At 46.9% G+C, this 243,793-nt stretch overlaps 7 protein-coding genes and 3 long non-coding RNA genes across 28 annotated transcripts in view; 5 read left to right on the forward strand and 5 right to left on the reverse strand.

Annotated features, from left to right (window-relative positions):
* LOC309354384 overlaps window positions 1-1,657 on the forward strand; it is a 4,398-nt gene extending 2,741 nt beyond the window's left edge. Inside the window, exon 2 of the long non-coding RNA XR_014162232.1 lies at window positions 1-1,657. This exon is cut by the window's left edge and continues 255 nt beyond it. This is a non-coding gene — a long non-coding RNA (uncharacterized lncRNA).
* Window positions 1,658-16,357: 14,700 nt separating this feature from the next.
* PPFIA3 (PTPRF interacting protein alpha 3) lies at window positions 16,358-80,891 on the forward strand. 13 transcript variants are annotated; one of them, XM_081883818.1, is made up of 30 exons: window positions 16,359-16,599; window positions 28,475-28,794; window positions 40,816-40,917; window positions 43,587-43,751; window positions 45,156-45,230; window positions 48,370-48,450; window positions 49,127-49,339; window positions 51,797-51,943; window positions 52,381-52,515; window positions 53,023-53,106; window positions 54,051-54,182; window positions 55,229-55,291; window positions 57,286-57,365; window positions 57,598-57,742; window positions 59,767-59,966; window positions 61,411-61,633; window positions 62,837-63,003; window positions 63,813-63,958; window positions 65,617-65,710; window positions 66,625-66,706; window positions 67,816-68,016; window positions 68,154-68,216; window positions 69,880-69,906; window positions 71,264-71,439; window positions 72,722-72,819; window positions 72,966-73,141; window positions 74,862-74,930; window positions 75,028-75,199; window positions 77,075-77,149; window positions 79,138-80,891. In XM_081883818.1, the coding sequence occupies exons 2-29, from the start codon at window positions 28,558-28,560 to the stop codon at window positions 77,131-77,133; spliced, it is 3,612 nt and encodes a 1,203-aa protein (XP_081739944.1). In that variant the 5' UTR covers window positions 16,359-16,599; window positions 28,475-28,557; the 3' UTR covers window positions 77,134-77,149; window positions 79,138-80,891. The 13 variants fall into 13 exon arrangements, with proteins under 13 accessions (XP_081739945.1, XP_081739944.1, XP_081739954.1 ...); XM_081883828.1 differs by having other exon boundaries at window positions 63,813-63,940; XM_081883825.1 differs by having other exon boundaries at window positions 62,840-63,003.
* LOC309354424 lies at window positions 32,233-40,807 on the reverse strand. Its single transcript, XR_014162286.1, has 3 exons — window positions 40,548-40,807; window positions 33,157-33,229; window positions 32,233-32,992 (listed from the first exon to the last, which is right to left on the reverse strand). It is a non-coding gene; the product is annotated as an uncharacterized lncRNA (long non-coding RNA).
* Window positions 80,892-84,231: 3,340 nt separating the features above from the next.
* On the reverse strand, window positions 84,232-96,681 carry HRC (histidine rich calcium binding protein). 2 transcript variants are annotated; one of them, XR_014162178.1, is made up of 7 exons: window positions 95,382-96,681; window positions 94,954-95,033; window positions 90,280-90,348; window positions 90,103-90,154; window positions 88,347-88,383; window positions 86,388-87,937; window positions 84,232-86,032 (listed from the first exon to the last, which is right to left on the reverse strand). XR_014162178.1 is itself a non-coding variant. In XM_081884163.1 (6 exons), exons 1-6 carry the CDS (start codon window positions 96,508-96,510, stop codon window positions 87,901-87,903), a joined length of 1,404 nt encoding a protein of 467 aa, XP_081740289.1. In that variant the 5' UTR covers window positions 96,511-96,680; the 3' UTR covers window positions 87,760-87,900. The 2 variants fall into 2 exon arrangements, 1 of the variants encoding a protein (XP_081740289.1); XM_081884163.1 differs by lacking the exon at window positions 84,232-86,032 and having other exon boundaries at window positions 87,760-87,937; window positions 95,382-96,680.
* Window positions 96,682-104,633: 7,952 nt separating this feature from the next.
* On the forward strand, window positions 104,634-147,228 carry TRPM4 (transient receptor potential cation channel subfamily M member 4). Its single transcript, XM_081883833.1, has 25 exons — window positions 104,634-104,802; window positions 104,912-104,979; window positions 110,575-110,752; window positions 111,158-111,338; window positions 117,006-117,172; window positions 118,958-119,135; window positions 121,551-121,615; window positions 122,369-122,551; window positions 122,765-122,864; window positions 124,657-124,772; window positions 126,039-126,377; window positions 128,044-128,172; window positions 129,122-129,251; window positions 130,017-130,162; window positions 130,639-130,751; window positions 131,354-131,437; window positions 133,645-134,001; window positions 136,019-136,151; window positions 137,470-137,644; window positions 138,166-138,334; window positions 139,568-139,749; window positions 141,421-141,553; window positions 143,879-143,951; window positions 144,715-144,811; window positions 146,126-147,228. Exons 1-25 carry the CDS (start codon window positions 104,776-104,778, stop codon window positions 146,128-146,130), a joined length of 3,528 nt encoding a protein of 1,175 aa, XP_081739959.1. The 5' UTR covers window positions 104,634-104,775; the 3' UTR covers window positions 146,131-147,228.
* A 2,737-nt stretch (window positions 147,229-149,965) lies between these two features.
* On the forward strand, window positions 149,966-172,280 carry PNKP (polynucleotide kinase 3'-phosphatase). Of its 2 annotated transcripts, none has more exons than XM_081884054.1 (17): window positions 149,966-150,067; window positions 150,772-150,911; window positions 154,619-154,665; window positions 154,820-155,269; window positions 156,197-156,276; window positions 159,479-159,536; window positions 159,658-159,765; window positions 161,017-161,088; window positions 161,977-162,025; window positions 162,892-162,962; window positions 165,555-165,647; window positions 167,190-167,286; window positions 169,317-169,378; window positions 169,507-169,616; window positions 169,718-169,805; window positions 171,068-171,129; window positions 171,921-172,280. In XM_081884054.1, coding segments are annotated over exons 1-17 (1,710 nt in total). In that variant the 5' UTR covers window positions 149,966-150,065; the 3' UTR covers window positions 172,042-172,280. The 2 variants fall into 2 exon arrangements, with proteins under 2 accessions (XP_081740180.1, XP_081740179.1); XM_081884053.1 differs by having other exon boundaries at window positions 150,024-150,247.
* LOC309354405 lies at window positions 163,421-165,548 on the reverse strand. Its single transcript, XR_014162264.1, has 2 exons — window positions 164,362-165,548; window positions 163,421-163,609 (listed from the first exon to the last, which is right to left on the reverse strand). It is a non-coding gene; the product is annotated as an uncharacterized lncRNA (long non-coding RNA).
* A 439-nt stretch (window positions 172,281-172,719) lies between the features above and the next one.
* RUVBL2 (RuvB like AAA ATPase 2) lies at window positions 172,720-187,439 on the reverse strand. Of its 2 annotated transcripts, XM_081884220.1 has the most exons (16): window positions 187,286-187,439; window positions 185,265-185,313; window positions 184,385-184,440; window positions 183,544-183,685; window positions 182,625-182,754; window positions 182,111-182,177; window positions 181,867-181,973; window positions 180,296-180,389; window positions 179,630-179,753; window positions 178,816-178,910; window positions 178,574-178,692; window positions 177,198-177,317; window positions 176,916-177,045; window positions 175,665-175,779; window positions 173,445-173,485; window positions 172,720-172,834 (listed from the first exon to the last, which is right to left on the reverse strand). In XM_081884220.1, the coding sequence occupies exons 1-15, from the start codon at window positions 187,298-187,300 to the stop codon at window positions 173,460-173,462; spliced, it is 1,389 nt and encodes a 462-aa protein (XP_081740346.1). In that variant the 5' UTR covers window positions 187,301-187,439; the 3' UTR covers window positions 172,720-172,834; window positions 173,445-173,459. The 2 variants fall into 2 exon arrangements, with proteins under 2 accessions (XP_081740346.1, XP_081740347.1); XM_081884221.1 differs by lacking the exon at window positions 173,445-173,485.
* Window positions 187,440-189,474: 2,035 nt separating this feature from the next.
* Window positions 189,475-212,232, reverse strand: BCL2L12 (BCL2 like 12). 3 transcript variants are annotated; one of them, XM_081884313.1, is made up of 7 exons: window positions 212,019-212,199; window positions 210,616-210,845; window positions 206,810-207,186; window positions 204,934-205,098; window positions 203,828-203,934; window positions 202,393-202,644; window positions 189,475-190,477 (listed from the first exon to the last, which is right to left on the reverse strand). In XM_081884313.1, the coding sequence occupies exons 2-7, from the start codon at window positions 210,768-210,770 to the stop codon at window positions 190,430-190,432; spliced, it is 1,104 nt and encodes a 367-aa protein (XP_081740439.1). In that variant the 5' UTR covers window positions 210,771-210,845; window positions 212,019-212,199; the 3' UTR covers window positions 189,475-190,429. The 3 variants fall into 3 exon arrangements, with proteins under 3 accessions (XP_081740439.1, XP_081740440.1, XP_081740441.1); XM_081884314.1 differs by having other exon boundaries at window positions 212,070-212,185; XM_081884315.1 differs by lacking the exon at window positions 210,616-210,845 and having other exon boundaries at window positions 212,070-212,232.
* A 1,656-nt stretch (window positions 212,233-213,888) lies between these two features.
* On the forward strand, window positions 213,889-236,482 carry NR1H2 (nuclear receptor subfamily 1 group H member 2). Of its 2 annotated transcripts, none has more exons than XM_081884247.1 (10): window positions 213,889-214,046; window positions 216,906-217,033; window positions 219,032-219,109; window positions 219,467-219,589; window positions 220,507-220,776; window positions 224,049-224,293; window positions 229,392-229,571; window positions 232,010-232,109; window positions 234,713-234,921; window positions 235,832-236,482. In XM_081884247.1, the coding sequence occupies exons 3-10, from the start codon at window positions 219,070-219,072 to the stop codon at window positions 235,976-235,978; spliced, it is 1,314 nt and encodes a 437-aa protein (XP_081740373.1). In that variant the 5' UTR covers window positions 213,889-214,046; window positions 216,906-217,033; window positions 219,032-219,069; the 3' UTR covers window positions 235,979-236,482. The 2 variants fall into 2 exon arrangements, with proteins under 2 accessions (XP_081740373.1, XP_081740374.1); XM_081884248.1 differs by having other exon boundaries at window positions 219,470-219,589.
* Window positions 236,483-243,793: the final 7,311 nt, after the last annotated feature.

The raw sequence follows: 243,793 nt of genomic DNA on the forward strand, positions 1-243,793 counted from the left end.
CTAAAATGCAACTCTTAAGAGTTGTCCAGCTCTTGTGTTCAGTCCAAGCTGGTTGTATTTACGACGGCAAAATGTGTCAAATTGCAAAAATTTAAAAAGAAATGTTTTCCTGGATGCTGGGATTCGATAAAATAATCCAAAAGAGTGTCAAATCTCCTTGTAAATGCCTATATTTATTTGAATACGGTGTTGCTTTTTTCCGGATCGGTGCTCTGCATACAGTACTTCCCCTGAGCTCAAATGAAAAACTGAGGGGTTTTTTTCCAAAAACATCCCTCCTTTCAAGTTGTACTTCTTCGCAGAACTGGGACCCACCCCACGTATGCGCAGAATATGGGCTCAGGGCCAAGCCACAGACTTGACGTGCTGGTTTTTTAAAATGCAGGTTGCATCAGCTTTGAGGGGTGGGGGCAGAGGGTGCTGATAATTAACGGGATTAGTGCAGGCATGGAGAGCGAATTCCTCCCATGTCACAGTCCGGAGGAAAATCTTCTGTAATTGGGGCTGTAAACTAGAAGTTTATGCAGGAATTACATTCCGGCTATCGCGTCTAAAAGCCAGAGTTGCGTATAGTCAAAACACATTGGTTTCAGTGGTGGCTGGGATTGCCAACGTCATTTTTTCTGGAACCCTGCGCTCTTTAATTTTTTCCACACGTGTAAAACTTGAAGGTGCACAAGTTAAAGGTTCACAAGTGGTGGGCTCACTTCATCTGTTTTTGGAGGATGATGTTTTTACCCACTCATGCCATGTCCAAGAGGGCTTTTCTTCAAGACTGCTGCATGGGAGGAAAAGGTTAAATTTCCCTTCTACGTCTGCTCTGATCCCCTTAATTATCAGCCCCCTAAGTATGCTGATAGGATTTTGTAATTAACTTGCATTTAAAAAAATATGCAAAAGGCTTTTAACTTCAGGTCTAGTTTGGCTCTGAGAGGAGGTCATGAAAAGAACATATGCTTTAGCGCCTTAAAAAGCAAATACCATATTTTTTGCTCTATAAGACTCACTTTTTCCCTCCTAAAAAGTAAGGGGAAATGTGTGTGCGTCTTATGGAGCGAATGCAGGCTGCTCAGCTATCCCAGAAGCCAGAACAGCAAGAGGGATTGCTGCTTTCACTGCGCAGCGATCCCTCTTGCTGTTCTGGCTTCTGAGATTCAGAATATATTTTTTCTTGTTTTCCTCCTCCAAAAACTAGGTGCGTCTTGTGGTCCAGTGAGTCTTATAGAGCGAAAAATACGGTAAATACAACTTTTCAGGTCCTGGCTATTGATGCTCACAGTCTCTGTTGGGGGTTCCTTGGATTCATGCCTTTGCTCAGTCTGTCCATTGGTTTTGGGTTTGTTTACAACTCTGTATTCCCATCTCTGATCAGCATATTCCTGTGTCATGTTTCATGGCACACCTAGGCTTCCGTTTTTTAAAAGCAATTTGCCATGCACCACGGAGGCTGGATAAGTGAGAATGCAAGCTTAGAGGCTCCCTTGGACTCGTTGGCTCTTCTGATTGCTGAAACGGTCCAGGATGCCGTGCCATGGTCAAGAACGAGAGCGGCGAGCCCAGTGTTTCCCAAACTTGGGTCTCCAGCTGTTTTTGGACTACAACACCCATCATCCTTAGCTAGCAAGACCAGTGGTCAGGGATGATGGGAACTGCAGTCCTCAAACAGCTGGACACCCAAGATTGGGAAACACTGGGCTAGCCCTGTGGCTTCCCAGATGTGATTCGACGCAGCTCCCATCAGCCTTAGCTGGCATAGTAAATGGGACTTGTAGTCCAGGAAATATCAGGAGGTCTGCAGGTTTGCCACACTTGATTTAGAGCAGTGGTGGCCAAACTTGGCCCTCCAGCTGTTTTGGGACTACAATTCCCATCATCCCTGGCCACTAGTCCTGTTTGATGGGGATGATGGGAGTTGTAGTCCCAAAACAGCTGGAGGGCCAAGTTTGGCCACCACTGATGTAGAGGGGAAAATAGCTTGCTTATGGCATTATCAGTGGCGTAGCGTGGGTTGTCAGCACCCGGGGCAAGGCAAGTAATTTGCGCTCCCTAACCCGTGGATTTGCACCCCCTAACCCTAACCCCCAGATGTTGCGCCCGGTGCGGCCGGCCCCCCCCTGCACCCCCCACGCTACGCCACTGGGCATTATGCCTCCCTAATGATACACTGTTGTTGGGTAGCACATGCAACACTTTGCCATTGCTCTGACTAGAGTGGGGTGCGAATATCTTTTTCCTGGCCCAGTCAAACCCCCCACCCCACCCTGTCTTGCCCAAAGGTTCAGCCAAAAGTATTGTGCTCCTCCTAATAACTGATTAACCCTCTCTAGGAAAATCTGTCTTCCTTTAGCAGAACCCCATACTTCAGTGGACTTTTTGGCCAGCTACCCGGTCCCCATGGGTGTCATGTGATTATACCACTAGCAGGTCTCTGGTTGATCAGCGCTGTAAGGGAAGCGTGCCAGGGAACGCCTGTGTAAGCTGTTCCAAAAGAAGAGTGTGATTTAAGTGTAATACATCAATAAACTAGTAAAGCACAGTGTTTGAGAAGCCTCACTTCGTTTTACAGTCTGTTTTTGCATCTCCCCACTCCCCTTTCTGCTCTTTAAAATGGGTGTTTGAACCTCAGTTGGAGAATGATTCTGCAAATGTACACACTAGGGTTGGGCGATTCCTGGTTTTCAACTTTGTGATATATCACCTGCTAAACATGGCGATATACTGACATATCACGATGTCTGAAGTAAGGATGGAGCTGTGTAGATGTAGAGGCGTTGGCTGGCTTCACGGTTTTCCTCACATTGTGATTTTTGTGTAGCGCGCACACACGCGCACACACACGATTTGTGATATATTGCAAGGTCAAAGATTATGAAACCGATATCACAATATGGACTTCAAACCAGTTTTGGACGCTATATTACCCATCCCTAGTAAAGCCTCAGCTTGGTTCTGTGTCACAACACTCAAGGCATTTTTCACATCAAGGACCTCTCGTCTGTCAATAATATGTGGTGTTATGGTGCTTATCAACTATGCCCTTTGCCGTAGAAGAAATGTTGGCAGATTTGATTCCAAAGCAGACTAGATGAAATACTGGCAAACTTGGTTTCCAAAGGCACTTTTCTGTCAAGTTTGTTGGTTCGTTCACAATTCACAAAGAAAACCTAATGCTGTACAATTAAGTGACATAATTTAAGATATTAAAACTGCATTGCAAATATTAAAATACAACATCCAGCTAGGGCAGATCGACATAACGAAACCTCTGGGACTAAATATAAGCAGAGTCCTGAGAATATGCCAAAATCGATAGTGTCTGTGACTATCTGAGCCTACGGAGAGGGGCCAGCACCGAGAAGGCCTTCTGTCTGATTACTACCAAGTTTTTCTCCAAAATGGCACAACCAAGAGAAGTCTCCTCAGCTGATCTTAGTGAATGAGAAAGGTGATGCTGCAGGTAACCTGATTGCCAGTTGAAGGGCTTTGTAGATCAAAACCTTAAACTGGACCCAATAGCTTAATGGCAGCCAGCAGATGTCTGCAAGGTCAAGGTTCATAAAACCAGTGACTAGGGCTTTATGGCTGGCAGAGCACCCCCTACTGGGTTTCTGGTGTATTTACACCTTTAGTGCCTTGCTGGCGCTGCATTCTGTTTGTGGCCATTCCAGGAGTGTGTGTAAGGAGCATTTTCATGGTACGTGTATCTCTTGGAATAGAGATGTTGCTTTAGCCATCGTAGGTGCAAAATCTGTTTCACCAGCGGCTTTGTCCTGCCACATTACTGAGTTGATATATCTGGTTTGGGCAATGCGATCCTGGTTACATACACGATGGAAGTGCCCCAAGGTGGTGGTAGGATCCTGGGAACACGGTGGGTTTTTATCTAGGGAAAAACGGTTAAATGTATTTTTTTTAATTATTAAAAAAAATAAAGCTAAAATATATCCTGTCATTTGGCCTTCAATAAGGTTCACAAGGCAAATTTTAACATCAAAACAATATAGAAAAATATAATTTGGCAAAATATTTGGACTTTATGATATGTATTTGTATAATTTGGAATATTTAATGTGATTTGATTGGATTGTTAAAATGGAAAACTTAATAAAAAGTATTATAAAAAAAGAAACAATATAGAATGCAAAACGCTAACATCAAACACACACAAAATGGAGCACTGTCTCACCTAACATAAGCAACAACTAAAATTGGGGAGCAATCTCAGAAGTCTGGGAGAGGGGATCTTTCCTAACAATCTGAAGGCAATGGAGTTGGGTGGACTCCTTTGGAAATAATTCCACAGGGAAGATTTCTGGCAGCTATCAAACTGAGCTTAAGGCAGCCCCTTACATGTCACCAGAAGAGGACGGTTATTTGCTTAAAATGTGCATATGCTGATTTTTGTATTTAGATGCAAGTTTAGAAATAATTACTATAATTGTAAATAGAAATACAGAACACCTCACTATCACAGAGAAAGCTGTGACCTGCATGCGTACTTAGTTTGCTATTTAGGAACTCAATGGGCAACTTCAAGGCTCCTGAGCTCTGTCTTGTCTTCAAAGGGCACAACTCGGTGCACACCCCTGCTTTCTCCCTCGTCACCATCTCCAAACTCGAGATTTCATTCAAAAACAGGGAGGAATGAGACATGCTCCTCTGTTAGATCCCATTCATGACCATCCTGGTCCATTCATCAACAACCCATTTAGCAAAGGAATGGTCAGTCAGCAATTGAAATTATATGTTTCAAATTAAAACAATTAAACCTTTGGTTTGCTGGATGATTTTGCTAAAAGTAAACCAATGATAAATATACTAAGCTCTTGCAGTCTTGAACACAAGTGAGCTGATCCCAAAGTGTTTTGCTTTCATCTTGCAAGCTCAGCTATTGGGGGAAGTCTCATTTCATCATTTAATTTAATCCCTATAACATTCAGTATGCTTCAGTGATCACTGTGAAATTGACGAAAACAAGGATGGCAAATTGGCCTTCAAATTCTCAGCAATATTTTTCAAGGCTTGCTTTTGGATACGTTTAAATGGTAAAGAGAATCAGCATGTTTTATGCATGGCAAAGGAATAGATCCCTTTGCTTCAATTTTAAAAGGTTCTGATCTGTGCTGAAAATCTTGCTTAGTTATCAGTTGCTCCTTTATTACGTTCTTAAGTAAAGGAATGAGTGCCTTTGGTATGTGAACCTAGTAGAGACCCATTTGTTTATTTGTTAATAGTAAGTCACTTGAGATTGTGTCCAACTAAGTTATTGTTGGCTTCTGTCAGCCTCAAAAGACAACGGAGTGTGCTTCTGGGGGTGAAACTGCTGGAGAATCACAGCGCCTGCTGTAACTGCTGCAGAGACTGGTAACTTGTAATTGCTGCCTCCGGCATTTTTGCTGCATTAGCAGAAGCAAAGTGAACTCTCTGGAGCACAAGCCTGAGCAACATTTATAGGGATCTTGGGGTGCCCTGACAAGATCCCCTCTGTGCCTCACTGCCATGGTCCAAAGGAAAGCAGAGCAAAACAGTGGTACCTCGGGTTAAGAACTTAATTCGTTCTGGAGGTCCGTTCTTAACCTGAAACTGTTCTTAACCTGAGGTACCACTTTAGCTTATGGGGCCTCCCGCTGCTGCCATGGCACCGCCGCACGATTTCTGTTCTCATCCTGAAGCAAAGTTCTTAACCCGAGGTACTATTTCTGGGTTAGCAGAGTCTGTAACCTGAAGCGTATGTAACCCGAGGTACCACTGTACATTTGGCACCGGCTTGGATCAGGAGTTGCTGGAAGGAGGTGTACAAGGTTGGCATCTAACCATCGTAGGGAATCCACTCTGGATAAGTTATAGACCCTTTGAAATGAATAACCCTATGACTCCTGAGGAATAATCATATGTGACCTAAAACTGGTGTGTGGATGAGCCGAGGCCAACTTATTCCTACCCAAAATGGCACCCCAAGGTGCGATGGTGGGAAGGTTTCTGTCAGTGAACCAAGAGGATCCCCACTACTGAGGAAATCCTGGCTTTTAGGTTCCTCTGGCAAATACCAGTTCTTCATTAAAGGTTCCCGTGTTCTGCTATCCTTCAGGACACATGTATTTCTAAATGTGGAAATGGTTATGCCAATATAAAGGTAAAGGAACCCCTGACCATTAGGTCCAGCCACGGATGACTCTGGGGTTCCGGAGGGCCGTACTTAACCTGAAACTGTTCTTAACCTGAAGCACCACTTTAGCTAATGGGGCCTCCTGCTGCCGCCACGCCGCCAAAGCACAATTTCTGTTCTCATCCTGAAGCAAAGTTCTTAACCTGAAGCACTATTTCTAGGTTGGCGGAGTGTGTAACCTGAAGTGTATGTAACCTGAAGCGTATGTAACCCGAGGTACCACTGTATTTGTTTCTTTCCCTAAAATGTCTAGGTTCTGTTGTTATGAATTACAAATGGCAGAGGTTTCCAGCAGGGCCAGCCTCAGCTCTTTGAGGGTAATACCCTCAGTGGGGTGCGTGTGTCCCTTCCTATGCCCTCCTTGCTTAGCAGCACTCCTCCATTAAAATTTTCCACAGAGTGAGGCTGTGCCAAGGGCCTTATGGGGAAATTAAATGGCAGCTGCCTAACGCTAAGCACCATGGGAATTTTTTAAAAAATGGGAGTCCAGGACAGCTGTTGGAGGTGGCCCCTGGCAGGTTGTGATAGCCTCAGCAGCTTCCTGAGGATGCTATTTGCAATTCTCAGGGTTTGCAGCGCGAAAGTGAAGAAGACATGACACATTAGGAAGGAAAGTTATTTCTCTCTCTAACGCAGAGTTAGTGGCAGCTGGAATCGCAAGAAGGAACGTGCAGGACCACAACTCCCATCGTCCCTGACCACATTCTTTTTTCTTTTCTTTTTTAAAAATATATCTTTATTGTTTTAAAATAGACACATTTATGCCAGGAAAGCAGACAAACCAACCAACAAACATACAATCAAATAAACAAGCTATAAATTGACAAACAGACAATAGGAATACAGTGGTACCTTGGGTTACAGATGCTTCAGGTTACAGACTCCGCTAACCTAGAAATAGTACCACAGGTAAAGAACTTTGCTTCAGGATGAGAACAGAAACCGCACGGCGGCGGCAGGAGGCCCCATTAGCTAAAGTGGTACCTCAGGTTAAGAACAGTTTCAGGTTAAGAACGGCCCTGTTCAGGGAAGTTTTTAATATGTGACATTTTAGTGTATTTTTCATTTCTGTTGGAAGCCGCCCAGAGTGGCTGGGGAAACCCAGCCAGATGGGCGGGGTACAAATAATAAATTATTATTATTATTATTATTATTATTATTATTATTATTATTATTATTACCTCCGGAACGAATTAAGTACTTAACCTGAGGTACCACTGTATATGAAACAACACATTTCTTATAACTAACATCATTTGTACTCCCAGTGATGTGAACGATTGTAAAACTTGTAAAATAAGAAATTAAAAATGACTTCCAATTAGTCTCACTGTACTTTATCTTATACCGCACAGTTACATATTTCTGATGTAGTTTCTATTAAGTTCCCTACAAACTTATATTTATACAATGCAAGGTTCAGTCTAATTCTGCCCTGACCACATTCTTGCTGACGGGAGTTGGAGTCTCAACAGCATCTCCAGTTCCTCAAGGCCCTCAGGAGACTCAGGTATATCCTGGCTCCAAACTGCCTCCATTTTGCTTGCTGCTCCCTATCGCCTCCAAGCAGGCCTTTGGGCGCAACACATTTCAGGTCCCAAATAGGTTTTTAATGGCAGGTTCCCAGCTGTTCCTCCAGCGTGTTCCCCCGCTGCCATCACTCCCTGCTCCTGATACAAGGTCATGTTAAAAAAGAAGAAAAAGACATGTCTGTGCTTGCTTAATGGAACAGGTGCCATTTCAGGAGAGGCAGGTGAGGGGAACCACAGGCAAAAAAACCACACATGTGCCCAGCACCACACCCCTCAGTCTCATGCGCTAGGCCTCATTCCCTTCGTAGGCCAAAGGAGGGAGCGGGGGAAGTAATGGCTCTGTATTGCTGTGTGTTTGCCACCTACTGCTACAAATTGAGGTCTCGGTCTTGTTCCAGAAAGACGAGAAAAACGCTGCTCCCTGCCCAATGGGTATGTGAGTCACCCCACTATGCTTCCAGAGTTGGTTTTACAGGTTGGGTTGCCCTCTGGAGACTCATCTACCAGAAAGGGTGGGGAGATAGGACTCTGCAAGCCAGCAATGCCTCTTTCTCTCGCAGGGCAAGAGAGAACCTAGCAGGAAGAGCAGGAACTCGGGATGTCTGGGTTCTTTGGAAAAGTTGCCGTTCAGGAGCAGCACTGAAATGAATCGGGAAGAGGGGGAGGTACGGTAGTTCTCAGGCAAACCGCAAAAAATAAAATGTTTCTTCTGCCGTTGGAATGCAGCATTCTAATGTTGAGCCCATGAGGTTTCAACAGCCACAAAAGCATAGAAACAACATTAGATCTGGAGGCCCAAGATTTAACAAAGTTGCCTGGAAGTCAGTCAACAAGGTGGGTGGTACTCAAGCTAAGCCCTACTCAGAGTAGACCTGCTGAAGTTGGTAAACCTTAGTCACATCCATCATCTTTTATTGGTCTTAACACTATCCAGTAATGGTAAAGGGACCCCTGACCATTAGGTCCAGTCGTGACCGACTCTGGAGTTGTGGCGCTCATCTCGCTTTATTGGTTGAGGGAGCCGGTGTACAGCTTCCGGGTCATGTGGCCAGCATGACTAAGCCGCTTCTGGTGAACCAGAGCAGCGCACAGAAATGCCGTTTACCTTCCCACCGGAGCGGTACCTATTTATCTACTTGCACTTTGATGTGCTTTCGAACTGCTAGGTTGGCAGGAGCAGGGACTGAGCAACGGGAGCTCACCCCGTCGTGGGGATTCGAACCGCCGACCTTCTGATGGGCAAGTCCTAGGTTCTGTGGTTTAACCCACAGCGCCAACCGCCTCCCAATTTTATGTATTATGTCTATATAAAATCAATTTTATGTATTATGTCTATGTGTGCAACCACAAATAAAATCAGCCAATCAGCATTCCACAATTGACAAGTCCTAGGCTCTGGTTTAACCCACAGTGCCACCCGTGTCCCAACACTATCCAGTAGACGCCTTTATCTCTCACGTTTGAATTTTGGAATCAAAATGTGTAACTTCAAAACGTAAGATTTTGAAACGTCTTCAGGTTACAAATTTAGGTCTAATTCTGCAAGGGGTGCAGGTGGGTTGGGACTGGGTAAAATGTCCACATCTTACTAACGCTTGCAGCATGTCCCTCTCCCCAGGGGCCAAGCTTTCTCAGGGCCTCACTGCACCCTTTGAACACAGCTGTGGGGAACTGGATCCAGCCGGGTGGAAGCCAATTCCCCTCAGTACCACACCCTGTGAAGGCAAACTTTTACAGTAGGGTGAGACCGTCCCTCCTCTCAACCACCTGGTGTGTTAAGGATGCCAGGTGATTGACACCTGTCAAAGTTGGACAGGGATCGCTGTAATCGCCCCCAATCAGCTGATGGATTGAACGCATCCACCCCTGGTTGCACCCTTTAGACAGCCCTTTTTGGGACCAAGGCGCACTCACAGTGAGGTTCTCTTGGTATCCAGCATCTCACTCTGCAAGACAGTTGAGGGCTAACTCTAGCCTTGGGCATTTTGATGGTAGGGGAAGCGTGTGTGTGTGTGCATTTAAGTTGACTCGCCATCATCTTGGTTTAACCTCTATTCATTTATATGTCAGTTCATGTTGCAGTCTCTGCTCACATCTCTGTGTCGGTTTCCCCAGCTCCTGCCTGCCTGCCTGCCTGCCTGCCTGCCTATAATTCGATTGCAGTTCTGGCGCACTTCAACATTCCTGAGTTTTTAATTTTCACCCGGTGATCTGATGAAAACAAACACTATAAAGTATGCCAGTGCAAATAACATATTTTTTAATTTATATGAATTAAATTTGTACACCACCCTACAGCTGCAGATTTCAAGGCAGATCACAACATAAAATTACAATATAAAAACAAAACACATAATAAAAATGAGACCAAAAACAAGCCACAAATCTTCCCCTCCCGCAACACATTTAAAAGGGCATCGGATGTCAAATCAATCAAAGGCCAGGTTGAATCTTGGGAATTGTGGTTTGCTAAGGATGCTGGGAATTGTAGGCCTGCATTTCCCAGGATTCCTTGGGAGAAGCCATGTGCATGGTGTGCCCATCCCACCCAAAGCATGCAGCAGTATGCAGTGGCACAAAAGGAGGCAGAAGACTCCCTTTTCTCCTCACAGAGCTACACTTCTGTGGGAAGATGATTGTTAAACCACAGTGGGAATTTTAGTTTTATGAAGGGAGCAGGGATCTCCTAAGAGCTCTCAGCACCCTTACCAAACCTACAGTTCCCAGGATTCTTTAGGGGGAGCCATGACTGTTTAAAGTGGCATGATACCTGCTTTAGATGTACAGTGATACCTCGGGTTACATACGCTTCAGGTTACACACTCCACTAACCCAGAAATAGTGCTTCAGGTTAAGAACTTTGCTTCAGGATAAGAACAGAAATCGGGCTCCGGCGGCACAGTGGCAGCAGGAGGCCCCATTAGCTAAAGTGGTGCTTCAGGTTAAGAACAGTTTCAGGTTAAGAACGGACCTCCAGAACGAATTAAGTACTTAACCCAAGGTACCACTGTATAGTGCAGCGGGGCCCAGAAATGATTATTGCGGTGCTTCTACTGAAGCTTTGAAGCAGATGAAAAGGGGATGTTGAAGGCATAAAAGAAAGGAAGTCGGGTGCTGACTGCTCTGATCAGTCTAGGAATACAGGGATTCCTGTTGTCCGTTCCCAGAAAGAGCTTTGGAGCTGCCAGTGGGTGCTGTGGAGCAGGCACATCAAGTCAGCCAAGTGCCATGGCAACAAAAGCACCAAACCCTTGGCTAGGCTCATTGCTTCAGCTATGGGGGAAGAGGTTCCATGGCACAATTCCAATGAACCTGCAGTTCTAAGTCAGAAACTCTGCTCACCAACCTAGTGCCCTCTGGGTGTTTTGGCCTATAACTCTCATCATGCGCAGCCTGGGGCCTGAGGTCCAAAAACATCCGGAGGGTACCAGATTGGTAAACGCTGGTGAAATCTAAGCTCAGGTGCAAGGAGCAGTCTATTCTAACAGGTGTGGGGAGCCTTTGGCCTTCCAGATGCTGCTCAACTACAACTCCCATCAGCCTCGGCAAGCATGGCCAATGGCCAGGGGTGATGGGAGTTGTGGTTCAGCAACATGCGGAGGGGCCACAGGTTACCCACTCCTGTAATACAGGCTTCCGAGAGTTGGCCAAGTTAACATAGAATCACAGAATTGTAGAGTTGGAAATGATCCCAAGGGTCATCTAGTCCAGGAATCTCAAACCCGTCCCACAAATCTCCACCTGAGGTCCCCCATCCAATTTGAAACCATACTGGGCCCTGCTTAGCTTTGCAAATGTGATAGCAGTTTCATTGCTGCGCCACAGACTTCTGAGGATTACCACTGTTTTCTGATGCCCAACATGGGAAAGCCGATGTATGAAATGCTAGCTGGGAAAGTGACTAGGCTACAGTACATGTTATTTTCCTAAAAGTGAGGCCGATGGGTAGAGTCTACAGTGGTACCTCGGGTTAAGTACTTAATTCGTTCCGGAGGTCCGTTCTTAACCAGAAACTGTTCTTAACCTGAAGCACCACTTTAGCTAATGGGGCCTCCTGCTGCCACTGAGGCGCTGGAGCACAATTTCTGTTCTCATCCTGAAGCAAAGTTCTTAACCCGAGGTACTATTTCTGGGTTAGCGGGAGTCTGTAACCTGAAGCATATGTAACCTGAAGCATCTGTAACCCAAGGTACCACTGTATTCTGTAGCCCCATGAAGATAAAAAGGCTTAAAAAATGGTGTTAGTTATTATTGTTGTTCTTATTTCTTTTTTACCATTGTCCAAATGCAGCTATCTCATGTCAGCGACGGGAAACCTTTTCCAGCCTCAGGGCCACATTTCCTTTTGTGCAACCTTCTGGGGGCCACATGCCAATGTTGGTCGGAGCCAGAAGCCAAAGTGGGCGGAGCAATGAACGTAAATGTTACCTTTGTACAATGAGTCAGATCGCTATCCCTGATGCATTCCTCCTTCCAATGAACAATATGGCTCTCAGTTCAGACCCGAAGCAGGAAGCACAAATAAATTCAGTATCCCCATCACAATTGCATATCATGTTTCCTGCCTCCTGAAGCAGCAAGAAAATGTTTCAGGGCATTATCCTGGCTCAGTTTGAGCCCTTCTGCTGTAGCCACCAACCCTTCGGACCACAGACCAACAGGTCCCCAATGTCACACGGACCAGTGATCCAGAAGGGAGCCATCTCCACATCAAGGAATTTTTAGTGAGCGTTGTCTAAAATTAACCGATTGCTGCTATGGAGATAGGGTGTGGGATATTTTTAAAAGAACCAGACAGAGATAAAAAGCCACCCAGGAAGGGTTTACAGGAAGGTTTGGAGCAGGAATTTTATTTGAGTATACCTAGCAAAAGGGGTGCATTTTCAGATTTGGGGGAAGTGTGGAGATGCGAAGATTTCTATAGGGAACGCAATATTCCCAGCGGAGATGATAGAAATGTCTTAACTTGGGGACAGACTGGTTCTCCACCTAGCTCAAGGCTGTCTAGCAGTGACTCTCCCTTCACCTGCTGCCTGATCCTTTGAACTGAACATGGATGCAAAGCAAGTTCTCTTCCACTAAGCTATAGCCCTGGAGTGGAGACCCCCCCCCAATTCTGGACAGCCATGTGCCAATGGTAGCAAACACACAAATGACAAAAATATCTAATTCCAACATTTTTACAGTGGTACCTCGGGTTACGGACGCTTCAGGTTATAGATGCTTCAGGTTACAGACTCCGCTAACCCAGAAATAGTACCTCGGGTTAAGAACTTTGCTTCAGGATGAGAACAGAAATCGCGTGGCGGCAGTGGGAGGCCCCATTAGCTAAAGTGGTACCTCAGGTTAAGAACAGTTCCAGGTTAAGAACGGACCTCCAGAACGAATTAAGTTCTTAACCCGAGGTACCAATGTACCTAGTTTCTGCAAGCGCTTAACGCATCCTCTGTAGTTTCCATTCTGGCAAGCAAGAGGCGTTTTCAAATTTCTGAGACACATTACAGTGGTACCTCAGGTTACATACGCTTCAGGTTACATACGCTTCAGGTTACAGACTCTGCTAACCCAGAAATAGTGCTTCAGGTTAAGAACTTTGCTTCAGGATGAGAACAGAAATCGTGCTCCGGCAGCGTGGCGGCAGCAGGAGGCCCCATTAGCTAAAGTGGTGCTTCAGGTTCAGAACAGTTTCAGGTTAAGAACGGACCTCCGGAACAAATTAAGTACTTAAGCCGAGGTACCACTGTACCTGTATATGAACAAACACTCCACCTCCCATTGGCCCCAGTGAGCATGGGCAATGATCAAGGATGAAGGAAGTTGTAGTTCGGAGAGCCACAGATTCCCTGTTACTAAAACAGCAGTGATCATCCCTGTAGCATAGTCGTTTTTCTAATGGTTTAGACTAGTGATGTGGAGTCTATGGCCCGCCCAATGAGGCTGGACCACAACTCCCATCATCCTTGACCATTGCCCATGCTAGCTGAGGCTGATGCGACTTGGGAGGCTGTCAGGCCACAGGTTCCTCATCCCTGGTTTAGACAAACACAGAATGTTTCTAGGAACACCTATTGGCTGTGACCTATGATAGCTCAGCTGGTTAGAGCGTGGTGCTGATAACGCCAAGGCTGCAGGTTCGATCCCCGTATGGGACAGCTGCATATTCCTGCATTGCAGGGACTTGGGACTAGATGATCCTCAAGGTCCCTTCCAACTCTACAATGGCTTAATGAACTCCCATTTACACAGGAGGTATACTATGTAATAACGAAGCCCCTGGGAGAGGGACCAGCCCATGATCTGTAAGTGCTACTGGAAATGATGTTGGACCAGTTGGAACCCCTGGTCAGATCCTCCTACAGATTGCGTGCCTACATACTGGTACACTTCTCTCTGGGATGCCTAATTATGCTAGAGTGTGTACTTTGCGATGGATTGCACAGTGTTGTAGAATTCTCTCCTGTGCGCAAGAACTGGCTAACATGTCACTGTTGGATCAGACAACTGGGTTGTGTTTCCTTCCTAGCAGTTCATTCTTCACTGGCCACAGCTGCTGAAGATGAGCAGCTAATACAGATGTGCGTAGTTCCTTGGTTCTTCTTCCACATCTCTGTAAGGCTACACAGGGTACCACGTCCTTTGGTCACTGCCTTCACAGGGCCACAGTCTCTGAATCACCAAATAGGGACATTTTCCTGCAATCTGATGTTTCTTGCACCCTTACTGCGATGAACGTCCCTAGTTTTATCTCCTTGCCCTTGACAGGCAGTCTGTGCTGACGGAAGTTCACCACAGGTCTCTGTTATGATCAGAATATTACCTACATGCATTTGACACATCTTCGTCATAGACTCGGCGCATTTCTTCGGGCCGTTCCAGAAAATACTTTTCAAGTGCTGAGTTGCAACTCACTCCCTTCAGGGCAACAACATTTTGCCTGTACAAAAAGCAAAATATTACGTCACTGGGCAAAGATGATCCACAACTCCCCTCCCAACTATAGTCATGGACTGTGGTTGAACAAGGACCTATTGGCTAGTGCCTGTGCACCGCTGCACTTTTGTAAATCATTTAATACCAAGCTTTCCTTCCTTCAGAAACTGCTTCCCAGTTGCACCACCAATGTAACTGACAAACCCCAGGACATATACCATCCTCCTGCAGTCTTGCCATTCATGAATCTTTTTCTATTTCTCTTTAAACTTTTTTTTAAAGATTGTGTTCTTTGAAGGTTCTGCATCCTCCTTCCCTCTCCAGCCAAGGAAATGCAAAAAAATAAAGAAATAAAGAAAACATCAGAAAGGTTACCAGTGAGGACAAAACAGCATATCCCAGAGTTTATTCAGAGCTAGCATTGACAGAGGACCAAGAATAAAATGTGTTACTTCCCTCCCCTGCCATCTGGAAAGGCCCTTAATGATGCTCGCTTGCTGCTCCCTCCCTGGACCGTCTTCTGCCTTGCAATGATTTGCTGTTCCGATTTGGCTTCATGCATTGATTTTTTGCACCTTCGCCTACCGCTCCATGTCTTGATATATTTCCATGTCTTTCCTGGGTTCTCTTAAGCAAGCGCATCTCATCCGGAGAGCTCAGCAACCAAACCGCTTCCTTACCTTGCTGGGCATTGTTTCACGTTTCTCTTTTGCACAAACGAGTTTTCCTAGGTTGTTGCATGGCCATTTCCTTAGGGTGGTGGATGGATTTCTCTAGGCTATGCCCATTGGCACGCATTTTTTGGACTGATGCATTTTTATTTTTTTACACCGACTTGCATGAAGTGGTGCATTTCTCAGCAGCACGTGGTTTGGCGTGTCACCCCTTTCCTCCCCTTCCAGGTTCTCTCGAGGTTCACGGTTTGCTGTCCCCCTCCCCCCCGGGTGAAATGAACTGGTGCATCTCCTCCTAACGGGGCGCCGTGATTTATTTCTCTTTATGTCGCATGGGCCGGTGCATTTTCACTCCTCTGTAGCCCACCGGCTCCTTCCGCAGAGAGTTTGTGCATCTCGGGGGCGATGGGGCTGGAGTGTCTCCTCTTGGTGCTTTCCGCCGGGTTGCTGCATTTTCTCAGCTGTAGGTGTATCTCCAGGTGGTACATGCATAAATATCCTCTCTGAGCTGCATGAATCGGTGCATTTCACTGTCTCGATTTTTCTTTCTATGCACGCATCTGGTGCATTTTCCGCCCGTGATGCAACGTCTCATTCTTCTCACCGGACTGTTGCGTTATTTAACACGGGCTGGGACGCTTCCTTGGGTCATTGCACGGATTTCGTGCATTTTTGTTACTCACCCCCCCCCCCGCTTTTTTCCTTTTTTTTTTAAACCTGCGATGCATCTGATTTTCTCCTCCTCCTGTTCCTTCCCCCCTCCTTTTTCCTAAAGAACCACCGGATGACATCACCCTAAAACTGAGTCCCGCCCATAGGCTTCCCCAATTGGCTTCTCGCAGCCCCCCCGCCCACCAGCTCGCCCACCCCATTGGCTCTGCCACCTTGCCACTCGGAGCTCAGCTTCCCCTCCCTTCCCCACGCGTGGGCGGTGCCTAAAGGGCTGTCCCGGACCATGCCGCAGGCTCGTTGGTCGGAACGCTTGTCAATCAGAGATCTCTTAAAGGGGCAGGCGCGCCCAAGCTCTGCGCTGGGCGAAGGGGCGGGATTTGCTTCTCTTTTCGCTCTCTGGATCTGCCTGGGCGGGCTGGAGGGGGGCGCCAGGCGGTGGCCGACCGGCCGGCCGGGAGGGAGGGATGCCGGGGCTGGGGAGTGGGGTCCCCCTGAGGGATGGCAATCGCCCCTGAAGGCCGGAGGAGGGGGCCGAGCATCAGCATCCAGGCTCCCTCCTGCATCCCTCCTGCATCAGCACCACCAGGAGCAGCACCGCAGCCTCCCCCGCCTGCTGCAAAGGCAGGTAAGCGCCGAGCTCAGGAACCCCCATCTCCTCCCGGGAAGCCCCGCGCTGCGCCCCGCTGCACCCGATCTCCGCGTCCCTCTCCAGCGGGGCGCCACCTCTCCACCAAGGGGACCGTCCGGAGCCTTTGCTCCATCGTCTCCAAAGCTGCCCCCAAATCGTCCGGCAGCTTCTTCTTGCCGTCTCTGCATCCCTCCCCGCCGGCCTTTCCCCAATGCGCCTCTGACTCCCGCATCCCAGGGCTCCCCGCTCCCCATCGCACCCCCTGCGCTGCCACCCGCCGCTGCCTACTCTCTCCAACCACCCGCACCTTCCCCCGTGCGCTCCGCACGGATCCGGCCACCCCCCCCGGCACCCACAGCCTCTCCTTCCCTACCCGCCGCCCCCCACCCCACCCCGCGCCCTCGCCCATCCCGATTCTCCGGCACGCTCCCTGCAACTCAACTCCTCCGCCCAACCCAGCCTCCCCGCCGGTGCGCCCTGGCGCCTTCTCCGAGCCCCTTTCCCACGAGATCGCGCCCTGCCTCTTCGTCTCTGCCCAGCCGCGCACAGTCCATCTGCCTGCCTGCCGCCGCCGCCGCCTCCTCCCTCTCCGGCTCCTCTCTGAAAGCCCTGCAGCCTCGCTCCGGGCTCCCCTTCTCCTGGAACCTTCCAAGCCATCTCCACCCAGCCCCAGAGACCCACCTTCCCGTCCCCTCCGTCTCTCCACCCACCCGGGCCCTGGAGCCTCTCCATATAGGTAGGTCGACCTGCCGTGATGGCCAGCGCTGGGCATCTACAGGGTGCCCCACCGCCAAAGCTGGGGAGGCGCCTCTAGCCTCTAACCCCCTCCCTAGTCGTCTGTTCCATGGAAGCAGCAGCTCACCAAAGGCCCTCTCTCTGTTTCTCCAGCGGCCTGTCTCCTCCAGAATCGTCTTCCTTCTGCCCATTCCCCAAGCATAGAGGTCTTCCCTCTCCACTCATTTCTTCCCATATCCTCTGACCAGCCTTGTTTGTAGCTCTGCTCCGCTGTCCCTGGTTACCCTTTGAGCCTTGGATGCCCCCACTTAAAGGAAAACCCAAGCCAGTGGCGTAACGTGGGTTGTCAGCACCCGGAGCAAGGCAAATAATTTGCACCCCCTAACCCGTGGATTTGTGTCCCCTAACCCCCAGATGTTGCGCCCAGTGCGGCCAGCCCCCCTGCACCCCCCACGCTACGCCACTGACCCAAGCAATCTACCCAGCTCCACCAGACCCCCCTTTTCCCACCAAGTTTTCTATTTTGGACACCCGGTAATTTACAGCGTACGCTCTCTCTCTCCCCCCCACGACCGTCTGGGCCCCCTAAAGACCCCCAAACACCCATTCTCCCTGAGCGCTGTCAATTTTCAACATTGCTCACAGGTGCAGCCAACATCGGCTCCATCATTCTGCCCAGCCGTTCCTCGCCCCTGCTTGGCTAAAGCAACCCACATTCTATCTCTAGGCAACCCCTCTGCTCTTTCCTTTAGGGAACCTGCACCCTGTTCCACCTCATATCCACCAAGAAACCTATGCCACTCCACCCAATGCTACTCCATCAGATTTTTAAAAAACCCACAGCCCCCTCTAGTTTTTTCTTAATTGGCCCATACCCACAATTCCATCCCTCTTGCCCATGCAACTCATTGGCCCCCAACAATTCTTCTGTGGTCTCCTAGATTCCTGCTGTTTTGAACCTGGGCCTTGCCACCAAATCTCTTTCCAACAGCTTCTTCCTGTGCGTCTTGCACCCTGCCTGATTTTTCTTCATTACCCTACACCACACAGTCCTATGAGCGTAAGATTCTGAGGCTCCGACCCAAACCCTTAATATATTGTGTTATCAAGGAATAAACACATCCCATGGGTTGTCTTTTCTGCACCTCGTAACACAACGAAACGGTGGCCTAACATTTTGCAGAGTGGGGTCTTAGCAGAAGCAGGGGATTGGAATGGCAGGTGCCAGTTTGGCAGTGCAGGGATGGGATTCTGAAGTAGATGTTGCAGGGAGTGGAGGACCAATGTGGAAACATAGCTGAAGAGAATCCAGTGCAAGTGTTTGGGAGATGGAAATACATGATGGCTAAGGAAAATGAAGCAGGATGTTGGTTCAGTTAAAAATGGAGGTGCCTATAGACAAAGAAATTATCAGGCTATAAGACATAATCATATTATATATCTCCCAAAGGTGGAGAGTTATTAATATGTTGATTAAAAATTGGGGGTCCTTTATTATGTGTTTCCAGGCCTACCTTTCCTATCTGCAAGCAGCTATTGTATTACAACTGAAGTAAGGCTATCTATTGGATGGGTTAATGATAAGATTATAATTTGTGTGATTCCCACTTTCATTCTCCCAAATTCAGCGATCACCCATAGCTATATTTAATACAGCTCAGGTGCAGGTGTGTAAAAGAAGGTGAAAAACATAGACTGCCTGTGTGTGTGTGATGCTGTGGTCAGACAGATGTTAGGCAAGCTCATAACAATCAACATGTGCCATCCTTGTTTCACAAGCATGCTCCAAGCTGTGATGTACAACCCATTTGCACAAGCAACAGTAAGTGCTGCACTTTCTGTTTCCCGGGGGCAGGAGATAATGCACGTTCATTGACCGAGATCCATTCTTATGTGCATATTTGTCTGCATATGCATTGCAGTACAAAGGTGTTATAATACCGCACAAAGGTTTGCATGCAGGGCAGCCGTGCAAACAGGAGGGTTAGTCACACGTGCAACATGCGCATGACCACTCGCAAAAATGCCAGAGGTGACATGCTGGTGTAGGCAGCTGTGACAACAAGTGTTGTATGTGCAGAAGCATGGGGAAATACCAAAGTGTCATCTGTTAGGGCAAGTATGTAGGCGCTGCAAGCTTTTTTGTGTGTGCGCACACAGTTACACTGGAATATGTATGTTGCACGTGGCTGTGGTGTGGAAAGAAGTATAGCTGCACTAGGTGTGGGGTGTATGTAATCAATGTATCAAGATGAACACAGATGAATGTGGTGAGATTCTAAACAGATTGAAGTGTGACAGGGAAAAAGCAGTCTTTTTTCTAAGCCCAGCTGTGCTACATAGAAGTTACAGCACATGTGTGGGATTTTGTACAATGGTTTTTGTACAGATGTGGTTCCACTTGTGGCAACATGTGCCCATAGTTATATTTGTTTCTTTGCACATTCTCTGATGAGCATGAAATCTTATGTGTCATATAGCTGCATAAGAAGAGGATTGGAGCACCAGAGGTGGTGTTTGCGCTGCGCATGTGCAGTGGTGCACTGTTTTGGTTTACATGCACATGCTCACCTTTGCTAGTCATAGACCTGCAAATAAGTTTGTACACAGCCCATGGGTTTGGCAAGGCCTGTTGTGAGTGCATCCCGTGCTATTGCATGCACAGATGTCCATGTGCATGCACAGAAGTCAGAACCCATTGTGCTTTGTGAGCACCATCACCCATGTCCCAATCTTAGCAGTGTGCAGCTGCGTTCAGGGTCTGTGAATGTACAAATGCCTAAACACTAGTGCAGTGTTGGTGAAATTCTATATTCCGCTCCCCAGAGATGCAAATCCTTAAAGCAAACTAAACTCATGTTATGCTACTGTGAAGTTACATTAGCATAGTTTAGGCCAGGCTTCCTCAACCTCGGCCCTCCAGATGTTTTGAGACTACAGTTCCCATCACCCCTGACCACTGGTCCTGCTAGCTAGGGATCATGGGAGTTGTAGGTCAAAAACATCTGGAGGGCTGAGGTTGAGGAAGTCTGGGTTAGGCTAATTTTACTTCTTCTCATAATGTTGCTTCCATGGGAGAAGAGTTTCTTCAAATAATCTACCATGTTTGACAGCAAGTGGGGGAGATGACAAGCTGAAAGGGACGTGGTGGTTATTGTGGAGGCGAATGTGGCTTCTCCCTCCCTTGAATTCATAGTGTTCACTAGACACTAGTCATGAAGGTTAGAAATTTACCGGTTTTCAACAAAAAAATAATAGGAGCGGGAGATGCTCAGAATGTCTACTACTGTGCCAGAGTCTGGAATCTGAGCTTGTTTTATGTATCTCTGATGCATGTGTTCATATATAGCTCCTTTGCTATGAGTGTGAGTATATGAGAGAGGGGCAGGGAATGTGAATGTTCAGTCCTTGGTGTCTCTTTCATAGCAGCCTCAATATACATAAATGTCTCAATCTCTCTCCACTTCTCAGGTGTAAAAGCTGTGTAAATCCATGGGCCAGAATTACCGTCTGCGGTCTGTGGTTGCACATAAAAGAACAGAGCAATCTAATGCCATCCACAGGCCTCTGACCATTTTGTCTATATTTGTGCTGCATCCTAGACTTTGTATGTCTGTTCCCCTGACCAGCTGCTAATATGAGTTCTTAATGTCTTCTGAAAGCATGAGAGTGACTGTGCATGTGTGGGCCTGTCTTGGCCTTGAAAGTGTATATTTTTTCAAATTCTGTAAGATTCTGGGGATCCTCAGATTTCACCACCCCCATTTGATGGGCTGTTTGTTTCCATTTGTTTGGCTTGGTGGAGAAAGAGGGTATATTAGGCAACGAGAGTGACCTGTGGCACGTCTCTGTTGAGTATTTTCTTGCATGTCTTTATATGCACAGTTTAATTTTGGCCAGGATTTCACGTTGCTCAACCCTAGAGCTTATCAGTGGCAAGGTTTGGCCCTTGAATAGGTGAGAGCTCTTTTCTTTTTATCCATTTGAAAGCATTTCTATCTTACGAGCCCTGCTCGCATCTTTTCTAGGCACTTCTAAGGGAATCTGTTTATCTTGTTGTTCCAGGGAAACTGAACGTCTCCAACTGGAGATGGAATATGGGCATAGAGAGAGGGAGAGAGAGAGATGCTTTTAAGTGCTAAGTCCATCATAGACAACGGGCTTCTGACTAGTTTGAGCAGTCGTTATCGAATACCTGAAGCCAAAGCCTCATCCTGCACCTTCTGCCTGGCTGGCAGGAAATTGCCCCTTTGGACATATACAGAACATCTTTCCCTAAACAGTGAGGGACTTCCATGTACCTCTGATGCAGTTAGGTAATTTTAACCCCTGGACCTGGTGGGAAATGGCTCTTTAGATGTTAGCATGAACTACTTCACTTACTTCAAAATGTGGCAAACCAGCTCTGCGGTGTTTGGGGGCCCCCTGCTCGTTCTGCTGTGGGGGGCTAGGAACATTTGCCGCAGAGTCCTGCCCTGCTGGTACCACAGCACGTGGGACTTAATGGGGAGGACCTCTCCGTCAAGCCTGGAACCACTTCTAGATAGATTTGATTCCCTCAGCTCCCATCTTCTTAAAAAAATATAATAAATCTGTTCTTGTGTTCTTGTTCCAGAGGAGGTGAGCATAAAACCTCATCCGCCACAGTAGAGTTGTAATTCTTAGCTTGTTTGTAATATTGTCCAACATTTCTCTGATGAAAATAGGGATGTCCTAATCAGAAACCTGGATGGCTTCTGTAAATCCGGGACTGTCCCTGGAAAACAGGGACACGTGGAGAGTCTGTGTATCTGTGTGTATTAAATTTGAATGCCTCTGTGCAGAAGGAGGGAGTATTGGGTCTAGACCGTGGCTTCAAATTCCAGGGGTTAAATATTAGCAAGAACTATTGCTAAGAGGAGTTCAGCAATGGAACAGAGTGTTTATGGAGCTTGTAGAATCTCCTTCCTTGGAGGTGCTCCAAAAAAAGATCCCACAGGAACCTACTGGGAGTCCTATAGGCATAGATTCCTATCCTGAAACAATTGTTCTGCTTGGGAAACCTATGGCCCTCCAAATGTTGTTGGACTACAACACCCATCATCCCTGACTATTAGCCATGCTAGAGGGAAGAGTTATGAGTGGCCACAGTGGGTGTCTGTGAGAATGAATGAGTGAAATGTCAATATAAATCCGTTTTTCCTAGAGGACCTATTTGAGAAGAGTAAGGAGTGATGAGCCAGCCCCACACCTTGACGTGGCTGTCAAACTCTGGGACCATGGGTGCCCCCTACACCATAGCTGTCATTGTTTCCCATTTTTAAGGGAAATTCCCTTATTCCCAATAGGATTCCTCACAAGAAAAGGGGAAAGTTGACAGCTATGCACTACACTCTTTCCTCTACCCTAGCAACATGGGTGCCATCTTGAATAAAATATTTGGGGGAGGGGTGGACAAGTAAACCCTGCCCTGCATAATCGATCACATGATGCGATGCGCAGGCACCAATTTAATGGCAATGCCCATCGACATTTTGCGGGAAGGGGCAAAGACTCCTCACCCCCTTGGAATTGGCTCCTATGCTTAGTAACAACAGTGGAGGGGAGTCAGCAAACAGCGTCCCTGATAGTCTTCCATTGCCAACCCTCTAGTATACTATATGCAATGGACCTTTAAACAAGGGGCCCAACTTTAAGCTGGATGCCTGAGACTTAGAGGAAGGCCAAGCTAGGCCTGAGCTGTGGAAACACAGGGGTTCGCTCTGCTCCCTCTGAGACAGCTGCTTAGTGTTTATTTTTTTAAAAAATTACGCTCTCCAGCAAACTCTCAAGGATCATAGACGAGCCTTGGGGTCAGCATCAAGCCGTTGGGAGACCAAGCTGTGTCCCCTGTAGTGGTTTGCCAGTCTGGCTGTGGCCCTGGTTGTCCACAGCTAAACACAAGGCCTTGTCTTAGGCTACTTAGTAAGGCCATGGCTGAGGTAAAATGTGAACCAGGGTTGTTTTGCAAGGGAACAGGGAAAAGGTAGGAGAGATCGCGGAAAAAGAGTACAGTATATCTGCATTGGCCCAGGGACGATTATTCTGAGAGGAAAAACAAGGTTTTTGAGGAAGAGCTTGGAATATGGAGGCTGTTCCAGGCAGAGGGAGCAGCCTGGCAGAAGGTAAAGAGGCAGGCGTGAGGAGGCAACAGAGGGACGGCGGCTGTGACGGCAGGGAAAGCGTGTGACTTGATTAAAACCGGGTAACATTTTAGGACACAGACTTGATTCCCAGCAAGCAGAGGTGGCTGCAGTTTATTCAGAGTGCTGCTGCTACTGCTGCTGCTTCACACACCAAGTTAGGTTCTCTGTCTGGAGTGCAAAGCAGTGCAAGAAGGGAAAGGTAGAGGAAGCAACGCGGTTCAGTGAGAGCAGAGTTTGCAACGGGGGTGAGGAATCTGCGGTCCTTCGGGTGTTGCCGGATGGCAGCTCCCATCAGCCCTGACCATTGGCAACAGGCAGGCTCTCCATCGCAGCTTTGGAAAGGTGTTCTGCGGCCGTGTTTCATTTCGTGGAGGGTAGGTTTAGCAGTGGCTACTCCTGGCCACAATGGCTAGCTTCTATTTCCATTGTTGGAGGCAATATGCCTCTGAATCCCAGTGGCTGGAAACCGCTGTCGCATTCGGGTCCTGCTTGTGGGCATCTGCTTGACCACTATGAGGACAAGAAGATAGACTAGATGCCTAATCCAGAAGGATTCTTCTTCTCTCTTGTTGCATTGGGAGAATGGGGTGAGGGTATTGTTACAAACTCAGATATACAGTCATACCTCGGGTTACAGAAGCTTCAGGTTGCGTTTTTTCAGGTTAAAAGGTAAAGGGACCCCTGACCATTAGGTCCAGTCGTGGCTGACTCTGGGGTTGCATCGCTCATCTCACTTTATTGTCCGAGGGAGCCGGCGTACAGGTTTCGGGTCATGTGGCCAGCATGACTAAGCCGCTTCTGGCGAACCAGAGCAGCACACGGAAACGCCGTTTACCTTCCCGCTGGAGCGGGACCTACTTATCTACTTGCACTTTGATGTGCTTTCGAACTGCTAGGTTGGCAGGAACAGGGACTGAGCAACGGGAGTTCACCCCGTCGCGGGGATTCGAACCGCCAACCTTCTGATCAGCAAGTCCTAGGCTCTGTGGTTTAACCCAAACCTGGAAGTACCGGAACGGGTTACTTCCGGGTTTCGGCAGTCACACATGCGCAGAAGCGCTAAATTGCAATTTGCGCATGCGCAGAAGCACCAAATCGTAACCCGTGCATGCGCAGGCATGCAGCTGCGGGTTGTGAATGCTGCGGGTTGTGAACGTGCATCCCGCACGGATGATCACGTTCACAAGCCGAGCGTCCACTGTATAAGCTGGGTGCCAAATAGCTCCTTAAACCGAAGTTGCAGTCGCCAAAACAGAATGTCTAGTTGCCATTTTGGGGCAAGGCGGCCATAAAGTCTTATTTTCCCCCCAAATGATTGACTAACTGTGATTGATTCTCCATTCAACATCTGGCTCGTTCTGATTACAAACTTGAGCTAGGTTAAGAACTTTGAGAAGCCAAAGAAGAAAAGGCACTTGATCCATATCATATATATTGGCCCATTCCAACCTCTTTTTCTTAATGGTGACATGGACCACTCATAACATAGGAATATTCTTCACAACTGTGAGCAGCAGTGCAGTATTGGGGGGGGGGCAGGTTTGGTAAGTGAAGACAAGTGACAACAATTAACTATAATGTTGTTCACCGCTCCTGCTCAGGCTGCACAGAAAAATGCAATTTGGTTCCAGAAATTGATTCTGATTGTGCAGATAAAATATAACGGATAGAATTTTATGTAATAGTGTGTGAAAACAGTCCAGATCCAATGATCCCCAAATGGTGGAGATGTCAGGCGCTTTACTTGGTCGTAGATGGTCAAAATACTAGGCACAAAAGACTTCAGATTAAAACTGCAGAGTGGAAGGACCAGGAGGACCAGCTACTCTCTGAAGACTGAAGAGACCCGCTTAAAAAATGTCTAGGCGCGCCTTTTTTATAACAAGAATACAAAGCTGAAAATGAATGAACTGCAGCTAAAATATCATGTTCATTTTTCACGTGCTCTGGTCCTTTCCCTGCCCACCCCCCTAATATTCTTAAGAGGGTCTCTTCTCCAGTCTTCAGAGAGTAGCTGGAAGTAGGGGAGGCAGAAAAAGGTCCTGCAGTTTTAATCTGAAATCTTAGTGGTGCGGCCAGAGCTCAGAAACTGCTCGCGCTAATGGAATTCCCTGTCGCAAAATGTGCCAAGAACAATGGGAGTTTCGAACACTGGTCACAGGCTTGAAGGGGTGAAGTAATCAATGGCACTGTATTGAATTGCACACAAACTGGAAGTCGATGGCATCAATGAGATGTTACACTGCTCCTACAACTGCTGCACTTCCTCATGGGATTGTCTAAAGATGTTCTGTCTCCCTCCATTCCTCTGTGAAGTGCCTTTCCCCAATTTTAGCTGCCCTTGCTGTTGCTTCTGGTTCAATTCCATTCCCACAACTCATCAGGTCACATCCACACAATGCCTTTAAAGCACAGGACTACCCCCAAAGAATTCTGGGAAGTGTAGTCTAACCCCTCACAGAGCCACAGTTACCGTAACAAATTACCATTCCAAGGATTATTTGCAGGAAGCTGCGTGCTTTAAATGTGCTTAATATATATATGCAAACCCTCCAACATTTCTCCAATGGAAATAGGGGTGTCCAGTGCTTTTTTTCTAGAAAAGAGGTGCCAGAACTTGCCACAAACATCTCTCATTCTCTTAGAATGGCAATGACGCCCAGCTGAGAGGTTCCAGAATTGAGTTCCGGCAAGTTCTGGCTGAAAAAAGGGCTCCAAGGATGTCCTATTCCATACCCCCCAACATTTTCCCAATGAAAACAGGGACATCCTAAGGGAAAGTGGGACATTCCAGGATGGTTTCTGTAAATCCGGGATTGTCCCTGGGAAATAGGGACACTTGGAGGGTCTGAATATGGTGTGGAGGTGAAACTCAATTCTCCCCCTTGCATATAAGAATGTAGGCCCCTTGCGCAGCAGCCATGTTACTTAAGTGTTCTGTACAGCACCTAGCACATTCTGGTGAAATTAATGCTCAGTCAAGAAGAGTGTGGAAACAGCCTCCCTGGCACCAAGTTGAGGAGACTTGCATAATTCATAACTCAGCACAATTTTTGGGGGGGAAATATTTACTTACTTTCAACACACCGCCACCATCAACCTTCCTTCATCTCATTTGCTCTCCTAGACTGTAAGAAGGGACCATTTATTCCTTGCACAATCCGTGTGAAGTGTTGTGAACGTTCAAAGACAGCCATGCGAATGCTGAGCATTGTGCCAATTTTACAGATCGGGAAAAGCGAGGCAGAGAAGTTGATTGCCCAAGGTCGCCTGACAGCTTCTGTTGTGAACTGAGCTACGCTTTGAATCTAGGCAATGCAGATCCGTGACCACTAGGCCTTATTGTGTGGGGAATGGGAACGAAACAGTCCTGCATAGACTGTTGTTTCATTTCAGCTAACGGTTGTGGGGGGAGGACTAGGGGCAGGGGTCATTTTGGCACTGAAGTCAGACTGAATTGGCTCTAGCTGAGACAGGATTGAGGGTGTTGCTCTAGGGAACTGGTTGCCCCATATGGGAAAGAAAATAAATGTTAGGGTGGGGCAGGGTTGCTTTTCTGGCAACTCTAGTTCCCCAACCGGCTGAGCCTCATGCCTGCCCCGTGATTACACTTGATCTCCCCATCCACCCACAGAGTTAAATCTCAAGCTCTTCCTTCCCCCCAGCCAACCCAGCGCTGCTCCCCCGAACCAATGCTTTTGCTCGGGAGGTGGCGACAAGAACGTCACACTTGCTATAGTAACATCTCCGGTTTCCCATTATCTCCATTCATAATAAGTTAGCCGGTGTGTCATCTCGTTGACTGTTTCCCGGACTCCTGGCTCCCAACCTCTCCTTCCTGTCCCCTCCCCACAAGGGCAGTGCAGATCTTCTGTGCTAGAGATCATAGTCGTCCCAAGTTCGTATGCATATTTATCTCCTCCCAGATAGCTGAGTGCTTGAAACTCTGGTGGGTCCAGATTCACGGTTCCAGCCCTCGGGTTTTAGCTTAGCCTGCTCTTCCCAGAGCCAGACACCACACCACTTCTGGAATCCACGGAGCCTTGGGACATGGGAAGCTGCTGTATATATACTAGGTCAGACTATTTCTCTATCAAGTATTGAGTCTTGTCTTCTCAGAATGACAGGTGCTGTCCAGGTTCTCAGGTGTCGTCCATCACCTACCTAAGGAGATGTTGGGGATTGAACCTGGGTTCTTCAACATGGACAGTGTGTCCTTTAGCTGTGATGTCAGCTGTGCAACTTTTTGAGATGAAATACTCTGGTTTCCCTGTCCCCCTGCCTTTGAGTCAGACACACATTTCACCCATAGAACTCCAGAGTTCAGGGGTATTATTTGGAGGGTTTTGTTGTTGATAGTGGTGATGCTAATTTGGCGGATCTTATGATTTACGTGGAAACTGGTTGTGTACTTTTTGATGTTTTGCTTATTGTTTAGGACTAATGATAGATATATAATCTTAATTGCCAAATGGAACCTTAAACCTAAGCTGCAGACACCACAATGGAATGTCTATGTAGCGTTCCCCCACCCCAGTGGGATTTACTTATTTATAAATTATTATTATTATTATTATTATTATTATTATTATTATTATTATTATTAATTTATTCCATTTCCGTACTGGTTTATAGTTTAATGAAACAAATCTCAAAGTGGTTTACAGCACATTAAAACATCAAATAAGACAATCTAAAATAAAACTAGTTCAAACTCCTAGGAAAATATTTCAGATCCTTCTCTAAAAGACATTATGCTCCATGTGGTTGAAATGGAAACACAAAATGTTCCCAGCACCTGGCAGATTCCGAATACTGTTTATGACTACCTTTGTTATGTTTGTAGTTCTGTAAATTGTGTGTGTGTGTTGTAAGAGCTCCTTACGTGGTTTTGACTTTGGAAAGGCGGCATACAAATAAAATGATTTTTTTAAAAAAGGACTTTCCTCCTTTGTTTCTCTTTCTCTCTCCAGGATCTGGGGCTAAACGTCCCTGAGAGCCTCCAGTCTTTCCCTGAGGAGCCCCCCCGGGGGCAGCCCTCCCCACCCCACTTGGCATGATGATGTGCGAGGTGATGCCGACCATCAATGAGGACAACCGCCGCGGCTCGGCCTACGGGGCCGACGACGCCAACTTTGAGCAGCTCATGGTCAACATGCTGAATGAGCGCGAGCGGCTGCTGGAGACCCTGCGCGACACGCAAGAAAGCCTGGCCACCTCCCAGCTGCGACTGCGCGAACTGGGCCACGAGAAGGAGTCCCTGCAGCGCCAGCTCAACATTGCCCTCCCGCAGGTCAGGAATGGGGTTGGGGGGTGTTTGTGTGTGTGAAGGACAGTGGGGGAAGACGACTGGGCTTGCTGGGAGATCTGGGAAGAGGAGTCACTGGCTGGAAGTTCAAAGCGTTGTTGGCTGTGGCCACGCTCACACCATCCGCTTAAAGCGCTACGATACCACTTCGAACAGTCATGGCTTCCCCCAAGGAATTATGGGAGCTGTAGTCCGCTAAGAGTGCTGAGCAGTGTTAGAAAGTCAGATATATAATCTAATCTCCAAATGGCACATTAAACCTAAACTGTGGTCACTACAATGGAATGTCTAGGAACTGTTTTCCTCCTCCAATGTATGTATGTATGTGTATGTTATTTCCATACCACTTTATATTTTAAATAACAAATCTCAAAGCAGTTTACAACACATTAAAATGACAAAAAAAAATCCAGGAGAAAACTACTGTACCTTTCCGGCAATAATAATAATAAAAATAAAATAATAATAATAATAATAAATTTTATTTATACCCCAGGCTCAGGGCGGCTAACACCAGTAAAATTACAATAGAAACATAATGGGGGGGACAGACCCAATTTAAAATACAGGTTAAAATGCAATTTAAAATGCAGCCTCATTTTAAAAGTAGCCCATAGATCAAAACCATAAGAGGAGGGAAACATAAGGGTCAGACTGAGTCCAAACCAAAGGCCAGGCGGAACAGCTCTGTCTTGCAGGCCCTGCGGAAAGATGTCAAGCCCCTCAGGGCCCTAGTCTCTTGTGACAGAGCGTTCCACCAAGTCGGGGCCAGTACTGAAAAAGCCCTGGCCCTAGTTGAGACCAATCTAACCACCTTGCGACTTGGGACCTCCAAAATGTTGTCATTTGTGGACCTTAAGGTCTTCGGCTGGGCATACCAGGTGAGGCGGTCCCGTAGGTACGTGGGTCCTAGGCCACATTGGGCTTTAAAGGTCAAAACCAGCACGTTAAACCTGACCCTGTACTCCACCGGGAGACACCCCCATGTATAAGACACCCCCTGTTTTGGGGGGGAGATGGCAAAAAGTTGTTGAGCTTATTTTTGGGGATGCCAAAAATCGCTCACCCACACGAATCACAAAATCCGTCTGTCCCCTCGCCAGCAGAAGCTGTCAATCGCTCACAGCACCCAGTCAGACATCCGCCCCATGCACTACCCATGTATAAGGCAACCCCCACTTTTTAGCATGATTTTTAATGAAAATAACCTAGTAGTCTTATACACGGTAAAGTACGGTAATTAAAGCAACAAGGAAAATATTTCAGATCCTTCTCTGAGCGACATTTTGCTTTCCCCAGTCGCCAGCCTGACATCTAGAGATCTTCACATGGTTGAAATGGGACCCACGCCAATCGTAAAATGGGCCTGGCTAATTTCGAACGCTGGTGCTGAAAAGTTGTTAGGAGGCCCCAGTTCCCCTTCCAGAGCTAAAGTTCTCAGAGTTGCATGTGAAGAGAAATTGATTGTTACTCTGGGAGTTGTAATTCTGCAGGGTGGGGTGGGAATTTGGCTCTCCTAACAGCTCTCAGCACCCTTCACAAACTACAGCTCCCATAATTCCTCGGGGGAAGCCATGACTGTTCGAAGTGGCATTGTCGTGATTCAAAGGGACAGTGCGAATGTGGCTTGTGAAGGTTGGGCATGCAGATGGGTTGTGCTGAGGGCATGGCTTCCAAAGAAGAATGCCTGGTGTTCTGGTGTAACTTTAGCAAGAGGAGGCCGTGTCCACTGAATAAAGGTAAAGGGACCATTAGGTCCAGTCGTAGCCGACTCTGGGGCTGCGGTGTTCATCTCGCTTTACTGCCTGAGGGAGCCGGCGTACAGCTTCTGGGTCATGTGGCCAGCATAACTAAGCTGCTTTTGGCGAACCAGAGCAGCGCACAGAAACGCCATTTACCTTCCTGCCGGAGCAGTACCTACTTATCTACTTGCACTTTGACATGCTTTCGAACTGCTAAGTTGGCAGAAGCAGGGACCGAGCAACGGGAGCTCACCCCGTCGCGAGGATTCGAACCGCCGACCTTCTGATTGGCAAGTCCTAGGCTCTGTGGTTTAACCCACAGTGCCGATAGTGTGCGCCAATGTTTCATTTGCAAGTGGGGTGGTTAGAAGAGTTCTTAGTTCTTCTGTGGTGACCCCAGAAGCTCCTGTTTTTGTTCTTTTTGGTTCTGTGTAACTTGGTTTGCTTTAGAACTGGACAAACCACAAGTGTACAAAATAGGAGGTGACACTATATCAGAAGCAGAGGACTGGCAGATCCTCCCAAGTGTCCCTATTTTCCAAGGACAGTCCCAGATTTACAGAAGCCATCCCAATTTCTGATTTGATCCCAGAATGTCCCACTTTTCCTTAGGACGGGAATCGGAGGGTGAGGTTTGTGGATTTCATTAAGTGTCCTCTGTTAGTTGAACACTGGTGCAGATTTCCCGGTCCATAGGAATCGCAAGCAGCTGACCCCACATGGGCAAGCCAGAAAGCAGGCCAAGCCAGGAAATCAGCAGCCACTTATAGGTGTGACCGCATATATGCATGGTGCCAGGAAAATAGATAAATAAATAGAATCACACCAGGAAATGGCAGGAGAGAGCTGGAGAGTCCACTTGACTTGTGAAGAGACGCTCCCTGGAGGCAAAAGAGGGTGTCATTGATGGTGGAAGAAGCCCTGAAGAGACCTGTTTAAGCTTCTCAGCCTCCCCGCCTAACAGCTGATGTGCAGGGTAGCGCAGCAGCAACAACAACAGTTGCATTCCTTCGTGGCCTCCAGCCAGCCTCAGAGCTTCAACTCTAGATAGTATGGTCTGGATTGGAGAAAGTGTGGGGAGAGAGCAGGTGAAAATTGGCATTTGGAGGCTTTTTAGAGGATGTTCCCCACTTTATATGATTTCGCTTATATGTGTGGGGGCCCGGAACATTACGCTCACCTACGTGGGGGACGCCTGTATGGTGGTACCTCGGGTTACATACGCTTCAGGTTACAGACTCCGCTAACCCAGAAATAGTACCTTGGGTTAAGAACTTTGCTTTGGGATGAGAATAGAAATCGTGCTGCGGCGGCGCGGCGGCAGCAGGAGGCCCCATTAGCTATAGTGGTGCTTCAGGTTAAGAACAGTTTCAGGTGAAGAATGGACCTCCAGAATGAATTAAGTACCGTATTTTTTGCTCTATAAGACTCACTTTTTCCCTCCTAAAAAGTAAGGGGAAATGTGTGTGCGTCTTATGGAGCGAATGCAGGCAGCGCAGCTATCCCAGAAGCCAGAACAGGAAGAGGGATCACTGCTTTCGCTGCGCAGCAATCCCTCTTGCTGTTCTGGCTTCTGAGATTCAGAATTTTTTTTTTCTTGTTTTCCTCCTCCAAAAACTAGGTGCGTCTTATGATCTGGTACATCTTATCGAGCGAAAAAGATGGTACTTAACCTGAGGTACCACTGTACTCTGCATCCCAGAAAGGGATGGTATAATTTAAGTGTGGGGAACTTTTGACCTTCCAGATCTTGCTAAACTACAACTTTCATTATCCCTGGCCATTGGCTGTGCTTTTTGGGTCTGATGTTGAGGTCTATAGTTTCCCTACACCAGGCATAGTTGTGGTATTGGAAAGGGGATGTTCTGGACGTGAGAGAGTCTGGGACATTCTTCATGGTTCGGACAGATTGAGTCCTACCTCAGGTATATAGATTCATTCTGAGAAGCAACGAAGGATCCAGCCGTGTTCATTCTGCATCATTACCGTGATGCTAAAGTGCAGATGGGGCTATATTCATTTATTTAAGGAACTTTTATCCCACTCTTCGGGGAGGGGGGGGGGAAGGCTCCGAGAGCGGCTTACAGATCACCCAGAAGAAAAATACAGTCTCTGCCCTCAGGCTTACAATCTTAAAAGACACGACATACACAAGAAACTGTAGGAGGGTTACAGCAGCTGCAGGTTTTCTCTTTTGCTAGATTCCCTTCTACCACCACACCCCTTCAGTGTTCCTGCTCGCAGATGTTAAACCACCAACTCATTACTCATAGGTAGCAAGTTTGACTTTTTAATGTCATTTCGATGCTGGCGCCTCCTGGAAACTCAGATGTCAGCTACAGATGTAGGAGATGGGGTTGGGTAGAGTCCTGGATAACTTTTTAGGTGCTGCTGTTCCATCTTAGAAGTAGCTTCTTGTTATTTCAGGGTGCCAGGGGAAACTGATGGAAAGGAACACAGAAAAGTCATGTTCACAGTGAATCACAGTGAGATTATTTGGATCAGACATGGGGAGTCTTTGGGCTGGGGTCCAGATTTGGCCCACCAGGCCCACATTTGGTCCATGAGGCGTTTCCCCCCCAAATCATGGCCGTCAACCTCACACCTGATTCCTTATGTGATGTCCAGTGCAGCGCAGGTATAGACATGACTGGATTGACTGCTTGCTGAGTCGAGACCTGCAGAAAACAAGTTGATTTACCCAGCTGATATGTGCAGAGGTCAATACTGTTCATCATCATCATCATCATCATCATCATCATCATTTCTTCTTTCTTTCTTTCTTTCTTTCTTTCTTTCTTTCTTTCTTTCTTTCTTTCTTTCTTTCTTTCCCATCTGGCTGGGCTTCCCCAGCCACTCTGGGTGGCTTCCAACACAATATTAAAATACAGTAATGCCTCAAACATTAAAAGCTTCCCTAAACAGGGCTGCCTTCAGATGTCTTCTAAAAGTCGGGTAGTTGTTGTTCTCTTTGACATATGGTGGGAGGGCATTCCACAGGGCGGGCACCACTACCGAGAAGGCCCTCTGCCTGGTTCCCTATAACTTGGCTTCTCGCAACGAGGGAACCGCCAGAAGGCCCTCGGAGCTGGACCTCAGTGTCCGGGCAGAACGATGGGGGTGGAGATGCTCTTTCAGGTATATTGGACCGAGGCCATTTAGGGCTTTAAAGGTCAGCACCAACACTTTGAATTGTGCTCGGAAACGTACTGGGAGCCAATGTAGGTCTTTCAAGACTGGTGTTATGTGATCTCGGCAGAACAAACTAGTTCTGCATGGGGAATGTGCTGGAATGGTCTTCTCAGAAAGCAGGACTGAGCTTACTGGCCATCAGCTGGTGGTCAGAGAATTCAATTCTGCTTGACCACTCCTGCAACCCCCATGGGCCAACTTTGACAGGTGGGTGGGATAACTCCCTGTCAATCGCCTGGTTTCATTATGAGTTCAGGTAAATGGCTGGTTGGTTATCCTTCCCACTGTCAAAGTTGGCTCATGGGTATGGGTGGGGAGATAAATATCTGACCCCCTGGGCCGGAAAGATTTCCCCGTCCTTAATATAGATGATGTGTTTTGAGAAGTATAGAAGTGCTCTTGACTTCCTCTTATTGTGTGGAATGTACAGTGGTACCTTGGGTTACATACGCTTCAGGTTACATACACTTCAGGTTACAGACTCCACTAACCCAGAAATAGCACCATGGGTTAAGAACTTTGCTTCAGGATGAGAGCAGAAATCGTGCTCCGGCGGCACGGCGACAGCAGGAGGCCCCATTAGCTAAAGTGGTGCTTCAGGTTAAGAACAGTTTCAGGTTAAGAACGGACGTCCGGAACGAATTAAGTACTTAACCCGAGGTACCACTGTATTCAACTATTTTATCTGTGCTGCAGAAAAAACAACAACCCCAAATTCTGCACATGGAATGAGGGCAATATATGAAGATAATCAACATGAAATGCCTCATATTATCTACACATGCTGAAACAGCTATCTGAACACGCCCATCCAGTTCTATTGGCTAGAACTGCCAGTAAATACATTTTCAGCCTCTTCTTTGCTTCTCTGAGATTTAGGACTTACTTTGAAGCCAGACAGGGGAGGTGGGTGGGTGGGGAAGAGGCAACTTGACATTTTCTGAATTCTAATAGAGTCATTGGATTCCATCACAGCTATGTGGATTTTCAGGGCCCTTGGAGTTAATCAGGTCTTCCATTCCCTATGTAATCCTTAAATTAAGGTTTGGGGGACATTCGAAAAGTTCAGGCAGATGATTAGCCCATCCTAACTTATTATGTTTCTATTGCTATTTTAACTGCTGGTCATCTCTGCTTCCTGATTATTTTTGAAGTGAAGAAGAAAATTGCAAATGTATTCACTTTTGTAATGAACTGGTGATTTTATAACCTCCCATCATACCACCCCTCATTCTTCTGATCTGCATAAAAAAGCCTCTCACTTATTAATCATCATCATCATCATCATCATTATTAAAGAGAGAATAGGAGCAACATTTTCTTAACCGATTAACCGGGCTGCAATCCTATACAACTTACTTGGGAAAAAATTCCATTGAATTCAATGGGACTTACTTCTGAGCAGAAATGCATCAGATTGCACTTTAAATATTTAGATGAGAGTCAATAGTTATATTAACAAAGCCTGAATACAAGTGTTTTTATAATATACTGAAGGAAGAGTGAGATTACTAATTGATACATAAGCAAAAGCTATTGGTCTTTCAATACAGTATCTTCCTCTTCGTTCTCTATTACACTTGTACCAGATCCAAGAACGGTTCTCAAATAAGTATACCCTTATTTCTTAGCTATGACCCTACCCCAATGCTGTGATCCTTAACTATGACCGTAAACACAATCCTACCCCAATTGTCCTTTTGGATTAGTCAACCATGGCTTTTGTTGGCTAATCTACTGATTCAAGTTTAGAATATGAGCTAACTACCTTTTTTAAAAAAGGTTCCAAAAATGCATGGACAAAAAAAATGTATCATTATACAGTGGTACCTTGGTTCTCAAACGCCTTGGTACTCAAACGCCTTGGTTCCCAAACGCCGAAAACCCGGACGTGAGTGTTCTGGTTTTCAAACATTTTTCGGAAGCCAAACATCCGATGCGGCTGTAGGGTATTGTTTCTGGGGCGCTTGCACCAATCAGAAGCTGCCCCTTGGTTTTCTTTTTTTTTTTATAAATATCTATTAGAATTTTTAGGAAAAAGAGTACAATGGTAATAAGCATTCTTGCTTTGTTTTAACAAAGTTTCATAATATCCTTGAACTTCCTCACGTCTCCCGCTCCCATTTACATCATTAATAAATTTTTGTCAAGCAAATTATCATCTTATTTCCAAATCTATAACCACTTACTTAAATACAATAAAATAATTCTCCTGCAAATTTGTTTCTCTTAATCTCTCTTATCATCAATTCTTAATCTATTTTAGTGATGGCCAATTATTTATAACCAAGCATCCTTCTTAACATTCCACTAAATCACAATATTTCTGCAGGTAAATCTTGAATTTCTTCCAATCTTCTTCAATCCTTTCTTCTCCCAGGTCTCGGATTCTGCCAGTCATCTCCGCCAGTTGCATATAGTCCATCAGTTGCATCTGCCATTCTTCCAGTGTGGGTAGATCTTGAGTTTTCCAGTTCTTAGCAAGTAGTATCCTTGCTGCTGTTGTTGCATACATGAAAAATGTTCTATCTTTCTTTAACACCTTCTGGTCGACAATGCCCAGAAGAAAGGCCTCTGGTTTCTTAGTAAAGGTATACTTAAATACCTTTTTCAGCTCGTTATATATCATTTCCCAGAAGGCCTTCACTTTGGTAGAAGCTGCCCCTTGGTTTTCAAACATTTCAGAAGTCAAACAGACTTCAGGAACGATTAAGTTTGGCACTTTTAATTTATTTATTTTTGAGGCTTTTTTGATTATTTTGTTTTTGTGACTGTGTGGAAGCCAGTTCAGCTACTGATGACTGATTGATTGTGTGACTGCGAAAATGGATAAAAGCCCCCCATCCAAATAAGTAAGGAAAAAATAATAATTTTGATTTTTATCATCTATATTACTGTCTTATTTATTTTATAGCACAGTACATTGATTATTGCTTTCATTTTATGGATCAATGCTCTTGTTAGTAAAATTCATTATTGCTCTTTTAGGGGTTGTTTTTAAAAGTCTGGAACGGATTAACCTGTTTTGCCTTACTTTCTATGGGAAAGCATGTCTTGGTTTTGAAATGCTTTGGTTTTAGAATGGACTTCCGGAACGGATTAAGTTTGAGAACCAAGGTACCACTGTATTAGTAGTGACATTGTTGTTACTATCCAATACGTGCCTGCGGCTGACAGAATCACATCTCTGCCATAGACTGTGCATATGAGTGGAGGTTTTGGATTTTAGCAGGTACTTACTACACAAAGGGACGCGGGTGGCACTGTCGTCTAAACCGCAAAGCCTAGGGCTTGCCGATCAGAAGGTCAGTGGTTCGAATCCCTGTGATGGGGTGAGCTCCCGTTGCTTGGTCCCTGCTCCTGCCAACCTAGCAGTTCGAAAGCACGTCAAGTGCAAGTAGATAAATAGGTACCACTCCGGCGTGAAGGTAAAAGGCGTTTCCGTGTGCTGCTCTGGTTTCACCAGAAGCGGCTTAGTCATGCTGGCCACGTGACCCAGAAGCTGTCTGTGAACAAACGCCGGCTCCATCGGCCAGTAAAGCGAGATGAGTGCCACAACCCCAGAGTCATCTGCGACTGGACCTAATGGTCAGGGGTCCCTTTACCTTTACTACACAAAATCTAGAAAAATAATATACAGTGGTACCTCGGGTTAAGTACTTAATTCGTTCCAGAGGTCCATTCTTAACCTGAAACTGTTCTTAACCCGAGGTAATATTTCTGGGTTAGCGGAGTCTGTAACCTGAAGCGTATGTAACCTGAAGTGTATGTAACCCGAGTGCCACTGTATTGTGTTTTCGAGGAACAGTTATAGCAATCCTGCAGTCTCTGAAATGTTAAGCTGGGGGACGGACGGACAAGTGGCCAGAGAACAGCAGAAGGAAACGTTATCTATAATGGATCTATATGAACTGAATCGAAATCAGTATACAGTGATACCTCTAATTACATACGTTTCAAGTTACATATGCTTCAGGTTACATACCTCGGGTTAAGAACTTTACCTTAGGATGAGAACAGAAATCGCACGGCGGCAGCAGGAGGCCCCATTAGCTAAAGTGGTGCTTCAGGTTAAGAACAGTTTCAGGTTAAGAACGGACCTCCAGAACAAATTAAGTACTTAACCCGAGGTACCACTGTAGTGTGGGTATTTTTTATTTTTTTACAAAGGACTCTCGTTGGACTCAGAAAAACAGGAGCATTGTTTCTCAGATGAAGTAAGAATATCAGGGAGACAGCTGAAGTGTGATAATGGATGACTTCCAGCTACCCTCAGATTGACTGGATGAATGTAAATTCACGTAGTGACAAAAGACTATTTCTAGATACAATGAGTTATTGTATTTTGGAACAGTTAGTCATGAAGCAGACAAGAGAAGGGGCAACGGTTGAGTCTTCTTGGTGGTGTCAGGTCTAGCACCAGTTGCAAGTGTCGTTGAATTGCTTGGAGATGGTGACCACAATGCTATATCAAATTAAACGCAGGAGAGTGGGAAATTGCCCAGAGTGACCAACAGTCACTTAATTTCGAAAGGAGAAATTTTATCAAGAGAGGGAATTGGTTAAAGGGAACTGGAACTGCAATTAGGAGGCTCATATCCTTTCAGGAAGCTTGGAGGCAATTTAAAACCGCTGTAGTAGAGCCTCAGAATGCATACATGGATTAGAAGAGGTACAAGCAAGCCCGGGAGGATGCCAGTGTGGTTAAACAGTGGAGTCTGGGAGGCTAGAAAAGATTAGCACAATCAAGCTCCGGTAAAACTATCTCTGGGTGTTTGCAGTAGAAATCTCCTATGCACAGAGCAGGGTGGCCTAGCGGTTAGAGTGTCGGACAGGGATCTGGGAGACCAGGGTTCTAATCTCCACTCAGCCATGAAACTCACTGGGTGACCTTGATCTAGCCACTGTCTCTCAGTCCTAACCTATTTCACAGATTTTGTTTGTGGTGATAAAGTAAGGATGGAGAGAGTCCTGCTTTTAAGGTATATTTGTACATGCACCGTAAGATTTTCAGTAGTACAAGCAAGCAGCTGCCTAAGTAGCATGAAGATTCACTGTCCTGGGGGATTTAAAGGAAAATGTTGGAGGTGTATTGTGGGATGAGGAATAGTGATGCCGTGTGTTGGACCAGTGGATTGGACTGGGTAACTAATTTTATGAAGATGCCCCAATAGGAGATGAGAGTCCAACTTTGATGGCAACATTTCTGCCTCAGTTTGGGACAGGGTAGACTAGCACTTTGTCTCTGTCCTCATTTATTAGTTTATTTAGGGGTTCTCACCTGCCCTCTGTCAACTGGGAAATGGTTAAATATAGCCTTCCCTTGTTTGTATAATATTTCTTATCCAGTGCTAAAATTAAGTGAATACTGTATTTTTCGCCCCATAGGACGCACTGCCCTATAGGACGCACCTAGTTTTTTTTGGGGGGGGGAATAAAGGAAAAACTTTCCCCGGCCCCAGCCCCCAGAACAGCCTGCTATCCGCAAGCCTAGGGAGCCATGCCAGTCTCCCCAGGCTTGCGGACAGCTGTGCGAAGCCCGGGTGCGCTCTTCAGCGCGCCCGAGGCTTCGGAATGCAGGCAGCTCTGCGCGACCTTCCGGAGGCCGGCTTGGCTTGGCGCCGGCCTCCGAAGGGTTGCGCAGAGCTGCACGGACCCCGGGAGGGCAGGCAGCTCTACGCGACCCTCCGGAGGCTGGCGCGGCTTGGCGCCGGGCTCCGGAGAGTCATGCAGAGCTGCGTGGACCCCAGTAGGGCAGGCTCCGGAGGGTTGCGCAGAGCTTCCTGAAGCTCTCCAGGCTTCAGCGAACGCCTGTATTCGCCCCATAGGACGCACCCACATTTCCCCTTCATTCTTGGAGGGGGGAAAGTGCGTCCTATAGGGCGAAAAACAGTACTTAGAATTGGCTAAACTTACAGACCCAATAAGAAATCATTCAAAGGAGAGAATAGGGAAAGAATGGGATGTTTTTATAAAATATATGAAAAATGGAGGTTCCCAGTATATCACTTGGCTCAGCGTAGATTAAAATCCCACTGGCAACCAGAATGTTTCTCCACAGACTTACTGACTGAATACGGATATTTAGGAAAAGGAATCATCAAGTATATTCATGGGAAGCAGGAAGTCATGTTAGGAATCAAGGAGTCAAGCCAGAAGCTGAAAAAAGATGGCTTGTACTCCCTATGAAGAAGTATATTTGAAAATGCTTGTTTTTGAGGCTTTTTTCATTTCTTTTTTCATTTCTCTCCCCCCCCCCATTGCTGAAATTCTTTTTCTTTTCTTTCTTTTTCTTTTTGTTTAATTTTCTGTTATTTGGTGTGTGTGTGTGTGTGTGTGTGTGTGTGTGGCCTTCCCTTGCCCTTCAACATTTCTTTGATGAAAATAGTGATATCCTATTCCATACTCTCCAACATTTCTCAGACAAAAATGGGGATATCCTATTCCATTCCCTACAGCTTTTCTCCGATAAAAATAGGGACGTCTTAAGGAAAAGCGGGAACTCCAGAATCAAATCAGAAACCGGGATGGCTTCTGAAAAGCTTGGCCCATCTCTGGAAAATAGGGACACTTGGAGGGTCTGTCTTCCCCACCACGACTCCACTGCCCTAATCTGACTTGTCTTCTTGACTTTTCCTTCTCCTCCCCTAGCTGTTAAGTTTTCCAAAAACATGGGAAGGCCCAAACTTGAATCTCCTGTATCACATCTGTTTTGGCCTAGATATTTTAAACAAAACAACCAAATTTGAAGTGTGTGGTGTGTTACTGGGATTGAAAGGGGATTCTGAAAATATTAATAAATACCACTGCTTTCAGGTAAAGTTGCCAAGTCTGAGCTTTGGTATGAAACGCAGTACTGTCTTGGTCCATATGGCTGGCTCCATCTAGCGGTTGAACAGTATAGTTGTCCCAAATGGAAATTCCACTGGGGGCCGATGTTCTCAGAACGCTTTAAAGAAAGCAAGCGGGGGAAGCCACATTCCAGATTAATGCAGCAAATTGAGGCCAGAGAACCTTAAATTCTCCTCCATTGCCTCCCCACCTCACAACCACTTGTTCTCCTCCCCACCAGGAATTTGCAGCGCTTACTAAGGAGCTGAACTTATGCCGGGAACAGCTGTCAGAGCGAGAGGAGGAGATCTCGGAGCTGAAGGCAGAACGGAACAACACACGGGTGAGCGGGGGAAGGCTCTCAACTTTGCTTTGGAATCCAGAACTTGCCCGACAGTGTCGCATTTTGTGTGTTCATGTTACAGAGTCTCTCCCAGAAATCCCCAGCCTGGTTGTACCCAGGTGTTTTGATATACAACTCCCATTTGCCTCACCCCAAAACATCCAGAGGGTACCAGTTTGGGGAAGGCTGGTCTATGTGAGATTTTTAAGAGGTAGATATGGGAGGATGGTGGGATCTTGGTGTTTTAGCAACAGTTGAACATTCTTTTTGGACAAATGGCTTTAGGGGGAGAAATGAGGTATCTCCTGCTCAACTATTTGCTGCAGCAGGAAACAGAAGACTTGGGCCCAAAGCTCAGATGGAACAGGAATTAGGGTACTGTGGATTTACCAATCTCACTTACCTGGCCTGTTTTCAAGGCCAGCCAGGCAACTTGAATTGCGTGGAGCCTAGTACTTCCACCACCCCCCCTCACTGGTAAGTTCTTCCTCTGCAGCAAAGCTGTGGAAAGCTTACTAGGGAAGAACTCATTCTAAGGAAGCTGCTAATGAAACCGTAAAAGTACCTTACAGTAGATCCACCACTGTGCACAGGCTTGGTTCACAGATAACGCGAAGGCGTGAGCTAAGCATGAGTTGTCCCACGATGATCAAACAAAAAATGACTTGTTTATCTGAAGCTTGTTTTGATTTCCAGCTGCTCTTGCCTTGTGCCTTTGCAGCCTGGTGAGTTCACGTGCAGTGTAGGGCTGCCTACAATTTTGGGGTCTTCCTAAACACACTTTAAATGAATTACCTAAAAGACCTACCGTATTTTTCGCCCTATAGGACGCACTTTTCCCCCTCCAAAAATGAAGGGGAAATGTGTGTGCGTCCTATGGGGCGAATGCAGGCTTTCGGTGAAGCCTGGAGAGCGAGAGGGGTCGGTGCACACCGACCCCTCTTGCTCTCCAGGCTTTGCGGACCTCCCCGCAAGCAGCGGGAGCGCTCCCGCTGCTTGCGGAGAGTTGCCTGCAAGCTGAAGCCTGCGCGCGCTGAGATCAGCGCGTCCAGGCTTCGCAGACCTCTCCGCAAGCAGCGGGAGCCAGCGCTGGGCTCCCACGGCTTGCAGAGAGCTGCCTGTTTGGGGGCTGGGGTCGGGGGAAGCTCGGGCAGGCCTCCCCCGCCCCAGCCCCGCGCCTGGGGGGGAAATAATTTCCCCCCCTTTATTTCCCCCCCAAAATCTATGGGACGGTGCGTCCTATAGGGCGAAAAATACGGTACTACTTCCTTCCCAACGAAGAGCTTTTATGCTCACAAGACTAAATGCTTTCCCCTCCGCAGTGACCACCAGCTAGATACTTGCAGATTCCTTATCAAGCCTGCCTGTGTGCTTGCAATCAGGGAATACCAGATTCACTGGACCATATTATTTTGGACTGCCCTTTGCATAGCAGACTCCGCAAACAGATTCTGAGCAAGATGCTGGACCTATGACCCATGGCTCTGACAGAAAGCCAAATGAGGTTCCTCCTAGCTGACAGGGACAAGGACATTACTGCCTCAGTGGCTTCCTTTTTATTCTCCTTCTTACCCAAAAGGGTTCTTAATGAATCATCCCTCTAGGGTGAAGCAGAACATGCCTTGTGACCCTCGACAGCCTCACTCCTGTCCCTTTTAAATTTATCCCAGTGATTTGAAATGTCTGAACTTCTAATGCCAGTAAAGGTATTTGTATTGTATTGTATTGAATCAAGTTTCATAAGCCAACAACAAACCATGGTTTCAGTTAAGCTACTAGGCAGGGCTCACTCATAATACTAAGCCATTGTTTAATAAACCACAATTGAATAAACCGTGGCTGAATGTTAGTCAGGCCATATTGTCAGTCAGAACCTGACCATAGCTGAGTACTTGATCTGTCTGATTCATTCAAAGGGACAAGCAAAATAGGTTTTCTTGCACTTACGTTGAAGGGCACTGCATTGAGAAGATTTTCATTGTTCTGGTTCACCACTCTTGAGTTCTGGTTTGCCTATGAGAATTTCTAAAGTTACCTCTGTAATTGGAGCGTGTGAAGTTTGTCGCAACTTCCAGTTGCAACATTCTTCCAGCTGCATATTCTTTTATTTGCTTCTTCTGTGATGCATTTGCGTTTAATGAGCTTGGATCATGTGTGCAGTCACATTAAGACTGGTTTTCAAAGCACACTGGAGTGTTTGTCACTGCTTATTGAACGTTCTGACAGAGTCATAATTTGTGTACTAATCATTCTGGGGTTGCTGGTTTTTTTGGTCTGTTGCATTAAATTAGAGGCCTGTTATTTTTATGTTCCTTATGGGGTGTTCTTTTCTTTTCCCCCAAGGTCTGTTTCCCCCCCTATTAGGGTAGGGACGCTCTTTCATTCCCCCTTCTGTTATTATTTTTGCTGATAGAACCTCCCACCACATGTGATAGCAAAACTGCTTTCCCCCTCGCCCCCATCTCTGCTTGTTGAGAACTCACTGACTGCACCCCTGTTTGGCACAAAAGTGGCCATTTGGCAGAGGAGGCCATTTTAGAAAAGCAGAGAAGGATCTGTGTTACAATCTGTGTCTGTTGAAATTTGGGCCCCTAGCTATGTACCTGCAGCCTCGCTATATCTCCATCAATCCTCAAGCAACGCTATATCTGTCTGTCTCTTCTCCCTAGTTGCTGCTAGAACACCTGGAATGCCTTGTATCGCGACACGAACGCTCCCTCCGCATGACGGTGGTGAAGCGGCAGGCCCAGTCGCCAGCCGGTGTCTCCAGCGAGGTGGAAGTGCTGAAGGCCCTCAAGTCTCTCTTTGAGCATCACAAGGCCCTGGATGAGAAGGTGAAGAGAGGGCAGAGCAACTCTTGACAAGGCAGTGGAGCTGGGCTGGTGGGGGTGTTCTAGGAATTTGTCCCAGGTACCAAACCTGGGTACCTGCAGTGTTAGAAACTCATATAAGCCAGGGGCCAATAATGGCTCCTTAAACCAAGGTTAGGGACATCGGTGGCGCTGTGGGTTAAACCACAGAGCCTAGGACTTGCTGATCAGAAGGTCGGCGGTTCGAATCCCCGCGACGGAGTGAGCTCCCGTTGCTCGGTCCCTGATCCTGCCAACCTAGCAGTTCGAAAGCACGTCAAAGTGCAAGTGGATAAATAGGTACCGCTCCAGCAGGAAGGTAAACGGTGTTTCTGTGCGCTGCTCTGGTTCATCAGAAGCGGCTTAGTCATGCTGGCCACATGAGCCGGAAGCTTTACGCCGGCTCCCTCGGCCAATAAAGCAAGATGAGCGCCGCAACCCTAGAGTCGGCCACGACTGGACCTAATGGTCAGGAGTCCCTTTACCTTAAACCAAGATTGTAGTCCCCAAAATATAAGGTCAAGTTGCCATTTTGGAGCAAAACGGCTCTAAAGTCTTGCTTTTCAAACGATGGACTGATTGTGATTGATTCTCAGTTAAACATCCGGCTAGTTCAGACGACAACCCTGGGCTAGATTAAGGGCTTTGAGAACTTAAAGAAGAAAAGTCACTTGATTCAGGGATAAGTCACATATATATTGGCCTATTCCAACTTCTCTTCGTTAATGGCGACTGCCCCTGCTCAGGCTGCACAGAAAAACCAATTTGGTCCCAGAAATTCCTTCCCATCGTGCAGATAAAATATAACGGATAGAATTCTACGGGATGGGGTGTTAGTGTGTGAAAACAGTCCAGATCCAATGATTCCCCTGCTGGTGGAGATGCCAGCCGCCATCCCAGGGCCCAGGCATCTTTACTTGGTTGCAGGTGGTTGAAAGCCAGGTGCAAAATGTGCCTGGCGCCTGGCTCATTTTGAACACTGGGTACCTGCGGCCTGCAGATGCTGTTGGACTTCAACTCCCATCAGCCCCAGCCAGCTTGGCCCAATAGTCAGGAATGATGGGAGTTGTATTCAGCCAGCACTGGCAAGGTTTCCCCATCCCTTCTTTAGGGGTAGTGTCACTTGTGCCCTATTTAAATCATAACTGCAGCTATTCTGCCGCCAGCCACTACTATTTCTGCTGGCTTGAACTAAGTGCAGGAGCCAGAATGAGATCATCGGGGAAGCAGTACATGATTAGGGGAAAAACTGGTCTGTTGCCACAGGTGTGGAAATACCATGGTTAGCAGAGCTGCATGCTGGGGGAGGCAGGGACTGTGGGGATAAAGGAAGCTGGCTGTTTCCTGCCTGACTAACGCCTCTTCGACTCTCTCTCTGGTGCACGGCAGGTTCGAGAACGGCTGCGAGTGGCGTTAGAGCGGGTTGCAGTATTGGAGGAGGAGCTGGAGATGTCCAATCAGGAGGTAAGAAGGAGATTCTGCTCCCGCCTGCAGCGGGAGGTTGGTTGAGATGTGTGCTGTGATGCTCAGGCACTACTGTGAGCCAGACTCAGCTGGCGATTCCCAGAGGTTTTCGAGCTGAGATTCCCCAGAAGGGGACCGTGGGTTTGTGGGTGCTGGTGTGTGTTACTGACACGGCAGCCCCCAGAGATGAGCAGGGAAAGGGCATAACTGGATGCAACTTGCAAGTCGAAGTGGGGGATTGGTCTTGGAACAAAATTCCACGCCTCATTCATGAAGGAGATAGCTGAGTCTCTCTTGGCACCACCGACCAGACCCTGCCTCTCATACTTGATGCTCCTTTACTGACTTGCACACAGACTCTCTCTTTACGAATGCTGATGGTAGTCCAAGGTAGATGCAGGTATTCCCCACCCCCATTTATATGCATTCTACTCGAGCACAATTACATATATGCATGGCGCCAGGAAATAATTAAATTCAAACCTGGAAATGATAGGAGAGAGCTGGAGAGTCCTTGTGGCTCGTGAGGAGACCCCTCCCCCCCAGAGCCCGAAAAGGATGTCAGTAAGGGCAGAGGAAGCCCCGAAGAGACTGGAGGTGCAGCAGGGTTTTGTTTATGCTGCTCAGCCTCCTCGCCTAACAGCTGATGTGTGGGGTAGCACCACAGCAGCAACTGTTTTCCCATGTATCCGTCCGGCTTTCTGCTGGCCCCAGAGCTTCAACTCTAGTTGTAATTTTTGGATACAGTATTTTTGGTATGGATAGAAGAGAGAGTGGCAGGCAGTGGCGTAACTTGGGTTGTCAGCACCCGGGGCAAGGCAAGTAATTTGCGCCCCCTAACCCGTGGATTTGCGCCCCCTAACCCTAACCCCCAGATGTTGCGCCTGGTGCGGCCGGCCCCCCTGCACCCCCCACGCTATGCCACTGGTGGCAGGGAGGGTGCTCCCCACTTTACGCAATTTCACTTAAGCGCACAGGGGCCCAGAACGTAACCCCCATGTAAGTGGGGAGTCGTCTGTACCTAGGGACCATCTTCCTATGCAGGTAGCACTGTGGTCTGGGGCCCCTTGGGCTTGCTGATCAGAAGGTCGGCGGTTCAAATCCCTGCGACGGGGTGAGCTCCCATTGCTCTGTCGCAGCCCCTGCCAACCTAGCAGCTCAAAAGAATGCCAATGTAAGTAGATAAATAGGTATCGCTGCGGCAGGAAGGTAAACGGCATTTCCGTGCGCTTCTGTCATGGTGTTCTGGTGTGCCAGAAGCAGTTTAGTCATACTGGCCACATGTCCCAGAAAGCTGTCTGTGGACAAATGACGGCTCCCCCGGCATGAAAACAAGATGAGCACCGCAACCCCACAGTCACCTTTGACTGGACTTAACCGTCCAGGGGTCCTTTACCTTTACCTTCTGCTGCCCCATTGACAGTAGCAGAGTAGCGGTGGTGGTTCTTTGCTGGGCGAATGTAGCCAACTGCGGAAGACACCTGTTTACTCCTCTCATCCTCTATGCATTTGTACCTTGGAAGCTGAACACCTTGGGAGTCGAACATTTTGGCTCCCGAATGACGCAAACCCGGAAGTGAGTGTTCCAGTTTGCAAAAGCTCTTTGGAACCTGAGCATCCACTGTGGCTTCCAATTGGCTGCAGGAGCTTCCTGCAGCCAATCAGAAGCCGTGCCTTGGTTTCCGAACATTTTGGAAGTTGAACGGACTTCCGGAACAGATTCCATTTGACTTCTGAGGTACGACTGTACCTGAGAACAAGGTTGAAACTTTTGCATCACTAACCTCAGCCCTTGCCCTGCCCTGAGCCAATCCAATTGCCTCCCCTCCTCCCAGAAGCCACTGCTCAGCTGAGAGGTAGTCACTTTACCTGGGGGGCGGGGAGAAGTCTTATCAAGTCCTAAGTAGCAACCCCTAAGAGTGACAGAGGATGGACATTGTGTCTTTTGTGTGGGAATTAGACTTTCGTTCCCATTGACAGAGTCAATAGCCCTTGGTCGTTCAACTCTTTAGTTCTTTTTTCTCCCCTATAAAAACTAAGCAGAACACTCTCATTTAAAGTTTAAAGAACATGTAACTTTTGCTTCGTTTACTTGCAGTTGTCAGAATTTAATATACAATGCAGGCAGATGTTTTTTTAAGTTGCTAATGCATCTTACATAAATTAAACTAACATTTACAGATTGACTGATACTCTGACTTTGAGGCAGACAGCAGCAGCACCACACAACATACCTGCTGCTCTAACTGTTAAGACTCACAAGACTGTTAATAACTGAACCAACTAAAATAATGGCCACAGAGTGTATGACATCACAGGGTTCTACAGCCAATTATTATTATTATTATTATTATTATTACCCCACCTAACTAGCTGGGTTCCCCCAGCCACTCTGGGCAGCTTCCAACACATATATAAATGTAATAAAATGTTTCAAGTAATAACCCTTTACATATGCATTTTGCATGTTAACATCCCACATTTTGGTGCAGCGCAACGGCTGATATTTAACATGGGCAATAGGTTCCCCAGACTGGAATGATTCCCTGGTACGGCTGAAGAGACTATTGTTGCCTGACGCTGATTGACACCTGCCTCTCATTCCTCAATTTTATTTTTCATTTCATTTTTATTTTTTAAAATATATTTTTATTAAGTTTTACATAACAAATTTAAATTCAAACATTAAACTTCAACATTGTCATTTAGGATTCTCTGAATCCTTTGACTCCCCTCCACCCTTCCCTGGTTACCATTATCAATCTTTTTTAACTGCTTCCCTTATTTTCTTTATTTTTAAAAATAAGAATCCATTTTTACCATAGTTTTTTGGTACATTACAAACATTGCCCAAATCCTGCCAAAGTTTTTAGTTTATAAATAAATTATAAATTTTGCCCATTCCTTCTTTAATTTCTTCTCTTCCTGGTTTCTGATTTTCACAGTCAATTTTGCCATTTCGGCGTAGTCCATCATCTTCATCAGCCATCCGTCTCTGGTCGGAACTTTGTCTTCTTTCCATCTCTGGGCACTGCTGTCGTCGCAGACATAAATACTTGTATAAAATAAAAACGGCTTTTTATTTTTCATTTTAAACACTAGTGCATCTTCTTCCTTTTCTTCCTCTTCCTGTCTGCAGTCTCTTTCTCTTCGAGAGCAGCTTGCCCGACGCCGATCTGGCCTGGACGACCCCAGCAAAGAGGGAGACTCCCAGATTTGTGTAAGTGGCACAGAAGGGAATACGGGCAAAGCACATGGCTATCACCAACTCTTCTCTTGTGTGAGGGGTTTATTTGCCTGTGGGAGGTGGATATAGATGCTTGCTTGTTTCAGTGAGGTTGTCAGGGACAGTGTTTGTTTTTGTTTTTTTATTCAAAATTAAAACAAAACATATTATCCAGAAACATATCATCCTTATTTTTTTCCTCCCTCCCCCCGCCCTCCCACACAAAACCCACCCATCCCCCGACTGCCCTCAGTTCCGTTCTTTGATTTCTCTGAGAATGCTGATTTCTGCATGTTACAAAGTTGTATAGATCCTCAAACTATTTAGCTGATTATTATCAATAAAAAAGTTTGTGAATGTTTATTCAAAGCCAGCCAAGGAGTCCAGTTCGCTTTGCTGCGTCTTCAAATACTTTGTAAAGGGTTCCCATTCATCTTTAAAGTCACAGTTATCCTTGTCCCGTAGCTTATAAGTCAGTTTTGCCAGTTCTGCATAGTCCATCATTTTTTCTTGCCATGATTCTTTAGTTGGGGTTTCTTCAGTCTTCCATCCTTGTGCTTTTAGAACTCTCGCAGCTGTTGTCGCATACATGAAGATGTTTTTCAGCTTTTTTGGCAGGTTCAGTGTTTGTGGCATGCCATAATCCCTTTCCCTTCCTTCTGTTTCTCAGGCCAATGGATCCCTTGAGTTGGGGCGCGGTGGCCGGGAATCCGAGCTAGAGGAGGTGTTGGAGCGCCAGCGAGGAGAGCTTTCTCAGCTAAAGGAGCGACTGACCATGCTTTGCCGGCAGATGGCAGAGCTGGAGGAAGAGCTGGCTACAGCCCAGCGGGACCTCATCAAGTCTGAAGAGATCAACGCCAAGCTGCAACGAGACCTCAAGGAGGTAGACAGCCGCAGCTGGAACACTCTATACATATCATTATAATTATTACCGTATTTTTCGCTCCATAAGAAGCACTTTCTTCCTCCTAAAAAGTAAGTGAAATCATAGAATCATAGAGTTGGAAGAGACCTCAAGGGCCATCGAGTCCAACCCCCTAAATGTGTGTGCGTCTTATGGAGCGAACACAGATGGGAGGCAGGCGGGAAAAAGCCCCCAAGAGCTGCACACACACGCTCCGCACGCTCTTTAATGATGCCTGAAAGATCTACAATGTGTTTTTAAAACTATCAAGCTGGGGAAGATAAGAAAAGTCTTCCCCTGATGCCAAAATAGGCCACAACTTAGGGGTCAGGCAAGCCTTTCTGAGGAGGCCGGTGCCCAACTTGCATGCTATTACTTAAAAGGTCCTTTTTCTGGGAGCCATTGGCTCAGAATGCCCTCTTTCAATTTGCCACCCAATTCTCAACTGTTGAATTGGAATGAGGAGAGGGGAAGCATTTCACACTGCCCACTGTTTTGCCCCCAATACCACAGATGGAGGAGCTTGTCATGGCAGCTTAAAAAACAATAACAACATCAGGGAAAATAACATTGGAGGAAACCTGGCAGCCCTGCAGTTTGATGGTTGCTTTTTTGTTACAATACCATGGTAAACACCCCATTCCCCTGAACTTCCACATAATGGCTCAGGGGCAAAATTGTGCCCCAGCTTTTCAAAGGCTTGATTCTCTCCCCCCCCCCCAATTTACTACAGCCCTAGAGCTGCTCACCTGATTTCTGATGGTAGGGTCACTCAGAGAAAGATCTTAATTTCCAGGCCGGTTCATATGGCAGCAAATATGTTATGGCCGCAAAAGAGGCAAATTCAGTGTTGGGAGTTATTGAGGAGAGATTGGAAAATACAACAGAATGTAATGTTAGTATATAAACTGGTGGCACCCACATGTAGAGTACTGTAGTGTGTACATTTCTGGTTCTCTCCAAAAGAATATTATGGAGTTTTTTTATTTAAAGGAAAATGAAAAAATGACAACACACAGACACACACACACAGCAATTTTATGTGATTTCTCCCTGGCAGTTTACATCACATTTTAATCAGTGTGTGTTAAGAAGTCTGCCCACAGAGTCTCTCATAAAGAAAAAGAAAAAGGCTTTTCAGTTTGTAAGAAACAATAGATTTGTGTGCAAAATCCCAAAAAGAAGCCTAGCATTAACGCCTCAGCGATGCCTGCACTTGTGTGGGAAGCTTGTTCTTACAACTGGTACCAGCTTTGCTATGGAGCCCGACAACTCACAGAGGGGGATCTGTTTGTGCAGCAGAATACAACTCTGGACCCCAAACCACTGCCTAAAAAACAGGGCGGACTCCCAAGAGCGCAAGGTTTGGTCATCCCTTGCTTCACAGATCTGGGCTTTTTGATTTAGAAAAGGGGGGGAAGACCACAAAGGTGGGGTATGACGGATGTCTGTGAAATTATGAACAGCGTAGGGAAAGCGAATAAGTACTCCGTCTCAAAGCTACTAAAACCTCAGTTTCACTAAAGCAGAGATGAGGAACCTGTGGCCTTGCAGATGTTGTGGACTCCAACTCCCATCAGCCCCCGGCAGCATGGCTGATGGCCAGGAATGATGGGAGATATACCCCAGTAACTTCTGGGAAGCCAAAGATTCCCCATCCCTACACTAAAACCTCAAGCGACAAGCAATAAGATTGCTGGGTGGGGTTAATTAAAGGAATGCAAACTGCTGCTCCCTCAAGTAGACAATAAACAGAGAGAGAGAGATATCTCCACATGTTATTTAGTGCATGCAAGGCACTGAGAGGGACACGGGTGGCGCTGTGGGTTAAACCACAGAGCCTAGGACTTGCCGATCTGAAGTTCAGCGGTTCGAATCCCTGCGACGGGGTGAGCTCCCGTTGCTCGGTCCCTGCTCCTGCCAACCTAGCATTTCGAAAGCACGTCAGAGTGCAAATAGATAAATAGGTACCACTCTGGTGGGAAGGTAAACGGCATTTCTGTGCGCTGCTCTGGTTCACCAGAAGCGGCTTAGTCATGCTGGCCACATGACCCAGAAGCTGTACGCCGGCTCCCTCGGCCAATAAAGTGAGATGAGTGCCGCAAGCCCAGAGTTGGCAGATAAATAGGTACCACTCTGGTGGGAAGGTAAACGGCATTTCCGTGCGCTGCTCTGGTTCGCCAGAAGCGGCTTAGTCATGCTGGCCACATGACCCGGAAGCTGTACGCCGGCTCCCTCGGCCAATAAAGCGAGATGAGCGCCGCAACCCCAGAGTTGGCCACGACTGGACTTAATGGTCAGGGGTCCCTTTACATTTACCTTTTAAGGCACCAAGAACCTTCATTTCTTCCACAACTGGCAACTAAAGGAGATGTGTGGGAATTCCCAGTGTGACTTCTCCATCATTCCCTTCTCTTGTCTGGCGGGGGGTGACAGGCTCTAGCCCAGCGGGAGGACATGGAAGAGCGGATCACTACTCTGGAGAAACGCTACCTGAGTGCTCAGAGGGAGGCGACCTCTCTCCACGATGTCAACGACAAGCTGGAGAACGAGTTGGCCAGTAAGGAATCCCTGTACAGACAAGTGAGTCCCTTACTTCCTGTCTCTCTGTGTCCTCTCCTGGCTGAGTAACCTTGGCTGTTCCCAACACCTCCCTCCTTAAACCTGGTTGTCCCAGGCATGCTCTCTCTACTCTTCCTACGCATGCCGTGGTTGTGAAGTTGCCCCTGTCTCTTTCCAGCGAGTCCCTACTGGTGTATGCAGTTCCAAATGACGGAGGTTCATTGCAGCTTCCTCCTCTAGCCCAGCTTTGGTGGACTTGGAAAATCTCATTTCCGGGCTGTTTTATCATCTTCCATAGTTGCACAGGCATCTGAGGCTGACTTAAGTTCCCCTCCAGGTGCATAAAGCACCCAAATTCCCTGGTTCTCTCCCTGCCCTGCCCTTGTCCAAAGCATCAAGTTTGTTTGGGGTCGCTGCTTGCAAGTCGTTCATCAGACTTAACCTTTTACCCTGTGCAGAGTGAAGAGAAGAACAGGCAGCTACAAGACTGGCTGGAAGATGCCAAGCAGAAGCTTCAGCAGACCCTCCAGAAGGCCGAGACCTTACCTGAGATAGAGGCCCAGCTGGCCCAGCGAGTGGCAGCCCTCAACAAGGTACTTGCGCAACGGGGAGGAAGCGGCCAGCGCGCCACATGGCTGGTGGAGGAAATGGGCAATGAGGCACACCTGCTGGAATCAGAAAAAAGGGGATCAAATGGGAGTCATGGCTTAACACTCCCCTTCACTCTCTTCTTAGATTAGCCTCAACCAGAGCCAGGGCCTTTTCAACACTGGCTCTGGCCTGGTGGAACGCTCTGTCTCATCAGACCAGGGCCCTGCGGGATCTGATTTCTTTCCGCTGGGCCTGTAAGACAGAGTTGTTCCGCCTGGCCTTTGGCTTGGACTCAATTTGATTCCCTCCCCCTCTTTCTTTTTTTCTTTCTCCTCCTGTGATGAGGCTGCATTTTATTGTTTTATCTTGTATTTTTATCTTGTTTTTAAGTTGTATTCATTCAACTTGTTTTTATTATTGGTTGTTAGCTGCCCAGAGCCCGGCCTTGGCTGGGGAGGGCGGGGTATAAAAATATTATTATTATTATTATTATTATTATTATTATTTAGGCAGAGGAGCGCCACGGGAATTTTGAGGAGCGCCTGCGTCAGCTTGAGGCCCAGCTGGAGGAGAAAAACCAGGAGCTCCAACGGGTGAGGTCATGATGGGAAGTAGGGCAGGAGTGTGATGGGAAAGTGGGGTACCAGGAACTGGAAGAAATACTATAAAGTAGCTCATTGGTGGAACATGTTGCTCTGTGTGTAAAAGAGCCCAGGTGCATAGGCACCAACTCTAAGGGGCCCAGACCCCTTCAGCCCCCCCCCCATTGACTGTGATGAGATTCCCCAGCCTCCCTCTCTGCCACCACCGCATGAGAGTGCAGGTAAACAGCCTGATCATCCACCTGACTCCCTTTCTCCCTCCCCTCTTCCCCTCTGATGGCCTTGGCTTGAACCCTTCGCCCTACAGGCCCCCCACCGCACAAGGGATTGCTCCTGGGCCAGCCATCTTCCCCCAGTGAGTCCACTGGCTCAGCCTCTCAGCGCCATCCCCAGCCCAGGCAACGCTGTCTCCCGTGCCCAGAGCCCAGCTCCTGGGCAAGGGAGGGAGGAAGGCGGCACAGCCTATGCCAGGCTGGGGACCCCCACTCTGGGCTACACTCACCTGGCCTGCCTCCCTCCCTCCTTCTGGCAACCTTCCGGCAGGGCTGGGCCCCCCAATATTTTGTTCAAATTGGCGCTCCTGCCCAGGTGCAATCCCCGGCAACTCTAGGTAGGGCTGGAAAAGGCCCCTATCCAAAATGCTGGAGAGCTGATGCTACATAGTGTAGACAACACCAAACTAGATGGATCAGTGGTTTGACTCAGTGTAAGACAGCTTCCTGGAATCCAATTTTAGAGAGCTTTTGTGGATATAGAGGCAATAAAGCATTGTAAAATCAAGTAAGGAAGAGGGGGCTGTTGGATGTGAGCAAGGCAAGACAGTGGGAGGTGGAATCGGAGGTGAAGGTTTCTGGGAGGTGAGTGAGAAAGGGGTTGTTGCCCTGTCTCCAATGCCTGCTGCCTCCTTTGTTAAAAAAAATCAACCAAACAAACAGGCACGCCAAAGGGAGAAAATGAACGACGAACACAACAAGCGCCTCTCGGAAACGGTAGACAAGCTGCTCTCGGAATCCAACGAACGTCTCCAGTTGCACCTCAAGGAACGGATGGGGGCCCTGGAGGAGAAGGTAGGGTGTGGGGGCTTGTGGTGAGAGGTAGGGACGTGGTTTGGGGAGAGCTGCTTCGGAGCAGCCATATGTCTGCTGTCCCTGTGCTCGTCAGGTGGGTGGAAATCAAAGGGAGGAACTGTCAGAGCCAGGATATGTGGTGGGGAGATAAGGATTGGCCCTCCAGAAGGCAAGAAGATGAGGTGTCTCTGGAGCACAGACTTCACCTGTTTGAACCTCTTGAGGTCTTGAAAGGTGGTACTATCTGAAGCCTTGCCCTAACACTTTGACCAGATGAAAGGCCAACAGCTCTATTTACATTCCCTCAGCAACCACAGCTATGGCAGCCATGTTGGTTTTCTGAAATACAGTCCACTGACAAGTAGATAAATAGGTACTGCTGTGGGGGGAAGGTAAACAGCGTTTCCGTGCGCTCTGATTTCTGTCATGAAGTTCTGTTGCACCAGAAGCGGTTTAGTCATGCTGGCCACATGACCCGGAAAGCTGTCTGTAGACAAACGCCAGCTCCCTCAACCTGATAGCGTGATGAGCAGTGCAACCCCATAGTCGCCTTTGACTGGACTTCTAGGGGTCCTTTTACTGAGAACTCTGGTTCTGGATTACTGTGAGTAAAGAAGCATGGCCACCATCACAAAAACAAGATGGCAGCCATGTGTTTTTTAGTCATAATGCACCAAAATTTCCATTTCCATGTACTTCAGGAAAACAACTGCGAGTTCCAGTCATGGCAACCACCCACCCAGATGCCAAGCTAGAAGGGAGCCCAGGAGGTTCTCCACCAAGGGCCCTCATGTGAGGGACATTTAGGACTCTCAGTGTTAGGCAATTGCTGTGATGGTTTTGTCTGCCATTGGGGTTGGTCTTAACAGCAGAGGCAACTGCAGAGAAGAGGCCGCAGCCCTTCAAAGCAGCTTCAGTCATCTGATGCAGAAAACCCACCTGGGTTGAGTCTTCCATGTGGGGTGATGGAGAATATGGGGCATTTGAGAAGGGAGGGAGGAACATTCTCTTGCTCTCACTAAACTCTTTCCTTTTCCCCCATCAAGAACACACTGAGTGAAGAAATAGCCAACATGAAGAAGGTTCAGGATGAACTACTGGCAAACAAGGTGAGGCTAATTGTGGCTGAATTACTATCAGAGAGGGTGAAATTCACTAGTCATGAAATCTAGAAGGGAGAAGAATGTCCTGAATTTGCAGGGTGAGCTAAGGGCTAGAGGAAGAGGAAGGGAAACTTCTGGGAGTGTCTGAGGGCTAACAAACAGAGGCAGAATCCTGCTAAGATGGAGGCGTTGTGGGTGAGTGGTTTGCCTGTTTGCAAGCTGGAGAGTTTATCAGTTTGGGTCGGGAACAGAAGAAACAGGTGCATTGTTTTTGGGGTGCTCCTAGATCCATCTCTTTCACTGAAGGCTCAGGTAACCTCCGTGGCAAGGAGCCCCTATTATCAGTTTAAGATGGCATGCCAACTACACCTTTTCCTGAACATGAATAGTTTGGCCACTGCGACTCACGTTTTGGTAACCTCACGATTGGACTACTGTAATGCACTTTGTGTGGGGCTTCCCTTGAGACTCATTGGGGATGATGTGGCCAGGTTGTTGAGTTGAGCACCTAGAGATGGGCATTTTCCACTCTTGCCCATATTCTGTGTAATACCCATCCCTCTGTCATATGTTGTTGGCATCCATTTGTCTTGGGGGCGAAGCCAAACTTCTGCGGCAGCAGCACCAAAGTAACCTCCCTGGGCAGTGTGTATGGAGGTCCTGGGCTGCCCAGACGACAAGACCCGCCTCTCAGCCTCAGCGATGTGGTCCAAAAGAAAGCAGAGCAATACCTTTGGTACCAGCTTGGCTGCAAGCATTGCCGGAAGGCACTGTCCAACGATCTTGGGGACTCGAGATTTGTGTACAGTTTCACTCCTTAGCCTCTTACAGTGGTACCTCTGGATGCGAACGGGATCCGTTCTGGAGCCCTGTTTGCATCTTGAAGAGAACACAACCCGCGTCTGTGCGGGTCGCGATTTGCCGCTTCTGCGCATGTGCGTGCCGTCGTTTTGAGCATCTGCACATGCGCGAGCAGCGAAACCCGGAAGTAACGCGTTCCATTACTTCTGGCTCGTCGCAGAGCGCAACCCGAAAATGCTCAACCTGAAGCAACTTTAACCCAAGGTATGACTGTATTGGGACGCGGGTGGTGCTGTGGATTAAACCACAGAGCCTAGGACTTGCCGATCAGAAGGTCGGCGGTTCAAATCCCCGCCACGGGGTGAGCTCCCGTTGCTCGGTCCCTGCTCCTGCCAGCCTAGCAGTTTGAAAGCACGTCAAAGTGCAAGTAGATAAATAGGTACCACTACAACGGGAAGGTAAACGGCGATTCCGTGTGCTGCTCTGGTTCACCAGAAGCGGCTTAGTCATGCTGGCCACATGACCGGAAGCTGTATGCCAGCTCCCTCGGCCAATAAAGTGAGATGAGCGCCGCAACCCCAGAGTTGGTCACGACTGGACCTAATGGTCAGGGGTTCCTTTACCTTTACCTATGACTGTATTACACACTTCTGTGTTCAGCTGCTGTATTCTGCTTAGAGATAAATAAAATAATATATTTTAGAAATACTATATCTTTAAAAAAATAAATATGATGGAGGGCTTTGAAGTCTGCTAGGTTGCTTCCAAATTTTTGGTTTTTTTAATAATAATTTTTAATAGTTTTCAATTACAATAATCCAATAATAGCCTCATTATAACAATGCCAAATTCTAATACAATTACTAATACCAATCATTCAGATGCCAAATTATATAATTTAGGTGGCCCCCCCACGTGCTAGAATTGATGGTTTGATGATTTACTTTATTTCTGCGTTCCAAAATCTTGTTAATTTCAATTACACTCCAGTCAAAATAACAGTCCCTTATACAACAACTGCAATTCTAATGACTTCCATTTGTATTGACACATTAAATGATATCCTTGTTCTTCCTGTGTGTGGTAGTTATTCTGTCCTTGATGCTTCTTCTTGTCCTTGTAAAATATTACGTCTATATTTTCCTGGTTGTTGCTGTTGCTTCCAAGTATTGATGGCCTTCTTTGCACATGTCCTACAGGAACAACTCTTAGCTGAAATTGAGAGGATGCACATGGAGATAGACCAGTTACGCGGGCGACCTGTCTCTACCTACTCCCGGTAAGAAGGCTCCTCCCCCTCTCAAATTACATTAACCGGTTTAGTGCAGCCCTACCCGCAAAATGTCAGGATTTCAAGAAAATCTTGTTACCTGGCTCCCAACGGGCTGAGTACCTGAAAGTCTTATTTGGTTCAGGGGGGACTGGTGGGATAAAGCCCCTCTACTTGCATGGTGGAGACCCTCTTCCTGACCATCCTTGCTCATCCTTCTCATTTTTCCTGCTCCACGGAGGTCCCTGCCGGGCAGCGCGTTGGAGCTACGTTACTCCCAGGCGCCCACGCTGCCCGTGGGGGCCCACGTGGACCATTACAGCAGTGCTGGTGTGGCAAGACGTTCAAAGAAGGGCCGCTGGACCGTCAAGGACGAGGCTACCAAGGTACGGGGTTGTTGCGTAGGGCTGTGCATGAGCGGGACAGGGCACCCAGAGCTGGCCCCATACATTTTGGTATGTGGGGCGAATCACAAAATGGCAGCCGCCACCCACCAGGGAAGACAGGGGTGGCAGAAGATCAACATCAGGAACAAGGGTGGGAAGAGGCCATCGGTGCCTCCGATTCACCAAATGGCCGCTGTAGAGGCTGCATTGGGAGCAGTGGCGTAGCGTGGGTTGTCAGCACCCGGGGCAAGGCAAGTAATTTGCACCCCCTAACCCGTGGATTTGCGCCCCCTAACCCTAACCCCCAGATGTTGCGCCTGGTGCAGCCGGCCCCCCTGCACCCCCCACACTACGCCACTGATTGGGAGAAGGGGGCTGCCAAGAGGGTGGGCACATCCGGCCTCCAAGCAGTGTGCCACAGCTGTTGCTGCCACCATGGCAGCAGCCATGAGTGATGCATTCCTTGGAGGTTGGATCTGCTGCCCCTGCAAATCCTGCTGCCCGAGGCAGTTGCCTCACCTTGCCTCATATGTGGGCTGGCCTTGGGGGCACCCCCAAAAAAGAGAAAGGAGTTGGTTTGGAGTGCTGGGATGGACCCTTATACCTACGGGACCGCCTCTCCTGGTATGCCCCACGGAGAGCCTCAAGGTCCATAAATAGCAACACCCTAGAGGTCCCGGGCCCTAAGGAAGTTAGATTAGCCTCAACCAGAGCCAGGGCCTTCTCAACACTGGCTCCGGCCTGGTGGTACGCTCTGTCTCATGAGACCAGGGCCCTGCGGGATCTGATTTCTTTCCACAGGGCCAGTAAGACAGAGTTGTTCCACCTGGCCTTTAGCTGAGAACCAGTTTGATTCCCTCCCCCTCTTTCTTTTTCCTTTCTCCTCCTGTGAAGAGGCTGCATCCTAATGTTTTAATGGTGTATTTTAATCTTGTTTTTTAAATTGTATTTTAATCAACTTGTTTTTATTAGTGGTTGTTAGCCGCCCTGAGCCCGGTCTTGGCTGGGGAGGGCGGGGTATAAATAAAATTTATTACTATTATTACTAGCAAAGGTCTAGTGCTTGTATCACTGGATTAAAACACTTAAGTTTCCAGCTGCATTACAGTAGGAGCCACAATTGGCAATGGTGGCAAAGGAGATTTCCAGAGCAACAAAGCTATCGCTGCCATAAACTCTTCCAGGCCCTACCACCGTCCCTGCTTCCGATAATTCATTTTTGTTCCTTCTTGAGCCTGTGATTTTCCATTCCCCATCTGTGCCTTTTCAGTGGTGGCACTGAGAATGTGGAATGCCCTCTCCAAATGTGGAGGCCTACCAAACTCCTCCTATTTTACTTTTTAGACATCCGTTAAGGATGCTCTTATTCTGGTGTGCTTTTTAACATACAATTTTTTTAGCCTGCCAATCTGCTGTATCCTGCTTTTAATGTGGCTGCTGTTTTAAGACGTCTGTTTTCATCCCGATTACCTTTTTAATGTTTGTCCATGTCGCTATTCTTTATGGCGTGTTTTTATAAGGTTCTTTGTGTATGTGTGTGCATGATCTAAACAGAAAAGTGGGGCGGAAATGAAGAAAAAGGCCAGACCTAGAAACTCTTGTGGATGCATGGCTTTAAATGGATAGTGCAATGGGGCCTGACAGGAGGATCTGTTGCTTGTGGCAGGGGAAATGGTATAGAGCAGTAGTTACATTACTTTACTTTCTCCCCTCATATTTTTTTTCTTTCTCTCTCTCTCTCTTTTCAACCTCAATTTCCACTGGACACCCGCCTGGTGAGTCTCCCTCTTGACATCGTTTTTGTGGCAAAGGCTGAGCTCACAGCAATGCTAGGGATCAGGGCAGGGGGTGAGGCGAGACAAGGGCCTTGGTTTCCATAGCAACCATGGTCCCATCACCACCCAACTGAAGTCTGTGCTGCCTTTGAGGGGTTTTGCTGTTTTCTCTGGTGGATATCCAAATATGTCACGGGGCAAATGGACCACACCCCCTCCATTTCCCTTCTTCTTGCTCTTCCTCTGCAGGTGGAACCCTCTCAGGAGTGGGAACGCGCTCAACAGGCAGCTGGAGGCCCTTTCGAAGGCGGCTTGGATGGCTCGGATGAAGACGAGCGTGATCCTCTCTTTAGCTCAGCCGACCTGCTCTCCCCCAGTGGGCAGGCTGATGTGCAAACCTTGGCCATTATGCTACAGGAGCAGCTGGAAGCCATCAACAAAGAAATCAAGTGAGTTGTCTCGGCCCAGCCCTTTGCAGCAAGCCTGCGCAAGTATTTTCCCATGATGCACCTCTTTGCATTCCTGTCATTGAACATAGATAATTGCATACCCTCCAACATTTCTCCAATGTAAATAGGGACGTCCTATTCCATAATAACGATAACAACAACAATAATGTTATTATTTATACCCTGCCCATCTGACTGGGTTACCCCAGCCACTCTGGGTTGCTTCCAACATATATAAAAGCAATAAAACATTAAACATTAATAAACTTCCCTAGTCAGGGCTGCTTTCAGATGTCTTCTAAAGCTTGTATAGTTACTCATCTGCTTGGCTCGGGGAGATACCCTCCAACACTTCTCTGATGAAGATAGGAACATCCTAAGGTAAAGTGGGACATTCTGGGATCAATTCAGAAACTGGGATGGCTTCTGTAAATCCGGGGCTGTCCCTGGAAAATAGGGACACTTGGGGAGGGTCTGTGATAATGCCTTGTTTATTCCTAAATTTAGGGCATTTGATTCAGACAGAGTTGATTTGGTGTTCAGGAAATCGATGAGGCTTGTTAGTCATGACAACTAACTTTTCATATTGATTTCAGTGGGACCTCAGGGCAAGTAACTTAGTCTGGATACAACCTAGAAGTTTTTATTTTTGTTTAAAACGCACATTATTCAGGTCATCTTAACGTAGATTACTGATACACTGCAAGTTGTTCTGTCTTTATGGACATTTATTAGTGCCTTGTTTACTTGTTCAGTTGTAGCTGGTTTTGCGTGCCTCTTCTGTACCTGTGCATTGTTGGCAAGCAATACACACACACACACACACACACACACACACACAGGGGACGCGGGTGGCGCTGTGGATTAAACCACAGAGCCTAGGACTTGCCGATCAGAAGGTCGGCGGTTCGAATCCCTGCAACGGGGTGAGCTCCCGTTGCTCGGTCCCTGCTCCTGCCAGCCTAGCAGTTTGAAAGCATGCCAGTGCAAGTAGATAAATAGGCACCACTCCGGCGGGAAGGTAAACGCCGTTTCCGTGTGCTGCTCTGGTTTGCCAGAAGCGGCTTAGTCATGCTGGCCACATGAACCGGAAGCTGTATGCCGGCTCCCTTGGCCAATAAAGCGAGATGAGCGCCGCAACCCCAGAGTCACGATTAGACCTAATGGTCAGGGGTCCCTTTATATACACACACATACATATATGTGTGTATACACACACACACAGCAGCAAAGGCTGAGAAAGCAGTAAGTTTCTAGAACTCATGATTGCAAATTTATTTGGGAAACTGGATTAGGAAAGCACAATAAATGAAGCAAAAGGTATTCAGATCCACTTTGTTTACTGAGTGAAGATTTTGAAAAGGGCAAGGTACAAAGAGAGAGAACAGATGGCCGTGATTACCCCAATATTGCTCACGCTTTCCCCCTCTTCTCTCCTTGCAAGGCTGATCCAGGAGGAAAAGGAATCCACAGAACAGCGGGCAGAGGAAATTGAGAGCCGGGTGACCAGCGCCAGCTTGGACGGGTCCTTGGGACGCTACCGCTCGGGCACTTCCATCCCTCCCTCTGTCACCAGTTCCACTCTGGCCAGCCCGTCTCCCCCCAGCAGCGGCCATTCTACTCCCCGCTTGGCGCCCCACAGCCCTGCTCGCGATGGAGAAAAAATGGTGTGTTGGGAGGCGGGCCAGGGACATGGTGGGCCCTGTCCGCTTCTTCTTGCTTTCAATTTTGAAAGATTTTCCCTCAGGAATCTTTGTGTTGTGTGTGTTTATTTTTAAATGAGCACATGGAAGCCCCTCATTCGCAAATGATTGGTTAATCTGGTCCAGTATGGTCTCAGCAGAGCAGCCCTTCAAGGCCTCAGGTGGAGGGTCTTCTGGGCCTTTCTGCCAGTAATCCTTCAATTAAAGGTGCCAGAAAATGAAGCCCACTCAGGGGTTGTGTGCCTCAGAATAATAGAAGCCTGGGTGGCGGCTGACCGAACGACTTGTGGGCTTCCTGGAGGTATCTGGGTGGTCACTGTAGGAAACAGGGTGGTCCAGTGGCATAGCTGTCAACTGTCCCTTATTTGGCAGGAAACTCCCTTATCCCAGCACCGTGTCCCGCTGCTGTCCCTTATTGATGATGTCCCTTAAATTTCCCGGGTTTCAAAGGAAGCAGCTCCTCTCCCTCCCTCCCTGCCGGCCAGGGAGGAGGGAGGCTCCAACTGTGTTGCTTGGCTGCGTTGCTCACCCAATAAGGAGTCTAAGAACAACTGGGGGGTGGAGCTTGCTTGCCTTGTGCCAATCAAATTGGCCACGTTGCCTGGGGACTCGCCTTTGCTCAGCGCTTCCCAACGGAGAGGTGATGGAGGTTTTCCTTGCTGCATCCCCTTTACCGGGTTGCTGCGCTGTGGGAACATCGCTTGAGGCTTCGTTTTGGCTGCTGGCTGGGCTTTCTGCCTTTGGCTCGGAGGGGCTCAGAAGTTGAACATACCTGTGCCCTGAAAATCCCTTATTCTGGCTGCTGATCCCTTATTTTCAAGGCTGCTGGTCCCTTATTTTCAAATCTCTAAGTTGACAGCTATGTCCAGTGGGCCTGCTCATTCGTTATGGACATGAGTAGGAACGAGATTAGGAAAGTGAGGGTGAGTGGATGAGTGGACTAAATAATGTTTGCAGCAGGCCGCTGAGGCAGAATCAGGTGCTCAGGTAGTCAGGGGCGCACACAGGTTCCTCAAGTGCTTTGGTTGGTTGCTGGAGTTCTCAGGTTGGGAGGGTCATAAAGTTGTCAGCCTCTCTTGGCTTGAGAGATTCCCAGAGTGGCAGCCTTCCCTTTTTCCTTAGCAGCACCATGCAAGTATCTTTCTTTCTGCCTCTTTCCCTTCCCAGCAGAACCACGTTGCCAAGGAAGAGGGGCGAGGGTCCGAGGAGAAAGCCCTGGCCTTGTGTGAGCCCCCGGCTCCCTCCACCCCCCGCACGATGCGTCTTGAGCGCATGACCCAAGCCTTAGCTCTGCAGGCTGGATCCCTGGAAGACGGGAGGGACCTGAGGACCAGGTAGGTTGCAAGGGGTGGGACAGGATCTTTTAACATATTATTCAGGCCACTTCTCGCAGTGTGAACATATCTGGAGCCTTTGGTCTACCTCTGAGGTCTTCCTCCAGGTTCCCCCCTCTCATGGAGGTTTTTTTTGGGTGGGGCAACGAAGGAGAGAGCCTTTTCAGTTGTGGCTCTCTTCCTTGTGGAATGCTCTTCCCAGTGAGGTCCACCTGGCACCATAGTTGTTATTATTATTATTATTGGCTGTCCCGTGAATCCGCTGGATGAAATAGCGGAATAACATTACCTCAGGAGAGTGAGGAAAATTTTCAGGGATGATTCACCTGCCCTCAGGCAGAAGATAGAGAATCGCACCAACAGGGTAAAGAACAGCTTCTATCCATGGGCTGTTAGGCTGCTGAATGAAAAGATAACAACAGGGCAACTAACTTTCAGGTTTGGTGGGTGTGCGTCAGTAAATGAGGGGAATTAAGACTAAGAGAGCTGAGTGGGGGCTGCTCGTGTAATTTCACTGTATACAAGTGACAATAAAGTATTTCTATCATTAATGTGGTTTTGGCGCCAGGTAAAAGCGCACCTCTTTGGATGGATTGTGCTTAGCAGGGGTTGGAGTGATGAGGCCAATTGACAGGGAGGAAGATCTCCTTTTAGGTTCTCATTTTAGGGTAGGAGCCTCTCTGGAGGAGCAGGCCTTTCTTATTTAAAAATGATCCATTTCTTATCCTGTCCATCTCTCTCTCTCTCTCTCTCTCTCTCTCTCTCTCTCTCTCTCTCTCTCTCCCCACCTCCTTCCATTGTTGTCACAGCCTGGGGTCCGACGCCACCAACAGCAGCCAGGACTCCTTGCACAAATCCACCAAGAAGAAGAGCATCAAATCTTCCATCGGGCGTCTCTTTGGCAAGAAGGAGAAAGGGAGGCTGGGACAGTTGGGCCGTGAGTCCCCCTCGCTTGGTATGCCTTTTCCAACCCAGAGCCTCAGTTCTGTTGTTGTTCCCCTGCCCTCCTGTCCGCCGTCCACATCCACTTCCTGCCTTTCCCTTCAAAAAAAGAATTATTTCACATGTCCCTGTGGAACCAGGCATCAGGAACCTGTGGGTAGCCTTCCCAGTGTTGCTGGGTTGCATCTCCCATCATCACTAACCACTGACCCTGCTGGCCAGCTAAGGCTGATTGCAGCCTTGCCTGCTATGGAACCTGGCTGTTCCAACTATCAGTATTAAGAACTAGCAAAGAGACCTCTTGCCCCTCTGTCTCCCCACAAGAATGTTGCTCCTCAGCAACCTCTACTTGTGCGCTTAGTATAGAATCCTTTAAGTTTCTAGCCTTCAAGATTTTTGAATCCAGTGTCGAGCCTGACACCAAAAATTCCAGTTTTTTGGGCACATGCCAGGCCTCAGATAAGCATTGTGGCCTTCTGAGCTGGGCTTCGCTTGTGAGCGCCGCTGTTCTGTAGGTCTCAATCCGAGTCCCTGGGGCCCTTTCCAAAAAATCAGCTCATTGCAGATAGGAGGAGAAGGATGCTGTTCCTTTGCACAAGGCTTCTGGAGGAACGCAGGAGAGATTCACACTGTCTATGAACTCTTCAAGAGTCTTCCATGTCATAAGGGACCATACTCACACACAATCTCTATGTCATGCAAAGGGCCCTAGAGCAACACAAGAGGACTTGGTAGGCAGCAAGTGGAGGGGAGTTTCATAGCAACCCCATTCTGCCCGCTGATGCATCTCTTGCCTCTGGGCCCCAAAAAACCTTGGCACTGAATGATAGCAAAAATGTCCAGGGTTCCTCTGTCCCATAGTTGCAGCTCTCTCTGGCCTTTGATCCTGCTTGCGCCAAAACACTCAGAAATACTAGCCCTGTTCAGGTCTTCTAAATCTCTCAGGCAGTGAGAGAGAGAGCATAGGTGAGCATGCTAGTTCTGTGTGTGCTTCACCATTGTCACCACTGACCATCCCTGTCCCCAAGTTGGAGGGATAACCTCTTAAGTGGAGAACATTCCTGTAATTCCACCCCCTGTGCAGTGGCGTAGCATGGGTTGCCAGTGCCCCGGGGCTGCACAGAGAGGGGAGGGAAATGGATGGAGTACGCATGTGCATTCAACTGCCTAACAGCGTCCACATCACCCTGGACATCACAGCCACAGGGGTAAGAAAAGAAGAGTCATTCCATTGTCTGAAGAGGTCACATTCTGGTTCACATGGAGAAGCTGTTCTCAATGGAGCCCAGTGACAGAAGCACGCAGCTGCATTGAGGCAGTACCGAATGTTGACATTTTGCACCTGTTGCAACCACCTCTGTGCCCCCATGCTATGCCACTGCCCCCATGCCAACCTTGGAAATCAGGGTTCTAGAACACACAGGGGAACCCACACGAGCTGGAAAGGCTGCCTGTGACAGATCTCATCCCTCCAACTTGGGGGCAACAACAGCAGTTTGGGGTATAGGGCAGAACTAGCACATTCACCTTCGCCACCCCAGCTCTCTCGCATGAGTCGTTGGGAATTCCTGAATGGGGCTACTGCCCTCATGATGGAGGAGATTACCAGAGCAGATGGTCTAGGGTCCGCATGCCGTTCTCTGTTCGTAACTTGCCCATCTTTCTCCCTAGCTGGGACACCGTCAGACGAGATGTCGCCTGCAGATCCCCTGGGCCTTTCCAAACTGTCGGGACCAGTGGACAAAGACCGCAGGAACAAAAAGAAGTGAGAATTGGGCAGGGGTAACTGGCTGCAGGTGGCAGGGGTGGGGCAAAGGGGTGGGAGATTAGCAGGGTGAAGAGCTTCTCAGGACATGGGCTTGCGAGACCTCGTTGCGCTGGTTTGTGGATGAGTCACAAACACGCCACACACCTGCCCCCCTCAGCTTCCTGCCTGTGATTTGAGCATGAGTGTAAGTTTTCACTTGGGCTTGTTGTGCTGATGAACAAGGACTGTACAGTCGTACCTCGGAAGTTGAACGGAATCCGTTCCGGAAGTCCGTTCGACTTCCGAAATGTTTGAAAACCAAAGTGCGGCTTCTGATTGGCTGCAGGAAGCTCCTGCAGCCATTCGGAAGCTGCGGAAGCCCTGTCGGACATTCAGCTTCCAAAATTCGTTCAAAAACCAGAACACTCACTTCTGGGTTTCAATAGTTCAGCAGCTGATTTGTTTGGGGGCCAAGGCGTTTGAGATCCAAGTTACGACTACTGTAATGTCAAACTTTTAAAATTCCAAAAGGAACGCTTTGAGCATCCCAAGTACGTTTGCGTTGATGGCTGGATTTGGGAAAAGGGGAATTTGTAATTAATTATTTTTATTGTTGTTTCATCCATGTTTATCTCTCTCTCTTAAGACCATGGTTTTGAAGCAGCGCACAATAATATTTCCCCCCCAAAAAGATGCTGTAGAGAAAATCCAGTTAAAATTCATAATAGGAGCTGAAAAAGTTCCTTAAAATGCCCAGTAAGATAATTTTAAAAGTCTTTGTCAAGCAACAGAAGTTCAAACAATATGGAACACACAGCTCTGGGTACATACAGGCCGTAGGTCTGAGCCATGTGGGACAACCAATAGAGAATATATAATTGGATGTAGACACCCCTTGGATTTTCAGATCTTCTTATTTCTCTTTCTCGCAGGCATGAGCTGCTAGAAGAAGCTTGCCGGCAAGGCCTGCCCTTCGCTGCCTGGGACGGGCCCACTGTTGTCTCGTGGCTGGAGGTAATGAGGAAGGAAGGGAATGCGGGTTGCAGCAAGGAGAGTTTAAAGACTGAGCTATGTGGATGGGGCAGAGAAGGCAGATGTTTAATCATGGGACGCAAAGTGAAAAACAGCCCCAGCCCCAGCAGAATCTTTTGGGCACCAGTTAAAGCATGGCTGAAGGCCTTATTCCCATGCTGCATCACGACAAACCCTGCTTTGCCACTGAACAGATACACTCCACAAAGAGATATAGCCAAATAACTGCTGGGGGTGGGCACTGGTGGAGGAAGAGGAGTGCGGGAGGAGCAGACAGCCCCCGGCAGTGCGATCCCGGTGGGGTGCCATTGCCTCCCCTGCAGGCAGCGTGCCACGCCCCTGGGATGCGCACCAGCGCCACCCTGTCTGCTCTCTGCCCTGGTGCTGGAGCATGAAGCTCCGCCATTGGGTGGGGGGCAGTTCTCGGGACTGCAGCACATAAGGAAAGTCTGTATGCTTGTCCACCTCCAGTCCCATTCCTGATTTCCCTCTCTCCTCTCCTCCAGCGCATGGCATTTACGTTTTTAAAAAGATCACTTGCAACTTCCAAGTATTGTACAGGCTGCGACCATTTTGCATGGGGGTTCTGTTCCCAGCCCCCATGTGTGTTGGTAGAGCATGTATGAGCACGCTCCATTCTGCCCCGCTCCCGTTCCACCCCACTCCCACTCTTGCATTCTTTTGGGTCCAAAATCAATGCGGCGATGGAGCATCAATTGGACACGCCCAAAATGGTTGCTGCCTGTATTTTTCAGTAGGGCCAAATTGGGTGTACTCTTCACATGATTAGCAATTTTAGAGCAAACAGTAGATGTGTTGAGCACAATTCAGACTGAGACCCTGGTAGGACCAAAATAGATGAGTTTAGCCAGGACTCCTGCACATGCCATTTTAATGATGATGATGCCATTGCTAGTTTTGGTCCTTAGTAGGTTGGTTATTTTCTTAAAGGCAGACCTTTGCTAGAAGGGGAGTTGTGGAGGTCTCAAACAGAGCAAAAGAAGAGAGATTTTAGGGGTTCTGCTTTCCCTAGAGCTGCACAAACATGGCCTCTCCTTAACCACCTTCCCCCTCCCGTTTGCTCTCAACAGCTGTGGGTCGGCATGCCAGCCTGGTACGTGGCCGCCTGCCGCGCCAACGTGAAGAGCGGCGCCATAATGGCCAACCTGTCGGACACAGAAATCCAGCGGGAAATTGGCATCAGCAACCCGTTGCACCGGCTCAAGCTGCGACTGGCCATTCAGGAGATGGTGTCGCTGACCAGCCCCTCGGCCCCCGCCACTTCCCGCACGGTGAGTCAGGGCCTGCTTCTTCCGTCGCCCCTTCTGCCGGAGGAGCCGAGACCAGTGAAGTTGGAATGGTTTCTTTCATTAAATAATAATAATAATACTGATAGCCATCTCCTTTCTTTTGCTGCTGCTCTTGCTAGTCTACTGGGAACGTGTGGATGACGCATGAAGAGATGGAATCTCTCACCGCCACAACAAAGCCAGTAAGTGGCACAGCTGTGCACATGCTGCTCTCATACCCACTTGTTTCCCTGTTCCAGGATCTTACCTTGCTGTTCCTGAGTAGCGGGCAAGACTAGCAGCGGCCTTCTTCCTCTGCACTGACCTTAGCCACCAAAACTGCTCCCTCTTCGTCTCTTTCCTGCAGTTGCCTCTCCCTCCTGCTCCTTCCAGAGGTGGCGTTTAGGGCATTGTGGTGGCACTGGGTATGAAGCTGAGGCGGGCGCCTTCTCAAAGCCCGGTAAATGCTCGCCCGGCTTTGGGAAGATGGCGTGAAGGCTCTGACAGGATCCTAGAGCCCTTCTACCTCCTTCCCAAAGCCAAGAAAGTGTCTACCAGGCTTTGGGAAGGAGCAGTGAGGGCTCTAGGACCTTGCCAGAGCCTTGCGCCTCCCCCCCAAAGCCTGGAACATGTTTACCGGGCTTAAGCCAGTGCTGCAAGGGCTGTGGGGAGGGCATCAAATGTTGGCCTTGTACAGGGTGGCATAATACCAAGATCCTCCCATGCAGCTTTCTCTGCTGCCTTTGGGGTCATCTCACTCCAAGGAATTCTGCGGACCCTTCCTCCGAGTGGGGCACTGTGAGCAAGGCAGCCTTGGGAGAACGCCTGCGCCGCTGCCACGTTTGCGGCAGCAAAGACTGTTGAAAAGCTTCAGAGCGATAAACTTTTGAGCAGGCGCTCCCCAAGGCCACCTTGCCCACACATGCCTTGCTCTGAGGAAGGCCCCTTCCTCATGTTAAGACGCAGCTGAGTGACACGGACGGCACTTTAGCAGCCTGGCAGCTCCTTTGCTGCAGTGGCAGGGCAGCAGCAACACTCTAAAAGTCCTAAGAGCAGCTGCGGAGCTGGAGATGGTGGCTGCTTTGCCAGTGGTGTTGGTGGTCAGCTGGCTGGCCGGCCAGCAAATATGTGGTGGGCAGCTAGGCAGGCAGTAGAAGCAGACAGGGTAGGTGGGGGCACCAATCTGCTATCTCTTCTACCTGCCGCCTGAGGCAAGGGGCTCACCTCAACTAATAGGTGGGCCGGCCCTGTGTGTGCATATGATGGCGCTTGTATGCACCTGGGAGGTCAGAAGATGGCGCTTGCCTATTTCTCTGGGGGCTTACTGGGTCCTTCTTGCAAGCGGACGCTATTTATCCCTTTCTCTCCTTCTGTTGTTTTTGCAAGAGTGGGTTCTGTGCTTCCTTCATCCATATGGAGGCAGGTGGAGTGTGCTTGACGATAGCACTCTAGCTTATTTCTGGTACAAATCCAGCGGGTGGACAGATCAGAAAAGTCCATAGTCATTTCATGTTGCAGGATGCCACTTTTAATGCTTGGGTGTGCTTTTTAAATGAAGGCAGCTTGCAGGTCAAAGGTTAGTGCACCATGTGCTAGGTTTCTGCTTGTAGGGAGATGGTGGCGTGTATGTGTGTTGTGAACAAACAGAATGATCCAAGCTGTCTTTTAAGTGATGTAACCTATTCTGCCAAATGAAGACTCCAGTTCATTCTTCTGCATGTGCAGAGTAGGCCTGATCTGAGATCAAGTGAGAATTTCTTAACTCTGAGCTGTCAGTGGTCACATGTGCAAGCAAACTGTGTTTTAACCCTGCCTTAACAATTCCTTTCTGCTTTCCTTCCTGCTTTCCATTTAACCTCTATCCAGGAGACAAAAGAAATCAGCTGGGAGCAGGTATGAGAGGGATCTGCACAATAGCCCTCTCTGTCCTTGCATGCCTACTTGTCTGTGGAAGAGGAGGGGGTGCGGGTTGTTTTTTGTTGTTATTGGAGAGCGTAGGGCTGGGGGGAATCTGCAATACTTCAAGAGAATGGGTGGTTCTCCCATTGTGTAGATTCTTCTGTTTCAGTCTGTGGCAGAACCAACAGTTCCACTGAATTCAATGGCCGTCTCCCCTTAAACCAAAAGGACTTCCCATTGTATAACACATTTAAGGATGTTCTGTGCAATGTTTTGTTTGAACAATATTATTAGCACAGGTGCCCTGTGTTCCATGTCTATTTAATCCGGGGTGGCTGCGTTTTGGGACAGAGAAAGAGCATTACAGATCTGTTTGCACCCTTTTCTTTCTTTTGTCCCTCTCATTGTGTTGCCTGCTCTTTCTATGCTTTCTGGAAGAGGCCATCTGTGATGAGATGGCGCGAGAGCTGCTTCACACACCACCAGGGATAGGGGAAAAGGTGGGGGAATCCAGGACACATAATACTCTCCTGTGGGGAATGGGTGAAAGGGGAACTTGCCCATCTGCCCTGGGCTGAGATGCGCAAGTTCCAACAGTGCCCAGAACCCACGCCATCTTCTCGCAAGAGAGAGGGGCATGTTCCGCTCTCCGGGAATCACACCAGAATTTAGGGAAAGCACTAATGTCTGTTGCTCAGGGATCTGCTACCTTTGTTGCACTGTAACGTCCACTAAGTCTATAAGCTGAAAAAGAAAGGGGATCAGAGAACCAATGGATTTGAAGAGCAAGTGAGAAGAAATTTTAGTTTTCCCATTTTTAGAGTGGAGAGAGGAGGGCCTGATGGGCTTTTTGCTGCTTTCCTACCCACCCACCTCCCCGAAAGTTTGCACTTTTTAAATTCCTGGTTCCATTTTGTCCTGAAATGGGAAAACTAATGCTAAGGACATGCGCAGCAACTTTGCTGAAGCTGGGCAGGTCTAGGTCCAGTACAGTATCTGGCTTGGGAGACTCCCTAAGGGACATTTTTAACAGCAACAGCAATAATAATAATAATAATAATAATGATGATGATGATATACCACCCTTCACCCAAAGATTTCAGCTTATTGGTTTCATGAAAGAAAGGCAGGTTATAAATGCAGTAACTAAATAAATACAATACAGTAGATGCACAGAATTCAGAAGGAAGGGTTGTCCTGAGAGATGTGAGGGGGATTGGGGAAAGGTTTGTAACTGTGTTAATTAAACAAGCATTGCTAATTGCTCAAAACCCAAAACATATATGGTGTGTTTGTGTGTGCGCACCTCCCTCTCACTCACATGGTCTTCCTCCCTTCTCTGTTTCCAAAGATCCTGGCATACGGTGACATGAACCACGAGTGGGTGGGGAATGACTGGCTGCCCAGCCTGGGCTTGCCCCAGTACCGCAGCTATTTCATGGAGTCGCTCGTCGATGCCCGGATGCTGGACCACCTCAACAAGAAGGAACTGCGGGGCCAGCTCAAGATGGTGGACAGCTTCCACAGGTGAAGAAGAGGAACCCAAGGGCTTGATTGAACCTTCTTGTGCTGGTCCCAAGGGTTAACCGTGCAGTGAGGTCCGAGTCCAGTCCAAGGTTGGGGGTGCGGTATGGAGGCTGTCCATCAAAGCTGTAGCTGGGTCCAAGGCAGGGAGTTGGGTGAGGTCAGGAACTCTGGCAGAAGAGCAGGACAGGGTGCAGGCAGGAACAGGCTACCAACAATGTTGCTCCCGCAACCTGGGACTGGGGCTGGCTGGCTTTTATCTGCCCCGAGGCATAGGGCGGCCCCGGTCCAAAGGTGACTCGCCTCTCCTGGCCTGGAGGCGAGCACTCCTCCTGCGGGAACTTAGTTCCCTCCGCCTCTCTGCCCTGAGCCTCTACAACCTCAGGTTCCCCTGACGGGGCTGAGACTGGAGCACCTGCAGGCAATGGGTCCTCCATCCCCTCAGGAGCCAGAGCAGACTCAGCTGGTGCCTGCACCTGAGGATCCAGCACAGGTGAGGACCCTTCAGGCTGAAGCCCCAGCCCCAGCTCAGCTGGTTCTGGAGGCGGGGACTCCTGTGCAGGCTGGGATTCCTCATGTTCAGCCTCCGAGTCCGAATCCCAGGCCATCACACTTCTGCAGATAAGATGTGTGCATCCACATTGAAAAGGTAGTTTTACAGAGCAGTCCTGCACCTGTTTGCTCAGGAGCGAGGGCCTACTCCTGTACGAAAGAGCAGCTATTGTTGCGAATAAAGCTTCCTGTAATGGCTCCACACACCCGCTGCAGGGGATTCTGGGAAGGGCGAGGGTGCTGAGAATAGCGATAAACAAGCACCAAAGTGCCCACCTCCCAAATCGTTTTCTGTCTTCTGCGCTTGGAAGCTTTCAATGGGGTTCTCTGAGCATTTGACAAGAAGCTAAATTTGAACCAAGAATTTGCCCACTCATAGTCCAGATCTGGAATCGGCATGTGGCACCCACGGGTGGCTACCAAGGCCCCAGCTGATGCCTGTGGCACTTCAGCACCCCAAACAGTACTAGGCAGCCAGGTGTAGGAGCCGCCATTTTCATTTCCCACAATTCCCTAGAGCAAGGATGTGTCAGGGGCATTGTGGGAAATTTAAATGACGACTCCCTGTTCTGTTGTACCCAGTACTGAACAGAATGTTGCTGCCGCTGCCACCAGATAAACCCACCAAGACAGGAAGGAGTCCAGTAAAGAGGCCCCCTTGAATCCAGAGCCAGCCCTGTCTTAGCCACTCCACTTGTATCTCAGGTGTAACCTCCGCTTCTATCTCTCTCAGGGTGAGCCTCCATTATGGGATCATGTGCCTGAAGCGGCTGAACTATGACCGGAAGGAACTGGAGAGAAGACGGGAAGAGAGCCAGAACCAAATCAAAGGTAGGCGTGCAGCAGGAAGCAAAGGCCCGGGGTCATCCTCAGGCGGTGTCTACAAATAGTGTAAATTGGGACAGCGACAAACGGATTGTGGGGTGTGCGGGACTGAGCTTGCTGCTAAACCTGCCTCCTCTTCCCCCCCCTTCCAGATGTGATGGTGTGGTCCAACGAGCGTGTGATGTGCTGGGTGCAAATGATTGGGCTGAAGGAGTTCGCCAACAACCTGATCGAAAGCGGGGTGCACGGGGCCCTCCTGGCCCTGGACGACACCTTTGATTGCAACGATTTGGCCCTGCTGCTGCAGATCCCTACCCAGAACACACAGGTGAGGAGCAGGCCTGGGAAGGCCGGATGAGGGAAGGGGGAGCCTGAGGGAAGAGGCAAAATGAAGGGTGCCTCGTGCAGGGGCAAATCCTGGAGCCTTGGCTTTACCTGGCCTTGGACCCCTCTTAGGTGCCTTCAATGTGGCAAGTGGGTTCCCCTGACTTAAGAGGGACACACACACACACACACACACACACACACACACATACACGGTCCCTCATCATCAGTCTCTGTGGCAGATATGGGGAACACCGGTCCTAAAGGATCTACACTGGCTCCCAATACGTTTCCGAGCACAATTCAAAGTCTCGGAAAGAGTGGAAGGGAAGTAAAAGTAAAGATATATCAGGATTAAACAACCTGGAGGAATTTGGATATGTTAGGATATAGTTCCGTTCCACCTTAAAAGGCTCAGGCATAACTATTGTGTGTCACATGCCTGTTTACTTCCAGCACAGTCTGCTGGGAACTTCCGTTTATATATTGCTTTTGCTATGTTCCTGTTTGCTGGACACGAAGGGAAGCAGACATGTTTTTCCTTTGTTCCTGAACTATGCTGAATAAAACGCCTGTATATAATGCTTGCACATGTCTCTGTCCGCCACTTCCGTTGTGAGAAGTTATTCACACTGCTGATAAGAGCGTGCTGAGTCTCTAAACGTATCTGAGGCTCGTGTCGCTAATTGATGCTGTACCTGATATCGCCTGGCTGCCAGCCGGTGGCTAGAGCTAGCTGGGGGCCTGCCGAATGCCCCCCGTCTCCCCGGCAGTATCCCAACAGCCATTGTTATTATATGCCCATGTTTTACATTTCTGGCTTTTTTTATACTTAAATGTAACAGAGTACGTATTGATGGCAAGATATAACAGAAAAGCAAATAAAAAATATTATATATTAAAAAATTCAAAGTCTTGGTGCTGACCTTTAAAGCCCTAAACTCAGCCCAGTATACCTAAAAGAGCGTCTCCAAACCCACTGTCCAGCGAGGACGGCCTTCTGGCGGTTCCCTCACTACGAGAAATGAAGTTTCAGGAAACCAGGCAGAGGGTCTTCTGGGTAGTGGCACACGCCCTGTTCTTCTTCTGTTGCTGAACTACAACTCCCATAACCTCTGGTCTATTGGCCGTGCTTGCTGGGGCTGATGGAATTGGAGTTCAGCAACACCTGGAGGGTGAAAGCTTCCCCACCCCTTCTGTATGGGACCATAATGCCCTGCTATTGAGATCCCTGGACGCGGGTGGCGCTGTGGGTTAAACCACAGAGCCTAGGACTTGCCGATCAGAAGGTTGGCGGTTCGATCCCTGCGAAGGGGTGAGCTCCCGTTGCTCGGTCCCTGCTCCTGCCAACCTAGCAGTTCAAAAGCACGTCAAAGTGCAAGTAGATAAATAGATAGATAAATAGATAGATAAATACCTCCAGCAGGAAGGTAAACAGCGTTTCCGTGCGCTGCTCTGGTTCGCCAGAAGTGGCTTAGTCATGCTGGCCACATGACCCGGAAGCTGTACGCCGGCTCCCTTGGCCAATAAAGTGAGATGAGCGCCACAACCCCAGAGTCGGCCACGACTGGACCTAATGCTCAGGGTTCCCTTTATTAATGAGACCCCCAGACTCTGTTTCTCCTCTCCTTGATGCTTTGCGAGCAGAGAAGGACCAGTACCTCGTGGAGCAGTTGCAAGGGGTCAAGCCTGAAAGGACCTCCTTCTTTTTTCTCTCAATTTAGGCTCGGCAGATGTTGGAAAAGGAATTTGGGAACCTCATCACTATGGGAACCGACCGGCGGCTGGATGAGGTGAGCATCTCCTCCTTCCAGAGCCTCTGGCTTGGTGACGTATTCCAACCTTTATTCTGTGCGCCCACCTACGCATTCCTCTTTCTCTGCTTCACAGGACAGTGCCAAGACCTTCAGTCGTTCCCCATCTTGGCGGAAGATGTTCCGGGAGAAAGATCTCCGCGGTGTCAGCCCCGACTCGGCCGAGATGCTGCCGGCCAATTTCCGCACAGCCTCCGTGGCCTCCATTACCTCACCCGGGGTGCAGCTTCGTAAGATGCAGCCAGAGGGTACATGAGCCGCTGTGTGGAGAAACCCTCTTCCAGGGCCTTGTATGGGGAGAGCTGGGTTATGAGCCATAGTGCAAAATGTCAGGAGCAGGCCTTGTGCTTCTTTCCCCGCTGTTTATTTATTTGCATATTAAAATGCCCGCGCTGTCTTTCAGTATAAATCTCCTCAGGTTTACACGATATAAATAAAACAAACATTAGAAAAACAGTGACAAAATTAAGCACTTGCTGGTGTCAGCAATGTCCGTTTCCCCCACTCTGCATCTTCAGGCTGCCAGCAGGCGAGAACAATGCTTGTGAACATGTGTAAAATGGTTCCCTCACTACTAAACCGTTATCCCTGTACCCCCTAATCCTTGCTCCATAACCCCAACTTGCAAAGCTGGCTTGTTTAGCGCCTTACCGTTCTAACCACTGTACCGACTAAGTTGGCCCATTCTTCGTCTTCTTTTTTGCAATGAAATTTTTATTTTCCAAAATAATATAACTTTTAACAGTGACTGGATACAAGTCTAGTTATATAATCTCCACACAAAAACTGCACTGAGTTTTTAGTGTCATTTCAAGCATATTCATAAGACATTAGTGGTTAATATAGCCTCTCCGCAGACAAATTTGAATAGTTGGTGGGAGAGAATTGTTATCTCCTTCCCTTACATATGAAAAGAAAGGAGACCAGGTTTCAGCAAAGTTATCTATCTTTGCAACACCTTTTGCTACCCTTCCAAGCCCAGTTAGCTGCTCTAAGATAAAGGTAAAGGGACCCCTGACCATTAGGTCCAGTCATGACCGACTCTGGGGTTGCGGCGCTCATCCTGCTTTATTGGCAGAGGGAGCCGGCGTACAGCTTCCAGGTCATGTGGCCAGCATGACTAAGCCGCTTCTGGCGAACCAGAGCAGCGCACGGAAACGCTGTTTACCTTCCCGCCGGAATGGTACCTATTTATTTACTTGCACTTGACGTGCTTTCGAACTGCTAGGTTGGCAGGAGCAGGGACTGAGCAATGGAAGCTCACCCAGTCATGGGGATTCGAACCACCGACCTTCTGATCGGCAAGTCCTAGTGTCTTTGGTTTAACCCACAGCACCACCCGCGTCCACATCCCAATTGTTGCCAGTCCATTCTTCATTCCCACTGGAATGGCAGAGACTCTGATTTGACGTTGATTTTAAAGGGACCAAAGTGTGAAACAGGAGTCTGCATTGGAATCACCAAGGTCACTGGTGCTTGTGGGGATGCCGTGTGTCCTCTTTTTCCAGGGTGTGTCCTCTTTCTCAGGGGTAAAATTTCCGTCCAGGTGGGTTTGTTAAATATTGCCAAAATGTCTCTGGCTATACTTTCTGGATGAAACATAGACACAACTGGTGGCTGAAGATTTGCTTTCTTCCTCTCTTCTCCTGCCTCCCCCAGCAATATATCACAGCTTCTATAGCCTACATAGAGTGGGGCAGGCATGACAACCTTCGGCCCTCCAGATGTTTTAGACTACAATACCCATCATCCCTGACCGCTGGTCCTTTTAGCTAGGAATCATGGGAGTTGTAGGCCAAAAGATCTGGAGGGCTGAAGATTGCCTATGCCTGGAGTCGGGGTATTTGGAATGAGAGTGTGTCATAGCATCCTCTTTTTTGCTCTTCAGAATATGGCGGACCTACATGTGGGAAACCTGCTGCAGGGTGTACTTTTCAGCGGTGCAGGGTGGGGTGGTAGGAGTAGAGATGGGCGGGGACAGTTTCCTGTGCCAAAACACCCAGGTACTGCACATGTGGCCAGCCAGTGAGTGATCTTTGAAAGCTCAGGAGCGTGAGGAGCGTTTTGTTTGATCTCTTTTGCTTTTTGTTTCCTTCATCTCCCCACCCTGGTCCTTTTCACAGGGAACTCATTAGGTAGCCAACGGGCAGACAGTATGTCAGTGCGAACGTACTCCTGTTAACGCCAAGACGACTAAGGTCAGTATGTGCTATTGCTCTTTGACAGTGACTACATACCTGCAGGGTACTGTGAAAGCAACACGTGCCGAACCAGAGTCTCATGCTCGAGAGCTAATGTGGTGTAGCACTTAGCGCATGGGTAGGCAAACTAAGGCCTGGGGGCCAGATCTGGCCCAATCGCCTTCTAAATCTGGCCTGCAGACGGTCTGGGAATCAGCGTGTTTTTACATGAGTAGAATGTGCCCTTTTATTTAAAATGCATCTCTGGGTTATTTGTGGGGCATAGGAATTCATTCATTTTTTTTCTTCAAAATATAGTCCGGCCCCCCACAAGGTCTAAGGGACAGTGGACCAGCCCCCTGCTGAAAAAGTTTGCTGAGCCCTGACTTAGCGTATCCGATGTAGACCGGGGAGACCTGGATTCAAGTCTCTCCTCAGTCCCAGAGCACCCAACCTAACCTGCCTTGGAGGCTTGTTGTGAGAATAAAGGGGGTGGAGGACAAGTCCATACAGTGGTACCTCAGGTTAAGAACTTAATTCATTCTTGAGGTCTGTTCTTAACCTGAAAGTGTTCTTAGCCTGAAGCACCACTTTAGCTAATGGGGCCTACTGCTGCTGCCGTGCGATTTCTGTTCTCATCCTGAGGTAAAGTTCTTAGCCCGAGGTATTATTTCTGGGTTAGCGGAGTCTGTAACCTGAAGTGTATGTAACCTGAAGCGTATGTAACCCGTGGTACCACTGTATACAGTGTGGTACCTTGCTTCTTGAACGTCTCCCTTGACACCACTGTATATGGTTACAAGGAAGGAGATTCTAACTAAACATCAGGAAGAACTTTCTGACAGCAAGAGCTGATAAATCGTAGAACAGACTCCTTTGGGAGGAGGTGGATTCTCCTCCCTTGGAGGTTTTTAAGCAGAGGTTGGATGGCCATCTGTCAGGGATGCTTTAGTTGAGATTCCTGCATTGCTGGGGGTTGGCCTAGATGACCCTTCCAACTGTACAGTTCTTCAATTCTGTGATTCTGTGGTGCCACAAGTCCTTTGGAGGAGCGCTAAAAGCAAATATGATAAAATAACAAAACACCCCTCTTCCAGAGCTGTCTCCAGAGTCCATTTCGCAGCTGCTGGGACAATCATTAAAGGAGAGGAACAGGCTGGCGATGTCAATAATAATATTATTAATAATAATTTATTATTTGTACCCCGCCCATCTGGCTGGGTTTCCAACAAGGATTAAAAATACATCAAAATGTCACACATTAAAAACTTCCCTGAACAGGGCTGCCTTCAGATGTCTTCTAAATGTCAGGTAGTTGTTTATCTCTTTGACATCTGATGGGAGGGTGTTCCACAGGGCGGGCGCCACTACCGAGGAGGCCCTCTGGCTGGTTCCCTTTAGCTTTGCTTCTCGCAGTGAGGGGACTGCCAGAAGGCCCTCGGTGCTGGACCTCAGCGTCCGGGCAGAACGATGGGGGTGGAGACGCTCCTTCAGGTATACAGTGGTACCTCAGGTTACATGCGCTTCAGGTTACATACGCTTCAGGTTACATATGCTTCAGGTTACAGACTTCGCTAACCCAAAAATATTACCTCAGGTTAAGAACTTTGCTTCAGGATGAGAACAGAAATCGCGCGGCAGCAGTGGGAGGCCCCATTAGCTAAAATGGTGCTTCAGGTTAAGAACAGTGTCAGGTTAAGAACGGACCTCCGGAACGAATTAAGTACGTAACCAGAGGTACCACTGTACTGGGCTGAGGCTGTTTAAGGCTTTAAAGGTCAGCACCTACACTTTGAATTGTGCTCAGAGTCAGTGAGGGCGAAGTAGCGTCGGGAGCGTGTTGGTGGGGGGCCAGATCGAAAGGGCAGGCAGGTTGGCTTAGGCCTGCAGGCTAGGGGCTCCCCGTTGCTACTTCAGGAAAAGGAAACTTGCTGTTTTGTTTCTGTAGCGCAGATGCCCATTCGCTCTGCCCTCAAGGCAATAACACCGCTTTTCCTTCCGCGCAGATGCCGCCCCCGAGTGCATCTGGCCGCCACCACGCCTTGGACAGGAGGACTCCCTGCCACTGCTGCCCCTTCCTCATCATGTGCGCCAATCCAGACTGCGAGGAGCCGCTGCTGTTGTAAAGAAGGAGAAAACGGGACCATGCGGGGAGGCTGGAGAGAGGGGAGGAGAGGGAACAAACGAGCTCCCCCCATCCCACCCCTTCCTCCTAGCAGCAGTGGCTTGTGCTCTCTGGCAAACCCTCAAAGGACTCAAGCTGAGGAGGGGACCCGTCCCCAAATCTGCAGGGGCTGCGGGCCTCCGCCTCTGGTGTCTATTTATTGTTGTTGTCGTTCCAGGCAGGGGCATAAGAATGTGAAAGAAAATGTACGCCCAGCCCTGCCCACCCCACTCCTCCACGGCAGCCTGAGCTTCTCCCTGTTCTGATTCCCAGTAGATCCAGGGGCATCTTGCATCGCCCTCCTGTTGCCACTGATCGGACTGACCAGCCCACCTGCCCTCCTTTCCCTGCCCTCCTAAGGGTGCTAAACGTCCATTGGCACTTTTTTTTTTAACTTTTTGGTTTTTTTCTGCCTTGCTGCTACAAAGGTGTACCTGGTTCCAGCTCGCAGCTGCCGGGAGGAGGTTGCTGTTCACGTTAACTCTCCTGCCCCTCTTCTCAACGAGAGCGGGGAGAACAGGGTGGAGGGTGGGTAGGTGGGTGGCGGCGCAGGTACGAGGGGGGCCTGGTTTCCCTCCCTCCCTCCGCTCCGGACTCTCGACTCACGGTGGGAAATGCGAAGAGAAGAGCTGGCGGATAAAGAGCCAGGGCTCACCCGCAGCAGCTACTTGAATCGCAGAGCTCTGAGCTGGGGACGCTTGTCTTTGCCGCTGCCTTTCCCCAGAAGCGGTTGCATCTTGGCCCAGGCGAGTCCCCTTTTAAAAACAGCTTCCCTCTTTTTCTCGCCCGGCCACCAAGATGCAGCTCCCTTTCCCTCTAAGAGGAAGGGCCTGGGATTTTAATGTGAGATGGAGAGGGCGGTGGGACACCCCCCCCCCAAAAAAACCCCAACACCTATCCACACTATAATCCCGGCTCAAAACTGTATCCTAGCCAACAGTGGGCTCTTTTCTTTCTTTCTCTTAAGAGGAGCAGGGAGTCAGGACTTCAGGTTTGAGATGCTTAAACCGGAAGAGGGAGATCTCAGCCAGGGGTGGGCAATTGAACTCTGGACTTTTACAATATGGCACACAGACCCCCCCCCTTCCCTCCAAGACTACTGTAATATAAGAGTTGTATTTTCTGTGTATATCTGTGCTGTGGAATCTTGTGTAAATTGAATTTCTTTTTCGACCGCCGTTACAAGTTCTCTGTTAATTTAATAATGTGTCCTTCTCTCCCCCCCACCCCCTCCCCCCTGCACGCCCATAATTTTCATTTGATGTTTATATTTTCTGCCTTTTTTGTTTTTGTTTTTTCCTGGGGAGGGTGTGCGGGGGTGAGGGGCAAACCAAAGGGGGTTGTTTTGCATGAAAGTGGGGAGGGTGGGGGAGAAGAAGAAAAAAATACAACCTTGACAAAAAAAATAATTAAAAAATAATTCTTATCAGGGAGATTGTGAGGGGCAAACAGGAAGCGGAGGTGGTGCAGAAGAGATCTCCTGCTCGCCTCAACTCCAGTTTACCTCAAGGTGAGGGGGAAAGGATGGCGGGGCCGCAGTGGAGCGAGTGATAGGAAATGTTTAAAAAAAGAAAAAGAAAAAAAAGTTTGAAAAGATTTTCTAGGATCTCCAGATTTTTGTTTAATTCGACAGCAAGCACTCTCTTCTGAACAACAAGGAACATTGCCTGAAGGATCTCTCTCTCTTACTGGGCAACACCCCCAAAATGTTGTTCTCTGTCACAGTCTTTATAAGCCCCCAAATCTTCTATATTCTAGCGAGAGCAGCCAAAGTCTGGGAAATTACTACAATGCCGAGAATGCGATACGAACCCTACTTGCCTGAGAGTCAGACCTGTCAAATTCAGGGCAACCCTAACTATTTGTCTACTTGGAAGTAAGTCCTGGTAGCAACCACATTTGGGGCCCCTGCAATGCCACCAATGTCGCGCCAGCGTTGTGATTTTTAACAGTGCGATCCTGACATTGGTGCAATATTGCCCTCGTTTGGAGGTATCCCGAATCCTGGCTACAACTTGCATTTGGTTGCCTAATGAACTTCGTTTGATTGGTATTCTACCTCCAGCTGCCATAACTGAACCACAGGATTGCATTATAACAAAAAAAGAACCTGTTGTTGCCAGGAGTTTGGTTCAATTCTCAGCAGCTCCCATTGGAGTCTATAGGAACGGGTTCCATTTTAGGACACAGCTGAGGGTGCAAAAAACAACAACACCCTGGAACCTGGGTGGAACTTTTCCTCGCTGTGTTCCTTTACACCTTTATTTCCTCCCCTGTTAATGAACAGCTGCTTTTCCTTCCTATTTGGATTTAAACAAAAATAAAATTGTGCCCTTGGAAACGGCATCACCACAGGAGCAGAAAATAGCCTCCACTGCCAAGGTACACAGATATGCTTTGCAAAAATAAAAAAATCCGCCCCAGGCTTTTTGCACCTTAAAGGCCCCTCCCTTTGCAACCACTCCTCTGTCCATAAGGAAGTTGAGTGTTTTGCCAGGTTTTCTATAAAGAGAGGTTATTGGGTTGTGTCTGCCCAATCCATAGCAAGTCTTCTGGGTCCATGTGGCATCAAGGACGTGTGGTCTGCTTAGTTAAGGAGCATTTGCAGGATAATTGGGGCAACAACAAATTGCAGCGTGTCTCCATCCCCCTGCCAGGGCCATGCACGGATCCAAGATCCTATGGAGAACAAACAAGGGAAGGAGGGAGAGGGAGGTGACTTGAAGCCAAAATCAGCCCAGATTTTGAGACTTGCTCCTTCTGGGGAAACATCAGCACCTGGGCACCTATTTGAACTGACACAAGTCACAAAGGCGAATGAGCTCACATCCCACAGAACCTAAATTAAATTATTGAGAGGAAGGTGTGTTCACATTCGCCTCTTCAAACAGCGGTAGTTTACTCCTGTGTTAACGTCAGCGGTAAAGTACCTCACTTCTGTACTATTCACACCTTATAAGGGGACTAAACTACGGCTCATCCACACTTATCTTTCCCCTACGGTTCCTAGGCATCCCAGCCCACTTTTTAAAGCTCTTTGTCTGAGCACTTCCCCCCCAACCCCGACACTTTCCCCACAAAACCCCCCTCTCTTTACCTCTGAATTGGAACGAATGGCAATTTGGGTTTCCCATGGATTTTCGGTTTGCTCTGATTCAGTGGTATAGAGCGAGTGGCCACAGGGAAAGCGCCACGGCCAAATAAATACTTAAATAAATAAAAGTGCTCAGGCACAACTCTTTCAAGGGCAAACCCGTGCCTAGAAAGGCAACACAAGAGGAAGTCCGGATGAGCCCCCTGTCTGCTTTGCCCCCACCATATGAAGGAGAAAAGTGGAGGTTCTTCCATATTCTCCTGCCTCGCTTGAGTGAAGAATTTGTCTGCCTTTAGAAAAAGACATTCAATTTGGCAATTTTGGTCGGTGGTGGGACAGGAATGGTGCTGTTATTCCTGAATTCTTTGCCCTGCCTCTTTCAAACAGCAGTAAATCCACCAATGAATCTTGCAGTGGTCCATTTATTATCGAACTCCTGGTTAAGAGTGAGCCAGAGAGGCAGCAATTCGGATCGCACCCAGCAATTGACCCACCAGGAAAATACCAATGTGAAGGCGTTCTGTGTATCTCCAGTTTAAAAGGCTGACCATTTTTTTATCATCTGAATTTTTTTGGAGGGGGGCAGTGCAGAGACATTGGACTCAAGCCATTAAAAGAGGGAAGGGGGAGCTAGCAGAGGAAAGTATTTTGAGAACATGTTAAATGTCCCAGTCAGCAAAGCACTGCCTACTATTGCCTTTGACGTGTGAATGAGAATATTGAGATTTTAACAAGGATACAGCATTGTATGTCTGGAACTCAGTGCTTTTTTTCTTAAAAAATGTTTAGGGGTACTCTCACTTTCCTACTTATACTGATATACTGCCCCTCAGTGAGGCCAATCTTAGATTCACAAAATGTTTAGGGGTATGCATACCCAGAAAAAAGCACTGCTGGAACTACAGTGGTATCTGGTTAAGAACTTAATTCATTCTGGAGGTCCGTTCTTAACCTGAAACTTTTTAACTTGAGGTACCACTTTAGCTAATGGGGCCTCCCACTGCCGCTGCGCTATTTCTGTTCTAATCCTGAGGTAAAGTTCTTAACCCGAGGTACAGTGGTACCTCGAGTTACATACACTTCAGGTTACATATGCTTCAGGTTACAGACTCCTCTAACCCAGAAATAGTACCTCAGGTTAAGAACTTTGCTTCAGGATGAGAACAGAAATCGTGCTCTGGCGGCACAGTGGCAGCAGGAGGCCCCATTAGCTAAAGTGGTGCTTCAGGTTAAGAACAGTTTCAGGTTAAGAAGGGACCTCCGGAACGAATTAAGTACTTAACCTGAGGTACCACTGTACTACTTCCGGGTTAGCAGAGTCTGTAACCTGAAGTGTTTGTAACCTGAGGTACCACTGTACAACTGCACCATTCTATTTAAGGCACTTTTGTACCACTTCGTCATGGCTTCCCCCAAAGAATTCTGGGAGTTGTAGTTTGCTAAGGGTGCTAGGAAACCCCCATTTCCCAGAGTGGTTTAGCAAGGACTCCCTCTTCCCAGGGAATTGTAGGGTTTTTTGGTTTTGTTTTAGGGGATTAGGAGGGTCTCTTTAAGAACTCTTAACTTAAAGATCCTAGGATTCTTTAGGGAGAACGATGACAGGTAAAGTGGCATAAGAATGTGTTGAGTGCGTGGTGTTCAGAATTCCACTCCAGGCAGTTGTGGGATAGCAGTGTCTGTCTAGCAAAGAGATAAAAACTGGGGAAGGGAACATATAGAGGGGAAGAGCCTGGGGGAGATGGGTTAATTACAACCTTTCTAAAACCTGGAGAAATACCCTCCCATTCACCCCAATTTCTCACTCTACCATAGGTAGAGACTTTGGAAAAAACAGCAACTATGTCGGAAGCAAAAAAAGAAGACGTGTTTTTATTTTCCATGGAAACAAGACAAAGCAATGGCTATAAATTAAGAATAAAAAAGGCAGGTGAGGTGGAGTATCCGTGATAGGAGAGGGGGAGAGAGGGGATTTTGGGCTGAGCCAAAGCAGGATAGTCCCAAAATACGAAATCAGTGTTTTTCCACATGCAGTTTTGTCTTCAGGCTTCGTGTACCCAGAATTTGCTTATTGGAAAAAATATGCTGCCAGGTAGTATCCTGCTTCTACCTTTAGGGCACTTCCAGACTAACAAGTTCCAGGTGGGACTCAAGCACATAATGGCAAACTCGGGGGTTGCACAATTTCCACTGATCGGAAGGTATTGTGCAACAAACCTGCTTCCCCACAAAAAAAAAAACGCCTTTTGTGATGAAGGGAAACCACAATGAAAGTGCTTCAAGGCAATGACATCATCTAACCCTCCCACAAACAAATCCGAGCGAATAAACACAATAAACAGGTTGTCTGGAAAGTGCCCTGCATCCTTTTGCTTCTGAACTGCTAAAAGAAGCTGCCAAATGTGCATCTCTTGGCAGATTCTATTTGCATTCCATCCTCCTCTTGCACAGCAATAACAACCCAGATTTCAGTTGGGATTTCCCATGTTGGTTTAATAAGGTAAAAAGGTAAAGGACTCCTGGACGGTTAAGTCCAGTCAAAGGCGATTATGGGGTTGCGGCGCTCATCTCGCTTTCAGGCCAAGGGAGCTGGCATTTGTCCACAGACAGCTTTCTGAGTCAGGTTTCCTGCATGACTAAATGGCTTCTGGCGCAACAGGACACCGTGACGGAAGCCAGAGCACACGGAAACGCTGTTTCCCTTCCCACCGCAGTGGTACCTATTTATCTACTTGAGCCGGCGTGCTTTCAAACCGCTAGGTTGGCAGGAGCTGGGACAGAGCAACGGGAGCTCACCCCATTGCAGGGATTCGAACCGTCGACCTTCTGATCGGCAAGCCCAAGGGGCTCCATGGTTTAGACCACAGCCCTAGTGTAAGCCAGCAGAGCTCCATGCGGAAGTTGCTGGACTCCAAACCTCTAAAATCCCTGACTGTTGGCCATGCTGGTCAGTTGAGAGAGCTAGGGGGGAAGCCTTCACGTTGGCTTATTCTGCCCTCGGAGAAGATTGGCAAAATGTTCTGCATCTGTACAAAACTGCAGATTCGAAAGCATTTCTGTATCTCTAGCAGTTTGTGTGGATGAAGGGAATTCGCCAGGCCCAGTTTGACATGCAAGGAGAAAAGGGGCCAGTGCAGAATAGAACCATAGAATTGTATAGTTTTGAAGGGACCCCATGGGTCAACTAGTCCAACCCCCACTTGTCATGCTGGAATCTCAACTAAAGCATTCAAGACAGATGACCAAGACAGCAAGGATGGGAAGATGCAGCACTCCAGATATCAAAGGACTATAACTCCCATCCTCTTTGATCATTCGTTATGCTGGCTGGGACCGATGGAAGCCCAAATCCAACAACATTCAAAAGGCAGCAGGTTCGCCATTTCTGCAGTGCAGGGCAATTTATCATACACCTGTTAAAAATTCCCTGCTTTAGAGAACTTATTAAATGCACAGGAGCCCTTAACATCATTCAAAAAACAGCTTTTGGGTTTCTAGCAAAGTCCAGTGTAGCCTGAGCCACGGGATGGCTTATCGCATGAATCGGGAACCTTTGGCCCTCCAGATGGGGCTGAACTCCATCTCCCATCAGCCCCGGCAAGCGTGGCCAATGGCCAAGGATGATGGGAATTGTAGTTGAGTAACACTGGGGGGAGGGAGGACGTGGGTGGCGCTGTGGGTTAAACCACAGAGCCTAGGACTTGTCGATCAGAAGGTCGGCGGTTCGAATCCCCACAACGGGGTGAGCTCCCGTTGTTCGGTCCCTGCTCCTGCCAACCTAGCAGTTCAAAAGCACGTCAAAGTGCAAGTACAAAAATAGGTACCGCTCTGGCGGGAAGGTAAACGGCGTTTCCGTGCGCTGCTCTAGTTCGCCATGCAGCCACATGACCTGGAAGCTGTACACCGGCTCCCTTGGCCAGTAAAGCGAGATGAGCGCCGCAACCCCAGAGTTGGCCACGACTGGACCTAATGGTTAGGGGTCCCTTTACCTTTTACCTAACGCTGGGGGAAGGGGGCCAAAGGTTTCCCACCCATGGTGTATCAGAAAGGGACTGTGGTAATGCTAAGAAGACAATGCGACACTCGACAGACTCTTTGGCATCTTCATAAAAACCACAATGCCCAGAATTCCTTGGGGAGAAAATGGCAGTGAAGAGAGTGATGAGGCCGTTGTAAAGCCGTTAGAAGCTGGTTCACCCAGTTGCGTTTATTCCTTATGACTCAAGTTATCAACACCAGACTCTCCAAGTGTCCCTATTTTCCAGGGACAGTCCCGGGTTTACAGAAGCTGTCCCAGTTTCTCATTTGATCCTGGAATACCCTGCTTTTCCTTAGGACATCCCTGTTTTCATCAGAGAAATGTTGGAGGGTATGGAGTTAAATGATCCCTGAGCCGAGGAGATAAGTGACTACACAGCCTTTAGAAGATATCTGAACCTTGTATGGGGAAGTTTCAAAATGTTTTCTTATGTTTTTTATATATGTTGGAAGCCACCCAGAATGGCTGGGGCAACCCAGTCAGATGGGTTGGGTATAAATAATGAAATTATTATTATTATTATTATTAAATAGGACACCCCTGTTTTCATCGAAGAAGTGTTGCAGAGCATGCAACACCCATCTGTGAAAAAGCAGTGCCACACCATCACCACAGATCAAGCTTTCAAAAGGTTTCGGGCACAAACATTTCCAAAGAGACATTTCAAAGGGAAACATCTGGAAGCTGGTCGGTCTGCAATTCTGCAGCAAGTAGCCCAAAGGTGCAAAATTGCATGGTGTGAGTTGCCCCGTTGCCTGTTCAGTTGAGGCTGAGAGGGGGAAATTGCAGCTGCCCCACTGTCGCTGGACTCCAGTTGCCATCAAGAGCCAATATGAGGGATCATGGGAGTTGGAGTCCAATAACATCCAGAGAACCACAGATTCCCTGCCTGGGAGCTGAGGCATGAGCAGGAAACCTATTGCTCAGGAGAGCTATTGCTCAAACTTATTCAAAGGCTGGGGAAATGTGCACCACTGAGGCGTTAGTAATCCCTTGCCCCAGGGTGGATTTGCTCAGTAAATGCGGGTCACCCTTCTTGCTCATCAGGCCACAGCCTATCTGGGATGGCCTCCCGGCTAATTATAAAAGCCAGACTACACATGACTGCCAGTTCTGAAATTGTGTGTCTTCCAACAGCTGCTTTTTTAAGAATGAAAAGTCCTGTGAGAGGCGGAAGTTGGAAGTAGGGGGTTGGGTAAAGTCCAGCTGCTTAACCCTCTCCCTTTTTGCAATCGGGTATCCTCTCAAAACCAACTCCCAGCAGATTTTCCGGATGTGGGGGATAAATAGGTCCCCACAGGAGAAAAACAACAGGGGTACATTTTTGAGAGGTCAATGATGGGCGGGGAAACAACCTCCGGAAGAAAGAATCGTGGAATCTTCCACCACACGCAGTTTGGCTCAAAAAATAATAATCAAGGGTCACCTGGTTCCCCCTCCCCCTCCTAACTTTGGTTTCTCCACCAGGGGGCGCTTCAATGCTCCTGCTGCTCAAAGATGGTGGCAAATGTCCTGAAAGAAAAAGAGAAGAAAGGGTTTAAATTAGGGTCTTTCGTTACAATCTTTTTGCTTATTTCTGGTCAACAGTCATCTATCCTGCACTTTCTCCAAGGGGCCATAGCTGCCTACATGGAATGAGCAGGCAGTCTCCTTTCTAAACAGATGCCTGTCCTAGATCTGAATGCCTTGAGAGAGAGAGACCTCATATTGTTCCCATTTCACAGACGAAGAAAACTGAGTTTCCCCAGCTTTATGTGGCAAGCTGAGACAAGACTGGAGGTTAAAGCTGCAGGATCTCTGCTGGATCCTGGCTGTCCTTTCTCCAGCGGTAGAGGCTGCAACACAAGGGGAGGAAGTAGATTTTGGAGCTCAACTGCTGCCTCCCCTTAGGATTCGAATGGGATCAAGGGCTGTTACTTACTGAAATAAGGCTCCAGATAATTCATCCACGATGCTCCCTGCAAAACACAAAACAGAACAAATCAGGATTTTGCTGTTCCTAGGGCACTTACCATCTGCTCATCTTGAGCTTACGTCAACCCATTAAAACAAGCTTTATGAAGTTGTTTATTGCTGTGTTTATTGCTTATTTCTTGGCAAGGAGCATGAGGGACATAGACCGTTCAGCCTATTTTCTCACAATCATTCTGGGGGTGGAGAATGGCTGAGTGGAATATGTGGCGACGTGGTGGCTCGGCCGAGACGACACAGTGAGCTAGAGGGCTCAGCTGAGATTTGAACCCAGGTCCTGCCTAGCCACTGCCACCTGCACCCCCAGCCACCCAGTCCAAGTCTGACAGCAGGCTTCCGGGATCTACTTCCATTTTTACTCAAAACCCAAGACCCACAAGCTGGAGCCAGGTGCAAACATACCCTTAGGCTCAGTACACACCATACATTTAGAGCACATTTAAATGAAAGAATCCTAGGTTTACAGAGCTACACTTTCCAGCACACGTCACAAACAACCGTTTCCATTACTCGGGGGGGGGGTACTTTAAACGTACGGTGTGCATGTAGCCTAAAATTAAGGAACAGGCTGCCTCTGAGCATATCCTTAGCCATGGATAGGCAAACTAAGGCTCGGGGGCCGGATCCCGCCTAATCGCCTTCTAAATCCAGTCCGGGAATCAGCGTGTTTTTACATGAGTAGAATGTGTCCCTTTATTTAAAATAGATCTCTGGGTTATTTGTGGGGCATAGGAAATCGTTCATTCCCCCCCTCAAAAAAAAAAAAAAATAGTCCGGCCTCCCACAAGGTCTGAGGGACAGTGGACTGGCCCCATACTGAAAAAGTTTGCTGACCCCTGCTCTGTACTGTATATAAAACTAAAAAAAATGTTAAGGGAATTGTCAATGTTAGTAAAGAAACAGCTATTTGGATGTGCTATAAACATGCAACACCAGATGGCGCCAGAGGCCAGGAAGTTTTAAAACACACTTTTCCATAGGGATTTTTTTATTTTGTTATAACAATCCAGTGGGGGTACGCAGGGGTACGTGTACCGCTAACCTTAGGAATTCGTTCATTTCCCCCCTTCAAAGTATAGTCCAACCCCCCCCACAAGGTCTGAGGGACAGTGGACCGGCCCCCTGCTGAACCATGTTCAAATATATAAAAGGATGTCACATAGAGGAGGGAGAAAGGTTGTTTTCTGCTGCTCCAGAGAAGCGGACACGGAGCAATGGATCCAAACTACAAGAAAGAAGATTCCACCTAAACATTAGGAAGAACTTCCTGACAGTAAGAGCTGTTCAACAGTGGAATTTGCTGCCAAGGAGTGTGGTGGAGTCTCCTTTGGAGGTCTTTAAGCAGAGGCTTGACAACCATATGTCAGGAGTGCTCTGATGGTGTTTCCTGCTTGGCAGGGGGTTGGACTCGATGGCCCTTGTGGTCTCTTCCAACTCCATGATTCTATGATTCTATGAAAAAATTTGCTGACCCCTGTCCTTAGCCAAGGACTTGTTTTGTGTCCTGGCCACTGACTTACCATACAAAAATCCGCTCCTGCTTCCTCCCCACCCACATATTTCTTCACCTCAGCAGCCGAACGTAGAAAAGAGGCTTTTCTTCACTGCTAACTTGCAGGATCTCCTACAAATCATGCAAGAGGTCTGCCAGTAGATCCCACCTGCCCACGCCAACACAAAAGCCGCAAAGGGGGAAACCAACTCACCAGGTGCACAGGCCGCCTCGCACACAGGGCAAACGTAACAGAAATGGCAATACTGCAGAGAGAGAGAGAGATAAAAGGAGTTACCGCCGGCAGGGCACTGCTGTGGTTAAGGTTCACGAAAACAGAGCAGCAAGTCTGGGGCAAAGGGAGGGGTGGGGAGGAGGGAGGGGCACCAACCTGGCAGCTTGCGCAGTATTCACTGCTGTCTCCTTCTTTGCAGGGGCACTTGTCACACTTGTCGCAATCCTGGGGGTGGAAATTCAGAAAAACTTAGCTGGGTCTGTTCGGGTGGCAAGTCCTGCATGCCACAACCAAACCACTCTGCCCATGTGACACCTTCAGAATGGTGGATTTCTTGTTTGTTTCTTGCAGGCGTATTTGGCAATCTCTCAAAGGACCTGTTGATGGCATTTTACCATTGTACTGTGGAGAGTGTATTAACTTATGGTCTGGGTGTGTGGTTTGGGAGCTGCACGGCCAGGGAAAAAACAATGTTGTCCAGGGTTGTAAAGACTGTAGAGAGAATAATTGGGTGCACTCTCCCCACCTTAGATCAAATCTATGCTTCCAGGTGCCATAAGAAAGCTGCAGAGATAGCGCAGGATAGTACACACCCCGGAAATGATCTCTTTCAGCTTCTGCCTTCTGGAAGAAGGTACAGGGTTATAAAGGCCAGGACTAGCCGCCTGATAAACAGTTTCTACGCAATTCTGGTTCTAAATGCGATATAAGGAGTCTCTATAGTATATTGTATTTTTAAATGGAGTTTCAGAGTTTTTAGGGGTTTTTGACGGTTTTATGTAGATTTTCAATTTCATTGTTCTGTATGGGAAAATGACAATAAAGATATCGTATATCGTATATCCTTGCTGTTGCAATACTAGTGCATTAGTGGTAAATTCATACAACATTTCCTTTTATTAGTTGTTCCGTGATGCTTCCCTGACATTCTTGCATTCTTGCCATCTGGAAGGGCAACCTTGCACCACAGACAGTGCTTTTTCTTTCTAAAAAGGTGTTTAGGGGTGCTCTCATTTTGATGCAAGAAAACCACCATTTTATAGTTCAAATTGAGAAAAATAAATACAGTAAATGGGCAAAAGTACAAAGATTCACCAAATGTTTAGGGGTATGCCTCCCCGTCCCCCCCCCCCCAGACAAAGCACTGACAATAGCACAACAAAAAAGGGCCAAAAACAACAACTACAGCCACCCCAAACAAGAACATTTGCAGTATGAAAAGTCACACAGCTGCAGCAAGAAGTTTCAGGGCATGCACTGGTTGGAAATGAAGCAGTATCGCTATGCTTTTTTAAATGGTATTTAGAACACAGCCTTAGTTTGGACAAAAAAGGAGAGGGAAATATATTTGATATTAAGTATTGTATTTTTCTTGATAAGCCCTAATAAGGTTTATGCCATAAAAAGGGGGTATTCAATGAAGCAGTATCATACCCTCCAACATGTTGAATCCCCAAACCGAGATGTGCATCTTCGTGGCTGTGCATGAATCATGTGACTCGTGCGAGATCACAGAGCCCAAAATATGCGCTCCCCACAAAATGCACGTTTTGGGGCTCTGTGCAAGATTCGTGGCCCTGAAAAAGCACTTTTCTCGCAGCAAGATCTCAGCGCCCAAAATGGCCCTCATGCAGTTGCATGAAAAAAATGGGATGTCCCAGTTTCCCCAGGACATTTGTGGGGTATGCATTATGAGCACTCCAAAACTTTTGCAGAGGTAAACAGTATTGAAGGCGGGGTCACGTGTAACTGCCCCGATATCATAATGGGCACAACTAATCGTGAATGCACAATAACCCTGGAGGGTCCCAATAGAACCACAGGGAGCTTTTGGTCCATTTTGATTGGTCTACCCTGACTGGCAGTGAGTCTTCTGGGCATCAGGCAGGAGTCTTTGCCAACCCTACTGGGAGACTGAACCATCTGCATGCCAAGAAGTTCTGTGGCAATTCCCCAATTCATCCCGGTCCCACAACACTATAGTTATCCTTCTCATCACCACATAGGAAACCACCATCACCAGAACCCCACTGAAAATATTATTTTGCAATTCATTCTATATTTCCAGAATTAATCCAGAACGCGGCAGCTAGACTGGTTACTGGGAGCGACCACTGAGACCATATAACACCGGTCTTGAAAGACCTACATTGGCTCCCCGTATGTTTCCAAGCACAATTCAAAGTGTTGGTGCTGACCTTTAAAGCCCTAAACAGCCCTGGTCCAGTATATCTGAAGGAGCATCTCCACCCCCATCATTCTGCCCGGAGACTGAGGTCCAGCACCGAGGGCCTTCTGGCTGTTCCCTCACTGTGAGAAGTGAGGTTACATGGAACCAGGCAGAGGGCCTTTGCGGTAGTGGCACCCTCCCTGTGGAACGCCCTCCCACCAGATGCCAAAGAGAACAACAACTACCAGACTTTTAGAAGACATCTGAAGGCAGCCCTATTTAGGGAAGCTTTTAATGTTTGATGTATTACAGTATTTTAATATTTTTTTGGAAGCCGCCCAAATGGGCGGGGTACAAATAATAAATTATTGTTTAATAATAATAATAATAATAATAATAATAATAATAATAATAATAATAATATAATTTATTATTTGTACCCCGCCCATCTGGCTGGGTTTCCCCAGCCATTCTGGGCAGCTTCCACAGAAACAAAAAATACACTAAAATTACACATTAAAAACTTTTAGTTTATTCAGTTTCTGGATTCTGAGCCTGTTTGCCCCTGCAAAAAAGATCTGAAATTGCCAAATCGCAGGTTCCTCAGCTGCTTTCAGTTGGCTGCTCAATCAAAACAGCTTGCTTTCCTGCACTGAGTTCTGCATCCATCCTTTTTTCTTCTCCCTCTCTATGGGATAACTTCTGGCCCTCCAGGTGTTGCTGAACTACAACTCCCATCAGCCCTGCCCACTGGCCCTGTTTGCTGGGTCTGGTGGGAGTTGAAGTTCATCAGCGTCAGGTGGGCATAGACTTGTACTGTATGTAGAACTCCTGCAGTCACATGAAGTTCCAGGAGAAAGTGACACGGAGGTGCAATTCTAATTTTTTTAAAGAGACAGGCTGCGATTCACAAAACGTACTCTCCCTTTCCTAGTTCTTCCCTGTGCCCCAACTGCCTAGTCCTCAAGATACGGCTGGCACCTTCCCCATCACCCACCAAGGCTCCTGTGTCTTTAATAGGCGCAGCAAAGCAGAAATCCCGTGGGTGAAGTTCCTTTCTGTCGCCTTGTCAACAGGCTATGAAACTATTTTACAGCAGTACATACGAAACTGTCAGACCACTGGCCCAAAAGCCATGCTCGCATTGACCCCTTGGTGAGCAAATAAACTGACATCGACCCGAAGCCAAACTCGGAGGGATGCAAACAGAGTCAAGAAATATTGATATATAATCAGCATTTGTTAATCGTGCATCCACCAATACCAGGAATCATAAAATGTTTCCTCCACACACCCACACACCCACGAAGGAATACTGTTGTATTGCCAAACTGTCATATTAAACACAGAGGTCCAAGGGAGGTGCACTCTGCACATGCCCTTTATTCTGGAAGCTCTTAGTTCCTGGTTAAATTTTCCATACTGTAAATCGTAAACCTCTTTTCCAACTTCTTTTCTATCCCTCTGTGGGACGGCTGAATATTCCTGCATTGCAGGGGGGTTGGACTAGAATGATTCCCTTCCCACTCTACAATTCTATGGTTCTATCTTAACATGGTGGGGAAGACCCAGGTTAGCTGTACTAACTAGGTAAAGGTAAAGGGACCCCTGACCATTAGGTCTGGTCATGACCGACTCTAGGGTTGTGGCGCTCATCTCGCTTTATTGGCCGAGGGAGCCGGCGTTTGTCCACAGACAGCTTCCGGGTCATGTGGCCAGCATGACTAAGCTGCTTCTGGCGAACCAGAGCAGCTCACGGAAATGCCGTTTACCTGCCCGCCGGAGTGGTACCTATTTATCTACTTGCACTTTGACGTGCTTTCGAACTGCTAGGTTGGCATGAGCTGGGACCGAGCAACGGGAGCTCACCCTGTTGCGGGGATTCGAACCGCCAACCTTCTGATCGGCAAGCCCTAGGCTCTGTGGTTTAACCCACAGCGCCACCCGCGTCCCTAGCTGTACCAACTACCAATGGGCAATTCCAAGGTCCTGTAGCTCTGTATCTTTAAAACAGACCTGGACCAAGTAGCCCTTCAAGCAGAGGACACCTTCAAGTAGAAGACTGTAAAGTAGAAGATGGGGCCTCCCTAGATCATGAATCTCTATCTCATGTATAGTTTTGGCACCGTATCCATCCATCTGGGGAGGAAGAGGGAGTTGCAGGCAGGGACCAGGCAAAGAAGAACACAGGAACAACAACCCATCTCCGAGCCAGACCTTCAGAACGAGCATGCATGTAATAGGTTGTGCCAAAATAAGGCAGACTCTCATCAAAGACATAACGGCAAACAATTACAGGAAGAGGGGAAGCCATGGCAGAGTTAAGCCCAGGCTGCTTCCATGGAGAGATGAAGGCAGACCTTCCTCCTCCAGAGATCCAAAGGGAAGGAAAAGTATGCCGACGTATTGTAAAATCCACACACTGGCCGATAGGGTGTCTCATCAGAAGGCAATGAGAAGGGAAATTATGCCTGCTTCAGAGGGAGCAGGGAAAGCAGTCATGTTGCGGATTAATGGGCGACCGGACTAAAGCAGGAACAGGCGAAGATATGAGGCATGCAGGAAGAGACCCTTAAGGCTCGACCAAAAATGGTTTGGGCGGTCAAATCCCACCCTGGAGAGCTGAGCAGGTATGCGGGCGAAGGCTTCTCCTTCGTTACCTTGCAGAAGGCACAGTAGTGGCACAGAGAGCCTGCCTCGTACTCTTCCTCGTCCTCGTCGTCCTCGTCGTCTTCCTCTTCTTCAATGGAAAAGAAAGACATAGATACAGATGCCCCGAAGGGTCCCTCCCGGTGGGGGAGGGAGGAGGTTCTAGAGGGCAGCTGGGAGCCCCCACGTGGTTCTGGGGGCCCAGCATGTTGGTGCTAGAGGGGAGAAAGTTGGGCTAAGCAAAGAGGGACGCCAAGTGTGTGGGGAAAGCCAAGAGCTTCTCTGTACGGCCTAGCTGGCAAAAAGCACGGGGTCCTTCGAGGGAAAGGGAGGGCAGCCACAATTTATGGGCCCTTGGGTGAAAGCCAGGGCCGGTTACCCCTAAAGAAAGCCAACATGGCCTCATCCTACCCCACCCCATCCACTAAGCTTCTCTCACCTTCTCCCTCTTTGTGGTGCTTCTTGGCCTTGTCATGGCCTTCGTGCCTGGGGCGCTTGTGTTTGTGCCCTTCATCCTCATCTTCTTCCTTAGACGTTGTTTCATCAGACTCGTCTTCTTCATCACCATGGTGATGGTGATGGTGGTGGTGCTCTTTGCCCTCGTCATCTTCCTTACGGTGATGGTGCCCGTGGGCCTCTTCCTGGTCATCGTCATCATGGTGATGATGATGACTGGCATGCTCTTCTTCTTCTTCTTCACTGTCGTCATCATCCTCATGGTGATGGTGGTGAGCATGATGTTCATGATGATGGTGTTCCTCTTCCTCACTGTCGTCATCATCATCGTCGTCATCATCATGGTGGTGGTGGCTACCATGATGTTTCTGATGGTGGTGGTCGTGTTCATCATCATCATCGTCATCATCTTCATCATCATCATGCTCGTGATGGTGGTGATGGTCACCATGATGTTCGTGATGGTGGTGATGTTTGCCATGGTGGTCATCGTCGTCATCATCATCATCGTCATCATCATCATCATGGTGATGGTTACCATGGTGTTCATGGTGATGATGATGCTTTCCATGATGGTCATGGTGGTCATCATCATCATCGTCATCATCATCATCTTCATGGTGATGGTTACCATGGTGTTCATGGTGATGATGATGCTTGCCATGGTGGTCATGGTGGTCGTCATCATCGTCATCATCGTCATCGTCATGATGGTGGTGATGGTCATCATGATGTTCATGGTGCTGATGATACTTGCCACGGTGGTGGTCATCATCATCGTCGTCGTCATCATCATCGTGGTGGGAACTGTGGTGATGATGGTGCTCTGCATGGTGATGTCCAGTGTGGTGATGATGGTGTTCTTCGTCATCATCGTCATCATCATCATGGTGATGCCCTGCTTCATGAAGGTGGCTGGCATGGTGATAATGATCGTCGTCATCGTCATCTGCATCATGCTGTCCATGGTGGTGATGGTGTTCGCCCTCATGCTGGCTTCCGTGGTGGTGGTCGTGGTGGTGGTGCTGTTCCTCTCCCAGGGCTCTAGGGAGCCTGAATGAGCAGAGCAGGACCAGAAGGAGGCCCATTGTCAGGGCCTTCCAGGAAGCCATGGCAGAAGGGGGTGGGTGGAAGCAACACACTCAGAAATCTCAGAGGCAAGCAACTCGGAAAGGCCGTCAGCCCGCAAGGAGAGCTAAGGGGTAGGAATATACAGTTTCCAGCCCACCGTTTGTATGAGCGACGTCTACAGCTGGCCTAGATTAGCCCTTCAGCCAACAGCCAATGGCTGCCCAGCCCAGCCTCCAAGATAGATGAGAGCACCAAGCCATGGGCCCTGCCGTGCCCTTATATGAAGTGGCTGGGCTGGAGGGGGTGGGGAGGAAAGGAGAGGTATCTAAGCTGCTTGCCATAGTGCAAGGCTATTCTTAGCCGTTCGGAGCAACTGTGCCTCACTCCCTCAATGTGACAGGGAAGCCAGCAGGGTTTCAGTTCAGAGGAGGCAGAAATAAGAGCCAGGACTCCTGGGTTCTCTGAGAGAGAGGGCATATATGCATGTGTGCATGCGTGGTTTAGTGCGCTAGAGAAACTGGAAGCTCAGAATCTTGGTTTATCTGGCACCTAGGAGCTAGAGCAACAGGCCTAAGACCCTGTTTCCTGAAAGGAGAGGAAGGCCTGATGTGTTTATGGTTGATGTCCAGATATTATTGAATCAGGAGAACAGCAGGGGGAGGACTGAAAATGCCCCTTTTAATCCACGTGGTTTATTATTTGCTGGTGGAAATTGTTCCTGTTTGTTTGTTTGTTTGTTTCGTTCAGTCTAAACTCTGGGAAGTGAACGATTTTATCTTGTGCCTACACTGAAACAAATCAGCATAGATGATAGATAGATGATAGATTAGATAGATAGATAGATAGATAGATAGATAGATAGATGATAGATAGATAGATAGATAGATGATAGATAGATAGATAGATAGATAGATAGATAGATAGATAGATAGATAGATGATAGATGATAGATAGATGATAGATAGATAGATAGATAGATAGATAGATAGATAGATAGATAGATAGATGATAGATAGATAGATGATAGATAGATAGATATAGCTAGCTAGATAGATAGATATAGCTAGATAGCTAGATAGCTAGATAGCTAGATAGCTAGATAGATAGATAGATGATAGATAGATAGATAGATGATAGATAGATGATAGATAGATGATAGATAGATAGATAGATAGATAGATAGATAGATAGATAGATGATAGATAGATGATAGATGATAGATGATAGATGATAGATGATAGATGATAGATGATAGATAGATAGATAGATAGATAGATAGATGATATATAGATAGATAGATAGATAGATAGATGATAGATAGATGATATAGATAAATGATAGATAGATGATAGATAGATGATAGATGATAGATAGATGATAGATAGATAGATAGATAGATAGATAGATAGATGATAGATAGATAGATAGATAGATAGATAGATAGATAGATAGATAGATAGATAGATAGATATAGATGATAGATAGATGATAGATAGATAGATAGATAGATAGATAGATAGATAGATAGATAGATGATAGATAGATGATAGATAGACAGATAGACAGATAGACAGATAGACAGACAGACAGTCAGTCTATCATCTATCCCCTCCGATTTTGGATGGTTAAAGTGGTTAGGCCGAACTCCCTACCACCACGAAAGATGCCATCTCTGGGTTTTACGAAAGGCAGCAGCCCTATCAATTTTTAAAGGAAGCCCAAGGATATAGCGATAGGAGGAGGCTTACAGGGAGGTAAGATGAACCCCTGCTTTTCAGAGAGGAAAAGAAGCGACTCAGGAGCCAAGGTGATGCTCCAGAGCATTTTATTTTTTTGAGAGGCAGCGTTCCTTGCAGCGTCAGGAATGTGCTGATGGGTCCCAGCGGTTGAAACCGAATCCACAGAGCTGGCCGAGATCTATAAATACCTGCGCAGCCCTGCAGTGACCTGGATCATTCCTGCTGGTGTCCTGTTCTCCGGATGACAGTGCAAGAACTGCCCCTGAACAGGTCACAATCCCCTCAGGAGGGGGCTGGGGGTGAGACCTGGTTTTGTCCAACTTTTAACGTGATCCTATCTAATCCATGTGTCCAGAAACAGCATGCACTCCCAAACCAGAAATCTGCACTTCTCCAACTGTGTGTGCAAAAAATATGTATGAATATTAGGGGAAAGTGTGTCTAAAGATGCATATACCGTATTTTTCTGTGTATAAAACGCCCCCGTGTATAAAACACCCCCATGTATAAGACACCCCCACTTTTGGGGGACTAAAAATTGAGAAAATGGGGGGAGATTGCCCTGTGTATAAGACGAGCCCAAATTTTTAGCTTAACTTTTTAATTAAAAAAAACCCTAGTGTACACACAGAAAAATATGGTATATTTGGGGGGGGCATGTACTAAACAGAGTTATATTAGGGAACATGGCTTGAAAAAATGTGCACATGTGGCGAAACTCCACACACACACCCTTGGGAGAAATGAGTGCTAAAATGCTGACAATTCTTTGAAAGGATTTCTCCTCCCCTTTTAATGCAATCCGATGTATAAACATGGGTAACTGAAGACTGACATAGAAGAGAACCACAATTGGCAGATTTGTCCATCGCGATCACCGCAAACCATCAGGCCGAACCAAATGGGACTCTTGGAGGTTGTCCATGTCAGGTTTTAGGAACTGCTCAGTCAGGGATGCTGCGCTCACACAACCACAGTGTTGAGAGACTCAGCCAGAAGTGTGTAAGGGGACGAAGGAGGATGCTAAGGAGCTGGAGAGCTTGCAAAGGCCCTCCTCTTTCCCTTCAAACCAAGAAGCCACCAGGAAATGACGTCCCCACATGGGGGCAAAGGAAAACTAGAATGCCCCAAACTCACAGATTGGTCTTACCTCCCAACCCTCCTGGATTGGCCTTGGGTGAAGAGCAGGGAGGTGGAGAGTCGCCTCAGTGTTCAGAGGGGCCCCCGTGTCACATTGGGACATCGCACAACATTGTGCATGGGCTCCCTCAATCTTCTGGAGAAGATGGAGCCTCTCGTCTCAGGCATCATACAGGCCAACCTGCCTGAACTTGCAGCCATGTGTGTAAGACATAAATGTAAAAATAATAAATAAGTGTAAAGGGTTGAGGGAAATGATATACAATGAAGTGAAAAGGACGTTTAAAAGAACATTTGAAAAAAACAAAACCCAGAAGCTTTCCTCTTGGGAATTATAGGGACAGTACTAGCTAAATTAGGGACGCAGGTGGTGCTGTGGGTTAAACCACAGAGCCTAGGACTTGCCGATCAGAAGGTCGGCGGTTCGAATCCCCGCCACGGGGTGACCTCCCGTTGCTCAGTCCCTGCTCCTGCCAACCTAGCAATTAGAAAGCACAAAGTGCAAGTAGACAAATAGGTTCCACTCTGGCAGGAAGGTAAACGGCATTTCCGTGCCCTGCTCTGGTTCGCCAGAAGCAGCTTAGTCATGCTGACCACATGACCTGGAAGCTGTACGCCGGCTCCCTCGGCCAATAAAGCGAGATGAGCGCTGCAACCCCAGAGTCGGTCACAACTGGACCTAATGGTCAGGTGTCCCTTTACCTTTACCTTTTTACTAGCTAAATTGTAGAGAAATTTATTCATGTATGCAACTGCAGAGGCAGCTGGACATATAAAGGGCCCCGTTGCCTTCAGTAGCATTGGGCCTCATCAGACCTAAATCTGGCCCTGCACACACCGATTCTCAAGGATACATGCAGGTCCACAGCGCTCTGCCCTTCCACACACCCAGCCTTACAAATTCACACCAATCTTACAGACCCCATGTTGATCCCTAGAGTGCTTATCTGATAGGAGACCCGCGCTAAAATGAGGACAGGGGCTAGTGGGCTACCAAAATGGATGACAACTACAGACACCTACCTGGGAGCAAGTGCTATGGGGTTAACGGCCAAGGCTCCTACAGAATAGGGCCCTACTTACTCCTCCCTGTGCAGTGGTACCTCAGGTTACATACGTTTCAGGTTACAGACTCCGCTAACCCAGAAACAGTACCTCGGGTTAAGAACTTTGCTTCAGGATGAGAACAGAAATCACACGGCGGCAGCGGGAGGCCCCATTAGCTAAAGTGGTACCTCAAGTTAAGAACAGTTTCAGGTTAAGAACGGACCTCCGAAACTAATTAAGTACATAACCAGAGGTACCACTGTATAGGATTGCACTGTGAGTCTTCTTTTCAAAAGAGGAGCGTTATTGCTGGTTTTCGAAAGAAGCTCATGGAAACATGAGAACATGTTTCCACATAGCAGAAGGAAGCAACCATTTAACTGAAACGAATTGATCCCATGAATTTTAAAGGTACCTCAGCACTGGCTGCTGCCTTGCCTCAGTGGTTTGTCGCTCTTGAAAACAGTAAAGGCGGAAATGTACTCTGCCCAGAACACTTTACTATACCGATACAACGCCTTTGAATTTGGGAGGCGACATGCAAGTCAATGACTCGGTTAATCTTTTAAAGGCCTTTTGACTGAGCAAAAGCAGGTCCTTGATGCATCGGGCAGATTAAAAAACAACGAGGGATTTTTAAAAAGGAAGAGACATGCTCCTTTTTCTCTTCACACAGGAAGCATTGTCTCACCTACAAGGATGGCTTTTTAAAAAATGCACATGCATATTTATGCAGGTTTAATAGATCAATCAACTAAAACTTGTATGATTCATCCACTAAGACCCAGTCCACGCATGTAATGGGTAGGGAAAGGGACTGCACCATTTCAGACTTGCAGGCAAAAGTTACGGGTTTTTTTAATGTCCCCCCCTGGAAGCGCTCCCTGCAAGTAGAAAATGAGCCCATCAAGGAGAATGGTTCTCCTCTAGCCTTCTCTACATTTTTATTTAAGTTTCTAATGTAGGGGAAGCATTAAAAAATGCAGTTTGCCAACCTGCAATCTGATGCGGCACAGTCTAGTTCGCCTCATTCCCACTTCATTCTGCAAGCAGGCATTGACTTGGCTGTGCAGATTTCTTTAGCTGTGCTCTGAAGTTTAATTGATCAGCCTTTTAGAGTGGGCAATGTTATGTACTGAAGTTCTCACCCTGGGCCAGCAGGGGGATACTGTAGATAGTTTTTACTCAGGTCCACATATGCAAATAAGGGATCAAAAGTGACGTTCAGTGATTGGATAGTTACAGAAAGTTGTTACAGTTACGTTGTACTGGAGCTCTATATAAGCAGGCTGACTGAACCCTTCAGTTCAGTTCTGTTCTGTGAATAAACAAGAGCTGTTTGAAGAATCGCTGTGTTGTCTGATATGTTCACCCACAACTTAACAGGCAACATGCTGAAAGGATATTTGTGACCAAGTCAATGTATGTTCTTAGCAGCCTCTCTGGTAATTTACATCCAGGTCAGGTTTCCATTTGCTTTTTTTTGGGGGGGGGAGAGTTGTATTTGATCCCAACTACTTTGAGACACAAGGAAGCTTCTTTTAAACTAAGCATCTACCAGCCTGGCTTTATCTCCTGGAGGAGACTGGTATTTTTAAAAATTACTTCTTACAATTATTAGTGATGTCACCAGGTCTCAAAATTAGGAGGCCCATATGTCAATCTATCAGGTTCACTAATGCCCAAATGTTTGCTGGGCCTAGTTTTCTATCTAACAAATGTTATTGTTTTTGCACTTCAAACCAAGATTTATTATGAGTTAAGCAGGAGACTATGACCCTGTGTGGTGCTTTTTCACAAGTGGAGGCACAGAACCTGCAGGGCAGCAAATCAGACCATAGCTGTCCACCTTCCCTTTTTTGGGCGGGAAGTTCCCTTATTTCAGGGCCGTTTCCCGCTGCTATCCTAGATTTTTAGGTATCCTGTAGACTGTCTCCAGGACAGGTGAGGCTGCTGATCCTTTATTTTCAAATCCAAAAGTTGACAGCTATGAATCAGACAGGAAGGAGAGCTGCAATATTGGGCCTACCTTCTAGGAAGACGCAACAGCTGGTCAGGTAACTCTTGGTCTTTTTGTATGGTTTTCTTGCTCTGCCCTTCCTTCCTTCCTTCTTTTTCCCCCTGACAACCATGGATCTCTCTGGACCAATCAAACCAGACTCACATCAGTTTGTGGCTGTGTGTACCCAACTCATCCAAGGCCCAAGGCCTTCCAAATGTGCTCAGTTTGGCTTGGGGCTTGTTTGAATCTTTACTTCTCACCTTCTACCTTCTCTTCGCTTCTTTGAACGACTAAAGTGAAGGTGGAAGAAGTTATAGGGCTGCCATACATCCGGAATTTCCCAGACAATGCCAGGATTTGGCTGCCGAAAGTCTGGACAGAATCACTATGTGATCTGCAAGCAATCGAATCCTCTAAATGCTCCTTGGCTTCCCCTTCTAAAAACAGTCCATTTTAGAACCAGTTACCTGTCAAATCTCCAGCTAGCCTCACTTAGATTCGCTTTTACTGGGCAATATAGCAGTGAACTGTCAGAAGACCCTGGGCAATATAGCAGTGAACTGTAAGGGAGACACAAATATCTAAATAGAGACCATTATTTGTGTAGCGACACCCGTTTTGCTTGTGTTTATTTTTGATTCAAATTTGTCATGGCCAATGGCTAGTACAATAAAGTTTTTTGGATTGGCTGCCAAGAGTCACGTCCAGTAATATCCAAGGCAACACGATGACCAAGTACAATAATGCGATGTCAATATAAACTCTTTATATAATCTATACAGAACACTGAACAGTATGAAATATATGAATTATGCACTCTCTGCAAAACAAAAATTTTCAGAGATTTATAAGATTTCTGATAATTACTGATAATTGTTTGCAACACAGGGGTTTAATTGTTTGGTTAAGAGTCACGTCCAGGCAGAATTTTCGTCAGCTGATTTAAATGTCCGGCAACCCATGGTGGAAGTTGGGTTTTATGCTGAAAATGTTTAAAAATGGCTCAACAACCTTTTTTTGGGGGGGGGAGATTATGCAAAAAAGCTCATTTTTGGGGTGGGGCTCAACAACTTTGGCCCCTAAAAAGTAGGGGGCAGAAGCTCAACAACCTTTGATTTCTACTTCCTGAAATATGGCAACCATGACCCGGAAGCTGTACACTGGCTTCCTTGGCCACTAAAGCGAGATGAGCACCACAACCCCAGAGTCGTCCGTGACTGTGACTGTCCCTGTACCTTTTAAGTTATAAGCAGAGTGGAAAAGGCAATAGGCACATAGCTGATGACAGGATTGTGAAAGAAGGTGAGGCAAGGGACTTCTTTACACCATCTGCATAGCTTTCCCCAAAAAATCCCGGTAACTGTAGTTTGTTAAGTGTGCTGGGAATTGTAGCTCTCATTCCCAGGATTATTTGGGAAAAGTCATGTGCTTCAAATGTATGGCGTGGTTGTGAATACAGTGCAAAAGGAAAAAGGACTGGGGAGGGAAGAGGAAAGCGAGCTGTTCCTTATTTTGCCAATGGATGGGGCTAGCCTCGTCTTTACCATGCCATTACAGTGGTACCTCGGGTTAAGTACTTAATTCATTCTGGAGGTCCGTTCTTAACCTGAAACTGTTCTTAACCTGAAGCACCACTTTAGCTAATGGGGCCTCCCGCTGCTGCCGCGCCGTGGGAGCCCGATTTCTGTTCTCATCCTGAAGCAAAGTTCTTAACCTGAAGCACTATTTCTGGGTTAGCAGAGTGTGTAACCTGAAACGTATGTAACCTGAAGCGTATGTAACCCGAGGTACCACTGTATATTCTTCCGGGTGGGAAGAGGTGTACCCTCCCAGCGGCCAGAGGCTTCGAGATATATTCAAAGAATTAGAAACTTGGCCACTTCTCAACACAACACTCCTCGTCCAATTAAAGCAAATTGTGGGGTTTGGTGGTGGAAAAGTAGGAAAGTGAACATCAAACTGAAAGAACGCAGGCTCACACATAATTATTTATCTCCATTTCTCAAAACTTGGCTGAATGAGTTGAACCGAACATGCCCGGCGGGAGGGGAGGTGTGATTGTGACGAAAACAAAGAGGACTAAAGGAGTGGCTTTCCCTGGAATCACACACACGCACCCCAATAATTCAAGCATTGCTGTGAAAGTAACTGTGATCAAAATCTGCCCCGGTGAACTCTATACTTCTCTCTGAAGCGTTTTTCCGGTCAGGCAAGTTCCAAGGTAGGGTGGGGTTCTGCCGCCGCCTGTGGGTGGGATCTGAAGCTGTCTCTACCTTGCTCGGTCTTTCAATTACTCATTCCGGGTGAGACACCAGAGAAAGTGCCTGGAGAAACACCGGCTGCAATCTGGCAGCTGCTGTGCCCCGTTCTTCCGCTCCATGGCCAATTCTATCAAGAAAGACCAGGTACAGATCCCTCTTCAGACCGTGCCGGTTTTGTGGGCGATCCAAGTCATGGGCTTGGGCTGTTGGTTTTCCAGGAGTGTTGTGTCCATAACTCCCGATTTCTCCGTAGGCATGGATCCCCAAACTCTTCAAGAAGAAAGTCTGCACCACGTTTATCGAGCAACCGGGAGAACTTGGGTGAGTGAAGCCTGGTTTTATCGCCTTCCACAAGATTCAGAATAGGCAACGGTGTGAAACCCCAACTTCCAGATCCTTGGGTTTGTGTTATCATAGCCCTTCCCTTCTCCTGTGCCTCTGCTACGGGTGGGAGAGGGATCTGACTCTGTTCTCTTTTAAATGGCAAACTCAGCCGGTTCGCACTTTCTGAAACAATATAAAAACCACAGCACAGCTGTCCTTTTGGAATTTTCACTTCTCTGAATTTTGCAATGTAGTTCTCCGGCATGTACAAAATGTGTTTGTGTGTACACACATACACACACATGCTAACAGGTGAATGCCTATGTTAGTGATAATGACATACTAAAAAAGTAGGAGGAACTGCTTTGCAAAAATGAGTACTTAGGGGAAATTGCATGGAAGCATGTGTAGCTTGGGAGAAAATTGCACTAAAATTCTGATGAATTGAATATTTGCTCTAAAATGCCGAAAAGGACTTTTTAAAACTGATGTGGAAACTTTTAAAAACTTCTTTCCCCCACAAACTGATGTGCAAAGATGAGAAACTGAAACAGGCATATTTCCCTACTCCTTGGTCACTCCTATATTGCACTCCTAACTTATTTTCTGCTTCATCCCAGCACTGCCAGATATTAGCTGCACTTCTATGATTCCTCATCCCGTTCCCAATCCATTGTGCTCTCTGCCTAACACCTCTCGGCATCAGTTTCCTCCAGTGGTTTCTCTGTGTTAGGATGACCGCTTACACATCACCAAACAACAACAACCAGAGAGGAAATGCATTTAAAGAGGACCCAAATCTGCATTAAATCGGCACATAATTTGTGTATGCCGGTTTTTTAGGTTTAGATGCAAATTTAGAAATAATTGCTACACTTTAAATACAAATGCAGGACGTTTTGCAGGATGGGGAGAGGAAATGGGACCAGGTGACCTCAGTTCTTGCTTGCTGCACTATCTAGGTCAGCAGTTCTCAACCTGTGGGTCCCCAGATGTTGTTGGACTACAACTCCCATCATCGCTGAGCTCTGGCCTTGCTAGCTAGGGGTGATGGGAGTTGTAGTTCAACAACATCTGGGGACCCACAGGTTGAGAAAGGCTGATCTAGGTGCTGCTAAGTAATGATGGTTAGCTTCAAGGCCCCTGCTGTCCCTTTGTATAGTTCTTTGTTTTTAATTCAGACTTGGATCAGGTAGCCTTTCCAAGAGAGGACTGCTTTCTGTAAAGTGGGACACATGGCAACCCCACTGTATACATATGTGTGTGTATGCGTATGTTGTTGTTGTTTAGTCGTTGTTTAGTGTCCGACTCTTCGTGACTCCATGGACCAGTGTATACGTATGCATACACCGATTTCCATCACCTCTCCCCTTTACACACACACACACACGTTGCACCCCTTCCTACATTTTACAAACGAAAACTGGGAAACTCGACTATTCTTGCAACGCTGCAACTCCCATATCAAGGAACTGTGGCTGTGCTGCACACCGTTACCACACACAGCCCGTTAACAGCTTGCTTAAAAATGTAGCCTCCTCTGCAATCGTGCTGGTATTGATTGCTGAAGAAGGGTGTGTGTTAGTAAACGGATTAGTAGACTCCCTGGTGCCACCAGAGCAGGACTTTGGAGCAGGAGGCCAGGAGGTGATATTACCTATGAAAGGTTGTGATGAGTGCCTAGAGTCACACCCACATTGCACATTTAAAGCTTCTTGATGTCATTTTAGCTGTCATGGCTCTCACACACAGCTGCCTAATAATAATAATAATGGGAAATGCAGTTTGTTAAGAATGCTGGGAATTGTAGTTCCGTGCAATTTTTTTGTTGGCATCTATCTGTCTCGAGAGACAGATAGATGCCAACCACAGAGCCTAGGACTTGCCGATCAGAAGGTTGGCAGTTCGAATCCCCGTGATGGGGTGAGCTCCCATTGTTCGGTCCCAGCTCCTGCCCACTTAGCAGTTTGAAAGCACGTCAAAGTGCAAGTAGATAAATAGGTCCCGCTCTGGCGGGAAGGTAAACGGCGTTCCTGTGCGCTGCTCTGCTTCTCCAGAAGCGGCTTAGTCATGCTGGCCACATGACCCAGAAGCTGTACGCCAGCTCCCTTGGCCAGTAAAGCAAGATAAGTGCTGCAACCCCAGAGTCGGCTACGACTGGACCTAATGGTCGGGGTCCCTTTACCTTTTAACTATCTGTCTCGAGAGACAATGGAGTCAGCCTCCGGGGGTGAAGTCAAACAGCTGCATGAGCAGGACCCAAGTGACCTCCCTGGGACGTGTGTATGGAAGTCCTGGGCTGCCCAGACAACAAGACCCCCCCTCTCAGCCCCGCTGATGTGGTCCAAAGGAAAGCAGCGCAATACGTTTGGCACCAGCTTAGTTGCAAACGTTGCGGGAAGGAGGCATACAAGGTGCCACCCAACCATCTTAGGGACTCTACTTTAGATATGGGTAGGATTTACTCCTTAGCCTTTTCTTCTTCAAATGATTATTCTGCAAGGAAGTGAAGGTTTAGGATCAGAGTATTCCTTCACCTCGATGGGGTACCTTCCTAGGTGGACAAGCTCCATCTGCCCCTCACTTTCCTCTGCCACACGTCTCCTAATAACCCTCAGCATACTACAGTTCCCAGGATTCTTGGCAGAGGGAGCCATGGCTGTTAAAGTGGGCATCAGAGCGCTTTAAATATATGCTGCAGACGTGACCTAAGGCTATTAAGTCCAGAGTCTAAAATGACCGACTTGCACTAGTGGTGCAAGTAATTTGATCGCAAGAGTTTCCTTTTTTCATAAGTTATGTTGTTGGCTCTGTTTGTGTCCACTGTAGAACTGTATCAACTCAAAACACATTTTTCTATGTTCAGATTCTCAGTACGCTATGAGCTGACTTGAGGGGAAGTGGTACAGGTGAGCACCGTGCATTTAAGCTAGGAAATAATTTGCCTAGGCACACAGCCTAGATCTGATACTATTTGCACTCAAAAGCATTAAACAAGCAAACTTCTCCTACAATGTTGTTATAGCTAACAGTTAAAGGTAGGTATCTGTATTGGTCTGCCGTAGTCGAAACAATTTTTTTTTAATCCTTCCAGTAGCACCTTAGAGACCAGCTACGTTTGTTATTGGTATGAGCTTTCGTGTGCATGCACACTTCCTTAGATACACTGAAACAGAAGTCACCAGACCATAGCTGTCAACTTTTCCCTTTTCTTGCGAGTAATCCTATTCGGAATAAGGAAATTTCCATTTAAAAAAGGGAAACGTTGACAGCTATGCACCAGACCCTTATATATAGTGAGAGGGTGGGGAGGGGTATTACTCAGAAGGTTGGTGGGAATGGGTGATTGGCTGATAGGTGTGGTAAACCTGTTGATGACTGTTAACGACCGCAATAAGACAGCTACTTTGAGATCTTGCATAGAATGTCCTGGGAGATTGAAGTGTTCTCCTACTGGTTTCTCTGTCTTGTGATTCCTGATATCAGATTTATGTCCATTTAACCTTTGGTGTAGAGTTTGTAGGCCTGTTTGTCCAATATAGAGAGCTGAAGGGCACTGTTGGCATTTGATGGCATACACAGTGTTAGAAGATGAGCAATTAAATAGGCCTGAGATGGTATGTTTGATGTTGTTGGGTAAAGTGATGGTGTTGTCTGGGTGTATGTGGCAGCAAAGTTGGCATCTGGGTTTATTGCAGGCTCTGGTGCCAGCGTCCATGCTAAGTATTATTGTCCGTGCTTGCTGTATTATTGGTCTCTAAGGTGCTACTGGAAGGATTTTTTTAAAAATTTGTTTTGGTTATAGCTAACAGTTCAGTGTGAACTGAATACAGGTATACAGCTTGGGGTACTTCTGAATCCATTGCTGTCCAGAAGGCCTTGGTCATGGGTAGGCAAACTAAGGCCCAGGGGCTGGATCCGGCCCAATCGCCTTCTAAATCCGGCCCACGGACAGTCTGGGAATAAGCGTGTTTTTACATGAGTAGAATGTGTCCTTTTATTTAAAATGCATCTCTGGATTACGGTATTTGTGGGGCCTGCCTGGTGTTTTTACATGAGTAAAATGTGTGCTTTTATTTAAAATGCATCTCTGGGTTATTTGTGGGGCCTGCCTGGTGTTTTTACATGAGTAGAATGTGCCCTTTTATTTAAAACACATCTCTGGGTTATTTGTGGGGCCTGCCTGGTGTGTTTACATGAGTAGAATGTGTCCTTTTATTTAAAATGCATCTCTGGGTTATTTGTGGGGCATAGGGAATTCGTTCATTATTATTTTTTTCAAAATATAGTCCGCCCCCCCCCCCCACAATGATTGAGGGACAGTGGACCGGCCCCCTGTTGAAAAAGTTTGCAGACGCCTGGCCTTGGTGGTGTGAGGTACATTTCCTCAGCTTTGTCTGGTGGTCCAGCTGCAACCCTATCTAGACTAGAATAGCCTAACTTCTGTCATTTATGCTCTGATAACTTCTAGGCTAGATTACTGCACCACATTATATGTGGGGCTGCCTCTGGAGACAGTGTGGAAACTTAAGTTGACAGAATACAGTGGTACCTTGGTTCTCGAATGGCTTGGCTTCCAAACAAATCGGCTCCCGAACGCCGCAAACTCGGAAGTGAGTGTTCTGGTTTACGAACGCCATTCGGAAGCCAAATATCGGAAGCTGCGCCTTGGTTTTTGAACTGTTTCGGGCATCTAACAGAACGGATTAAGTTCGAGAACCAAAGTATATTACCACTGTATGCACAACTTGCAGACTTAACATATAGAATAAGAGAACAAGAAGAGCATACGTTTAAAGAAGATTGGAATACGTTTATTGAATATATGGCAAATAATTGTGTACAGCTGAAAACGCTGGCAGCTTTAAGATAAATTCAACAGTGTAAATAAATTTTGATAGATGCAATAATGGAATACTGAATGGTATAGTTTTTGTAAAATATGCAGGGATTTATGATATGTAAAATGAACAATGGAAAGAGAAAAAGGGAAGTCACTGATATCTTAAGAACTTCAGCTGGTGCAGAATTCAGAGGCAACCTGAGAACAGGGCCTTCTCTGCAGTGGCTTCCTGCTTATGGAATTCTCTCCTCAGGGAGGCTCACCTGGCTCCTTTCCTTACATAATTTTAGGCGCCAGGCAAAAACATTCCTCTTCCCCCAGGCCTTTGGCTAATTAAACAATCGACGGCCTATAACTGGGAGGGTATTGTTTTTGTTTGTTACTATGGTACGTGTTTTTGTGTTTTGATTTTGTAAACTGCCCCGTGGACCTCAGATTTTGTACAAAACTTGGAAAAGTGTGAATTTTGAAGGATGGCTGTTTTTGTTTTTGTTCTCTTAGTGTTTCGGAAACTGCAAATTCGATAGATTTGCATTTAAAAGCAAACGGAGTTGCTCCACCATCCCTAACTCCACACGTACATTTTATATATATATATATATACTTTTTTCTCAGCTGCCGGGGCCCTTCTTGACCCAAGGCGTGGACCCAAAGGAGAACAGACTTTTGTCTATGCTGCCCCCCCCCCCGAAAAAACTTAGGGGTAAACTCTTTTTCAGATCTCTCCTCTGTGCTTTCCCGTTCCGTAGGGGTCTTTCTTTGTGCCAGTGCGGCAGCCCTCGCAGCAAGCACATCGCTGTAGCCACAGAAGACGCCTTTGGAGCAGCCATTGTCAGCAAATGGGACTCAGCCCAACACACAACAGAGGGGCCTACCGATGCCTATGGCGAGGTGAAGTTTGTGGGCACCGGCCGCAGACCCAGCAAGGTAAGGTTTTTCCTGGAAGGGGATAGATTGTGGAAGTGGCAGAGTTATGGGCGAAGACAACAACAACAACAACAACAATTTATTTATACCCCGCACATCTGGCTGGGTTTCCCCAGCCACTCTGGGCGGCTTCCAACAATAGTCTATTAAAGTTAAACATTAAAAGCTTCCCTAAACAGGGTTGCCTTCAGATGTCTTCTAAAAGTAGTTGTTTCTCTCTGGTGGGAGGGTCTTCCACAGGGCGGGTGCCACTACCGAGAAGGCCCTCTGCCTGGTTCCCTGTAACTTGGCTTCTCGCAGCGAGGGAACCGCCAGAAGGCCCTTGGAGCTGAACCTCAGTGTCTGGGCAGAATGATGGGGGTGGAGATCTTGAGGCTGACATTCTCACTCCTCTTCCCACTGCAGTTCATTCGCCTGTCAGACACTTCTGACCCCGCTGCTGCTTACGGCCTGGTAATGCACCACTGGAAAATCCCGCGCCCCAACCTGGTGGTGTCAGTGGTAGGGGGCGAAGGCGAGGTACGGGTGAGGGCCTGGCTTAAGGATGTGCTGAGAAAAGGGCTCGTCAAAGCCGCCCAGAGTACAGGTAAGGACCACCCTGTGGCCTGTTTTCATTCCACACCTTTGCGCTTTCATCGCTGGCGTTTCAGACTCTTGTGATCAAAACACTGCACTGGGGCCAGTGTGATTCCTGGTCCTGCTGATACTCTGTACCATGAGAAGGCAAACTAAGGCCCGGATCTGGCCCAATCCCCTTCTAAACCCGGCCAGCGGATGGACCAGGAATCAGTGTGTGTTTACATGAATAGAATGTGTCCTTTTATTTTAAATGCATCTCTGGGTTCTTTGTGGGGGCTGCCTGGTGTTTTTACATGAGCAGAATGTGTGCTTTTATTTAAAATGGGTTATTTGTGGGGCATAGGAATTTGTTCATTCCCCCCCCAAAAAAATATAGTCCCCCCCCCCCAGGTCTGAGGGACAGTGGACCAGCCCCCTGCTGAAAAAGTTTGCTGACCCCTGCTCTGTACTGTATATAAAACTAAAAAAAAATTTAAGGGAATTGTTGACGTTAATAAAGAAACAGCTATTTGGATGCGCTATAAACATGCAACACCAGATGGCACCAGAGGGCAGAAAATTTTAAAACACGCTTTTCCATAGGGATTTCTTTCTTTTATTATAACAATCCAGTGGGAGATTGCAAGGGTACGTGTACCCCTAAACATTTTGTGAATCTGACATAGCGGCACGCATACCCCTAAACATTTTTGTCGACATGCTTTCTGCAAAGAAGCAAAACTGCTTTTAGCCGCAGGAGCAGGCTTCTTAGGACCCGGCGCGCTCGTCTATGCCATTTCCATTGCCTCCTCCAGCAGCAACAGCAAAGGCTGGGGGGGGGGAGCGCAGCCCGGGCTTCCTTGCTGCTACGGGAACCAATCACAAAGCAGAGCCTTCCTAGCCGCATGCCGCTAGCTCCTGCCCCCTTCCCTCAAGGCCCATTTGTGCTTGGAAAACACCACAGGGATGTCCTGGAAGCACTGTGTAGACGTAGCTATAGACATATTTTTAAAAGATAGCTTGAAAGATGCAGCACCAGTTTCCCGCACAGCTTTCCCCTCCTGTGCACGCAACAATACGTAGCAAAAGGCAAGGCGCTCAAGTAGGGTTTGGTGGGGGTTATTGCTCAAATTTGACCTAGGGGAAATTGTAAGAATTATACATGTAAACTTCATTCTGTGGCTATTACACTGTGTAGCTGTAAAACAAAAAAACCAAAATAATTTTAAAAAGAACAACTGATAGGCTGTGGGACAAATCCTGTCCTCTGATTCCCTCACCCATTCTGTAAACAAGAACAACAACAACCTCACTGAGCTGTACATCAGCAAAACAATTAAAACAATGAAACAACTATTACAGCAATAAACATGTAAAACAGCAGAGGTGGCAGTAAATGCATACATAAGCCTCCGAAGGGGAGAACGACAGTTGATGCTTGAAAAAACCTGGACCAATACACGGAAATAAAAGTTTATCTGGCAATAAAAATCAATTTGACAGCAGGCTGGGATGGGAGGTTGAGGGAAGACTTCTAGGAAAAATACGTGACTGACCAAGGCACTAAGGCTACATTGCCACCTGTCTTGGTGCTATTACTACTACTAATAATAAAAAATAAATAAATAAATTTTATTTATACCCCACCCTCCCCAGCCAAGACCGGGCTCAGGGCGGCTAACAACCAATTATAAAAACTTGAAGTATTTAATTGAAACCTGTTAAAATGAAAGCCGTTGCTAGATAATTCTGCAATGATTCCATGTAATTCTGCAATAATTCTAATGAGGCTGCCCTTCAAAACGAGAAAATAAGCTGTTCTTTCCTCCTGTGTGATTAATTATTCCCACCCTGCGCACATCTACTTGGCTTTAGTGCATTCCTTTTGCTCTGGATTTCTTTATTAGTTTACAACGACTTTTAACGTCCTCTGGTTGGAGTATAAACAATAAGGAGAAGCCAAAGGCAGGAACAGGGAAAGGCAGACTCTTTGCCTGCCAGCTGCAGTTTGGATTATTTTTGTAAAAGAATTAATACAATAGGGACATTCTACTGTAAAGCAAGAGACCGTCCCTCTTTTCGTGCAAAACGTTGGAGCGTGTGATCGAATCTTTTGTGTGCCACTGGATATAAAATCTTTTTCATAGTTCTGTTTGGTACAGTGGTACCTTGGTTCTCAAACTTAATCCATTCCGGAAGACCGTTCCAAAACCAAAGCGTTCCAAAACCAAGGTGTGCTTTCTCATAGAAAGTAATGCAAAAAAATGGATTAATCCGTTCCAGACTTTAAAAAACAACCCCTAAAACAGCAATTTAACATGAATTTTACTATCTAACAAGACCATTGATCCATAAAATGAAAGCAATAAACAATGTACTGCAGTCACACAATCAATCAGTCATTAGCTGAACTGGGTTCCACACAGTAACCCACAAAAAAGAGCCGCAAAAACAAAAATGTAAAATAAATACAGTGGTGCCTCAGGTTATGAACTTAATTCGTTCTGGAGGTCCGTTCTTAACCCGAAACTGTTCTTAACCTGAGGCACACTTTCGCTAATGGGGCCTCCCGCTGCCGCTGCGCTGCCAGCGCACAATTTCTGTTCTCATCCTGGGGCAAAGTTCTTAACCCGAGGTACTACTTCTGAGTTAGCAGAGTTTGTAACCCGAAGTGTTTGTAACCCAAAGCGTTTGTAACCTGAGGAACCACTGTAGTAAAAACAGACACACCTCAGCATAATGGCTAAAAACAGAACTGTGGCACTCAAACCGGAAGTGTGGCACTCAAAATGGAGCACGTTCAGCTCATAGCTGTCAACCTTACCTTTTTTTGCGGGAAATTCCCTTATTCCAGCACTGTTTTCCGCTGCTTCCCGCTGCTATCCCGGATTGTTTGATATCCCGTAGACTCTCCCGGGACAGGTGAGGCTGCTGATGCCTGAGTTTCAAGGCTGCTGATCCCTTACTCTCAAATCTGAAAGTTGACAGCTATGGTTCAGCTTCCGATAAAAGTTCGCAAACTGGAACACTTACTTCCGGGTTTGCAGTGTTTGGGTTCCAAGTTGTTTGAGTACCAAGGTGTTTGAGAACCAAGGTCCCACTGTACTTGGGGTGTACTTTGGAGGCGGTATGTGCTTCTGTGTCTGCAGAAGTGCGCTCAAACAGGAGGTTGCTTTTGTACATTACACAAGGAGGAGAGACCTGCCTGCATTGTGGAAGGCCTGATTATTGCAAAGAAAGCTTGCGTGCATGACTGAAGGAGAAGGAAGCGACAGCTGCTGCTTCCAGAAGGGTGTTTTGTGTGCTTTTCTTACTCTTATTCCTGCCAGTGTTTATGTTTGAGAAGGAGTGCTGTTTGGGGTGTGTTTATGGCAGCAGTTGTGAGCCCTTTGCATGGGCGTGGGTTATTGAGAGAGAGGGAGAGAGGGCCTGGGTACACAGCGGTACATTCCCAGCCTGGCTTTTGTGCGTCTAATTTGTGAGATAGTCAGTTTATGTATGGGTCACGGGGTTGATCCTTGTCCAATAGGTGTGTCTCAAGTGAATGATTGGCATCCTCTGTCTTTTGTGGTCATTTGTCAAATATAACAACAGGTTACACCTGTTAGCAAGGGGGTGGCCTAGGGGCAGGCAGCGTAACAGCTGCTTTCAACGGTCCCAGACAAGCACTCCACCTTTCAATATTTAAATAAATATTGATGAAATGTGTAATGAATATTGAAAAATATATTTTAATAATAATAATATGCACAGAGATGGAAAGCAAATGTAGCTGCAACCAAGGAAGGATGGCAGACAAAACTGATGGAGTATGCAGAAACGGCGACACTTGCCAGAAGAATAAGAAACCAAGAAGAGATAATAATAATAATAATAATAATAATAATAATAATAATAATAATTTTATTTATACCCCGCTCATCTGGATTGGCTTCCCCAGCCACTCTGGGTGGCTCCCAACAGAATATTAAAAACACAATGAAACATCAAACATTAAAAGCTTCCCTAAACAGGGCTGCCTTCAGATGTCTTCTAAAAGTCAGATAGTTGCTTATTTCTTTGACATCTGATGGGAGGACATTCCATAGGGTGGGCGCCACTACCGAGAAGGCCCTCTGCCTGGTTCCCTGTAACCTCGCTTCTCACAGTGAGGGAACAGCCACAAGGCCCTCGGAGCTGGACCTCAGTGTCCGGGCTGAACAATGGGGGGAATTTTGTGGGCTGTTTGAGGAACTATTGTAAACTATTGTAAATTGTTAGCTGTCAGGGACTGGGCAGAGGAGGAGGAAGGGTGGAGACCCCCTCCTCATCCTGACCCAGGGAGGAGGAAGAGGAAGACATTGTGTAGATTTACAGCAGGGGTTTGCAGGAGGTCGCAGCTCAGAGGCAGATGAGGGGGAAAGGTGGGGAAATCATGGGAGAGCCGAAACAACACCTGGCTGACATGTTGTCATTAGAAAGCATTCCAGGCCCTCCATCTCCCAGAACCAGGCGAGCTCAAAGACAGAGGGCATGTTGCAGCACCCATAGAAGGTGATGGATTAGTAAGTGAGAGAGACGGGGGGGGGGGGCGAGAGATTCACTCAGGACAACGCCATTATCCAAGAGCAGGCATAGGCAAGCTCCGGCCCTCCAGATGTTTTTGGGACTACAATTCCCAGCATCCCTGACCACTGGTCCTGTTAGCTAGGGATGATGGGAATTGTAGTCCCAAACATCAAGTGGGCCAGAGTTTGCCTATGCCTGTCCAAGAGGCTCTGCTTTATAATCTCTCTCCGTAAAGATTGAAATAAAAAAAGGACTGTAATAAACTTTTCCTTGTCTTTATACTTTCCTGGGCAACCAGCCGGGAGCCGCTGACATTAGCAGGATTAATATAAAAGCATGCCGTAAGAATTAATTTAAGGGGAATATCAATAATTAAATTCATCTGGATATGCAGTAATAAACGATAAAACGTAAGTAAGCAAAGAAGGGGGAAGGGGAGCCAATTTAAGGATTTGTTTATTTTTATTGGATTTTTTTATCGTTTGTTTGTTTGTTTGTTCTTTTCAAGTTTGTGCATTTCACGAATTTTACAATCATTTTGACATTTCAGAACTTGATTTCCTTCCCCCTCTTTCTGCGGTTCCTTAAATTTGTCTTTAATATATTCCAAATTAACCCAATTTACTAATTTATTCATCATCTCTAAATATATACTCTTATAAAACTGCAGGGTATTACAATAATCCTGCCAATGTTTTTATCTGTTTATAATTTATCTGTAAATACTCAATATACCATTTCCATTCTTTTGTAAAAAATAATAATTGTTATCTTGATTTCTTATTCTTCTGGTAACTTTCTCCATTTCTGCATATTCCATAAGTTTTTGTATCCATTCTTCCTTTCCTGTGACTTCTGCTTCTTTCCATTTTGGGGAAAGTAACATTCTTGGCACTGTAGTAGCATACATGAATAAGTTCCTATACATTTTAGGTAGTTCTGTCCCTAGAATTCCCAAATTATAGGGACAGATATGCAATTTTTGATATGTAATTTTGTGTAGAATTATTTGTAAAATGGCAAAATGAAAAATAATTGATGATGATGATAATAATAATGTTTTATTTCCAAGACCATACTTTATTTTTATTTTTCCGTAACATACGCCACTTTTATAATGCACACACACTTTGCCGCTCCTACACAGGTGCCTGGATTATGACTGGTGGATTGCAGGCTGGCGTCGGACGCCATGTTGGGGAAGCTGTGAGGGACCACACGACCGCTAGTTCTAACCCCAGCACCCATGTGGTGGCGATGGGCATTGCTCCGTGGGGCATCGTCGAGCAGCGCCAATGTCTTGTGAACCCCAAGGTATTGCAGGGGGGAATGACAGAGAAGGCCGCAAATGGTACAGAGGTGATGGGATGGGCGTGGAAGACACAGCAGGTTATTTCGGTCCTTCTGTCAGGGCGGGGTGGGGTGGGTCAAGAGCAGGTCAACAATAACTCACATGGTGTCAGTGAACTCTCTTTATTCAAAGAAATGAAATCAGCTCAGGAGGATAGGTCTTGTGAGCACAGCAACTCTTCCCGGTCAATCTTGCTCAAATGAAGCCAGTACTGTATTTTTCGCTCTATAAGACGCACCTGACCATAAGATGCACCTAGTTTTAGAGGAGGAGAACAAGAAAAAATATTCTCTCCCTCTCTGCGCAGCGCCTCTCCAGCGAAGCGAAGTTAGAACAGCAAGAGGGATTGCTGTGCAGCGAAAACAGTGATCCCTCTTGCTGTTCTGGCTTCTGGGATAGCTGTGCCAAGCCTCTTCAGGGGGAGTGTTCCTCCCATTGCCCAGAAGAGGCTTCGCGCGGCTATCCCTGAAGCCAGGAGAGCAAGAGGAATCGGTGCGCACTGATCCCTCTTGCTCTCCTGGCTTCAGCGAAAGCTGCACACCCTGCATTCACTCCATAAGACGCACACACTTCCCCCCTTACTTTTTAGGAGGGGAAAGGTGCGTCTTAAAGAGCGAAAAATGCGGTAGTCAGGAGTGAAGGTCACCACTTCCCACAGGTGCCCAAGTCTCCTCCCTCCCTGGGTTGCTTCGGAGCAATCTAAGACTACCATGCCTTGTCTGTCTTTGCTGTGTCCTCTTCACACCTCTTTGGGTTCTGGGATGCCAGCAAGGAGGGGAGCTGGGCTGGGACTCCCTGGCTTCTTCACCAGCCAGCCTCTTCTCTGCCTCTTGGCCAGCCTTTGCTTCTGTTTCTGCTTCTGAACTGCTCTCTGCCACAGGCTCTCCCTGCTCACTAAACCCTGTTACTTCTTCAGCTTCCAACAGCTCTTCTGCTCCAAGTCTTCTCCCTCTTCTTCCTTTGACCACACATCATCACCCCATCACCAACCCCCGGGCTCTGGGACTTCTTCCCTTGGGGGTTCCCCAGCTGGTGCCTCCCACTTCTCTGCATCCAACTATTATATTAATAAGAAATTATTATTTATACCCCACCCATCTGGCTGGGTCTTCCCAGCCTCTCTGGGCAGCTCCCAACAGAATATTAAAAAAACAGGGCTGCCTTCAAATGTCTTCTAAAAGTCAAATAGTTGTTTGTCTCCTTGACATCTGGTGGGAGGGCATTCCACAGGCGGGTGCCACCACCAAGAAGGCCCTCTGCCTGGTTCCCTGTAACCCCAGTTCTCACAGTGAGGGAACCACCAGAAGGCCCTTGGCGCTGGACCTCAGTGTCCTGGCTGAACGTTGGGGGTGGAGACGCTCCTTCAGGTATACTGTGCTGAGGCCATTTAGGGCAGACATAGGAAAACTTGGCCCTTCAGATGTTTTGGGACTACAACTCCCATCATCCCTAGCTAACAGGACCAGTGGTCAGGGATGGTGGGAGTTGTAGTCTCAAAATATCTGGAGAGCCGTGTTTGCCTATGGCTGGTTTCAGGCTTTAAAGGTCAGCACCAAGACTTGGAATTGTTCCCGGAAACGTACTGGGAGCCAATGTAGGTCTTTCAGGACCGGTGTTATGTGGTCTTGGCGGCCACTCCCAGTCGCCAGTCTAGCTGCCGGATTCTGGATTAGTTGTAGTTTCTGGGTCACTTTCAATTTCCCTGGCACCTTCCTTCATTTGCTCCCTGTTTTTCCCTCCTTCTGCAGGGTTTGTTCCCAGCACTTTATCCCAGGACGGTCCCTTCTGCCCCTTACTGCCCTCTGGATGCCAACCACTCTGCCTTCTTCTTGGTGGACAACGGGACGCAGGGCAGGGTGGGTGGCGAGGCCTCCTTCCGTGCCCGCCTGGAACGCTACATTGCCCAGCAGAAAGTGGGAGCTGGCGGTAAGGGACTTTCCCCAGACGCAAGGATTGTATTTCCTTGGCTTACCTTGGGGCGGGTGGCAAATTCCTCAGCCTCAAAAGAGGAATTGCATGAGGAGGAGAGGCCAAGTTTATTTCTTTCAAGAAAAGGAAGTTAACGTTTGCCTATGATGCTGTATTTGTACAGTTGCAGATTTAGAGGTGATTTCTGTAATTTAGATTTAAATTCATAGATAGTCTATCTGAAAAAATAAACTGAGAATTGAATATGTATCAAAATGGGAGGCCTTCAGATCATATCTTAAACAAAATTGTACCGTGTTAAAATCTTTTGAGCGATCCCAGCAGTTTTTATTCATTGCTTATATGAATATGAACATTTATAAATTGTGAAAATATTAACATAAAAAATGGTATTTCGATATGGCAGTAAATTTATGTAAAAAGAATTAAGGAATAAATGGCAAGCAGGGTATAAAAGATAATGAGATTTTTTTTTACTTTTATTGTAGCATGAAATTGTAATCATAAATTGTTGTCAAAAATTTTATCTTAATAACAGATTGTGTAAATTTCATTTTCTTTCCTTTTCCCTCCCCTCTTAAGTTGTACCCCCTTTTCAGTATTGTTCACTTTTTTTTTTGGTGTGTAATAAACATGGAAATAAAGTAAAAAAATTAAAAAACTAAAAGCAAGACAAATTTAAATACAAATACAATACATTGGGATGTGTGTGATGCTGCTCCTACTCAGAGTAGACCAATTGAAATTCTGTTTAATAATAATAATAATAATAATTTATTATTTATACGCCACCCATCTGGCTGGGTTTCCCCAGCCACTCTGGGCGGCTTCCAACAGAAGATTAAAAATACATTAAAACACCAGTCATTAAAAACTTCCCTAAACAGGGCTGCCTTCAGATGTCTTCTAAACGTCAGATAGTTTATTCAGGTTCCTGCCCCAGGTGTCCTCAGCTGCACAGCTTATTACTGCTGCTTCTGTTTTATGTTAGCCTAGCGACAACAGCAGTGAGCTTCCTCAGAGACACAAACCTTTGCAGAGGGAAAGCCCTCGTATCGCTTAAATGAGCCAAGCGGTGCCAGACCTGGTGGTGGGAGGCTTTGGTACACTGCCCCCTTAGGAAAAGGGCCTGTCTCCCACATCCCTGGGGGTGAGGCCTGATTTTTCTCCAACTTGGCAAACCTGTTCTGTATCCCTTCAGCCCATAAATGACGGAATGTTTTCTCGAGCAAACTACTTCGTCAGGCTGAAGATTAGGAGGACCTTACTCTCTAACGTCAAAGTTTCTACACGGAGGATGTTGTTTTTTGTATTGGAGGAATATTCAGTTTGTGCTCCCCCCCCCATCTGTTGTTTGAAATAGCAGCGTTCAGGCACAGTATTGCCACCTTAGTGAGGCCAGAGTTTGCTGCCTCATTAACTAATACAGTGGTACCTCGGTTGTCGAACATAATCCATTCCAGAAGACTGTTCGACTTCCAAAACGTTCAACAACTGAGGCGCAATGGGCTGCCGGCAAAGGGAATGGAGAAAATTGAGAAACGCGCCTCAGAAGCCGTTCAACTTCTGAGTCGCGTATGAAAACGGAAGCATTCACTTCTGGGTTTTCGGTGTTCGAAAACCGAAACGTTTGGCTTCTGAGACGCTCGAAAACCGAGGTACCACTGTACGCATTTACAGTGGACACTCGGGTCGTGAACATGGTCTGTGCGGGGTGCACATTCGCAACCCGCAGCGTTCGCAATCCGCATCTGCGCATCTGCGCATGCACGGGTTGTGATTTAGTGCTTCTGTGCATGCACGACTGCCGTTCCGGTACTTCCGGGTTTCGGCGGGTCCGTAACCCGAAAAAAGACAACCTGAAGAGTCTGTAACCCGAGGTATGACTGTACCCGGAATTCTGTGGCTGCTACACTTCCAGACCCCTGGCCAGCCTCCCCTGTGATAGATTTCCGTCCTGGTATCCCAAAATATATGGGATGCGGTTGGCGCTGTGGGTTAAACCACAAAGCCTAGGGCTTGCTGATCAGAAGGTCGGCAGTTCGAATCCCCATGACAGGGTGAGCTCCCGTTGCTCGGTCCCTGCTCCTGTCAACCTAGCAGTTCGAAAGCACGTCAAAGTGCAAGTAGATAAATAGGTACCGCTCCAGCGGGAAGGTAAATGGTGTTTCCGTGCACTGCTCTGGTTCGCCAGAAGTGGCTTAGTCATGCTGGCCACATGACCCGGAAGCTGTACGCCAGCTCCCTCGGCCAATAAAGCGAGATCAGCGCTGCAACCCCAGAGTTGGTCATGACTAGACCTAATGCTCAGGGGTCCCTTTACCTTTATCCCAAAATATTGGTCCCTTGTTTTGCCCTATATCATTAGGTTTCTCTTGTGTAATTTCCTTATCTCACTGCTGTTGCCCGCAGGTGCTGGGAGTATTGAAATTCCTGTGTTGCTGCTGCTCATTAGCGGGGACTCGGCTATGTTCAAGGTAATGGGTGTGAGAGCTTGTGAAGGGAAGTGGGATGGGGGGAGGGTTGCATACCCCACAACTGTCCTGGGAAAACAGGACACCCTGCTTTCTTGCACGAGAGCACGGCAGCCATTTTGTGTGCTGTGATATTGCCTTGCGGGGGGGGGGACCTTTTGGAAAGGACCGGAGTCTCACACGGGATCACGTGACTCGCCCGGGAGCATGGCCCGCAAGCTGCATCCTGGCTATTGGCCTGGACCTTTTAGAGGGTATGGGCTTACAGGAGACACCCAGTCCTAAAAGAACGAGCTGTTGGGAAGGAGAGACGCAAATGTAGTGGTCGCTGTGAACGTGGTAAAAGGGGCAGTAGGAAGTGAGGTGGACAGACTCGAGGTTTGCCAGATCTACAGTGGAAACCCAGTAGTCGAACGTAATCCGTTCCAGAAGACCGTTCGGCTTCCAAAATGTTCGACAACCGAGGCGCAAAGGGAGAATGTCAATTTCAATGGTGAAAATAGAAAAACACTCCGCACAAGCCGTTCGACATCCGAGGCGCATTCAAAAATGGAAGCGATTACTTATGGGTTTTTGGAATTCGAAAACTGAAACGTTCAGCTTCCGAGACACTCGAAAGCTGAGGTTCTATTGCATTTTTGCATTTAGCAGAGAGAACCTGAAATATCCCTAGTGTCCACTGGCCCAAAACAATTCATGGCCCCTGGCTTTGTAGGTTCCTGAGGGGCTCATCTTCTGTCTTGTTCTTTCCCTCAGCGCGTCTCTGATGCGGTCCATGCCTCCATTCCTTGCCTGCTCTTGGCAGGAACCGGAGGAGCAGCTGACTGCTTAGCTGGGTTACTGCAGGAGACACAGCCTGGAGAGCCCATGAAGGCCCTGGCGATGAAAAAGATGCAGGGGAAGTTCCCCGCCGAAGAACTGGAGGACTTGGCAGAGGAGGTAGGATCCAGAACTGCAACTCCTCGCCCCTTCACAACTTACTCTTTCTCCATGGGCTTCCCAGAGCTCACATTCCTTCCTATGAGGTTGTGAGACTTCCCACTACCAGTCCTCAGGGTTGTGGGCACTTGAAGATCTCTCTCTGGGGAATGGAATCTTGTTTTCTCTCATAGATCTCCAAGACAATGTTTCTTCTTTTTTCCCCCTCCGCAGGTGGAGCAAATTGGGGCTCTAAGGGAACTGGTCACTGTCTATTCAGACCAGGAGGGTCTTGAGGAGTTTGAGACTGTCCTTCTCCAAGCGCTGGTGAAAGGTGAATACCCTACAGCAGATAATAATAATAATAATAATAATAATAATAATAATAATAATAAAAAATAAGAATAATAAATAATTTTATTTATATCCCGCCCTCCCCAGCCGAAGCCGGGCTCAGGGCAGCTAACAACAATAAAATAGTACAACATTCTAAAATCATTTCATTATAAAATTAAGATAACTCTGGCTGATCCGTGGCTTTGGGGTTTACCACCCCAATCAACCTCTTCTCGCGTTGGATATTTCTTAAATATAAAAGTGGGCTATAGAAGTTTTATACAAATTCCTTTCCAGTCAATGGTTCCTACTAACCTTCAGTCCTGAGCTCTGAAAAATAACCCAGTCATGGAATTTAGCTAGCATTCCAGAAAGTCCTTCGCTCAATGGTTGAGGGAAATTCTGGGGTGGCACCAACATCATAAAGAAGGAACCTCCAGATGTGGTGTCTGTCTGGCCCTTGCACTATTTTAAAAGTTAACATGGGCTGGATATGAACCACAAAAGGAAGTCAGCCAGGACTGAGATTTGCTGAACATTCCCAACTTGCATTTAATTGTTTGAGGGTTGTAGCCATCTAAGTTCTACTTAGAGTTAGCCCACTGAAATTAATGAACCTAAGTTGACCATGTCCAGAAGCTACAATAGGTTTACCCTGAGTTGGACTAGCATTGATGACACGCCAACCCTAAATGTTGCTTTCAATATAGAAATCAAATAATTAAAATGAATACAAAAATAGGTTGATGCATTGCAAAGCAACATTATATTGGCATAGCATCGATTATTATATCAATGTAAATCACAAAAGTATCCAAAATGTCCCATACTCTACGTAGCCCTTGAGACTGACCCAGAAACTCCAGCGGGTGCAGAATGCCACGGCGAGACTCCTTACGGGGTCCTCGCTGCGGGATCACATTCACCCAGTGCTATACCAGCTACACTGGCTCCAGTGGAGTACAGGATCAGGCTTAAAGTGCTGGTTTTAACCTTTAAAGCCCTATACGGCCTAGGACCCTCGTACCTACGGGACCACCTTTCCTGGTATGTCCCATGGAGGACCCTACAGTCTTCAAACAAAAACATCTTGGAGATCCCGGGCCACAGGGAGGTTAGGCTGGCCTCAACCAGAGCCAGGGCTTTTTTGGCTGTGGCCCCGATCTGGTGGAACACTCTGTCACAAGAGACTGCAAGACAGAGCTGTTCCACCAGGCCTTTGGCCAGGGCACAGCCTGACCCCCTCCTTTGGCAATCCTCACAGAACTCTAGCCCAATGGTTGCCATTAATTTGATTTGAACTGATTTTATAATGAAATGATTTTAGAATGTTGTATTATTTTACAGTTGTTAGCCGCTCTAAGCCCGGCTTCGGCAGGGGATGGCCGGATATAAATAAATTATTATTATTATTATTATTATTATTTACATTTTGATCAGATCTGTTAAAACAGTTTTAAGAATGCATCCCAGTTTTCCCCCTTTTTTTCTTTTAAGGTTTCTAATTTTTCTTTTCTCCCCGTCTTATTATTTTGTATTATATAGTTTGGGGTTCAATTGCTGTAGCTACTCCAAGCCAAGTAACCCTGGTGTTTCATTTCGAAACTAAGTCTTTCCCATAGACATCTCCTCCTTGCAAAGATCTCATCTCCCTTTCCTGAGAATTTATCCTCTCCCTCCCAAGGATTCCCTTCTCCTCGCACCCACCACCCTCTCCCCATTTACGGTGCTGCAGAGGGAGACAACAGAATCCAAGGCTAAGGAGGTCTCTCCTTCTCCCCTCATTTCAGCCTGTAAACAATCGCGTGAGGCCACCTGCTACCTGGATGAACTGCACCTGGCTGTGGCCTGGAACCGTGTGGACATTGCTAGCACCGAGCTGTTCCGTGGGGATGTTGACTGGGAGGTAAGTCAGCAGAGAAAGAAGCGAGAGGATGAAAGCAAAGGCAGAGAAGACATGGAGGAGGGGACTTTTGGGGAGCAGCAAGGAGGCCGGGTGCAGACCAGGGCTGGGTGATATGTCAATATGCTATAAGAAAAATATTGCTCCCTTTCCTTTATGGGGTGTCTAAGAGCCCATATAGAGTCCTTAAGTTGGTTCTCTATCAGTAGGAGAAAATAACAGAGGCCAACCAGAGAATATTGAGAAGCAAAGCAGCTAATAAGCCTGATCTTTATTAAACTGTTGCAACAGGGTCCCCTGCTCACCCCACGCAGGGAGGGAGGAGAGGAACCCAGAACATCAGTGTGCAAGCTCTTATATAGACTTTTGAAATTGCCCACCCTGTAGCTCAAGACCACCCCCCCCAAAAAAAACATCACACATACATCACAGAAAGAGGTGGTCCCCAGCAGAAATTTGAGTGTGTTGCTTCTCCCCTGTCTGCCAGGATACCTGATAATGCCTTATCTGATTGCCTTTTCTGGGTAGCCTGGCCATTCCTTTGAGATGGTAAATACTTAGTTCCTGAATCTCTTACACATATTGTTAGTGTAAGCCCCTACAGTCCAAAGACAATTGGAAAGGTTTTCCCGTTTCTTTCCTCCTTGCAGAGAAACATTTGAGGTCAATTTGGGAGAGTCAAAATGGCCTCAGGATTGCTCTCCTGTGCTACTTCAGAAATTTGGTTTATGTACTTATGTATTTGATTGCCTTGTACATTTATGAACATTTAATTTTTATATGAAAGACCCTAGAGTTCCTATAACAATTATATCACCCAAAACCAAAATCCATATCATGATATCGGGTTGCATAATTTTTGACCTGGTTATATATTGTGAATTATGCTCTCTAAAAAGTAAAGGACAATGGCAAATGGCAATGTGCGGGAGATATTCTCTCGTACACACACACACACTGGTACCTCGGGTTACATATGCTTCAGGTTACAGACACCGCTAACCCAGAAGTAGTACCTTGGGTTAAGAACTTTACCTCAGGATGAGAACAGAAATCGCATGCCGGTGGCAGCGGGAGGCCCCATTAGCTAAAGTGGTACTTCAGGTTAAGAACGCACCTCCAGAACGAATTAAGTTCGTAACCAGAGGTGCCAGTGTGTATGTGTATGAATAGCAGGTTGCACATGACCAACAGGAGTATCTCATCCGTTATTCTCATGGGGTTTATCCTCCCGTCTCCTTTTACCGCCATCCCTTCTCTCTTCTGCAGCCTAGTCTGCTGATGGACCCGATGCACGACGCTCTGGTGGGTGACCGTCCCGCCTTAGTGCGCCTCTTTGTGGAGAACGGACTGGACATTGGGCAGTTCCTGACGTGGGGGAAGCTGGAGCAGCTCTACGCAGGGACCCCGAGCGGCACACTTCTGCATCAACTGCTGGAGCGGCGCCAAGTCGCAGGCCCTGAGCCCGCCTCACCTGCTGAATACTTGCTGCTGGATCGGTCGCTGCCTGAGTACCAGTTGCCCCAGGTGGCTCACATCCTCCATGACCTGCTGGGGGATGTCTGTGCTCCCTTTTATGACGGATTGCACCCCGCCAGAGGGACAGGGGTAGGTGAACCAGGCCAAAGGCTCATCTTTCAATGAAGTGCCCCTTCTAATGTGCACATTTTGCAAACTGATATAATTATATATATATTTTGGATGCTGTTTTTCCTAATGTGTGCATTTTATGCATGCTTTCCCTTAATATATTGTTACATGCCATCCCAATCTCCAGGTTGCCAGGTGCGCTTATCAGGGTCTGCCTTTCCCTTTGGAACAAAGAGGCACAGTGGATATTGTGGGATATTTATAGGGTTGCCACCTTTGTTCTGGCAAAATATAAGTCAGGGCAGGGCTGGGGTTTTTGTGTTTTCCCCATCTTGTGCTGAAGTGACTTCAAAGCAATCCATTACAATCTATTGCAGCCTAACAGAATATCCCTCTTGAATTTGTCACACACACACACACACAAATTTGTAAATATGTCTGTGCTTGGCTATCTAGAGCTTAAATACATGATTTTTCACAACTCCTTTCAAGCGTATGTATTTGGAGAGGATCCCTAACTTGGAACACACACACACAAACACACACACACACACACACACACACACACACGAGAGAGAGAGAGAGAGAGAGAGAGAGAGAGAGAGAGAGAGAGAAGAGAAGAAGAAGAATTTGGATTTGATATCCCGCTTTATCACTACCTTAAGGAGTCTCAAAGCGGCTAACAATCTCCTTTCCCTTCTTCCCCAAAAACAAACACTCTGTGAGGTGAATGAGGCTGAGAGACTTCAAGAGGTGTCACTAGCCCAAGGTCACCCAGCAGCTGCATGTGAAGGAGCGGAGACGCGAACCTGGTTCACCAGATTACAAGTCCACCGCTCTTAACCACTACACCACACTGGTGTAGTGTAGAGAGAGAGAGAGAGAACTGTATCCATACAGGACGTAGCATTTTACACTGAAATGTAGCACAATCCTGTTTTATACAGGACAGGTGGCAACCCTATTATCTTTATGATATGTAGTTTATTTACACATATATACAACCTGAGCTGAGATGGAGAGAGTCCACAGCATTCACTACCCGAGAGGGTTCCGTTCCTTCCATTGCTGCGCCCTCAGATTCCAAGAGACCCCAGGCATAATGTCTGAGCCTCTCTGCAGCAGAAAACAAACTGTCTGCCTCGTTCTCTGTCCCCACCTTCCACCTTGCAAAGGGGACACTTTTTTCCTGTTTGCTTACCTCATCGCCGCCTGCAATTCTGCCTCACCCTCTTGAAACTCTGGTCTTTTTTGTCTCTGCTAACTATCCCTCACCCCAGGCAGTGGTTTCCCCCATTTTCTGGTCCTGAGAGTCTCTGTAGCGAGGTAGGAGAGCTGGGGGGGGGGGGGAGTTCACATCTGGCAATTGATACACCCCTTTGGTTTCAGATAAGACATGGGTAGATGAGTCTAAAAAGCATGGGGCACAAATTTTCACAGCCCTCTAGCGGCTACAGTGTCTCATTTACCAGAAGCAACATACACACATTAAGGCAATGTTCACCTGGTCACCGAAATAATTTGTTTCGGATTTTCGTGTCCTCAGTAAAATTTTGGAAAGCTGCTGAGCCTAAAGTTGGGCGGTGATAGATTCTGGGCAGCTGTTGAATATCAACCGAAGATCTAAGCTAAGTGTGAGCAATTTCTGTCTCTTGCTAATCGTGCCTCTCTCTCCTTTCCCAAGAGCAAAGGATCATTACTCAACGGAGACCCCATGTACCGCTCCAAACTTTCGCCAAACCCTTGGACTGACCTATTCATATGGGCTGTGTTGCTGAACCGCAGAGAGATGGCCATGTATTTCTGGGAAATGGTGTGTATGATGACTATTATTAATATAGTTAACACTGAGGTCCAGCTCCGAGGGCCTTCGGGCGGTTCCCTCACTGCGAGAAGTGAAGGGAACCAGGCAGAGGGCCTTTTCGGTGGTAGCGCCCTTCCTGTGGAACTCTCTCCCACCAGATATCAAGGAAATAAACAACTATCTGACTTTTAGAAGACATCTGAAGGCAGCCCTGTTTAGGGAAGTTTTTAATGTTTTATCGTGTTTATAATAGTCTGTTGAGGGACACAGGTGGAGCTGTGGTCTAAACCACAGAGCCTAGGACTTGCTGATCAGAAGGTCGGTGGTTCGAATCCCGGCAACAGGGTGAGCCCCCGTTGCTTGGTCCCAGCTCCTGCCCACCTAGCAGTTCGAAAGCACATCAAAGTGCAAATAGGTAAATAGGTACCGCTCCAGCGGGAAGGTAAATGGCGTTTCCGTGCGCTGCTCTGGTTTGCCAGAAGCGGCTTAGTCATGCTGGCCACATGACCCGGAAGCTGTACGCCGGCTCCCTCGGCCAATAAAGCGAGAAGAGCGCCGCAACCCCAGAGTCGGCCACGACTGGACCTAATGGTCAGGGGTCCCTTTACCTTTAATATTCTCTTGGGAGCCACCCAGAGTAGCTGGGGAAACCCAACCAGATGGGTGGGGTATAAATAAATAAAAAATATAATTTTTTTATTGTATTATAATGTGACAGAGCTAACAAACGAATAGATAGGCTCCTGTATGGGGTTCATAATGGGAGAAACCAAGGAGCCAGAGTTGAAATAAGAAGGAACCAGCTGGAAATGCAGGGCAACCAGGCAGTGCTTTTGCCACATCTGGATACTGATGAGAGTATTTTCCCCTCCTGGCTCTCAGCTGCCTGCAGCTTTTTTGGAGGGCTGTTTCCTTGCCTCTGTCTCCATTGATGGCCACCCTTTCTTCTCCCCCTTAGGCCCCTGACGCTGTGGCTGGGGCTTTGGCAGCAGCACGGATTCTCCGAGAGCTTTCGCACCTGGAGCAGGAGGCCGAGGAAGAGGCAGCCATGAAGGACCTCGCCATGCGCTTTGAGAACTTGGCCATTGGTGCGGACATGCTGAGGACATGGAGGCTGGGGTGGGAAAGAGGGACCTGAGAGGAACGGTCAGGAAGGGAAGGCTAGCTGTTTGCAGTCAACGACCGCGAAGCTGCCTCAATTCTTTCCGGTTCAGACTCCAGGGAAACATGATTTCTAAAGAGCGTTTAGGTCGCTCCCTGTTTGTTTCGAACCAAGGAACCCGTCGCCCTCCAGGTACTGATGAACTGCAGCTCCCACCATCCCTCACCGTTTGCCATGCTTGCTGTGGCTGATGGGAATTGTAGTTCAGCGACATCTGGCAGGCCAAAGGCTGTCCACACTTGAACGTCGCCATTGGATAGCAGAAGGGATGGAGGAAAGTATTTTTGCACTGTGATATCCCAGTGTTAGGGATGCGGGTGGCGCTGTGGGTTAAACCACAGAGCCTAGGACTTGCCGATCAGAAGGTCGGCGGTTCGAATCCCCGCGACGGGGTGAGCTCCCGTTGCTTGTCCCTGCTCCTGCCAACCTAGCAGTTCGAAAGCACGTCAAAGTGCAAGTAGATAAATAGGTACCACTCCGGTGGGAAGGTAAACAGCATTTCTGTGTGCTGCTCTGGTTCGCCAGAAGTGGCTTAGTCATGCTGGCCACATGACCCGGAAGCTGCATGCCGGCTCCTTTGGCCAATAAAGTGAGATGAGCACCGCATCATCTCACTTTATTCCTTGACATTGTAAGTAAGCCCCTCCTCCTCACTTTCTTCTCTCCCACCCCCCTCCCACCCCAACTCCAGGTGTATTTGGGGAATGTTACCGAAATGGGGAGCCCCGGGCCTACAAACTGCTGGTGCGCCGCTCAGAACTCTGGGGAGGAGCCACTGTCCTTCAGCTCGCTCACCAGGCTGACGCCCGCCTGTTTTTTGCACATGATGGTGTGCAGGTATGGTTGTGTCCAGAACCCTGGATCGCTGCAAGGATGCTTCTTGCTCGAGCATCTGCTACAGCGCTGCTGAATCCTCTTTCCCTTTAAGAGTTTTGTGAAGCAGCTAACGTTTAGCACAGGCCTAGGCAAACTCGGCCCTCCAGATGTTTTTGGGACTACAACTCCCATGATCCCTAACAGGACCAGTGGTCAGGGATGATGGGAATTGTAGTCCCAAAAATCTGGAGGGCTGAGTTTGCCTGGTTTAGCAGGATCAACAGCAACCCCTATAGCGCGGGAAGCTGTGTCGGGTCCTTACAAATGCGGGACAGGTGTTTTGTGGCACCTGTAGCTGTGCCAGTTCTGCCAATCGAAGCCGAGTGGGCACATGTGGGGTACGATGATCTCGTAGGTAAACTGGCCCCGCATTGTTAAGGCTTGGGAGGTTGAGGGGTCCCAACCCCTGCTAATTCTTTTCCGTGCTCTCCCCGCAGTCCCTGCTCACCCAGAATTGGTGGGGAGAGATGGACCGAGGCACCGCTGTCTGGAAGCTCCTCCTAACTTTCTTCTGCCCCCCTCTCATCTTTACCGACCTCATCAAGTACAGGTGGGTGAACCCTGTCTGAAACTAAAATGGTTGCCAAAAGACTGTTGTGGTTGTTGCAGGCCACCCCAATCTCTGAGCAGTGCGAGAATCACGGGGTTCCAGGCTATTACTCAGGGCTCGGTTTCCTCTGGAATGAGGGACAGCAGAGACTGTGGTGTCTTTATGATATATGGTTTATTTACACATACAGTCATATCTCTTGTTACGTTTGCTTCAGGTTAAATCTTGTCAGGTTGTGTCCCACGGCGACCCGGAAGTACCAGAAAGGGTTACTTCCGGGTTTCGCCGCTGACACATGCGCAGACGCTCAAAATTAGATCACGTGCATGTGCAGAAGTGGCAAATCGTGACCCATGCACGTGCAGACGCAGGTTGCGTTCTGCTCATGTTGTGAACGGGCCTCCAGAACGGATCCCATTCGCAACCAGAGGCACCACTATATATACAACGTGAGCCTACGATGGAGGAGCTCACAGCATTAACACCCTAGAAGGCCTTGCTTCTCTGGGAGCTGCAGACTTGGATTCAGGCAGAAGTCAGGACCATGACTTGATGCTAACCCTGCTTGCTCCGAACCTGAGCGTGGCTTCCTCTTTCGACAGAGCCATGGATGAGGACCTGCGCCAAACAGAGGTGGACAGCCTTGACACGGATGTGAAAAGTACCATCGGAGACATGCTGTTTGAGTAGGGGGAACGGTCATGTCCTTGGGAAGGTGTGGGGAGCGGGGAGGGGAGACCCTAACTTTCAGCGCTGCTGCCACAAAGGAGCCTGAAGGCTGGATTCCTTGCATAACCTGCGGCCCTCCATATGCTATTGGTCTATAGGTTTCCTCAGGCCCTGCCAGTATCATCCGTGGTCAGGGATCTTAAGAGGGTTCCCCATCTCTGATTTAGCGATATTCCAGGTCTCCTCTTTGAGTGTCCAACATAGTCTGCCATAGCCAATGGATTTCTCTGGGACTTGGTGCATTTTAAAATTATTATTACTTTTTAGCACACACTGACCCGGGGCTTTTAAACACAGCTGCAGGCATGCCAGAAGGATAGGAAGTTTGGTTAGAATTGGGTCATTTTTATCTCTCTGTTCTTGAAGAAAGGGTCAGAAGGAGAGACATTCCAGATTAGGGCACAAGGCTGAATATATGAATTGGTTAGAAGAAGATGAGTTTGGATTTGATATCCCGCCTTTCATTCCCCTTAAGGAGTCTCAAAGTGGCTAACAATCTCCTTTCCCTTCCTCCCCCACAACAAACACTCTGTGAGGTGAGTGGGGCTGAGAGACTTCAGAGAAGTGTGACTGGCCCAAGGTCACCCAGCAGCTGCATGTGAAGGAGCGGAGACGCGAACCCGGTTCGCCGGATTACGAGTCCACCGCTCTTAAACACTACACCATAATCAGTTTAAAATATATTACAGTGGAACCTCGGTTTTCAAACGTAATCCGTTCCGGAAGTCCATTTGACTTCCAAAACGTTCGAAAACCGAGGATCAAAGGGCTGGCTGCAAAGTCAAAGGGTAAAAATGAAAAACACGCCTCGGAAGCAGGTTGAGTTGCGGTCATAAATGGAAGCATTCATTTCTGTGTTTTTGGTGTTCGGCTTCCAAATCATTCGGCAACCAAGATGTTCGAAAACCGAGATTTGACTGTGCTTAGCTTGCTGAATTCGGCTTCCAAATCATTCTGCAGCTGAGACGTTCGAAAACCGAGGTTTGACTGTACCTAGCTTGCTTAATTAAGCAATGTGGTTGGTGTGTGTGTGTGTGCATATGTGAGCGTGTGTAAAACAGGCACACATAAAAACTGCAGGTGGTAAACACCACCTTAAGAGGCCTTCTCCCTTTTCTCAAGCAGAGGAAGGAATCACATCTGTACCCTACATTTAAAGCACTCCTATACCAACGTTAACTGCCATGGCTTTCCTCAAAGAATCCTGGGAATTGTAGTTCGTTACGGGTGCTAATTGGAGACTGCCCACAGAACTACAGTTCCCAGCGCAGTCTTTTGGGGGACTGCCATGACCGTTAAAAGTGACTTAAGACCACTTTGAATTATTCTATGTGCATATAATAAAAGCTGTATATTTTTATTGCTTCTCATTTCAAGATTAGTGGCTAGGAGAAACCCAACCAGATGGGCGGGGTATAAATAATAAAATTATTATAATCATTAGTGGTAGTAGTAGTAGTTTTTATCCATCTGCAAGCTTAATTGATAGATGAATTGATTAGTTGACCAGAACCCATATGGTGAATCAACTAAGATTCCTCCAGAAGCTCTGGAGCCAAGTGAGGATTCCCAGGTAAGATCCTCCCTCTATTGTGCGGGCAGGTAATCCCTCCCCTACCTGGCCTGGTCTCCTTGGCAATGCTTCCCCCAGGTGGGATTGGACAACTGACTGAGGTAGGCGGAGACCTCCAGGTATCCCACCTGAGGGAAGGCAAAGCCAAGCCTATGCTGATGGAGCCACTCCAGATCTAGGGGCTGCGCGCGTCCACACAAAGGGCGCCCCCCGTTTTAAGTGGGGAGCGGTCATTACAGTCAAACCTTGGTTCCCAGACGGCTTAGTTGCCGAACAAATCGGCTCCCGAACGCCACAAGCCCAGAAATAAGTGTTCTGGTTTGCGAATGTTTTTCAGAAGCCAAATGTCTGACGCGGCTTCCGCTTGAGCATAGCTGTCAACTTTTCCCTTTTCTTGTGTGGAATCCTATTCGGAATAAGGGAATTTCCCTTAAGAAAAGGAAAACGTTGACAGCTACGCGCTTGAGGGAGTCAGACGGGCTCCCAGAACGGATTAAGTTTGAGAACCACTGGATTTGGGTGGCAGCTGTAATTTGATTCTGTCCCACTCATTACCTCCTCTCGTCCTTTCCACATCTTGCCCTCTCCTAGCAATCCAGATCCCCCCTTTGCTCTTTCCACTCGCCCGTCCTGGCTACGACGGTGGCGTCAGTTCTGGGTGGCTCCGGTGACGGCCTTCCTGGGCAACGTCGTGATGTACCTGCTCTTCCTCTTCCTCTTCTCCTACGTCTTGCTTCTGGATTTCGACCCCCCGCCTCCCAAAGGCCCTTCCGGCACAGAGATCGCTTTGTACATCTGGGTCTTCACGCTGGTCTGCGAGGAGGTGCGCCAAGGCTGTTTTGTGGGCTCGCTCCCCCTGCCGCTGAGGGTACGGCGGTACTTCCAGGACACTTGGAACCAGCTTGACATCACGGCTCTGCTACTCTTCATGCTGGGGCTCGTCTGCAGGTCAGAGGAATTTCTGCACTGGGCAGAAATTATTATATGTACACATAATTTTTAAATTAAATTTTCTAATTTACACTTCAAAATACAGTCGTACCTTGGTTAACGAACGCCTTGCGAGTTAAACATTTTGGCTCCCGAACGCCACAAACCCGGAAGTGAATGTTCCGGTTTGCAAATGTTCTTTTGGAATCCAAATGTCCGACGCAGCTTCCGTGGCTTCCTATTGGCTGCAGGAGCTTCCTGCAGCCAATCGGACGCCGCGCCTTGATTCCATTTGGCTTCCAAGGTACGACTATTAATTTAAACAACCTTAAATCAATGACTTCCCTTCTTTTCTTTCTGTGGTTCATTTTGCATGCCATACATCCCTGCATATTTTACATGAGCTAAACCATTCAATAATCCATTGTTACATCCATCTAAACTTATTTACACTGCTGAATTTATCTTAATGTTAATGCTACCAGCGTTTTTAAATAATGAACACAATTTTCACCCATATATTCAGTAAACATTTTCCAGTCTTCTTTAAACATACATTCTTCTTTTTTCTCTTATTCTATATGTTAGATCTGCAAGCTGTGTGTATAACATCGGTTTAAGTTGCCATTCTTCTTTGGTTGGGACCTTGCTTGTTTTCCACTTTGGGGCTAACAAAACACAGGCCACAGTAGTAACTTACATAAACAGTCTTTTTTGACCCCTGGGAATTTCCCTCTGAATTATCCCCAACAAAAAGGACTCTGTTTTTTGGTGGAAGGTGCTTTTAAACATATTTTTCTATTCATTATATATCATTTCCCAATACTCCAGGAATTAAACAGAAATGATGATTATCATCATCACAATTGGTTTATTCATTGCCTTCTCTCTTTTTGGCTTGCCAATTATTTTTATTGATTTTCCTTAACTTTTAACAAATTGTCGCCAAATTAATACAAATGGAATATAAATTTAAAAGCTGACTTCCCACATATTTATACCTGCAATAATATTCCTTCCGTTCCCCCTGCACATCAGCTGTATGAGTACCAATTTTTGCTAAGGCTGTTATATTTTATTGTAGCCTATCCACAAAATAATCAGGTAGAGTAAACCTTTTTATACATTCTGTTAATCGCCTTCTAAACAACTGTCTCAAGGCGATTTGTACTGAAGATCATTAAAAACCGTGGGGGTGTAAATATGTACAATATTTCTGGCAAAGGATGTTTAAGGAGATAACAGAAATCACTGAGTTAAAGCTGACCGAAAGTCCAGAGGTAGCATTATTATCAATTTACGATGGGGTGGAAGGTACACAGGCTATGAAGGACTTGCTCACAAATTTATTGACAGCTGCACGAATTATGATAGCTAGGAAGTGGAAGGGGCAAGCAGAATATAAAATGGAAGAATGGTATAAAGAGGTGTGGGATATAGCTATTAATGATAAATGAACATGTGCCATTAAGGTAAGATGGGGAATATGCAGGAGAAATGATTCTGAGGAGATATGGAAGGTGTTTGTAGAATTTGTACTGTTAAAACAGAAAGAGGGTCAATCCATCGCAAGAGGTGTTGAAACTTTAGGGAAGTTGGATAGTTACAATGGAATGGTCTTGGTAATGGGGTGCACATTTTGATTCCTATTTATGTATGATTATTACTTTGTCAAAATATAACAACAACAACAACAACAACAACAACCATTTAGAAACCCTAAAAACCCCAAACATATTTAAAGCAATGCAAAAACTATACAAAGTAGATGCTCGCCATGAAGACCCGTTTATCCAGCCGAGAAAGTCTGTCAGAACAATAATATTTTCAGTTGTTTTTGTAAAGGGCAGATAGTGGTGTCTTTTTCCTTTTGAAATTTTGTGCCCCCCCCCAAAAAAAATTGCACCTCGGGCAAGTGCCCCTTTGGTTCTACCCCTGCTACATCACCGATTGTGAGGTTGGGAATTGACTGGCTCTGGAGAAGGGAAAAAGGATTGTTTGTCTGCAGTTTCTTACCCCACTGTACGCCTCTCAGGCTGTTTCCAAAGTCATATGAATCTGGACGCACCATTCTCTGCCTGGACTTCATGGTATTCACCCTTCGTCTCATCCACATCTTTGCTGTCAACAAGCAGCTGGGGCCCAAGATGATCATCGTCGGCAAGATGGTGAGCAGACGCGCGTGCGATTTGTGTGGGGTGTTGTAAACAGTAGGCCTTTTAAGTGTGCAAGAGCAACTGCCCCAAATTGAGATATTAGGATCAGTGCTGGATTTACGTATAAGCTAAACAAGCTATAGCTTAGGGCCCCACTCTCTTGGGGACCTCAAAAAAATTTAAAGGAAAAGAAACCTGGATGTACATTTCCAAAATATAAGATAAAAAACAAATAAAATAAAACCTACATACAGCAACAGTGTTTTGTGTTGTGTAGGCTCCTATTTGTTATGTGCAAATAGCTTTAGACAAAGGTAAAGGTAAAGGTACTCTTGACCATTAGGTCCAGTTGTGGCCGACTCTGGGGTTGCGGCGCTCATCTCGCTTTATTGGCCGAGGGAGCCGGCGTACAGCTTCCGGGTCATGTGGCCAGCATGACCAAGCCACTTCTGGTGAACCAGAGCAGCGCACGAAACGCCATTTACCTTCCCGCCGGAGCAGTACCTATTTATCTACTTGCACTTTGACATGCTTTCAAACTGCTAGGTGGGCAGGAGCAGGGACCGAGCAATAGGCGTTCACACTGTCACAGGGATTTGAACCGCTGATCATCTGATCGGCAAGCCCTAGGCTCTGTGGTTTAACCCACAGCGCCACCCGTGTCCCACCCTGCGAGGTAGGTTAGGCTAAGAGACGGTGCTGCAATGGGAGCTCATCCCGTCATGGGGATTCGAACCGCCAATCTTCTCATCAGCAAGTCCTTGGCTCTGTGGTTTAACCCACAGTGCCACCCGCGTCTTATTAATACCTATTAGGTCCATAAATTACCATATAGCATATATTCAACACAAAAAACAGCAGCAATTTGTTGTTGACAAAGGACAGCTGGACATATAAAGGGCCCCATTACCTTCAGTAGCTTACGGCCTCATCAAACCTAAATCCGGCCCTGATTCGGATGCAACACAGATGAATGTGCAAAGGATTCTGGGCTTAGCTGTGAATGTAATAGGCAAAAGGCAGTGAGTGTGCACAGGACGAGAAAGTTGAAAGGAGGAGCAAGAGAGATAAATCTGAGGTTCTTTGGAGATGCGTTTTGTTTTACGCACATTTGTGTGTTGCAAAGGTTGCTTCCTCCGGCAGCTTCCTTTTCCCTGTACACTTCACCACGTAGGCACATCGGTTTCCTTTGATTAACAGAGTGCATTGCAAAATACAGATGAGAAATTAAACTTGATTCGAGTTAGCAGATTTTATTTTAACCAACCCCCTCATTTCTTTCATCTCTTCTGTCAAAAGGGTAATTTTTGCTCTCCCCGTCTCTCTATAGATGAAGGATGTGTTCCTCTTCCTTTTCTTCCTTGCCGTGTGGCTAGTGGCCTACGGGGTCACCACCGAGGGGCTGCTTCTCCCCCACGACCGACGTCTCCCCTGGATCTTCCGCCGTGTCTTCTACCGTCCTTACTTGCAAATCTTTGGGCAGATCCCACTGGATGAGATTGACGGTGGGTGTCCTAGGGGGCTCTGGCTTCCATTTTAGACTGGCACCCCACCTTTGCCAACTCAGAAGGGATAGGGAAGCAATCGAGGAAACGCAGGAGGGCGCAACCAAAATAATCAAGGAGTCGGAGAGCTTTCCCCTACGACTGCCGAGGCTTTAGGCTCATCCAGATTCACTTTTCGTTCCATGTTCTCTAGGTGCAAGTCCAAGCTCTGTATCAAAAGAGCTTTTTCCTTATTTGCCCTGCTGCTTTCTCCAAGAAAACTTGCTCTTTAAAGCTAAATCGGAACAGCAATTTGGGTCTCCCGCACCTTGTCATTTGTTCTGATTCAGCTGCAAAGAGTAGGAGTTTGCAGGGAAAGCGCAGGCTGCACAGAAAAAAAGAGTGCTTGGACAATGAGCTTTAATAACGCTTGGATAATGAGCTCCCCCTGGCCCTCCCCACACTAGGCCCCTGCTTTTAGGGGCTGCAGAGAGCTGTACTCTATAAGGAATTCCCACCTCGTTCTTCCCTTCCATCTCCAGCTGCCCTGATCAGAGCGTCAAACTGCACCTACGATCCCTTGGCCATCTTGATGGAAAACGCGGAGCCTTGCACCAACACCTATGCCAATTGGCTGGTGCTCATTCTCCTCGTGATCTTCCTGCTGGTAGCCAATATTCTGCTTCTCAACTTGCTCATCGCTATGTTCAGGTACCTACCGCGGTCGCCGGCACCTGTCGTGAATCGGCACATACAGAGCGGGCAGACGAGGTTCAAAAGTGAATGCGTGCAAATATGAAATATGCATAAGCATATTCCTAGGAGTTTATCTCAGTAAAGACCTTAAAGGTAAAGGGACCCCTGACCATTAGGTCCAGTCGTGGCCGACTCTAGGGTTGCGGCGCTCATCTCGCTTTATTGGCCGAGGGAGCCGGCATACAGCTTCCGGGTCATGTGGCCAGCATGACTAAGCAGCTTCTGGTAAACCAGAGCAGCGCACGGAAACGCTGTTTACCTTCCTGCTGGAGCGGTACCTATTTATCTACTTGCACTTTGACGTGCTTTCAAACTGCTAGGTTGGCAGGAGCAGGGACCGAGCAACGGGAGCTCACCCCGTTGCGGGGATTCGAACTGCCAACCTTCTGATCGGCAAGCCCTAGGCTCTGTGGTTTAACCCACAGCGCCACCCGCAACCTTACTGGAAAATAAATACAACCCAGGTGGTTAAGAAAGCCCAACAGAGACTCCATCTCCTGAGAGTATTGCGGAAGAACGATGTCAATCAACATTTGATGATCTCCTTCTACTGGTCAACAATAGAAAGTGTCCTTTCATACTGCATCACGGTGTGGTACACTGGTTTGACATCATCTGATAGGAAGTGCCTACAGAGGGTGGTGAATACAGCACAAGATATTATGGGCCGTTCCGGGAATCCGTTGGGTGAAAAAGCAGAAGAACGTTTCCTCAGGAGAGTGAGGAAAATTCTCAGGGATGATTCACACCCTGGCCAGCACTTTCAATATCTCCTGCCCTCAGGCAGAAGATATAGAAGCATGATTAGTCGCACCAACAGGGTAAAGAACAGCTTCTATCCGTGGGCTGTTAGGCTGCTGAATGAAAAGATAACAACAGGGCAACTGACTTTCGGGTTGGGTGGGTGTGCGTCAGTAAACGAGGGGAATTAAGACTAAGAGAGCTGAGTGGAGGTGCTCGTGTAATCTCACTGTATACAAGTTGTACAAATGACAATAAAGTATTTCAATAATCGGCAGATATTGGGGAAATGCCTGTATACCAAGTCAGATTAGTGGTCCATACAGTCCAACATTGCCTCCTCTACTGGATTTCAGGCAGGGGGAAGCTGAGGTTTGTCTGTTTGTGGCTTACAATTTCACCTATGATATTTCTATCCCTCCTGCACCCCCCTCCCCTCGACAACAGCTACACATTCTCCAAAGTGCAAGGCAACAGCGACATTTATTGGAAATCCCAGCGCTACAACCTGATCCTGGAGTATCACAGCCGCCCTGCCCTGGCCCCGCCGTTCATCCTGATCAGCCACTTGCACCTCTTCTTCAAGCGACACATCCGTAAAGTGCAGTCGGCAAAGGGAAAACACTTCTGTGAGTCCTGGGATGGGAGGCAGGGGAAGGTAGAAGGGACATTCTTGTCCGGAATCGAAGAGTGCACAGCTGCCCTTTCCCTTGTTCCCACTGTCACACTTTCTGATGTGTGTTTTCGGCACTCCCACAAAAACTACGCCACGTTCATGCCGCTGGCTAAAAAGCCTCAGCTGCTTAAGCCAATTATTATTATTATTATTATTATTATTATTATTATTATTATTATTATTATTATTATCATACTGCCCTATACTCATAGATCTCAGTGCAGTCCACAACATAAAATTACAATACAGTGGTACCTCAGGTTAAGTACTTATATCGTTCTGGAGGTCTGTACTTAACCTGAAACTGTTCTTAATCTGAAGCACCACTTTAGCTAATGGGGCCTCCTGCTGCCGCCGCACCGCCAGACCACGATTTCTGTTCTTATCCTGAGGCAAAGTTCTTAACCTGAGGTAATATTTCTGGGTTAGCGGAGTCTGTAACCTGAAGTGTATGTAACCCGAGGTACCACTGTACAGTTGTACCTTGGTTTTTGGACGGCTTGGTACTCGTACATTTTGGCTCCCAAACGTCGCAAACCCAGAAGTGTTCCAGTTTGCAACCATTTTTCAGAAGCCGAACGTCCAATGCTGCTTCCGATTGACTGCAGGAAGCTCCTGCAGCCAATTGGAAGCCATGTCTTGGTTTTCGAACCGTTTCAGTTTTAATAATCGCAGCGAGGGAACAAAGAACACGTCTCCTAGAAATGGTGGTGCTCCCAATTAAGACTTACTCACCCCTGCTCCGTCCCTATTAATCTACGTCACTCCTTCGTCTTGTAACCTGAGCTTGTACCCTCTGCGTTTTCTATTCTAACACTTTCTGAGCTCTCTGTGTCCTTGGAGAAGGGGGTTGAATGCTGTCCAGAGACTGAATCTGTTAACTCTCTCCCTCCCAGTGTTTCTTCACCTAGCTGTTCCCCATCCAGTATTTCCCAGTTTCCACCTTCTGAACTATGCCCCTCTGCAAACCCCTGTTCCAAATCTATACTGTCCTCCTGCTCCTGGAAAGAGTCAGGATCGGGAGCAGGGTGAGGGGGTGGCTACCACCACTCCCCCTCAGTGCAGCCCTCCTCAGCACAGTCCCTGACACTCCTGCATTTGAAGCAGTAGCTGGTTGCTGGATAACCGGACTCACTTTTCACTCCACTGACTCTTGGGCTATTGGGGTGTGTGTGCAGCACTCATCTCGCTTTCAGGCCGAGGGAGCCGGCGTTTGTCCACAGACAGCTTTCTGGGTCATGTGGCCAGCATGACTAAACTGCTTCTGATGCAACAGAACACCATCCGTCACAGAAACCAGAGCGCACGGAAACGCCGTCTACCTTCTCGCCGCAGCAGGACCTATTTATCTACTTGCACTGGTGTGCTTTCGAACTGCTAGGTTGGCAGGAACTGGGATAGAGCAATGGGAGTTCACCCCATTGCAGGGATTTGAACTGCCAACCTTCCGATCGGCAAGCCCAGGAGGCTCAGTGGTTTAGACCACAGCGCCACCCACGTCCCTTTACCTTTACCTCCTTGGGCTATAGGTCATTTATGAGTGTGTATCAGTCGTCCCAATCCGCAGCTTTCTCACCCAGGTCTCCCCGCTTCTCCTCTTGTTTTCCGATTGTCTTTTGGGCAGTGCTGGATCTCTCCGTTACCCAAGACGAACGGCTGCTCACTTGGGAGTCGGTGCAGAAAGAAAACTACTTGGTTGCTCAGGCCCGGCAGAAACGCGATTGTGACACAGAGAGGCTCCGGCGAACCTCCCAAAAGTAAGGCTTGTGGGGAGCGGAGGCAAGGAAGAAATGTGGGAGGGAACTGAAGGGAAAGGGGCAGTCGGGTTGGGATGGACGGGCAACGTCCCAGGGAATGCCATAAGTCTGCTTGGGAAGGAGTTAGTTACACACAGCCCTATTTTTCTAGGAAAAGAGGTGCCATAACTCACCGTGAGCACCTCCCTCGTTCTCTTAGAACAACAATGGTGCCCACCTGAGATGTGCAGGAACTGAGTTCCAGTGAGTTCTTGCTCAAATAAAGCTCTGGGTACACATTCAGTTCGCCACGGTGTTCAAGGACTGTTCATAGACTCATAGGAATGTTGGAAGGGACCCTTCCAACTGCTATTTTTCTTCTGCACACGTGTGGTTGAATCTGTCCATTTTGGTTTCTCTTAGTTTCTCATTTTTCCAATCTTAAATTCAGTATGCATCGGTTTGCGGATATTTTTTTTAAAGTTCATGAAAATTCGTTAGTCCACATTTCTCCCAATACAAAACTTTTTAAATACAATTTCTCCTAAGGCATGTTTGTATTTTACTTTCACTAATATAAGCATTTTAAGGCATGGTTCCCCACAGTGTGTACACACACACTGCACATTTTTTGTGCATATTATTTGGTTGGAGAACTGCGCTGCAAAATTCAGAGAAGGGCGGATTTTGAAAGATTTTAGTTCATGAATTGTTGTAGGAATCGTAAAGTGGGTAAGTTTGCATTTAAGATACGAAGCGAAACCAAATTTCTCCTCCAACCCTGTTCCTCAATGCAGATAATGTCTTTCAGAATTGCAGCAACACTATATATTCAAAGCACCTGACTTTCCCCCAAAGAATCCTAGGAAATATAGTTTCTTACAAGAGATGGGTATTGTAGCTCTGTGAGGGAATAAACTACAATTCCCAGGGTACTTTGGGAGAAGTCAGGGGTTTTAAATATATGTTAGTTAATTAAAATACCCTCGTTGCTAACCTTTGACATATTGGCACACATAGACCTGCTTCCACATGTCTGCTGAAAAAGAAGGCTCTAGTACAACTCCTGAGATATACTATTGTTATTTATGATTGTGTATTAAATTTATTTATTATTGTTTATTAAATTTATATACCACCCTTCATCCGAGGATCACAGGCCACTGTACAGTATACAAACACAAAAATACACAACATAATAACAAACGAAACAAAAATCTCCCCGCAAAAAAAAAAACAGTTTAAAAGGCCATAGCATGGCAGAGGTTCGATGTCCATCTGTCATGCATGTTCTAGTTGAGATTCCTGTATTGGACTCCTGAGAATATACTATGATGATGCATGTTTTAGTTGGATCAGAGACTGGATAAGGGGACAAGCGGACCAAATATTATTAAAAGAATGGGGATGTGCTAAAGAGTGTATGAAAAAAAATTGTTCTGGAGTAAGCATATTGGTATGTAACGAATGAAGCTTTGCAGGATTAAAGAAAGAGAAAAATGGTGCAAAAAGTATAAAGATAGAGGTAATCTACATTAGACACAACAATTTAGAAAGAGTAAAAATTTCGAGGTCTTAGAACAAAGGAAGGAAGTCAATATGTGTATATGTACATAATGATTAGAATGATGATATGGTTTTATTTGTAGATGTGTGTTTTTGTTTTTGTTTGTGTTTTTTCTCTTGTGTTTTGTTTTGGATTCAATGTTTGTAATTTTTGTTGTAATGTTGCATTGAAAATAAAAAGAATTTAAAAAGAGATTACTGTATTGCAGGGGGTTGGACTAGATGACCCACGGGCCCCCTTCCCACTCTACAATTCTATGATTCTATGCTTGTTTTATTAACCAAAGGCCTGTGTGAATAGGAATGTTTATGCCTGGTCCCTAAATATTTGTAATGAAGGCACCAGGCAGGCCTCCCTGGGAAGAGCATTCCGCAAATGGGCAGCCCCCACAGAAAAGACCCTGTTCACATGTTGCCACCCTCAGGACCTTTTGCGATGGTGGGCACACAAGGAAGAGGCTCTGATGATGACCGCAGGGTCCAGAAGGAACTCAGAAAGAATTCTGCCTGTCTTCTGGTGGAAGCGGGTTCCCACCAATAACTCCACTCCGTACATTCCAAACATGCAACTTTGGGCATGGATATTGAGGAGTTTTCATTATGACTTTTTGGAGAGATGATCCAATGCACTTTGGGTATTCTTGTGCTGGCGAAGAGACCAGCACAGGAATTGGATCTAGGCAGCGGTCAGAGAAGTTGGGAGAGAGATGGTTAGAGAGGCTCTAGGCGGGCAGGCGAAAACACCCCTCTTGTAACTCCCTCCCTCCTCTAAACCTGCAGGGTGGATCAGGCTTTGAAGCAGCTTTCGGAGATCAAGGAATCGGAGCGGCGCCTAAGGACCCTCGAGACGCAGGTATGAAGAGTGGAGCTGAAAGGTTGGGAGGTGTCAGGTTTCAGGGAATTGGTCCCTACCCCCGTGGCAGTTGATAAGCAGAAAAAGGGAAAGGGAGTCTTCTTACCAGTTAGAAACTTTAATAATCACAGCAAGAGAACAAAGAACACATCTCCTAGAATGGCGGTGCTCCTAATTAAGGAATCCACCCCCTGCCGTCCCTATTAATCTATGTCACTGCTACATTTTGTACCCTCTGTGCTTTCTGTTCTGACACTTTCTGAGCTCTCCGTGACTTTGGAAACGGTGTGTGTGTGTGTGTGTGTGTGTGAATGCTGTCCAGAGACTGTGACTCTGTTAACCCTCTCCCTTCCAGTGTTTCTTCTCCCAGCTGCTCCCCATCCAGTATTTCCCAGCTTCTGCATTGTGAACTATGCCCCTCTGCAAACCACTGTTCCAAATCCATACTGTCCCTCCTGCTCCTGGGAAGATTCAGGATCCAGAGCAGGAGCAGGGGGAGGGAGAGGCTCCCACCATTGTTCCTCCGTGCAGCCCTCCTCAGCACAGTCCCTGACAGGAGGAAGGAAATGGGAAGCCACTGGGAGATGATGAGGTGCACAGACATTCCAAATGGGAGTAGGCAAAAGATGGGGAGTTGAGGCAAAGGGAGGGGGGAGATTGGGCGTGTCTGTATTTGTGTTGAGGGCCTAAGATGGCAGCTTTCCGACTTGTCCCACCCCCTGTGACATCATCTTCCTGCCATTTCTCCACTTGCTTCCACTAGATGGAGTACTGCACCAATGCTCTGTCGTGGATGGTGGATGTCTTGGCCCAGAGTGACATTGCGAAAGGGAGGCAGGCTCCTCCCACTCAGAAAAAGGGTAAGTATGCAATGATTCTGCCAGTACACTAAAGCCCCGTTCTATCTCTATAGGTGGGAGGGTGGCTGGGGGTGTAGAGGGAAAGTAATTTGGGCTTTAGTGCTGGATAACTCCCCCAAAGCTCTTGGTAGGCATTCTGTTCTCTCTCATACTTCCCTTTTAATTCCCCCTTCCCCATCAGGTTACCATCCTTAAAACAGATGAACTGTATTTTTTCGCTCTATTAAGGCGCACCAGACCACAAGCCGCACGTAGTTTTTGAAGGAGGAAAACAAGAAAAAAAAATATTCTGAATCTCAGAAGCCAGAACAAGAGGGATCACTGCGCAGTGAAAGCAGCAATCCCTCTTGCTGTTCTGGCTTCTGGGATAGCTGCGCAGCCTGCACTCGCTCCATAAGACGCACACACATTTCCCCATACTTTTTAGGAGGGAAAAAGTGAGTCTTATCGAGCAAAAAATACGGTATATGTTTTTCTATCCTGTGGGGGGAAATTCTCTGGGAAAGTTCTGCATATTTCAGTAAATTTTCAATGTGGTTTAGATTCAGTTGGGAAAAAGCAGACCTGTGCTTGGTGCCTATTGGCTAGCACTCGTGACATTACGAACACACCTCTCCAACAACTACCACTACCATCCCCCCAGCTGCCGTGGAGTTTTACAGCTGGTTTAAAATATACTTTTTGATGCAAGTGGAAGGATAACTACACATAGATACATAGAAGCATCTTTCTGTCTCTTTCTTTCTTTTAAATATGGTCAGTCTTGGAGGGTTAAGCCTTTCTGTACCAAAAGCCAAAGCAGACAGTTTGCCCAGCAGACGCAGAAAGCAACTGCTGCTTAAATGTAAATTTGTATCCATGCTATGTACACTCAATCAGCAGTTGCTGTGCCCTGGAAGCACATTAACTACTTTCTAGTCAGACTATTGTATTGCTCTTCAGAAGGGAGCTCAAGGAAGAAGCCTAGTCCTGCTGTTTTGCAGCAAAATCCGGTTGTGCACAGCACTGATTGCCTGGCGGCTGTGACGTCACAGTCCCATCCATCCTTCCATCCCTTACAACATTTTAGGACTTGTTTGTGCATTTAATTATTTTTTTAGATGCACCAAGGTGAACATGTCTGATGCTTAAAAAAGCAAAACAGAACAGCTTACTGGATGGTGGCAAGACGTAATAATGGAATCAGTGTTTAAACCACTATCTGCCATTTGAAACTGAAGACAGCTGGGAGCTATTCTAACCCTGCAGCAAAAGAAGAAAAAACTGCAGCCACATCACAATTAGAAATTCACATGTTGCTTTCTTTCCTTGCAGCCTAAAATTCTCCATGGAACCTCCAAGAAGAATCAGCCCTTTTTCCTGAAGAGAGGTGAATTGCTTTGAACACTTGCCACTCACAGAACTCTAGGCATATTTGCCTGGGGCCTGGGTGAAGTCGGCAGAGCCTTGGCTACCAGAGGCTTTGCCACAGATGATGGAGAAACTTGAAATTTCCCAGTGTCCTGGGCAGTCTACCTGTCAACGTTTACAGTGAAACAGAAGATAGCCCAGAACCAACACCCACTTTCACTTGAAAACATTGCTATAGACTATCTACATACCCGTAACCTCTCAGACATGCTAAGGTTCTTGAATCGACAGTTCTTGTTTCTGTTGAACCATTCAGGACTTCTTCAACTCGGGTTGAAGAACTTAACTAGGAGACTGTGGAGAGAGAGATGGTTCAGATTTCAAGTTGGTCACGAACTTGGCCTGTTTCAGTCTTTCATTTCTGTTTCTGCAAATGGGGAAAAGAATGGCCTACCTCTCAGGGTTGCCGTGAGAATGAATGATACATGGACAGCAAAAAGAAACCTCTGCAAGATGGAAGTGCAATAGAATAGATTATAATTATATTTTACATGCAGGCCAGAACATCAATCAGCTGCTGACTCCTTTTGTTAGATTTTTTTTTTAAATGACATGCTCTTTATCCTTGTGAGTAATTAACAAGGGTGGGTAGGACAATTGGATTGTTGTTTTCATTATTAAAAAATAAAATATTTGTATTATGCTTCTGGAAGACAACCTCCCATTCGGAGAGAATGATTATGGCAATGTGTCCTTCAGATTACAGAAAAAGAATGTTTTCCTGTATGTTTTGATTTGTGAATGGCCTTCCTCCATGAATGAAAACTGTTAAGAGAGCCAGATTTCCCCCCCCCCCCCATCAAAAATGCAGCTTTCATTGTCCAAGAATTACTACTTTTTCTAGTGCGGCTAGAGAAGTATTATGCAGTGGTGTTTGATCGTTCTCAGGACTGCAGCAAATAACAGAAGGAAACTGCTGTGCTCTTTCATAGATTTTGATATCTTGTAATAGATTTAAATGCATTTGATAAAAAAATTGTGTCAATAAAACATGTTCTAGAAGCCTATGTTAGAACCTGAGTTCTTGACAATCATCATGGTAAACTTCCCCGAAGTCTAAAAAGAAATGGCTTTAGCTTTCCTGAACATGGGGCAAAATCGGTGAAAAGAGAGAAATAAAGTCTGATTCCACCGTCAGAATTCTCAGTTTGTGAACCGCACCCTCCTCTGCTGTTAGAGACTGCTGCTGTCTCTTTGCACCCTGTCATATGCTCTATTAATCTGTCATTTTTCTTTTGTTAAAGAAAAATATGTCTGATCTACTGTAGGCAGCCTTAGGCGCCATATGCACTTCATGTTGGGTGCATGTTTACACGGTGTGCCCTAGAAACAAGATTCACTCACCCACTCAAAAAGATTTCATTTCCAGAAATGCTGGAGAGGGAATTAAATCCCGAGGTTTTACAATATTAGCACATTGGAGACTGTGTACATAGCCATGCACTTTAAGCACATGACTCCCCTCCCTCTCCCCCAAACCATGACATGCTGGTAATCATATCACACCGGGGTAATTATATGGAAATACACTTTGGAAATGAACCTGAAAGGGAACTTTACCCTATGGCTGTCCCCGCCATTAGGCAGAGTGAAGCAGCAGCCCCAAAGCTGTGTCCCCGAAGCCCCTTGCCGACTTACATTCTCCTGCGCTCGTACCAAGGTAATGATGACTGGTTGTTGCTGTGCTGTCTTGCCTTGTTGCATTGGCTCTCAGTACGTTTCCAAGCACAATTCAAAGTGTTGGTGCTGACCTTTAAAGCCCTAAACAGCCTCGGCCCCGTATACCTGAAGGAGCGTCTCCACCCACATCGTTCAGCCTGGACACTGAGGTCCAGCGCTGAGGGCCTTCTGATGGTTCCCTCCCTGTGAGAAGTGAGGTTACAGGGAACCAGGTAGAGGGCCTTCTTGGTAGTGGCACCTGCCCTGTGGAACACCCTCCCATCAGATGTCAAGGAAATAATCAACTCTCTGACTTTTGGAAGACATCTGAAGGCAGGCCAGCTTAGGGAAATTTTTAATGTTTGATGTTTTATTGTGTTTTTAATATTCTGTTGGGAGCCACCCACAGTGGCTTGGGAAACCCAGCCAGATGGGTAGGGCATAAATAAATTATTATTATTATTATTATTATCCCAACACATCACCGACAGCAATGCCAGGTCAGGCTAGTCAGCCCAGCCCACGGACTCCAGCAGCCATCTTGCACACAAACACACATGTTGCCGCTGCCGTACTATTAAAGCATTTCCTTGAGCCAAGTAGGTGTCAGGCAGAGCAGCAGGTGAGCGTGACATCAAGGTGTTGGAAGGATGGAGCTGTGTGAGTTATGTGGCTTGATGGAGTCGGCTGTCCTGCCAGGAAGTGTGAATGTCAAATGTAGATAGCACAGCTGGTTTCTGCATGTGACATGGAGGGGGGACACCTTTTGCCTTGGGTAGCAAAAAAAAGGGGGGGGAGGCCTGGTCCTGCTTTACCCTGTGCTTTTGAAGCATCTTTGTTGGCTCCATACAGAATAACTCCTTTTCTTGTTTCCCAGGGTTGCTTTCTTGGTCTCATAATATTGTTGTCGTTTAGTCGTTTAGTTGTGTCCGACTCTTCGTGACCCCATGGACCAGAGCACTCCAGGCACTCCTGTCTTCCACTGCCTCCCACAGTTTGGTCAAACTCATGTTGGTAGCTTTGAGAACACTGTCCAACCATCTTGTCCTCTGTCGTCCCCTTCTCCTCGTGCCCTCCATCTTTCCCAGCATCAGGGTCTTTTCCAGGGAGTCTTCTCTTCTCATGAGGTGGCCAAAGTATTGGAGCCTCAGCTTCAGGGTCTGTCCTTCCAGTGAGCACTCAGGGCTGATTTCCTTCAGAATGGAGAGGTTTGATCTTCTTGCAGTCCATGGGACTCTCAAGAGTCTCCTCCAGCACCATAATTCAAAAGCATCAATTCTTCGGCAATCAGCCTTCTTTATGGTCCAGCTCTCACTTCCATACATCACTACTGGGAAAACCATAGCTTTAACTATACGGACCTTTGTTGGCAAGGTGATGTCTCTGCTTTAGGGATCCTATTAAGAGGCTGCTTTTGCATTCTGACACTTCCATTTATCTTTCTGAGGAGTGTAGAGGAAGCAAGGCACAGCAAACTGGACAAAATAAGCATAATAACAGTAAAAACCAACGGATGCTATTTTGCCAGTCAGCCCCTTCCACCGGAGCAGATTCCACCTGGGGAGAAGAGAGGAGAGAGGCTGCCCTAGACTCGACCTCGGAACGCGTTCGCAATGGTCAGCGCTCAGCGTCGGACCGCTTTCGGCAGAGCGCTCGCTTGGAAGCATCGTCTCTCGTTCCAAACCATAGAGATAGAAAAAGTGTAGAGTAATGTGCACCGCCAGAGAGTTGTCGGATTGGTTTGGAATATTTCCGCGTTGCCTCGCTAAGCTGAACTTTGCTGCTGGCTAACTTCAGCTGTGTTTCTTGACGGAAAAAAACCAGCCAACCACAACGGTGCCAAGGAAGGATAGCCACCTCACGGAGCCATGCACCGCCGTTCTGGCGGTGAATATCATTCTCATCTCCAATTCCACCCTGAGAGATGACAAACGATCGAGCGGCGGCGCCGCTTTCTGCACCCAAGAGAGAATCCCGTCTTTTTTAAAAAAAACCCAAAACTCAAAACGAAACCCGAAAGTTCACGTTTCGTGTGACTCTTCACTTTCCTGTCTCTATTTCCCGGATCAGGGCAAGGTCCTGCCTCGACTTCAGCTGCCCGGGCTTGGATACACTTCCGGTTAAGCCAGAGGAAAAGGCGCCATAGCCCTCCTTCAGACTTCCTGCTTAGGGACGAGCTTGCTGAATGTGGGTCCTCGTTTCTTCTGCTGCGCGTAGCAACAGCAGTGGGGTGTTCTTGCTCTTTCAGTGCAGGAGGGCCAGCTCCTCTGTCTGGACAGGAGGACCCCCTGAGAAATACAAACCTAAATTCTCCTTCCTTTCTTTCTTGTACCAGCTTATATTTGTGAAAGAGGCAGGCATTTTGAGGTACCTGCGGTTTCATATGCATTTCAGCTGGGTGCAGTTTTGCTCCTTGTGAGAAATGGTCTCTTTCCTCAACAAACATCCCATACAGAAAGACACCCAGTAGAGATGATGTGGTTTATGCTCCTCTCCTCTAAACTCTGCCACTCCCCAAAGTTAAATATAGGTTCTCTCATGACTGGGGGATTAAAATATTCGATTTCCTCTCCTCATTGGCTCTTTTAGGGCAGTTCCCACACGCCAACCCTTGTTTTCATTTCACCAGTCTCTCTCACCTTCTCAAAACAATATATGATTTCTAACATAGCCCTCCCGTTCAGAGTTCAGGAGCCAAGTTTTCTCAGTGGAACACGTTTATTTCTTTTCGGGTGGTATCCGCTATCTCTTGGAAAATAGGAAACTTTTAGTCTTGTCCCCCAATTATGGATAAATCATTGAGAATTGGGAAGATTTGTGAGAGTCTTCTAAGCTTTTTTTTTAAAAAAAACACACAACAACAATCCAAAACCATTCTTTTCCATCCACAGGCTGCCCAGTGCCATGCGGTGCCTCCTCGTCAGCCAAGACAAGCGACATGATCCAGTTCTTCTGCCTGATGGTGTGACTGTGGTTCTGGGCAGGGGACCTGAGACTCTCGTCACCGATAAAAAATGCTCCCGGACACAAGGTGAGTAATTTTTCTCTTGTTAGGAATTTTTCTTTTCCTGCTAGTACAATCCCCTCCAATCATTGTGCTTGGTCTAATGTTGAACTTTCTGGGATTCTTTGTAATGCATTGGACAGATTGTTCCTTCCTGTTCATCCCCTTGATTGGGTCACTCTCAGGGGGCACAACCTTCCAAGTTCCGCATGTCAGCAGTGGGCAGGGCCAGATGCGAAAGCAGATGCAGCAACAAATATGAACTTTAACCAGGTATAATAAGCTGGTTTCCATGCAGGCTCACACTCCTCAATGCAGACAAGCAAGAGGCCTTGTTAAGAGTTGAAGGACACATTCCAGCCAGGCAAACAGCAGTAGGCCTGGTGAGATGTGTGGCCTGAAGAGAGAGAGTAAAAATATTTAGGCTTCTGGTATATGTTATGCTCCTTGTGAGAAATGGTCCCCTTCTTTAATGTAAGAAGTGCCACTGTATTCTGCTCTGGTCAGACCTCACCTGGAGTACTGTGTCCAGTTCTGGGCACCACAGTTCAAGAAGGACATTGACAAACTGGAACGTGTCCAGAGGAGGGCAACCAAAATGGTCAAAGGGCTGGAAACAATGCCTTATGAGGAACGGCTAAGGGAGCTGGGCATGTTTAGCCTGGAGAAGAGGAGGTTAAGGGGTGATATGATAGCCATGTTCAAATATATAAAAGGATGTCACATAGAGGAGGGAGAAAGGTTGTTTTCTGTTGCTCCAGAGAAGCAGACACGGAGCAATGGTTCCAAACTACAAGAAAGAAGATTCCACCTAAACATTAGGAAGAACTTCCTGACAGTAAGAGCTGTTTGACAGTGGAATTTGCTGCCAAGGAGTGTGGTGGAGTCTCCTTCTTTGGAGGTCTTTAAGCAGAGGCTTGACAACCATATGTCAGGAGTGCTCTGATGGTATTTCCTGCTTGGCAGGGGGATGGACTCTTCCAACTCTAAGATTCTATGATTCTATGACTAGCTCAAGTGACCCTATAGCCTACACTAGACATGTTCAACTGGTCAACCGCGATCGACAGGTAGATCCCCTGGTGATCCTGGTCGATCGTGGGATCCTTATCGATCGCGGGTTTAGAAAAACTTCGGAATGAATGTTTCCGCCCCCTGCCCTCCCTCACTCTGTCCCTCTGTTGCTCCAAGTGGACGGAGTTCAGTGTTTTATCATTGTGGTGTGGAATACAGTGATTGACTTTAGCGGTGTGTGTTTTTGTTATTGGTGGAGTGTGAGATGAGTGAACTATTTCATTCTCCCTTTAAAAAAGCTCATCAACTGTGTTCTCCCCCCCAAAATAAAAGCTCAACAATTCTGGTGTCCCCCCCAAAAAAAGCTCAAGAGCTCTGGTCTCCCCAAAGAAAGCTCAACAATTCTGGTCAATCCTCAATGACAATTGGTAGATCACTGCCAGTTTTTTTACACAGGGAGTAGATCGCAATCTCTTGGGACTTGGACGGGCCTGGCCTTCACTCCTTTATTAGTAATGCTCTACTTTCCTGGAACTCCTCCAAGTGAAGTAACGTGTTTTTTTCTTTTTGTTCTGCCTGACTGCACCCCACGGGTTTAATGTCTGCTGCTCTGCGGGAGCCACAGAACGAAAACAGAACTAAGTGCAGATACGGATGACAAATCTGAGCACTTCCTGGGGGGAAAGGTAGTTGCAAGAGTTTCCAGGCATCAGGAACTCCAGAGAGCCAGTGTGGTGTAAATGTCCGCCATGCTGGACAGGTCAAGGAGACCTGGGCTCAAATCCCTGCTGGGCCAGTCATTGACTTTCCTGCCTAGAACTTGCCTTACTTGGTTGTGAGATTAAAATGGAGGTGGTAGAGATGTGAAATCCACATATTCTACCTTGAGCCCCCTTGAAGGAAAAGCTGGATGCAAGTGAGATCGATACCTGCCCCTTCCTTTGCAACTTCTAGAAATGCTACCTTCCCTGATGCCTGTGCATGCCTTTCCAGCCACTGGGGCCGGCCCTGTCATTGGGCAAAGCGAGTCAGAAGCGGGAGCAGCAATAGCACTTTTCCCACCAGCACCCTGTCAACACACATGCACACTTCACCACCTTATTGCTTCTGAGCTGGTGATCCCAATTCTTAGCTGGTCCACCCTGACAACACACGCTGTAGGAAATGGAATGATTGCCACGATGGGATGGAGAGCAGGCAGTACCTTTGCCAGTGGAACTCTGCATGCAGTGCAGTAGAATGACTTTGTTTTTTGTGCCTTCCCTTCAACTGCTTTGCCAGTGGGAGGCCCTTCCTTCCTTCCTTCCCTCCTTCCTTCCTTCCTTCCTTCCTTCCTTCCTTCCTTCCTTCCTTCCTTCCTTCCTTCCTTCTCCTTTCTACTGCTTTCTATCCATTTTCCATTTTGTAGATAATATGTTTTATTAAATTTCCACAAATTTCACATAAAATTCCAGTACATAATATTTTTTTCTTTTGTCGACTTCCCATCCCATTATCCGTAGTGTTTTTTTTAAATAATTTCCATGGTAATTATTTCTGTTGAATAATTATTATGGCTATGATATAAAAGAGTGAATATAGGGTTCAGCAGAGAGATAGAATACAATAATCTTGAATTATTTCTGCTTTCTACCCATTTTAATTTCCCTCTGGTTTCTTGATACAGTGGTGCCTTGGTTCTAGAATGGCTTGGCTCCCAAACGCTGCAAACCCGGAAATAAGTGTTCCGGTTTGTGAATGTTTTTCAGAAGCTGAACGTCCGGCGCAGCTTTCATTTGAGTGCAGGAAGCTCCTGCAGCCAATCGGAAGCCACGCCTTAGTTTTCTTACTGTTTCGGGAGTCAAACTGACTCCTGGAATTGTTTAAGTTCGACAACCAAGGTACCACTGTACTGCTTTTCTTATTATTACAGTGGTACCTTGGGTTAAGTACTTAATTTGTTCTTAACCTGAAACTGTTCTTAACCTGAAGCACCACTTAAGCTAATGTGGCCTCCTGCTGCCACTGCGCCGCTGGAGCACGATTTCTCTTCTTATCCTGAAGCAAAGTTCTTAACCTGAAGCACTATTTCTGGGTTAGCGGAGTATGTAACCTGAAGCGTATGTAACCTGAAGCATATGTAACCCGAGGTACCACTGTACTTCCTCCATTTTCTCTTTCCTCCTTTCGCCTTTCTTCCTCTCCCTCCCCACCCACCCATAACTCCTTTAAAAGAAAAAGCCCAGCACCACCACTTCTGGTTCTGATTTAGTCTTGTGTTTTGATGAATATATGGCAAAATATTGCTCAAAAAGGTATGCTAATATGTCTAGATTAAAATGTGAAGTACTGGATGGAAGAAAAATTAGTAAGGAAAGATAATAAGAACATATAGATGATTTGAGAAGGTTGTAGAATACAAAGATTATTGTAAATTGTATAGCGTGGAGGAAATCAATTGGGGGTGGAGGGAAGTGGGAGGAAGGAGAAAAGAATAATATGATGGATTGAGGAAATAGAAATGTAAATGTCTGGGGGGATGGGGAGGAAATGGTGTTGGCTTTGGTACATCTGTATTGTAAAGTAATATGTGAAAACCAATAATAATAATAATAATTTCTTTTTCATAAAATAAAATGATTTAGTCTTGTGAATTAATGATTCCATTTGTGAAATCTGGGTCTTCTGGACATGTCTTGCGGGTGTAACCAGCCCTGTTTTCTCTTCCTGTTTCCTCGCAGTGGAGTTGCTGGCCAATTATGCCTATAGATCCGTCCGAGTCACGCAGGTAAGACGGGGAAAGTTCAGATTGTCCCAATTCCGAGCCTTGTGTGTGTGTGGCTCTGCTCGTACGGGAGCCTTGTTTCCCTAGGAGGGTGAAGCAGCTGTTCTGGGTGTCTGGTCGCACTCGGGCCCCCTAATGTATTTTGGTGTGTTGCCAGCGAGGGGTGAACCCCACGTCGGTGGAGGAGATACACCTGCGTTGCGGCGACAGCACCACGCTCCAGGAGGGAGAGACTCTGTGCTTGGTGAATGGGCTGTATCCCTACCGCATCCGTTTCGAGGAAGATTCCCGCTCCCCGAAGAAAACCCTGCTGGAGTTCTTCAGTCCCCGGCGCCCCCTGAAAAAAGAGGAGGATGGCAAGGCCCAGCCTGCCAAGCGGCCCAAGACCTCCTCTCCTTCCGAGGACGAGGAAGACGACGACGTCGACCCCTCGGTGGCCGAGAAATTGAGGCAGCTGCAGGAGACGGCAGCGCAAGCCCAGCGGGCGCAGAGCCAGCCTCCTCGGCAGCTGCAGCTCTCGCACCAGGCTCCCCAGCCGCACGACTCCTGGGAGGACCATGGCAAGCTGCTGGTCTTCACAAAGAAAGGGGTGGTGCCCAGCGCCAAAGTAAGGCCTACAGCTCTCAGGAGCTGGCATTGCTTCTTGTGGGCTGCGTTAGAGTTGTTTAGGCCCATGTGCTAGCTGAGGCTGATGGGAATTGTAGTCCAAAACACCAGGAGAACACAGGTGGCAGGAGGCTGCTTTGGGGAAAGGTTCTGGTTCCATCTTGCGCCCCACCCTGTCCCCTTCTTTAATGTAAGAAGGGCAAATTTTGGCATCAGTTGTCTGGAGCGGTGGGCCGAAAGCCAGCTTAAAATAATTAAAACATCAGAAAATGGTAAAACGGGATAAATAACCAGCGCTGAGTAAAACTCAACTCTCTGTCAAATTAACTTTCTAATTGTTAACATGGATGTCTATTTATTGTATTTTGTAGCTTATTCTTTTTGCCACAAGATTCTTTGGGTACTTTTTTTTAAAGAAAGACGTGATACAAATGTCTAAAGTAAAACGTCTACAGGACATCATCTGGGCAGGTTGGGCAATACAGTGGTACCTCGGGTTAAGTACTTAATTCTTTCTGGAGGTCTGTTCTTAACCTGAAACTCTTCTTAACCTGAAGCACCACTTTAGCTAATGGGACCTCCTGCTGCTGCTGCGCCACCGGAGCATGATTTCTGTTCTCATCCTGAAGCAAAGTTCTTAACCTGAGGTACTATTTCTGGGTTAGCAGAGTCTGTAACCTGAAGCGTATGTAACCTGAAGCATATATAACCTGAGGTACCACTGTATACTCTTCAACCAGGCCTTTGTTTAATTAATATTCTCCAGCCTTTAAAACATGGTGTCCTGTGCAGGCTCACCTGAGAGATCTCGGTAGGGCTACTCAAAACCAGGAAGTGGGGAAGCAATGTTGCTTTGGGGGATAGTTGGAAGTTGAGGCTTGACATCAGCCTAGGTGATCCTTGGCCCTCTTTCTGCCTCTCTGCCCAGGTTGCAGGTTTCGATCTGGACGGGACCATAATCACCACGCAGTCTGGGAAGGTGTTTCCTACGAGCCCCGATGACTGGAGGTGAGGCGAGATACCAGGGAGGCGGGGGAGGGGAAGGAATTATGGGTGGCCAGCGTGGTCCATGGCAAAACCTGTGTTGATCTAGATGCAGAGAGGCCCGAGTTCAAATCCCCCACAACCATGAAGCTCATTCTGTCAGCCCAATGCACCTCCCAACAGTTATTGTGTGGGTCAGGCATTTGGGGGGGGGAGTCACCACATATGCCACCATGGGCTGCTTGGAGGAAAGACGGGGGGAGTAATAAAAGTGAGACTGTGACCTAGTGGTTAGAGCACCAGGCTCTGACAAGGGAGACCTGTGTTCGTTTCTTTATTTTAATCCATTTCACAACACGTATATACCACTTGATCGTAAATAAAACCTCAAAGTGGTTTATGAAAAGAAGCCCAGACACACACACACACACTCTTTGGCCTACTTTACAGTGTTGCTGTAAGAATAAAGGGTGGGGAGGAAAGCCGAGGACACTGCCTTAATTTCCTTGGAGAAAGGGCAAGCTAAGGAATATAATAAATAGAAGGGCGAATATTCCTACTCATATGGGGGAAAGTGAGAAGAGCTCCCTGGTTGTGGTTGTGATTCCTGCGTTGCAGGGGGTTGGACTAGATGATCCTTGGGGTTCCCTTCCAACTCTACATTCCTGTGATTCATAGAATCATAGAGTTGGAAGAGACCACAAGGGCCATCGAGTCCAACCCCCTGCCAAGCAGGAAACACCATCAGAGCACTCCTGACATATGGTTGTCAAGCCTCTGCTTAAAGACCTCCAAAGAAGGAGACTCCACCACACTCCTTGGCAGCAAATTCCACTGTCAAACAGCTCTTACTCTCAGGAAGTTCTTCCTAATGTTTAGGTGGAATCTTCTTTCTTGTAGTTTGGATCCATTGCTCCGTGTCCGCTTCTCTGGAGCAGCAGAAAACAACCTTTCTCCCTCCTCTATGTGGCATCCTTTTATATATTTGAACATGGCTATCATATCACCCCTTAACCTCCTCTTCTCCAGGCTAAACATGCCCAGCTCCCTTAGCCGTTCCTCATAAGGCATCGTTTCCAGGCCTTTGACCATTTTGGTTGCCCTCCTCTGGACACGTTCCAGTTTGTCAGTGTCCTTCTTGAACTGTGGTGCCCAGAACTGGACACAGTACTCCAGGTGAGGTCTGACCAGAGCAGAATACAGTGGCACTATTACTTCCCTTGATCTAGATGCTATACTCCTATTGATGCAGCCCAGAATTGCATTGGCTTTTTTAGCTGCCGCGTCACATTGTTGGCTCATGTCAAGTTTGTGGTCAACCAAGACTTCTATAAGAGTGACATCAGGCTTTTGTAGGACGAAGGCACTAAAATGGGGCTTGTGCTGGTGTTTCAGGGTTGTGCTTTGCACTCTATTGTCATCCATAGCAACATGCCATCAGTATTGGGATCAAACTTGGGCCTCCAGCTGTTTTTTTGGACTATAACTCCCATCATCCCTAGCTAGCAGGACAAGTGGTAAGGGATGATAGGAACTGTAGTCCAAAAACAGCTGGAGACCCAAGTTTGGGAAGCTCTGTTCTAGACAGAGTTGGACTACAATTCCCATCATCCCTAAATGGCCAGGCTGGCTGACGCTGATGGGAGTTGGTATCCATCAATACAGAACACAAACCCCTGTGTTGCAAACTTAACACAACAAACAATACAAGCAACACGAAGACCAGTATACTAGATAGCACTGCAATTCTTATTGCGTGATATACATGATTTAGTACAACAAAAACAGAATATGTACACTTGTAAATTCTCTAGTATACTTGAAATCAAATGAGCACACGTCTGTCAATCTTTGAAAGTCCGTGAAAGTATAATAAGTCTATAGTTGAAACAAAGTAATAGATGCTATCCTGTGGGCTAAGCGGTAAAACATTTTTAGGCATTCATGGTGCCGAAGTGGTGGTGTTGTTGTTTAGTCGTTTAGTCGTGTCCGACTCTTTGTGACCCCGTGGACCAGAGCACGCCAGGCACTCCTGTCTTCCACTGCCTCCTGCAGTTTGGTCAAACTCATGCTGGTAGCTTCGAGAACACTGTCCAACCATCTCGTCCTCTGTCGTCCCCTTCTCCTTGTGCCCTCCATCTTTCTCAACATCAGGGTCTTTTCCAGGGAGTCTTCTCTTCTCATAAGGTGGCCAAAGTATTGGAGCCTCAGCTTCAGGATCTGTCCTTCCAGTGAGCACTCAGGGCTGATTTACTTAAGAATGGATAGGTTTGTTCTTCTTGCAGTCCATGGGACTCTCAAGAGTCTCCTCCAACACCATAATTCACTGTTCTGACTGTTTCGCTGGAATCTTCTTCAGTACAACCCATAGATTAGAAAAATGCACATGGAGCAGTGGTCACGAGGATATGCATCTATTTTTTTGTTGTGTTAAATCATGTATATCATGGAATAAGAATTGCAGTGCTATCTAGTATACTGGTCTTCGTGTTGCTTGGACTGTTTGTTGTGGGAGTTGGTATCTAGCAACCCCTGGGGCATCACAGGCTGCCTGGGTTAGGTGACGCGTTCTCAAAGTAAAGGACTCTGATTAATAAAAATACGCACAGAGGCTTGAACCAGCAAGACTCTGGGAAGGGTGCGTATAATAATCTCTGTCTCCAGCCCCTGGCCCAGGTCGTTTTATTCACAAAAGAGCTTCTTACAGAGTGTTCGTCAGAACCAATCAGATTTCTTCTGAGCATTTCAACAAACCCCACGTGGGACAAAGTTCACCTACAAACACTAGTTAAGCATGCATACTTTTGGAGTAAATGAATGAAAGCTACAAAGGAGTGCATTCAGCAATCCTGGAGGTCATAAACAATCAATACACATGATAAGAAGGACAGCGATCATTACCACCTTCATGTGAAACCTGGCCCTAAGATTAACATATCAGAAAAGCTACAGCAAAGAAACTGCCCACTGTCTTTGATGACCCAGGACACCTGCCTGTCTGTGTACGTGACTTGTCAAGAAAGAGAAATGGAACAGGAATGCAGAGGTGTGGGTTGATCAAGAATCATATCAAAATAGTTTAAACCCAGTCAACGCAATGCTTTCATTACTGACACAGATGGCTTACTCTATATTTGTTATAATTCCTCATAGCAATCCTACCTGATCACTACATTTAGGGAGAGCAGCACTCAGTCGTTGCCCTTCACCCCTTTCTGTTTTGCAGAATCCTGTACCCCGAGGTTCCACGCAAGCTGAAGCAGCTTCAGAGCGAGGGGTACAAGGTAATGCACCTTCCCCAAACCATGTTACTCGCTCCAGCTTCTCTTCTCTTCTCTCCTCACCTCTGTCTTCTTCTCTCCTGCATCTCTGCCCTCTCTTCCCCACCCCTCCCCAACCCGGCAGGTTGTGATCTTTACCAACCAGATGGGCATCAGTCGCGGGCGCCTCAGGCCCGAAGTTTTCAAAGCCAAGGTGGAAGCAGTGGTGGAGCGGCTTGGCATCCCGCTGCAGGTGAGTCGGGGCAGGAAGGACAGTGTATCTCCCAGAATGCTTTGCAAAAGGGAAGTTGCCCATTGAGCAGGGAGAGTGGAGTGGGCTTTATATTTTGTGGTATAAATGCCACCTGCAGCATAGAAGAGGGTGGCTTTGTGTATGTGTGTGAGAGGGAAAGAGGAAGCATGGAAATGGTTTATCGAATATTTACAGATAAATTGCAAACAGATAGAAACATTAGCAGGATTATTGTAATAACCGGCAGTTTCATGAGAGTGTATATTTAAGGTAGATAATTAAATGAGCAAATTAAATGAATTTGGATATGCAGAAGATATTAAAAAAATAAATTTAAGGAACCGTAGAAAGAGGGTGGAGGGGAAGGAAGTCAAATTTTGAAATGTTAAATTGATTGTAAAACTAATGAAACATATAAACTTGAAAAGTATAAATAAAAACTTTTAAGAGAGAAAGAGGAAATGAAGCTGAAAGAGTTAAAAACAGGTGAAGGGCTTTGGGGGCTCCAAGGGCCTTGTGGGTAACTGCCCAGGGGCCACGTCCTAGCAGTAGACAGGGACGAAGTTAATCCACACGCATACATGTATCCACATGCTCTCCCCAACATTCACAGACAGCCATAGAACTGTAGAGTTGGAAGAGACCACGAGGGGCATCTAGTCCAACTTCCTGCGATGCAGGAATCTTTTCCCGTGGTGGACCTCGAACCCACAACCCACAACAATTAAGAGTCTCATGTTCTACCAGCTGAGCTATCTATTTAAACCTCCTCTTGCCCAGCGCTCTCTCTCTCTCTCTCTCTCTCTCTCTCTCTCTCTCTCTCTCTTGCTCTCTCCTCCCTAATCTCTCTCTCTCTTCTCTCCCCATCCCAGCCCCCACAAATTTGCAATTAGGGGAGAAAAGATCTCATTCCCAAGCCTAAGTCCCTCTGTTGCTGTTCTACTGTAGTTTCCAGGGATTTGCAGACATGCGCAAAGATCAAGGCGATGCAGAATTCGAAACGGTGAACTGTTCCAATTTCTCATTCTCCAGCCAGTTTAATATATCTCACCTCGTCCCCCATTGGGCACAAGATGGGGCTCAGCCAAAGTTGCCGGGTGTCAGTAGAGACACCCCAGACTTTGGCCCAGAGATGTTTGATCCAGGAAGGGAAGGAGAGATTGAAAACACTATGAAAATAAAACGCCAGGGTGTTTTTTATCTGGACAAGGATGGGATAATCTCACCCTGCTGCCATCCTTCCCCTCCCAGGTCTTCGTGGCGACAGCTTCTGGCGTTTACCGCAAACCTGTCCTCGGCATGTGGGAGCACCTCTGCAAGAAGGTGACTTGAGACTTCACGTATTGTGACTTTGCTGTTAGTTTTATTCTCCGTACTCTGGTCATTTTGCATTGTGATTGGTTGGGAGCAAATTTTCCGTCATCTGCTTATTTTGATTCCACCGTGCCTCATATTTCAAATACAGTGGTACCTCGGGTTAAGAACTTAATTCGTTCCGGAGGTCTGTTCTTAACCTGAAACTGTTATTAACCTAAAGCACCACTTTAGCTAATGGGGCCTCCTGCTGCCGCGGTGCCGCCGCTGCCCAATTTCTGTTCTCATCCTGAAGCAAAGTTCTTAACCCGAGGTAATATTTCTGGGTCAGCGGAGTCTGTAACCTGAAGCATATGTAACCTGAAGCGTTCGTAACCCGAGGTACAGTGTACATTGGTTGTTGAACAGCTTGGCTTCTGAACAAATCGGCGCTCCCAAACGCCACAAACCTGGAAGTAAGTGTTCCGGTTTGTGAACAGTTTTTGGAAGCTGAATGTCTGATGGGGCTTCCACGGCTTCCAACTGCGCGTAGGAACCTCCTGCAGCCAATTGGATGCCGCCACTTGATTTGCAAACAGTCTCCCAAAACGGATTAAGTTGGACAACCAAGGTGTGGGTTGCTGAAGGTTACTTTAATTGGTTTAAGTTTTAAAGGTCGCATTTTTTCCAGTGTGGCTGGATCAGATTGTTACGGGGGTATGTGTAGGGGGTGGTCTTTGTTGTGGATTTTGTCATCTGCCTTGTGTATCGCGATGTAGAAAGGTAGCATACAAATTTGAAAGGAAAGGAAGAAGGTACAAGGGTGCAGAGGGTGGGAAGGAGGAAGAGAGAGAGGGAGAGATCTGTATCACTACAAGTCTTGACTTCCCACCCCTCATTCCCAAACTCTCTTCCAAGGCAAACGGTGGCCTAGAAGTCTCTTTGCAGCAAAGCGTCTATGTTGGAGGTGAGTCAAACACTCAACTGAGCTGGGAATCCTAAGAACGGGTGGCACTTAACAGGGAAATAGAGCGCAGAGGCTGCAGTGTGGCGCAGTTCCATTTCTTACTCTCCGCACAAGCCCATCCTTTCCCTCTTGTGCTCGCTTTATTTATTACATTTATATACCGTCTTCATCTTGCAAGGTCTCAAGGTGGTGTGACTGGTTCCCCTCCTTCTCCCCATCACAACAAACAACCCTAAGGCTAAGAGATGGTGGCTGCCCCAAGATCACCCATAGTAGAGCGGGGATTTGAACTCCTGTCTCCCAGGCCCTAGTCCAGCGCTCTTAACCGTTTCACCACACTGGCGATTTGTAGGCAGCCCGGAGATCAAGAACACACAGAGGGCCGCATGAAATTAGGCCGTGGGCCACACTCCCCACTCCAATGCTATGGGATGCTATTCACAGTACAGTGGTACCTCGGGTTAAATACTTAATTCGTTCTGGAGGTCCGTTCTTAACCTGAAACTATTCTTAACCTGAAGCACCACTTTAGCCTCCAGCTGCCGCCGCGCTGCAGGAGCCCGATTTTTGTTCTCATCCTGAAGCAGTTCTCTGGGTTAGCGGAGTCTGTAACCTGAAGCATATGTAACTCGAGGTACCACTGTATAATGAGAAAATAGGTGCAATTTGCTTAGTACCTTCATTTGGCGGGAGCAAGAAACAATTTCAGGCTTGTGCATCTTCACTGCAGGGAAAGTTGTTTCTGTGCTTCCTCTACTCCAAATTTACATGCCCCTGTTGTGAGCGTTAGCAATGATCTGTTGAGTTTTCCACCTTGTGCTGCTGCTGGTTGTGTTTTCATAGCTCCTTCCCCACCCCCTCCATAGATGCAGCTGGGCGACCACCAAACTGGGCCCCGGGACACAAGAAGAAGGATTTCTCATGCAGTGACCGCTTGGTATGCAATCAATTCTTCTCTTTCCTGTCTTCTCCTCCAGTTTCCCTTAACCACGAAGCAGAAAATTAGGCCCCCCCTGGATTAAAGAACAGCTGCTCTGGTTTAGCACCCACTATTCCCCCTCTTCTCTTCCGCCAGGGTTTTTTTATTTATTTCAAAAAGAATTTACGTACCGCCATTGATATGCTGCAATATCAGGGCCAGCGTGCAGAAATTAAACATCATTGAAACAAGTGCATAATCATTAAACAGTGCAGAACAGTCATTGCCATCAACCTGCCCGAAGGGTCCCTCCTCTTTTTACTTAGGCAAGATGTGATTGCTGTCATGGAAATGCTGTTCAGGACTGTATTTTGTGCCCAGGTATACACAGAACTTGCCCTTTAGCATCCTTAGAATATCAGCGTTCAGTCCAAAGCCAAGTTTCTAGCACTCATGGAATTCCTCCTTAAAAAAAAAATTAAAAGCAAACTTTGTGTGTATTTAAAACATTTCTATCCCACCTCTCCTTCAAAAGTTCAAGGTGGCAGGTTTTAATACTCCTCCACTGAAATCTATGGAGGGGGGGTGAAACCATGCCTTTCACCTCATTTTCTCCCTCTACCACCTTTCTTGATGTCCTCAAATCCCACAGATAATTTGGAAACCTGAAGGCAGACCCAGAATGCAGTTCTGGTTTGGATTTTGCCCCAATTCTATCCTCCGTGTTAAGCAAGTTGTTTATCCACCCACCTAGTTACACAGCTAGTTTGCATGTTCTTTTACAGTTTTAAAATTGGCGAAGGTGGGAGGTAGTTGGAGGTCTTAGATTGTGATGCTAAATTCTCTAGAATAATCTTTTGGAGAATAGTTTCAAGAATATTCTTGATTAATGAGAATATTAGAGAATTTTCATTTAAAACAGGAGAATATTCATTTTAATGCATTGAAAGTGATAAAATTTTAATGCATTGAAAATGATATAATTAATCAATATACATCTTTATTAATGGGTAAACTTGTTCAGATGGCAACCAAAACTGTACAGATACTTTTATTTAATGGGGTAATGCAATGAATTAACATTCTTTGATTTTTTTTTTACCAAACTTGAAATTGAAAATTCAACGTGAATGACTCACGTTAATCACTAAGCCTGCCACTAACCATATATTTACCATCAACTTCGAATTCTAATTATGTTGTGTATATATGAAATGTAGCTTTTAAAGTAAAAGGAATATAAAAAAACCCTCAGGTTTGCTACATGAGTATGTTCTTTAACAAGCATATCTACATGGGACGGTATTTTTAGTGCAATACTAATAAAAACAATATAAAGTTTAAAATGAATGCTATCATTTCTAGAAAATAGCGGGTTCTTACAATAGAATTTACAGTTTGTGGAGAATATTCTCACCTCACATCACTAGTCTTAGGAATGTTTTGGCCATGGGTAGGCAAACTAAGGCTTGGGGGCTGGATCCGGCCCAGTCACCTTCTAAATCCGGCCTGTGGACGGTCCAGGAATCAGTGTGTTTTTTACATGAGTAGAATGTGCCCTTTTATTTAAAATGCATCTCTGGGTTATTTGTGGGGCATAGGAATTTGTTCACCCCCCCCCAAAAAAAATTGTCCGTCCCCCCACGAGGTCTGAGGGACAGTCGACCGGCCCCCAGCTGGAAAAGTTTGCTGGCTACTGGTTTGGGCTATTTGAGGAAGTGGTGCCTTGCAGTGAAGCGTTTGAGCTGGAAAAAGGAAAAAAGTTGTACCAATGTGCTTTATACACAAAAATCTGGACTGGTATCGGCAGCCCACATCAAGCACCTAGCAGCCAGCCACTAGCCAGCCAGCATACATGCGCTACTGCTACCTTCGGTAACCAGTTGTGTGCCAGATGTTTTAGAAACACAAAACGATGTGTTTGATTTGTGTATGGTAAGGAACTCACGGGCCCGAGAATACAGTGGTACCTCGGATTAAGTACTTAATTCATTCCGGAGGTCCGTTCTTAACCTGAAACCATTCTTAACCTGAAGCACCACTTTAGCTAATGGGGCCTCCTGCTGCCACCATGCCGCTGGAGCTTGATTTCTGTTCTTATCCTGAAGCAAAGTTCTTAACCTGAAGCACTATTTCTGGCTTAGTGGAGTGTGTAACCTGAAGCGTATGTAACCTGAGGTACCACTGTATCTGCTTTCTCTTTTTGAAACGAGTTTCTAGCCCTCATGGTTCAGAGGGGGGCGGGGCGGACCTGAAAATGTGTAGGCAGCGAAATCTTAGAAGTCAGCGGGGGACTAAGAAGGGAAGCAAAGGCAGATTTTCAATGCCCCTTATCCCTTCCTGGTGGCACACCTATTGGGAATATTTTATTATCATTCTCCTCGCTCTTTCAATCGTAGACAGGATTTCAAACCCTTAGGCGAGTTTGGAAGCAAATGACACAAGATGAACAGGCCAAGATGCAAATTGCACGTACTGGGTGTACTTTTGTTGTGGCCACGGAGTGTGTGCGTTCTGGCTGCCAAGAGTACAAGTCGTTCTCATCAGCTCACACTTTTCCTTGGCTCCTTTCCCCACGTTAACAGCTCTCCCTTCTGCCCGTCCTCACAGTTCGCTCTGAATGCTGGGCTTCCCTTCCGCACCCCCGAAGTGTATTTCCTGGGCTGGAAAGAGCCGCCGTTTGCACTCCCCAACTTTGATCCGGTGAATGATTTCTCTTTAATTTCTTTTAGAGCTGGGCTCGCTTTTGGTTTCCGTTCATATAGAACCGGGTATTGCCTTTTTGCATGCCATTAATTTGACTCTGAGAGCGACGCGAGTGGCGCTGTGGGTTAAACCACAGAGCCTAGGACTTGCCGATCAGAAGGTGGGTGGTTCGAATCCCCGCGACGGGGTGAGCTCCCGTTGCCCGGTCCCTGCTCTTGCCAACTTAGCAGTTTGAAAGCACGTCAAAGTGCAAGTAGATAAATAGGTACCGCTGTGGTGGGAAGGTAAACTGTGTTACTATGTGCTGCTCTAGTTCGCCAGAAGTGGCTTAGTCATGCTGGCCACACGACCCGGAAGCTGTACGCCGGCTCCCTCGGCCAATAAAGCGAGATGAGCGCCGCAACCCCAGAGTCGGCCATGACTGGACCTAATGGTCAGGGGTCCCTGTACCTTTAATTTGAGTCTGAATTGATTTTAGAATGTATTTCAATTAAATAATTATGATTTTATGTAAACTGTGTTATTTTTACTGTTAGCTGCTCTGAGCCCGGCTTCAGCTGGGGAGGGCAGGATATAAATTAAAATATTATTATTATTATTATTATTTTATTTTGTGATCTGCAAAACGATCTTTGCAGGTTGGTATTTGGAGGAGGAGAGGGGGCTTTTGAGTCTGACAGAGAATGGGCTTCCCTCGGACCACCTAATGAGCTCATGGCAGAGGGTGAGATTCAAATTGGGGGATTTTGGATTCTCGCCAGCAGTCTCTTAGCCCTGGGATGGGGAAACCTCTGGCCCTCTGCACATTATTGGACTCCAACTCCCATCAGACCCATCTAGCAGGGCCAGTCAGTGGTCAGGGACGATAGCAACATCTCATCAACATCTGGGGGTCTACAGGTTCCTCGCTCCTGCTCTAGGGCAATTTTGCTCAAAAATATGACTGAACCCAGGTCCTCTTTATGGGGGACAAGTGGCGGGAGCAGGGGGACTGATTGCTGAACAAAAGAAGACCTTTATAGACCTCCAAAGAAAGTTACCGGAAAGGTTTGCCTGCTGCCGCTTGTGGTTCCCCACTTCCAAGAATTGTGGGAAGCTGAAGGCAAAAAAAGTGTTGCATGGCGGCATGTTCTCTGCCTACTCAGAAGACCGCTTAAAAAAGGAAAGCCATGTGGGTGGCAGGACCAGAACTTTATCCTAAACTGTGGCAGAGCAGTGGGCTTGCCTGCTAGTCAGTTAAGCAGCTTTTGAGTCAGCAGCTGTGATTTATTTATTTTTTGCTGAGAAAACCTGCACGTAGTCACCTGGCTATTCTTGCAGAGTTTTACAGTCGCATTATTTTAGCACCTTATTCCAATTTAGAGTGTGCGTTTCCCCCCTTTTCTCTCCCCCCACTGAAATTGGGCCCGGCGAGATCTGCAAAAGCAGAGGGTTTAATAGGCACAGCTGACAGACTCGCCTAACACTATTACCTACAAAGTCTGAGTCTCTGTGTCTGCTCTATTTGTACATTTGCCATTATTGTCTCCTCTTCCACAGCGAACGCTGGACCCCAAGGCACGGCTGTATGATCCTCCAGACGCTTGCCTGACCTCTCCCTCCCCAGAGGTGGTTGTAGCTGTTGGCTTCCCTGCTGGTGAGTGGCCATTCACACCTTCCTTATCCAAGCTTTGTTTTCCAAAACATTGTGCAAAAGGTTCCTCCAGTCTCCCTGGGGAGTTTCCATGCGCTTCAATTCCCAACTGGAGTTTAGCTTTCTTGCTAGGTAAACCCAGAACTGTTTGTCAGGCTTTTTTCTCCCTTGGTTAGTCAAAAGCATGGGTCAGCTGTGGGCCAGTCCACCATCCCTCAGACCTTGTGGGGGGCCGGACTATTATTTTGAAAAAATATATATATAAATGAATTCCTATGCCCCACAAATATGCATTTTATATAAAAGATGCATTTTATATAAAAGCACACATTCTACTCGTGTACAAACACGCTGATTCCCGGACCATCCGTGGGCCGGATTTAGAAGGTGATTGGGCCACATCCGGCCCCCAGGCCATAGGTTGACTACCACTGGTCAAAAGGCTGGGGGAATTAGGCTCGGAATGATGGGGCTGTGCTTTCGCTAGAGAGGCTTATGCTACAGAGCAGTAGAATTGTGAGATAAGGCACCTTTCCTAGCATCCCAATTGGATGTCAGGCTTCAGGGAACCAGCTTCCTCCCCCATGGCCATAGATAAGCAGAACAAAGGAAAAGGAGTCTTCTTACCAGTTGGAAACTTGAATAATCACAGCGAGAGAACAAAGAACACATCTCCTAGTAATGGCGACACTCTCAATTAAAGAGCCCATCCCTTTCGGTCCCTATGAACCTATGCCACTTCTATGTCTCGTAATCTGAGCTTGTCCCCTCTGTGCTTTCTGTTCTGCCACTTTCTGAGCCCTTCTCAACTTTGGGGAGGGCAGTGGAGAAATGCGATCTAGAGACTGTGGATCTGTTAACCTTCTCCCTTCCAGTGTTTCTTCTCCCAGCTGCTCCCCATCCAGTATTTCCCAGCTTCTGCCTTCTGAACTATGCCCCTCTGCAAACCATTATTCCAAATCTATACTGTCCTCCTGCTCCTGGGAAGAGTCAGGATCTGGAGCAGGAGCAGGGGGAGGCTCCTCAGTGCAGCCCTCCGCAGCACGGTCCCTGACATTGGATCAGGCCCGTGGTCTACTTAGTCCAGCATCCTGCTCTCACAGTGGCCAACCCAGGTGCCTGCAGGAAACCTGCAAGCAGGACCTGAGCACAAGAGCAGCATTCTCCCCTCTGTAGTTTCTAGAAAGTGGTATTCAGAAGCAAACTTCCCCTGACAACAGAAGCAGAACACTGGGTTGGTAGCCATTGGCGCTTGGCTGCTAACCAGAAGGTTGGTGGTTCGAGCCTAGCCAAGGACAACTTTCAGCAGGATTCCTGAATTGTAGGTGGTTGATGAACCTCAGGGTTACCTTCCAACTATACAATCCTAAAATTCTATAGTCTTATCTTTCACAAATTCATATTTTAAAGCCTTTCCAGTAGTCATAAGGCAGGGAAATTGGCTAGTTCAGAAAGAAAATGAGGGCCTTGTGATAAGATGTTGCAAGGACAATGAAGGGAGCAGAGTATCAAAGCTGTGTCTGAAACAGGGACCTTTGAGATAGATGCAAATATTTCTAGCAAAGTGCTCGGTGCCACATCTTGACGTTGGGTCAAAATGCCTGGGAAACGCTGCTCTACCCTGTTTTATCTTTTAACCAGAGTTCGAAACTCCCATTGCTCTCGGCGCATTTTGGACAGGGAATTTCATTAGCGCGAGCAGTTTCTGAGCTTCTTAGTACTGCGCCTAAGATTTCAGATTAAAACTGCAGAGTGGAAAGAAAGGAGGACTTTTTCTGCCTCCCCACTTCCAGCCACACTCTGAAGACCAGAGAAGAGACCCTCTTAAGAATATGAGGGGGGTGGGCAGGGGAAGGAGGACGAGACCATGTGAAAAAACGAACATAATTTTTTAGCTGCAGTTCATTCGTTTCCAGCTATGTATTCTAATTATTAAAAAAAGTGCACCTAGGCTTAAGGTGCCATTTAGCTCCTAGCTTTCATATCTCAGATTCTAACACTGCTTTTAACACCGTCATCTTTTCTCGCTCCAGCTGGGAAGTCAACTTTTTTGAAGCGACACTTGGCCTCTGCTGGTTACTCCTATGCCAACCGGGTAAGTAGGAGACAGCGGCTGCCTGGGAGTAAACCTTGAGGATGGCCCTGCCTGTCTTCTTCTTCCTCCTCCTCCTCCTCCTCTCCTCTCTTCTCTTGTAACCCACCTTCTCCCACTGCCCTTTACAGGACACACTTGGCTCATGGCAGAAGTGTGTGGCTACATGCCAAGCAGCACTGCAGGCAGGGAAGAGCGTAATAGTGGACAACACCAACCCGGACTTGGAATCGAGATCCAGGTGAGGCTTCTCTGGTCACCAGGTGTGATGATGTTGCTCATCCAGCAGACAGGAGGCTTCCAAAGTTCTCTGAAAAACCATTGTGCCCTTCCCCCCCCCAGGTATATTGAGTGCGCCAAGGAAGCCGGCGTTCCCTGCCGCTGTTTCCTGTTCACTGCTTCGTTGGAACAAGCCAAACACAACAACAGAGTGAGTAGCTTGTTAGGAAAGTTATCAAAAAGCTTCCGCCGCTTTTTCTCCAGGGGAGGGACCAGATCACCTGTTTGAACTCGTGTTCCCCACTCTTCTGCTTTCACCCCAGTTCTGGAGAAATAAATCAAGACTGCAAACGGAATTCTCTCTCCATCTCTCTCTCGTATAGTCAGCCAAACTATATATAGTCATTAGCCAAACTGCCAGGCTGCCCCTTCCCAGAGCTGGAGATGATGCCTATTTATCGGAGAGCTGTACCACAAAGTGACTCATGGGAGACCTTGGTTTGTTAGGGAGCCACCTGTCTTTGGAGAAGTGCCCTGATGGACAGTGTCAATAGTTTAGTAAATGAGAGCCCTGGGATTTAGGCGAGATGGCTGGATTTGAGCCCCTGCATTTCCAAATTGTTATGGGTTGAGGCATCTGCGGCCCTCGACCTAATGTCATGTGACATGGAGGGAGTACCCATTTCTGGCACATCACTGGCATGTGGTCCATTGCCAAAGTTATTTCATCCCTGCTCTAACTCAGCAACCTAAGACTATGACGTGTACCTCTTCTGTTTATGAATGGCCTCTCTCAGAAGTGATGTACAGCATTCTTAACCCGCCGTATCTTATACAGTCGTACTGTGGTTCTCGAACGGAACCCGTTCCAGAAGTCCGTCCGACTTTCGAAAACCAAGGCACGGCTTCCGATTGGCTGCAGGAGCTTCCTGCACTCAGTCTGAAGCTGTGTCGCATGTTCAGCTTCTGAAAAACGTTCGCAAACCGGAACACTCTTCCAAAACGTTCCGAGTCATAAGGAGTTTGAGAACCAAGGTACGACTGTAGTCAAAACTACTCTGAAAGCGAAGTCTGGATTTCTGTTCACTCTGATATGTTGTGGGAGGGACAGGACACGTTTTAAATAGATTGCTACGTGACATGTGCCCCCAGGCTCCTGGAGTTTCCCTTTGTCTCTTTCCAGTTAGTGCTGCCTCCCCTGTGTTTTGTTTGGTTTTCTTCTGTCTTTCTGTTGTGCCTGATAATCAAAGCACATCCTTCATGAACTTACCCAGTCCTCTTTGATAGCTGTGTAGGCTATTGGCCAGTGCAGATTAACCGTGTGCTGTGCGAAGCACTTCTGAAGTGGATCTTCCTTGTTTCTTCATGCTCTGACAGCAGCCAGCTTGCCCCCAAGGGGAACATCCCCACATCCTGTTCAAATAAGCAGCCCCCAGAACGACTAGAGAGCAACCTTTTTCTTCTTCATTTCAGTTCCGGGAAATGACGGAAAAGGGGCATGTGCCCGTGAATGATATCGTCCTGAACAGCTATAAGTGAGTTTCTGAATTACTTATAGGAGGGAAGCTGGTAGTAGCATGGGGAGGGGAAAAGGGTGCAGCTCCTATGAATCTTAAGCTTTGGGGGCCCTAATCCCAGTGGCCCCATAAGCGACTTTAGGCCACGTTGCTTAAAATTTCTAGTAGACCCAATCTGAGTCGCACAACTCAAATTGATATTCTGTTCTATATTCTTCAGCAGGCCCAAAGTTTTGAGAGTCAGTAGCACAGATGTTGTAAAGGTGTGGCGATCTGTCGTGGAACAACCCGTGGTTGCCCAGATCTCGTTGCTGGTTGCGAGCCCCCCCCAAACAATTCAAGTTTCAGGGGCCCCCAAATGTAGGTCCGGCCACTTCTGGGGAAGGCTGTTTCTGTACCGCCACCCCGATTTCTTTGGCACCTGGCCAGCACCCGCTAAAGAATAAAGAAAGCAGAATTGTACACTTGCGTTGAACAAACTATATTTTGTTGTGTTTGTTATGCACAAATATTGCATGTTCCCGTCGCCCAGCTCTCACCTGATAAAAACAAACTACTAGCTCTCAAGGTGGTTTGTGTAGAAAAAAAGGGGAAATGGCCTGTTTTGAACTTCAACCCTGAGATGAACTGTGGGGGGTTAGACCACTTCTCCCCAAGTCCATTTTCATTTTTAAGTTTCGCCATGAAACACCCAAGTAAAAATATATGCCCTTAACGCTAACTTAGTTCCAGAAAATAGGCTGAGGACTGAATACGCTGCATCTCTGAAACATCACTTAATACTGGTTCTCTCTCTCTCTCTTTGCTAGGAATAAGTTTGTGGAACCATCGTTGGACGAGGGTTTCTCTGAAATCCTCAAGATTCACTTTGTGCCTCAGTTTGCAGATTCTCAACTAGAGTCACTTTACCGGCAATTTTCTGAGGGATGACACTGTCCTGCTATTTGCACCCATCTGACAGAGCCTTTTTTTCCGAAATGTTGCCAAAGGAAGGTATACTTATGAAGTGTGATGGCTCCCCCTGCTGGTCAAAGGGGAACCTTGCTTTGGGCTGTAGAACGTCCTCAGGCTGTTTGAAAATGGGAGTGGAGACTATATAATAGGATTCCCTTTTCCCCTGCGAAAAGGCATTTTAGAAACCATGAGAAATAAAAGTTTTGGAACCCAAACAGTTGTCCTCTTATTTTTCAGGTGAGAGCTATAGGCCTCTTTGTCACCCAAATAAAGCCAGAATGGGGAATTTACATTAAGACTTGTTTTTGGAAACAATTCTGCTCTTGGGCTAGCATGCCTAGAACTACAGGGAACAGTTGGAGAAGAATAAAAGACTGGTGACAAATTAGCTCTTCCTGCAGAATAGCACTAGTCTGGTTAGACTTATTCCCTGCCCCTCAGCAGAGCCAATGTTGCACACCAGATAAGGAAGGGTGACAAAATTAAATGTGAAGTTGAGAACTGAAATGTACTTGAAAGCATCACTTTTTTTTGTATGAGCCGCAGCTCCAAAGAGGCCCTTTCCATTTACTGTACAAGGCAAAAAAGTTTGCTGAAACACCAGACCGCCCCTCATTCTGCTGCTGCTTGCCCTACCACTGTAATCACAGCAGGAATTCTCCAAAAGGTTTATTTTACAAAATAATAATACAAGAACATCCATTCACACACACAACCTGAGGCAAGTATTACGAGGACGCCCATCAAGACGTGTCCATGGTCTCTCCCTCTGGAAAACAAAAAGCAGGTGCAAGAGTTCAAGATGGAAGAACACACTCCCCGCCTCCCCAAAAAAGAGGATCTCAAAGAGGTCTTCCTCAGTAAAACAAAGAACATCATCCCTGCCACTTGTGAATTTTAAGAGTCCCCGGTTGTAACCTTTCAAGCTGTCAGAAACCCCACACAGAGGACCTGAAACAATCTCTCTGCAAGCCCGTGCTGTAGGCTGAACTGCCTTCCTGGCAAAGGCGGCTAATAGCATTGATCACAAGATGGTCAATACGTGAGTGGGATTGTTAACTCCTCCCCAGACTGAATGCTGCTAGCTTGGCACTCCACTCTGGCCTAGAAAGCTGTAGGGCACAAATGGGGGACCTCTGGGCGAGGAAAGGGAGCAGTGAGCCCTCAAGGGCAAGTACAACTGCAAAGCTGCCAGAGCAGGCAGGAAGTCTACTGAAATGCGGGGGGGGGGGGGATGTACCACCACAATTTTTGGAAGTTCCTGCTACCTCTCTGCCACCCCCAGCCCAAATTGGGTTACTCGCTAGGCTACTGGGGGAGCAACTGCTGCACTGCGACCTCCGTGCTTTCAAACTAAAAGCAAACGTTGCTTTACTCACACTTTCATTATTTTCCTACTTGCATGCGTCTCTTGCAGGTACTGAGGACAGAGGATTGGGAGGAATAGGAGGGGATTAAGAGCAGGAAGGCCTACCCTATGTAGTGCACAACAATTGAACAGTCGAGGATTATCCTCTACCCGCCCCACAGATACTTCGTAATTCTGATCCTATGAAAGTCGCCCAGTGTCATCACCGCTCATCCCCAGAAGAACTAACTTTCTGGGTCCCAAGCCATTAGCATACGTTGGTCAATGAACACTGCACCCATAACCGCGGAACGAAAAGCAAAAACCAGGCTTATTCTTGCCCCCCTTCAATTATGAGAAGCGTCATGATCATTACTGTTGTGCAACTTGACTTTTCAGTGGATTTGCAGATACAGTACTGTACTGAACCCGTCCTGTGAATTGACATCGTACGCTGCAACTGGGGCTACACATCCTTTGAAGATTTCTCAGCATGGATTGAAGGCAGAATCACATGCTCAGTGCTACCCATTGCCAAGAACAGCATTCCCACATCAAGTATCCTTCCTTGCCTGCTTTTTCATGTCAGACTTGCCTGGGAAGTTTTCTCCACTCTGCACTGCGTTATTGGCTGACCAAGAGGCAGCAACGCTAAGAAGTCTGCCCAAACATTTTGGGAAGGGGGCGGAGGAAGAAGAGAACTCAACCCATGCCTGTCATTTTTGACAGAAGCGCTGCACTAGGCATTTTGAAGTTACGTCTTAACAAACCGGAATGCGCATTTGAGGATCGCCTCAAAACAAGGATCTAAAGCAGGGGGCGGCAGTGCTTTTCTGCCTGAGAAGCACAACCTTATGGGGGCCACATACCACATGGTGGTCAAAGCCAGAGGGGAAATTGGTCAGGCAAGAGGCAATATCACAGTTGCAGAATGTATTCAAGGGAAGCAAAAAAAAGCACAGTTCAAAGTGTTGGTGCTGACCTTTAAAGCCCTAAACGGCCTCGGTCCTGTATACCTGAAGGAGTGTCTCCACCCCCATCATTCAGCCCGGATACTGAGATCCAGCGCCGAGGGCCTTCTGGCAGTTCCCTCGCTGTGAGAAGTGAGGTTACAGGGAACCAGGCAGAGGGCCTTCTTGGTAGTGGCGCCCACCCTGTAAAACGCCCTCCCATCAGATGTCAAGGAAATAAGCAGCTGTCTTATTTTTAAAAGAAATCTGAAGGCATCCCTGTTTAGGGAAGTTTTTAATGTCTGATGCTGTATTGTTTTTAACACTCGATTGGGAGCCGCCCAGAGTGGCTGGGGAAACTCAGCCAGATGGGCAGGGCATAAATAGCAAATTATATTATTATATTTATTATTATTATTATTATTATTATTACTGGATGAAGGTGATCACAAGCAGGGCTTGTGAAGGGCCTGGCGCTGGGAGACTCCTGAGGGTCAGTGTCATAGACTGGCTGGGTGCAGAGGAGTGGTGGAAGGCACCAGCTGGGGAACCCCTAAGGGAAGAAGGCTCAGAGCCCAGGGACTGGTGGTGAGACAACGATGAGTGGTTGGAGAAGACTGGGAAGTGGAGGCATTGGAAGCTGAAGAGGTAACACGGCTTAGTGAGTAGGGAGAGTCTGTGGCAGAGAGCAGTCCAGAGGCAGCAAGTGGAGGCAGGAGAGGATGGGGAGCCAAGAAGCAGGTATATGGCAGGCTGGTGAAGAAGCCAAGGTGTCTCCCCCTCCTGCTGTGACAAGCTCCCCTCCACCTGGTCTCCTAGAACCCGAAGAGGGATGAAGAGGATGGAGCAGAGACAGAGAGAGCGGAGAAGTCTCAGGTTGCCTGGGAAGGACCAGGAGGAGGAAGAGACTTAGGGAGCTGTGGGAAGGCAGGGACCTTTGAGTCTCTACAGCTGCCTCGTTGGGGAAAGGCATACTGGGAAGTGTTGCTGTTAACTTCACTGACACCTTGTGAGTTCTTGCTGACCTGCTCCCGACTCCCGTCAGATAGAGAGGGCTTCTTTATTTGGCCCTGGGCTTGAAGTTCCCCAAACTGATCTAAAGGAATTCAACTGCTCTGTGCTTGTCCTTTACTGGCCTTGACGAAAGCAAAGCTCTCCATTTTTTCCAAGTGCCTCCTGCGTTTTTCTACTGCAAAAGTCCTACATACACTTCAAAAGCTCTAGCGAGGATGGCTAGGCCTAGCCCCCGGCTGGAGGAGGTTTTCAACCCACACATCCCGTCGCCTCAAATTGTTACTCACTGAGTTCATTGAACATGAAGGCATCCTGGTACTCTTTCATGTACTGAGTGGAGCGTGACTCGTCCAGGAACAGCGAGTACACGCGCTTGATGTCGTCCACCTGAACCTCTGTGCCCTGTGAATGGGGAGGGAGAGAGGTCAGGGCTCCCAGCAGGAGAAGAGCACAGCACAAACTCCAGCAAAGTTTCACCACTCCAGACAACTCCCTCCAACTAGTCCTGGGAATGAAAACTGAGGACTACTCTGGGCTTCCAAACGCTTCTAGTTTTATGCCTCCCCCCCTCAACTCTTCTCCAAGAGCTTAGGGATCTGGATAAAGAGATGCCACTGACTCTCTAAGCCAGGCATAGGCAAACTCCGGCCCTCCAGATGTTTGGGACTATAATTCCCATCATCCCTAGCTAACAGGACCAGTGGACAGGGATTATGGGAATTGTAGTCTCAAAAATCTGGAGGGCCGAAGTTTGCCTATGCCTGCTCTAAGCTCCCAACACACCTCCCATCATGGGAGTTGGCAGTCCAAGACATCAGGAGGGAGCCACATTGGCAAATGCTGCCCTAATGGCACTGAAACTTTCTTGCTCCCATCTCCAATCCAGGAGCAAATGCAGTTGGTAATCTGTGCCCCTCTGCTTCTGATCGCTTTTTAAGACAGTGGGGATTTGAAACGGTTGTGAGCATAGCACACAGGCGCTAGAAGGATGGGATAGACCTTTTTAGAACAATGGGATAGACGCCTGAAGGAGCGTCTCCACCCCCATTGTTCAGCCCGGACACCGAGGTCCAGCTCCGAGGGCCTTCTGGCGGTTCCCTCACTGCCAGAAGTGAAGTTACAGGGAACCAGGCAGAGGGCCTTCTCGGTAGTGGCACCCGCCCTGTGGAACGCCTTCCCATCAGATGTCAAAGAGATAAACAACTCTCTGTCTTTTAGAAGACATCTGGAGGCTGCCCTGCTTAGGGAAGTTTTTAATGTTTGATGTTGTAACGTGTTTTTAATATTCTGTTGGGAGCCGCCCAGAGTGGCTGGGGAGGCCCGGCCAGATGGGTGGAGTATAGGTAATAAATTATGATTATTATGGAAAATGAAGCTCCTGATATGCACACACACACACTAGGGCACAAGTAGGGTGTTCTTGCAAGCTGCTAGTCAGGCTGAGAAAAGAGGGAGAAAAAGTAAGGATTTATTGGCCTTTTGAAGGAATTGTGCTGCCGCGTGGAAGTCCCCGGACTCTACAGAGTGCCAGAGCTCACCTTCCTCTTGCGACACACCAAGCTGGCGGCTGTGATGAGCTGGATGGCATAGCGCAGGGAGGTCTCCAAGCCGATGCGCGTCAGCACGGTGTAGGCGTCTTCGTTCATCTCGACATCCTCCTCCTCACACCTGCAAGAGATATTCCAGCTCAGAATAAGGAAAGCTTCCACAGCACAGGGCGAGACGCCGGAACAGCAAAACTGTGATGCGGTAAGACGGGCAGGGCGGAAGCATCCCTCCGAGGCAGGAACTGCTGCGCCCTCAAGCTCCCTCTTGCTCACCGGATTTTAAGGATCTGCTTGGTCTCTTTGTCACTGTAAGGGGAGGTCGAGATGATGAGCATGCGGTCCAGGAGGTCAATGGGGATGCCGTGGGGGCTCTGGTAGTTGGTGCCACGAATCCTGCATCGGAGAGGAAAGACCCAGAATGAGAGGCTGCCAGCCTGGTGTCAGGTGTGGAGAGTCCGCCCCTCCCTTTGGTAACTTCGCAGACAAGAATTAATGAGCAGTTTATATTTTATAGTCCTTTTCATTCAGTTACCTGGTTGCGAGCAAAAATCCACATCTCTCCACAAGGAGAGCAGTTGGCTACTCTAAATCCTCCTGCTTCCATCTCCCGCAACGTCCTGGTGCCAACAGGAACTTCCTCCTCCTCTGCATTCTTTGTTCTCTAATATGGACGGACTTCCTAGTTCTTAGGGAGGGTGGGTCCCCCACCATAGCTGTCAAAGTTTCCCTTTTTTAAAGGGAAATTTCCTTATTCCGAATAGGATTCCTCGAAGAAAAGGGAAAAGTTGACAACTATGTCCCCCACACCCTCTAATGACGTCTCTGCTGGCTGTTCCCTCCCTCCTGTTTCTCTCTCCGTTATCTCATAACTAGGCAACTCCTGTTGAAGCTGCTCAGTGTCCGTGTCTCTCTCTGCTCCTGAAACCGCTGGAAACAGGGGGGAAGCAAATCTTCCCCTTCCCCCTCCTCCTCTTCAAAGAGGAGTTTATCCGCCTGAGAATGCGTTCCCCAATCCTCTGATTCAGACCATTCCCTGACACCTGAGGGCAAGGAATCTCCTCTAGGCAGCAGGCATATTCCTCTCAGCCTCTCCCTGTATGCAGGGACATGTCCTCCATATTGCTGCTGCATTCAGTCCAGTGACGTAGAGCCATGCCTTCAAAAGCCACTTACTTAAATACCAACAGCTTTCCATCAATCTAGTTGTGACTTCATCAGCGATGGCTGGCGTCTCCATCACCTCCCCTCTAGAAGTGGGGTGCCGGTGCCTCTGCAGATGTCGCTCACAGTCTCCCCATCCCAACCACAAGGCATCTTCCCACGGTGCCCTTGTCTACCACCACCCTGCCTGCATTCTTGACTGCAGAGAAAAAGCCCATCTCTAGCCAGGCTTAGGAGCCTCTGCCAGTGAATAAGGACCTGGCTAGGCTTTTCAGAAGCAAAAAAGAGGTTTCGGTGTTCTGCCCAATTTGTGTGCTCTGCCTCATGGCAGCGGCAGTTAGTTACAGGAGGCATGGGAGAATTACGTCATTGCCTGGGTCACTGAGAAATGGGATTCTGATCAGCAACTAGTCAAACGCCAAAACACCACCACGCCCGGTGCCCGGTGATACGGTGCCATGCCCCAGCCCACGGTGAACTCTGCCAACCTGGTGATGCCTCGATTGGTAGCCATGATGAGGACAGGTGCCATGTCACTCTCCAGGGCCCGGTTCAGGAAGGAGAAGCACTCAATGTCCAGCATGTGGACCTCGTCAATGAACAATACCTGGAAGGGAAATGGGGAAAAAAGGAGGAGAATGGCATTGCCCACCAGCAAAACACTCAAACCAGAGGAAAGCATGGAAGAGAGCAGCGGAGGGTGCAACACGCGCTCTAAAACAGGACTCACCCCTGGGATCACCTCGGCCTTGCCCTCCTCTCGCCACTCGGCGACCTTGGCGTTGATCTGCTCTCGTACCTCGGATTTTATCTCCCCTGTGTCACCTGGGAGCATACACAAGATGAGGGAGAGACGGGAAGGAAGAGGCATGAAGAGCTGTTTCTTCAAAAACAGGGCTGCCTTCAGATGTCTTCTAAAAGTCAGAGAGTTGCTTATTTCCTTGACATCTGATGGGGGGGGGCGTTCCACAGGGCAGGAGCCACTACCAAGAAGCTGGACCTCAGTGTCCAGGTTGAACGATGGGGGTGGAGATGCTCCTTCAGGAATACTGAGCCGAGGCTGCTTAGGGCTTTAAAGGTCAGAACCAGCACTTTGAATTGTGCTCAGAAAAGTACTGGGAGCCAATGTAGGTCTTTCAGGACCGGTGTTATGTGGTCTTGGCAGCACTCACAGTCCAGATAAAATGATGCAGCAGCCTAAATTTCTGCAAAACCCTCCAAGTAAGGGGTCAGCAAAGGTTTTCAGCAGGGGGCCGGTCCACTGTCCCTCAGACCTTGTGGGGGGGCAGGACTATATTTTGATGGGGGGGGGGATGAACGAATTCCTACGTCCCACAAATAACCCAGAGATGCATTTTAAATAAAAGGAAACATTCTACTCATGTAAAAACACGCTGATTCCCGGACCGTCCATGGGCCGGATTTAGAAGGCGATTGGACCGGATCCGGCCCCCGGGCCTTAGTTTGCCTACCCATGCTCCAACTCCAGGTTTCCAATGAACTACTTCCACCCCACTCCCTCCAGTTCATCCATATCGTCATACCAGAGAAGAGTGCGAGGAAGCCCTGTGTGCGGCTGTTGATGACATCAATTTCGTGCAGCGAGACTGTGTGCACCACTTCCTTGCGCTTCTGCAGCTCCCCGTCAGGGCACTGGACAAACTTGGTCTGGGACAGGGAATAATATAGGCAGTTGGAAGACCTGAATGCTTCTTGTGCCTAGCACCCAAGCCCATTCGCGCTCGAGCCCAGGGCAGAAAACTCTTGCAAGACAGGCACATATGAAGCTAACTTACGTGAAATTAAACTGTGGGTCCATCTATCTGCTCTAACAGCCAGTAACTCTCTTAAGGCAGGGATGGGGATCCTGCGGCCCTCGGGATGTTGCTGGACTACAACTTGCATTGGCCCTAGCCAGCATGGCAGGTGGTAAAGGATGATGGGAGTTGTAGTCTAAGAACATCTGGAGGACCACAGGTTCTTCATCCCTGCCCTAGGGTCTCAGGTCCATCTCCACAAGATCCTCTGACCTGGAGATGTTGGGGAATGAGCTGGGCACTTTCTGTGTGCGAAGCAGGTGCTCCACTGAGCTATGGCATCTAATTACAGCATGCAAAGGTTGCCTCTCACAGGCAGCCACCATCAATGGAGCCTTGGGATCTCCCATCACCTCACATCAATTTGCACTTCTCACCCCCCACTGCAAATACCTGGGAGCCCATAGCATCGTAGTCCCTTGCCCGGGTAAAGGAGCGTCCTAGTTTGGTGATCTTCCCCGTGGCTTTGTCAATGGTAATGACATCCCTGCGGACACAAAAAGAAGGAGGAAATATGAGGACTGGGCCCTGCCTTTTGGCAAAGTACCCAGCCGCCATCGCTTCAGGAGGGCAAGTTAATCTATCTCCTCTCCTCAAAACTGATGCACGGGTTAAAGAGCACTTAGTAGGGTAGGCTGTATTTCTTTCCATTCATGGCTATGGGTGACAAGAAGCCTAACCTACACTAATCAAGCTTCAATAACTCCACCAGCAAGGGTAGCTCTGCCAAGGCTCTCTCTGCTCTGGGGAGAAAATGCAGCGCTAAGGAGGTTCCTCAGTTTTATGATGGTTAGGTGAAATTCGAAAGGGGTGGAGCCACAGGCAGCTGAGCTAGTCAATCTGTTCAAGCCTGAGCTGCATAACTTCATCAGACAATATCGATCTTGCTATATAACGCTGCTGCACTATCAGGGTGGGATCGGACATCGCAGCCGGCTAGTAGAAATGAACGCTTGGCTGCCAAGCCTAGCTGTAATTTGTGGACCTCTGACATTAATGATTCTGAGTCAATGTTCTCATGTAAGTGGGATACACATACTGTGTGTTGGTTCTGTAAGAGAATTAGCAGCTTTAAAAGACATTTAAAGGCAGCCCGGTATATGGGAGCCTTTTAATGTGTAATGTTTTATTATGTTTTTCTATATCTTGGAAGCCGCCCAGAGTGGCTGGGGCAACCAAGTCAGATGGGCAGGATACTGATATTATCATTATTATTATTATTAGCGGGAGGCACTGTATTCTAAACCACTGAGCCACTTGGGCTTGCCAATCGGAAGGTCGGCGGTTCAAATCCCTGCGACGGGTTGAGCTCCTGTTGCTCTGTCCCAGCTCCTGCCAGCCTAGCAGTTCAAAAGCACACCTGTGCAAGCAGATAAATAGATACCACTGTGGCAGGAAGGTAAACAGCGTTTCCGTATGCTCTGGTTTCCGTCATGGTGTCCTGTTGCGACAGAAGCGGTTTAGTCATGCTGGCCACATGACCTGGAAAGCTGTCTGTGAACAAACGCTGGCTCCCTCGGCCTGAAAGCGAGATGAGCACCGCAACCCCATAGTCCCCTTTTACTGGACTTAACCGTCCAGGGGTCCTTTACCTTTTTACCTTACTATTATTATTAATTTATGTGGGCCTGTGGGGGCAAAGTATAAAGACTGCTGAACTTCAGGCTTTCCCAAGCAATGTCCTCTCATTTCCAGGTAATGTATTAAATACTCCTGTGTGCTATTCACGAACTGTGTTCACCTTCATCACTCCTTCAGTGTTAGACATTCCCCACCCCATCCTTTCTTGCTTCGATTTGTCACTCGAGTGTGCTTCCCTGTTGTCCACAGAAACCAGCAATCCTGGCTTCCTTCACAGATACCAGACAGCTCAGGAACCCTAACTCTCTGTGCCCTTCCCCACTGGCTCTCCCTTCGCACCTGTGCCCACCTGTGCCCCACCTCCACGCCCGACCCTGGCTCACCCAGCCTGCACTTTCTCCTTGGTCAGGGACTCAATCATCTTGGTGCCCAAGTCATAGATGGTCTCCATCTCAGTTGTCTTCAGTGTCAGCTTCCCCACCTTAGCACCCTGCAATGAGGAGGACACAGTCAACATCCCTCCAGCGCTTATTACCTTGATAAATGGGATGCAGTGTGCAGTGCTGCCATTACTGGGTAATAGCTAGCCTGCCATCTCCCCTGCGTTATACTCCGGCCTCAACTCACAGTGCCAGTTGCTGGGCGATCTATTTGGATCTCAACCACTTCACCTTCAATGATTTCTGTTTCCTCCCTGCAAGAATAAGGGGATAAAACTGATCTCAGCAGGCAAAGAGGGTAGACTGCAGAGTACCTCACTTTCATCAAAAAGAAGAGCTGGAAATACAATTTCAGAGGCAGTTGAGGAATCCAACAGGACTTGCTTCGCTGTGTGTGCCACTCTCCAGCCAGACAATTTAAGATACTGGCTCCTAGTTTATTTTTTGAAGACCTATTTTATCCCATTAGCAGCTAAGGTGGCATTAAACGCACCGTGCAAAATGCTACAAAAGCCAAAATCAACCACCAAACATCTTGCTCCCCAGCTCTCATACTCAACAAGTTTTTTCAAAGTTTCCTAGAATCCTCCTTGTTGATTCCCCTCACTTCTGTTTGAATCCTCCAGTGCCCAGCCTCAACGTCCTGTTTTAAACTCCCAAGCCACCCCCAGAGAACAAAAGACCTCCCGGCTGCTTCTCACTTGATGCGGACGCCAATGGAGCGCCGGAAGGCTTGAGTCAGTGCCTCGGTCTTGCTCATCTCCAAGGAGAAGATCTCGCTGCCAGCAATGGCTGTGAAAGGGGTGTCAAGGCCCAGAGCCTGCGCCATTCCTGAGAGAAGAAATGGCAGCTTGGTTACGACACATGACTTCTTTTTTTCCCATTCTTTTATTTATATTTTATACATTTATTTACATTTTATATGTTCTTTTATACATTTTAAAAATATTTTGACAAGTAAGATTCATAAATAAATAAGAATAAAAATGTGCAACCCGCCACCGAGACCATTCCATTGTAACTATCCAACCTCCCTAAATGTCAACACCTCTTGCGATGGTTTGACCCCTTTCCCATTTTTAACGGTACAAATTCTACAAACACCTTCCATAGCTCCTCAAAATCATTTCTGCATATTCCCTGTCTTAACTTAATGGCACATGTTAATTTATCATTAATAGCTATATCCCACACCTCTTTATACCATTCTGCTTGCCCCTTCTACTTCCTGGCTACAGTCGTACCTCGTTATGTCAGTCTCTGGTTGCATTTTATCAGGATATGAATGTGGCAATACTTCTGGGTTTCACCACACGCACATGCAGAAGAAGCGCTCTGAGCGTCTTGCACATGCGCAAAGCTCTCTATTGCACCGTGCGCATGCGCAGAAGCAGTACTCTACTTGCGGACTTTTTGAGATGCGAACAGCACCCCGGAACAGATCGAGTCTGTAACTAGAGGTACTACTGTATAATAATTTGTGCAGCTGTCAATAAATTTGTGAACAAGCCTTCATAGCCTGTGAACCTTCCACTCCATTGTAAATAGATAATACTGCTACCTCTGGCACTATCCCCACTTCAAGTGTCAGCAGAAGTAGTTTTTGTGTCTGGACCTTACCCATAGCAATGGCGGTCTTTCCCGTGCCTGGTTGGCCAGCGATCAGGACGGCCCGACCAGCAATCTTCCCCTCCTTGATCATCTCCAAGATCACACCAGCAGCTCGACGGGCAGCTAGTTGGCCTACCATGCCCTGGGACACCTAGCCAGGTGGTGGGGAGAGGGAGAGAAAACAGTGAAGGAACAGGAAAACCAAAAGGTCCCACACTTACTTTATTCCTTCATTTCCACAATCACATATCTGTATTCCTCTCAAACACATACACTATCCCTTATTTATTCCTTTTATTTCACCCTGCCCCCTGTAAGTCCATTAATGCACCCACAAACATCAAAAAGCTACATAAAGGCTTATGATCCCAATGGCAACACGTATAGCTTTCATTCGAGCCACTTGCATTCACCCATTTCATTACCCTCCAGCAACCCACTCACATCCCCCTCTTGCGTGGAAAATGCTGGGAAAGGGGCTAATCTATGGTTTATATGATGTTGGCAAATCCCTTACTTTCCACTGCAGTTGGCTGGACAAAGATAACCAGAGGCAGAGCAGGGTGAGAGTGTCAGCGTTAAAACCCAGGAAGCTTTGACACTTTCAAAGTTATGTGCATAGACAAAACATGATCATACTACATACGTGGCCCCAGAAACAAGTGTCTCTATATCCACAATGCATAGCAACAACCTCTGTACCACTCATCTGTTATTACATATTTTGAAAGCTCCTAGTATTCCACTTTCTATTTGATTAGATTTTACCAATCACACACACACACACACACACACACACACACACACACACACAATCTAGCAACTCTCTGAAAGCTCTTTTCCCAGGTACCTGTCTAGGTTCCAACGTATCATCTAAGCCAAGTCCTCTAATGTGGGAGTGGGCACCTGTGTGAGAGACATGCAGACTATTATTAGATGGTCAGTGACCCACAAACCCATCTGTCCTTGTCCTGCCCCTTGATCAAATATGCTTTTTTAAAGCATTTACTTCCATGGAGAAAGCAGCATAATCTTCACTGAGGAACTTGACAAGTCCTATTCAGGCATTTGCTTCAACTCTTTCTTTTGTCATCTGTCTGTCTCAAGAGACAATGGAGTGTGCCCCCAGGGGTGAAGTCAAACCACTGGAGAATCACAGTGCCTGCTGTGGCTGCAGAGACTGGTAACTCGTATTGTGCCTCCCGCATTGTTTTTGCTGCGTTAACAGCACCAAAGTAACCTCTCCAGGGCGCAAACAGTGCGCATGGAGGTCCTGGGCTGCCCAGATGACACGACCCCTTTCTCAGCCTCACTGATGTGGTCCAAAAGCAAGCAGAGCAATACATTTCACACCAGCTTGGCTGCCAGTTGGCTGCCGAAAGGAGGTGTACAAGATGCCATCCAAAGGTTAAAAGTGTACAGTGATGGAAGACCTGCCCCAATGTCCATTGGTATGACAGTGCCTGCCCTCTGAGCCCAGGAGCACCCATGCACATTCAACTGAACATGCATAGAAGATTCTTGTGCAATTTAGAATCCAAATAATGCAGAGTTCCCAATTGCACAAAGGCTCCTCAGCATGCAAAGTCCCTTTCATGTGCATGCCCCCAGTTCTTTATACACTTTTAATCCCCATGTGTTTAGACAAATACCTGACAAGTGTTATAATAAATTGGAACGCCAGGCAAAAATGGGAGACAATCCCAGGTCAAGGAGCAATGGAAACTCACCAATCCGTTCAATCCGGGTGACATCCCGAACTTCAGGGACCTTGGTAGCCTGAAAGAGAAAATGACTTAATGAGGCCTGCCAAAATCCAGGTATCAGTGGACACGTTTCGGAGGAAGAGTTACACTACGTTTCATACCTCATCACCACAAAGCATTCTAAACACAAGCATTCTAAATCCTTTCACGTATTTGGATGTGACTTTCCACAACTACTGAATACCTGGTTTCTGAAACAATCAAGTGATGGATATAAAAAGGTAAAGATAAAGGGACCCTGACCATTAGGTCCAGTCGTGACTGACTCTGGGGCTGTGGCGCTCATCTCGCTTTATTGGCCAAGGGAGCCGGCGTACAGCTTCCGGGTCATGTGGCGAACTGGGTCATGTGGCGAACCAAAGCAGCGCATGGAAATGCCGTTAACCTTCCCACTGGAGTGGTACCTATTTATCTACTTGCATTTTGAGGTGCTTTTGAACTGCTAGGTTGGCAGGAGCAGGGACTGAGCAACGGGAGCTCACCCCGTTGCAGGGATTTGAATAGAGAAAGGGCAAAAAAGCAGGATGACGAAGATGGAGGAGAGAAAACCTTGGCTTTTTCCTTGACTGGGCCTCAAGGTTTACAAGGTAAAACCACAAAACGTAAACTTTTGCAGGCTATAACTGCAAAGCTTATATGAGAGCCCGTGTGGTGTCCTTAAGAGGGGTACAGTGGTAGGCGTGACAGAAAACCCCTTACTCAGCCATTCAATGACCATCACCATCCAGCTCAGCCTTGAAATTCACTAACAACAACCAGTCTCAAATTAACTTATGCAGGGAGATGAAAGTTAACCATGGATAAGGAGAGACTGAATATTATAACCATCTTCCAGTATCTAAAGGGCTGTCACATAGAAGATGGAGCAAGCTTGCTTCCTCCCGCTCTTGAGGGAAGGACCCAAATCAATGGCTTCAAGTCACAAGAAAGGAGATTCTGACTATACACCAGGAAGAATTTTCTGAGAATCACTGAACTGTAGAGTTGGACGGGATCCCCAGCCACTTGCAAGGCAGGAATCCCAACAGGCAGGCCCCAATCCAATTCGAAGCCATACTAGATCCTGCTTAGCTTTGCACTTTTATCGATGCACTACACAGGGAGCTTTACTGACAGCAAGGACTGTCCCACAGTGGAACAGGCTCCCTCTGCCGAATGACATGGACGCTTTAGTTGAGATTCCTGTGTTGCCGGGGGTTGGTCTAGGTGACCATTTGGGGTGGCTTTCAACTCTAGAATTTTATCCCAGCTGGAGCTCCTTGGAGAAAAATCCGGATTTGAAAACGCATGAGATGGATGTATCTGTCTTCAGTAAGGGGTGGGGGTGAAACCTGTGGCCCTCCGGTTCTCGCTGGACTATGCCCATCATAGAATTGTAGATTTAGAAGGCACCCCAGGGGTCATCTAGTCCAACCCCTCCCCCCCCCCCCCCGCAATGCAGGAATCTCAGCTAAAGCATTCATGACAGGCGGCCATCCAACCTCTGCTTAAAAACCTCCAAGGAAGGAGAGCCCATGACCTCCCAAAGCAGACTCCATTCCACTGTCGGAAAGTTCTTCCTCATGTTTAGTAGGTATCTCCTTTCTTGCAACTTGAACCATCCCTGACTGCTGGTCTTAACCACCACAGCATTGTAGGGGTTGGGAGGGACCGCGAGGGTCATCTGGCCCGACCCCCTGCAAAGCCAGGACCATTTTTTGCCCCCCACGTGGGACTCGAACTCGCGACCCTGAAATTCAGAGCCTCCTGTTCTGACAAACTGAGCTGTCCCAGGTTGCGATCGGGAGTCGCACAAACTTCTGAGGAGATTCCCCACCCCCACTCCCCTCAGATGGGGCCGGTGAGGCTCCGGGGGCAGCCCTAGGGCGACGCACGGGGGCAAACGGAGGGCAGGGGGGCGCCCCGGACCCCCCTTCCTCCCCACCCAAAAAAGTTCCGATTAATCCGGGTCTCTTTCCTGGAAGGGGAAGGGGCTTGTCGCTCACCGCGGCGGTTGCCATGCTGCTGCTGCTGCTCCTGCTTCAGTCTCGCGCCGTCTCTAAGCGCCAGCCCGCTCCGCCCGCCCCAACAGCTTCAGCAGCCCGGGAGCAGAAGCCGGAAACAGGAAGCGGTCCTTACGGAGGGTGCCGCTCTAGCTGATCTCTATTGTCGCTCCGGTCCTCCAGTTCATTCCTCCCTATAGAGGGGCCCTTAACGACAGCCTTCCCGACGGATTATGAGGCTCCCGCAGCCGCGCTGGGGCTGATGGGAGTTGTAGTCCGAAACTTGGGAGAGGGGGATGGTTTTGAAGGAAGATTTTAAACGTTCTCGCCATCACCTCATACTGGTTCACAGATCACTGTTTATTTTTATTTATTTTTTGCTTGGCGTCCGCCTGTCTCTAGAGACTACTAGAGACTAATGTTGTAATTTAATACTAATGCTGTATTTTAATCTTGTTTTTAAGTTGTATTCATTCAACTTGTTTTTATTATTGCTTGTTAGCCGCCCTGAGCACGGCCTTGGCTGGGGAGGGCGGGGTATAAATAAAAATTATTATTATTACTATTCTTATTATTACTATTATGTGTTAAGTCACTTCACTTTATCTTGCCCAAAGCATCCTGTCGTAGAAAAATTATGGGTTGGCTTTTGCTGCCCACCTCCCTGATGTAAACGAGACGTCATCCCCAAGGGATTTAGTGTCCTCAAAGCCCATTATCAGCCATAGAAAAATAGATGGAGGTAGGATCCAGTGAAAGCAAGACGGATCTTTATTTTTCTGTTGCAACTAGATCCGCTGCCCCGCCACACATGCACACCTCCTTGCAAGGAGGTGAGAGACCACGAACAAAGTGTGCAGGAACCTTTAAAGACTTGAAACATCGCCCAATCCCTTAGCCAAAGCCCCCCCCCTAAAAGCATCATGCATACAAAATCGGCCTTATATGCTCAAATCGTCTTGCCCCAGCAAGCAACCTGTACCAGCTGAAGTTTCCAAAGCGACTTCAGAGGTAGCCTCACATATAACATATTGCAGTAATCTAACCTAGAAGTTACCTAGAACTTCTGCCATGCATATCCTGTGCCAGGGACACAGTTCGTTCTTCCAGGCCTCAGAAAGTTTTAGCCACACTGCCCTTATGAACATCACACCATTGATTCAGGGCTCAAACTGGTTTTATTGAACACAACGACAAAACAAAAACTGGAGTAGGGGGTGATTTATTTTAGGTGCAGTGGTACCTCGGGTTAAGAGCTTAATTTGTTCTGGAGGTCTGTTCCTAACCTGAAACTGTTCTTAACCTGAAGCACCACTTTAGCTAATGGGGCCTCCTGCTGCCGCCGCACCACCAGAGCGCGGTGGCGAGTTCTGTTCTCACCCTGAAGCAAAGTTCTTAACCCAACATAATATTTCTGGGTTAGCGGAGTAACCTGAAGCATATGTAACCTGAAGCGTATGTAACCCGAGGTACCACTGTAGTTTGGTTCCCAGCTCAAAAACATGGGACCTCTTAGAATAGCTGCCACTTTGATGCAGCAGCTAACTGCTTCCTATCTGGGAACACTTCCACTGTAAGCTATCTTGTCCAGTCCCCTTCCCCCTTTGTGTGTGTTCATATATATACCATACATAATCTATATTAACATAATGGCTTTAGCATGGGATGGGGTTTAATCAACGTAAACAGTATTGTATAGTGATGTGAGACTAGGGTTCAAATCCACTCTTGGACATGAACTTCACTGGGTGACCTTGGGCCAGTCACCAACTGCCTCAGTCAAACCTCACAAGGTTGATGTGATGATAATATTGGGAGGGGGAAAGGATGTAGGCCACTTTGAGCTCCTTGAGTGAAAGGTGGCAGGTAAATTGTAATAAAGAGACAAGCTATACGTGGTCCCTTTTGGATAGCTCAATCCTACATATTTACTCGGAAGTCCTAATGAGTTGGTGGGTATAGGATCACTGCCAGAGTTACGCAGGCAGGAGCTTGCATGAAGAATTTTGCTGCAGGAGTAGTGGGCGGGGGGGGGGGGGGGAGAGAGACCTCCTCAGTGGATGTTCATATTCAGGATACTACCTGCAACAAATTATTTAAAGAGATGGGTATGGCAGAAGGTTGAGGGGACAAAAGGGAACACCAAGCAAACAAAAATGCAGACAGCAACCAAAGTACTTGATACTGAAATATGTATTTTCATTGAAAAGTTTTATTTTAAAAAATAGAGTGTTTCTCAGTCATTGAAACACTTCAGTTAAGCTACTGGTAAACATACTCAAATCCCTGAGTTTGAGGGTTACATTATTCTCAGAACCTTGCAACTCAGTCTTGGAAGATGATGCCATTGAGTTTTCATACGAACTGATCTGCGAGCAAGTTTCACATAGGATTTATTTATTTTGTATATCCTACTCTTCAACCCCCAGAGGAGCTCACAAATCAAGAAAATTTAAAAAACAAGCAACCCCCCAATACAATAAATAATTACAAAACGGCAGAACAATAACATTAAATATCAAAACCAGAACAAAAACAGTATCTAAATATCCTTCTTTAAAAAAAATATGTTTTCACGTGGTGCTGAAAAGATAAGAGTGTCAGAACCAGGTAAGCTTTCTTTAGAAGACCATTTCAAAGATAAGGAGTCACCAATTATAAGGCCCTACCCTTGGATCTCCACCAACCTTGCCTTCAATGACCGGCATCTGAATTATAGCCTCTGTTCCCTACCAATGCCTACTTATTTCAACTATCTTATTTTTCTCTGACCCTTATTTTCCTTTGCCAAGTTTTAAAAACAGGACTCCAGATCCCGCAGGAACAGAGCAGCAACAAGTAGTGCAAAAAAAAATAAAATCAATTTCTGCCATTTATTCCAAGTCCAGAAGTTTGGGAGTTATTATTGTGGATTTCTAGATCCCGGGGCTAGCTTAAAAGTCACATTCTGATCAGTGTTGCAAGGACATAACTTTCCTTCAGTGGCATTTACCCTGCTGGAGAGAGAAGATGGGACTTTCCAGGGAGACTCTGAAAAAAACAAACCCACCCATTAGTCAGCTTTGCCCAGGCAAGTCTCAAGAGCATATTCACTCCTTCATCACAGTTTTAAGAGCAGTGGCACTGGCTCATGGTACTGGAGAATGGCTAGTCAAGCTGCAGATCAAATATCTCTTCCTGGGCCACAATGCTCTCCTACAGAGAAAGAAAGAAAAATCATCAGTTGTTTCCATAGTACCTTTACTATAATGCATTTTGCATCTTTTTACTAGGGCTGTGTGATATCTGGTTTTCAGCATCGTGATATATCAGCAGCTAAATACCGCGATATGCTAATATAGTGCCATGTCTGGAATGCATCTCAGCTGCTTCTTCCTCCCACATCACCTGGCCTCAGCCTTTCTGTGCCTCAGTTGAGCAAGCCACATCGTAACCAGAGGGATTTTCCCAGTCTGCGTCTGCTCTATGGTTTGCTGACGCCTGGAGGAGGCAGGCGAGAGCTGAGCCGGCAGAGCAACAGACCAACATTCCTCTGGCCTCAAGCAGTTTATCATCAGGGCAAATATTTTGAACTGGTTATCAAGATGTGGATTTAAAACCGGTGCTCAACAATCTATCATCATATCGCCCAGACCTAACCATCACACTTCTCAGCCAGGAGCACCTCACACCTCTGGGACCCCCAGAGACAGCATCCTTTTATAGCCAGCCAGAACTGGACCCTTTTATATGGTGTTGCTTAGCACCTGCCCTCCAGCACAGGCAATGTAGAAGGCAAGAACTGACTGAGAGGCAACAGAGCTATAGGCTCCAGGCCAAATGACTACAGATTTAAGGCTCTCCAATTGTGGGGCAGAGCCAAGGAGAGACAGGCAGCCATTGGCTCTCTAGATACTGCTGAGCTGCAACTCCCATCAATTCTGGCCATGCTTGCTGGGGCTGATGGGAACTGTAGTTAAGAACATTGCGGGAGCACCTGATCTAGAGGAATTAAAAGCCTTGGTTATGCTTCAGGCTTTGCTGGAAGAGGTTGCCTGTTGGAGCTATCCAAAGTACTGTACTGATCTTACTTGCCGCTGGATCGACAAACAGTTGCAATCCTAACCATGTCTACTTAGAAGTAGATGATTGAATTGAAAAATAGGGAGACTAACTTAAGGATAAGATCTGTATCCGAAGTAGAAGAAGACAACCTGGCTGAGTTTTTGACCAAAATATTTTCCAAGCACTGGAACCTTGAGGAGAAAGACTTTAAAATTACATCAGCTTTCAGACTTGGAAGACTGACAAGAAAAGACAAGCCCAGAGACTGCTTGATAACATTGAGATCAAAGGAGGAGAGGGACAAGATTCTGGGCCTACACTACGGAAAATCACTGGACATTTTGGGTAAAAGAATTGAAATTTACAAGGACATTCCTAGACAGCTTTTGGATTTGAGATCTGAGTATCTGGAACTAGCAAGACTACTGAGGAGCAACTCAATCATCTTTAGGTGGGACTTTCCTCAAGGATTATCTTTTACTTTTAGAGGGAGGAAGATTAAAATTAGAACATTGGAAGACAGAGACAAGTTTCTGAACCAGTACGGAGAAGACCTTCATAAAGGACTTGGATCACTTCCGGGGCCTGGAGCACCAAAGGCACCGGCACCCTTGGACCCTGAAGATCCAGAGAATAAGATACCACCCCCTGAAAAATAACCAGATTTATCCAGGATGTCTCTGCAACTTCTGAGCTGGAACATAAATGGCTGCAACATTTCGGAAAAAAGGAAGAAAATCTTTCATATATTAAAAAAGGAACAATTGGACATTATCTGCTTGCAAGAAACACATGTGACTAGGCTCCACAGAAAAGTATTGGTAAATAAAAGACTTGGTCAGGAATTTATATCTTCAGACAGAGTAAAGAAGAGAGGGGTGGTGATATATGCAAAAGAGAGCCTTTCACCTTAACTGCTATTTAAAGATGAACATGGCAGAATTTTGGCAATTGAAATACAACATCAAGGAGAAAAAATTATGCTATTAGGAATCTACGCACCAAATGAAGGGAAATCGGAATTTTATAAGAAGTTGCATGAGAGCATGCTGGAATACCTGGACTATGACAACATCATCATGATGGGAGATATGAACGGGATTGTATCAACTAACATGGATAAGTCGCAAAGCCAAAAAGTTACTAAAGATGGCAGACTACCAAAGACTTTTTTCGAAATGACAGACAATATGGGTTGGATTGATATTTGGAGAACGAGAAACCCCTTGGGAAAAGAAGGAACATTCTTCTCTGAAGCCCATCTGACTTGGACAAGAATCGACCAAATATGGATTACTAGAGGTCTGGCACCTAAGGTCAGGAAAGTGGAAATCTGCCCAAAGACCTGCTCCGACCATAATGCTTTGAAAATGGATTTGACATTATTACCAACTGGTTCCTTTAGATGGAAGATGAATGACAACTTATTTAGAGATCAGGAGATCATTAAGAAGGCCCAAAAAGTTTTGAAGGACTATTTTGAAATAAACTTGAACACTACGGTGGAAAAAAGAACAATTTGGGACGCAAGTAAAGCCGTGATGAGAGGGTTCTTGATACAACAGAATGCTATAAAGAAAAGGAAACAAAATGAAAAGAAAGACAAGATTTTGGAGAAAATTAAGGAATTAGAGAAGAAGTTAAGAACAAACCCGAAGTCACAGCTGATTCTGAGAGAAATTAAACTTCACCAGGCACCATATTCTAAACTGATAAACCAGGAAATAGAATGGAAGATCAAATCAATGAAACAAAAAACGTTTGAATCGGCAAACAAATGTGGGAAACTGCTGGCTTGGCAGTTGAAGAAGAGACAAAAGTTGAACATAGTAACAAATTTGGAAATTGAAGGAAGAAATATCCAGAACCCCGTGGAGATTAGAAAATCCTTCCAGAAATATTTTAAGAAACTATATACTCAAGGGCCGCAAAATGAGGTTGAGATTGAACAATTCTTGAAAAAAAATAGTCTTAAAAAACTCACACAAGAAAATAGATCACTCCTGAACAGCCAAATAACACGACAAGAAATTGAACATGCCATTCAGAACATGAAACTGGGCAAATCTCCAGGGCCAGATGGCTTGACCTCCAAGTACTATAAGACATTGAGTGACTATCTGATTCAACCACTGATGGAGGTCAGCAATGAAATTCTGGAAGGAAAGAAGGCGCCGGAATCGTGGAAGGAAGCTTTTATCACATTGATACCAAAATCAGAAACTGAAAAAACACAACTTAAGAACTATCGCCCCATCTCCCTTCTAAATGTGGATTACAAAATATTTGCTGATGTTTTAGCAGGCAGACTTAAAAGAGTTTTAAATGAAGTAATTCATAAAGACCAGGCCGGCTTTCTCCCGGGTAGACACATGTTTGCAAATACAAGGAACATTATTGACATTTTGGAACTTCTGCAAACAGACATAAACACCAAAGCAGTGCTAATTTTTATAGACGCGGAGAAGGCCTTCGACAACATCTCTTGGAAATTTATGAAGGGAAATTTAAAAGAAATGGGAGTGGGGCGGGGTTTTGAAAATGGGATTGATGCGATATATTCAGAACAAAAAGCAAAATTGATAGTTAACAATGTGGTAACAGAAGAATTTAAAATTGAAAAAGGAACACGACAAGGCTGCCCGATTTCCCCTCTGTTATTTATTTCAGTTTTGGAGGTGCTCTTGAACATGATCAGAGGGGACCGGTTGGTGCAGGGGATTCAGGTCGGAGCGAAACAATATAAACTTAAAGCTTTTGCAGATGACCTAGTTTTGACATTGCAGGAGCCAGAATCTAGTACGAAAAGAGTATTACAACTGATACATGATTTTGGTCTGGTGGCGGGATTTAAACTAAATAAACAAAAAACGAAGGTGTTGGGGAAAAACATGACAGACACAGAGTCAGAACGGTTTCAGAGAGAAACAGAACTATCATTGGTGAAAAAGGTAAAGTACCTAGGGGTAAACATAACAGCAAAAAATCTGAGTCTATTTAAGGACAATTATGAAAAATGCTGGTCTGAAATTAAGAGAGACTTGGATAGCTGGGCAAAATTGAAGCTTTCTTTGTTGGGCCGAATTGCTGCTATTAAGATGAATGTATTGCCAAAAATGTTGTTTCTGTTCCAAACATTGCAAATTGTGGACAAAACGGAGTGCTGTCCCATTAAACTTTAATTAGTTTAATGTAAATGCCCAGTGCACTTCCTTCTTTAAAAGTCTCACCACGGCAGAGGATTTCGCGCAGCAGCTAAGAAGGGCAGGAGAGGCAGCATCTTCCCAAAAAGAGTCCTGGAGCATGCGGTTTGTAAATCAAAAATAAGGTTTATTTACAAAACACCAAAAAACAACCCTGGCGACGAACCACACATCTCAGCAAAACACACACCCAAAGGGAGAAGGGAAGGACAAACAAACAGGGGGACTATTTATACAGACTCATGTTCCTGGAAGCCTAATGACCTCCAGCTGCTCAGTGATTAGAGCGTTTCTGCTACTCTTTTAACCCTTTGATAGCAACACCCCCTCTCGCTCGTAACACTGAGCTGTACCAACCTTAATACAAATTTAAACCTGAACAGAAACATTTATGAGATTGCGGACTCAAAGCTTTTGTAAAACCGTCTGCGAGATTTTCTTGGCTTGGACAATACTTTAGTTCAATTAAACCTTGTTTTACACTTTGGCATACATTTTGATAACGGATATCCAAGTGTTTTGTGTGCGCCTTGAATTGACCTGATTTAGCTAGTTTAATACAAGGTTGATTGTCTTCCCACACTCTGATAGGTAGGGAACATTCTCCAAACAATTCTTGTACCAGTTGCTTATAAAATTCCAGTTCTCTACATATATCTGATAACGCATTGAACTCAGATTCAGTTGAACTTAAAGCTATAAGTGATTGTTTTCTTGATCTCCAACCAATTAGTGCATTTCCAAATTTTATCGCCATTCCTGACACTGATTTTCTATCTGGTCCAGCATCTGCCCAACTGCTGTCGGCCCAACATTCAAGTTGTGTGCTGCCCTCTGCTGATAGTTTTAAGCGAAAGCTTTTGGTAGTTTGGAGATACCTTAAAACTCTTTTTACTCCTTGCCAAGCATGCATTGATGGTTTTTCAGCTTGTCTACACAGCATGTTGATAGCATATGTTATATCGGGCCGAGTCCACTGTGCAATGTGGAGTAGACTGCCTATCGCTGACTGGTAAACCCCGGGATTACAGAACTCTGCCTTTTGCTCAGTTTGAGCATCCTTTGTGTAACTTAACTCCATTGGGGTTTTAACACCAGCACAGTTGTTCATTTTAAACCTTTCCAGCAACTGCTGGATTTTAGCTTCTTGGCTAAGCCAATAGTTACCATTTTCATCTTGCTGAATTTTAACTCCTAGATAAACAGATACATTGCCTAGTGATTTTATCTGAAACCTTTCTCCAAGCTTTGTGGCAAATTGTTGTGCAAGTTTGTCATCCTTTCCACTGTATAATAAATCGTCAACAAATATCAAAACTGCTTCTTGTTCACATCCCGAGCCTTTTAGATAAAGACACGCATCTGCTGCGCTCTTTCTGAACCCCATGCTCTCTAGAGCATCGTTTAAGCAGGAATTCCAATTACGGGCAGACTGTTTCAACCCATAAATGGATTTGTGTAGGCGCCAGACCTGGTTTGGCTTGTCTCCTTCAAAACCTGGTGGTGGTGTCATATAGACTTCCTCCTGTAAGTCTGCATTTAAATAAGCCACATTGACATCAAAATGAAACAGCTTATTTCCCTTCTTAGCTGAAGAGGCTAGAAGCATTCTTAATGACTCCGATCTTGAAGTAGGGGCATAGATTTGAGAATAGTGAACACCTTTGCGCTGCGAAAATCCTTTTGCAACTAGCCGGGCTTTATATTGCAACTCTTCAGTAGTTGTGGGCTTTAAACGATATACCCATCGACAACCTACAGCTTGTTGCCCTTTCGGAAGCTCTGTACTTGTAAACACACCGAGAGACTTCATTGAAGCCATCTCTTTTTCCATTGCTTCCTGCCACTTTACGGCTTCTGAGCTTGGAAGCTGTTGTACTTCCATATAGCTTTCTGGCTCACACTGTGCCATATTTACGTATACACTTGTCACCTTAAACCGCTCTGGCGGCTTGCCCTTCGTTGCACGACTTGACCTGCGCAATTGCTCCTCTTGTGCCCCCTCTGACCGTTGGCTGTCAGAATCTGTCTCAGACTTTATATCTGGACGTGCCTCTAGGGATAAAGACCTCCGTTTAGATACCTCCCTTGGGCTTGGTGTTGCAGGTGACCCGCTTTGCTTTTGCTGTCTGCTAGGCCTACTGACTGGCGAAGTTGGAGCACTCCTAGATTCTGGCTTTTCTACCTTAGGAGAAGAACCTCGTGCCTGATCAGAATCTGCATCTGAACCATGTGCACCATCCCCTTCTGGCTCATCACTCTCTGGACTTTCTTTCTCAGCATGAATGCCTAAATCATCTCTCAAAATGTCAGGGTTAGCGTGTAAGTGAGTCCATCCGGACTGCTCACAAAAATCAGCGCTCCTACTGAGGACCACTCTTGTAGTATCCCCATCTGGGTCCACAAACCTCCAAGATTTGGCATGTGGTTCATACCCGCAAAAGATGAGTTTCCTAGCCCTTGGACTTCCCTTTTTCCTTAACGCTTTTGGGATAAGTACATAGGCTTGAGATCCAAACACCCGAAAGTAATTAACTTTGGGCTTCTTCCCATATAAAGCAAAATAAGGCGTAGTATCAATTACCGAATTATATACTCGGTTCAGAATATGAGTAGCCGCCTGCCAGGCTTCCGCCCAGTAACTCTGAGGAAGTTTAGCATCAAACAACATAGAGTTTGCCAACTCTTGCAGAACCCTATTTTTACGTTTGGCCACGCCTCCTTCTTGGGGGGAATAAGGTGTAGACAGACGATGCTTAATTCCCTTTTTCTTAAAGAAATTCTGCAACACAGACCCGGTAAATTCTGACCCTCTGTCTGTCTGAAAAGCAAGTACTCTAGTACCGAATTCAAGTTCTACCGCATGAACCCAATTTTTAACTGTTTCTGCAGTATCTGCTTTTGTTTTGAGAGGAAAAAACCATGTAACCTTTGTTTTGTCATCCGAGAGACACAGTGCATACTTCGAACCTCCCATGCTAGCAACAGGCATTGGGCCACATAGGTCCATATGCACAAGTTGGAATACTTTGTCAGATTTCCTATCTGAACTGGGATAGCTGCATCTATGAACCTTCGCACTTTTGCATGCAGTACAATCCAAATACTTAGTACATTTGTTCAATTTGCACCCTTCTGATAATTCAGGTTGCCTTTTAACATACTGAAAATTAATATGCCCTAAACGGCGGTGCCATAAATGAACACAAGAATTATGGGTAGGCGTGTTCACACAACCAGCATGAACCTGTTCAACTTCATCTGGACTTGTCTCAAAATAATATAACCCATTTCTGCATTCCACCTGCAAAAGAGATACGTTATTCTTTGAAATAGTGCAAACCCCATTTTCAAACACAGTTTTAAACCCATTTCTATCAAGTTCTGACACAGACAAAATACACCCCTTCAGTCCCTTTAGCACGTAGGCATCAATTTCTGTTTGCAAACAATTTAAGAACACTGTGCCTACAGTCTCTAAGGAACGTTTAGTTGAATCTGCCATTGTCACAACTTTAGGGGTTAGCAAATGTCTGCAATTCTGCAAACGTACACTAGATGGCGCCACCAGGTGGTGAGATGCACCACTGTCGATCAACCAGCGTAGATTGCTGCCTTGGCCACGCCCTTGCATCAACGCCATTGCTGAAGCCATGTGCTGTGTGCTGTGGGAGTAGCCACGACCTCCTCCTCTTCTTCGACGTCCCCTGGAACTCCTTGTCTGGTAGCTAGGGGTAACGGCCTTGTTGCTGTCTTGACCAGGTTCACGTGTGCAATTCCTGATTAGATGGGAAGGGGAACCACAGCGAAAACAGTGTCTAGCTGCAAAAGCATTTACTGTGTGCTCAAACTCAGCATCAACACTCTTAGGCACAGCATAACTCCCCTTTAAAGACAAACCTCTTTCTCTTTGCCTTTTATCCTGTTCATCCGCAAGCCGAGAAGAAATGTATTCAAGGGTTAATTCAGTTGAAGGCATAGCTTCCAAAGTTAGAGCTAGAGTCTCATAGCTTTTATCAAGAGAAGACAACAATATGTATGACTGCTGCTCCATAGAGAAAGGAATGCCCAGCTGTCTTAGTTGATTAAAGGCAGACACCATTTTGGCAATATGTTCTTTCACACACGCTCCCGGTTGGAGACGTAAATCAAACAAACATCTTGTAGCATGGATCTTGGCCCCCGCAGTGTTTCTGGAATTTAACCGCTGCAGAACCGTCCAGACCTCATGCGTGTTCTTTAACTCAGAAACATAAGGCATTTGCTCTGGTCCCACTGCCAAAACTAGTAGACCTTGGGCTTTCCTGTCGCGTTTCTGTGAAGCTGCTGCTGCTGCTTTGGCTTCTGCAGACGCGTCTGCAGCTGCCTGTAAAGGCGGTGCTTCAGTACAGCTCCACAACTCTTTTGCTTGCAACCAAACCCTTACTCTAGCCTTCCAATCTTGCCAATTTTTCCCATTGAGTCGCGTAAACGGGACAGTAAAACTTTCCTGGGACTCTGCCATCCTCCCTGCGGCTTAGGAACGATACTCACACACCTGTAGACCGTCTCCCAGCTGCTGAGGTGGCTCCTTGAGGAAACAGACGTCTTCCAGCGAGTACAAACTGCGCAGTGCCTCTTTAAAACTTTTCTAGGCACGTTGCAGGACTCAAGCTGCTTTGGAGGCTTTCGTTGTCGGCAACCGCTTCTGTCTTCACTCCAGTCCTTGCATAAATCACTCTGAACTGCTCTCCTTATCTCCTTCTTGACGTACAAACATCCATAACCTGTCCCATTAAACTTTAATTAGTTTAATGTAAATGCCCAGTGCACTTCCTTCTTTAAAAGTCTCACCACGGCAGAGGATTTCGCGCAGCAGCTAAGAAGGGCAGGAGAGGCAGCATCTTCCCAAAAAGAGTCCTGGAGCATGCGGTTTGTAAATCAAAAATAAGGTTTATTTACAAAACACCAAAAAACAACCCTGGCGACGAACCACACATCTCAGCAAAACACACACCCAAAGGGAGAAGGGAAGGACAAACAAACAGGGGGACTATTTATACAGACTCATGTTCCTGGAAGCCTAATGACCTCCAGCTGCTCAGTGATTAGAGCGTTTCTGCTACTCTTTTAACCCTTTGATAGCAACAAGTGCTTCCGGAGGTGGCAGAGAGAGATTTCCAAATTTGTCTGGCAGGGCAAAAAGCCCAGAATTAAGTTTAAGATATTGTCAGAAAAGCAGTGTTTAATGTCTGGACAAAATATAAAGACTTATTGGAAAATAAAACTCCAAGGTGGCTCTCACCTTTGGAAGCTAAGGCCCGAAAAAGACCCAATATGGAAGCCTATTGGCCAAAATATTGGGAACTGCTAGAAAAAGATGGAGATAATTGGAAATTGCAGAGTATGGAGAAAATGAAGGATAAAGTGCGAGACTGGTTACACTACGCTCAGATTAAAGAAATTTTTAAAAGTGACAAAAAGTTAGGGTTCCAGGTGGAGAAATTGAAGTTGGAAACAGAATTGTTAGAACCTAAGACTAAGGTACTTTCAAGAATGTATAACTTGCTGTTGAAATGGAATACACAAGACGAAATGGTTAAGTCGGCTATGATAAAATGGGCACAGGACATTGGGCATAACATTATGTTTGAAGACTGGGAAAGGTTGTGGACCACTGGGCTGAACTTTACTGCATGTAATGCTTTGAAGGAAAATGTAATGAAAATGATATACAGATGGTACATGACCCCAGTTAAACTTGCCAAAATATACCATTTGTCTGATAATAAATGTTGGAAATGTAAAGAAAATGAAGGAACATTCTTTCACCTCTGGTGGACTTGCCCTAAAGTGAAGGTCTTCTGGGAAATGATATATAATGAGTTGAAAAAGGTATTTAAGTATACCTTCACTAAGAAACCAGAGGCCTTTCTTCTGGGTATTGTCGGCCAGAAGGTGTTAAAGAAGGATAGAACATTCTTCATGTATGCAACAACAGCAGCAAGGATACTTCTCGCTAAGAACTGGAAAACTCAAGATCTACCCACACTGGAAGAATGGCAGATGCAACTGATGGACTATATGCAATTGGCGGAGATGACTGGCAGAATTCGAGACCTGGGAGAAGAAAGGATCGAAGAAGATTGGAAGAAATTCAAGATTTATCTACAGAAATATTGTGATTTAGTGGAATATTAAGAAGGATGCTTGGTTATAAATAATTGGCCATCACTAAATTGGATTAGAATTTGATGATAAGAGAGATTAAGAGAAACAAAATTTGTAGGAGAACTATTATATTGTATTCAAATAAGTGGTTATAAAATTGCAAATAAGATGATAATTTGCTTGATAAAAATTCATTAATGATGTAAGTGGGAGCGGGAGACGTGAGGAAGTCTAAAGATGTTATGAAATCTTGTAAAAACAAAGCAATGTTGTTTATTATTTCTGTATTTCTTTTATTAAAAATTCCAATAAATATTTATAAAAAAAAAAAATACTTAGAAGTAATTCCTGTTCAGTTCAGTGGGGCTTATTTCCAGGTAAGTGGGGTTTAACTCGCACTCAGGGCATTGTGCTTTGCAGGCTCTCGAACCCTGGGATCATCTTCTGAGGCCCTCCTTCATGTGTCTCCTCCTCCAGTGATCCGGAGGGTGGCAACATGAGAACCAGCCTTTTCTGCAGTGGCTCCCCCTCTGTGGAATGCTCTCCCCAGGGAAGTTTGCCTGGCGCCTTCATGATACACCTTTAGGCACCAGGCAAAAGCATTCCTTTTTAACCAAGCCTTTGGTGGATCAGATTGACATCCTATACCCTTTTAAAACGTGGCTCTTTGGGGGGGGGAGTTATTGGGTGGTTGTTTTTATTTTGATTATGGGTTTTGTGGTTTTATATTTTGATGTTATTCTCTGAAGCGCCCTGAGACCTCCGGGTATAGGGCGGTATATAAATTCAATAAATAATAATTATAATTATTATGCTGGACACTTGTGACGCTCCTGTTCAGTAGATCACTTAGACCCATTTTACAGATGTGGAACCAAAGGATAAAGAGGGAAACGGCTAAGCTACAAAGTGTGTCTTTTTGTGAGAGAAAGCTACATCTTGCCACCTATGGTGAGATCACAGCCAAGCATTTTTCCAGAACCCCATGTCAGTCTTGATTCAAGTTGCCTTGTGGACAGCATTTGGACTACCAGCATGGTGTAGTGGTTAAGAGCTGTAGACTCGTAATCTGGGGAACCTGGTTCGAGCCTCCGATCCTTCCCATGCAGCTGCTGGGTGACCCTGGGCTAGTCACACTTCTTGAAGTCTCTCAGCCCCACTCACCTCACAGAGTGTTTGTTGTGGGGGAGGAAGGGAAAGGAGAATGTTAGCTGCTTTGAGACTCCTTCGGGTAGTGATAAAGGTAAAGGGACCCCTGTCCATTAGGTCCAGTCGCGGCCGACTCTGGGGTTGCGGCGCTCATGTCACTTTAGTGGCCGAGGGAGCCGGCATTTGTCTGCAGACAGCTTCTGGGTCATGTGGCCAGCATGACTAAGCCACTTCTGGCGAACCAGAGCAGCACATGGAAACGCCATTTACCTTCCTGACGGAACAGTACCTATTTATCTACTTGTACTTTGACGTGCTTTCGAACTGCTAGGTTGTCAGGAGCTGGGACCGAGCAACGGGAGCTCACCCCGTCACGGGGATTCGAACCGCCGACTTTCTGATCGGCAAGTCCTAGGCTCAGTGGTTTAACCCACAGCGCCACCCGCATCCCATCTTCTTTTTCTTTTGTTTTTTTTAAATGTTTACTACTTTTTAATGCACTATCAACTGGGGCTCCAGGCCAGCCCAAGTAGAATCCATAGCCACACATGCCATGACACTTACCCAACCACCCTGCTGCTGTAGCCAGGGCACGAACATGTCCATATACTGGAGACTGTAGCCCATGAGGGTGTGCACTGCATGGCTGTTGATACCAGCCACTTTTCGCGTGAGCTCCATGGTGAGCGCCAGTTTAGCCAGCTGGGGGCTGGGGAGACCAGGGGGGGCGCGTGAGGTGAAGGCCTCGGCCAGGCGAGAGAAGCTGCGGTAGGACAAGCGGGATAAGGTGTTGCGTAGCAATGGGTCGGCCTCAATCTGCCAATCACAGAAAGGGGGAAGAACCATTAAGAGTTGCCCGGGTGACTCGCCTGAAGGACAGCTGCAAATTCCAATCAGAAAGATGCTCCTAAGCATTCATTGAGCACCAATAAGGTGCTTAGATAAGGTGCGCAGGCCCGCCTTAGGGCTGATTTGCATTTCTGCTACTTTTCAAAATTTCATGTGCTACCTGCGCGATGCTCATCCACTGAAAAGCCAAATAAAGTGAGAGGTGGTTTTCCTTACAGAGGTACAAGCAGGGACATATGAGCTATTTCCAGACCCAAACAGTTTCTGTAAATGCCTTGAGTGGAAAAAGAAGAACTAGCCTGCCCCATGGGTGTAGCCAGGATTTTTGTTCGGGGTGCGCAGGCTTTTGTTAGGAGGGACAGAACCTCAGATTTATATTGATCTGCATTGCTTTGTATTGATTTGGGGGGAGCAGCTGCCCACCCACCTTTGGCTATACCCATGGCCTGCCCTGTTTTCTTAGGAATCAATGCCGTCAAGGCAGCTGTGCATATGACAGAAGGAACAATCCTGCTGGCTATCAGTTGTGGGTGGCACATTTTAAGAAGGTGCATTGACAAAACTGCCCTTTGCAACAACACAGCTCCTTTGCAAACTGGTAAATAAAAGTTTAGCTCAACAATGTGAGCAAGAGAAGCTTTGCAAAAGTGGACTGGGGCGTATAAAGACAGCAATGCAAAAGTCATGTGCAGAGCAATTTGAACTGTGGCTACCCAGAAGCCTGTGGCAACGATGTTCAGTGGGGCTTATTCCCAGGTAAGTGTGCCTAGGAGATTGCAGCTTCAATGTCTTCACCTTAGGTAAGGTAAAGGACCCCTGGACGGTGAAGTCTAGTCAAAGGCAACTAGGGGGTGTGACACTCATCTCATTTCAGGCCTTGCAAAGGAGCCAGTGTTTGTCCACAGACAGCCTTCCGGGCCATGTGGCCACCATGACTAAACCGCTTCTGCTGCAACAGGACACTGTGACGGAAGCCAGAGCGCACGGAAATGGCATTTGCCTTCCCACCACAGCAGTACCTCCAGTACCTGGAGAAAACTGGGGTGCAAGGCAAAGGAGCAGAACAGAACGGCATATCCTGAAAAAGGGCTGGGCTGGCAGACAGGAACAGTCCACATTGCAACAGTTTTGTCACAGGACTGGCTTATACCTCCTTATTGATGATTCCAGCCTTCTCTTCCAGAAGGGCAACCAGTTTCTGGAGGATTTGCTCTTTCTGTTTTTCCTCCATGTCTCCTGGCAGCTCCTCCGAAATAACTGTGAGCAGAAAAAAACAGTCCAATTCAGAGAAGCAACGCGGGAGTGACAAAACAAATCGTTCTGAGGAAAGAGGGATCTGAAGATGGCTTTGGGTCTGAATAATGTATTTGAAGAGTCATTATTCATTGGAGCCTCTCTCTGAAGTGGTGGGACCTAACTATGGATTCCATGATTGATAAAAATCTATTTTTAAAAATAAAAAATAATTAACAATAACTTAAATTGCATTTAAAAAAAAAATTGGAGTAAATGCTTTTGGAGGAAAAATCTTTCTAAAGATAGTTTTCTATTTAAGTTACATTATAGTCCAAAGGCTATTCATCAGGAAATAAGGATTTGTTTTAAGTTTTTCATGTATGCTAAAACTCAATCTAAGGGTTTTTTGTTTTGTTTTGTTTTTAAATCGTTTAACCACATCAGTTAACAAACATGGATACATATACTATAACGTTATTGTTTTAGTTAAATAAATTGTTTAAATTGTTATTAAGGAAATGATTATTTTTCTCCTTCCAATAGAGTGCAGCAGAAAAGTTGTCCAAATATAAACAACAATTTCATAATTACCTGTCTTTGTATTTCTAATAGTATAACCAAATCAGCAATTTTTGATATAACTGTAAAAACTACTCTGAAAATTTATTATTCCAAAAACGAAACCTTCATCTGGTTGTAAATATTAAGATTTATACCAGCAAGAAAGAGTCTTTCTGTAAAAAAAATGATTTCATTCAAGTCTTACTGATTAATGAGTTAAATTGTGATTTAAATCAATTTGACTTAAATCAAATCCACCCTGATGGATTCCCCTTGTTACTTCCTGCCCTGCCCCTCCCCCTGTGTTGCAGCACTGTCCCAACACAGGGAGCACAGCACAATCTAGCTTGTGGGTGCTAATTCTTATGACATATTTGGCCAGGAAAGAAGAAGGAATTAAGATGCAACCTCTATTACCCAGCGGCGAGGGCTACAACCACAAGGAACTCAATCCCATACCTGGAGTGCTGGGTAACGTGCCGCCCGTGGGGAGTATGGTGATTTCATCTGTGGGAAAAGGCAAGCTTTTGGCCACCAAAGGGCTGGTCAGCTGTTGCTGCTTGACCAAGTGGTCCAGTTTCTGGGCCACCAAGGTATACAACTCAGCATTCTCAGCCTCACCACCTGCAGCAAAAGAACAGAAAGCTGTTAAGGGGCAGAGGAAAGCCACATTCTGCACTGCAGAGAGAGCCACCGGTTAGCAAGGCGACAAAGGATAAGATATGTGACATGCTAGCAAAAGCAAAAGCAACAAGGCTACCGTATTTTTCGCTCTATAGGACGCACTTTCCCCCCTCCAAAAATGAAGGGGAAATGTGAAGCGAATGCAGGGTTTCGCTGAGCACAGACCCCTCTCGCTCTCCAGGCTTCAGGAAGCTATCCGCAAGCCTGCGGAGCCCGGCGGGAGTTTCCGCCAGGCTCAGAAGGCTTGCAGATAGCAGCAAACTCCGGGAGCGAAGGCGAGGTTGAACGCAAGACCAGCTCGGTCTTCCCCCAGCTATAAAGGAAACCAATACAGCGAGCGGGATGGATCCCGCTGGCTGTCTTGGCTTCTTTGCTCTTTGGGGCTGGGGGGGGGATTTTTTTTCTTTATTTGCCCCCCAAAAAACTAGGTGCGCCCTATGGTCCGGTGCGCACTATAGAGCAAAAAATACGGTAACTTCTGTTGGTGAAAAGATAGGCAAGCTTCTGAGTTGCACAGGAGTCTTCAACAGGCAGAAAAAGAAAGGCGAGTCAGTTCTCACCCACAGAACCAAGTAGCTACTATTAGTGAAGACATGGTGTCCCCCCCCCCCCCGTGGGCATTTGACAAAAACCCCCACACTGGATCTGGAAGTGTATGACCCCCATTGTTCAATGCGGACACTGAGGTCCAGCGCCGAGGGTCTTCTGGTGGTTCCCTCATTGCGAGAAGCAAAGCTACAGGGAACCAGGCACAGGGCCTTCTCGGTAGTGGCGCCCGCCCTGTGGAATCCCCTCCCACCAGATGTCAAGGAGATAAGTAACTATACAGCCTTTAGAAGACATCTGAAGGCAGCCCTGCATAGGGAAGTTTTTAATGCTTAATTATGTTTCTGCGTATGCTAGAAACCGCCCAGAGTGACTGGGGAGGGTACAAATAATAAAATTATGATTATTATGACAACTGCTACCTACCCACTTTTTAGGGAAACTGCTCAAAATGGGGGTTGGCCATTCAGCTTTAAATGCTCCTGGATAAAATTGATTATCTGAACCCATTCCAGTCTGGTTTCAGGCCTGGTTCTGAGACCAAATCAGCCTGGGTTGCCCTGACCAGGGATATTTATTGGGAGAGGGAGAGGAGGACTGCAAACCTGTTGATTTCCCTTGATCTCTCTGCAACTTTTGATATCATTGATATCATGGTATCTTACTGGATCAGCTTTGGAAATTCGGAGCCCAGCGGTACAGCGATTCCGCTCATTAAAGACTCATTTGAAGCAAGTTCCACTAGGTTTGGTGGCGCTACCCACAAATAGGCAATAAAGAGGGAGCTTTTGTCTGTTTTTTTCCAGAAAAACAAACAAACTAGCACAGCTTCAAATAGCAAGAGAAAGCAACTTCGTTCTGACTACCTCTGGACTTGAAGGCTCGACATCCCAGAATCAAATCGTGCTCAACGTGGACTTTGGCAAGCGGAAACACCACTTTACCCTTCCTTCAAGAAGGGTGGGGTACAAATAATAAAATTACAGTGGTACCACCCCTTTAAAAATGTTTATAACTGGGTGAGGCATGGAGCCAGGACCTCTGTCTCTGAAGCAAGAAGGAATCTAGATAAGAAATGAAGGCCAGAGAGGTGCCATGTCCTTACCACTCCCTTGGGGCACCCGTTGCTCCGACGGGTGTTTCCGACAGTAGCAGTTGACAACAGGCAGGGAGTCCGGGCGCTGGAGAGTCCCCCCGGGGCTTATCGTCTCCCCCGAGGAAGATCCCTTTTTCCGCAGGATGTTCTTGAGGGAGAAGGAGCGCTTCTGGCGCCCACCTTCCCCAACCTCCCCTCCTGCCTTGGACCTCTTTAAGGAGCCCGTAGAAGGCAGCACGTTGTCCGGCGGGGTTCGCGGACTAGGCCGCCGCTGCAGGAGACGCTTGATGCTGGTGCGGAAGCTATGCTTTTTTTCGTCGGCGCAGTTATTTTCCTCATGGGCAGAGCTCCAGGCGGGACAATCCTGGAAGTGTTCTGTTGGGGAGCTGTGGGGAGTGAACAGCGATAGAAAACGTGGTATTATGGCGAGAGTCTTAATAGCAAAAGGATGGAAGAACGAAGAAACACCGACTAAAGAATTATGGCAAAAGAAACTGATGGACTATGCAGAATCGGCAAAATTGACACATAAACTACGGGGCAAGGATAACTGTGGCTTTAAAGATGAAGGGGAACCTTTTGCAAAGTATTTAAAGAAGCAACAAAGTGAACTGGACTCCTTGGCAGGTTTTGAATAAACACTCACAAACTTTTTATTGATAATAATCAGTTAGATAAATTAAGGATTTATACAGAGAATAGCATTTACAGAGAAACCAGAGATGGGAACTGAAGGAAGTCGGGGGGGGGGGAGAGTGAATTGTATTATAGGGGGGAATTAAGGATGATATGTTGTAAGATAATATGTTCTGTTTAAATTCCTAATAAAAATTTTTTAAAGAAAAGAAAAGAAAACGTGGTATTTTAAAATGTATAATTGGCTCTCAGAGTGGTGTACAAAAAATGAACAGGTTTAATCTGTAATGAAACAACGGGCAAGACTTGAGACATAATATACAAGTGGCAGATTGGGAGAGGCTGTGGAAAACAATTGAAATTCACGGCATGTTGTTCACTGAAAGGGAATTAGATGAAAATGATGTATAGGTGGCATCTGACACCTGTCAAGTTAGCAAAAATGTACAGAACAAGTTCAAATATGTGCTGAAAATGTAAAGAAAAAGAAGGTACCTTTTATCCTATGTGGTGGAAATGTAAAGTAATGAAAAATTTCTGGGAGATGATATACGATGAAATGAAAAAAAACGTTTAAAATAACTTTTGTTAAAAAACCAGAAGCCTTTTTACTAGGAATTATAGGTACCTAGATACCAAAGGAGTAGAAAAGATTGTTTATGTATGTGACAACAGCCACACGGATGCTGCTAGCCCAGAGATGGAAGGAAGAAACTATCCCAACTAGAGAAGAACGGCAAACCAAGTTAATGGACTATGCCAAAATGGCAAAATTAACTGGGGAATCAGAAATCAAGAAGACAAAAACTTTAATAAGAAATGGGAAAAGTTTATAATTTATCTACAAGACCACTGTAAGCAGGTTAAAACATTAGCTGGATTTTAACCACACTTGTAAAGTAATAGAAAGTATGGATAATTTAGAAGGATTAAAAATTTGGATAAGTATTGATATGCAGTTGTAAACAATACTGTTGGGACCCATGGAAGGGATGGGGGGAAGTCAGGAGATTCAGAGTAACCTCGAAATTTGGATTCGGAACTGTTTTTTATTGCATGTTTATACTTTTAAAAATCAAATAAAAAAATTATACAGAGAAAGAAAATGTGGTATCTTAAGCACATCTTTGTGGCATCTTAAGCACATCTACTCAGAAGTAAATCCCACTTTGTTCAATGGGATTTACTCTAAGGTAAGTGGATCCAGGACTCTAGCTTTGGACCTTTGACCCACCACCAATGAGTACTTTCTTTTTTCCATATATTTATTTCCTCGCCAACATGTGTTTTCCAGGATAGCTAACAATTAAACTAAAGCAGTTAAGTCTACACATTGAAACAGCAAAGCAATAAGAACGGCAGCAGCAGCAGTTATATTATTTCCCCGCCCCCCACAAAAAATAAATAGCAGTAAGATAAAAAACATATTGACAGCATCTAGAAGTTTTATCTAGCAAATAAAAATGTGTTCCTTTGGTATTGAAAAGAGAACCAAGTTGGCACCACAGAGGACTCTTCAAGCAGAGGGATTTCAAGGATAGGGTGCCAACACTGAAAAGGTCCTACTTCAAGTAAGGCTGCCCTACCATTAGACAGAGTGAGGCAGTCACCTCCGGCGGCACATTCTGAGGAGCAGAGAGTAGCAGCTAAATGTTGAAAGAGAGAAGTGTGTGTGTCACATGAGCCCCTAAATTAGCCTGCTACCCCTCAGATACAGCAGAGGGATGCTGTCCCATCACCAGTGAAGTAAGTTTCAACTGTCAGTCCACTCACTATCTGCATTTGGATTGGACGGGTCCACCGCCATCTTGCCATTTTCCTCAGACAGAAAAAAAATTTCCGCTCTAGTCATAAAGGTACACAGCATGGGATCTTTCGTACAAATGTGAAAGCTGAGTCTCACTGTACTGCAGAACAGCCTAAAACTATGGAAGTCTGCATCAGCATAATATTAGGATATTAATTTGCTCTCTTAGCCCACACACAAAAAGAAGCCAAATGCCGCAGAAGATTTTGTAAATCGGAACATGAAACATCTCCACTGTAAACAGTCTTCATAATCAAGATATTATGGTTTGGGGCAGACTACACTGATGCGCTATTATATACAGTGTCTGAATTTCAGTGTTGCGAAGCCACATAAAATAGTTTGGTCATTATTGTATAGTCCATTTGCCGTAGACTTGTTCTTTTTAAAGTTTTGAAATCTTTTCATACCTATGGTATAGGGAGGAAACACACAATGTTTATTAAGTGCCTGAGGCAAGTGGTGTCTTGAAGCCAGGGTTAGGCCAGGGCATTTTGCTAAAGAACAAACAGTCCCGGGCCAGCCTTGACCTCAAGACACCACCTGCCTTACCTCAAAGGTGACCCAAAAAAAGAGCTTTTGAATGTGATATATCATGTTTTATTCTAGCTCCCACTTTTCTTACCTCCCAGATTGAAAGCCACAACTTTCTTCCCAGATCTCTCCCGCCCAGGAGAATTCAATATAATTGTTTCTCCCAGGAATGCAGCCCAGATCCCACCTCAGAATCTGACACCGGAAGATATGGTGGTTTAGTATGGAGTTTTCTTTTAAGCCTTGTTTTAAGACAGCTGGGAATAACATTCATTTTTTTTTACAGAAAGACTCATTCTTGCTGGTACAGTCGTACCTCAGGTTAAGTACTTAATTCATTCCGGAGGTCAGTTCTTAACCTGAAACTGTTCTTAAGCTGAAGCACCACTTTAGCTAATGGGGCCTCCTGCTGCTGCCGCGCGGCCGGAGCACGATTTCTGTTCTCATCCTGAAGCGAAGTTCTTAACCTGAGGTATTATTTCTCGTTTAGCGGAGTCTGTAACCTGAAGCGTAAGTAACCTGAAGCATATGTAACCCAAGGTACCACTGTATAATCTTAATATTTACAACCAGATGAAGGTTTCGTTTTTGGAATAATAAATTTTCAGAGATGGGAAGTAACTATGGGAATTGCTAAGTCTTGGCGTGTGTGATCCATACGACTGCGACTTCTTTTAGAAAAAAAAGCGTTTGTGATTCACTTCTGCTGCCTTGATTCTTGGACACAACAGAAGATCTTGTCCCCTTCCAGTAAACCCAGAACCTCTGCCTGGACTCGCCCCTGAATTTTCCGCATTTCATTTCCTCCACAACATTGCTCCTCCGAAGACTCCTTTACCTGTGCATGTAACTTGTAGGATCATAATAACTCCCGCCCACTTGACCTAGGGACTCCACCTCTCCATTTCTTAGCGCCCTTTGCAGGAATGCTTCCAGCACCCTCCGGGTCTCTTCTTCCACCTGCCTTTTTGGCGGCAGCGGGCTCCCTGCCATGAGTGTATAGTGCTGCAAAGATAGGCTGGCGTTCAAAGAGAGGAGACAGGTTTCTTGCCACACCTACCAGCAGCCCTGGAAGAAAAAGAACAACAACACATTAGCCTTCCCTCCCTTTTTCTCACAGCCCCTTCTATCCTGCTCCTTTTCATTCATATTATTGATTGCCATACCTCCCCTCCCCCTCCCCCCAAACACATATCCTTTGTACAGTGGTACCTCGGGTTACATACGCTTCAGGTTACAGACTCGGCTAACCCAGAAATAGTGCTTCAGGTTAAGAACTTTGCTTCAGGATGAGAACAGAAATCGTGTGGCGGCAGCAGGAGGCCCCATTAGCTAAAGTGGTGCTTCAGGTTAAGAACAGTTTCAGCTTAAGAATGGACCTCCGGAACGAATTAAGTACTTAACCCGAGGTATCACTGTATATACACCAAGGACCTTTCGCTCACGTTCTTCTATCCCCACTGGAATCATATGATTTATTTCAGAGGCTTCCATTTCAGCTGCCTGCTCAAACACAAGGCAATCTATTCACCAGCCAGCCCCTCGCGGATTTAACCCATGCAATCCAGACCCAAATCATGCCACTGCAGAGCACAAAATAACCCCCGACATTTCAAGCTAAGTAAGCCAAGTATGGTAAACAAGCTGTTGTCACTGTTGGTACATCCTATGGGAAAGTACCTCACTCCAGCAAAAACAGGTGTTCTTCTTCCTCCTCCACCTAAACACTTTCTTTAAAGCCAGGTTGCAATCCCTGACCTTGCTAACCTCACCTGGTGTCTTGGGGTTTTCCCCCACTCAAGCAGCATATAATTTTAATGAAATAAATGAAAATAAACCAACAATATCATTCCTGTCCGATCCATAGAAGCACCAGCCATTCCCCGCCCCCAAACACACATACCAGGGGTGCCAAGTGGAATAAAATATTGAGGGTGGGGCAGGTTGCAAGACTTGGCACACACACACAGCTCTAGGGGCCCGGACCCCTCAAATATTTCATGGGGGGCAGCCCCCAGGAGTTGGCTCCTATGCCCCACACCTATGCCAGCCCACCGCCTCTGCCCCCTTACCACCAGACACCCCGGTTTTTTTCAGCCTGGTAGTACATCCTAGACATGTCTACTCGGGAGTAAGCCTGAATTACTCCCACCCTCTCTGCCTATCCCAATTCCCCCATCACTTTTCCCCATCACATCTCCCCGGAATTTGGGGGCTGCGTATGGGAGACACCCCCGCTACCTTAGAATCCCACGGTCGCGTCTTTATCCCGGAGGCTCGCTCGGTCCGCACCTGAAACAGAAGCCCGGCAAAAGCCGGAGAAAAGTTTGATGCTCCTCTGGCAAACTTCCTAGCCACTTCTGCAGCAGGAAAGATTTGCACATGCGCCTTGGCCACCTTAAGTTCAGTTTCGGTCCCGCTTTCGTCGATAGCGGCGGGGGTGGGGGTGGGGGCTGTACAGTTGTCGGGGGCGGGGCTTCGATTTAACCCCTGCTGGGCGTTGCGATGACGTGTAGCGTTCGGGAAACAAAGCGGGAATCCACAGAATGAATTGTGCGCAAAAAAGGAATCCTCGAAAGCGGAGGGTGTCCTTTGCGCTTGGAGGAGAGGGCGCTGAGGAGTTTATTTGTGTATTTATTTTTGGGAAATTATTGAATTTATAGACCTCCTTATACCCGAATGTCTCAGGGCGGTTCACAGAATAAAATCAGAATAAAAAACCTATGGAGCTGGCTGGGTATCCAGAGATCAATGCCCTGCGAAGTCCAAAAAGACGAAAACACAACAAAAAGCACTGGGTGGCCTTGAGAAAATGATGTAATTTGTCTGCCAATTGAGACGTCTCCATCTCAATCGAAGAAACGCTGGCATTTAGAACGACCGGCAGTGATATAGTTTTATTAAATTTCCACAAATTTCACATAGAATTCCAATACACAATACATTTTTTTATTTTGTATTATCGACTTCCCATCCCCTTTCCCGTGTTTTTTTTATTCTATCTCACACGCCCTATCTTCACTTATTTATATCATAACCATAATAACAATAATCTCTCATTATTTCTCTTGCTCATAGTTCAAATCCCGCTCGCGAATTCATCATATTATAACATTTCTTTAAATAGCCCGAAAAAGGCTTCCATTCTTCCATAAAATATCATTAAGTTCTTCTATTTTAGCTTTGCTGATTCAGCACAATCCGTGACTTTGCTTCTCCATTCTTCTTTGGTGGGAACTTCTTCATCTTTCCATTTCTGTGATTAGAACAACCGGCAATAAGATAAAATCTGATGTTGCTCACTGAGGGCTTAGTAAGAGAAAGAATTGTAAAAACAATAAAGCTTCTGGAAGACTTTTTGCACCATTAGGTGAGTGTGAAAGACCGAATTGAACTGGAGAGAAGAGTTTTGATTTTTAATAAATCCTTCTTTTCTTCCGGGGAGCTCAGGCTTGCATGCGTCGCTCTTCCCCACCCCATTTTAAAGCAACCCTTTGAGTGTCAGGGGACTTGGCTGTTTTTGCACAATAGCAGGAACCGTGAAGTTGAAATTTCAGCAGCATAACCCGTAAGAGTCCATAATATGTATTTTTCTCCCCATCATGGTGCCCATTCTCGAATTGCTATTTACTATTATTATGAATTTTTATACCATTTAATGCCAAAACAGGCTTCTGGGCAGTTTTACGAGGAGAAAAAGCGGTTACACAAACAAGGACACGCACACATTTAAAACACACTGCTTCTCTCCCAAAGAATCCTGAGAACTGTAGTTTAGCCCCGTCCCAGAGCTACAATTCCCAACGCCTGCAAACTACATTTCCCAGGATTCTTTGGGAGCAAGCCGTTCGCTTGCAAGATTATGTTGGGCGCGCAGTTACACAGCCAGCGTTTTGGGGAGACGGATCCACGTGAAATCCTCAACATTATCCTAGGGAGCCACCGAATCGCCGCTTTCCTGCGTGACTGGGGAAAAAATATGCAATGGCCCTTCAGGATTGCGACTTGCTCCCAATACTACTGCGCACCCGAGGAGCTCTCCTCTCCCTCTCCGGGATATTCCGGTGCGCGCACTGCAGACCACGGCTCCTTGCGCTGGCCGGGAAGGTGGGGAGGCGCCTGCCGGAGAAGGGGTGGTTTCCCAGGCTGGAAAGGGAAGTGACGCCTAGCAAGGGTTCCCGGAAGCGCCTTGATCCTGTGTGCGAGACAGTGTTTTCACTTTTTTTGGATACCCAAGCGGAGAGGTTGCAGGAGAGCCAGAAAAGATAGGTAAAAGTCGGGGCTGCGACGCACGAGAGGTGGCCGCGAGGTCCGGGACGGATCCGTGGGGAGGGGGCTGGGATCGGGGCCGCGGGACACGCACACCCGCAAGTGCGTGGGTCTCCCCCACGAGAAAGTGCCAACATCTGGCGGAGAGAGAACCCCCCCCCCTTTTCATCCACCCCCGCACCCCGGGGGCTCGGCGCGGGCAGTCGATCTCAGCGGTTTGCTGCGCCATCGCTTGCACGGTTTGCTCGGAGGCAACTTCCGCCGTGTCCAGAGGGGCTTTATACTTAGGATCGCAGACTCGCGAGCACCGAGGGTCCCTAATCATGGCACTTGCGCAGCAAGGGTCTCGGGCGGGGGAGGGCATAGACGTAGCCGGGATTTATGTTAGGGGGCGGCACGACACCCACCTGTCATCATCATCCTCTGTCTGGCTTGGAATGAAATGTCTCAGCAACAACAGTTGTTTTGACTTACTTTCTTTTGACCCCAAGCGCTCAGAAAAATCTGTCAAAGCCTTCCTACAATTTCTACTTTTTATTTACTAGATTTAACCCCCCCTACCCAGCTATCCCCAGGGGTGGGGGATGCCTCACTTCCAAGGAGGGTAATGGCATATGGGGGAGAATAATAATAATAATAATAATAATAATAATAATAATAATAATAATAATAATAATTTATTATTTGTACCCCGCCCATCTGGCTGGGTTTCCCCAGCCACTCTGGGCGGCTTCCAACAAAGATGAAAGATACACTAAAATGTCACATATTAAAAACTTCCCTGAACAGGGCTGCCTTCAGATGTCTTCTGAATGTCAGGTAGATGTTTATCGCTTTGACATCTGATGGGAGGGCGTTCCACAGGGCGGGCGCCACTACCGAGAAGGCCCTCTGCCTGGTTGCCTGTAACGTGGCCTCTCGCAGTGAGGGAACCGCCAGAAGGCCCTCGGAGCTGGACCTCAGTGCTGGCAGAACGATGGGAGAGGAGACGCTCCTTCAGATATACTGGACCGAGGCCGTTTAGGGCTTTAAAGGTCAGCACCAACACTTTGAATTGTGCTCGGAAACGTACTGGGAGCCAATGTAGGTCTTTCAAGACCGGTGTTATATGGTCTCGGCGGCCGCTCCCAGTCACCAGTCTAGCTTCGCCTTTTCAGTTTGATCTGCAAGAGACCACCTGCCCCTGTTTGAGACCCCCCACCATCAGCAAATACACTGAGGAAGTGGAAAGAAGAGATGTCAATTTGTTGTTGTTGTTTAGTCGTGTCCGACTCATCATGACCCCGTGGACCAGAGCACGCCAGGCACTCCTGTCTTCCACTGCCTCCTGCAGTTTGGTCAAACTCATGCTGGTAGCTTCGAGAACACCGTCCAACCATCTTGTCCCTGTCGTCCCCTTCTCCTTGTGCCCTCCATCTTTCCCAACATCAGGGTTTTTTCCAGGGAGTCTTCTCTTCTCATGAGGTGGCCAAAGTATTGGAGCCTCAGCTTCAGGATATGTCCTTCCAGTGAGCACTCAGGGCTGATTTCCTTATAAGTCCTCAAAGGCCCTGGAGAGAAACAGAGAGTTGCTGTGGGGAATGGCAGAGCCTTTGAAAGCTATGCCCAGGGTTGTAGGCAATTGGAACCTGCTCTGGTTTGTGGCGTTGGAACAAAATGCCATGCTGAGTAGCAGCTCAGTTGTGAAGAGGCTGAGCTATGAATCTTGGAGTTCCTGCTTTGAGTCTCGCCTCTGCCACAAAGCCGCTTTACGCAAGCCCCCACCGTCTGGAATACTGGGTGTGGGTTGGAAGGAATAAGTTGGGAACTGCAACACCATGTTGCAGTGTGAAGTGCAACATCTGTTCAGGATGTCGGCCATCTTCCAGGATAATAAATTAAACGCCCTCACCCCAACATTTGTCCCTTCAACACACCCCAGCCAGTCAGCATTTCACAGCCATTGAGCACGCACAGTCTTTTTTGGCCTGTTGTGATTCCCCTCGCCCCCTTCTAAAGATGTTCCTGCTCTTCTGCAAAGCTTGGAATCCCCTTCAATTTACTCATACCTCCCTCTTCTGCCATTTTGACTCACCTCTGAACTCACAGGGGGTGGCGATATGATACAGTACGATATCTTTATTGCCATTGTCTCATACAGAACAATGAAATTGAAAAATTTACATAAGACATTCAAAAACTCCTAAAAACTCTGAAACCCCATTTTAAATTGCAATATACTCCTATAGAGACTCCTTATGCTACGTTTAAAACCAGAATTGCATTTGGGTAGAACTGTTTCTCAGGCGGCTAGTCCTAGTCTTTATAACCCTGTACCTTCTTCCAGAAGGCAGAAGCTGAAAGAGATCATTTCCTGGGTCCGTACTATCTCTGCAGCTGTATTGCTAAGTTTCCTTACAGCTGGGGTAGCAAACTTTGTGCCTTCCAGATGGCGCACTCCGACTCCCATCAGTCCCAGCCGGCGTGACCAATGGGCAGGGATGATGGGAGTTGTAGTTCAGAAACAGCTGGCATGTACCATATTTGCAACCCCTGCCTTGTGCGTATTTCTTGAGATTGTCGGGATCTCCATAGCTAGCTCAGAACTTTGTGTATGTCGTTTAACATAGCCCAGTTGGTAGAGCATGAGGCTCTCAATCCCAGGGTTGTGGGTTTGAGCCCTACATTGGGCAAAAAGATTGCTGCATCGAAGGGGGTTGGACCAAATGACCCTTCCAACTCTACATTTTGGGAAATGTAAAAGGCTAGTGTGTCAAACTGGAGGAGGAAGAGGGATTTTCCCTCTTTCATCCAGCATGTATAGAACGCATGGGAAAATGAGGGGGATATGTTGATACCTGTCTCCTCTTTCCCTTTCAGGTTGCATCCTGCCCCCAGGTCTGTTGTTTGGCCGACTGCCCCTCCTCCCCACAGCTGTGCTTCTGCCCCATAAGCCCTGCCATGTGGCTGTCAAATAGCTGAGTCTCTTCCCCACTGTGGGGAGAAAGGTGAGTTTTAAGGGCAAGTGCCCCTCATCTGCATTTTCTCATAGTACGTGGGGAAAAGTGGGTGGGAAATGTTTCAGTGTGTGTGTCACACACACAGAGAACACGTATATGTGTGTGTGTGTATATCAGTGAAAAGCTGTAAAAGATGTGAGTGAAACAGTAGGCGAGAGGAAACTTCATGGGCAGGGAAATACGGAACCAAAAGGCAGTCAGAGCAATCCTAATTATAGGAAGGTGGTGTATCTTAGGCCAGTGTAAGTTAACCTGTTGCAAATTCTGTCCAGGAAACTCTAGGGTGGAGGCTGCTGCCAACTGAGCCAGCAGGCGAGTGTGGACTCAAGCATTGAGGATTGGGTCCTTTTAGGTTGCATGGCCAAGTTGAACAGGCGTTAAGTCTCTCCTTGCATTGCCTCACCCTCACAACGCCCCTGGAACACACCTTTTCAGGGACTCACAAAGTTGCAGTGGAATGAGGGACTCACGATTCAGCTGGACTCCGGCTGAGCGGGAAAAGCCCAAGGTTTGCCAAAATGCATCACCTCTCTTCCCTTATAAATAATATACCTTCTGACGTTGTGCTGACCATTTTGGGGAGAAGGCTCCAGAAGTGTGTGAAGAAGACTCAGAGCCCCATAAAAATCTTCTGGAGTAGAAAATAAGAGCGTAAGGAGAGCGTTGCCTCTGAGAAGCCCATGTTAGGTATTGCAGGGAACGGCCTTCTCCCATTGTTGCCTCCCAGTAACTGAAGCTCCACAAATATATATGGAGCAATGGAGGCTTCATTCAACCATCAGAGCTCAGAGATGTCAATTTGTTTGCCATGAATTTGTGCAAGTCCTCTTTTAGAGCTGTCTAAACTAGTAGCCGTCTTTGCATCTTGACGCAGCAGCCTCCCTACCTTCATTTTAGGAGAAGTTGAATGCAGAAGTACCTTCTTTAATCCCTCTTGAATCGATGGTTTTTAAAGTGCATAGGGTGACCCAGAGTTTGAATTTATGGGCGATGGACATCAGCATGGCAGGAGATAGGACTGGCCCTACCATTGGGCAGAGAAATATGGCCTCGGGTGGCTTCTTTTGGGTGTCATGTAAAGGCAGCAAATGTATTGTCGTCATACTTTTTTGCTCGCAGGCAAAAGCCCCTATGGGATTTTCTGCCTCAGGTATCTAATAATTTGCCAGCCTTGAGCTGCTGTGGCCTTTGACTCAGAGATGGAAGTTGGTTTAATTTCCTGTGCCGCTTCAGGCAGCAAAATGCCTTGGGCTGGCCTTCGTAGGAATTACCAGGTGTAGGCCAGAAGAGGCCCTTCATTCCCTCCTTGAACGTAGGAAGTTAACAGGAAGCAGATGCTGTATTTGGACGGCTCTTTTTCCACCCCTTCAGAAATAAATAGCAGGAGGACCAAATTGCAGCACCCCCAAATTTTCCCCATCAAATTAAATCACCTCCTCCCTGCCCCCGACCCTCCAAGATGCACCATGAGGAAATGCTGCTTTTCTCCCTTTTCCATGGAAATGGAGGAGAAATGAGGAAGCAGGCTGATGGAGGCCTACATTGGCACTATCCATTTTTAAAAGTGTCATAGCACATTAAACAGCCTTGGGTTTCCCCACAAATAACTCTGAGAACTGTGGTTTGCTAAGGGGGGTGAAAATGGTTAGGAGGCCCCCTATTGCCCTCCCCTCCCGCAGATATAATTCCTAGAATTCCCTATAAAGAGAGACTTGAGTATTAAACCACTCTAGAAATTTGAGCTCTGAGGAGGGCAATTGGGGCTTGCTCAAGAGTTACACCACCTTTGTGAAACTTGCTGGTTAATGCTTGCTAAAGAGAGGTGCAGGAGGTCCCTGGTTCAGGAGGACTGGGAATCTCCCCTACTTGAAAGCCCAGAGAGTTGCTGTTGGTCAGAGCAGAATACACTGAGGTAGATGGTTTAACTTGGTATATAGCCGTTTCTTAAAATGGCTGAACTGTCTCTGTTTGTCTGCCTGATTCCAGGGCTGGCTATGCAATGCTGCTGTGGCTGACACCCTGAGATGGCCAAAACGGGCACCAATGAACTTCAGTTACCACTGGGTAAGCCACCTACTGAAACCTACTTAACACTTGCCTCCCCTCCCCCCCCCGCCAAACAGCCCACTACTACCAAATGGACAACAGAACAGTGGCGTAGCGTGGGGGTGCAGGGGGGGCCGGCCGCACCGGGCGCAACATCTGGGGGTTAGGGTTAGGGGGCGCAAATCCACGGGTTAGGGGGCACAAATTACTTGCCTTGCCCCGGGTGCTGACAACCCACGCTACGCCACTGCAACAGAAGCAGGCTTTTTAAAGAAAACAATATAACTCTTTGGTTTTTCTTCACTTCCTTGCCTCATTCTCCATTGCTATTCTTTCTCCCCCCCCCCCAAAAAAAAACCAACACCCCACACGCAGAAGATGGGGAGCCCGCTTCTCAGGTCAAAGACGAGTGGTCAAAGGAAAAGCCAGAGTCTCAGAGCACTGTGAAAATCGAGGTGGTTTGCACAGACGATGGAGAGAGCTCTACGCACAGTGCGGGTGAGTTTGAGAAGAATGTAGACGGCTTTGTATTTCTTTAATTGAATTTTTTTGGCTGTTGATTCCTGCATTGAATTGCAGAGGGTTGGACGAGATGATCCTTCCAACTATGTATTTCTGTGATTCTGTGGTCCTTCTATTCCTTAAGGCCTTTACAAATGTGAGTTTAACAATCGCTCAGTGTCAGCAAATAATAATGCCAGCGGCTTTTTACTTCAGCCTCCGGTTCTTAAGTTGGCTTGTTAGAACCAAACATAGCAATAATAATGATAAATAATAATAATTTTATTATTTTTCCCCTGCCCATTCGCATGGGTTTCCCCAGCCACTCTGGGCAGCTCCCAGTGGAATAATAAAAACATGATAAAACATCAAACATTAAAACACTTCCCTAAACAGGGCTGCCTTCAGATGTATCCTAAAAGTCAGTTGTTTATTTCCTTGACATCTGAAGGGAGGGTGTTCCACAGGGGAGGGCACCACTACCGAGAAGGCCTTCTGCTTGGTTAATGTTAACCATGGTTTCCTGTGTCAGACAACACAACAAAACTGTGGTTAGCCAAACACGGAAGTGAAAGACCCCAAACTCCACCCTTCAGCCAAGTGGGAGGAGGAAGGCAACAGGTAAGCCTGTGAGGAGGTGAGGCTGGTTCACAACTCCATAAATAAACCAAGAATGGGAAGCCTGCAGCCCTCCAGTCGGTGCCAGGCTACAGCTCTCGTCATCATCCCTGGCCATGCCGGCAAGGACTTGTGGGAGCAGAAGTTGGGCAACATCTGCAAGGCCACAGGTTCCCTGCTCCTGTGCCAGATCATAGTTTAGCATGGTGCCCAATGCGGACATCGTAACCAAGAAGCCGGGGGGGGGGGGGCGAAGCTCGCAGGCATCTCTTAAGCCACTTTTCTTCCCCCTACAGCTGAGGAGCCGACCCGCAAGCGCAAGAAGGGCCCTGCCCCCAAGATGCTGGGTGATGAAGTGTGCAGCGTGTGCGGGGACAAAGCCTCGGGATTCCACTACAACGTCCTCAGCTGCGAGGGTTGCAAGGGCTTCTTCCGGCGCAGCGTCATCAAGGGGGCGCAGTATACCTGCAAGGGCAGTGGGCAGTGCCACATGGACATGTACATGCGCCGGAAGTGCCAGGAGTGCCGTTTGAAGAAGTGCCGGCAGGCGGGCATGCGAGAGGAATGTGAGTAGTCGGCGAGAAGAGGCACAGCTGAGATCTGGGGTGACAAAGGCTTGGGGGAAAGGGGCAAAAATGGAATTTGTTTGCCTGCTTTGTTTTCTTTTTTAAGCAGGCCCAGGGAGGAAGCCTACCGGACTCCAACTCCCATCAGCCCCAGCCAGCATGGATAATGGGAGTTGGAGTCCGGCAAAATCGGGAGGGCCAGAGGTTCCCCAGCCCTGTTTTAAATATTTTATATCCCACCTTTCCACTACTGTAGACTTAAGCGTAGTTTACAAATTCCAGATTATTAGTACAATTTATATACCACCCTTCATCAAAAGATCCCAGGGTGATGTACAACATTAAAAACGCATTACAGAACATTAGTAATAAAAGCATAAAAAACCATTATGGCAGACAGACAACTAATAAAATAGTTACTGTATTTTTCACTCTATAAGATGCACCCGACCATAAGACGCACCTAGTTTTTAGAGGAGGAAAACAAGAAAAAAAAATATTCTGAATCAAATGTTGTTGAAGAGGCTTTGCACGGCTATTGCTGAAGCCAGAACAGCAAGAGGGATTGCTGCACAGCTCTCCCTCTTGCTGTTTTGGCTTCTGGGATAGCAGTGCAGCCTGCATTCGCTCCATAAGACGCACAAACATTTCCCCTTACTTTTTAGGAGGGAAAAGGTGCGTCTTATAGAACGAAAAATACAGAAAAATACGGTAATAACAGTCCTCTTCCCCCACACTTTCACAGGCCATCAGATTATTTAATAGCCATAGGCCTGGGCAAAGAGGAATGTTTTAGCCTGGCCCCTAAAGACATGTAATTCTGGCGCCAGACGAGCTTCTCTGTGGAGAGCATTCCGCAGTCAGGCCTGTTCTCTTGTTGCCACCCTCCAAACCTCTCTGCGATGGGGAACATAGAGAAGGCCCTCAGATGACATGCACACGGTCCGGTTCAGTTTGTATGGGAAGAGGTGACACTTAAGGTATCCTTAAGGTTAAGGGCTGTATCCAAGCTTAGCCATTATCAGAGCCATTCAAGTAAATCAGCATTATAATTAGGTTTGTATCCCGCCTTTCCTCCCCAAGGAGCCAAGGGCGGCAAACAGATGCACGATTGTAAAACAATTAAAGCATTCTAAAAACAACCACTATTAGAAAACATCCCAAAGCAGTTAATGGTTAAAAATGTGCTTCCGTCCAACAATCTTGGGGTTGCTAGGAACAGTATTCCTCAGCCACCAAACGCCGGGGTAAACAGGAATGTTGTCAGAATACTCCCGAAAGTGAATAGTGATGGAGACAGGCGCAACTCACCAGAGAGGGCATTCCACAAGCAGGGGGCCACCATTGAAAGGCCCTGTTGTGTGCCTAATTGGACAGCGAACAAGGCCCACGTGACAAACCTAGGTCCATTAACTTCAGTAGTTCCTGCTCTGGGTAGAACTTGCTTCGATACAACGCTAAGATTGCAAGCACTGGTCGTCAATAACTCTTGGCAACTCTTGTTCTTGTCCTGACCCTCCCCTGCTTGTGTCCCCTCCAGAGAGAGGGAGACAGGGATTTGTGGTGTTTTCAATGCTGTCAGCCAACATAACTGGGGGGTTTGGTGAGCCCCTGTCCCCCTCCGCAGCTGGGGAGAGAGATGGGAGCTCATCTTCCTTGTGCTACATCTCAGATGCTCAAAAAACAGAAGTCCCACAGCTCTCCGAAGATCAGTGCAACACGAGGGAGAACTGCTGCCGTTCTTCTGTGGTTCTGAAACCAGCCCGTCCTCACAGAATCTGCCTTTTCTAAGCCCAGAGGAAGGGGGGGTGCTGCGCTCTCGCCGGAGCGAAAGTGCATCTGTAGATCCATGATCCCAGCAATACATCATACAGTGGTACGTCAGGTTACAGATGCTTCAGTTTAAAAACTCTGCTAACCCAGAAATAGTGCCTCGGGTTAAGAATTTTACCTCAGGATGAGAACAGAAATTGTGTAGTTGCGGCACAGCGGCAGGCTCCATTAGCTAAAGTGGTACCTCAGGTTAAGAACAGTTTCAGGTTAAGAATGGACCTCCAGAATGAATTAAGTTCTTAACCCGAGGTACCACTGTAAATTGCTGGCGACAAACAACTTGTAAAAAAAAAGATTTAAAACAGGTTTCCTCAAATTCGGCCCTCCAGATGTTTTGAGACTACAGCTTCCATCATCCCTGACCACTGGTCCTGCTAGCTAGGGATCATGGGAGTTGTAGGCCAAAAACATCTGGAGGGCCAAGTTTGAGGAAGTCTGATTTAAAATAATACAGAGCGGGGGGGGGGGGCGAATCTGTAACCCTCCAGATATGTTGCTAAACTACAACTCCCATCAGGTGCGCCGGCTTGCCCCCGCAGCAGCGGATGCCCAGGGCTGCGCGACGTGCTACGTGGAACTTTGTAGGTGCCTGGCCCCTTCTTTGAAAATTTGTGGGTGCCTGGGCACCCATGGCTCCCCACATAGATGGCACCTATGACTCCCATCGTCCCTGAAAATTGGCCATGCTGGCTGGGGCACATGGGATCTGGAGTCTGAGCCACACAGAAACCAGCAATTTGGTTACCAAAAAAACGCACTTCTAAAGGCAGTTCATGTTAATTAGAAAGTTGGACAAATAGGGAAGATGTGTCATCGTGTCTAAATGTTAGTAATGGTTGCAGGAGACAGAGTTCAGGGAGACATTTCATAGCCAGGGACTTCAGAGGATGAGTCAGAGGTTGAGTCAGAGGATTGGGGATGCTGATAATAATAATTTTTTATAATAATAAAAAAAATTATTTATACCCCACCCTCCCCATCCAAGACCAGGCTCAGGGTAGCTAACAACCAATAATAAAAACAAGTTGATTAAAATACAGCTAAAAAAACAAGATTAAAATACAACATTAAAACATTAAAATGCAGCCTCTTCACAGGAGGAGAAAGGAAAAAAGAAAGAGGGGGAGGGAATCAAATTGATTCTAAGCCAAAGGCCAGGTGGAACAACTCTGTCTTACAGGCCCTGCGGAAAGAAATCAGATCCCGTAGGGCCCTGGTCTCATGAGACAGAGCGTTCCACCAGGCCGGAGCCAGTGTTGAAAAGGCCCTGGCTCTGGTTGAGGCTAATCATATTCCTTAGGGCCCGGGACCTCTAGGGTGTTGCTGTTTATGGACCTTAAGGTCCTCCATGGGGCATACCAGGATATAGCAGGAACAACTGAGATTCTCTCTGTGATCCTACTTGATCTCAATAACTCCTCCCCTCTCCTTCTCTCTAGGTGTTTTGTCGGAAGAGCAGATCCGTAAGAAGAAGATTCGTAAACAGCAGGAGGGAGAAGGGGCGTCGGGAGGCGAGGGGGGCGGAGGCGAGGTTCTCAGAGTACCGCCTCTGCCCTGCAACCCCTCTTTGCCCCACCCCGAACCAGCTCCCCTCACGCCCCAGCAGGAGGGCATGATCCGGCAGCTGGTAGCAGCGCAACAGCAGTGCAACAAGAGGAGCTTCAGTGACCAGCCCAAAGTCACGGTAATCGAAGACGATCTTAGTGATGGGAGTATGGGCGTGCAGGTTATGTGAAGTTCATCTCTCGTTCGTATCGCGTCCCAGCTCTGATGCTCCAGAAATGCCTGACTTTATTAGATAGATAGATGATAGATAGATAGATAGATAGATAGATAGATAGATAGATAGATAATTTATTATGGTCGGAGACCAGCTTATAAAACACACTTGGGGGTACAATCCCAGAAGGAAAACAAACATTTAAAACAATGTGCAACAATAAATTTAAAATTTATAAATGTGATAAGCGTATAGACACTTAAAACTTTAAGATAAGCTACCACGGAGAGATGACCCAGAGACACCCATGGAACAGAGTTTGGGGGTTTTCTTAACAAACTAGTTTGAGTCAGGGGATGGTCTGTGTCTACAGATCTGTACACGGAATCTGGCGACCATTCGGGTCATCTTATGATCTTTGCCTAACAGGAAAAGGTCAAATTTTTGCTTTTCCGGGAGGTCTGCGAGCCTCACCAGCAGGGGATCGATGGTCTCACTACGTGTCTCTTCATAAAAGGGACACCTAAAAAACAAGTGCTCTGGGCTTCCTATATCTGCCAATAAACAGGTGCAAAGCCTCTGAGCATATGGGACATTTTAAAAGGATCCTTCCAGGACCGGCGAGGGCAGAGCCGAGCTTCTGGTGAGCGTAAAAGCCCTTCTTGCATTTTTGGTTACAAGAAAGAAGAGATATGCTGCCGGTGCGGCTATATTATCTCTCGATTTCTCCAATTTTATAGTCTGGGCACCTTGAGCAGTCCTGTTGTCTCTCGGTGTCTGTGATTCTTTGCCTGACCGTAGCTTTTGCCTGGCCCAACCCCAGACTTAGAAGGGCTTGAACCTTACTTTATTATTTCTAGCCTGGTTCTGCTCTTGAAACCTTGAACGTTGCACTTGACTCCTTCATGTAAGCCTTGTAAGGTACACCACTAAGCCCCACTGCATCTTCCAGAGAGCCCCAGAGTCCTGAGAAAGTGGAGGCCGCTATATGCTGTTCCAGGGGCTTCTTCCAATAGCTGAATGCAGCACTAAACCATGATTGCTTCTCAGCCTTTTGGCTAAGATCAGGCCTGGGTACAAGTTGAGGTTTTCAGGACTAGCTGCAACAAGACTTGAAGTTGTATGCACACACACACACCATCCTCTGGGACATCCACAAAGAGGAGATTAACCACCGTTTAGTGTTATGTTTAAACCCTAAACAGTGGTTAGCCTTAATTATAGTCTGTGAAAACAAGCCAACTTCATAAACCATGGTTTGCAGCAGATTTTGTTTCCACTAACCATAGTTACGGCTAACCATGGCTTGTCTTTGTTTGGACATCGCTGTAAGCTGCAGTTAGTATAAAATGGGGGCAAAAGCTTCTGGACGACTCCTTTGGCTACTCTGGACAAAATGGGGGAGCATTCAAACTTGAGGCTTATCGTGGCTTATTCCCATAACTTGGAAATGCAACCTCTGTGCCAGTCTGGGACAGGAACATGGCTTATACTAGTCAGGGGAAGATTGAGGTAGTTTGGATCCCAGGCCACAGAGAGGCTAGGCTGACCTCAACTAGAGCCAGGGCTTTCTCGGCCGCGGCTCCAATCTGGTGGAACGCTCTGTCACAAGAGACTAGGGCCCTGCGGGACCTGACATCTTTCCACAGGGCCTGCAAGACAGAGCTGTTCCACCAGGCCTTTGGCCAGGGCACAGTCTGACCTCCTCCTCTGGCAATCAGCACAGAATTTTGCTTAATGGTTGCCATCAATTTGATTTTAATTAATTTTATAATGAATGTTTTTAGAATGTTGGATTATTTTGATTGTTGTTAGCCGCCCTGAGCCCAGCTTCGGCTGGGGAGGGCGGGATATAAATAAAATTTATTATTATTTATTATTATTATTGGAAGCCTTCATAAATTGATAGGGCAGGGGCAGTATAAGCACTCAAAGCTGCATTTCATGCTTCCTGTCACGCATACATGCCCACACAGATCCCTGGCCCTCTCTTCATATGCATGTGCCTCCCCATAGACCAGGCTTGTATTCTACAACTTGCCTGGTTGCCACAGGCGACCAAAATTCCCATGCAGGTGCATGAGAAGGACTCCCATCAGCTCATTGTTCCTGTGTTTGCTGCAGCACAAGGCAAGTCTCTTCCTCCCCAGCCAGCCCAGAAATTTAGCAGACTGGTCCCAGCAAAGGAAAAATGGATACAAAAACTTATGGAATGTGCAGAAATGGCAACTCTTACCAGAAGAATAAGAAATCAAGATAGCAAACTTTTTATAAAAAGAACGGAAATGGTTTATTGAATATGTGCAGATAAATTGTAAAACAGATAAGAACACTGGCAGGATTACAGTATTGTGATAACCTGCAGTTTCATAGGGGTATACAGTGGTACCTCTGGTTGCGAATGGGTCCGTTCCGGAGCCCCGTTCTCAACATGAGCAGAACTAGGCCACATAAGTTAGTATAAAATGGGGGCAAAAGCTTCTGGACGACTCCTTTGGCTACTCTGGACAAAATGGGGGAGCATTCAAACTTGCGCGCCGCGATTCGCCGCAACGTCATTTTGAGCGTCTGCACATGCGCAAGCAATGAAACCCAGAAATAACCCTTTCCGGTACTTCCGGCTCACTGCGGGGCGCAACCTGAAGAGATTTAACCTGAAGCAAACGTAACAAGAGGTATGGCTGTATATTTAAAGAAGATGAAGAAATGAGCAAATGGAGTTAATTTGGATATGCAGAAGATATTAAAAATAAATTTAAGGAACCGCAGAAAGAAGGGGAAGGAAGTCAAGTTTTGAAATGTCAAAATGATTGTAAAATCAGTGAAATGTTTAAACCTGAAAAGTATAAAAAAGAAATTTAGCAGGCTGAAAGAAAGGGGATGAATCACTCTATTCCTCCCTGCTCCACTAGTCAGCTTGGTGGAAAGCCATTTTTTTAATTTTATTTTTAACCAGCCTGCTAAGAGACTAGTCGCCTGCATTTCCATTCCGGTTGCTGAGCTGGCAGTTTCTTCTTCTCCACAGTCAGCATGGAAGTGCAGCAACAAACAATTATACATTGCTGGCTTGTAACTTCTGTGGTTTTATTTCTAAGGCTGCCGCCCATCTCCCAGGCGCTCCCGTACACCCTGTCTGTGGAATGTCCCCCTTTCCCCAATCTTTTCCCCTTTTCCCTCTCCAGCTACAATGCATTCTTCCCTGCAAATCCAGTCGCCTGTCCCAGAGCAGACTCCTGCCCCCTCATTGCTCACCAACACATGATGACTGGTGCTTTTGAATTGCCTGCACCAAAGCAAGGTTATATAATAATAATAATAATAATAATAACAATTTATTATTTATACCCCGCCCATCTGGCTGGGCCTCCCCAGCCACTCTGGGCGGCTTCCAAAAGAATATTAAAATACTGTGATACATCAAACATTAAAAGCATCCCTAAATAAAAGAGATTGGGTGGGGTGGGGGAGGAGAATGAGAAGCAGACACTTCTCTGTTTCCCAGCAGCCCTTTCTGCCCCTTACTTTTGCAAAGAAAGTGGAGAGGGCTGTCAGGGTGGGGAAGACTTCTGGCAATGGGAGCAGGGCTGTGAGTTTCAAGGGGGGCGGATCTGGGCTCTCTCAGGAAGACCTTAAAGGATGGATGCAGGAGCATGTTGCAACATGTCAACGTCTGCACCCATTTTTGCTGGTCCTAGAAACATCGGAATGGGCTCTGTAGCTGGTCTTCCTTACCCCAACACAACACAATTAAACGGGTTCAAATGGGAATACAGTGGTACCTTGGGTTAAGTACAGTGGTACCTCAGGTTACAGACGCTTCAGGTTACAGACTCCACTAACCCAGAAATAGTACCTCGGGTTAAGAACTTTGCTTCAGGATGAGAACAGAAATCGTGCAGCGGCGGTGCAGCGGCAGCAGGAGGCCCCATTAGCTAAAGTGGTGCTTCAGGTTAAGAACAGTTTCAGGTTAAGAACAGACCTCCAGAACGAATTAAGTTCTTAACCCGAGGTACCACTGTACTTAATTTGTTCCGGAGGTCCGTTCTTAACCTGAAGCACCACTTTAGTTAATGGGGCCTCCCGCTGCCACCACACGATTTCTGTTCTCATCCTGAAGCAAAGTTCTTAACCCGAGGTACTATTTCTGGGTTAGCGGAGTCTGTAACCTGAAATGTATATAACCTGAAGCGTATGTAACCCGAGGTACCACTGTAAAAGGCACGTCTTTCAGAGACGGGCCCGACTTCTGAACCAGACCAGTATCCCCATTTCCTATCTTGAACCAAGATGCTTATTTATCCTGATAAGAAGAAACAAAAACAAACCTTGAATTGGCCTGCCTTGCTCAATCTGCCTTGATAGGTTAGTTAAACAAGTTATGTACACAGCAAGTGCCGTGTTTAACATTGACTTGCACCTGAGTTTACCAGATGTATAGAACACCTCGCATAATTTTGGGGTCCTTGGAGCCAGGATGTTTAAATTTGTTTAATCTGTTTTTACCCCTGATTTCCCTTCCATTTCAATCCTCTTCCTCTGCCGCCACCCCCATCACAAAAGATGTTTTCTTGACTCAAGAATCATAAAATCATAGAACTCTAGATCATCTTGTCCAAACCTCTGCAATGCAGGAATATGCAGCTGTTCCTTATGAGGATCGAACCTGCAACCTTGGTGTTATCAGCACCATGCTCTAACCAGCTGAGCTATCCAGGCCCTGTTCAATGTACTCAGAATGGGTACATTTTGCTGGACGTGTGGGGAGAGTCATGGTAATCCTGGTGGTTAAGAAGAACAACCAGGGGAGAGTTGGGGAGCATGGGTTTCTGGATCTTGTTTGGAAGGGATCCCAGGCTCTTGTCTTCTTGATTCCCACCCTCCCCCTTGTCAATCATAGAGGGTGGGTGAGAGATTTGGAGAGCAGTTTGGGGGTAAGGCTTAGGATTGCATCGGCGAAGCCTGTGCATTGTTAAGGGTCTCCTGCCCTAGACTGACCTCGTTTCTCTCTTTCTCTCTCCTTCCATGTTTCTTCTCCTGCCCCTGCCTGCCTGCTACTCACCAGCCCTGGCCTATGGGCAGCGACCCCAACAGCCGGGAAGCACGGCAACAGCGCTTCGCCCATTTCACAGAGCTGGCCATCATCTCGGTGCAGGAGATTGTGGACTTTGCCAAGCAGGTTCCTGGCTTCCTACAGCTGTCGCGGGAGGACCAGATCGCGCTGCTCAAAGCCTCCACCATCGAGGTGAGCAAGAGCGGGGTAGAGCGTCTCCTGCTTCTCCCCACTCGTCACTTACGAATTATATGGCCGCGATCCTAACCGTATCTGCTCAGAAGTAAGTCCTGCTGAATTCACTGGGGTCTGCTCCCAGGTAAGTGGGGGCAGGACTACAGCATTAGCATCTTAAACCAGCTAGAAACATTGCTTCCCGTCCGGGAGGTTTTGGTTCTCTTTACATAGCTGAAGAAGCTTGGAAGAACCGGCAGATCCCACAGCAGTGAAGACCCAGGAAGTAGAATCTTGGTAGGGGAGCCAGTGATTTTAATGCTAAAGTCTGCAGCTTCCGTTCCTGGCATTTGTCGGTAAAAAGGGCGGCTTAATCGATGGTGCGAATGAGTTTCCTGGCTTTCCTGACGGCCTCGGTCCAGTATACCTGAAGGAGCGTCTCCACCTCCATTGTTCTGCCCAGACACTGAGGTCCAGTGCCGAGGACCTTCTGGTGGTTCCCTCGCTACGAGAAGCCAAGTTACAGGGAACCAAGCAGAGGGCCTTCTCGGTAGTGGCACCCACCCTGTGGAACGCCTCCCATCAGATATCAAAGAGAAAAATAACTACCAGACTTTTAGAAGACATCTGAAGGCAGCCCTGTTTAGGGAAGCTTTTAATGTTTAATAGGTTATTGTATTTTAGTGTTTTGCTGGAAGCCGCCCAGAGTGGCTAGGAAACCCAGCCAGATGGGTGGGGTATTAATTATTATTATTATTATTATTATTATTATTATTATTATTATTATTATTATACCCTGGAGAGTCACTGCAATCCGACGAGATGCTATAGGGACAGATCTTCTGCTTTTAATATGCAGCAGTTTCCTTTATTCCGAATCCAAGTGGCAGCAGGCCTGCTGCTTCCAGAGACAAACAAGGCCTGAAATTCTACTGTGAAAGCAACTTGAGGGTAATTGCAGTGTGTGGGAGAAAAATGAGCGCAAGACAAGAGGCTGGATTTCTAACTGGTGATGGTTTTAGATTTAGCATGATGTAGGTTGGGATGCTCATGTGATTGAATCCGGGGGTGGAGGTGGGCGTGGAAAGCCAGCATTTCAGGGAGAATTGTTCTGTCTAAGCACTAAAATGTTAGCTTTCCGTAATGCATTGATTTATTATTATTATTATTATTATTATTATTTATTTATTATTTTGGTGGAGCACAATTCAGTCCAATGAATCTGAAGTGGTACAGTCCGCACATGTGTTTACCGGCTCAGTGAATGTCTTAAAGTTATTGTGGGAACAGAATGCCTGGTTCTAGATTTGCTCTAAACCATAGTTTAGCATAGCAGGGATAAACTTCACTGCGTCTGAAACCTATGAGCTCCCCCTGCGCCTCTCCTCCTTAGGCACAGCCACAGTTTGGAAGCCATTGCTTAATGCTTTTGCTAAACCACAGTGTCATGCTGGCCCAAATTGTAATGAATATTAATTTCAATTTGTTTGAAAGAAGCCAGATTCAAATGGTAGTTAAAATTAACCACAATAGGTAAAGGTAAAGGGACCCCTGACCATTAGGTCCAGTGACGGACGACTCTGGAGTTGCGGCTCACTCTGTCACGGGGATTCGAACCGCCAACCTTCTGATCGGCAAGTCCTAGGCTCTGTGGTTTAACCCACAGCGCCACCGATGGCACAATAAACTGTAGCTATGAAAAACAGGAGCTTCCCAACTCCTTGCAGCCGCACTAGAGGATTGCCATCCTAAACAATGGTCTAACGCCACCAATGTGAATCACAGTTTGTGTTTGATATGTATTTCCACTCTTCTTGTTGTGTTGATTCCAGACCGAGACGGTGGAACACAGGTCCCATTGAATCAATTAAAATCAAGTCATCACTAACGTAGTTCCCACTGAAATAAATGGGACCAAAGTTTCACTAACTCTAGCCACCTTCACACCTTATCTTGAAAGCTCTATGATACCATTTGCAACAGTCATAGCTTCCCGCATAGGATTCTGGGAGCTGTAGATTGTAAAGGGTGCTGAGGGTTGTTAGGAGACCTCCATTCCCCTCACAGAGCTACAGTTCTCAAGAGCAGTTTAACCCATCAATCCCATTTACCTGGGAACTGACTCTACCTTGGGATCCCAGATGGTTGTTGGACTACAACTCCCATCATCCCTAGCTGGAAAGACCAGCGGTCATGGATGATGGGTGTTGTAGTTCAAGAACATCTGAGGACCCAAGATTGAGAAAGGCTGCTCTCACCACTTCATCACACTGGAAATGTGGGAAACGATGAAGGAAGGAAGAGAATGGGTTTAACTTAGGGCAGGAAAGTGGGGGGGAAGGTGCCTGGAACTTATGTGGCCTAGTCAGTTAGTCCATATATGTCTGTGCCATGTATGCTGGACAGTTTTTTTCCAAGATAGGGGTACAACTTCACCCCCTGCTCTGCCTCCACAGATCATGCTTTTGGAGACGGCAAGACGCTACAACCACGAGACCCAGTGCATCACGTTTCTTAAGGATTTCACCTACAGCAAGGACGACTTTCACCGTGCAGGTGAGGTGGGAAAGGAGAAGGTATGTGTGGGCTGTGAGGGGCTCCTTCCAGAAAATTCTTTCCCCTGGAGTGGCAGGCCAGAAGAATACCAAGTACCAGGAAGGAAGATCAATACCTTTTGAGGGTGTATGTGAGCGTTTCTGTCCTACTTCACGGATCAAGGACACACCCAGACCTCCGGTCAGATTAAGCTCACACCGACAAACTCTGTTTTTGTGTGTTGTTGTGTCAAGCTCTCTCCAGAACAGCTGCCTCTGCTCAGGAAAGAGCTTCTTTCTAAAGAAAATTATGTTACGCCTTTTGCATTTTTGCCCTTGTTTTTACTTTGCCAGGGGGTCATAAATAAAGCACAGCGAGGGGTTGGGGAGCCCCAGCAGTTGTCTCATCCAGGCTATTGCCACACACGAGGCTCATTCCTCTCACTAGATGTGGAAATGACAGGGCATCGCAGCACCCAGCATGTCTGAACAGAGTTGCAACTCCCCTCCCGAAAGAATCTCCTTGCTAGCACTGATTTTGCAGTGAGATTAGCAAAGCTTTGGCAGACTCTGGCCAAGTACAGAAGTCGTATCTTGAATGGAAAGGTAGCAGGTGCATTTTTTTCTTCTTCCAATTTTTTGGGAGTAGATTTGAAAGTTGAAGGGTTTTTTGTGGGGGGCAGTGGGACTTCTTTTGTTTTTTTAAGAAGGCAGTTTGAGGATTTTCATATGCATTCAAGGTTACACATTTGTCTGGCCTGGAGCATCAAGAGTTGGTCTGCTTTTCAGGTGATTCACACCATTAATTCCTTTGCATATCAACAATTATCTACTTACAAGTCAGGTGAAAGGACAGCCTAAGGATGGCTGTGTTGCCATGGCATGTTTGACACGAGTTTGCATTCCTTTTTAGCCTTCTTTCTTTCTGCAGCATTGGGCCTGACAAGGGGGCAGTACCACTAAGAGATCTGGAATCCAGTCGGTTTCCTTACTAGGGTTGATTCCAGTTCATCTCGTATTTTGTATTTCTTTAAAGCAAATAAAGGGTGTGTCTATCTCAGACCCTCTGGCTTGGCTTCTCTCTGTTCTGCCTGTTCAGTGTGCAGTTTGTTATGCATCACGCTCTGAGGAGGTCCTTTTCTGCCAGAGGGAAACAAATATGTAAATATGGCTTCACAATCTCCATGCTTCCTGTCTCTGCTTGTAGTTTGTTTCTGGCGAGGATTTGCTTGCACTGCTTTCCCAGATGTTTCCCAGGCACAAGTCTGGCTCCATCTGCACTGTACATTTAAAGCAGTATCATACCACTTTAAACAGTCTCTCCCCAAGGAATCCTGGGAAGTCTAGTCCTGAGAGTTGTTAGGAGACCCTCTACTCCCCTCACAGAGCTACAATTCCTACAGTGGTTTAACCACCAATCCCAGGGAACTCTAGGAATTGTAGCTCTGTGAGGCACTTCCCTTCCTATTGCTTTTCTTTGTCCCAGAGCTAGCAAAGTGCCGTGCTCAGGATTTTGTGCAGGGCTTTTCGGGTGCTTCTGATCAGCAGTGCCTTTTCTGCAGTGGCTCCCATTTGTGGAATGCTCTCCCCAGGGAGGTTCAGCTGGCTCCTTCATTATGCAGTCGTACCTTGGATCCCAAACGCCTTACAAGTCGAATGTTTTGGCTCCTGAATGCTGCAAACCCGGAAGTGACTGTTCCGGTTTGCGAAGTATTTCTGGAAGCTGAACGTCTGATGGGGCTTCCACAGCTTCCAATTGGCTGCAGGAGCTTCCTGCAGCCAATCAGAAGCCGTGCTTTGGTTTCCGAAGCATTCCTCTTCAGCCATTCCTTCTCCTTCTCCTCCTCCTTCCTACCCCGCCCATCTGGCTGGGTTCCCTGTAGCTTCACTTCTTCCCGTGAGGGAACCAGGCAGAAGGCTCTCGGAGCTAGATCTCCGTGTCCGGGCTGAACAATGGAGGTAGAGATGCTCCTTCAGGTATACAGGCCCTGATTGACAACCGATGCCCTTTTAAATGTGTTGTGGGAGAAAACTCAGTTTTCGAACGTCTCAGCTGCCGAACGTTTCACAAGCCAAACGCCGATAACCCTGGAAGTGAATGCTTCCATTTTTGAACGCGCCTCAGAAGTCGAACAACTTCCAAAGCGTGTTTCTCAATTTTCCCTGTTGAACTTTGCTGACAGCCTTTGATACTTGGTTTTCAAACATTTTGGAAGTTGAACAGATTTCCGGAATGGGTTGTGTTCGAAAACCAAGGTTACACTTTATTGGTTTGTTTTTGTTCTTCTATATATTTTGTGTTTTTATATTGCAATTTTATGTGGTGAACTGCCCTGAGATCTATGGATGAAGGGCAGTGTAGAAATTTAATCAACAACAACAACACCGCCTTTAGTCCCGGCCATGTCTTTACCTGCCTCACACCTGACAGTGACATCAGCTATAGACCAGGGGGTTGTGGCTCAGTCAGAATGGCTTTGCAGGTAAATTGGGGACAAATGGTGGGCCTAATCTGGCCTGGTGAAACCAAAGGACAATATATGTCTCTGTGTGGCCATGAGCGAGGTGCGTTCTCTTTCCCTGACGCTCCGGCTTTCGTTTCCTTCCTCCTCGTTTTACCATCAGGTCTGCAGGTAGAGTTCATCAACCCCATCTTCGAGTTCTCTCGGGCCATGCGGCAGCTGCAGCTGGACGATGCCGAATACGCCCTCCTCATCGCTATCAACATCTTCTCAGCCGACCGGCCCAACGTGCAGGACCACGGCCTGGTGGAAGCTCTCCAACAGCCCTACATCGAGGCCCTCAGCTCTTATATCCGCCTCCACCGCCCACAGGTGTCTGGGGGTGTGTGGGCATGGAAGACTGGGGCAATGAATGTGCAGGGCGGGTGGTGAAGTTGCTGTGATGGGAAATCGTTTGAGCAGGCGAAGAGGCAAAAAATATTTGGACGCCTCACAGAATTTGCTCTTGGGCTGCGGCCAAGCACCGCCCGCCGAGACAGCCGCTGGTTCCCCTGCTGGGTTCAAGAGAGATTCCTAATCCTGAAACCTTTACGTCTCCTGCTTGGTGGGAAGAAAAAAAACATAATTTAAGTCACCTCCTCCCCTTTGGCTGCAGAGAAAGGAATAGCAAGGAATGGAAAATAGCAGTGGGCCCTAAAATTGAGGTTACAGGGGAATAGGAGGAGGAGCTGCCTTGATGCACTGGTCCATTTAGCTGAGTATTGTCTATTCTAACTGGCGTCACCTCTTCAGGGTTTCAGAAGGGAGCTTTTCTCAGCCCTGCCTGAGGGGGAATGAACCTGAAATAATAATAATAATAATAATAATGATGATGATGATGATGATGATGTGTATATATATACACACACACCCTGCCCATCTGGCTGGGTTTCCCCAGACACTCTGGGCAGCTCCCAACAGAATATCAAAAACACAACAAAACATCAAACATTAAAAACTTCCCTAAACAGGGCTGCCTTCAGATGTCTTCTAAAAGTCAGGTAGTTGTTTATTTCCTTGACATCTGATGGGAGGGCGCCACCACCGAGAAGGCCCTCTGCCTGGTTCCCTGTAGTTTCACTTCTCTCAGTGAGGGAACTGTCAGAAGGCCCTCAGAGCTGGACCTCGGTGTCCCTATTACATCTCCATCTGCTAGGTGTCTTAGATAGCCCTTCCAGTAGCAAACGTGAGTGGGAGGGTGCCTGACCAACCCTTGTGTTTTCCTCTCCTCTGGCTTTTTCAGGACCACCTGATGTTTCCGCGCATGTTGATGAAACTGGTCAGCCTACGGACCTTGAGCAGCGTGCACTCTGAGCAGGTCTTCGCTTTGCGTCTTCAAGACAAGAAACTTCCGCCGCTTCTCTCTGAGATCTGGGATGTACACGAGTAGACATTTTTTGGGGTGGGAGGGGACAGATGGGGGAGCGTACAGACGTCTCTCCTTCTCTCTCTCTCTGTTTCTCTTTTTCTCTCTTAACGCACGTACTCCTTTTCTTGGAATCCTTCCACAGACTCTTTTGAACCTCAGCATTAGGACTTGTAACTGATGGACTCATCCCACCAGAGGAACTGCATCAAGGGGGTTTTACTAAGCACTTTTTTCCCGTCTCGCCCCCTCCCCAACCCCCATATACTTGTACTTCCTACAGAGCTTGCCTTCCCCGCTTCTGGTTTTGGGGAGGTGTCGGTCACATTTGTGCTTCTGGGGTGCGTAGGGGAAAGATGCAAGGGGGCTGCCCCCTCCCCACAAAGACTCATTTCTCCTGCTCTTGAAGAATGAACACCCCCCGCCCTACGTGACATTCTAGGTGTGCCCCACTGGGGAGGGGGTGGCCTGGTATGGGGGGGCTATGCCCAGAAAAAATAAAAAATAAATCCGATCATGACAAACCAAGCATCTGGCCTGGTGTTGATGGTATGTGTGAATGGAAAGAGAATAATAATAATAATAATAATAATAATAATAATAATACAGTGGTACCTCGGGTTACATACCCTTCAGGTTACAGACTCCACTAACCCAGAAATAGTACCTCGGGTTAAGAACTTTGCTTCAGGATGAAAACAGAAATTGTGCTGCGGCAATGCAGAGACAGCAGGAAGCCCCATTAGCTAAAGTGGTGCTTCAGGTTAAGAACAGTTTCAGGTTAGGTACGGACCTCCAGAACGAATTAAGTACTTAACCTGAGGTACCACTGTAATAATAATAATAATAATAATTTTACTGTTTGCACCCCGCTCACCTGGCTGTGCTGCCCCAGCCACTCTAGGCAACTTCTAACACATATAAAAACGTAACATCAAACATTAAAAACTTCCCAATACAGGGCTGCCTTCAGGTGTCTTCTAAAGCTTGTGTTCTTTATCTCCTTGACATCTGATGGAAGGGTGTTTCAACAGGGAGGGTGCCACTACCAAGAAGGCCCTCTGCCTGATCCCCAGTAACTTCAATTCTCGCAGTGAGGGAACAGCCACAAGGCCCTTGGAGCTGGACCTCAGTGTCTGGGCTGAACAAGTGGAAGTGCTCCTTCAGGTATACAGGGCTGAGACCGTTTAGGGCTTTAAAGGTTTGGCCTATAGCATTGAGGGATGGGTTGAGAGCAGAAGCCCAGACCAATTCGGAGGGTAGGGATGGGAGACATTACTAATGGCTTTAAGAGAAAATTAGATCAGTTTGTGGAGGAGAAAGCTTAAGTTCTTCCTCCACTATTGGAGACGGTATGCCTCTGAATACCAGTATCTGGGAACCACAAGCTAGGAGAGAGCATTGTTGAACTTGGGTCTTCTTTGCAGACTTTGAATCTGGTTGGTCAGTGTGAGAATAGGATGCTGGCCTAGATGGATGCTGGCCTAGATGGACCTTTGGTCTGATCCAACAGGGCTCTCCCTGTGTTGTTATTAAGAAATATTTGAGGCCTGTAGGCCAAAGAGGATTGGAGCCTGCCTTGGTGGTGGTGGGTGTACGTCCTCCAGAGCAATAGCAGGTTTTCTGGCAGCTATAAGAGATCTAGTTGATGCAGAGAATGTATATGTCAGTGCAGAGTGGAGTCTTGGACGAGTGAGATTCTGGTTGAAATCCTCACTCAGTTATGAAGCACACTTGGTGGGCCAGTAATTTCTCTCAGCGTGAGCTTCCTCACAAGTTTGTTGCGAAGGTGCAATAGATGGAGAGAGAGAGGAATATCTCCAACTCTTTGGCGTTCTTTGGAGAAGAGACAAGATAAAAACTGAAATGGGATCCAGAAGTCCTAGATTTCTAAAAAAAAAACTAAAAAAAACTTGAGTGATAAAAGCTCTTAGCTTATTGGAATGGCCTTGGAGCCAGTGGGTTTGGGCCAGGTTAATGATCCGTCCTTAAACATACTTACTAGGGAGTAAGTCCCATTGAATTCATTAAGATTTACCTGTTTAGGATTGCATTACAGTCATACCTTGGAAGTCGAACAGAATCCATTCCAGAAGTCCGTTCAACTTCCAAGACATTCAGAAATCAAAGTGTGGCTTCTGATTGGCTGCAGGAAGCTCCTGCAGCCAATCAGAAGCCACGCCGGATGTTCGGCTTCCGAAAATCATTCAAAAACTGGAACACTCACTTCCGGTTTGCGATCGTTCGGGAGCCGAAACGTCCGAGTTCCAAGGCGTTTGGCAACCAAGGTACGACTGTAATTTAGTTGAACCCTACTGATTTCCATGGAACTCAAGTTTATGTCTCTGCACACATCAGCACCATGCATTTAAACCACTAGTAGGCCACTTTAATAGCAATTTATTCCCCCAAAGAATTATGGGAGAGTTTGTTAAGGGCGCTGGGAGTTGTTAGGAGACCCCTATTCCCTGCACAGTGCTACAGTTCCCTGAGGATAAGGATTGATTGTTAAACCACTCTGAGAATTGCAGTTCTCTGAGGGGGACTAGGGGAGTCTCCTAACAACTCCCAGCTCCCTTTCAAACTATAGTTCCCAGGATTCAAGGGTGGGAGCAGAGAAGTGCCATTACTATTAATGTGGCGTTGTTGTTTAGCAAAGCTGTGGACCGCTCCATTGGGCCACTGAGAGAAATGAAAATCTCGCGGCCTACCAGTGCCGTTATTGCAGCTGGGGTCCTACAGAAGTTTTGAACTACAACTTGCTGATTGGTGTTATCATTATGAGGGTGCAAAGGCTGTTTTATTGTTGTTTAGTTGTTTAGTCATGTCCAACTCTTCGTGACCCCATGGACCAGAGCATTCCAGGCACTCCTGTCTTCCACTGCCTCCTGCAGTTTGGTCAAACTCATGCTGGTAGCTTTGATAACACTATCCAGCCATCTCGTCCTCTGTCGTCCCCTTCTCCTTGTGCCCTCCATCTTTCCCAGCATCAGGGTATTTTACATGGAGTCTTCTCTTCTCATGAGGTGGCCAAAATATTGGAGCCTCAGCTTCAGGATCTGCCCTTCCATTGAGCACTCAGGGCTGATTTCCTTAAGAATGGAGAGGTTTGATCTTCTTGCAGTCCATGGCACTCTCAAGAGTCTCTTCCAGCACCATAATTCAAAAGCATCAATTCTTCGGCAATCAGCCTTCTTTATGGTCCAGCTTTCAATGTGGCATTAAATGTATGATACGGTTGTAGCCTTTCATATTGCATTCGTTTCAGTGGAACGTGCTTTCCCCACACCCCACAGCTAAGCAAGTCAAGTCAAGTTCTTTATTACGGTCATAGACCAGCATAAGCAAAACATCTAAATAAGTAGCATAACAGTATGAATCTAAGTGAATAATTATTAAATAAATAAGTGCAAGAACCAAACATATACATAGAATACTTAATTAGGCATAGATAATGGGTGAGTAAAAATTTATAAGAAAAATTAAAAGATCGGTTAACACAGCAATATGGGGTGGGCTTCAGAAGTCCAAGTTTACCAAGTTTACCAAGTTTTGTTGCGGCAAAAGCCAGCGACACCAAACATCACAAGGTCAAACAAAAGGGAGATCCACAAGAACATCAAGGAGAAGAAGAAAAAAGATTACACAAGGGAACTTCGCTATGTGCCATTCAACAGCAGAAATCTACGCTTCCTGATTGCTAAAGCGCAAAATTTGGCCACCTCATATGATATTGAGCCCGAGGAATCCTCCAGAAGGTATTTTCTTAGAATTTTGGGGGAGGATTCCAAATAATGCCGTAGGGGTACGAATTTTGACAAAAGCGGCAAGATAAGTCGAGCTCGCTCTTCACTATAAAATCTGCAGGACAGAAGGATGTGTGTAACAGATTCCACCCTATCAGACATACAGGGGCAGAGACGTGCATGCATCGGTACCCGCGTGAATTTGCCGTACAGCTCTGCTGAGGGCATTGTCTCAAAGCGGGCTCTGGAGAAAGCCCATCTATAAGCTTCGTTAGTGATGTTAGTTAGATAAGGGGCAGCTGCAAAGTTAGGCCAAGCTTTTAAACATCTATATGTCTCCGGGAGTAGGGCGTCTTCTTGTTGTAATTCGACATCGTAAAGTCTCTGAGTGATAATTGCCTTTGCCTTGTTCTGAGTTCCAAGAAAGAGATTTTCAGGGTTTAGGCCAATTTGTTTGATCTTGTTAGTTATTTGCATAAGCCAAGGAGGATAGGGAACTGCGGCCAGGAAGCAAGGTAACAGTCCCTTAGGATTGTAATGGATTTTCAGCCAGAGGGATATTGCTTGCTCCCAGACTTTTAATTCCACTCTGGGTAGTCCTGCCTCTTGCCTTAAGGTTGCATTAGGTGTACACTTTGGGGTGGCAAATAGTGATCTTAAGAATTTTGATTGTACTGTTTCAAGGGTCTTAAGGTTGACAGAGGGGCTAATTTGAGTGCCATACAGGAGTTGGGCTAAAGATTTTGCCTGAAAAACTTTTAGGGCCATCGGTAGAAAGCCAGCTCCTTTCCTTTTGAATAATCTAAGGATGGCATTTGCACTTCTTCCTGCTGATATAGCTGATGTGGTCAGGTGTGTTGACAATTTGGCATTGTAAGAGAAAGTGATGCCTAAGTATTGGAAGGTCTTAGTCTGTTCAATGGCGTTTCCCTTTACGCTCCAATTATCTTTCCTGAAGGAGCGGTTAAAATGTACAATTTTGGTTTTGGCAAAGTTAATTGTTAACAGTTCAGTGTTACATTGGTCACTAAACTTTCCTAAGGCACGTTTCAGACCCACTTTGGTTTGAGAGAGAAGAACAGCGTCATCCGCATACATTAAAACTGGTACTTTTCTGCCGTTAGAGAACACGGGGGGGTGGGTTTCGATTTCACGGCAGCATGTGACCAGGGAGTTAACATAGATGTTAAATAAAAATGGGGCTAATAGGCATCCTTGTCTAACTCCTCTTTGGACTGGGATTTCTCTAGAGAGTCTGCCGTCCTGTGCAAGTCTTATCTGGAGGGTGTTGTTCTCATGAAGCTTAATCATCAGAAGTAATAACCTTCTGTTAATACCCATATTGGCCAATTTGGCCCAGAGCCTACCCCTGGATACAGAATCAAATGCTGCCTTTAGGTCCACAAAGGCTGCATACAGTGACTTTTTCCAATGTTTCACATACTTATAGACAAAATAATCTAACACTAAGCAGTGATCAATAGTGGAACGTCCAGATGTAAACCCTGCTTGTTCAATTTCTAGTAAATCATTATGATCTAACCATTCACATAATTTTAGGCATAGATGTTTTGTATAAAGTTTGCAGATCACATTCAGAAGACTAATTGGTCTATAATTAGATGGGTCAGAGGGGTTACCCTTTTTAAATATAGGCACAATTATAGCCAGTCCCCAATCTTTAGGGATTTCAGTTGTCTTATCTATATATGAAAATAGATTTGCAAGAACCGGGGCCCACCAGTTTATTTGCGCTTTCAGAAGTTCAGCAACAATGAAATCACTTCCTGGGGCTTTGCCAGATTTCATTTGTAGAATTAACGAAGTGATTTCAGTTTCAGATGTTGGGGGCCATGATGTATCATTGTCTAAGGGGATGTTAAGCAGCGCAGAAGGTCGATGTTCCCTAAACAGCACTTTATAGTGCTCTTCCCATGAGTTTGCAGGGATTATTGTGCCCTCGTTAGGAGCTTTGGTTTGGCTGGAAATAATTTTCCAGAAGTTGGTATTGTCTTTTTCTATTGACGCTTTTATGAGGGCCTGCCAGGTGAGAGAGTCTGCGGTTCTTTTTTTGGTTTTTAGTAACTCTTTGTAGTTCTTTTTTTTAAGTTGTAACTCTAATTTAGTGATAGGGTTAGGATTTTGCTGGAAGACCTTAAAGCATTCCCTGAGTATAAGTTTTGCCTGGATGCATTCGCGGTCAAACCATTTTTTGTTGGTAGGGGACGCATTGTGGCTAGATCTCCCGAGTCTTGACAATAGCGGTTGGAGTTTTCGGATTAATGTGTTATAATGGCCAATTGGGGAGGGCTCTTCAGTATCGTTGGAGGTCAGATCAGCCCAGAGGAGTTGACCTTCCATTGATTGTGTCCAAATGCTGAAATTGTTATTAACATAAGGGGACCATTTGATTCTGGATCTGCCTATTGGTTGTAGAACATTAGGATCAGAGGTCTGTGGGGTGAGCCCACATCTAGAGGGTTCCCAAAATTCAGTCCTTTTAAGATTTAGAGGGAGATGGTCACTTTCGGTTCTTATATCTACAGTGAATTCAATATATTCATCAAAGAGTTCTTGGGAGACAAGGATGTAGTCAATAACAGAATGCCTTAAGCCTGACCAATAAGTAAATTGGCCAGGACAGTCTCCCGAGGAGAGGCCGTTTAAAATAACAAGGTTTAATCTAAGTGCCATTAGAAAGAGACATGTACCAGCGAAATTGGTAACTGGGTCAAGTGAATGACGCCTGAATAGGGGCCAGTGTTCGTCATTAGCATTTAGGGGACCCATTCCACTTTCGTTGATTAGTTGTTCGTCTGAATGACCTAGCCTTGCATTAAAGTCCCCACCAATGATTAGGGAGGCAGAGGGAAACTTATTTGAGACAAGGAGAATGCAGTCTTCCAGTTCGTTCCAGATGTTTTTAAGATCAGTTTGTTTCATGAGTGGGGGAATATAAACATTGATGCATATGATCTTAAAGTGGGTAGAGAATATTTTCACAGCCAAAATCCATTTTTTGTCGATTTTCAATTGGGTGGGGGAGGTTCCTAGATCTATCGATACGAAGGTGCTCAGACCTCCCGCCGGTCTTCCGCCTTTGGGGCCAATTGAGGCACAGGAGTGGAAAGCAAAATAATTGTGTAGATCGAAAGGATTTTGCATCCAGGTTTCTTGGAGCAGGATGATCTTAAACTGTGATACGTAGCTTAGAACGTCTTTGTCCATTGTTTTCGATTGCCACCCAGCAACGTTCCAGGATAGTAATAGAGGTGAGAGTCATTTTGTCTCCTCAATAGCATCTAGGACTTTCCCGGAGTCGTGGAAGATGCAGCCATTGGGTGGTGAAGGCTCCGGTAATGTGGTTAGGGGCGCCACAGCGATTTCGGCGTGGATTTCAGTTGGGCAGAGTAGGGGGGGGTGTTCTGACGTGACCTGAGGAGATTCATATTCCATTTTTCGCTCCAAGTTAGGTGGAGTGTTTGCCTCTTTTATGGGCGCTAGGTCTTCAGGGTTGCGAAGATAGAGTAATAACTCATCTAGTCTGTCCGTTATCTCTGTTTGTTCGGCTTTTGGGAGATGGGAGAAGGAAACAAGTAACTCCTGCTCCATCGAATTCTCTAGATGAGTAGCCTTTGATAGGAGGGGCATGGGGGTCTCTGTCCAACTAATTAAGTCTGAGGGTGGAGAGGTAGAGCTCGTAGTAGGTGGGGTGCCCTCATTTTTAATTGCTTTCCTTTTAGCTGGAAGGTAGGGTATGAGAGGGCAAATCTTAGTGTTGATAAAAACTCTTGTAATAAAAATTCCAAAATTAGTCAGGGAGCTTCGTAGGGACATCATATAAGTTGGAAACTTTTTAGATTTGAAGGTGAGCAGTATCCTCTGCATGTGTGGCTTGCTGTAAATGTGGACAGTGGATTCTAGATCGATGGAGAGGGGATTTATGCCCAAGAGCTCAGCTAGATGCCTTCTTGCGACATGTATAGACGACCAGTTAACAACCTGACCTTTGAAGGGGAGGATAATTAAACAAAGTCTAGTGGCTTGTAGTGAAAGATTGTAGGAAGATGTGGTGTGTAGGTCTTCCATAGTT

This window comes from Podarcis melisellensis, assembly GCF_964234715.1.
Source record: "Podarcis melisellensis genome assembly, chromosome: 13".
Lineage (NCBI taxonomy): Eukaryota > Metazoa > Chordata > Lepidosauria > Squamata > Lacertidae > Podarcis > Podarcis melisellensis.

Bases quoted from the DNA above. Each gene is read 5' to 3' on its own strand.
- PPFIA3 (XM_081883818.1), top strand. From the start codon at position 28,558: ATGATGATGTGCGAGGTGATGCCGACCATCAATGAGGACAACCGCCGC. The intron at 49,340-51,796 runs GTAGACAGCCGC...GGGGGGTGACAG, and splicing joins TGCAACGAGACCTCAAGGAG to GCTCTAGCCCAGCGGGAGGA. The intron at 69,907-71,263 runs GTATGAGAGGGA...CTGTTTCCAAAG, and splicing joins AAGAAATCAGCTGGGAGCAG to ATCCTGGCATACGGTGACAT.
- HRC (XM_081884163.1), bottom strand. From the start codon at position 96,510: ATGGCTTCCTGGAAGGCCCTGACAATGGGCCTCCTTCTGGTCCTGCTC. The intron at 90,349-94,953 runs GTAACGAAGGAG...TTCCACCCCCAG, and splicing joins ACTACTGTGCCTTCTGCAAG to GATTGCGACAAGTGTGACAA. The intron at 90,155-90,279 runs GTTGGTGCCCCT...CTCTCTCTGCAG, and splicing joins AATACTGCGCAAGCTGCCAG to TATTGCCATTTCTGTTACGT.
- TRPM4 (XM_081883833.1), top strand. From the start codon at position 104,776: ATGGCCAATTCTATCAAGAAAGACCAG. The intron at 130,163-130,638 runs GTATGGTTGTGT...CTCTCCCCGCAG, and splicing joins TTGCACATGATGGTGTGCAG to TCCCTGCTCACCCAGAATTG. The intron at 138,335-139,567 runs GTACCTACCGCG...CCTCGACAACAG, and splicing joins TTGCTCATCGCTATGTTCAG to CTACACATTCTCCAAAGTGC.
- PNKP (XM_081884053.1), top strand. From the start codon at position 150,066: ATGTGGGTCCTCGTTTCTTCTGCTGCGCGTAGCAACAGCAGTGGGGTG. The intron at 156,277-159,478 runs GTGAGGCGAGAT...TCTGTTTTGCAG, and splicing joins ACGAGCCCCGATGACTGGAG to AATCCTGTACCCCGAGGTTC. The intron at 171,130-171,920 runs GTGAGTTTCTGA...TCTCTTTGCTAG, and splicing joins ATCGTCCTGAACAGCTATAA to GAATAAGTTTGTGGAACCAT.
- RUVBL2 (XM_081884221.1), bottom strand. The intron at 182,755-183,543 runs GTAAGGTCCAGA...TTCTTCTCTCAG, and splicing joins AAAGACCGCCATTGCTATGG to GAATGGCGCAGGCTCTGGGC. The intron at 177,046-177,197 runs GTGAGCAAGAGG...TATCTCTTGCAG, and splicing joins AAGCAGATCCTTAAAATCCG to GTGTGAGGAGGAGGATGTCG.
- BCL2L12 (XM_081884313.1), bottom strand. From the start codon at position 210,770: ATGGCAGGGAGCCCGCTGCCGCCAAAAAGGCAGGTGGAAGAAGAGACC. The intron at 202,645-203,827 runs GTATAAGCCAGT...TGTGATTGGCAG, and splicing joins CTGGAATCATCAATAAGGAG to ATTGAGGCCGACCCATTGCT. The intron at 190,478-202,392 runs GTAAGTGTCATG...CTTTCTCTGTAG, and splicing joins TACAGCAGCAGGGTGGTTGG to GAGAGCATTGTGGCCCAGGA.
- NR1H2 (XM_081884247.1), top strand. From the start codon at position 219,070: ATGGCCAAAACGGGCACCAATGAACTTCAGTTACCACTGG. The intron at 219,110-219,466 runs GTAAGCCACCTA...CCCCACACGCAG, and splicing joins TGAACTTCAGTTACCACTGG to AAGATGGGGAGCCCGCTTCT. The intron at 220,777-224,048 runs GTGAGTAGTCGG...CCTTCTCTCTAG, and splicing joins GGCGGGCATGCGAGAGGAAT to GTGTTTTGTCGGAAGAGCAG.